This window comes from Pristis pectinata, chromosome 29 (genome assembly GCF_009764475.1).
Source record: "Pristis pectinata isolate sPriPec2 chromosome 29, sPriPec2.1.pri, whole genome shotgun sequence".
Lineage (NCBI taxonomy): Eukaryota > Metazoa > Chordata > Chondrichthyes > Rhinopristiformes > Pristidae > Pristis > Pristis pectinata.
Genome location: NC_067433.1, coordinates 18,092,470 through 18,380,827, shown reverse-complemented (window position 1 = coordinate 18,380,827; position 288,358 = coordinate 18,092,470). Strand labels below are relative to the sequence as shown.

At 47.6% G+C, this 288,358-nt stretch overlaps 1 protein-coding gene and 1 long non-coding RNA gene across 8 annotated transcripts; both read left to right on the top strand.

The window, feature by feature from the left end:
* The first annotated feature begins 43,090 nt into the window (after nucleotides 1–43,090).
* Nucleotides 43,091–46,130, top strand: LOC127584155 (uncharacterized). Its single transcript, XR_007958357.1, has 3 exons — nucleotides 43,091–43,175; nucleotides 43,902–43,964; nucleotides 46,051–46,130. It is a non-coding gene; the product is annotated as an uncharacterized LOC127584155 (long non-coding RNA).
* A 56,834-nt stretch (nucleotides 46,131–102,964) lies between these two features.
* On the top strand, nucleotides 102,965–267,149 carry tacc1 (transforming, acidic coiled-coil containing protein 1). 7 transcript variants are annotated; one of them, XM_052040791.1, is made up of 15 exons: nucleotides 102,965–103,362; nucleotides 113,399–113,569; nucleotides 157,932–158,035; nucleotides 196,522–197,608; nucleotides 204,299–204,334; nucleotides 213,991–214,051; nucleotides 231,604–231,814; nucleotides 238,752–238,804; nucleotides 242,694–242,837; nucleotides 246,088–246,164; nucleotides 256,493–256,536; nucleotides 260,774–260,934; nucleotides 261,981–262,087; nucleotides 262,549–262,669; nucleotides 265,838–267,149. In XM_052040791.1, exons 1-15 carry the CDS (start codon nucleotides 103,295–103,297, stop codon nucleotides 265,904–265,906), a joined length of 2,514 nt encoding a protein of 837 aa, XP_051896751.1. In that variant the 5' UTR covers nucleotides 102,965–103,294; the 3' UTR covers nucleotides 265,907–267,149. The 7 variants fall into 7 exon arrangements, with proteins under 7 accessions (XP_051896751.1, XP_051896752.1, XP_051896756.1 ...); XM_052040792.1 differs by lacking the exon at nucleotides 204,299–204,334 and having other exon boundaries at nucleotides 102,971–103,362; XM_052040796.1 differs by lacking the exon at nucleotides 113,399–113,569 and having other exon boundaries at nucleotides 102,973–103,362.
* Nucleotides 267,150–288,358: the final 21,209 nt, after the last annotated feature.

Below are 288,358 nucleotides of genomic sequence, written 5' to 3'. Positions count from 1 at the left end.
ACATCTCCTCTATATCTACTCCCCAGCACCTTAAACCTATATCCTCTTGTGGCCACCATTTCAGCCCTGGGGAAAAGCCTCTGACTATCTACCCGATCAATACTTCTCATCATCTTATATACCTCTATCAGGTCCCTCCTCATCCTCCGTCGCTCCAAGGAGAAAAGGCCGAGTTCCCTCAACCTGCTTTCATAAGGCACGCTCTGCATTCCAGGCAGCATCCTTGTAAATCTCCTCTGCACCCTCTCTATGGCTTCCACATCCTTCCTGTAGTGAGCTGACCAGAACTGAGCACAGTACTCCAAGAGGGGTCTGACCAGGGACGTATATAGCTGCAACAATACCTCTCAGCTCCTAAATTCAATTCCCTGATTGATGAAGGACAATACACCATATGCCTTCTTAACCACAGAGTCAACCTGCGCAGCCGCTTTGAGCGTCCTATGGACTCGGACCCCAAGATCCCTCTGATCCTCCACACTGCCAAGAGTCCTACCATTAATACAATATTCTGCCATCATATTTGACCTACCAAAATGAACCACTTCACACTTATCTGGGTTGAACTGCATCTGCCACTTCTCAGCCCAACTTTGCATCCTATCTATATCCCTCTGTAACCTCTGACAGCCCTCCAAACTATCCAAAACACCCCCAACCTTTTGTGTCATCCGCAAACTTACTAACCCACCCCTCCACTTCCTCATTCAGGTTGTTTATAAAAATCACAAAGAGTAAGGGTCCCGGTACAGATCCCTGAGGTACACACTGGTCACCGACCTCCACACAGAATAAGACCCTTCAACAACCACTCTTTGCCTTCTGTGGGCCAGCTAGTTCTGGATCCACACTGCAATGTCCCCTTGGATCCCATGCCTCCTTACTTTCTCAATAAGCCTTGCATGGGGTACCTTATCAAACACCTTGCTGAAATCCATATACACTACATCTACTGCTCTCCCTTCATCGATGTGCTTAGTCACATCCTCAAAAAATTCAATTAAGCTCGTAAGGCAGGACCTGCCCTTGACAAAGCCATGCTCACTATTCCTAATCATATTATACCTCTCCAAATGTTCATAAATCCTGCCTCTCAGGATCTTCTCCATCAGCTTACCAACCACTGAGGTAAGACTCACTGGTCTATAATTTCCTGGGCTATCCCTACTCCCTTTCTTGAATAAGGGAACAACATCCGCAACCCTCCAATCTTCCGGAACCTCTCCCGTCTCCATCGACGATGCAAAGATCATCGTCAGAGGCTCCGCAATCTCTTCCCTCACCTCCCTCAGCAGCTTGGGGTATATCTCATCCAGTCCCGGCGACTTATCCAACTTGATGCTTTCCAAAAGTTTTAGCATCTCCTCTTTCCTAATATCTACATGCTCAAGTTTTTCAGCCCGCTGCAAGTCCCCATGACAATCCCCCAGATCTTTTTCCATAGTGAATACTAACATAAAGTATTCATTAAGTACTTCTGCTATTTCTTCCAGATCCATACCCACTTTCCCACTGCTGCACTTGATAGGCCCTATTCTTTTGCATCTTATCCTCTTGCTCTTCACATACTTGTAGAATGCCTTGGGGTTTTGCTTAATCCTGCCCGCCAAGGCCTTCTCATGCCCCCTTCTGGCTCTCCTAATCTCCTTCTTAAACTCCTTCCTATTAGCCTTATACTCTTCCAGATCTCTAACGTTACCTAGCTCTCTGTACCTTTTGTAAGCTTTTCTTTTCCTTTTGACTAGATTTATTACAGCCTTTTTACACCACGGTTTCTGTATCCTGTCGTGACTCCCCTGTCTCATTGGAACATGCCTATGCAGAGCTCCACCCAAATATCCCCTGAACATTTGCCACATTTCTTCTGTACTTTTCCCTGAGAACATCTGTTCCCAATTTAATCTTCCAGTTTCCTACCTGAGAGCCTCATAATTCCCTTTACTCCAAGTAAGTGCCTTTCTAGTCTGTCTGTTCTTATCTCCCTCCAGTGCTAATGTAAAGGAGATAGAATTATGATCACTATCACCAAAATGTTCACCCACTGAGAGATCTGACACCTGACCAGGTTCATTTCCCAATACCAAATCAAGCACAGCCTCTCGTCTTGTAGGCCTATCTACATATTGTGTCAATAATCCTTCCTGAACACATTTAACAAACTCCACCCCATCTAAACCCCTCACTGTCTGGAGATGCCAATCGATGTTTGGGAAATTAAAATCCCCCATCACACCTTTCTAGGATCTGCTTCCCTATCTGCTCCTCAATATCCCTGTTACTATTGGGTGGCCTATAAAAAACAACCAATAAAGTTATTGACCCCTTCCTGTTCCTAACCTCCACCCACAGAGACTCCGTAGACAGTCACTCCGTGATGTCCACCTTTTCCGCAGCTGTGAAACTATCTCTGATCAACAGTGCCACTCCCCCACCTCTTTTGCCTCCCTCCCTGTCCTTTCTGAAACATCTAAAACCCAGCACTTGAAGCAACCATTCCAGTCCCTGAGCCATCCAAGTCTCCATAATGGCCACCACATCATAGCTCCAAGTATTGATCCAAGCTCTAAGCTCATCCGCCTTGTTCACAATACTTCTTGCGTTAAAATAGACACATCTCAAACCGGTCTGAGCACGTCCCTTCTCTATCACTTCCCTCTCGTACCTACCACTAGCTTTCTATATTTGAGAGCCAAACACCTCTTCCCCAGTCTCTCCAGTTCGGATCCCACCCCCCAACAATTCTAGTTTAAACTCTCCCCAGTAGCCTTAGCAAACCTCCCAGCCAAGATATTGGTCCCCCTGGGATTCAAGTGCAACTCGTCGTCTTTGGACAGGTCATACCTGCCCCAAAAGAGGCCCCAATGCTCCACAAATCTGAATCCCTGCTCCTTACTCCAATCGTTCAGCCACACATTTAGCCATTGTCTGCCCACCTAACTATAGAGTCCCCTATCACTAGTGCCCTCCTCACTCCTTCCCTACCCATCTGAGCCACAGGGCCAGACTCTGTGCCAGAGACACTACCACTGTTGCTTCCCCCAGGTAGGCTGTCTCCCCCAACAGCACTCAAGCAGGAGTACTTATTGTCAAGGGGTACAGCCACAGGGGTACTTTCTGGTACCTGACTCTTCCCCTTCCTCCTCCTGACTGTGACCCAATTGCCTGACTCCCGTGGCCCCGGTGTGACCAACTGCCTATAACTCCTTTCTATCACCTCCTCACTCTCTCTCACCAGACAAAGGTCATCGAGCCTCATCTCCAGTTCCCTAACACCGTCCCTCAGGAGCTGCAGCTCAACACACTTGGTGCAGATGCAGCCTTCCCGGAGGCAGGGAGACTCCGGGAACTCCCATATCTGACACTGAGTGCAGGAAACCGCACTCATATCCCTTCCTTAACTCGTCACCCACTTTTCCTCGCCCCTTTACGCCGAAGCCCCTTGAGCCAAAGCCCAAGACACTCTGCTCCCTCTCACTCCGCTGCCCGCTCCGACGTTGCCTGCTGGATATGGCGGTTTGCTTTTTAAACTGCCCGCGCCTTACCTGCTGACGTCACATGCTTGCGCATTCCAGTCCCAACTATTCCCGATTAAAACATATATAAAAACTTATAAAAAAGAACCTTATAAAACTAAACCTTATAATAAAAACCCTTCTCATTTTTGTGATCTGTTTCAGATCGCGTCCAAGATATCCTGAAGGGGAAGGGAGAACAGCCAGAGGTTGCAGTACATATTGGTACTAACAACATAGGGAGGGAAAGGAATGAGGTCCTGAAAAAAGACTATAGAGAATTAGGAAGGAAGTTGAGAAGAAGGACCTCAAAGGGTAGAATGAGCTGCCTTTATGTAGCACCACGCACCACTTCAGCATCCAAGGGGGGGCTCCACAGGCAAAGAAGTACCTTTGAAATGCAGCCACCATTGTAATGTAGGAAATGTGGCAGCAATCTGGCCTCAGCAAGCTCACACAAATAATAGTGACAGTCTCACTGGGGGAAGCAAACTCTTCCTTACTTACTACAGCAGAGAACCAGGCCATTCGTCCATTAGGTCCATGCTGGTTCCCAACGGAGAAATTCTATTAGTCTCATTCCCCTCTAGCCCACAACTTACCCTCTTTCACATGCCACTTACCTACATGGGTAATTTACAGCGGCCAATTAACCAACCAGCAGATCCTTGGGATATGGAAACCGGAACACCCGGAGGAAACCTACACAGTCACAGGGAGAACGTGCAAACTCCACACAGACAGCACCCGAGGTCAGGGTTGAACCTGTGTCACTGCAGGTATGGCAGCAACACTAACATTTTCAAATGCTGCTGTGAAGTTTGTTGCTTCTTCCTGAGAGGAAAACCCAGGTCTTTTCCTGTGATCGGTAACTTTTTCCTCAGCATGAGCCCACCAGAGATCTTTTGCGACCCCAATATGTGGGCAACATGTCAAAACTAAACATTACGAACCTTGCTTAAGGTACAGTAGATAAACAAATGTTACAATTACAAGGTTTAAAAGGCATTTGGATGGTACTTAAGATAGGAAAGGCATAGAGGGGTACCAGCCTGATGCGGACAAATGGGATTAATGTTGATAGACATCACGGTCGGCATGGACAATATGGGCCAAAAGGGCCTGTTTCTGTGTTGTACAATTCTATGATTCTATGAAATTAACTTAAAACCCTTACTGAGTACACAAATACCATTATGATGTGAGTCAATCCACTACCCTTATAACATAGAACAAAGCACAATACAGGCCCTTAGGCCAACGATGTTGTGCCGACATTTTATCCTGCTCTAAGATCTATCTAACCCTTCCCTCCCACATAATCCTCCATCTTTCTATCATTCATGTGTCTATCTAAGAGTCTTTTAAAGGTCCCTAATGTATCTGCCCCCACAACCTCTGCCGGCAGTGCGTTCCACGCACCCACCACTCTCTGTGTACAAGAACTTACCACTGACATCCCCCTTATACCTTCCTCCAATCACCTTAAAATTATGTGCCCTCGTGTTAGTCATTTTTGCCCTGAGAAAAAGTCTCTGACTGTCCACTCGATCTATGGCTCTTATCATCTTGTACACCTCTATCAAGACAGAGGGTATTACCGTGTCAAGCACCTTTGCAATAATGCCATTTTACACTAGTGACCCCAGATTGCATCCTATCCTCAGGGTGGGAACCTCATTATCCGACCAGTAGTGCCTCTGTCCGTGAGTCACTTCCAGCATTGCCATGCCACCTTAGCTTGGAGCATGTGCTCAGGTAACTGGGGTAGGATTTGAACCCACAACCTCCTGCCTCATAGGCAAGAACAGCCCACCAGGGCAAGCTGGCGTGTCTGGTGTGAGGTGGGAAATCATTGACAAATGGAATATGAGCTATACCCTCTCCCCAGCCTAACAATAAAAGCCAATGAACAGCAAAGAGAGGGGGCAATTCATTGTTTTCTCGCTGGATCCCCAGTCTTTAGGCACCTTAGTTTCTCAAATGTCACCTCTTAGGAGGTTAATAATCAACTCTGGACCACCCGGTTTACAATAAGTGGCACTCGTGGCAATCCCTATGATTGTAGTGGTATGTAAGGCCGAGAGTAGTGAACAAAGCTTTTTGGAAGATCCAGAAGGGATCCTGTTTTCCTTTTGTCCTGATTGTTGGGGAAGGAGGAAAGGTTCTAGCATGTAATACCGTGACTTGGACCTTGAGTAAAGTGGCAGTGTCAACAGTGGTGCACTGGTGGTGCAACAGCCTCATACTCCAAAGACCCGGGTTTAATCCTGACCTCCCCGGTGCTGTCTGTGTGGAGTTTGCACGCCAACAAGAGCCTTTCTCTGTATCTCAGTACATGTGACAATAATAAACCGATTCCAGTTTCACTGTTCTCCCTGTGACCGTGTGGGTCTCTTTTGGGTGCTCCAGTTCCCCCCCCCACATCACAAAGATATGCAGATTAGTAGGTTAACTGGCCGCTGTAAATTGTCCCTAGTGTATAGGCGAGAGGTGGAATCTGGGGGGAGCTGATGGGAATGTGGGGAGAATAAGATGGGATTAATGTATGACTAGTGTAAATGGGTGTTTGATGGTTGGCGTGGACTCAGAATGCCTTTGTCCATGCTGTATGATTCGAAATCATTAGATCTGATCAGACTGACGAAGAAGTGGAGGAAGTGTTATATTCTTTATAACTAAACTTTATTCAAGGTCCAAGTCACGGTATTAAATGCTAAAACCTTTCCATTCTTTATAAGCCTCTTTAGACATTCTGATCATCGGGCATGCTTACACCTGACATCTTTCTCTCTGAGTTATTTCCACCTGCTTCCTGTTCATCAGTGGATCAGGGCACTGCCATGAAGTAGCTCATTCTCCTCAGTTTAGGCAAGCTTCAGGACAAGACAGTGCTTGGAGCCTATGTGAAATGCTATCGTGAAATCAGAGGTGAGGCAGCACAGTAAATTCCATGTGGCCCATCTTGTCTGTGACCTGCCTCGTGAATCCCACTCCACTGCTCTTTCCCCATGTTCCTCTCCATGCTTTCTGCATTTTACTCTGTTCTCTATTCATTATTCAACCTGCATCAGCCTTTCTGACAGTACATTGCACACTACAGCTTGCTGCTGATAAAAATATATTCTGGCATCATCTCCGACTGTCAATCATCTGAAACCTCCATCCTGTAGTTATCTGTCCTGGTGCCACAGGAAACATCTTCTCCTCATTTATTCTGTCCATCATGATGTTGAGTGCACTCTATTGCAGAAAGAGCATGGTGGTGTAATGGTTAAGTCATTGGATCAACAGCCAGAGTTCTGAATCTCTGATCCAGAGACAAGAGTTCAACTCCCACCACAGCAGCTGGGGAGTTCAACTAATTAAATAAATCTGGAATTAAATTAAAGAAAAAGTTGGTAACTATAATCATGAGCTATTGGATTAAAACTCCCTCTGGTTCACCAATGGAAACTTGCCAGCCAATATGTGACTCCTGCCCAACAATGCCTCCTCAGTGGCAATTTGGGATGGACAATAAATGCTGGCAAGCCAGTAACAGTCACATCCTGTGAATCAATAAGTAAAAAAATACAAGGACCAGTCACTCAGGAAACTGCTTGTGCGTAATGGATTATTTGTAAAATTGAGATTGCACAGTGAGTACACAGATCAGAATGTGCCCATATAATGCTAATTGACATTGCACTCAGCAACCGTATCCTGTTAACACACACCTTCACTCTGTTTAGTGGGGTCTGTGTGCTTTTGCTGCACTCAGCAGGGTGAAGAAGGCAGTGATGTGGGACGTGTTATTTTGAGGTGGGGGCTCAGTGTTCATGCCCAGCACTGCAAGTGAAAGCTGCATACCAGGGTCATAGGCTGATGGTGTGAGTGCAACAGTGTGACATGATGTTTACTTGGCACACTTGCTTAACTGATAACCAGTTTCAGTGATGAGGTCTTGTACCCGGTAAAAACAGCAATTAAACTCCTGGAGATTTTACACTTCCGATCCTTTTTGCCAGAGGAAGTGGGTGAAAAAATAACTGAGAATTGCAACATTTTGAAATTCACCCTTCTTTCTCCATGCTGATCGCATCTCACATTGAGTTTTGCTTATTGAATAACCACTTGGTGCATGATGTTTCAATCGACTGTCCATTCACTCAGGTGCATGTAGAAGATTCCCTCGAAGAAGAGGAGGGGAATTATCCCCATTGTCTTCTCCAAGGTTTCTCCCGAGTTAGCCAACGAAAAACAGATTCTCTGATAAAGGGACATAAGAGATGGGAGACTCACCTCCCAGGGTAGTGTCCTGGGCCCAGCCATCTTCAGCTGCTTCCTTCAGTCATGTCAGAAATAGGGATGTTTGCTGAGGACTGCACAATGTTCAGCACCATTCACGACTCCTCAGATAATGAAGCAGTCCACAGCCAACTGCAGCAAGACCTGGACAATATCCAGGCCTGGGCTGATAGGTGGCAAGTAACATCTGTGTCACACAAGTGCTGGGTAATGATGATATCCAACAAGAGAAAGTCCAACTATCACCCCCTGAAATTCAATGGCATCACCATCACTGAATCCCCCACTATCAATATTCTGGGGGTTACCATTGACCACTGGATTGGAGTAGCCATATACACAATGTGGCTACAGGAACACGTCAGAGGCTGGGAATCCTGCGGTGAATAACTCACCTCCTCACTCCCCAAAGCCTGTCCACCATCGACAAGGCTCAAGTCAGGAGTGCGATGGAATGCTCTCCACTTGCCTGGGTGAGTGCAGCTTCATCAACACTCAAGAAACTCGACACCATACAGGATGTAGCAGCCCGCTTGACAGGCTCCCCATCCACTACCACTCACTCACGCCACCACCGACACACAGTAGCAGCAGTTTGTACCATCTACAGGACGCACTGCAGCAACTCACCAAGACTCCTCAGACAGCACCTTCCAAACCCACCACCTCTGCCAGCTAGGACAAGGGCAGCAAAAGCATGGGGAACACCACCCCCTGGAGGATTCCCTCCAATCCACACCCCGTCCTGACTTCGAAATATATCGCCGTTCTTTCACTGTCGCTGGGTCAAAATCCTGGAACACCCTCCCTGACAGCACTGTGGGTGTACCCACACCTCAAGGACTGCAGCGATTCAAGATGGCAGCTCACCACCACCTTCTCAAGGGCAGCTAGGCATAGGCAATAAATGCTGGCTCAGTCTGTGAAGCCAACATCCCTGGAGTGAATATATAAAAAAATCATCTAAGGTGGTATTGGTGTTGGTTTATTATAGTCACTTGTACTGAGGTACAGTGAAAAACTTGTCTTGCATACCGATCGTACAGATCAATTCATTACACAGTGCATTGAGGCAGTACAGAGTGCATTGAGGTAGTAGAGGTAGGTTAATTGGTTACAGTTACTTGCCCCTAGTGTGGTTGGGTGGCAGGAGGCTCGGGGTTGGAGGGGGGGGAATGTTGACGGAACATGCGAGAGAGCATGGGTTACAGGGAAATAAGTGGGGGAATGGGATGATGGGTTTGTTCTGTGGGCCGGCATAGATGCCATGGACTGAATGGCCTCCCCCATGCCATAAGGAAATACAGGAGGTACAGGGGCAGCACAGGAATGCAGAGGGCAGAGCCGCTGCCTTTCAGCTCCAGTGACCCAGGTTCGATCCTGACACCCAGTGATGTCGGCGTGGAGTTTGTGTGGGTTTCCCCTGGGTGCTCCGGTCTCCTCCCACTTCCCAAGGACATGCAGGTTGGTGGGTTAAATGGCCACTGTGAGTTGCCCCTTGTGCAAGTGAGGGGTAGAATCTGGGGGGAGCCGATGGGAGTGTGGGGAGATTAAAATGGGATTAATGTAGGGTCAGTGTAATTGGATACTTGATAGTCGGCACAGACTCAATGGGCTGAAGGTCCTGGTTCTGTGCGGTGTGACTCAATGAGAAGTATGTGAGGAAAAAAATTTCCCCATTAGTTCTTGAAGCCTGTATGTACGTTCAATACCGAAACATTGACAAGAACGTGTACTAATACCTCTCCAATAGATGGCAAAGTTAAATTCCTGGCACGCCCTCAGCTGGCCAATGTCGTGTCAGGATCTGTGGGAGCTTGCTGTGGGTGTATTGGCAGCCGACAGAGGTGACTGCTCCTCAGAAGCACTGTGTTGTGTGTAAAGCACTGTAGGGATTTGAAAATCCAGAATCACATTGTTGACAAGCATCAAATTTAGGGCTCAGAGAAAGTAATGAATGGACCTCATTTGGACTGGAAGGACCCCAGGTCCTACAGGTAACTGCAGCCCTCTGTCTCAGACATTGATGAACACCACAAGAGGCTCCAGCAACTCAAATTAGGGGTCAGCCATCTAAGAGAGTATCGACCTGAAACACCAACTTAAGTTTTTCTCTCAGCAGGTGGAATTGCCATCGCTTTTCTTTATATTACAGAAACGTAGGTCTTCCTTTACTTTCTTTTAGACCAGGATCTTAGTCCAGTGATGTTCATGCACCAGTGTCACATGCTTGAAGAGATTTCTTTTTTTTGTCACATGCTGTTGTCTTGACATTCCTGGTTAACTGATGCCAGTTTCAGTGGCGAGGTCTCCTAACCAAAAACAACAGCAATTAAACTTCTGGAGGTTTTCTGCTTCCGAACCTTTTGCCAGAGATAAGAGCAACACGGTGAAAAGTTCTTGGACATATTCTAAGGTTCACCACTCTCCTCCACTCATCACACTCTTGGTTACTGACTGAAAACCAAAATGATTATCACCAATTGGTGAACATGTGTGCTAATGGGAAAGGGCTAAGATTCAACAATTGTGATACATCTTAAACTGGAACTTGGGTTGCTGGCGATCAGAAGATTTAGGACTCAGTGCAACTGGGTAACTGGTTGAAGTGGCCTCACACTTACCTGCTCTTTGTTAATAGATCAGAGCCCTGAGTCTCAGGCGATGGTGATCTGGTTTAGTGGTCAGCCACTCTCCGACAGGGTCCACAAATGGTGTCCGATTTCACATGGACGTTCAGGGTTCATTGTGACGCCTCTTGAGGTCCAAACTGACATCGTTTCATGACACAGCTCCACAGGGGCTGGGACAGTATGAGGGTCCTCGATGGGAGAGTAAAGGGATGGTAGGGCAGAGATGTACAACAGTGACCTGAAACTAAACTGTACCAACCACATAAATGCTGTGGTTACAAGAGTAGGTCAGAGGCTGAGCTTTCTGTGGTGAGTGACTCACCTCCTGGATTCCCCAGTGCCTTTCCTTCATTTACAGTACAACACATGTCAGGAGTGTGATCAAGTACTCTCCAGTTGCCTGAATAAAGACACATGAAACTCAACAGCACTCTGAACATGAACGGACGCAGGAACAGGCCATTTGACCCCTTGTACCTGCTCCAACCAATAAGATCATGGATGGCCCTTTACCTCAGCACCACTTCCCTGCAATAACTCCAGATTCCAGGATTCCCTTAACATTCCAAAGCTCATTGATCTGTCTTGAATATACTCAGCAACAGAACTTCCCCAGACTTCTTGGGTAGAGGTTCCAAAGGTTCAACCCCTCTGGGTGAAGAGATTCCTCATCCTTGCTCTGTATGGCTGGCCCTTTACTTTGAGATTCCTGGTTCTGGACATTCCATTGAGTGGGAATGTGAACCATCTACCCTGTCCAGTCCCAAGTGAATTTTGTATGTTTCAGGACAAAGCAGCCTGCTTCATTGGATCCCCATCCACCGCACTAAACATCCACTTCCTCCACCGCTGGCACACAGTGGCTTCACTGTGTCCCATCTACAAAATGAGCTGCAGTTACTTGCCCAGGCAATTCTGACAGCACCTCCCAAACCCAGGATCATTATCACCGTGGAAGCAGGTGCATGGGAACACCACCGCCTGCAGCTTTCCCTCCAAGCTGCACCACCAAGCTGTACAGTGGCGTAGGTAGTAGTACTGTTTTCTCACAGCTGCAAAGACTCACATTGGACCCTGACCTCTGCCGCTGTCTATGTGGAATTTGCACATTCTCCCTGTGACTGCGTGGGTTTCCCTGGGTGCTCCGCTTTCCTCCCGCATCCCAGAGAAGTGCGAGTTGTTAGGTAAATTGGCCCTCGTGTCAGTGAGTGGTAGAACCAAGGGGTAGTAGATGGTGAAAATAAAATAGGACCAGTGTAAATGGGTGCCTGATGGGTCAGCATGGGCTCTGTGGGTGAAGGGCCTGTTTCTGTGCTGGTGAACTCTATACCATGATCATACTGACCTGTTCCTTCACCATTACCAAATCATGGCCCTCCCCAACAATGTGGGTAAACTGTTCCACTAAGGGCAGTAACAGGTCCCAGGAACCCTGGGGGAGGAGCTCTGTAGCAGGCTGCCCGTTCCGAAGGTGTGGAACACCTTGCACACCCAGGACCCAGCCAATGGTCAGCCATGGCAGCAAGCTGCAGAGGAAGGGCAGGTGTCAGGAGCACCCAGACAGCAGCAGGGTCCCACTGATCCTTGCTGCCAGAGGGCAGCAGCTGGTGAAACAATTCCCGATGTTCTATCTCCTGCACAACACTTGGTATTGGTTTATTATTGTCACTTGTACCGAGGTACAGTGAAAAACTTGTCTTGCACACCGATCATACAGGTCACTTCATTACACAGTGCAGTTACATTGAGTTAGTACAGAGTGCATTGAGGTAGTACAGGTAAAAACAGTAACAGTACAGAGTAGAGTGTCACAGCTACAGAGAAGTGTAGTGCAGGTAGACAATAAGGTACAAGGTCACAACAAGGTAGATCGTGAGGTCAGAGTCCATCTCATCGTATAAGGGAACGTTCAATAGTCTTATCACAGTGGGGTAGAAGCTGTCCTTAAGTCTGGTGGTACGTGCCCTCAGGCTCCTGTATCTTCGACCTGATGGAAGAGAGAATGACCCGGGTGGCTGACTTTGATTATGCTGGTTGCTTCACCAAGGCAGCGAGAGGTAAAGACAGAGTCCAAGGAGGGGAGGCTAGCTCCCGTGACGCGCTGGGCTGTGTCCACAACTCTCTTTGGTTTCTTGTGGTCCTAGGCAGACCAAGCCATGATGCATCCAGATCAGACGCTTTCTATGGCGCATCGATAAAAGTTGGTGAGTGTCAAGGGGACATGCCAAATTTCTTTAGCCTCCGGAGGAAGTAGAGGCGCTAGTGAGCTTTCTTGGCCGTGACATCTACGTGATTTGACCAGGACAGGCTGTTGGTGATGTTCACTCCTAGGAACTTGAAGGTCTCAACCCTCTCAACCTCAGCACCGTTGATGTGGACAGGAGCACGTACACCACCCCCCTTCCTGAAGTCGATGACCAGCTCTTTTGTTTTGTTGACATTGAGGGAAAGGTTGTTGTCATGACACCCTGTCACTAAGCTCTCTATCTTCTTCCTGTACCCCGACTCATCATTGTTTGAGATACGGCCCACTACGGTGGTATCATCTGCAAACTTGTAGATGGAGTTAGAGCAGAATCTGGCCACACAGTCATGTATAAAGGGAGTAGAGTAGGGGACTGAGGACGCAGCCATGTGGGGCACCAGTGTTGAGAGGAGACAGCACCTTCAGGAGAAGTAGGGAGTAATCAGGGATGAGGAATCCTGTATTCTTGCTCTTGAAGGCCTGACTTTGAAACTAATCAGCTCAAACCGAGCCAAAGACAAGAGTTGCTGCAGGAATAGTGATGGGAGATTTAGCAGGAAGTGTTCTGTCATTTGGACCGACAGTGAACAGCGCAGTAGATCAAATGCAATCATTATGATGGAAGTAATTCACTGAACGTTACGACATACCATTAGGGTGGAATGATGCTGGTTACAGTTTGCACTTGACGCAATGTCAAGTGACTGAAGATCATCAGAATGACACCTTTCAGCACAGGTCGGTGTTAATCGCTGTGGATCAACTAAACTTCTCAGAGTTTCATTGCAGTAGCAATGTTTTGCCAGGGAGAGTCATGAAAGAAGGCAGGAAGCTGGGATCAAGCGAGTCCCTTGGAGAGTTTAAGGGATGTAGGAGTCCACTTGAGAAAGAGATTAGGAGGGTGGAAAGGGTGATAAGGTAAAAGCGAATCCTAAAAGTTCCCAGAAGCATATGAAGAGTAAAAGGGGAGTTAGGGAGAGAGTAGATCCTCTGTGGTCAGTGTGGTCACTTATGTGTGGAGCCACACGAAATGGGTGAGTTCTTGAACGAATACTTCTGTCTGTAATGATGGAGGACATGAAAGCTAGTGAGTTCATGGGAGGGAACAGTGATGTCCTGGAGCATATCAACTTACGGGAGGAGGCAGTGTTGGAGGTCCTGAAACGCATAAAGGTGGATAAATCTTTGGGACCTGACCAGGTGTATCCCAGGATGTTATGGGAAGTAAAAGAGGAGATTGCTGGGGCCCTGGCAGAGATTTTTGTAACTTTGTTAGCCACAGGTGAGGCACTGGAAGATTGGAGAATAAAGAATGTTGTGCCTTTATTTAAGAAGGGCAGTAGGGATAAGCCAGGGAACTACAGGCTGGTGAGCCGAGCATCAGTGGTGGGAAAGTTATTGGAAGGGATTCTGAGAGACAGGGTTTATTTCCATTTAGAAAGGCAAGGATTGATTAGGAATAGTCAGCATGACTTTATGCATGGGAAATTGCGTCTTACAAATTTGAGTGAGTCTTTTGGAGAGGTGACCAAGAGGGTTGACGAGGGCAGGACAGTAGACATTGTCTACGTGGACTTTACCAAGGCTTTTGGCAAGGTCCCTCATGGTAGGCTGGTCTGGAATGTTAGAACATATGGGATCCAGGGTGACCTAGCCAATCAGATACAAAATTGGCTTAGTGGTAAGAAGCAGAGGTGGTAGTGCAGGTTGTTTTTCAGATTGGAGGCCTGTGAAGAGTGGAGTGCCACAGGGATCAGTGCTGGGTCCTCTGTTGTTTCTCATACATATTAATGATTTGAAGGAGAATATAGATGGCATGGTTCATAAATCTGCAGATGGCACCAAAATTGGTGGTCTGCTGGACTGTGATCAACTGAGAAAGTGGGCAGAGGAATGACGGATGGAATTTAACTCAGACAAATGTGAAGTATTGCATTTTGGGAAGTTAAACCAGGGCAGGACATTCATAGTGAATGACAGGGCCCTGGGGAGTGTTGTAGAACAGAGAGACCTTGGGGTACAAGTACGTAGTTCACCGTAAGTGACAACACAGGCATACAGGGTGGCGGTGAAGGGACTCTTCAACTGTGGCATTGAGTACAAGAGTTGGGACGTCATGTTGCAGTTGTGTTATGCTGAATTCAATATCTTATTTGTCCCTTTAGTGACGTTCTGCTTGTCACATTCTGTGGGTTCTTGTTGAGTGATGCTCTGAGCTACCTACAAGCGTGCAATGTCACCGTCCTCCACATTGACAAGCCACCTTAAAGCTTGAGACTCTTGATGCTTTTAATTGTTGTTTAATCATGGGATGGGACTAAATGGTGCCACATCTCTTATCTCTGTCATATTAACATCTGAAGATTCTCAACATCTCACTGCTAGGACTCTGCTCCTTGGCCAGTGTTTGGACCAAGGTCTGGAGTCAAACTCCTAGAGGAAGTCAGCCTGAGCCACACTGAACAAAGTCTTCATGATGGTACTGTCAAGGAAACTCTCTTGTTGACTGAGGACAGGATCACTGGGCACTAACTGGATAAAAATTGGATTATTTCTGTGTTTTGTGGATAGATGCAGTGACTCTTTGTAACAATGACAAGAATCATGCCTCAATCTAGCTCTGCCCTCATCCAACACTTAACACACATTCACTTTCAAACTGTGAGCGTTTGTTCCTCACCAACCGCCACAGTGAACACTCCCTGACCTCGCCGTCAATGTGCCCTCACAGGTGTAAAACTTGGGTTCAAAGCTGGGAACTGTCTCCACAGCCGGCTGCTTATGAACTAACTTAATGAAAAGAACACATCCCTGTCCCTCAATGAAAAGCTATTTCTGGTAACATCAATGTGCGTGTGACAGCAAGAAGCATGGTTTGGAAGATACTGCCTTTTCAGTAAATTACATCACCCCAGGGCCCATTATATCTGTCTTGTCTTACTTATCCCACCTCCCTGCCCTCCCGTCGGTCCATTAGTCCAATGAACCATCAATAGTCTGTCCTTCAGATATCATCTTGCTTTAAGCTTGCTCCTTCCCCAATGTACTACCCTACCTTACCTATTGATCTAGCTAGCTATCTAATCTGTGGAGCTGCCTAACCAGTCTGCCTGCTCAGTTCTCTAACCCATGCTGTTATCAATCCAACATGTCTGTCCACTCCATCAATCTATCATGAAGTAGTTAATTTGGATTTTGGAAGCTGGCGCCAAGTTTCTACGTGCTGTAATAATTTTCAGCATAAGCACAGAGAGGTGGTTTATGGACTACTGAATTCAAACTAAAGCAGCACCAATAAACCAATAAAATAATAGGAATGTTCCCATTTTCTGGCTTCGCTTTCTCAATTCACAGAATATAGAACATTACAGCACAGTACGGACCCTTCAACATTTTATCCTGCTCTAAGATCTATCTAACACTTCCCTCCCACATAGACCTCCATTTTTCTATCATTCATGTGGCTATCTAAGAGTCTCTTAAACGTCCCTAATGTATCTGCCCCCGCAACCTCTGCCGGCAGTGCGTTCCACGCACCCACCACTCTCTGTGTAAAAAACTTATCCCTGACATCTCCCTTATACCTTCCTCCATTCACCTTAAAACTATACCCCCTCGTGTTAGCCATTGTCACCCTGGGAAAAAGTCTCTGACTGTCCACTCGATCTATGCCTCTTATCATCTTGTACACCTCTATCAAGTCACCTCCCAACTTCTTTCTCTTCAAAGAGAAAAGCTCTAACTCACTCAACCTATCCTCATAAGACATGCTCTCCGATCCAGGCCGCAGCCTGCTAAGTCTAAAGCTTCCACATCCTTCCTATAATGAGGCGACCAGAACTGAACCCAACACTCCAAGTGTGGTCTAACCAGAGTTCTATAGAGCTGCAACATTACCTCTCGGCTCTTGAACTTAATACCCTGACTAATGAAGGTCAACACACCATATGCCTTCTTAACAACCCTATCAACTTGCGCGGCAACCTTGAGGGATTTATGGATATAGATCTCAAGGTGCCTCAGTTCTTCCACACTGCTAAGAGTCCTGCCACTAACCTTGTATTCTGCCTTCAAATTTGATCTTCCAAAGTATATCACTTCACATTTTTCTGGGTTGAACTCCATCTGCCACTTCTCAGCCCAGCTCTGCATTCTATCAATGTTCTGTTGTAACCTGCAGCAGCCTTCTACACTATCCACAACACCACCAATCTTCGTGTCATCAGCAAACTTACTAACCCACCCTTCCACATACTCGTCCAAGTCATTTATAAAAAAAAATCACAAAGAGCAGTGATCCCTGAACAGATCGTTGTGGAACACCACTGGTCACCGACCTCCAGGCAGAATATGCTCCATCATTCAATTCAATCCTGTTTCCAGTTCCTGTTAAAATGTTATTTGTTTATGGGTAATATTCTTCCTCCTTGTTAAAATGTATTGGCATGAATCAATAGCAACACAGAAACTGCTGGAGGAGCTCAGTGGGTCAGGCAGCATCTGTGGACGGAAATGTACAGTCGATGTTTTGGGTTGAGACCCTCCATCTTTCAACCCGAAATGTCCGCCGTCCACTTCCCTCCACAGATGCTGCCTGACCTGCTGAGTTCCTCTTGTACTTATTGTGTTGATCCAAGTTCCAGCATCTGCAGTCTCTTGTGTCTCCATTTGACTTGAATGAATACCAAGGCATCAAGAAGAGTTCTGAAGGAATTGGTAATGAAAACCAGTGGTAATATTGAAACTGAATTCTGAAAGAAGAGGTTGGAAATTTTTGCTGCATTGAGGTTATTTGAAACAGAAAAAGAGGACAATATTTGAAGTACAGTCTCTTTATCAGAGATAAAGAGTGTCAGGAGAATCGTTACTTCCTCCTTCAGGTAATTAGCTAAAAAAAAGTGGAGGAGACTTTGCTTCAATGCGGCAATCATTATGATCTGGGACACACTGCCTGTGGCGCTGTATCTTCAGTTAACAACACACAATTGCTCTCATCTGCAGCAGGGGGCAAGTTATGGACATTACTCCAATTGTTGAAGGGTGCCCAGGACTGCATCTTTGAACTGGTAACCGTGCTCAGGATAATAATACTGGAGACAACCAAATTCACGCCCGTAATGATTCAATGATCGGCTGTGAAAGCAAATTTGTTCGGGAAATTTTGAAAGGGAATTGGTAAAGGAAAAATTTACAGAGGTGCATGGAGAAGGACAGGGATACAGGGCAGGAGGTACAGGAACCTGAAGACCCACACCTCACAGTTCAACAACAGCTTCTTCCCCACTGGCGTCAGGTTCTTGAACCCACCTGAAAAACCCTAACACTGCCTCCGACTATATTTCTCTTCTCTCAACTTGCACTAATGTGGTTATGTTTATCTTAGTTTATTTTTGTTTTGTAAGCTATGTATAATTTATGCTAATTTAAGTAACTTATGTTTGTACTGCTGCTTCAAAAGGATAACTTTCATGGCATTTATACCCTGGGTATATTTGCCAACGACAATAAACTTAAACTTAAATTGACTTTCAAATGGGTTTGGTAAAAAGCTGTCACAGAAACTATGGACTGGATAGCTTCTTCTCTGCTGCAGCCACTCTACATAGAAACATAGAAACATAGAAAAATTACAGCACAATTCAGGCCCTTCGGCCCACAAAGCTGTGCCGAACATGTCCCTACCCTAGAAACTACTAGGCTTACCCATAGCCCTCTATTTTACTCAGCTCCATGTACCTATCTAACAGTCCCTTGAAAGACCCTATCATATCCGCCTCCACCACTGTTACCGGCAGCCCGTTCCACGCACTCACCACTCTCTGAGTAAAAAACTTACCCCTGACATCTCTTCTAATATCTACTCCCCAGCACCTTAAACCTATGTCCTCTTGTGGCCACCAATTCAACCCTGGGGAAAAGCCTCTGACTATCTACCCTGTCAATACCTCTCATCATCTTATATACCTCTGTCAGGTCCCCCCTCATCCTTCGTCTCTCCAAGGAGAAAAGGCTGAGTTCCCTCAACCTGCTTTCATAAGGCATGCTCCGCATTCCAGGCAGCATCCTTGTAATTCTCCTCTGCACCCTCTCTATGGCTTCCACATCCTTCCTGTAGTGAGGCGACCAGAACTGAGCACAGTACTCCAAGAGGGGTCTGACCAGGGATGTATATAGCTGCAACAATACCTCTCAGCTCCTAAATTCAATTCCCCGATGGATGAAGGACAATACACCATATGCCTTCTTAACCATTTCCTGCATTTTTTGCTTTCTGTTTGTTGGTAAGATATTTATTTACAGGATCAACACTGATCGAAAGGAAATTGCGCCGAATGAAAGGGGAAGTTTTGAGGTCTGACTTCCTGTCTGCATTAGGTTGGCTTGCACAGTTAGGCTTCAGAGGTTACAATAGCTAGCACTGGAAAAGAGGTAAGGAAGAATTGTCCTTTCTCCAATAGTCATAGTCATAGAGTGATACAGCACGGATACAGGCCCTTCAGCCCAATCAGTCCATGCCGACCGTGGTGCCCACCCAGCTAGTCCCAACTTCCTGCGTTCGGCCCATATCCCTCTAAGCCCCACCTGTGCATGTACCTATCCAAGTACTTCTTAAATGACACAATTGTACCTGTCTCAACCTCTTCCTCTGGCAGTATTTGATGAAGCTTTAAACTTGTCAACTTTGCTGAGCTTTGGAAATGGGGAGTGTGGGTCAAATCCACAATCCTTACTGCCAGGTAACACTTATTGTCGTGGGTCTTACATGGAGAAAGACCTGGGTTAGACAATACAATGGACGGAGAGAAACTCCCTCTGCTAGTGAGCCAGTAACTCAGCCTCAGAGTCTGTCATTCAGAGGAGGAGTCAAGAAGCACTTCTCCATGCAAGGCGCGAACGAAACCGACTCTCACAAAAAACTGGCTGTAACTCTACAATAACTTTAAACCTGTGACAGAAAGGTTGGTTCGTGGTGATGGGTAAGAGGATGAGGAGCCAGGGTGGGCAAGTGAACAGCACAGTGAGTGAACAGCACAGAGCTGCTGCCTCACAGTGAGCTGGGTTCGATCCTGACCCCCGGTGCTGTCTGTGTGGAGTTTGCACGTTCTCCCTGTGATTTCCTCCAGGTACTCCGGCTTCTTCCCACTTCCTACAGACGTGCGGGACGGTAGGTTAATTAGCTGCTGTAAGTTGCCCCCAGTGTGTAGGTGAGGGGTTGAATCTGGGGGCAATTCATGGGAACGTGGGGAGAATAAAATGGGGTCAGCGTAAGTGGGTGGTTGATGGTCGGCGTGGACGAGTTGAGCTGAGGAGCCTCCTTCTGTGCTGTGTGAGTCTGTGACTTTATACCTATCAGTAATCTCGTTAAATGGCAGAACACATCTGAAAGGCTGAACAACCTCCGCCCGTTCTTATGTCCCCACAGAGTTACGTAACTGAAGCCGTACCTGCGCCTGTGGAATTGTAATCCAATCCTACATTGTGTAGGAAATTATAAAAAAATATTTGGGGTGTGGATGGAGGACAGGGACTCGATTGGGGTGCTTCCACTGTCCCGGGACCAAAGGAGCTGTTCCTGTACTGGGGTTGGACTGGCTGCTCTGTGGAGAACTGTCAATGTGACCCTGGGGTGTGACAGTGAGGTGGGGGCATACGTGGCGCACGTGGGGAAGAAGAGAATTCATTCAAAAACCAAACATCCTCTTTCCCATGCCTGATGGAGCAATGATTACTGAATTCAGGAAACAAAATGAAGGAAGAGCTTATCATTTCAGACCCATCAACAGCAGGCAGAATTGAGCTCTGCATTAATGATGGGTTCAGGGGAAAGGGTGGGGTTCAGGGTGTGTGGAGGGAATGAGGGTGAGGGGAGAGGCTCAGGGCAAGGGCAGGGGCTCAGAAAGGGTTCAGGATGTAGAGAGAAGTGTGGAAGGAGTGAGGTTCAGGGTGTGGAGGGGTTCAGGGTGTGTAGAGGGGTTCAGGGTGAGGAGGGGTTCAGGGTGAGGAGGGGTTCAGGGTGTGTAGAGGGGTTCAGGGTGAGGAAGGGTTCAGGGTGTGGAGGGGTTCAGGGTGTGGAGGGGTTCAGGGTGTGGAGAGGTTCAGGGTGTGGAGGGGGAGAGGTTCAGAGTGTGTAGAGAGGTTCAGGGTGTGGAGGGGTTCAGGGTGTGTAGAGGGGTTCAGGGTGAGGAGGGGTTCAGAGTGTGGAGAGGGAGGGCTTCAGGGTGTGGAAGGGTTCAGAGTGTGGAAGGGGAGGGGTTCAGGGTGCAGAGGGGTTCAGAGTGTGTAGAGAGGTTCAGGGTGAGGAAGGGGTTCAGGGTGTGGAGGGGTTCAGGGTGTGGAGGGGTTCAGGGTGGTGGAGGGTTTCAGAATGTGGAGGGGTTCAGGGTGAGGAGGGGTTCAGGGTGTGGAGGGGTTCAGGGTGTGTAGAGGGGTTCAGGGTGAGGAGGGTTTCAGAATGTGGAGGGGTTCAGGGTGAGGAGGGGTTCAGGGTGAGGGGGGGTTCAGGGTGTGTAGAGGGGTTCAGGGTGAGGAGGGGTTCAGGGTGTGGAGGGGTTCAGGGTGAGGAGGGGTTCAGGGTGTGGAGGGGTTCAGGGTGTGGAGGGGTTCAGGGTGAGGAGGGGTTCAGGGTGTGTAGAGGGGTTCAGGGTGAGGAGGGGTTCAGGGTGTGGAGGGGTTCAGGGTGAGGAGGGGTTCAGGGTGAGGAGGGGTTCAGGGTGTGTAGAGGGGTTCAGGGTGAGGAGGGGTTCAGGGTGTGGAGGGGTTCAGGGTGTGGAGGGGTTCAGGGTGTGTAGAGGGGTTCAGGGTGAGGAGGGGTTCAGAGTGTGGAGAGGGAGGGCTTCAGGGTGTGGAAGGGTTCAGAGTGTGGAAGGGGAGGGGTTCAGGATGTAGAGGGGTTCAGAGTGTGTAGAGAGGTTCAGGGTGAGGAAGGGGTTCAGGGTGTGGAGGGGTTCAGGGTGTGGAGGGGTTCAGGGTGGTGGAGGGTTTCAGAATGTGGAGGGGTTCAGGGTGAGGAGGGGTTCAGGGTGTGGAGGGGTTCAGGATGGTGGAGGGGTTCAGGGTGTGGAGGGGTTCAGGGTGAGGAGGGGTTCAGGGTGAGGGGGTTCAGGGTGAGGAGGGGTTCAGGGTGTGGAGGGGTTCAGGGTGAGGAGGGGTTCAGGGTGAGGGGGGGTTCAGGGTGAGGAGGGGTTCAGGGTGTGGAGGGGTTCAGGGTGAGGTGGGGTTCAGAGTGTGGAGGGGTTCAGGGTGAGGAGGGGTTCAGGGTGTGGAGGGGTTCAGAGTGTGGAGGGGTTCAGGGTGTGTGTAGAGGAGGGGTTCAGATTGTGGAGGGTTTTAGAGTGTGTGGAGGGGTTCAGGGAGGTGGAGGGGTTCAGGGTGTGGAGGGGTTCAGGGTGAGGAGGGGTTCAGGGTGTATGGAGGGGTTCAGGGTGAGGAGGGGTTCAGGGTGTGTAGAGGGGCTCAGAGTGTGGACGGGAAGGGGTTGTGCAGAGTGTACAGAGGGGTCAGGATGTGGGGGAGTACTTTTATATATTTCAAAAATATTCTTTTTTCATAATAAAAAATATCTACACAAGAAGAAACAGTGCAAAACTTTTACATTCATGGTCATTACATTCAGTTGTGTTAACTTATTGTTTTAAAACCATAGTCCAGTACCTGGGGTGATGCACCTTTCAGTGCCTGAGGGCCTTCCCCTCCCACCCAGCCCCTACAGCGTACATGGAGGGCCACTGCGCCTTCCAGCCTGTGAATGGATGTTGTGTGTCGCCACTTCCACATCTGAATGCCAAAGCTGTGCTCACATAAACGCAGTAATTCATAGCCCGAATCCTGGCAATCTTTTTCCACTTTCTGGAGCCAGAATGGTGGAGGTCAACAGCAGGTCACCGATGAACTGGGAGTTCACAACACAAAATGCAAATTAGGCTCCTTTGCTGTTCCTGAGCACTGGACACTGGCTGGTGAACTAATGAGCTAACTCAGCACCTACAACCATCTCACCTTCACCAAATGTGTGACCAACACTTCTCCCTAGGGTTAACGACTTACACAGCACCATTCGCTACCCCAGGGCTACCTCCTGTACTATCCCCGTGGTCACCGATGCAAGACCAACGACGCAGCAGTGAGTTTGTGCACAGCAAGCTCCCACAATCAGCAAAGTGTTAATGACAAGATAGTCTGCTGTTGTGAGGTTGAGAAACGGGAGGCAGAACTGGTGGTGGTCACAGATCACTTTTAGCCTAACTGAATGTGTGTGTGTATTTGCATGTGTGCCTGTGTGCTTGTAAGTGTGTGTGTGTGTGTGTGTGTGTGTGTGTGTGTGTGTGTGTGTGTGTGTGTGTGTGTGTGTGTGTGTGACAGTGTGAGAGACAGGGTCTTGAGTTTTTAATTAATTTGTTTATGGGATGTGGACGTCATTGGCAAGGCCAACATTTATGAACCATTGCTGATTGCCCAAATCAGCTTGGTGTCATCGTTTCGGAGGATGGTTAAGAGTCAATCACTTTGGTGGGTCTGGAGTCACATAGAGGCCAGATGGGGTATGGATAGCAGATTTCCTTCCGTGAAGGATATCAGTGCTCCTGAGACAGTGTGGCACTCTCCGTGTGCCACCTGGCAGGTCAGCCTGAAATGGAAATCTCACATGCCTGGAGCGGGACACGAGCACAACCCTCCTGAGGCAGAAGGATGTAAGACCTTTGGTTAAACTTGGATCAGTGATGGACAGATGTAACTGAAGTTTTATCTTTTAAAAAAACATCTGCCTGAACAGAAATCTTATCTTAAGTGTGCCTTGAATTTTTTGAACAAGTTCCCGTGAGATTGGACCCGTGCGGGATTCATGGAACATTTTTCCCAGGAAAGTCCATCTCTTCAGTGAGTATCACAGGCCCTTTCATCCTTCAATCTCGTCAGGGACAGGACAGGCACAGAAACCAACGGGCAGTAAACGCTGGCCTTACCAGCAAGGCGCACATCCTGCACAGCTGAAGGAGGGAAACGCTCGCCTGTTTGTGAGTGAGTGCTGAATGGAGAGTGGGCCGTTTGTCCAGTGTTGTGCTCAGTGCCAAAGTCCCCTGTGTGTCCAGCACAATTGCATTCAATCCTGGGCTCCCCATTACAGGAAGGATGTGGAGGCTTTGGAGAGGGTGCAGAAGGGGTTCACCAGGATGTTACCTGGATTAGAGGGTATGTGCTATAAGGAGAGGTTGGACCAACTTGGGTTGTTTTCTCTGCAGCGGAGGCTGAGGATAGACCTGATAGAAGTTTATAAGATTATGAGAGGCATAGATGGAGTAGACAGCCTTTTCCCAGGGTCGAAATGTTTTATGCTAGAGGACATACATTTGTGAGAGGGGGGAAGTTCAAAGGAGATGTGCTGGGCAGGTTTTTTACACAGAGAGTGATGGGTGCCTGGAATGTGCTGCCAGGGGTGGTGGTGGAGGCAGATACGATAGAGGGGTTTAAGAGGCTCTTAGGTAGGTACATGAATGTGCAGAGATTGGAGGGATATGGACATTGTGTAGGTAGAAGGGATTAGTTTAGTTATCAATTACTTGTGTAATTAGTAGTTAATTAATTACTAGTTTAATTAGTTCGGCACAACCTCGTGGGCTGATGGGCCTGTTCCTGTGCCGTACTGTTCTATGTTCTATGATTCTCGAACCCTGGGTGTTCTGGAAGCCCCTTTGTACCCCAGGCCCTCTTTCCACTGTTACTGGGACAAGATAAGATAAGATGAGATATCTCTATTAGTCGCATGTACGTCGACACACACAGTGAAATACATCTTTTGTGTAGAGTGTTCTGGGGGCAGCCCACAAGTGTCGCCACACTTCCGGCGCCAACATAGCGTGCCCACAACTGCCTAACCCGTACGTCTTTGGAATGTGGGAGGAAACCAGAGCACCCGGAGGAAACCCACACAGACACGGGGAGAACGTACAAACTCCTTACAGACAGCGGCCGGAATTGAACCTGGGTCGCTGGCGCTATAATAGCGTTATGCTAACCTCTACACTACAGTGCCTGCCCCGATGTTCACCATGAACAACTTCACACTGTGGTGCAGCTTTCAGTTCTCAGTTCAGACCACGAGGGGACAGTGAACCCTGGCAGTGAAGCAGTCCACTCTATGGTGCCTGGTTAAACTGGCAGCCAGAGGCCACTTCCTATCTCAGCAGGGATTAACACCAGCTCATTTACAGTCGGGCTCAGTTTTAGCAAGTGATTTGAGTGGCTGATAAAAGTTGGTCGTGGGCACAAAGCACTTTTATCCTGATTGAATGCATTACATTCGACTTATTCACCAATAATTGACGATCTTCTGGAATAAAAAATAAATGGGGGTCAAGGGAGGTGTTAACATGACATCAAGTGCTAATTATCCAAGGCTGCTTTGATAAAGACCTGATACGGCAGATTCAACCTACAGTAAACTTAACATTCTTCAGGGAGATTAACGGTTGGGGCAAGGGCATTTGCATCACCTCATTCAAGTGTGTGCGCGCGTGTGTGTGTGTGTGTGTGTGTGTGTGTGTGTGTGCGCGCGCGCACGTGTCCCTCTCTTTATACCTGTAGGTCTGTGTGTGCTTCTGCCTGTGTGTGCGCTTGTGTGTATATACATGTGTGTGAGAGTGTCTGTGTGCGTTGTGTGTGCGTACACCAGACTTCTGATGCCATCACTCTCTTCCAAGCCATGTCACGGGGAGAAGTGGCAGGTAGGCAGAGAAAAAGATCCAAGGATGTGCACAAAACCTCCTTGAAGAAATGCAACACCTCCACCGACTCCTGGGAATTCCTGGCCCACAACCACACAGAGTGAAGGAGCATTCAGAATGGCACTGAGAACCTCGAGCCAGGAGTCCAGTGTAGGTGATGGAAGCAGCGAACCACCTCACAAGCTGCCCGCCCGTCCTACAACACCCGTGGGAGAGACCACAGTTCCAACACTGTCCACATCTGCCACCTCAGAACCCACAGAAGTGGAAGTTGGTCACCCTCAATCCCAAAAGACAGACTGAACCAGCCAATGACAGCAAGCAGCTGACGTACTGCAGGATGGTCCTCAAACAGCTGACAGGTGAAGCCCTCCTGGCGAGTTACCGGCTCCTGCTCTGTCCCACCATCAGTCCCCAACCCCTGCTGTGCCACTGTGAGCACCGTGGGTTCAAGTCCAGCAACGGGGACTTGACCACAGCACTTATCGGGATCAGTGGAAGGATTGGAGGTGAGTTGAAGGAAAATAACTTCACTCGGAGTGGTGGGACCTGGAGCTCACTGTCTGAATGGGCAATGGAGATGGAGACTGCACCCTCCCCCCTCCTCACCTTCACAGTGCCAGGCTGAGTCCTCGCAGGGCTAAAGACCGAGCGCTGGGAAAGGGGATTAATCTAAAGTCCACTTTTGGCTGGTATGGATACAATGGGCAGAATGGCCTCCTCCTGTGTCACAAACTTCCATGATGCCTACAGGTGCCAAGACCCAAAGCTCTGGAATTCCCTCCCTGGATCTCTCACCAGACGGTCACACGTGGAGGCAGGGGGTTAGACTGCCGCAGCCACAAGCCCAGTGTTGAATGGGCTGGCACCTCCAATGAGTGTGTCGCCTTTCTCCAGGTAATGATTCAAGGGAGGCTGCAGTGCAGCACCGTCACACCTCTGGAATTCCTTCCTTTGGAATCTCATTCCTTAAAGCCCAGCACTTTGACTGTTGATCCACCGCCCTACTGCCTTACAGAGCTCAGACTTCGTCATCAGTGTCCCTGGAAGCACCCTGGAATGTTTTGCTACATTAAAGGCACCAGATAAATGTAAGATGGTGTTAAAGGCTACAGTTTTTTTTAGTTTCAAAAATAATCTTTATTCATAATAAAAAATACATACAAAGGAAGAAACAGTGCAAAAAACAAAACCTTAACATTCATGGTTGTTACATTCAGTAGTGTAAACTTTAAATATAAAAAACACACACCAACAAACACAGCTCTGTGGCTCCCTGAGGTGATCCCCCTTTCATTGTTCGAGGGGGTCTCCCACCCAACTCTGCCCCTCTGTGTGCGGTAGCGGAAGGAGCCCAGACTGTGGTCCTTCCCCACAGAGAATTAGCATTGGTGCTTGAAGGCTACAGTTGGTGAAAAGCCCCAGGGCCATTTTGCCTGTACAGTGGTATAAAAGGGGTGATGGTGTGTTGGGAGAGGAAATGTTCTATCACAGTCACAATGGCCCCTGACCCCGGGCTCTACCACTTCCACCAGCCCAGTTTTGCGACCACTTAATTTGGATCGAAGCCAATTAAAGCCACTTGAGGGTTTGTGCTAAATTAGCACACAATCCTGTTTGCAGAGAGAGAGAGAGAGACCTCAACATTGAAGCAGAAAGAAATGCTGACTCCACTGAAAAAATCCTGGGATTATTTCCAGCTCCGGTTACCTTTTTGCAAGGGGTTTAAGGAATGCAAAGTATGGGAAGGCTGATGAGAGATAATTAAAAGCAAAGGGGGAAGGCACTACAGTGAGAGATCAGATAACGTTTATAGGAAGGAGAAAGGTACTCCGGGGAATGGAGGCCAGTCACTCATCAGTCACACGTGGAGGCAGGACAATTGATGACCTCAGCCACAGGCCCAGTAATGAATGAGCTGGCACCTTCGATGAGTGGGGCAGAGCCGCAGCCTTCTGGTAAACGATTCAAGGGAGGCTGCAGTGTTACACCGACGGGGCTCTGCAGCTCGTAGTCACCAGCAATAGATTGGGAACCTGCCCCTGAGCTCTCGCGCTTCCTTTGGCTGCAGGCTAGAAATGTTGCCTTTGACCTATGGGAAGGTAGCGGAGGAACATGCTTAAGTTCAGAACTGGGATGTGAAGAGTTTGTAAAAAATCTTCAATTACAAACCCTTTATTTTAGCTTGGCTTCCTGATCTCTCAAACCCACTCTCCAACCTGTGTTAACCCTTTGCTGGGAAGCTTTTCAGATGTTGAACAGAGACCCTGTCGGCCCTCTCAGGAGCCCATGGCAACATTCTACAGCACTAAAAAATATATTTAATTATTGCAGCATTGCTGAATTGTGGGAGCTTGATATGCATAAATGGACAGCTTCCTACCAACATTACAACAGTGACTACTGTTTGAAAGTGCTTCAAATTGCTTTGGGCCGACCTCAGGATGTGAAAGGGGCTATGGAAGTGCAAGGTTCTCTGTTAGCTGCTCTTTATAACACAGAACATAACAGCACAGTACAGGCCCTTTGGCCCACAATGTTGTGCTGACATTTTATCCTGCTCTGAGATCTAGCTAACCCTTCCCTCCCTAGGCAATGAGTGTTGGCCAAGGAACACTAATTCCACGCTGTTGCCGTGTGGTTGGGAAGAGGGTGGCCCAATGGCACAGCTGGTAGAGCTGCTGCCTCATAGAACCAGAGACCCTAGTTCAATCCTGACCTCCGATGCATGTTCTCCCGGGTGTTCTGGTTTCCCAAAGGCATGCAAGTTGGTAGGCTGATTGGCTGCTGTGAATTGTCCCTGGTGTGTGGGTGAGTGGTAGATTCTGGGGGGCATAACAAATAAACTGGGATGAATACAATATTAGTGTTAATGGTGGTTGGTGGTTGACATGGACTCGTGGGACCGAAGGGCCTGTTTCTGTGCTGCGTCTCTCTGTGACTCTGGTATTGTACAGCACAGAGTGTGGGCACTCAGATCACTGAAGAACCATCCAATAGGCCTTTCCCCTCCACATCTCTCAATTCTTACCCTGGAACCTCCTTGAAGAGGTATTCGATGGCCTCATGAACGTTATTGAGTTTGCTTCCACTTTCCTTTCCAGTCAGGACAACCCTCTACACGAGGACAAGGTTCTCCAATCCACTCTGGCCCTTCCGCCAGTTACTTAAATCTGTTCCTCTGCAAGTGGAACCGTTTAGACCCCTGATAATTTTGAACCAATTTTTAAATACAGCCCACAAATGCACGGGTCCCGTGGGCTTTTTGAACAGCCTTTTCAATTCTCCTTCAAAGATCTGGGAACCTCTGGGTCTTTTAGCTCCTGCATTCCCCCCTTTTTAAAGTTGTTCTATTTAATGTATCAGTCTTATTATATTCTCCTTTCCAATGTGTGCACTTTCCTGCATTGGATTGCATTGCATTGGTGGGCCAAGGGCCTGTTTCTGTGCTGTATCTCTGTGGCTCAATGACATCTGCTACATGCTTTCATTGGTTGTTGAGCAGGTCGGGTGCATGGAGTTTAGAACGAGGTCAGTATCAGGTTCAGCCACAGCAAGTCGCTGGAGATTTTAAGCTCATGAGAGGGCTCGCCAACAGGGAGGGCAACCTGTCTCCGAGGAAGGCTGATACCTCCGAGCAGTGGACACCTCTAGTGCAGCACTGCTGAGTGGTGAGGTGGAGAGGATATCCTTCAATTAATATATTAAATCTTCCATTTCTGGTGGATGTGAAGTCCATTTGAAAGATGATCAGGAGTTTGCTCCCTGATGTACTGGCCAATTCTTCAATTCATCTGGGTCATTATATATTGCCGCCTGTGGGATCTTGTGGAGCAGAAATTGTCTGCCTCATTTCCCACATTGACATACTTCAAAAGAGGCCGTGGAGTATCTTGGAGCACCCTGAGATGCAGGGAAGGGAGACAAATAGTCAGCAGGGAACTAGTGGTGAGGGCCATGCTTTCAGCTGAGGAGCTCTGGGCTTCTTTGTGTCCGGGGGAGGAGCCCCTCTCTCCACATCCCAGGCAGGGAGGAATGAGGATTATTCCAGCGTGTACTTCCTTCCAAATCTCCAGAGGCATCTCTGGGAAAAGGAGAGCTCAAAGCTCAGAAAGCAGGATTGGCTGGCAGGCCATTAGCTAAGCGGGCTAAATTCACTGAATATTTAGCTGTGCATCTTATATGCTTCACTTCAGTTTGACAATGCATTAAAATTCAGCGCATTGACACTGAGAATGCAGCCAGCATTTTTATGGAAAAGCAAGGTCACAACCTTGGCGTGCATCTCTCAAAGGCACTTATCAATTCCTGAGTAACAAACATCCATTAAGAATAAATAAGCTGTTATTAGGACATGCAACTTTTAGCGTTATTACAAGGGTTGGGCTCCACGTCTTCTCAGATCAGCATCGGGTCCTTCCTGTGTAGAAGACCCGGCTTTGACAAGAATTCACAGAACAGCAGAGTAATAAATCAGACCACCAAACACAAAGAAAAAAAACTATCTGGCTTGTCAAACCTGCGTTCCACAGAGACTACAAGCAATCATGTTAAATTATGCCAAGTTCCTCCCCTGCTGATAAGGAGATCAAGGATACTTATCTTTGACATCTGACATTATTGGTATCGACTGGGTGAATCCTTGTTGTAATATCTCCGTGGTCAAAAGCAACTCATGTCTGTCCCTTGTATTGGTCTTTCAGTGCTGGGGGAGAGACCTGCTCTGTGATTATTCTGCGTGGAATGTTCCCTGGGCATTGGCCAAATTATTATTTCATTCACGTAGCGCCTCCATTTGTGGGGGGTGGCACCCATTACATTCACTGCCATTGTCAGTTGGATAGCAGCGTGTGAGGCTAAACTGACAGCAAGACTATTATAGGTTGAGTTGATGGCATAAGATTCTTTCGCTTAAAAATTCCACCTGTTGTTTATGCCAAATTAAAAGCTGTTTTGCCCATGTTAAGTTGAGCTATATATTGTGCCTACCGCCACAACAGGTCTACAGCGGATGCAATCTCACTGGTTCTCCACTCTGCTTTGGAGCACCTAGACAACGGCAAAATATACATCAGGCTGCTGTTTATTGTTTACAGCTCGGCGTTCAACACCATCGTCCCCTCAGTACTAATCACCAAGATTCAAAACCTGGGCCTCTGTACCTCCCTCTGCAATTGGATCCTCGATTTCCTTCTCGGGAGACCACAATCAGTGTAGATCGGTGGTAACATCCCCTCCTCACTGACACTCAACACAGGTGCACCTCAAGGATACGTGCTTAGCCCAGTGCTCTACTCTGTCTACATTCATGACTGTGTGGCTAAGCACAGCCCAAAGGCCATCAATGACATGCTGATGACACCACTGTTGTTGGCAGAATCTCAGATGGCGATCAGGAGGCATACAGGAGTGAGATAGATCGGCTGGTTAAGTGGTGTCGCAACAACAACCTCGCACTCAATGTCAGCGAGACCAAGGAATTGATTGTGGACTTCAGGAAGGGGAAGTCAGGAGAACACACACCAGTCCTCATTGAGGGGTCAGCGGTGGAAAGGGTGAGCAGCTTCAAGTTCCTGGGCGTCAACGTCTCGGAGGATCTATCCTGGGCCTAACACATTGATGCAATCATGAAGAAGGCACGCCAGCAGCTCTGCTTTGTTAGGAGTTTGAGGAGATTTGGTATGTCACCAAAGACTCTTGCAAATTTCTACAGATGTACAATGGAGAGCATTCTGACTGGTTGCATCACCGCCTGGTACGGAGGCTCCAATGTGCAGGATCTCAAGAGACTGCAGAGGGTTGTAGACTCAGCCAGCTCCATCACGGCACAACCCTGCCCACCATCGAGGACACCTTCAAGAGGCGGTGCCTCAAGAAGGCGGCATCTGTCACTAAGGACTCTCACCATCCAGGACAAAGTCAAAGTCGAGTTTATTGTCATATGTACAATTCCATGTATGCACAGGTGCAATGGAAAACTTGCAGCAGCATCACAGGCACATAGCATCAGATAAACAGCATTCACAAGAAAATCACAAATGAAACATAAATTATTCACAATTTTAACAAGAAAAAACACAATTAGAACAAAAAAAGGCCATTTTAGTGCAAAGTGATCAGAGTGATTATAGTACTGCTAAACTGTAGTGGTGATTAGGGTTTTACCAGCTGGTTCAAGAACCGAATGGTTGAAGGGAAGTAGCTGTTCCTGAACCTGGTGGTGTGGGACTTCAGGCTTCTGTACCTCCTGCCCGATGGGAGCTGTGAAAAGATGGCATGGCCCGGATGGTGGGGATCTTTGATGATAGATGTTGCCTTCCTGAGGCAGCACCTCCTGTAGATACTGCCGATGGTAGGGAGGGATGTTCCTGTGATGTATTGGGCAGAGTCCACTACTCTCTGCAGCTTCTTACGTTCCTGTGAATTTGCATTCCCGTACCAGACCATGATGTGACCAGACAGGATACTTTTAACAGTACATCTGTAAGAGTTTGTTAGAGTGATCAGTGACAAGCAAAACCTCCTTAACCTCCTAAGAAAGTAAAGATGCTGGTGTGCTTTCCTGATGCTCTCTTCTCGTTACTACCAGCGGGGAGGAGGTACAGGGGGCTGAAGACCCACTCTCAATGATTCGGAAACAGCTTTTTCCCTTCTGCCATCAGATTTCTGGACGGTTCGTGAACCCATGAACACTACCTCGTTATTGTTTTTTTTTGTGCATTATTTATTTATTTTTGTAATTTATAGTAATTCTATGTCTTTGCACTGTACTGATGCCACAAAACAACAAATTTCACATCATATAAATCAGTGATAATAAACCTGATTCTGATTCTGAGGAATGTTGACTGTCCATTTCCCTCCGTAGATGCTGCCTGTCCTGCTGAGTTCCTCCAGAGTTTTGTGGATAGTGAGTATCTGACACATTCCCGGCATCAGAGGTGCATTTGATGCTGTAATTTGGGGAGCTCTGTCCGATTCCCCACTTACTGACAGGAAATGGTTGATAACCTTGTGGCCTATGACCTGTGTTTGTAACTTGCAATAAACCAGAGAGCAGATCAGCAAGGAAATGGGACTTAGAGGGACTTAAACATCATGCACCACACAAGGTGCAAGGTCATAACAAGGTAGATTGTGAGGTCAAGAGTCCATCTCATCGTATAAGGGAACCATTCAATAGTCTTATCACAGTGGGATAGAAGCTGTCCTTGAGCGTGGTGGTATATCCTGAGGAGAGAGGGGAGGAGAGGAGAAGAGAGGAGAGGAGAGGAGAGGAGAGGAGAGGAGAGGAGAGGAGAGGAGAGGAGAGGAGAGGAGAGGAGAGGAGAGGAGAGGAGAGGAGAGGAGAGGAGAGGAGAGGAGAGGAGAGGAGAGGAGAGGAGAGGAGAGGAGAGGAGAGGAGAGGAGAGGAGAGGAGATTACAGCTCTGCCTTCAATACAATAATTCCAAGCAAGCTTGTCACCAAACTCCGAGACCTGGGACTCAACACCTCCCTCTGTAACTGGATCCTTGACTTCCTGACCAACAGATCGCAATCAGTGAGGATAGGCAGCAACACCTCTGGCACGATTATTCTCAACACCGGTGCCCCACAAAGCTGCATCCTCAGCCCTCTACTCTACTCCCGACTCATGACTGTGTGGCCAGATTCTGCTCTAACTCCATCTGCAAGTTTGCAGATGACACCACTGTTGTAGGCCGTATCTCAAACAGCGATGAGTCAGAGTACAGGAAGGAGATAGAGAGCCTAGTGACAGGGTGTCATGACAACAACCTTTCCCTCAATGTCAACAAACTAAAGAGCTGGTCATTGACTTCAGGAAAGGGGGCGGTGTACATGCTCCTGTCTACATCAATGGTGCTGAGGTCGAGGAACAGTACCTGTTCCTCATATCCTCAAGACTTTTACATGACATGTAAAAACCTTCTCAATGTCCAGCATCCACCCCAGCACAGTAGGATTGGTGATCTGTAATTTGTTTATTACTGTCACATGTACCAAGGTACAGTGAAAAACTTTGTTCTGCACGCCAGCCATACACATCATTCCAAAACATAAGTACATCGAGGTAGTACAAAGGGAAAAGCAATAACAGGATGCAGAATATAGTGTCACAGCTACAGAGAAAGTGCAGTGCAGGCAGACAATAAGGTGCAAAGGCCACGATGAGGTAGATGGTGAGATCAAGAGTTCATCTTTATTATACAAGAGGTCTGTTCAAGAGTCTTATAACAGTGGGATAGAAGCTGTCCTTGAGCCTGGTGGTGTGTCCTTTCAGGCTTTTGTATCTTCTGCCTGATAGAAAGAGGGAGAAGAGAGAATAACCAGGGTGGGATGGCTGAAAGCTGGAGCATGGATCCAGGTCATGAGTTCAAATCCCACCACAGCAGTTGGGGAATTGAAATAAAGAAATCTGAAAGTAAAATACAATGCCGGTCTCAGCACCATTGTCATTAAACCACTGGATTGTTATAAAACTCATCTGTTTCACTGATGTCCTTCAGGGAAGGACATCCACCATCCTTACCCATTCTGGCCTCCATGTGACTCCAGACCCTTACCTGCCTCTCAGTTGAGGGGCAGTTAGGGATGGGCAATAAATGCTGCCATTGCCAATCATGTCTGAATTGGTATTGGTATTGGTATTGGTTTATTATTGTCACTTGTACTGAGGTGCAGTGAAAAACTCGTCTTGCATACCGATCGTACAGGTCAATTCATTACACAGTGCAGTTACATTGCGTTAGTACAGAGTGCATTGAGGTAGTACAGGTAAAAGCCATAACATTACAGAGTAAAGTGTCACAGCTACAGAGGAAGTGCAGTGCAATAAGATGCAAGGTCACAATAAGGTAGATCGTGAGGTCATGGTCCATCTCATCATATAAGGGAACCGTTCAATAGTCTTATCACAGTGGGGTAGAAGCTGTCCTTAAGTCTGGATCCTGTGAATGGATAAGTAAAAATGTTCATTGTAACCAGCTTGTGACCTGAAGTCGTATTTGCAAGTGACTTTTGGAGCCTTCAATTTACTTATGCCTTTCAACGAAGGTCTTACATTCAAGCCCCACTCCATTGTCCCTGGAGTGGGGCTTGAACCCACAACATTCTGGACAAAGGGTGAGAGGTTGCCCTTTGAGCAAAGCTGTGATCCCCCAATGTGCCTCTTGCTCTCACCCTTTGCTGCTCAGTGTTCTTGGTATGAGCTCACTGAAGAATCATGATGCAGGAGATTTCAGAGGATTATCGGTGCAATAAAAGAATGCAGCCCTTGGTGATTTATTGGTATTGGTATTGGTTTATTATTGTCACCTGTACCAAGCTACAGTGAAAAGCTTGTCTTACAAACCGATCATACAGGTCAATTCATTACACAGTGCAGTTACATTGAGTTAGTACAGGGTGCATTGAGGTAGTACAGGTAAAAACAATAACAGTACAGAGTAAAGTGTCACAGCTACAGAGAAAGTGCAGTGCAATAAGGTGCAAGGTCACAACAAGGTAGATCGTGAGGTCATAGTCCATCTCATTGTATAAGGGAACCATTCAACAGTCTTAACACAGTGGGATAGAAGCTGTCCTTGTCTGGTGGTACGTGTCCTCAGGCTCCTGTATCTTCTACCCGATGGAAGAGGAGAGAAGAGAGAATGTCTCGGGTGGGTGGGGTCTTTGATTATTCTGGCTGCTTCACCAAGACAACGAGAGGTAAAGACAGAGTCCAAGGAGGGGAGGCTGGTGTCCATGATGCGCTGGGCTGTGTCCACAACTCTCTGCAGCTTCTTGTGGTCTTGGGCAGAGCAGTTGCCGTACCAAGCTGGGATACGTCCAGATAGGATGCTTTCTATGGTGCATCGGTAAAAGTTGGTGAGAGTCAAAGGGGACAAACCAAATTTCTTTAGCCTCCTGACGAAGTAGAGGCACTGGTGAGCTTTCTTGGTCGTGGCATCTACGTGATTTGACCAGGACAGGTTGTTGGTGATGTTCACTCCCAGGAACTTGAAGCTGTCAACCCTCTCGACCTCAGCACCATTGATGTAGACAGGTGCATGTACACTGCCCCCTTTCCTGAAGTAGGGAAAGGTTGTTGTCATGACACCGTTCCACTAAGCCCTCTATCTCCTTCCTGTACTCTGACTCATCACTGTTTGAGATATGGCCTACAATGGTGGTATCATCTGCAAACTTGTAGATGGAGTTAGAGCAGAATCTGGCCACACAGTCGTGAGTGTATAGGGAGTAGAGTAGAGGGCTGAGGATGCAGCCTTGTGGGGCACCAGTGTTGAGAATAATCGTGCCGGAGATATTGCTGCCTATCCTCACTGACTGCGGTCTGTTTGTTAGAAAGGCAAGGATCTAGTTGCAGAGGGAGGTGTTGAGTCCTAGGTCTCAGAGTTTGGTGACAAGCTTGCTTGGAATTATTGTATCGAAGGCAGGGCTGTAGTCAATAAACAATAGTCTAACGTATGTGTCTTTTCTGTCCAGATGCTCCAGAGCTGAGTGTAGGGCCAGGGAGATGGCATCCACTGTAGACCTGTTTTGCCGATAGGCAAATTGCTATGGGTCCAGTATTGCAGCAGTAAAGCAGGACAAAGCTCTCCTGATGCATTTGCCTCTCTCTCTCTCGCTCTCTCTCAGTGTAGTATGGGGAAATTTGTGCTTAAAACCACAGGCAGGGAGAAGTGACAATCATCCCTGCTGTTGAAGGATGATCTCAGTAAGCAGAAGAGCAGATAATCTCTTCCTACAACAGCACGTATCTGACTTTGAAGTACTATTATCAAAGGGTTCCTGTCTTCATTAATAGGTGTTTGGTAAGCTACATGGATTCATTTACAAACAAAGTGCTGTAAACCATCTGTGGACATTGTGATGATAAACAACCACTATGTAGCAGCACAGCAATACCGCAAGTGTTTGAGGATCCAGAACCCAATAGATCAGCGGCCTGCTCCATCGAACCTTCAGGTTACCCCTGCACTGACCAAGGAGGCTGACAAGTCCAATCTAAGATGCTGGTGAATCTTTGGACGTCTCCACCCCAGAGGGATATGGAGGCCCTATCATGGAATTCATTCAAAATGGAGGTTGGTAGATTTTTTTGTTACTAGGGAAACGAAGGGATATGGGATGGTGGTGGAAAATGGAACCGAGGTAAAAAATGAGCCATAATCTTGACGAATGGTGAAGCAGTCTGAAAGGCCAGAAGGCTCACTCCTGCTCTGAATTCTTAGATCCTTATGAAAGATAAGAAACAGGAACAGGCCAATGGGACATCCCAGTGTGTTTCACAAGCCATTCCTAACATGCAGGTTGTGTCATACAGGCAGTGTTGTTCTCCTCATGGAGGCTTCTAAGACCTGGACTACCTCCTGCAGGCATCACCGAGCACTGGAGAGATGCCAGCAAAATTTTCAAATCCACTGGAAGGATAAATGAACCAACATCCACATCGTCTGCAGACCAACATCCTCAGCATTGAGGTCCTAGTTATCTCAATTGACTATGATGAACAGGTCAGGTTGATTGCATGTCTGACAACAGGCTTCCAAAACAGAAACTCAGAGCCCATGTCGACTAGAACGTAGAACACTACAGCGCAAGAACAGGCCCTTCAGCCCACTAATTAAACTAGTAATTAAATGCTTAACTAAACAAATCACTCCTGCCTATACAATGTCCACATCCCTCCATTCTCTGCACATACATGTGCCTATCTAAGAGCTACTTAAACACCCCTATCGTATCTGCCTCCACCACCACCCCTGGCAGCACATTCCAGGCACCCACCACTCTCTGTGTAAAAAACTTGCCCCACACATCTCTTTTGAACTTACCCCCTCTCACCTTAAACACATACTCTCCAGTATTAGACGTTTTGACCCTGGGAAAAAGATAGCGGATGTCTACTCTATCTATGCCTCTCATAATCTTATAAACCACTATCAGGTCTCCCCTCAGCCTCTGCCACTCCAGAGAAAGCAACCCAAGTTTGTCCAACCTCTCCATATAGCATGTGCCCTCTAATCCAGGCAGCATCCTGGTGAACCCCTTCTGCATCGTCTCCAAAGCCTCCACATCCTTCCTATAATGGAGTGACCAGAATTGAATGCAATACTCCAGATGAGGCCTAACCAGGGTTTTATAAAGCTGCAACATAATTTCCTGACTCTAGAACTTGGTACCTTGGCTACTAAAGGCAAGCATGCCATATGCTTTCTTTACCTGTGCAGGCACTTTCAGGCAGCTATGGACTTGGACTCCAAGATCCCTCTGTACGTCAAAATAGATTCTGTCATTAACTGTGTACTGTCCCTTTACATTTGATCTCCCGAAGTGCAACACCTCACACTTGACCAGATTAAACTCCATTTGCCATTTCTCCGCCCATATCTGCAACTGATCTACATCCCGCTGTATCCTTTGGCAATCTTCTACACTATCCGCAATACCACCAATCTTTGCATCATCTGCGAACTTACTAGCACACGCATCCACATTTTAATCCAGGTCACTTATAGATCTCACAAACAGGAGAGGTCCCAGCATGGATCCCTACAGAACACTTCTAGTCACGGACCTCCAGCCAGAATAAGTCCCATCGACCACTACCTTCTGCCTTCTATGGGCAAGCTAATTTTGAATCCAAATGGCCAAGTCACTGTGGACCCCATGCATCTTAATCTTAATCTTCTGGATGAGTCTACCATGAGGGACCTTGTCAAAATTATGAAGAAATTTGGAGATGTTAAAATTGCCAGTTACAGCTTGGTGGCCCTGCCTTTTCAGTTCGTCAGGATCAGTCTAGATGAGGAAATTTTAAGGTATAGGAATTTAAAATGTTTAAAAGCCGGGACATTTATTGACGAGGTTGTGCAGAATGAGACAATGGCCATTGAAATCAGTGTTAATTCTAACACCAGTGAGATGTTGAATTTGAGGCATGCACTTGAATGTTACATCAGGATATTGGAGTTAGTTGTTTTAAAAATGACACCCAATCAAGCAGCTGGAAAAGGGATTTTAAACCATTTAGACCATCTGATTTTATCACTGCTTTGTTTTTATGACCTGATACATACTCTCAACAGACCTTGGATAAATAACCCATGTAGGAGAGGCAGGTCGGCCATTGAGAACGAAGATCGTCTCTGGCAGATGTCTATCCATCCAATAACCGAGGAAAAAGCACCATAATTGAATTTTAGAGTGTCTGGGTAGGAGAGTTTCCATCACTGGCTTTACGGTTTTTAAAGAGCTGAAGCTTTTAGATGCTGCTGAGAAGATGTGGATTCTGGATGGCATCTTCATTCAAGATAACAGGGCTGTTGTAGTTGATGTACCAATTAGATCTGAAGACATCTCGGGTTTGTTGGGCACTGTCAATCTGGAAAAGCTTGGTCCGTATCGTTGTCTTGAAGAAGTCATCTTGAAGTTGGAACAATGTGCTTCTTTGGCTTCATTATTGGTTCCAGAGGGAAATAGTTTCTGGATGATCACTTAGTGATGGAATTTCTTGGGATAACAAAATTTAAATCTTTTGTTGTGCAGGCTCAAGGGTTGCACCTTTTGGTTGAATTGATATTTTTAGATTTTTTAATGGACTTATTAATTATAAAGCAACAACAAGCCAAACAATCTGTCGGAGGAACTCAGCATGTTGAGCAGCGCCTGTGGGGGGAAAGGAATTGTCAACGTTTTGGGTTGAAACCCTGAATCAAGTCCTGAAATTCTTGAGGACTTGAGACAGTTCAAGTCCTCAAGACAATTCCTTTCCCCTACACAGATGCTGCTCGAGCAGATGAGTTCCTCCAGCAGATTGTTTGTTGCTCCAGATTCCAGTGTCTGCAGTCTCTTGTGTCTCCTCTTTATTAATTATTAACCTGCTTGTGATTTTTTTTATGGTGCTGGCTTGTTTTGTATATCATTGTGAGTTTGGTTTTATCTTTACTGTGATGTCTCAGCTCTTGTAATAAATTATTTTAGTATTATTATTTTAAAGCTTCAGCACATTAAGTGATTAAGTCTTTAAGCTACCTGGACAGTCTAAACCCTTGCTCTGTCTAATGTGGGAACCTCTTCATTTCTGTCACAGCAAGCAATTTCCCGACACAGAGAGAAAAAGATTCAAGGAGGTTCCCAAAGTCTCTCTTGGAGAAATGTAAAATCCCACCAACATATGGAAATCCATGGCCCATGACCATTTAAAGTGAAGGAGCATTCATTGAAACCCTTGAGTCCATTCATCGGGAGCACACAGACACTCAGTGTAAGTGGCCAGAGAAATATACCACCTCCCACACTACCCAACCACCCAGCCCCTTAGGACCCTTCTGCCCCATCTGTGGCAGAGTCTGTGGGTCCCACATTGACTTCATCAGCAATATCAGAACTCGCTGAGCAGGAATGGAACAGCCAGCAACTCTGCCTATGGAAGAAGAGATTTCTGATGTCCAGATCCTGTCATACATGGAAAAGCAAAGGACAAAAATGTCAGATAACTTGAATGCTTGACTGTGTTAGTTTAGGAAGGCAAGTCAACAGAATTATCGGTGAACTACGTTAATGACTCTCTCTTTGACCCAAATCTTTGATTCCTTTCACTCTGGTCGAGGTTGAGCTCACTGTCTAAACCTCCATAGCCCTCTGAGATGAGAATTCTAAAGATTCACAATACTATTGGTGAAGAATCTACCTATCTCAGTCTGAAATGGCCACCTCCCTATCTTGAGATTGTGACTCCCAGCTCTGAATCTTTCAGTCTCACAGACTCTATCCTAACAAACCCTGTTGTAAACTTTGCATGAGATGGTCTCTCAGTCTGCAGAAAGTGTGGACCAACCCTCCCTCAAAGGTTCATGAGTGGGCCCGGTGTATCAGTGTCGTAGAACTGGACTTGAGAGCTCTGGCTGGTCTCGGCACTCTACAATGAGGTTGGGGGAGGACTGCCCAGCCTCTTGTTTAGCCCATCATATAGGCTAAATTATATACTCTTCTGATGATGTAGAAGGAGGCCATTTAGCCCATTATATCCATGCCAGTTGTTGGAGCAATCCAGATCCTATTCCCCCATTTATTTCCCTGTAACCTATACTCCCTCATCAACTCCACCCTGATTGTCCTGCCACCCCCCTACACTGAGAGGAAAATTGCAGTGACTAACGTCTTTGGGATGTGGGAGGAGATTGGAACACCCGGGGGGGGGGGGGAACCCACGCTGTCACAGGGAGAGTATACAAGCTCCACACAGACAGCGCTGGAAGTCAGGATTGAACTTGGGTTGCTTGAAATGGGAGGCAGCAACACTAAATAAACCTGAGAAAACTTGAACCAGACCATATCGTGGCAATGTTGGGAACTGTTCCGTACTATGGAAGGGCGGACTGGGATACTGGTCTCCTGAAACTGAGGAAAATCGACAGGAAAGGTCCAGCCAAGTGACAAAGAAGACTCAGGTCCAAGGTTTCTCGGAGATTTAGGGCTAACACTATAACAGCAAAGACAAGCAGACAGAAATGACAGCTCATGACGATGGGAATTTGCAATTTGGGCATCTATTCTGTGTCTCTCTTGACAGCAGGGGCACTGTTTGCATTTACCTAGCCATCTATCCCATTCTCAGGACACTGAGTATGGTCATGCAACCAATCATTAAGGCATGTCACATGTTGAGACAAAGGGAATGGCCAATATTCATACAATGGCTCCTCTAACAAGAGCTATGAGACAATTAGAGTCATAGAGGGTCATAGAGTTATACAGCAGAGAAACAGGCCCTTCGGCCCAACTCATCCATGCTGACCAACTTGCCTATCCAAGCTGGACAGGTACATGGATAGAAAAGGCTTAGAGGGATATGGGTCAAATGCATGTATTTGACCCATATCCCTCTAAGCCTTTTCTATCCATGCACCTGTCTAAATGTCTTTTAAACATTGTAATTGCACCCGCCTTTACAGCTTCCTCTGGTAGCTCGTTCCACGTACCCAGCACCCTCTGTGTGAAAACGTTTCTCCTTAGTTCCCTTCTAAATCTTTCCCCTCTCACCTTAAAACTCTGTCCTCTAGTCTTAGACTCCCCTACCCTGGGGAAAAGACTGTGACCATCTATCTTATCCACACCCCCTCAAACTTTTATAATCCTCTGTAAGGTCACCCCTCAGCCTTCTAGTCTCCAAAGAAAAACAGTTGCAGCCTATCCAACCTCTCCTTATAACTGAAGCCTTCTAGTCCCAATAACATCATCATGACCTCTGGACTTTTTTGGTTTAAGGAGAAATATTGACCAAGACATGGGAGAAAACCCTCATTGTCTTCCTGCCATTGGGATCTTTGACATCCTTCCAAGCAAGGTGATGTGGTTTTGATTCAATATCTCTGCAATACAGTAGTTGTTGCCTTTAAATAGTGATTCTGTCATCACACACCACTCGAAGTATTTCACGGGAACATTATCAAATAATGTTTGACACAGAACCACAGGGAGAAAAAGGATGATCCAAAAGGTAAGTTTTCAAGAGTCCTTTCCAGTCCCAATGAAGGGTCTCGACCCGAAACGTCGACTGTTTATTTCCCTCCATAGATGCTGCCTGACCTGCTGAGTTCCTCCAGAATTTTGTGTGCATTGCTCCAGATTCCAGCATCTGCAGAATCCCTTGTGTTTTCAGGAATCCTGTAAGGAGAGAGAGAGAGAGGCAGAAGAATTCCAGGGCTTTGGGCTAGGCAGCTGTGGCATGGCCCTCCATCAGGACTGAAACATTACACCAGATTGTGCTTCACTCCAGCCCCATATTTCAAGAAGGATGTGAAAGATTTAGAGAATTTCTAGAACAAGCCCAGGGAACAGGGACTGCATGTGCATGGGGAGACTGGAGAAGCTGTGGTTGTTCTCACAGAGAGATGTACAGCACAGAGGCCCTTCAGCCCACTGAGTCTGTACCGACCATCAAACACCCTTTTATACTAATCCTGCATTAATCCCATCTCCACATTCTCATCAATTCCCCCTGGACTCTACCACTCACTTACACACGGGACAATTTAAAGCAGCCACTTATCCTACCAGCCTGCATGTTTTTGGGATGTGGGAGGGAACTGAGGTCAGGATTGAACCCGGATCTCTGCCAGCTGCAACACTTTGCCTCTACTTAAAGAAATCTCCTTGGAGAAGATTTAATAGAGGATTTTACAATCAAAAATAATTGGATTGAAAATGATTTCTCTATTTTATAGTTTAGGGATCTTGACAAAAACCCTTTCAATGCAATAAGTGGTTCGATTGGGAATGAATAGGAATTCAATAGTTTTTAACATTGGGATAAACATCTAGTGGAGATAAATTGTAGGGAAATGCAGAAAGAGCAGAGTGGGGCTGAAAAAAACTACATTGCTCTTCAAAGGGCTAGAACAGAGTAGATGGGCTGAGTGGGCTCTTTCAGCCCAGGACTATCTCACAATTCTAACAGAGCAGGCATTTTGCAGTTGAGCTGGGCAGAATCTCCGAGTTACAGAATTATGAATTTGCAATCCAATGCTCTTTGTTGAAACACTGCTCACAGCCCCCAGTAACGGGTTTGCAAGCCAAGAATTCTACCAACACATTTCTTTCACAGACAAGGGGAGAGGAAAACACAGAAAGCAAAAATTCCGGCCCTGTGTGTTTTTAGAAACTCTGCTCGTCTTTGCTCAATTGAGCTCGCAGTCCGGCTGCGTACCACTGTTGGGAAGGGAACATAGTCAAGGTGTTTCTCTGGGCTACTCCTCACTCACCTGAGGGTAAGTGAACCATGGCACTGCCAATCCTTCGTCTGCTTCTCAGCACAACCAGCATCCGCTCTTCTCCTGACCTGGAGATATTTTCACATGTAATGTGCTGGCGTTATCTTTATTCCCCCTCTCTTTCAGGCCAGACTTTCCCTGCATTTTCTCAGTTGCTCTTGCTGATTTCTTTTTCACCCTGAGTGAAGGATTCCACCTCAACTAACATACTTGCTGAGGGTGAACCACACTCAATGGACACTCTTCGACAAAGGGAGGCAACACATTGGGGGTTGCGTGTGCTCCCAAGATTCACCCTGCACACCCCTGCTCTCCTCAGCAGGCACAGGTTGGTGGATAATGTTCCCAGCAACTCAGGATCTCCTGGATGGTGCTGACAGCTATGGTTCAGTGGTTAGCCCTCTCATCTCTGAATCAGAAGGTTGTGGGCTCAAAGCCACTCAAGAGATGAATATGCAATCCAGTCCGGCTTACTGTAAGTTTTCTCTTTTTAATTTTATGTTACGTTGAAGCCCTCACAGCTAGAAGGACAAAGTCCTCCCACGGCAGTGCTTAATGTAGTGTTGGGGTGACGGTCCTGGTCTGTCTCCTCTTCCATGTTGCTGTTAGTGAGCTGACAACTTGGCATGAAGGGGTGGGCTGCATGCTCCAATTTCAGGGTCAAATCGAACATTGATGAAGGGTTTTGGCCCTGAAACATTAACTCTGTTTTTCTCTCCACAGATGCTGCCTGACCTGCTGAGTGTTTGGAATTGGAATTGGTTTATTATTGTCACATGTAGTGAGGTACAGTGAAAAACTTGTCTTGCGTACCGATCGTACATATCAATTCATTACACAGTGCCTTGAGGTGGTACAAGGTAAAACAATACAGAATGCAGAATAAAGTGTCACAGTTACAGAGAAAGTGCAGTGCAGGCAGACAATGTGCAAGGTCATAACGAGGTAGATTGTGAAGTCAAGAGTCCATCTTATCGTACTAAGGGACCGTTCAATAGTCTTATAACAGCGGGAATAGAAGTTGTCCTCCAGCCTGGTGGTACGTGCCCTCAGGCTCCTGCATCTTCTGCCTGATGTAGCCATCCAATGTAGAGGGGTAGGATTGCACTCCCTTACACTGCCAGCTAGTTGTACACTTCAGGAATGGGCCGCTGATAGGAAGTCCTTTCACCTCTACACCATGTTTTATAAGAATAGTGGGAGGGCCGTGAACAAGTGTACAACTGTACAAGACAGGGGATGCTTGGTTAAAACAGAGGTCCATAGAGATTTCTTCTCTCAGTGAGTGGTGAATCTCTGGGTGGTGCATGCCAGAGGGTGGGGGAGGCCAGATCATCGGATATAGTTAAGGTGGAGATAGATAAATATTCGAAAGATCGAGGAATTGAGGGTGATGGGGAACTGGCACAGAAGAAGAGTTGAGATGCATAGATCAGTGGTATTGGAATTGGTCTATTATTTTCACTTGTACCAAGGTACAGTGAAAAACTTGTCTTGCATACCAATCGTACAGGTCAATTCATTACACAGTGCAGTTACATTGAGTTAGTACAGAGTGCATTGATGTAGTACAGGTAAAAACAATAAAAGTACAGAGTAAAGTGTCACAGCTGCAGAGAAAGTGCAGTGCAATAAGGTGCAAAGTCACAACAAGATAGATCGTGAGGTCAGAGTCCATCTCATTGTATAAGGGATCCGTTCAATAGTCTTATCACAGTGGGGTAGAAGCTGTCCTTAAGCTTGGGGGTATGTGCCATTAGGCTCCTGCATCTTCTGCCTGATGGGAGAGGAGAGAAGAGAGAATGACCCAGGTGGTGGGGTCTTTGATTATGCTGGCTGCTTCGCCAAGGCAGCGAGAGGTAAAGACAGAGTCCAAGGAGGGGAAGCTGGTTTCCGTGATGTGCTGAGCTGTGTCCACAACTCTCTGCAGTTTCTTGCAGTCCTGGGCAGAGCAGTTGCCGTAACAAGCAGTGATACATCCAGATAGGATGCTTTCTATGGTGCATCGATAAAAGTGGTGATCATATTGAATGGCGGGGCAGGAATGGGGGGCCAAGTGCCTCCTCCTGCTCCTGCTTTCTTGTGCTGTGGGTTCACAAGACAAATTTCTAACCCACCCTGTGACGTGGTCGGGCACTACTGGTCATAGGCATTCCACTGCCTTGACGTTCTGTTGCCTGTGACAAGGTTGCTGAGCACACACAGAACACGCGATGACCAGCTCCGTATCCTGAAGCAGCCAAAGCGCTGATCCCTGCCGGAATCAGACAGTCTTTGGCTGCAGGTGAACTCATTCCTCACCTCTCCGCCCACCGCCACGAGCTGTCCTCCAGCAGAACTCTGGAAAGGATCAGAGTCTGCACCTGCATTGGTTTTGGGCTGACAATCAAAGGCTCTGAACTCGGTGCTTTAGGGGAAATTGAGGCTGTGGGGCTCCAAATCCAAGCATAACATCTCCTGGCATGACATGCTGCTGTCTGGAGAAGGGCTGCACTGTGCTGCTCCTCCGCAGACCGTCTACTGGTACAGTGTGTCTTGGCAGAGTGAGTGCAGGAGGCCTGACTGGGGATGGGAGGCCGTATGTGTGCAGAAAGGGGTGCATGAGGGACGGGGAGAGGTTGCCTCTGCAAAATAGGCACAAGGCTCTTTGGAAACCTGTTTGTGGGTTGTCCAGAGGGTGTGCAGGGGAAGTCTCCCCATTATTGGAAACCCGTGTGTGGGTTGTCCAGAAGGTGTGCATGGGAAGTCTCCCCATCATTGCCATGGCCTTTCCTCATGACTGCTGCACACACCTCATCTCCAACAGTAGCGATCTGTGGAAAGCATGCATGTAGCTTTAGCTAATCTGTGTTCTTCTCAAATTCTTTCTAAGCACACAAGATAGAAGCCTGCTCAAGCATGGTCAAGGTCAAGGTCACAGTTGATCTTCTGGAATCCCAGTAGAGGCTGTTCCCAGGAATGAACAGGTTCTGTTTATACAGATGACCATAAGTCGATTTTGTCCGTAAGTTGAAAGATACACAAAAATCACTCGATATGGTAACTGTACCTCCATGGTGTTGCAATAAATGGCATCAAAAGCACGTAAGATAAGAAAGAACAATTACCAAAATTTTTTGGGGGGAGGGGAGAGAGGGAGAGAGAGAGAGAGAGAGATAGAGAGAGAGAAAGAGAGAGATAGATAGAGAGAGAGAGAGAGAAAGAGAGATAGATAGGTAGACAGAGAGATAGAGAGAGATAGAGAGAGAAGGAGAGAGAAAGAGAGAGAGAAATCTAATTCTGCTGTACATATGAAGGAACATATGTGCGTACATCGGACTTTTGAAGGTAATAATATTATGGGAGCTCATTCGTATGAAGGGGGTCCATAAGTCAGGTGTTCATAAGATGACCTGTAGTCAATCGATGGTGGCCACTCTGGTGCCCAGGTTAGATGACAAACTCTGAATTGACCAATACTTTGTATTTAAGAATATGGTATAAAACTGCAGAGGGATGTTTGGCTCATCACAGCAGTGCTAGTTCTTTGAAAAAGGGGTCCAATTAATCCCACTTCTTGGGTGACCTCTGTGGCCTTCTAATTGTTGAATATTTGCCCAGTATCCTGTTGGAAGTTATTACTGAATTTGCTTCCATCATCCTGTCAGAAAAGACATGGCAGATTGTAATAGCCATTGGAATGCTGTCCAAATGAATTTCTGTTTCCTTTGCTAATCGCTTTGAACCTGCATCCGCTGGCTCCCAACCTTCTGCATCCTGCTATCCTTGGCTCCTGGTTATAAAACATTCCTCAAGTGGTTACATCCCAGGAACTAGCACCAACTAATGGTTGGATGAATTATCAAAGACTACCCATTAAAAACTTGAGGGACTTAAATCAACAGACTCCAGTTCCAAACCTCGCTGTACCTCTGGTGAGACCAAATTCTTGGAGGGTTTTTCCTCCTTTGACACTCCCAAGCAGTACAGCTAAACAGTACTAGAACAGGACAATCACTGATAAACAAAACCCAGAGAAAGACGGGTGTGCAGCTCATTGGAATAGACTCCAATAGATGATGCAGTATTTATGTTTTGAGAATATTCGACCTGAATAAGGCTTCCAAACTTTTCCAGCGTATCGCGGATTGCCCTCCCCAACTACTGTGTGCTCCTTTCACCTTTCCGCCCCACCCTTCTGTAGTTTGGAAGGAGGAGCAGAGGGAGGGTTGTGGTGCTATGAGAAGGTGTGCAGTTGTTGCAACATGAGCCTCTCAAAGTCAAAGCCATCTTGAGAAAGGAACGGTATTGTGTTCCTTCGCCTCAGATCAGTCCAAATACAACTTGCTCTTCGACACGTCCTTAACCTAATTAATCCCACTTCATGGGTGACCTCTGTGGCCTTCTAATTGTTGAATATTTGCCCAATATCCTGTTGGAAGTTATTACTGAATTTGCTTCCATCATCATGTCAGACAAGACATGGCAGATTGTAATAGCCATTGGAAGGCTTTGAAAGAACATAGTTGATGCCAAGCCACAGAAGGGAGATATCGGATTAAATGACCAAACCCTTGGTTTTAATGGCTGCCTTATTGGAGAAGGGAGAGGCAGAGAAGGAAGAAATTCTGGAGCTCAGAGCCCAGATAGTGGGAGGTATGGCCGACAATGACAGAGTAACTAAAATCGGGAATGTGCAATGGGCCAGGTTCGACGATGGCAGAAATCCCAGAAGATGACAGACTGGGAGAGGTCAGACTCCCTTTCACTCTCTAAGATACTACAAAATGTATTCAGTAAGTCAAGCTGATGGAAGGATGGCTTAGTAAATAAGAGAAAATCTCATGATGTTGCCAAATATTCTTACTGTGGCTTTCTTCTGCAGAGGCAGGCAGGCTTTGGCAAGTTCCATGCCAAACAGTGTTGCAATAACACAGAGAGCAGCTGGTCACATAGTATAATTGTAACAACCAATACTACATACCGCAAACGTTACACTTATATGGAAAGAAGGTGGAGAGGTGATGGCAAAATCGGAGAGTTTTAACATTGAGATATTGCCACACTGGGAGCTCCTACTGATCAGTGAGTACAGAGTGGTGAGTCAATGGGACCTGGGGTTCCAGCCTGGCTAGCTGACCTCAGCCAGTGAGACACCACTTGGACATGTTTGGTTAAGGTTAGGCTGCAGGGGCTGGCTCTTTTTGCATGAATTGCCTGCACTCAAGGTTTGTGGGGCAAGTTTTATACGTTGGACAGATGAACACAGGCCAGGGCCCCTCAGCGCTGGGTGGAGTGAGCCCTTGTTGACTCTGTGGGCCAAGTTGAGATTCCGGCCAAGAGTTGGGTTAGGTTTTAATTCTGTACCCAAGTTGGCCTCAACGTGGACCTGGGTCCCTTCACATCACAGTGTAATCAGCTGTTTTGCATTTAATTTCAAAAATATTGCTTCATTATCAATTTCCGCAGGAGGTGTGACACCTGCCCTGTTACATCTTCCTTTCCCACCATCCAGGAACCAAAACTCTCCTTCCAGGTGAAGCAGTGATTCACTTGCACTTCTTCCAAACTTGTGTACTGCATGCAGTGTTCCCAATGTGGCCTCCTCTACACTGGAGAAACCAAACACAGATTGGGTGACTGCTTTGCGGATCACCTGCGTTTAGTCTGCAGGGGTGACCCCTAGCTTGGATTTAATTCTCCATCCCACTCCCACCCGGACCTCTCTGTCTGGAGCCTCTGGCACTGTTACAACGAGGCCCGACACAAGCTCATCTTCTGCCTGGGCATGTTGCAGCCTTCTGGACTCAACGTTGAATTCTCCAACTTCAGATGACTTGCTCTTTCCTCTAGTTTCTATCAGAATTAGCCATTCCTGTCTGTCACCTCTCTGTGATTTTGGCTCAGTTTTACTCTCTCCATTAGTACATCCTGACCCACTAGGCAAGTCCCACAGCCCTGCTATTATACTGGCTGTATTGACGAGGGCAGTGTAATTGAAATGGTATGTATGGGCTTCTGTAAGGCCTTTGACAAAGTCCCATATGGAAGGCTGGTCCAAATAATTAGAGCCCACGGGATCCAAAGCTAGTCGACAAATTGGATCCAGTATTGGCTTTGTAATAGGAGGCAGAGGGTGATGGTGGAGAGTTAGTTTTGCAATTAGAAGCCTGTGACCAGTGGTGTATCACAGAGGTTGGTGATGGGTCCCTTACTATTCATTATATACACTAGCGACTTAGACGTGAAAGTAGGAGGTTTGATTAGTAAGTTGGCAGATAACATGAAAATTGGTGGTGTTGTTGTTAGTGAGGAGGACGATCCTAGGCTATAGAATGACATTGATCAGCTGGTGAGATGGGCAGATCAATGGCAGGTGGAATTTCATCCTATTACATATGAGGTGATGTATTTTGGGGGGTGTTTAATATGGGTAGGACATACACCATGAAGGCGAGGGAGTATTGAGGAACCAAGCAACCTTGGTGTACAAGTCCAAAGATCCCTGAAGAACTGTGAATAGTGAACTGTGGACTTGCATGTGGACTTATCCCTGAAGCACAGGTAGATAAGTTGGTAAAGGTGGCATATGGAATGTTTGCCTTCATGAGCCAGGGCATAGAATATAAGAGCGGGGACATCCTGTCACAACCTTATAAAACAATGGTCACACAACAGCTGGAATATTGTAGGCATTTCTGGGCCTCGCACTGGAGAGGGTGCGGAGGGGACACACCTGGATGTTGCCTGGGATGGAACGTTTCAGTCATGAGGAGAGACTGCAGAGGCTGGGTTTGTTTTCCTTGGAGCAGAGGAGGCTGAGGGGGGACATAATAGGGGGAACGAAAGGGTGGATAGTAAGAAACTTTTCCCCATGGCAGAGCTGTCGAAGAGTATGGAGCATAGGTGAAGTTTACAGGGGGAGTAAGAGGGGAAAGTTTTGTCCTGCAGGGGGTGGTTGGAATCTGGAATGCACTACCTGAGGGGGTGGTGGAGGTAGAGACTCTCACAACATTTAACAACCGCCTGGATGAGCACTTGTTTTCGCGTGCACTTTCTGACAATTGCCATGCCTCTCTCATTGAAATACAATCGAATAAGCTGCACGATGTTCCAGTGCATGGAACAATGCCTACCCACGGATCTATAAATAAAGCAAACTAAGGCTGCTTTCACGTCACCCTTTGTCTGCCGTTACAACACAATAGAATCGTCGGGGATGCCACCACTCTGGCCATTCCCCTTTCTCTCCTCCACCTTCTGGGAGAAGATACAGGAGTTTGAAAGCCCGGTCGACCAGACCCAAAAACAACTTCTTCCCCACCATTAATGACTTCTGAACCAGTCATCTCCTTCACATGCTAGTGCTGCTGCCACAGAGAGTCACAGGGTCACACAGCACAGAAACAGGCCATTCGGCCCAACTGGTCCATGCCGACCAAGATTCCCATCTAAGCTAGTCCCATTTGCCTGCGCTTGGCCCTTATCCCTCTAAACTTTCCCTATCCGTGTACCTGTCCAAGTACCTCTTAAATGTTGTTAAAGTACCTGCCTCAACCACTTCCTCTGGCAGATAATTCCATATACTGACCACTCTCAGGGTGAAAAGGTTGCCCTCAGATTCCTATTAAATCTCTCCCTTTCACCTTAAACCTGTGCCCTCTGGTTCTTGATTCACCAACCCTGGGAAAAAAGACTGCACACTCACCCTAGTTATGCTCTTCATAATTTTAAACACCTCTATAAGATCACCCTTCATTCTCCTATGCTTCAATAAAAAAATTCCCAACCTGCTCAACCTCTCTCCATTACTCGGTCCCTCGAGTCCTGACAATATCCTTGTAACTCCCTTCTGCACTCTTTCCAACTTAACGGCATCTTTCCTATAGCAGGGTAACCAAAACTGAACACAATATTACAAATGCTGCCTCACTGACGTCTTGTACAACTGCAACATAACATCCCAACTTCTATACTCAATGCCCTGACTGATGAAGGCTAGCCTATCAAAAGCCTTCATCACTCCCTGTCTACCTGCAACACCACTTTCAGGGAACCATGTACCTGTACTCCTAGATCCCTCTGTTCTACAACACTCCCCTGGGCCCTACCATTCACTGTGATTTGTCTTCCCAAAATGCAACACCTCGCTCTTATCTGAACTAAACTCCATTTGCCATTCCTTGGCCCACTTACCCAGCTGATCAAGATCCCTCTGTAAATCTTGATAACTGTCTTCGCTGTCAATGACACCACCTACTTTCGTGTCATTTGCACTTACTAACCATGCCTTGTACATTCTCATCCAAATCATTGATGTTCTCGAACTCTTAATTCTACCTCTTCCATTATTGCCACTTTAGCATTTCTTTTCACACTACTTCAGGTTGCACTACGATCTTTGCACCATTCTGCCGTTTTGGGCTCGTTGCCGTATTTATTATTACCATGTATACTGTTCACACTGTGAGCTTCAAGCAAGCAAGGAATGTCATTGCACCCTGGCATATATGACAATAAACTAATCTGAATCTGAATCTCCTGCCTCCAAGTAGTGTTAGGGCTGTTGAGAGGGACCATTCCCCTCCCTCAGCTCCTCATCACTGCTTGGTGCAATCAGAGGGTAGCACATTTAAACAGTACCTGGGTGTGTACTTGAGTAGCTGTGAACTGCAGGGCCACGGACCCAGAGCTGGAAGGTGAGATCTATGGACCCATTAGTGGTCGGTGGGATTAGGCTGGGTGGCTCATTTGCAGCTGGTATGGGCATATTGGACAGAAAGGCCATAAACTCAACTTTCTATGACTCTGCCCCATTGGAGTGATGTAGGGAAGGCAACTCTGGTGCATTTCTTGAAGTCAACCCTTCGCAGTGCACAAGGAACACATGGTCAAAATGGCCACTGGGGTCAGACGTAACGAGGCTCGTCCTCAGCCTGAGAAGACGGGAGGGACGTTAACCGACCACACAGCATTATGGTCCCTTCCTCTCTGGAGCAAGTCTTCAGTTGCCAGGCCACTGTTCTGCTGGAGTGTGGTAGAGTGTAGAATCTGAGGGGAGTTTATGGGAGTGTGGGAAGAATAAAATGGGATCTAGTGAAAGGTTGGTGTAAGTGGTTGCCAGGTGATTGACATGGTCCCAGTAGAGAGATACAGCACAGAAACAGGCCCTTTGCCTGGCGAATCCATCTGGCCCCCTTTCACACCAATCCTACAGTGACCCCTATATATTCTCCCCACATTCCCATCAACTCCCTCCAGAGTCTATCCCTCACCTACACACTGGGGGCAATTTACAGTGGCCTATTAATCTATCAACCCTGCACATCTTTGGGAGGAAACCGGGGCATTGGGAGGAAACCCACATTGTCACAGGGAGAACGTGCAAACTCCACACAGAAACAGCAGCTGATGTCAGGATTGAACCCGGGTCTCTGGCTGCATGGCTGGGCCACCTGCCCAAGTGGTGAGGAGGCGGGGGCTGGATGTAACGACGGGGGTATTTTCCAAGGCAATAGGGATGACTGGCAGGGGGCGGATATCTGAAATTCATGTCAACACCCATGTCTTCACTGAAAGTACACCAGGCATGGAATGAGTTAATGAGTGCATGGCACCCCAGAGATGACCACCTGTCAAAACACCAGCTTTTAGTAGCGACTTGAGGAAGAGATTCTCCACCGAGAGAGAGGAGCGGTCAGTCAGACTCTTTGCTGTTCAGTGAGGCTGATAGCTAATGGGACTAGGTTGGATAGACATCTTGGTCAGCATAGACAAGTTGGGCCGAAGGGCCTGTTTCTGACTCTGTGACTCTGATCCTTCTCCTAACTCCATCCACCTAAGTTAAGCAGGGACAATGGTGCTAAGAGCCACCACAACAATACATTGCATGAGGGAGGGGCTGATATTTTTGAGATCTCGGGCGCAGTAAGAGTTCGTAAGCAGGGAAAGACACCTCGACTGAAACTCCACTGCTGTCCCCAGGTTTCTGAGTCTGCAGGAAACCTGGTCCCGTTACCTGACCGGCGCTGGGCTCCCAAAGGGGCACCTGTTTCTGGCTGTGAAATTGATTGCAATGTTTTTCGTCTGGTCTGGCGGCTCTGTGCATGGCTCTCCATAAACCCAGGGAACCCACGCACAGTTTTGCCAAGCCAGCTTCCTTTCATTGGGCAGCCTCGGACTTCCAGATCCATTCAATAAGTGTCTCAGCCAGATTGCACAATTCCCAGATGCTTTGCTTTAATAAAAAGCTGCTTGTTTTTACTACATCCAGATGTGCTTTTCAATGTTACATTTTATACTCTTGCACTTGCCCACTCTTTCGCCTTTCACCCTCTACCTCAACACACCTCCCAGTCTCAACACAAACTCTCCCGAACTAAGGGTCCTATGTACGAGCAGCTTATTCAAGGTCTCTGCTGGGTCAGCTCTAACTTCTGCCGTGGGTTTATTGATACCTGTCAGTTCATTTCTGCGACGTGGACATTGCCGACTGCAGCAAGTAGGTGCCTCCTCAGGAGAATCGCCATCGGCAGCCACCACAGTCTGTGTGGTGATGGTGTTCCCACAAATGCTGTTGTAAGAGAGGTTAGGGTTTGGAACCAGTGAAGGTGAAAAGACAGAGATAGACTTCCAAGTCAATATTGCATGTGACTTGGTGGGGACCGTGCTAACGCTGGTTTTGATGTGCATCCTGCATTTGGAGAGAGGTTATTGGTTCAGATTAGTATATTGTTATACGCACCAGGGTGCTATGAAGTTCTGTGTTTAGTTGAAGCTCACAGACTAAACAGTATACATGGTAGTAATAAATACATCAGAATAATCTTGGTGTTACAGTGATGCAGCTAATGGAACAGCTGCCTCACAGCTCCAGCGTCCCAGGTTCGATCCTGACCTCGAGTGCTGTCTGTGCGGAGTTTGCACGTTCTCCCTGCGATTGCATGGGTTTCCTCTGACGGTTCCGGATTCCTCCCACGTCCCAACGCCGTGTGGGTCGGCAGGTTAATTAGCCGCTGCAAGTTGCTCCTAGTGTGTGGGTGAGGGGGTAAGGTAGTTTGCTGCACTATCCCCATATCCCTTGATTCCCTTCATGTTGAAAGATCTGAAAGAACTCAAGAGACTGAGCCCCACAGCCCTGTCAGTAGAGAATTCCAAGGATTCACCACCCTCTGAGTGAAGATATTGCTCCTCATTTCAGTGTTAAACAGGCTACCCCTTTATTCTGAGACCATGACCCTGGTTCTAGTCTCATCAACCAATAAGGGGTTTGAGAACAATTATGTTACCAACAACCATGAAACTGGTTTGTACAGTGAAATGCTTTGGATGGGGGATGTGGTTCAGAGTCCCGAGCACTTTCCTAGTGCAGTAATGAAGACCATGTGGACTCCATTTGGTGTGGAGGCTTTCGAGCATCTGTCTGATGCTCTGCCACATCCTCATTGGCCAGTTCCCCCACGCAGGTATTGGCTTCTTGCCAGCTGTGGCTCTGGATCAGTGTGTCCTGGGTTCAAATCGTGCTCTGGAGACCTGACCACAGAAACGTAATTGGATGTTCCAGTGTAGTGCTGAGAGAGTGCTCAGTTGTCAGCACTGCTATCTGTCCCACTCTGTGCCAAATCCCCTGTCCATGCTCAAAACCTCATGGTGCTTGCTCGAAGCAGGGACAAGGCCTATCAACATCACTGAAGCAGGTTATCACTGACATATTGCTTAACGTAGGTGCTTGCTGTGTACAAATTAGTTGGTGCATTTCCTGCATTAATCAGTTAACGCAATGCTTTACTGTGCCAGTGACCTGGGTTCAATTCTAGCCACTGTCTGTAAGGAGTTTGTACGCTCTCCCCGTGTCTGCGTGGGTTTCCTCCAGGTGCTCCGGTTTCCTCCCACATTCCAAAGACGTACAGGTTAGGAAGTTGTGGGCGTGCTATGTTGGCGCCCGAAGTGTGGCGACACTTGTGGGCTGCCCCCAGAACATTCTACTTAAAAAGATGCATTTCACTGTGTGTTTCGATGTACATGTGACTAATAAAGCTATCTTATCTTAAAGGTTCAAATCTACATCACAGGCTTGGGGGTCATGAAGGACAACTTAGAAATCAAGGTTCCTCTTTCACCACACTGCCTGACCCTGTTAGGTCAGTGCTCGACCTGCTGATTTCCTCCAGCAGTTTGGTTTTTGCTCCAGGTTTCAGCATCTGTTGTCCCTTGTGTCACAATGTCACTATTAGTTCAGTGGAAGGAAGGAAGGAGAGGTTAAAAAAAAATGAATGTTTCCATGTAAACAGTCATGTTAATGCAGGGTCAGTAGGGAGACACAAGAGACCGCAGATGCTGGAAGCCGGAGCAACACACAATCTGCCAGAGGAACTCAGCGGGTCGGGCAGCATCTATGGGGGGAAAGGAGTTGTTGACATTTCACGTCGAAACCCTGCACTGGGACAACCCAGATAACACTCCTCACTGACATGGAGTCAGCTGATCACAGGTGAGATGGGAAGGGGAAGGAAATATACAGTGCTCTACACCTCCTGATGTCCAGCAAACTGCCCGCAGACCTCCCTTTCTACCAGTGACTAATTCACTAAACCCACTGTGTCACCATGTGCAACAAGTGGTTGGTTTTGCTACCACCACACCCAGTACTTTGGGTGTGGTTACACTATTTCCCTCAGGTTTGTCCTCATCCCCTTTCCCCAGGACAGAACAAAGCTTCGTCTGGGATTTCCATCTCACCAGCCTCCACATTCTATGCGTTATCCTTCACGATTTCTGCCAGCTCCAACATGATCCCAACACTAGACACGTCTTGCCCTCTCCTCCCCTTTCTACATTTCGCCACCTCCCGTCCCAGGGCACCTTCCCATGCAACCGGAGGTGATGCAGTTACCCGCCCATTCACCGCTTCTCCTCCCACCATCCCAGGCGGTCTATCCAGGCGAAGCAGGAATTCACTTGCGCTTCCAACCTAGTGTAATGGACTGCGTGCTCACAGCGTGGCCTCCCCTACACTGGAGAAACCAAGCGCAGATTGGGTGACCGCTCTGTGGAACACCTGTGCTCAGTCCACAGGGATGATCCCGAGCTTCCTGTTGCCTGTCACTTTAGTTCTCAATCCCACTCCCATTTCAACCTCTGTCTGAAGTCTCCTCCACTGCCTTACTGAGGCCCAATGTGAACCAGAGGAAAAACATTTTATTTTCCATCTGGGCACTTTGCAACACTCTGGAATGAGCACTGAGTTCCCCAACGTCAGGTAAACTGCACTCATTGACTCATTGCTTCCCATTATCGTGCTGATGTCCCCTTCTCACCTACTTCTATAAATTAGAATCAGAGTCAGATTTATTACCACCGACTTATATGAAGTGAAATGTGTTGTTTTGCAGCAGCAGTACAGTGCAAAGGTATAAAATTACTATAAATCACAAAAATAAATAAATAATTGTCTTATGAGGATAGGGCTTTTCTCTTTGGAGAGAAGGAGGATGAGAGGTGACTTGACAGAGGTGTACAAGATGATAAGAGGCATAGATCGAGTGGACAGTCAGAGACTTTTTCCCAGGACGACAACGGCTAACACGAGGGGACATAATTTTAAGGTGATGGGAGGAAGGTATAAGGGGGATGTCAGAGGCAAGTTTTTTACACAGAGAGTGGTGGGTGCGTGGAACGCACTGCCGGCAGAGGTGGTGGGGGCAGATACGTTAGGGACATATAAGAGACTCTTAGAGAGACAGATGAATGATAGAGAAATGGGGGGCTATGTGGGAGGTAAGGGTTAGATAGATCTTAGAGCAGGATAAAATGTCGGCACAACATTGTGGGCCAAAGGGCCTGTACTGTGCTGTAGTGTTCTATGTTCTATGTTCTAATGTAAAAAAAAGGAATAGCAAGGTCATGTTCATGGGTTCATGGACGGTTCAGAAATCTGATGGGGGAGGGGAAGAAGCTGTTCCTGAATCGTTGAGTGTGGGTCTTCAGGCTCCTGTACCTCCTGCCCAATGACGGTCCTCAGTAATGGATGCCGCCTTCTTGAGGCACCGCCTCTTGAAGATATCTTCAATGGTGGGGAGGGTTGTGCCTGTGATGGAGCTGGCTGAGTCTACAACCCTCTGCAGCCTCTTTCGATCCTGTGCATTGGAGGCTCCATACCAGGCGGTGATGCAACCAGTCAGAATGCTCTCCACTGGACATCGGTAGAATCATTCAGTACTTGAGCTCCTTATCATCTGGAGCAAAAAAACAAGCTGCTGGAGGAACTCAGCGGGTCGGGCAGCATCTGTGAAGGGAAGGGGACAGTCAACGTTTCAAGTTGGGACGTTTCAAGGAGGTTGAGCCATCCTTCCTGTAGTGTGGTGACCAGAACAGTACACAATACTCCAAATGTAGTCCAACCAATGATTTGGACAGCTGCAACATGACGTCCCAAGTAGTAGGGAACTGTGGAAAATTATGCTCATCAGGGTCACATGAACTGCAAGTGGCTACCAGGAAATGGTATTTTTTAGTCAGTTTTAGGAGTAAGGTTGCGATGTTCTGATTGCCAAGGATTGTTACGGCACCTTCTCCCCAACCTGGGCAAGCAAAGGTGGGCAAGATATTGTTCAGGCTCAGTGACAGTGCTCAATTCTCTGAGTCGGGGCGATGAGTTTAGGAGTTCCCACAGAGACTGGAAAACCTACTGCACTGAGGGAGTGCCACACTGTCAGAGGAGCAGTATTGAGGGAGTGTCACACTGTGGGAGGGGTGGTACAAAAGCCCGGCGCTGTTGGTTTACGGGCACCCAGTGCGGCGCGGGGAGGGGCGCGTGGCGGATCTCCTCGTGGGTCTCCTGCTGGGCCTGGCCAAGCTGCCCATCCACGGGATGCGGTGGCAGGTGGCCGAGTGTACCGGCAGGTCAGCCTGCCTGCCCGTCTTCTGCGCTTACGTGCACGCGCAGGTGTGTCTAGAGAGGGAGCATGCGGTTTCTGCGGGCACCCTAGCTGAGTTCCGCGCGCGGTGGGCCCCTCAGGGGATCGCATGTGTCGTGGACGGTACGAACACGATTCTTATTTGAAGTGTCGCGTGTCGCGTTAACGGGTGTAGCGTCGCGTGTGTGTTTCATTAGTATTAGTTTGCATTCTCTACTGTAGTATGTCGTTGCTTAGTTTCTTCTTTTCTGTATTAGATGTGGTGTATTGACACTGGTTGTCTTTTGTAGTGCTTTTAGTGAATAAACGTTTATTATTAAAAAAAGGGGGGCAGTACTGAGGGAGTGCCACACTGTCAGAGGAGCAGTACTGAGGGAGGGGCGGTACTGAGAGAGCGCCGCACTGTGGGAAGGGCAGTACTGAGGAAACGCTGTTCAATCGCAGACCACTTTTGGATGAGACATTAACCAAAACCTTGTCTGTCCCTTCAGGTGGATGTTACAGGTTCTGTAGAAGGGGATTTATCACAGGGTCCCGGACCACATTCATTCACCAGTCAACGTCAGTAATAAACTGACCGCCCACCGTTATCTCACTGACTGCCAGGACTGTGCTTGATATGAATTAGTTGCAGCATTTCCTATTTCACAACAGTGACCAAAAACATTTCATTAGAATTAAAGCCTCTGGGACTCTCTGAGGTTGTGGAAATGAGCACATCCGCCCAACCTCATTCACAATCTGACAAGGCAGCTGTGAGAGAGCCTGTACCACACACAGATGACACAGTGCCAACGTTTATTCCCCATCAGTAAGTGCCCTTGAACCGAAGAGCCAGTGAAGACTCACCCACATTGGTGGGTCTGGAGTCACATCAAGGACGGACCCTGAGGGCCAGGTGGGGTTTCACCACAATCCTGTCATTGTGTGCTTACTGAGACTGGCATTTGTTTAATTACTGGTGTTAAAACTCCCTGAACTCCCAGAGTGAGTTTATAACTGAGGTGTACAGGAATTTCTCAGCGCAAGGGTGGTGAATCTCTGGAATTCTCTTCCCCGGAGCTTTATGGAGGTTAGATCATTGGGGGTATTTAACGAGGAGGTAGATACATCTTGAGAATCAGAGTCAGAATCGGAATGAGTTTTATTATCACTGTCGTGTATATACGTCGTTATCATTGTTTTGCAGCAGCAGTACAATGCAGGATGTAAAAATTACCATAAATTACCCAAAAATGAATAAATAGTGCAAAAGAGGAACAACAAGGTGGTGTTCATGTGTTCAGGGACCATTCAGAAATCTGATGGCGGAGGGGAAGAAGCTGTCCTTGAAACGTTGAGTGTGGGTCTTCAGGCTCCTGTACCTCCTCCCCGTTGGTAGTAACGAGAAGAGGGTATGTTCCGGGTGGTGAGGGTCTTTAGTAACGGATGCCGTCTTCTTGAGAGTAGGGAATTGAGAACTCTGGGAGAAGAAGAGGAGATGGGGCCTGGGGCAGATCAGCCATGATCAGACCTATCCGCCTGGGGCTCTGGCTCCTGGCATCACCTTTCCTGTTCCCTCCCCCAGCCACATCCATCTGCCCATCTTCCCTCCATTATTTGGTTCCACCTATCATCCACCAGCCTCTTGTCTCTACCCTCCCTCTTCCCTCCCCTCCCCTCCCTACCTGGTTCCATCTTCCTCATCTACCCCTTATCTGTTTCCACCTGCCACCTGCCTCAACACCCCCTGCCCCCTTCCCTTAACACCACTCTGGTGAACCTCATCCCCCGTCCACTCCAAACACCACACCAGCTTCCTACACATCACCAAAACTGGTCCCTTCAGCCCATCGAGTCCGCACTAACCATCAACCACCCAATCCTACATTAGCGCCAGTGTTTATTCTCCACACATTCCGACCCCTTTCCCTCAAGTTCTCCCACCCACCCACCTACACCCCAGGCAAACTACAGTGGCTGGTTAACCCACCGACCTACACGTCTCTAGGATGTGGGAAGCCAGAGCACCTGGAGGAAGCCCATGCAGTCAGAAGGAGAGCATGCAAACTGCACACAATCAGTACCGGAGGTCCGGATTGAACCCGGGACCCTGGCTCTGTGAGGCAGTGGCTTTACTAGCTGCGCCACTGAGCCGCCCCATGTGTACTTCCCAGAGGTGAACGTTATCTCTCAGCCTCTTAGTTACAGAGCTCAGGACCTGGTCTGTGCTGTGAACAGCTTGTTAATCTAGCTGCCACCTTCAGAGTGTTCAGAGCTCAACACCTCCAGTTCGCTCCTTCCACCTCTTTGACATGGTGCTGCTCACTTGTACCATGCCTCCTCATTCCTCCCACGAGCATGCGTCACCTCACCCTCTGCTCTGTTGGACAGAGCCCAGGGAACACCGTGCACCACACAGGAAGAGAATAACTTGAGGAATAGGAGCAGGATTAGGCCATTCGGTCCCTCAATGCTGGTCCACCCTCCAATAAGACCGTGGCTGACCTTTTACCTCAGCACCAGCTTCCTGCACTAAAAAATCTATCGATTGTTGTCCTGAATATATCAGTAAATGAGCCTTCACGGCCCTGTCGTGTAGAGAATTCCAGCCGTTCACCACCCTCTGGGTGAAGAAGCTTCTTCTCGTCTCTGTCATGAACGGCCGACCCCTCATTTGGATGCTGTGGTCAGTACACCCCAGCCAGGGGGAACATCATTCCCACATCCACCCGGCTAAACCCTTTAGGAATTCTGTACATCTCTACTTATTATGGCAGAGGAGTCCATTCAGCCTGTCAGGTCTATACTGGCTCCCAGTCGAGCAATTCCCTCTGTCCCATTTCCGTTTTACCTTGAAACTTATTCTCCCTCTCACTTACCCCTTCAATTTTTTTGCCACTCACCTACACACTAGGGGTAATTTTCAGCAGCCAGTTAACCCACCAACCCGCACATCTTTGGAATGTGGGAGTAAACCAGAGCACCCGGGGGAAACCCATGTGGTCACAGGGAGAGCATGCAAACTCCACACAGACAGTGCCAGAGGTCAGAATAGAACCTGGAACTTCAAGACCAGTGATAAGGGGACATAAGATTTCTTTATTAGTCACACGTACATCAAAACACACAGTGAAATGCATCTTTTGCATGGAGTGTTCTGGGGGCAGCTACAAGTGTCGCCATGCTTCCGGTTCCAAGATAGCATGCCTATAACTTCCTAACCCGTACGTCTTTGGAATGTGGGAGGAAACCGGAGCACCCGGAGGAAACCCACGCAGACACAGGTAGAACGTACAAACTCCTTACAGACAGCGGCCGGAATTGAACGCAGGTCTCTGGCGCTATAATAGGGTTACGCAAACCACTACACTACCGTGCCTGCCATGTTTCGATGAGATTGTTATCAAATAGTCCAGAAGTTCTTCACCAATTTCTAAGCTAAATTTTACCTTCACTGTTTCTGGTCTTTGGATTTCACTGGGTTCCATTCTACGTGGAGCTGAACCCACACACAACACTGCTCCCCGTTCCTCGCTCTCCTCCATCTACACCGCTACCTTATCAGAAAATTCAGTTGTCCATCAGGATTTAATCTGTCCTGTGTTCATCACGTTCCCTGACCTGTGTTCATCGCGTTCCCTGTCCCGTGTACTTCATGCCCTGTCCTGTGTTCATCGCGTTCCCTCTCCTGTGTTCATCGCGTTCCCTGACCTGTGTTCATTAAAACTTTTCAAAAGCGATGATTGTGAAGAGATTTACAGAAGGAAGGTTCAAGCTGAAAAACTCTTCAGAGCAGACAATGTGCAGCATCGATGGCACACGTCCCAGGCAGTGAAAGGACAGGATAGGCTGGAAACACCCAGTGGACCAGCCATCGTCCGTGGGGAGAGAAACAGGGTTGGCGTTCCAGCTCCAGGCCCCTTCATCGGAACTGAGAAAGTGGGAAGACAAGCGTGCTGGGGGGAGAGACAGAGCTCGGAACAAAGCTGTCATGGTAACAATTACTTTAAAAGCTGGTGGTTAGAGACAGAGTGAAAGGGGGAGTTGGCCCGATCTGGAGAAAATGTTTCCCACAGGGACCGATCAACACACTAAGTAGCTTCCAGGTAGATGAATGGAGCCTAAAGGTCTGAAACTCTAAAAGTCTGCAGACGCTGAAACTCTGAAACAGAAACAGGAAACGCCGGAAACTGCAGGGGTGGCCTTACAGAGGTTTATAAAATCACGAGGGGCTTGGATAGGGTGAATGCACACAGTCTTTTTCCCAAGGAAGGGGAACTAAAAACTGGAGGGCATAGGTTTAAGGTGAGGGCGAAAGATTTAAAAGGGACCTGAGGATGGTGAGTGTGTGAAATGAGCTGCCAGAGGAAGTGGTTGAGGCAGGAACAACAACATTTGAAAGACATTTGGACAGGTACATGGAAAGGAAAGGTTTAGAGAGATATGGGCAAAACGTGGGCAAATGGGGTTAGCTTGGATGGGCACCTTGGTCAGCATAGACCAGTTGGGCTGAAGGGTTAAGGTTAGAGTCTTTTCCCCAGGGTAGGGGAGTCTAGAGCTAGAGGGCACAGGTTTAAGGTGAAAGGGGAAAGATTTCAGAATCAGAGTCAGATTTATTACCACAGACTAACATGAGGTGAAATGTGTTGTTTTGCGGCAGCAGTACAGTGCAAAGACATGAAATTACTATAAATTACAAAAATAAATAGATAGTGCAAATGAAAAGTCCATGGGTTTGGAAGTGGTAGAGGGGGCATAATTACATTGTTTATAAGACATTTGGACAGGTACATGGATAGGAAAGGTTTAGAGGGATCTGGGCCAAACACAGGCAAATGGGACTGGCTCAGGTAGACAATTCGGTCAGCATGGACGAGTTGGGCTGAAGGGCCTGTTTCCATGCTGTATAATTCTATGACTCAGCAGGTCAGGCAGCATCTGTGGAGAACCTTTGTCCGGACCTAAGGAACTTGGAATGATCTCCATAGCAATCAGAGCCAGTTCCTAGATCATCTTGACCAGAAGAACTGAACACCTTTCATGGGCCTCTGATTCCTGCAAAGAATTGACTCCATTTTCTATTCTAGAAACTCTTGCAGCCCAGAGAACAGTTAAAGTGTTTGCCAAGCTGCATCCTGCTTGCAAAGAATATATTAATGCCTTGTCCACCTGGTTACCTTCCAGGGAGAACGTGCTGCATTTCTCCTGCGGGTAACTTCACAAGGTCACAAGACAAGGGAGCAGAAGGAGGCCATTCGGCCCATCGAGTCTGCTCCAAGGAAAAGGCAAAAAAAGAAAAAGAAATGAGAGATGGTCGGGGGGTGAAAGGGAAAAAAACTATTCTAATCCCAATTTCTGGCCTTATCCCCATATCCCTTGATACCCCGACTATTTAGATATCTATCTATCTCTTCCTTAAACGCCCCCAATGATCTGGCCTCCACTACTGTACCTGGCAAGGAATTCCACAAATTAACCACCCTCTGGCTAAAGAAATTTCTCCTCATCTCTGTTTTAAACCTGTACCCTCTAATTCTAAGATTGTGCCCTCTGGTCCTGGACTCACCCACCAAGGGAAACAGCCTAGTCACATCCACTCTGTCCAGTCCTTTCAACATTTTAAATGTCCCTATGAGGTCCCCTCTCATTCTTCTGTACTCCAGTGAGTACAGTCCAAGAGCCGACAAACACTCATCGTATGTAAGCCCATTCATTCCGGGAATCATCCTTGTAAATCTCCTCTGAACCCTCTCCAACATCAGCACGTCCTTCCTAAGATATGGGGTTCAAAACTGCGCACAGTATTCTAAATGAGGCCTCACTAGTGCCCCGTAGAGCCTCATCAACACTTCCTTAGCTTTATACACTCTACCTCTCGAAACTTGCTCTTGCTCAGTAAAAGTTATTTGATGATATAAGTAGAATTGATGAGTGGTCTGGCTAAATGCAGGACAATTCTTCAGCGCATTCATTAATGATTGGAGTCTGGGAGGGTTACAGTGTGGTTCGAGGCCGGAAACCAGGATGCAGTGGAGCGAGCTTGCCATCTAGGGGCTGCAGCCAGAATTAGTCCTCCCCACGACACCCAAGAGTGTAACAAAGTGTAACAGGGCCACTCAGGCCCTGGTGCCCTGTTCACAACGGTCATCCCGAGCTCCCAGTTGCACGCCATTTCAACTCCCCAGTCCCACACTCACCTGTCCATCCCCGGCCTCTTCCACTGCCAAGGTGAGGCCAAACACATCTCGAGGAACAACACCTCACATTCCTCCGGGGTAGTCTACAACCCAGTGGTATGAGCATTGAACTCTCCAATTTCGGGTAACCGGTACCTCCCGTGTTCCTCTCTCCTTCCAACGCTCCTCCGTTCCTCCTACTTTTCTCCCTTTCCCATACCTACCCCCTAGCCCCCATCACCCATTTTCGTTCCCCCCACACACTTCACCCACCGTATCCTCTGCCCCATCTGGTTTCATCTGCCATCCACCTCTCCCCTAACGGTTCTCCCTATCATCTTCCTCACCCGTCACATTCCAGCACTTGAAGCCTTTGCTTCACCACTTATCACCCTCCAGCCTTGGTCTCCACCTTCTCTGACTCCATCTACAAGTTTGCAGATGATCCCACCACAGTGGGCCGTATCTCGAATAACGATGAGTCAGGGTACAGGAAGGAGATAAGAGAGCCTAGTGACAGGGTGTCATGACAACAACCTTTCCCTTAATGTCAGCAAAACAAAAGAGCTGGTCATTGACTTCAGGAAAGGGGGCGGTGTACATGCTCCTATCTACATCAATGATGCTGAGGTCGAGAGGGTTGAGACCTTCAAGTTCCTAGGAGTGAACATCGCCAATAGCTTGTCCTGGTCCAACCACGAAGACGCCACTGCCAAGAAAGCTCACCGGCGCCTCTATTTCCTCAGGAGGCTAAAGAAATTAGGCATGTCCCCTTTGACACTCACCAATTTTTATCGATGCACCATAGAAAGCATCCTGTCTGGATGCATCACGGCTTGGTACAGCAACTGCTCTGCCCAAGACCGCAAGAAACTGCAGAGTTGTGGACACAACCCAGCGCGTCACGGAAACCAGCCTCCCCTCCATGGACTCTGTCTATACTTCTCACTGCCTCGGTAAAGCAGCCAGCATAATCAAAGACCCCACCCACCCCAGACATTCTCTCTTCTTCCCTCTCCCATCGGGTAGAAGGTACAAAAGCCTGAAAGCACGTACCACCAGACTCAAGGACAGCTTCTATCCTGCTGTTATAAGACTACTGAACAGTTCCCTTGTATGATAAGATGGACTTTGACCTCACAATCTACCTCTTTATGACCTTGCACTTTATTGTCTGTCTGCACTGCACTTTCTCTGTAGCTGTGACACTTTATTCTGTATTCTGTATTGTTTTACCCTGTATTACCTCAGTGCACCGTGTAATGAATTGACCTGTACGATTGGTGTGCAAGACAGGTTTTTCACTGTTCCTCGGTACAAGTGACAACAATAATAAACCATTTCCAAAACCAAATCCACCCTCCCTCCCCTCCCCACACCTCGCCCTATCTGTTTCTTTTCTTCTTGTCTGCTTCCTCCTATCACCCACCTGCCTCTATCTCCAATCTCCCCCCCCCCAATCCTCCCCCGCCCCCAACTGGCTCCATCCATCCTTCATTCCCCACCCTTCCTCAGTCTGCCTAACACCTACTGGCCCCCGTCTCACCCCTCTTCCTTTCCTCCTTAAAGTGGCTATCTCCACCCTCAGTCCTGATGCAGGGTCTTGACCTGAAACGTCGACAATTCCTTCCCCCCCCCCCACAGATGCTGCTCGACCCGCTGAGTTCCTGCAGCAGTTTGTTTTCAGCCCCGCGCGCCTGCTTTGCTATACGAAAGATCACGGCAAATCTTCCACCTCAGGATCACTTCCCCGCGCACATCCCCATGACCTCCTCTTCCCTGAATAACGGCTGGGTTCGAAGGGAGTGTCACCGAGCAGCAGCATCAGGACCGCACTGAAGAACGGAGATAGCGGACGCCAGGTTGGGTGGTTTAAGAGCGGATTATTCCGGGCTGTCTGATTGTACACTTTGGGCAAAGGACGTCACATCCACTCTTCAAGCTGAATTTACCTGCCTGGGCTCCTGTTCACTCCCAACCAAACTATCCAAAGGACCACTTGTGTTTCTAACTGTGTTTTTACACAGTCTTTTTCTTCATTGCCTTGTATAACTTATGTATAATTTATGTTCTGTGTGTTGTCTGAACCTATGTGCCTGTGATAAGATAAGAGAAGGTAAGGTAAGGTAAGATAAGATATTTATTTATTAGTCACATGTACATCGAAACACAGTGGAACGCATCTTTTTGCATTACTGAGAGTGTTCTGTGGGCAGCCCGCAAGTGTCGCCACGCTTCCGGCACCAACATAACGTGCCCACAGCTTCCTGACCTGTACGTCCTTGGAATGTGGGAGGAAACCGGAGCACCCGGAGGAAACCCACGCAGACACGGGGAGAACGTACAAACTTCTTACAGACAGCGGCTGGAATTGAACCCGGATTGCTAGCACTGTAATAGCGTTATGCTAACCATTACACTATCGTGCCGCTGCTGCAAGCAAATTTTTCATTGTACCTGTAGTTCACCGTACATAGAACATAGCACAGTACAGCACAGGAACAGGCCCTTCAGCCCACAATGTTGTGCCGAACTAATTAAGCCAATGACGCCTAATTACACTAATCCCTTCTGCCTGCACATGGTCCGTATCCCTCCATTCTCTGCACATTCACATGCCTATCTAAAAGCCTCTTAAACATCTCTATCGTATCTGCCTCCACCACCACCCCTGGCGGCACATTCTAGGCACCCACCACTCTCTACGTAAAAAACTTGCCCCGCACATCTCCTTTGAATTTACCCCCTCTCACCTTAAATCCATGCCCTCTAGTTTTAGACATTTCAACCCTGGGAGAAAGATTCTGACTGTCTCCCTTACCTATGCCTCTCATTATTTTATAAACTTCTATCAGGTCTCCCCTCAGCCTCTGCCGCTCCAGAGAAAACAACCCAAGTTTGTCCAATCGCTCCTTACAGAACATGCCCTCTAATCCAGGCAGCGCCCTGGTGAACCTCTTCTGCACCCTCTCCAAAGCCTCCACATCCTTCCTGCAATGGGTCGACCAGAATTGAATGCAGCCCTCAGATGCGCCCTAACCAGAGTTTTATAAAGCTGCAACATAATTTCCCGACTCTTGAACTCAGTGCCTCAACTAATAAAGACAACTATGCCATACACCTTCTTTACCACCCTATCAACGTTTGTGGCCAATTTCAGGGAGCTGCAGACTTGTCCGTATGACAATAAACTTGAGAACATCCCCTCCCGCTTCCCAGTAGTTTTCTTTTAGGGAAAACAGAATTCCAGATTCCCACTTCCCCTCGTGTGAGGATGTGCTCCAGACTCTCTTTCCTCCCTACCCTGGACTTCACTCAATTTACTATCCATCTCAGATGTGTCCCTTCAATCACAGTCTTCCAGATTCAAGGTGGGCATGGGCTGTTCAGTGCAACCCCCAGCATATTTTACCCCTATTAAGTCCCCAGTAACCGGAGCACCCGGGGGAAATCCACGCAGTCGCAGGGTGAACGTGCAAACCCCACACAGACAGCACCGGAGGTCAGGATTGAACCCCGGTCTCTGGCGCTGTGAGGCAGCAGCTCTACCTGCCGCGCCACTGTTTGCAGCTTTCCAGAACTATGGTTTAAAAATAAGGGATCGCCCCATTTAAGATGGAGATGAGGTGAAACATTTTTTCTGTCAGAAGGTTATGAGTCTTTGGAACTCCCTTCCTCAAAGACCAGAGGAAGCTGAGTCTTTGATTATTTTTCAGGCAGAGGGAGAGGGATTGTCAACACGCAGGGGGGTGAAGGGGCACCGGGGTAGGCAGGAATGTGGAGATGGTTACTGTCAGATCAGTCGGGATCTTGTTGAATTGTGGAACTGGCCCCAAGGGCCAAGTGGGTCCTATTTAGTATATTTGTGTGTCCAGTGGTCTCACAACCCCACCCACCGTTCCAAGCTCCATTTGTTGAGTTAGTTATATCGTAGATCACGAGCTGCCTCAGCTGGGTTTGAACTCCTGACCCTAGATGACTGTAGCAGGTTGCAGTGTTATTGATCCAGCAACAGTCACGGATGCAGCTAAAAAAAAACCACCGGAGGAACTCAGGGGGTCAGGCAGCATCTGTGGAGGCAGAGGGATGGTTGGCGTTTCAGGACTCCTATTCCCCTTGGTATCAGGTTGGCTGCTGATGCAATCCAGAGGTGGGCATGGGATTGGAGCGAGGGGGTGACCACCTTTCTTCATGTTCAGACATCAGACCGGAAGCAGGAGCAGGAGTCCACCGCCCAACATGTTGAGTCCCAGCCAACATGCAGTATAATCATGGCTGATTTTCTACCTCAGCTCCATTTTCCTGCACCATCTTCGCATCCCTCAATACCCCCGAGATCCAGAAACCTATCCATCTCTGCTGTGAATGACCTCAGTGACTGAACTCTTTGGGGTAGAGGATTCCAGAGATTCTCTGCGTGAAGGAACCTCTCCTCATCTCAGTCCTACACGATGTCCCCCTTACTCTGAGACAATTACCCTGGTTCAAAGGATCCTCAGCCAGGAGCAACATCCTTCCTTTCTCCTCCCTGTCAAGCCTGGTAAGAAACCCGCTTCAATAAACTCACTTCTTCCAAATTCTGGAGAATACAAGAGGAACACACAAGGCACTGGAGGAACTCAGCGGGTCAGGCAGCATCTGTGGATGGAAATGGACAGTCCTGTTTCAGGTAGAGACCCTTCTTCTGGACTGACATCTTCGACAGTCCATATTATAGGGTCATGACCTCAAACATCGACCATCCCTCTGCCTCCACAGATGCTGCCTGACTTGTTGAGTTCCTCCAGCAGCTGGTTTTTTTGCTTCAGTATCTGGAGTCTCGTCTCCCTTGCATCCAGGGAATCAGTCTGGTGAATCCTTACTGAACTCCCTCTTTTGCAAATCAGGAGACCATAGCTGTATACATTACCCCAGGCTGGTCTTCCCAAGGATCTTATAGGTGCAATAAAACATCCTTGCCCCTGTACTCAAATCATCCGGTCATAAGTACCGACACAGGTGTGTAAAATACCCTGCATGTCCCCACTGTGGGTGTGTGAGTGCGATTGGAACAGATGAGGCAAAAGGAGAGAAACAACGGACTGCAGATGCTGGAATCCAGATGAAAAACACGATGATGCTGGAGGAACTCAGCAGGCCAGGCAGCATCCGCGGAGAAAAGCAGGCAGTCAACGTTTCGGGTCAGGACCCTTCTTTATGACCCTTCTTCTGAAGGAAGGTCCTGACCTGAAACGTTGACCGCCTGCTTTTCTCCGCGGATGCTGCCTGGCCTGCTGAGTTCCTCCAGCACCATTGAGGTAAAAGGACCCAATTTTATTAGTGGACTTGACACAAAATAGAGGTATATAAAATCATGAGGGAGATAAGTAAGGTGGATGGTCACAGTCTTTTCCCCAGGGTAGGGGAGTCTAAAACTAGAGGGCAGAGGTTTAAAGTAAGAGGGGAAAGATTTAAAAGGGACCTGAGGGGCACGTTTTTCACACAGAGGGCGGTGGGTGTATGGAATGAGCTGCCAGAGGGTTAAGATAAGATATCTTTATTAGTCACATGTACATTGAAACACCCAGTGAAATGCACCTTTTGCGTGGAGTGTTCTGAGGGCAGCCCGCAGGTGTCGCCACACTTCCGGCGCCAACATAGCATGCCCACAGCTTCCTAACCCATACGTCTTCGGAATGTGGGAGGAAACCGGAGCACCTGGAGGAAACCCACGCAGACACGGGGAGAACGTACAAACTCTTTACAAACAGCGGCCAGAATTGAACCCCAGTTGCTGGCGCTGTAACAGCGTTACACTAACCGCGACACTACCGTGCCTGCAGTACAATTACAACATTTAGAACCATAGAACAATCAGCACAATACAGGCCCTTCAGCCCACTATGTTGTGCTGACCTTTAAACCTCACCTAAGACTATCTAACCCCTTCCTCCCACATATCCCCCTATTTTAAATTCCTCTATATGTTTATCTTTAAAAGAGATTTGGACAGGTACATGGGTGGAAAAGGTTTTGGAGGGATATGGACCAAATGCAGGCAAACAGGACTAGTTCAGGTAGGCACCCTGGTCTGCATGGATGAGTTGGGTTGAAGGGCTGTATAACTCGGTGACTAAATATTCAGGCACAGGATCTCTCCTCAATGGCACTGTGGGAGAACCTTCTTCAAGGACTGTAGGGGTTCGTGGAGGCGGCTCACTGCCCCCTTCTCAAGGGCAACCAACGATTAGCTGTTTGGTGAGGAGAGGAACAGTTCATCAGAACTGGGAGAGTTAGATTTACGACACAGAGAGGGCAGGAGAGAGACAGTTGGGGAAAAGGGAGTATGTCTGACATGGTGATCTCACTGTTTGTGGAGCCGTCCAGATGTTAGATTAACAGGGGAAGTTAGAGACAATGAAAACAAATAATCGGGTTAAAACTTCCCCACAGATGCTGCCTGACCTGCCGAATATTCCCAACATTTTCTGTTTCAGGTTTCCCACGGCTGCAGTGTTTTGGTGGTCAGTCAGATGTTCAGTTTGGTGGGAACACTCTGCCAGTGGACTAAACACCCACTCCGGGTACTGAAGGAGTGCTGCACTGTCAGAGGTGCCCCCTTACACGGGAGCTGGTACACTGAGGCCCCCCGGCTCCTGTAAGAGATGGAGTTTCATGATCGTGTGGCTTGACTCATACAGGACTTCACCGCGGTGACCAGGCCAGGGGGGTGCCTCGGTGGGAAACAACTGGGCTGATTGCAATCACATTGCTGAATATGAGATCTTGTTGTGTGTGGGTCGGTTTCTGCATTTAAACAGGGGCTGAGCCACCAATGTTCCTCGCTGGAAAGCAAGTGCTTTGTTGTGTCCTGAGGCTGACAAAGGGCACCACTTAAATGCAGAGTTTTCGAAAGGCAAGTGCTGGGAGCTCAGGGTCAGGCTTGTGTGAAGATGTCCCACGTGGTGGCCACTCTGTCTGTGTTTGGTCTCTGCCGAGGATCAGCAGTGGAGAGACCCTGTTGAAAGGCCCCTGATCAATCAGTCTAAGCCTCCTGTTTTACTTCTCCATCCCACTCCCAGTCTGACCTCGCTCTGCTGCAGTCCCGAGGTGTAAGCTGAAGAACTGACACCTCACCTTCTGATCAGGACCTTTACGGCCTTCCAGCCTCCACACTGACATCAGCCACCTTCGGTCGTAGCCCCTGCTCTCACCTTCTCGAACAACAGGATTGACAGTGGTCCTGCTGTGCGGTCCATCCCTGCTCTGGGCCCACCCTTTGGTCTCTGAGTGTCACCTCACCTCCCTCTTTCCATTTTCCGCCCTCATTGGATTCATCGTGGAACCTCTCCTGCCCTCCCACCATTACCTCATTTCCATTCTTGATTTCCTTCACCTATTTCAACATTGTTTCCTCTCTGACAAAGACCTGAACCACTCTGTTTCTCTCTTCACAGATGCTGCCTGACCTGCTGAGCACAGTAATTCCTCGATTTACGGACATGTCAGTTATGAATTTCTGCTTTAATGCCCTTGGCTCGTTGACGTACATCTCTGTCGTTTACAAACCTCCTTACGAAATGAATTGTGGGTAAAACACGTTGGACCAAGACCCCCAGAATACATTTCACTCAGCCTTTTCAATTTACGACATTTCATTTAACAAAACCAGTTCCAGGAACAGATCTGTTTCCAATATCCAGCAATATTTTATTTCAGATGTTTGGCATCTTCAGTGTTTGGCCTTGAGTTTGAAATGTCGGGACTGGTGAGTGGCAAATCCTTCAGCATCAAGGAGGCCAGAACGTTGCCGCTGGAATAAAAAGAGAAAGTGCTAGAGATACTTGACAGGTCAGGTAGCAACTGTGGAGAGAGAAGCAGAGTTAATGTTTCAGGTCAGTGACCACTGATGAAACTTTTTTGTTCGTTCTAACTCTCTTCCTCTCTCCCCTGTGGCTGACTGACCTGCTGGATGTTTCAAGCATTTTTTGCTTTTTAAATTCTCCTCCCTAAAATCTCCAGGGTCTGAACTTGTTTCCAGTCCAATAATGTGAGCGGAAGACAAGTCTCAGAGCCCGAACTCAAACTCCACAGAATTCCACTCAAAATCCCTTCCCTCATCTCCACATTTCCGGTTTACCCCCAGAGTTCTTGTCCCCATCACAGCCCTTCCTCCCTCTCACCCTGACTCCAGGGGCAGAGGCTCCGACTACTGGGGACAACTATTGCAGTTGGGCAGTTAGGGCGAGGTGATTGTCCTTTTGAGTTAAATCATCACCTTTTAGTTGTGTGTGTGTGTGTGTGTGTGTGTGTGTGTGTGTGTGTGTGTGTAATGAGCCTGTGTAGTCAGTGTGTGTGTGCAGTGAGAGTGTGTGTAGTATGTGTGTGTTGTGAATGTGTGTAGTGAGTGTGTGTGCAGTGTGTGTGCAGTGAGTCTGTGTAGTGTGTGTGTGCAGTGAGAGTGTGTGCAGTGTGTGTGCAGTGAGTGTGTGTAATTAGTGTATGTGCCCCTCATCCGGTGTCACATTTCACCGGCTCTGAAGAAACAAACGGATCCACTTCCATGCGTGCCCACCAGAGGGGGCTGAAGGACCACCAGAAAATGGAACCTCTGCCCAGTCCTTGTTGGACATTTTATCTTCACCAGAGAGTAGAGGAGAAATGACTTAGGGCCAAAAGTATATTAAAGCAATGTTTAAATTCAATCACAAGATCACAAGACAAAGGAGCACAAGCAGGCCATTCGGCCCATCAAGTCTGCTCCGTCACTTCACAATGAGCTAAACTATTCTTCCATCTAGCCCCAATTCCCGGCCTTTTCCCCATATCCCTTGATACCTTGACTAATTAGAAACCTATCTATCTCCTCCTTAAACACCCCCAATGATCAATGATCCACAGCCGTACGTGGCAACGAATTCCATAAATCCATGACCCTCTGACTAAAGAAATTTCTCCTCATCTCTGTTCTAAACGGGTACCCTCTAATTCTAAGACTGTGCCCTCTAGTCCTGGACTCACCCGCCAAGGGAAACAACTTGGCCACATCTACTCTGTCCGGTCCTTTCAACATTCGAAATGTTTCTATGAGGTCCCCTCTCAATCCAGTGTAGTATAAGCCTCCAAAGAAGTGTGTCAAGTAGATATTAGTTAAAAACAAGCAAGGAAACTTCCCTCTCTCCTCCCTCTCTCTCCTCTCTCTCTCTCCTGCCTCCTTCTCATTTCCTCCTTTCTTTTTCCTCTCTTCCACTTTGCCCACCACACCATTCCTCCCTCTTACCGTGTCTCCCCCTCCCCCAGAGTTGTTGAATTGGACGATGACATTGTAGACCCTCCCAGGCCATTGCACATGAACCAGAGTGTGGTTCACTCGTAGTGTGTGCATTGCCCTCCCTCCCTCCCTCCCTCCCTCGCTCCCCCTCACTCTTCCTCCCTCACTTTCTCACCTTCCTTTCTGTCACACTTTGTCACTCCTTCTCCATCCCTTCCCTCCATCCCCCACGTTCCCCACCTCTCTCTCTGTACCAAGCCCATGGGGATCTGTGAGGGGCATCTTCTGGTAATTACAGATGACCTGGGACCCGGCACAGACCTAATATTCCAGTGCACTTCGCTCAGGGTTTGCCGATTTCTGTGTGAGTACTGTGGTCTGGTGTTATTGTGGCCCGGTCCCACAGCCTCACAGCTCCACTCCAGCCCCTCATGCAGGGACTATTTGTGTGATCCTCCCGTCTCTGACAACTCTCCTGCTCGTTCAGCGCCCCGGAGTTAATCAGAGCAAATCTCTGGCAGGAAGGGAGCCACTGAGACAGCTGGTGTGAAGGACCCTTGGACTTAACCCTCTGTGAAGCTGCATCGGTCAGTGCTGCGCCCCTCAGTCCTGCGTTTCCCCACACTGCATTTCTGTGTGCTGTTTCTTTGTGCTGCATTTCCGACCTGCATTTTTCTGTGTGTGTTTTACCGCTTGTTTCCCCCTGCTGTGTTTCCGCACGGTGTTCCTCTGGGCTGCGTTTCTCGGTGCTGCATTTCACAGTGCTGTGTTTTCTACAGAGTGTGCTGCATTTCTCTCTGCTGTGCGTTCCTGTGCTGCGTTTTCCTGTGCTGCGTTTTCCTGTGCTGCGTTTCTCCATATGGCATCCTCCATGTTGCACCGTGAGACGCTGAGTTCCCGAGGGTAGGGAGCACTTCAAACCCCGACCTGGCTGTGATCTACATGTCACATTTCAGGCTGTACAAAGGCAGGTGGAGCTGGGGGTTCTCTCCCAAACTCTTGATTACGGAGCAAGTTGATAAGGTAACGTCATTGGACGAGTGGAAACAGTTTTGTAATTGGGACATTGAATCGAAAATCACACCGAATCTTTACAATTCCCAATTGACCTCCGATCTGAGTCCACGCTCTGTAGAGAATGTATTGGCTTTAGAGAGGATATACAGGAGGTTTACTGTTTAGGCTTTTTCATTCATTCCAGGGATGTGGGCTTCACAGGTTGAGCTAGCAGTTCATTGCCCGTCCCTGGTTTCCCTTGAGAAGGCAGTGGCGAGCTGCCTTCTTGAACTGCTGCAGTCCTTGAGGTGCGGGTACACCCACAGTGCTGTTAGGGAGGGAGTTCTAAGAATTTGACCCAGCGACAGTGAATATATTTCCAAGTCAGGACGGGGTGGGGCTTGGAGGGCAACCTCCGGGGGTGACGTTCCCCGGGCTTTTGCTGCCCTTGTCCTAGCTGGTAGAGGTGGGGGGTTTGGAAGGTGCTGTCTGAGGAGTCTTGGTGAGTTGCAGCAGTGCGTCCTGTAGATGGTACAAACTGCTGCTACTGTGTGTCGGTGGTGGAGAGAGTGAGTGGTAGTGGATGGGGTGCCTACCAAGCGGGCTGCTACATCCTGTGTGGTGTCGAGTCTCCTGAGTGTTGTTGAAGCTGCACTCACCCAGGCAAGTGGAGAGCGTTCCATCGCACTCCTGACTTGAGTCTTGTCGATGGTGGACAGGCTTCAGGGAGTGAGGAGGTGAGTTGGTAAAGGCCAACGAACATTTTTGCTCAAGAGTCAGGCTCCAACAAGAAACTTTAGGACATCTCTCACCCCATCAGCCTATCACCCTTGACATCCATCCCTAATCATTAACATTCTGGAGGCTCCCATTGATGAGACACTCAACTGGACCAACCAGAAAAAGTCTGGCTACAGGAGCAGGTCAAAGGCTGGGTATCCTTCAGTGAGTGACTCCCTTCCTGACACCACAGATCCCTTCCGCTATCGACAGAGCACATCAAGAGTGTGATGGAAAACCCTCCCCTTCTGTGGACGAGGGCAGCTCCGGACAAGGAGTTGGGCACCACCCTGACTTGGAAATACATGATCAAAGTCTCGGTCTAAATCCCGAATCTCTCTGCCAACAGCGCAGTGAGAGCTCCCTCACCAGAGGAACCGCAGTGGCTCAGGATGGTGACCCACCACCACCTTCTCAGGAGCCATCAGGGATGGGCAATAAATGCTGCCCTTGCCAGCGACACCCACAGCTCGAGGACGAATTAAAGAAAAACCCAGCCTTTCCGAGTGGATGAGAGAGATTCCACAACACTGATTCAAAAACATCCGGCTGAGGGTGCTTTGGAATATTGAGCAGCAACCAATAGGCATTTCTTGCTGACTTATGTACTTGTTCTTCATGAGATTTAACCGTGTGCGAACAGGCTGCCGTCTCTCCCAACATATTGACAGTAACCAGGCATTTAATACAAATTACCGAGTGGGCATGTGAAGGTCGGAGACTGGACGCAGTGGTGAAGGACTCCCGCCGTCTCCGGGATTTAGACCAAGCCTTTGATGATGTATCTCCAAGTCAGGATGGCGTCCGGCTTCTTGTCTGAGGCTGCCCTCGTCCACAGAAGGCAGGCACGGTAGTGTAGTGGTTAGCGTAACACTATTACAGCGCCAGCGACCCGGGTTCAATTCCGGCCACTGTCCATAAGGAGTTTGTAGCTTCTGCCCATGGGTTTCCTCCGGGTGCTCCAGTTTCGTCCCACTTTCCAAAGACGTATGGGTTAGGAAGTTGTGGGCATGCTATGTTGGCGCCGGAAGTGTGGCGACACTTGCGGGCTGCCCCCAGAACACTCTACGCAAAAGACGCATTTCACTGTGTGTTTCGATGTACATGTGACTAATAAAGATACGTATCTTACCTTATCTTAAAGTGCTGGGAACACCCAGCAGGTCAGGCAGCATCTGAGGAGAGAGAAGCTGAGCTTCAGATTGATGACTTTTCATCAGAAACTTCATGTTTTAACTCATTCAGCTGATTCAGGGATGGGAATTGTGAGGAGGGACTGTGCAGGACTGTCCGAGGTCAGACCAGAACTCTCACTGGTTCAAAGGAAGTGTGTGGGGTAGGTTTTTTACACAGAGAGTGGTGGGTGCCTGAAGCACTGCCAGGGGTGGTGGTGGAGGCAGATATGATAGAGGCATTTAAGAGGTCATAGATAGGCACATAACTGTGCAGAGAATGGAGGGAGATGGACCTTGTGCAGGCAGAAGGGGTTAGGTGCCATTAGCTTAATTAGTTCAGCACAACATCATGGGCCGAAGGGCCTGTTCCTGTGCTGTACTGGTCTATGTTTCATGGTATTGGACCAATGAGAATTACCATCACCGCTGGATATCCAACTGGGTCTGCACCACATTGTCTGCAAGATGTTCAGTGATGACCTCAATGGTCCCCGAGAAAGCATGTCTTTAACCTGGAGGGGAAGAAACTCCAAATGTGGCCTTGATTTGGTCTTGGGCCTGAACCCTCTCACTCCCTGTCCTGGCTCTATTTCCCAAACAGCTCCCTTTTCCCATTGACAAGTGGGATGTCTCTCAGGAGCAGGGTACCATGTGCTGATGCCACTAACCAATGGTAATTGGGGATGGATTTGCAGGAATCCGGGTTTTGTGACATAGGGTAAAGGTGGAAGTGGGAGGGGAGAGGACTTATCTGTGAAGGCAGGGGAGGGTGAAGGACAAACAGTGGTGATGGTGTCAACATGAAATGGACAAGTGATTATTTAATCCTTCCTGCCTTCTCCACTAACCCAGACCTCCCCTCTTGTTTAACCTGCCCCTCCTGTTTCCCACACCTTAAAACTTGTCTCTAAACTCTTGCCGGTTCGGAAGAAGGTCATCGCTATGAAACACTAACCCTGCTTCTCTCTCCAGGTTGCTGCCCGATCTGATGTGTATTCCCAGCTTTCTCTGTTTGATTCCCAGCACCTGCAAAGTTGATTTGTGTCGTGGGTAATTACATCCTCCACAGAGTTTGTCTTCCAGATGGCAAAGTTCCATTGTCAGAACTGGACCGACAAGTGATCGGAAAGAGACGTTCAGGCAAGAACAAGAAATATGGAAAATTTGCAAAAATATCCCTGACATCCTGTGCGATGTGAACCATTGTGAAGATATAGATCCTGTTGGACAAAGTATGCAGCTTTTATAGACGATACCTACCTTCAGGAGACGCAAGAGACTGCAGATGCTGGAATCTGGAGCAACACACAAAATGCTGGAGGAACTCAGCGGGTCAGGCTGTATCTGTGGAGGGAGATGGACAGATGACGTTTTGGGTCGGGACCCTTCATCTGGACTGGAAAGAATGGGGGAGATAGCTGGTATAAAAAGGTGAAGGGAAGGCATGAGGCAAGAGCTGGTGGGTGATGGGTGGCTCCTGGTGAGGGGGTGATAGGCAGAAGAGGGCAGGAATGATGTCAGAAGCTGGTAGGTGATAGGTGGAAGTGACAAGGGCTGAAGATGATGGAATCTGATAGGAGGGGAAGGTGGAGCGTGGAAAGTGGGGAGGGGAACCAGTGGGAGGAGGGTGTGGGTGATGGACGGATGGAGATGGTGGGGGAGGGGGGAGAGATCGGGTGATGGGGGCCAGATGAATCAGGAGGAGAGAGAGAAAAAAAACCTTCAGTTAGTTTTGTGGGGAAAGAATCGTTGAGGGTGTTGGTAGAATTCCCTGTGACCACAGAAGCGTTTGAACTGGTACAGTTGTGCAGAGTTAAGTCGCTGTCGCTTGACAGAGGCAGAGAGCAGTGCTGGCTCCCATCTTCAGATCAGAGTCAACAAGCCAAAACAAACTCCGCAACTGGAGGAGTTTGTGACGTTTAAAGGAATGTGCACTTGGCATCTAATTCGGAACTACGTGAGTTATAGAGCACAGAATGTTCTTTTGTTATTTTGGTTTTTTTTCAGATCATTTTGTGGCAGGGTTCCTCCCTACTATCCATCGCCAGATGTGCCTGCGGCTGGTATGCAGAGCTTCATCAGTAGTAGGAGCAGGAGTCGGCCACACCATCCCTTGAAACCGGTCTGCTGTTTGACAAGATCTTGGCTCGGCTCCCCTTCCCCACCTGATCTCTATTCCGTTCGATTCCCTGTCCAAAAACTATCAACCTCAGGCTCGAATACACTCAACAACCAAATGTAAGATAAGATTTCTTTATTAGTCACATGTATGTCGAAACACAGTGAAATGCATCTTTTGCGTGGAGTGTTCTGGGGGCAGCCCGCAAGTGTCGCCACGCTTCCAGCCCCAACATAGCACGCCCACAACTTCCTAACCTATACATCTTTGGAATGTGGGAGGAAACCGGAGCACCCGGAGGAAACCCACGCAGACACGGGGAGAACGTACAAACTCCCTACAGACAGTGGCTGGAATTGAACCCGGGTTGCTGGCGCTGTAATAGTGTTATGCTAACTGCTGCACTACTGTGCCTGCAACAGCTCCCTGCGGTAAAGAATTCAACCATCTGGGAGAAGAGATTCCTCCTCATATCTGCCCCAAATGGCCACTCCTTTCTCCTGAGACAGTGCTGCTGATTCTCAACCCTCCAGCTAAAATAAACCCCTTTCGACATCCATCCCTGTTAACCACTGTCCGAGTCCAAATTTACCCTTCTGTAGTTCCAGAGTAACATGTGGGACACCGGCACAATAAACCCAGCCAGCAGTCACATTGGCATCAACACCATTAAGTAGCCTTGTGGTTAAGTTACCGGGATAGTGGTCTGGATCACTGGTTGTGAGACACAAGTTCAAATCCCACCACAGCAGCTGAGGAACTGAAATTGAGTTAATTGAATAAAGCTGGAAATATACCAACTTTAGAGACTACCAGGATGTTGCATCCACATGCCTCTGGTGAGGAAATCTGCCATCCCTGCTGTAAATTGTCCCATTTGTAGGTGGGTGGTAGGAAAATCAGGGTATCAGGTTGGGGATGTGGGAGGAATAGAACATAGAACAGTACAGCATTGTACAGGCCCTTCGGCCCACGATGTTGTGCTGACTTATATAAACCTACTCCAGGATCAATCCAACCCCCTCCTACGCAGCTTCTAACCCTCCATTTTTCTTACGTCCATGTGCTTATCTAAGAGTCTTTGAAATGTCCCAGGATGGGATGGGCGTAAGTCGACGATTGGTGTGCAGGTGGTGGGTTTAGGGCTTGTCTCCATGCTCCACGAGTCCATGATTCTACGTGACTCCAGACCCACCAACGCGGCGGATGCTTTACTGCCCCCTCACTAGGGGCAACTAGAAGTGGACAATGAGTATTGTGAATGGAATGAACTCCTTGGTAATGGCTGCAACTCCTGTGTCAATGCGCATGTTAGTACTGCCTCTCTCCACCATTGGGTCTCTCTTGGCTCATCGGGAGGAGTGCAGTCTCCACACCGAGCCACTGCCAGCTGCAAGTTGTCCATGCTGGGTCACCTTTCCCCAACACCTCCTGCTGATGCGACCACCCCCAACCACTGCCTCAGGCTGACAGGAGTGTGCGTACCCCTGCTTCAGCATCGAGAGCAGCCCACGGGTCACCAGCACTGCAGACACGTAGATAGCCTGACGTGGGGGGAGTGTGATACTTACACTCCAGCTCACCCAGAGCTGTGCCAACACATACATCCATTAGAACATAGAACACTACAGCACAGTACAGGCTCTTCGGCCCACAATGTTGTGCCAACATTTTATCCTGCTCTAAGATCTATCTATCCAGCACCTCTTCCCCAGGGCATCAATGCTCAATACAAGAGAGCATGGCTTTAAGGTAATGGGTGGGAAGTTCAAGGGAGATGTCAGAGGGAGGTTTTTCACCCAGAGAGTGGTTGGTGCATGGAATGCGCTGCCTGGGGTGGTGGTGGAGGCTGATTCGTTGGTCAAGTTCAAGAGATTGTTAGATAAGAATATGGAGGAATTTAAAATAGAGGGATATGTGAGAGGAAGGGGTTAGATAGTCTTAGGTGTGGTTTGAAGATCGGCACAACATGGTGGGCCAAAGGGCCTGTATTGTGCTGTATTGTTCTATGGTTCTATGGTTCTTAACCCTTCCATCCCACATAGCCCTCCATTTCTCTATCATTCATGTGTCTAATAGTCTCTTAAATGTCCATAATGTATCTGCCCCCACCACCTCTGCCGGCAGTGCATTCCACACACCCACCACTCTCTGTGTATAAAAACTTACCCCTGACATCCCCCTTATACCTACCTCCAATCACCTTAAAATTATGCTCCCTTGTGTTAGCCATTGTCGCCCTGGGAAAAAGTCTCTGACTGTCCACTCGATCTATGCCTCTTATCATCTTGTACACCTCTATCAAGTCGCCTCACTTCCTTCTTCTCTCCAGAGAAAAAAGCCCTAGCTCGCTCAACCTATCCTTATAAGACATGCTCTCCAATCCAGGCAGCATCCTGGTAAATCTCCTCTGCACCCTCTCTAAAGCTTCCACATCCTTCCTATAATGAGGCGACCAGAACTGAACACAATACTCCAAGTGTGGTCTAACCAGAGTTCTGTAGAGCTGCCACATCACCTCTCGGCTCTTGAACTCAATACCCCGACTAATGAAGGCGTGAAGAACCAGAAGGTCTATGATGGTTTCTTTGCAGGCTGGTGCCAATACTACGGAAGAGATCTCCAGTTTAAGCCGACACTCCAGGCCACATCACCATAACCCTTCCGGTCCGTTCCCATCAACGACCCCCACGGAATCTCTTCCTGATTTTCAGGCCATGCCTTTCAAACCATACCACGCGTTGATGGTACAAGTTCCTCCTCATTTTCCCTCTGGTTCTTCAGCCAAGCATGTGGCATAGATCATGGACACATGAACCAGTAGGCCATTCGGCCCCTCGAGCCTGCTCCTCCTTTAACAAGACTATGATGATCTGACTGTAATCACAACTCCACAATCCCGCCTATTCGGTAACCTTTTACCTGCTTATTTATCAAGAATCTGTCTCCTTCCGCCTTAAAAGTATTCAACGCTTCCACTGCCCTTTGAGGAAAAAATGTTTTACAGACTCACGACTCTCTGAGAGAAAAAAATCAGCTTCATCCCTTCCTAAACCTGTGACCTCTTATTTTGAAACAGCGATGCCTCATTCAAGATTCTCCCGGAAGGGGAAACATCAGACATCCTCTGCTCATCCCCCCGCCAAGACTCTCACATTTGTATCTGTATCAAACTACTTTGCTCCGACAAATCTCATAACATCAAGGGCCTCCATTACACCTCCCCTTAACAAGCTTGCTGTTGAGAAGTTTTTCCCTCATCTCTTCACATTATAAAAACACAGAACAGGCCCTTTGGCCCACAATGTCTGTGCAGACCATGATGCCAATTTTAACTGATCTCATCTGCCTCCACATCCCTCCCTTCCCTGCCTGTTCATGCTTATCTAAGTGCCTCTCAAACGTCTTTTAGACACCCCTTCCCACCTTAAAACTATGCCCTCCAGTATTTCACATTTCCACCCTGGGAAAAAGACTCTGACCATCGACCCTATCTATGCCTCTCATAACTCTATAAACTTCTGTCGGGTCTCCCCTCAGCCTCCGACACTCCAGAGAAAAAAGGACAGACTGTGACAGCAACCCCCATGGTGGAACAGTCTACAGGCAACTGTGGTCAATGTTTGCGGAGGACCACTGCTGGTAGGAACCTGATGGGCCAAATAGCCTCCTACAGCGACCATCCTGATTTTCTTGTTAATTTCCAGGACAACAGCAACTTTCATTGCCTTTGAAGTCACCTGTCCGTAAGGAGTTTGTACGTTCTCCCACTGTCTGCGTGCATTTCCTCCGGGTGCTCCGGTTTCCTCCCACATTCCAAAGACGTACGGGTTAGGAAGTTGTGGGCCTGCTATGTTGGCGCCGGAAGCGTGGAGACACTTGCGGGCTGCCCCCAGAGCACTCAATGCAGAAGGTGCATTTCACTGTGCGTTTTGATGTACTTGTGACTAATAAAGAGATGGTATGTTATCTTCCTGAACTGTGGTGTCCTTCTGGTGAAGGTGCCTCAACAGTGCAGTTGGGAAGAGAGTCCCAGAGAACCTGTAGGTGGTTGTGTTCCCTGCTGCTGTTGCCCTCGTCCTTCATGGTGTGTCTGGGAGGTGCTAGCGGAATCGCCTGGGTGAGTGACTGCGGTAGTCCACACTGTGCAATGGTGCAGGAGGGATTCAGGGTATTTGATGGGGTGCCAATTAAGTGGGCGACTTTGTCCTGGGGCGTGTCGAGCTGTTGGTGTTGCAGGGAAGTGGAGAGCCTTCCATCACAGTCCTGACTTGTGCCTTGAGTGTCCCTTTGCCTGACTTTCTCAAGACCTGGAGTGGGAGCGGCTGTGCAGGAGGCCAGCAGTGTTGTACTGAGGGAGTGCAGCAGTCAAAGGAAATGTTAGTCTCGCTCCCTGACCTCTCTGTCTATTGAGCTCCCTTGGCAGAGCTTGCAGACCCCGGCCAGCATTCTAGTCTGAACCCTCAGCGTAAAGTGAAGTACATTGAGGGATTTGGTGGGGTTACCCTGTGGAGCAAACATATCCACTACCCCAGTATTCACGTCTTCCACCACCAGCTCACTGTGGCTGTAGTGTGTTCCAAATACAAACGTTACTTGCCCAGGCTATGCCTCTCAAAGTCATAAACTCTGCTTCTAAGTAGAATGAGGGTTTCAGGTACAGGGGGAGATGCACCTTTGGGTTTCAGGTATGGGGGGAGATGCACCTGTGGGTTTCAGGTACAGGGAAAGACACCACCTGTGGGTTTCAGGTGTGTGGGGAGACACCACCTGTGGGTTTCAGGTATTGGGGGAGACACTACCTGTGGGTTTCAGGTGTGGGGGGAGACACCACCTGTGGGTTTCAGGTATGGGGGGAGATGCACCCGTGAGTTTCTTTCCTCATTGTCCACCCTCCTGACCTGGAAATAGATTAGTATTCCTTTGTTATCTCATGATCTAAATCCTGGGATTCACTATCCAACAACACTGTGGGAGTATCTTCACCAGAAGGACTATAGTGGTTGAAGAAGGCTGCTCATCCACACCTCTACCAGAGCACATATTTCCCTCCCCTCTCCTTTCAGCATTTTGAAGCAATCGCAACTTTGTCACTCCCCGGACCACCCTTTTGTCCCCACCCACCTCCTCCCATCCAATAGCACTTCCCTTGCTAGCACAGGTGATGCAAACCTGTCCTTTCACCTCTTCCCTCCCACCATCCAGGGACCCAAACAGTCCCCGCTGGTGAAGCAGCGATTCACTTCCGCTTCTTCCAACCTGGTGTTCACAATGTGGCCTCTTCGACACCGGAGAAACCAAACATAGATTGGGCGATCTCGTTGTGGAGCAAGGAGCTTCTTGTTGCCTGTCACTTTAATTCACCGTCCCACCCTGACCTCTGTGGCCTCCTGCACTGTTACAACAAGGCCCAACGTAAGCCTGAGGAACAAGGCCTCATCTTCTGTCTGGGCACGTTGCAGCCTGCAGGACTCACTCACTTCAGATCACCGGTTCGCTCTTTCTCTTTGTATCAGGACTTTCCTTTTCTTTCATCTGTACATTCTGACCTGCTGGATGTGTCCCTGTAGGCCAGAGCTTTCCCCAGACTTTACAACACTAGCAACATGTTACACAAACAAAGGAGCTCAACTGCCCCCCTCTCGCCACATTAATTCATCCTATCGGGGATATTCCTTTTGTTCCACCCATTGTGCTCTCCTGCCTCCTCTGCTACCTAGACCAGCTTGTATTCTCAGCTCTGATGAAGGGTCCCAGCCCCGATACGTTAACCTGTTTCACTTTCCACAGATGCCACCTGAACTGGTGAGATTTTCCAGCATTTTCTGTTTTGTATCTCCACCAAGGCAGTCACGGATGGGCAATAAACACCGGGTTTGCCAGTGGGTACCCACATCCCAAGTAATGAATCGGAAGCATTGACATGTTGAGGACACAGTGGTGCAGCGGGTAGTGCTGCTGCCTGGCAGCTCCTACAGGTTCAACGTCCCGTACTGTCTGTGTGGAGTTTGCACGTTCTTCCTGTGACAGGGTGGGTGTCCCCCGGGTGCTCTGGTTTCCTCCCACGTCCCAAAGATGTGCAGGGTCGGTGGGTTAAGTGGCCATTGTAAACAGCCCCCGGTGTGTAGGTGAGTGGTACAATCTTGGGGGGGGGGGGTTGATGGGAATGTGGGGAGAATAAACCTTGGAATGAAGGTAGGATTAATGTAAATAGGTGGTTCATGGTCGGCACAGACTCAGTTGGCCGAAGGGCCTGTTTCTGTGCTGTATCTCTCTATGACTCTGTAATCCTTTATTAAAATGTTTTGAGATGTGCCAGTGTCCTGTTGAGGATACAGAATTGTTCTGTGGAATGTGTGTGTGTGTGTGTGGGGGGGGGGGGGGGGGGGGTGGGGTAAGTCAGCACATAACCATGGTAAGAGCAGGGTGAAGCACAAATGCCCAGTGTAGCAGGGACTTGCCATCCTCTAATGTGATCGACCTGGGCAGATGTAATGATGGACCCCACAATATCTGTATCTGATTCAGAATCCTGTCAGGGTTTGCAACTCCGAGGGTGTGTTCTCAGCAGGCAGCTCGCAATAGGAGCTGAGTCAGTGCTTGGTTACCCTGAAAAACACGGAAAAAGAAACAACTAGACTGGGATCCCGAGGGATGCCTCCTTTCCTTGCAAATCAAGTGACTAAACATCCTTTTCCCGTAAGAAGTGTTTCTGGATTCCAGGAGAGTAGGGGGTGGAGGTTGTTGGGAGTGGACTCCTCCCTCTCTTCCTCCTCCCAGAATTTCACTGATCCTGGAACTGGCTGGGACCTTCTCCGAGTCGCCACTGAGCTGCCACCTCTGCTGCGTGTGAGGGAGCGACTTGGGAGAGAGGAGAAGGTGAGAGGGGTTTCACTGCCCCAAGCAGTGTTCAGTTGTAGCACTCCAGGGCTGGTGAGAGGGGGCAATGGGGGGGGGGGGGGGAAGAAAAGGCAGCAGCGGTGTTGCTTGGAGCAGCTGGGGAACTTTAAACATTTGGCTGATGAGCCTGTGGCTGAGGAAAGCAGCCGCTCTCCTCCCAGACTTCGCTGCTTTTACTGAAAACAATCGCTTGCACAGATCTGAAAGTAATTTCCTCAGGAAGTTAAAATCGGGGCCTGTTTCTTTGAAGGCATTGGCTAGGGTCTTGCATCAGGAGTTCTCACGTGAACACTTTTACCATGCAGTCCGGGGGTGGTCACGACCTGTTCTGCTGACTTCTGCCACTCTCAAACGCACTACTGACGTTTCACAGTGACATGAGTTAGTCCAGTGCTCACATACGCCTGGCCATAGCTGGAGCAGTCGTCAAGTACAGTACCCCTTCAAGAGAGCTTTCATTGAATAGGGTGATAGAAAATTTCTGACATTGGAAGAGGACATTTGGCCCATTGTGCTGCGAGGAAAAATAGTTCCCCAACACTCTCTAGTATTGTGTCAGTACAGTGGCACAGTTAATAGAGCTACTGTCTCACAGCTCCAGTGACCTTGGTTCGATCCTGACCTCAGGTGCTGTCTGTGTGGAGTTTGCGTGCTCTCCCTGTGACCAGTAGCTTTCCCCCGGGTGCTCCAGTTTCCTCCCACATTCCAAAGACGAGCAGGTTGATAGGTTAATTGGGCACTGTAAATTACCCCCTGTGCGTCAGTGCGTGGTAGCATCTGTGAGAATAGGTTGCAGAGAAAGGAATGTGGAATGGGGTTGCTGTGTGAACCAGCATTGACTTGATGGGCCAAAATAACCTCATTCCATGTCATTTGGAAACATCAGTTCTGTACTGCTCTTAAAATGGGTTTACCTCACATGCATAATGTGATTGAACTTCAAATGCGACAGTAAGACAATGTGATTGAATTTGAAATACGATAACGATATAATGCAATTGAATTTCCACACATCCCACTAAACTATCATGTGCGATTATATTCAGTCTTTCAATTCAAAAAATTGTTTGCGATATTGACTGAAAATGAAGGCCCAGTACGTTAAGGGTGGGTTGGGTCGATGCGTTTTGATTGGTGCTTGATCTGAATGCAGTCTTACTTTGAGGAACCTTCTTGATTGTGGAGAGTCTATATTTGGAAGGCAACGTTGAAGAGCTTTGTTAGACGACTATTATCTGGCCTGATGTGGTTTTATTGTTTCGGGGTGGTGCCCATCCACTAATCCGAAAGGTATGAGATGTATTTGAGGAGAAGTCAGACAGGTTTCAGAGAGAAGGGGTTGGAGGATGATGGAAGGAAGGAGGCTCGAGTGAATCGTATGGACTGGATGGCCAAACTGAGCTCTCTCTCCAAGGTATGTACAACTATTACTACCTGTGGCGGTTTTCCATGAGCATACACTGCTGAGGTTGTGTGGACTTTGTGCAGAGAGGATTCCCTCAGCGAAGGGCTTAGCTCTCCTGCAGAGCTGTTGGTGTGGAGGCTGACTGACAGCTGAACCCAGCCAGTGGCCATGTGCAGGAATCGGGGTTGGGGGCAGGAGGGGATGGCGTCAAGTGCTCTCCTGTCCTCCCCACCACTGAGGGGCACATACTGGAGACTGTGATCTTAAGGGGCCCAACCTGCCCAGGTACAGTCACCTTTTACCTGCATCGGGAGGGGCTGCAGAGGTCATGTGCCAAGTAAGGTTCAGCCGCTCACTGTTCAGATTGAATCAGAGCTTCAGCTGGTGAGACAACCTGTTCGTTTCACTCTATGGACAAGAAACAGAGAGCAGGCATAAACGGAACCTTTATCTGGTTGCCAAGATGTAACGAGTGATGTACCACAGGGTTCGCAAGAAAATAGGAGCAGGAGAAGGCCACTCGGTCCCTCAAGCCTGCCCCACCATTCAATACGATCATGGCTGATACACAATGGCCTCAACTCTTCTTAAGATTAAGATAAGATATCTTTGTTAGTCACAAGTACATCGAAACATGCAGTGAAATGCATCTTTTGCGTAGTGTTCTGAGGGCAGCCCACAAGTGTCGCCACGCTTCCAGTGCCAACATAGCACGCCCACAACTTCCTAATGCCTTTGGAATGTGGAGGAATCCGGAGCACCCGGAGGAAACCCATGCAGACACGGGGAGAACGTACAAACTCCTTACAGGCAGCGGCCGGAATTGAACCCGGGTCGCTGGCGCTGTAATAGCATTACGCTAACCGCTACACTACCGTGCCTGCCCACACTATGCCTGCCTGCCTTCTATGCCAGTTCCCCATTACCCTCAATTCCCCAATCCCATAGCCACCTCCATCTTGAATAGTCCTGATGATCTAGCCTCTCCCACTGTCTGGGGTAGGGGATTACGGAGATTCACTGCCACTGGTCCCGACGTCTCACTCCTTTACAATTACATTAACGACATAACATGCCTCATGTATGGCTGCTAAAGTTCTTAACGAGAAAAAAGAAAAATAGGAAAATCTGATGTGAAGAGGAGAGAGGAGGTGTGGGGGATCTGGGTGTCCGAGTGCAGGATTCACTAGTATGCAGGTCCAGCAGGTGCTCAGGAAAGACAACAGAACGTTGTTCTTTATTGTGAGGTGAATTGAATTTAAAAGTAGGGAGGTTTTGCTTCATTTATATAGTGCATTGGTGAGACCACACCTGTTGTACTGTGTATATTGGTCTCCTTATTTAAGGAAGGATGTTAATGCTTTGGGAGCAGTTCAGAAAAGGTTTACTCTTCTGGTACACTAACACCCTGATAATTCACTACCTGACTACTTGATGGCACGGCACCTGGCTCACCGGGTGCTGATTGCCGTCATCTCTGTCACACACCGGGGCCCAGGTTCCCACAGTCCCTTAAATCTCACCTGGTGCCGTTTCCCATACACTCTTGAAACTTCCCATGCTTCCTTTAAATTTACCGGGTACACTGGAAAATCATTCTACTGTGTAAGATCTAAAATAAAATGAACTGGAGAATTAATGCAATGGTCTGGAAGGTCTGCTGGGCTGGCACCACTGAGGTTCTCAACATGCCAGATTAATGGAGTCTTACTGGACCTGGTTGGCTTGCATGGAGAGGTTGGACAAACGAGGTTTGGATCCATTGGAGTTTAGACAAGTGAGCATGTTGTAATTGAGGAAGCAGGTTCAGGGGTCTCAAACGCAAGGACTCTGAACACAGTCTGGCAGTAAATGATTTATTTACAAAAGACAAGTGTGGAAAAATCACAGCAGGGAAAAGACACACACACACACACACACACACGCACACGCACACGCACACACACACACACACACTGAACTAGGCACACACAATCAAGGAAAAAGAACACGATACCCGCCACCCCTTGACTCAGTGCAGGAATGGGTCTGTGCTACTAGGGACACTAACTACAACGCTCCCACCTTAAACACTGTACACCCCACCAATGATTTCTGCAACGCCGTTCCACAGTACTCGGCCTGGAATGAAGCAGGGTGATCCCTCGAAGGTGGCAAAGAGAAAGAGCTGAGCACATGTGGCGCCCTTTATAGTGCTGGAGGGCTGGGGTGTCCAGCCCAGGTGATTTACAAAGGCCAATGGTCAGGTGTGGACTGATGGGTGGGGCGGGGCCAAACCTTGATCAGCACTGGTGTGTCTTCCGACCAGGTAGTGGGCAGTGCTGTCACGTGACAGCCACGACCCTCCACAATTCGGGGGGGGGGGGGTGGGGGGGTGGTTTGGGTAAAACATATCCTGAGGGATGTATACAGGGTGGATGTGGAGAGGCCATTTCCTCTTGTGGGACAATGGGGAATTAGGGATCATTGGTTAAAAAATAAAATGTTACCATTTCATATAAAGATGGGGCACTTTTTTTCTCTCAAAGGGTTGTGGGTGTTTGGAATTCTTCCCCAAAGGAAGGTGGTGATTGGTAATCGATTTATTACTGTCACATGTACAGAGATACAGTGAAAAGCTTTTGTCTGCATGCCATCCAGACAGATCATTCCATACGTAACTACGTTGAGGTAGTACAAAAGGAAAAGCAATAACAGAATGCAGAATACTGTGAAATATGAATATGAATATCATGAAGATGGTAGAAAGAGAGTTTTTGAATATTTTTAAGGCAGAGGGAGGTATTTGATAAGCAAGGGAGTTTTTAAAATTAAAATTGCCTTCACAGGTTGAGACAGCATTTAATTGCCCATCCCTAGTTGCCCTTGACAGGGTGGTGGTGAGCTGCTGTCTTGAACCACTGCAGTCCCTGAGGTGTGGGTGTACCCACAGTGCTGTTAGGGAGGGAGTTCCAGGATTTTGACCCAGTGATGGTGAAGGAACGGCGATATATTTCCATCAGGGTGGTGTGTGGCTTGGAGGGCAACTTCCAGGGGGTGGTTTTCCCCGTGCTTTTGCTGCCATTGTCCTAGCTGGTAGAGGTGGTGGGTTTGGAAGGTGCTGTCTGAGGAGTCTTGGTGAGTTGCTGCAGTGCGTCCTGTAGATGGTACAAACTGCTGCTACTGTGTGTCGGTGGTGGAGTGAGTGAATGGTGGTGGTTGGGATGCCTACCAAGTGGGTTGTTGTGTCTTGTATCCTGAGGGATTTGGACGCAACAGGCCGCTTAATAGGTTTGGTGTCGAGCTTCTTGAGTGTCTTTGAAGCTGCACTCATCCAGCCAAATGGAGAGTGTGTTCCATCACACTCCTGACTTGAGTCTTGTAGACGGTGAACAGGCTTTGGGGAGTTAGGAGGTGAGTTACTCACCACAGGATTCCTAGTCTCTGACCTGTTCTTGTGGTCAAAATTTGTATATGGCTACTCCAATCCAGTGGTCAATGGTAATCCCCAGGATATTGATAGTAGGGGATTCAGCGATGGTAATGCCATTGAATGTCAGGGGGTGATAGTTGGATTTTCTTTTGGTATTGGTATTGGTTTATTATTGTCACTTGTACCGAGGTACAGTGAAAAACTTGTCTTGCATACGGTTTGTACAGATCAATTCATTACACAGTGCATTGAGCTAGTACAGGGTAAAAATAATAACAGAATACAGAGTAAAGTGGCACAGCTACAGGGAAGTGCATTGCAGGCAGACAATAAGGTGCAAGGTCACAACAAGGTAGATTGTGAGGTCAAGAGTCCATCTCATCGTATAAGGGAACTGTTCAATAGTCTTATCACAGTGGGATAGAAGCTGTCCTTGATCCTAGTGGTTTGTGCCCTCAGGCTCCTGTATCTTCTCTTCTTTTGTTGGATATAATCATTTCCCAGCGCTTGTGTGGCATGAATGTTACTTGCCACCTATCAGCCCAGGCCTGAATATTGTCCAGGTCTTGCTGCAGTTGGCTGTGGACTGCTTCATTATCCGAGGAGTCGTGAATGGTGCTGAACATTGTGCAGTCCTCAGCGAACATCCCTACTTCTCACTTCTGACTGAAGGAAAGTCATTGATGAAGCAGCTAAAGATGGTTGGGCCTAGGACACTACCCTGACGAACTTCTGCAGAGATGTCCTATGGCTGAGACGTTTGACCTCCAACCACCAGAACCATCTTTCTTTGTGCTGGGTATGATTCCAAGCAGCGGAGGGCTTTCCCCCGATTCCCACTGACTCAGTTTAGCCAGGACTCCTTGATGCCATTACCAATCGTATGCTGCCTTGTTACTCTCACCATCTCTGGTCCAAGGCTGTAATGAGGTCAGGAGCTGAATAACGTTGGCGGGACCCAGACTGAGTTTCTGTGAGATTATCGTGAGTATACTGGAATGTGGAATTGAGGTTATAATCGGGTCATTCACAATCTTGTTATGCATTAACCCCAAATCCCTTGATTCCCTTAATATCTGAAAATCTATTGACTACTGTCTATTGTGGAGGTCATTGAGCATGATGAACACAGTATGTGGAGCATAGGTGCCGGCATTAACAGACTGGGCTGAATGGCCAGTGTCTACGGTGTTGAGTTGGAATGACTCTTGATGCATGCTGCTTTTCCAAAGCAACTGAAGAACACCTTTGGCTTCTCTCTTCAGTCCTGATCCAAATACACAGCACACTCGGAGGCTGAATCTAAGTGAGGCAGTTGGCTTTAACACTGGAGTCTTCGTCGAAAGCACACAGATCTTTCAGCTGCTGAGATAATGAAGTGTTTTAGTGAGCACGCAAAGGATCAGCTCAGAGAGGTCTCTCAACCTATTCACTACAGTGATTAATTGCCCTAATAGAGGGCAATTGAACGATCCAACGTTGTTCAGTGGTGTCAACGTGGGTGGGTCAGTGCTCTAACAAGGGTCTGGTACTGATCTGGTCAATGTCACGATGATGAAGAAAGAAATGGGGTGTGATCCATTTACCATTAGTCATTGGCTTATTATTGTCATGTGTACTGAGATACAGTGAAAAACTTTGTTTTGTATGCCACCCAGACAGATCGTTCTAAACATAAGTATATCGAGCTAATGCAAAAGGAAAATCAATACCAGAATGCAGAATATAGTGTTACAGTTACAGAGAAAGTGCAGTGCAGGCAGACAATAAGTTGCAAGGACCACGATGAGGTAGATTGATGGATCATCTTTATTGTACAAGAGTCTTATAACCAGTAACGATGGTCTTTCCACATTTCCCAAGCAATTTTTAATGGCTTCTAACAGGAAAGGTACCACAAAGCATTGGAAATGATGCCTTACTGGTAATAAAATAACTCTGCTGCCCATGTCCTCTGTTCCATTTACCTACTGCCCACATGCTTTGACCACACTGGCTCCTGGCTAGAGCCATACATCCATTTTACAATTCTCAAATCCCTCCCAGGACCCACCCCTTCCTTATCTCTGTAGTTTACTCCAGGATAGGGCCTGTCCTCCAATTCTGGCTTCAAAGGCAGACCACATTATTTAGTGAGGAAGGAATTATCCTACTGTGATGCTGTTCAAAGTGGACACATTTTCCTATCGGGATCTAGAGTGCTTTCCATTAAAGCAGAGGGAATCTGACATCAAATGCTGGAACTGCACCACTGAAGCTACCATAGAAAGCATCCTATCTGGATGTCTCACAGCCTTAGCAGCTGCTCTGCCAAGACCGCAACAAATTGAAGCAAGTTGCAAACACAGCCCAGTCCATCACAAAAGCCAGCCTCCCCTCCATTGACTCTGTCTACATTTCCTGCTGCCTCAGGAAAGCAGCCAACATAATCAAAGACCCCTCCCATCCCGTGCATTCTCTCTTCTCCCCCCTTCCATTGGACAGAAGATACAAAAGCTTGAGAATGCATGCCACCAGGCTCAAGGACAGCTTCTATCCCACTTGAATGGACCTCTTGTGCGATAAAGAACTCCTGATATCTCAGTCGACCTTGTCGCAGCCCTTGCACCTTATTGTCTACCTGCACTGCACTTTCCCTGTAACTTTAACACTATATTCTGCATTCCGTTATTGTTTTTCCTTTTTACTACCTCGGTGTACTTATGTATGGAATGACCTGTCTGAATGGCACGCAAACAAAAGCTTTTCACTGTATCTCGGTACATGTGACAATAGTAAACCAATTACCAATCACCGGAAAGGTGAGAAGTTGTTGACAGAGATACTCGTCTCCACCGCAGGGTGAGTCGTTTCTGTCTCCAACATGCGAGGTACCTAACTTAATGGAACACCATGAACTTGGGTGCTTGTTTGTCTGTACAGCACTGAGGAAAGCCCAAACTAGGTTGGTATGTTCAGCAGTAAGTGAGCCTCAACAGGAATGATAATTGGTAATTAATATCACATAATCTCTCTAACCATGAAAAGTTAATTTTAGAAGTGTGGAGTCTCATTTCCTCAGAAGATAATTTTTTATATTTTCTCTCATCTTAGCTATCTTCATTTTTTTTTCCTATTTGTTTTCTGTACATAATTTAAATCTAGTTTACATTTCAAGCTTTATGCTACTTGGTTAATCCTCATGTCCCAGTGAGAGTTTTTCCAACTTGCTTGGTTGTAGAGCTTCACCGTACCTTGACCTGCTCACAGATGTCACAGGTACACTGGTGCAGACACCCAAATAGAGGTCTATAAGAGATCCCTGTGGGCAGGTGTGAGTGAGGTGAATGGCGATGGGCACATTTTCCCACCGACTGCAAAAATCTGGGTTAACATTTCTCTAATTACACATCTTGTTTTGAACTACCATTTAATGTTATTAACGTGCAATTCTTTTTAACGCTTAGTCATAGTACATTGGTCCATTCAAGGTAACTTTTATACACAATTTTGGACTTTAGGGACTTTAATTTGGGATCTTTTAAGCAGGAGTTCATCAAAAAGGGACATTTAATTAGAGCTGTCTATAATAATTCAGAGGTATATAGAACATAGAACACTACAGCACAGTATAGGCCCTTCGGCCCACAATGTTGTGCCGACATTTTATCCTGCTCTAAGATCTATCTAACCCTTCCCTCCCACATAGCCCCCTATTTTTCTATCATTCATGTGTGTTGTGTAAAAAGGTTCTTTTGGAATCTTAAAGATGGAGGGTTCTGGACACAGGCTTTGGATTTTAAGAGTGGTTTAATCACAAAGGCAAACGTGGGGACAGAATGAATGGGAACAGATGCACATTGACACACACACACACGCAGGAGACCACGAACGTGAGGGGGAATCACAACGAGGATGAGATACACACACACACACACACACACACACACACACACACACACACACACACAAACACACACAAAATAAACAAGGTACAGCTTATCGAGGGATAAATACTTCAATGCCTGAACTCCTTGACCTAGACAAGCATCAGCTCTAACACTCCCTGGAATCTGACTAAGACGCTCCCAAACCACATGGTGGTGCACACTCTTACCAGTGGTCTCTGCAGTGTCGTCTCACTACTCCTGGGGCAGTTGAAAGAGGGAGGGCCAGGAGAGTGCAACACTCTTTTACGGTGCTGTGTGGAGCCTGGCCAGGTGATTTAGACAGGCCAATTGTCAGGCAGGTTCAGGAACAAAGGTGTTCTCCAGGGCCAATCCCTATGCCCACACCTGATGGATGGGGTGGAGCCACACCTTGATTGACAGTAGTGTCACTTCCGCTCCCAGGGACAATGCTGTCCTCCGACCAGAGGGGTCGGTGTTGTTACTGTCACATGACAGCCATGTGCTCTCCTACTACATTCCGCCCCTCGGAAGTTAGATCACTCGCCAATCAAGGGGAGAGCTACAACTAAGGAAAGAAATGTGCGTCAAAATGTGGTACTAATAACTTTCAAGGGTAGCAAAAAACTATAACAACTAAAATGAGGGCAGTGGCCAGTGGGTGACAGTTGCCAACATCCCCCAGTGACCCAAATGGCCACCTGTTTCCCCATAAGGTGTCGTGCTGGAGGAGCTGATCCCTTGGTTCTGAACTTTGGCCACCAAGTCCCTAAAGTGAGCAGTCGGGTTGGAGGGGTTGCTGGATTTATCAGAGATAAGAGTGCAGTACTCCTTAGTAATCACCGCACACGTACCACGATCCGCAGCGAGTGGATCATCCAGGGCCATCTGATTCTACTGGGCCACCAGCCTCATTGTTTCTCATGGGACAGTCTGGCTGTGCAATACGGGGGGGGTAGGCTATCATCTAGAACCTCTCTGCCTCTGCGATGGCCCTGCTGTCCCTGTACCCGCGTTATGCCGGGTGCTCCCCCGTTCATCAAGCGTGGGTTCGGGGCACCACAAACACTGGAAAACAGCAACTGTACCACCCCGTGGGGAGCCACGGGTAGGTACTGTAGCCGCAAATCCAGTGGGTCCCGTTCAGAGTTCAGGGAGCCCCAGTTTAGCAGCACCATCGGCAGTGGTCATGGAGGTACCTGGATACCAGTCTCGCTCACACTCACGATGGCCAACTGAAAAGGTGGAACTGTGCTCATTCTGGAGTCTACACCAGCATTCCCTTGGCGTACTCAGCGGCTGTGGGATGCTCTGATGGTCGGGACTTACGTGGAGGTCAAATTGTATGAAGCGAAATACCAGCTCCTGAAACACCCACCCCATTCGGAAACTTCAGAAGGTATGTGCTGCAGTGGTGGGGGAAGTGGTGGGGAACTGCCATTCGGCCCCTCCAAAAGCCGATATACTGAACCCATGCAACAGAGGGAAAAAAAGGAGTCCATGTAAACAGTTCATTTCGACAAGGTATCCAAGGGAATCATCATCAGTGGCAGAGCTTCAGCCACGTGTGCTGGGGTTCGGAGGTAGATCCAACCGTTCGATATATTAGAAATGCTGGCGAATTCGTAGGCGATTTCGAGGGAGGTCTGAGCAGACGTCTCGCCAATCATCGCAGTCAGCAGGAGGAGGGGGAGGGGGAGGAGCAGTGCCATCATCCTGTAGTGGGGGGAGGTGGGGGAGACAAACTCATTCCCGATGGGTCAGGTATTGGGTATGGAGACAGAACAGGTTAGTTCGACCCGGAATCGCGACCCAACGAGTATCCCCGGGACTGCGCGCAATGGCTTCTCCCTTCTGAGGGGGTCCAATGTATGGGTGGCTGCCACCCCTAGGGGGAGCTGAAGCAAGGTAGGGGCAGCCTTGTTCAAGTGTCTGTAGTCCACCGTCATGCGCCACATCCCATTCTTTTTGCGGACGGGCCAGACGGGGCTATTAAGAGGGGAGGCTGCAGGCCTAATGACTCCCTTCCGCAGCACAGCTTGAACGGCCTCTGTAATATCTTGATGTCCCCCGGACACCCTATACTGCCAACTGCAGACGACCTTGGAGGCAGGGGGGACAACAACCTGTTCCCATTTGGCCGCCCCGACCACAACCGTAGCAAGGGCGACTCCAAAAGTGAACTTGCCTCGGTTGGTGTGTAGCGACTGTCCCTTTAAGACATTCATCCCCAGTATGCATTCAGGCAAATCTGCAATTAAGACAGCTACAGTTCGAGGAGGTTGGTTTCCGAGGGCCATGCGGACCTTGACTTCCCTCGCGGGCAAAATGGAACCCCCCCAACCCCTCTATCTGCATCTGTGGCCCCTTCCACACAGCGGGGTTACCCGGGATGATGGTGTGTTGGGCACCCACGTCAATGAGTGCCATCCACCTCTGTACGTTCCGTTCTCCCCAGTGTATTGCTGCAGGTATATGTGGCCTCAGGTCTCCCAGGCAGGAGAGGGCAGTGGAATAAATGCGCTGGGACCCCCTGGCCTTCATCATGTGGGGGGGGGGGTGGGGGGGTGGTGGTGGGGGTCAGCCACCCCATGGGTGAAGGTTCCTGCTGGCAAAGATGGGCTATTTCTTGTCTCAGCAGGTCCCGGAGCGGAGCCATGAGCGCAGGGGGGACTGTTTCAGGTGGGGGAGGGGCGGAGGCAATATCAGTATCTGCAGGGGCAGCCCACATGGTCCGGCGGTTGGAGGCGCCCCTGTGTCTGGCTTGGACCTGGGGTGGCTGCGGATCTTCCTGTGGCCGGGCTTCCCCCAACAGAGCTTTTTCCACTGCACGTGGAGGGCGGAGGTCAGGACCCCGTCTATGCTGGCGCAGTCCACCCCTGCACTCAACAGGTCTAGGTATAGCTGCTTGCATGTGGGATTGGGGGGGTCGTGTCCCCAGCCCTCGTCTCCGCTCCGCAGACCTGGGTGGGCTTCCCCCACTGCAAGAACTCCAGCCCTTCTAGGAGGGTGATGGCATCCCGCATGGTCTTCCCATTAGCCGGTCCTATGAGGGGCGGGACCACTGGCCTCAAGTCGGGGCGTGTGGTGGTGACCAGGTATCCTGTTAGCACTCTGGTCACCCTGGTGTTTTCTAACAACCCGCGATCGCCGGACCTCTCATAGATGCCAGTCACCAGCGCCCATTCCCTGATGACCCCGGTGCCCTCACTGACCGTGCTCCACTGCAGTCGCCCATATAAGTCCCATCCAAGGAGGGTAAGGTACCGGACCCTCACTGCAGTCACTACCCGATTCCACAGGGTAGTGTCGTTCCCAGTCCCTCCATGTGGTGCCCGCAGGGCATTGTTAATGCTCTGTTGGTCAGACAAGCTCCCTAGGGTGCTTGCTTCCTGGTGAGAGAGGCTCACGTTGGGGGCCCCCTCATCCCAATAGTCAGAGCAGCCATGTAGCCAGGTGCTCGCCTGGCCGCTGGCGGTACCGGTCTGCCAGCTGGGTCAGCTCCTTGACGGAGAAATCCCGGGTCTCCGTAGTCTCGGAGGGACCATGGGCACTTCCCCCTGCAGGGACCTCATCCTGACTCCCCTCCCCTCTGTGGTGGACCTTGGACCGCATGGTGATGGGTCGATCATGCAGGGGTTCGGGTGGGTGGGGGGGGGAGGGCGGGCACGAGGGAGCTCCTGATCGTCAGGCGCCCCCTCATCGTCCGTATCCATCCCCCAGCCATGCGTCCAGCCTGTCGCCGCGCCGGACCAGGGCTCGGAGTTTAAATGGATCTGGCTGCCAGCAAGCCCTGCGGGCAGCTTGTGCCTGTTGTGCCTGAACCAGCCGGCAGGCGACCTCGGTACCCCTGACCTCAAGGTCATTGGCCCGGGTCTGAGCCATTTGAACTGCCTCTTGCAGCGTGCAGCATCGTTGCCAGAGGGTCTCTATCTCTCCTTCTCTCTGCAGGCAGGTATCCTGCAACTGGCCAGTAATCTCGAACTGGTGCCTCAGGAGGGATGCCAGGAGCCAGAGGGCACCCCTTCGGCTTTCCTTGGCACTGGGGAACCCTGACTGCTGGAGGAGGGCCACCACATGGTGTCCCAGTTACTCACCACGTGGATCTAACTGCTCAGCCCAGTCCACTGGCTTACCATGGTTTGCCAGCATACTAGCCAAGTTCCCAAATCCCTCTCTCTCATCTGTCCACCCAGGGATTCTCTCCTCTGTATCTGTGCTAGCCCTATACCCCTGGTTCCAAAACATTCTCCCCGCGTCTGTGTCCAACCAAGATCTTCAAGACCCTGCTCACTTCCGATCCCAGGAGCAATGCTGTCCTCCGACCAGAGGGGTCAGTGTTGTTACTGTCACGTTGAGCCTTGTGCTCTCCTACTACAATGTGTCTATCTAAGAGTGTCTTAAATGTCCCTAATGTATCTGACTCCACACCTCTGCCGGCAGTGCGTTCCATGCACCCACCACTCTCTGTTTAAAAGAACTTAACCCTGACATCCCCCTTATACCTTCCTCCAATCACCTTAAAATTATGTCCCCTTCTGTTAGCCATTGTCACCCTGGGAAAAAGTCTCTGAATGTCCACTCAATCTATGCCTCTTATCATCTTGTACACCTCTATCTAGTCCCCTCTCAATCTCCTTCTCTCCAAAGAGAAAAGCCCTAGCTCGCTCAACCTATCCTCATAAGATATGCTCTCCAATCCAGGAAACATCCTGGTAAATCTCCTCTGCACCCTCTCTAAAGCTTTCACATCCTTCCTATCATGAGGCGACCAGAACTGAATACAATACTCCAAGTGTTGTCCGACTGGACATTACAGGGAGAAGCTGCATATACGTATTACTTAAGGTAGATTGGAGCTATATGCATTGCAGTACAAGTTGGAATTGTATGGACTGAATCTAATAGTAGACAAAGGTTCACTAAAACGGGGACTTGGGTTGTGAATTAGAACAACGAAGCTGCATGACTCTGCACTCGGCATTCACAATAAAAAGTTGCATGGATCAAAAGGCAAAGTACGTGCTGGAACACCACAGACTGGAGAGGGCACATGGGATCTAGATGGGGCCCGTACAAGCTAAACACTGGATGCAAGTTATCTCGATAGACCAAATAATGTGTGAGACTACAGATTAGTGAATGCACAGTGGATTCCAGATAACTATCTTATAACTATCTGCAAAGTAAAGATCCTCCAAAGTACAGTATCTCCAAAGATGTACTTCACTGTGTTTTGATGTACATGTGATTAATAAAGACATCTTAAGATAGTTATCTAGAATCCACTGTCTGACAGCAGAGGATTATTTCCTCGAATCCCAATGGAACATAAACAATAACTGGGGTTTGGCGGTTTCGAAAAGAATGACTTGCATTTCTTTACTATCTTTGGGACATCCCAAAGCAATTTACAGCCACTGAAGTTCATCTGAAGAGTGGTCCAAGCTGTAATATCCAAAATGCAGAAGCCAGTCTGCACACAGCAAACTCCCACAAACTGACCAAATAATCTCTTTTAGAAATGTTGGTTGAGGGAGAAATATTGGTCAGGATGACCCTACCCCATTCCAGACTAGTGCCATGGGATCTTGGGAGAACAGTTGTGGTCTCAGTTTACAACCTCACTCCATCAGGTCTGCAGGGAAATATTAGCTGAGGTTTTAGTGCTCATCTCTGAAGTGGGATTTGACATAACTCAAAGCTCAAGGATTATCCATCTAAAACATAAAGTTTGCATCTCTCTCCATGGAGGCTGCCTGACCTGCTGAGTGTTCCCCAGTTTTTCTGTTTTGATTCCAGATTTCTGGCATCTTGCAATTTTGCTTCTTTAAAAATGTTTGGGAATTGTCTGGTTTAGGATTTGCTGCCTCTGCCTTGACTGAACTACTTCATGGCAAAGTCATTTCATTCTAGATTGTGGACAATACAAATATTTAATTCCCACTGCTAGCCATAGACATAGAGAGAACCAGCACAGAAACAGGCCCTTCAGCCCATTGAGTGTGTGCTGACCATCAAACATCCATGTATGCCAATCCTACATTATTCTCCCCACATTCTCATCAACTCCCCCCAGATTCTACCATTCACCTACACACTAGGAGCAACTAACAGCAGCTAATTAACCTACCAACCTACATTTCTTTGGGATGTGGGAGGAAACCAGAGCACCCAGAGGAAACCCACATGGTCACAGGGAGAACATGCAAACTCCACACAGACAACACCCGAGGTAAGGATTGAACCCGGGTCGCTGGAGCTGTGAAGCAGAAGCTCTCCCAGCTGCACCACTGTGACAAGAACAAATTGTTGTCGGGCTGGAAGAGGTCACGAAGGCAGGAAGGCACTGAAACATGCACACAATTCCTTCTTATAATAACCTGTCAAACCATTACAAGAGGCTGGTAACTAAGGCACATGTTTGCAGATGCTCAACATTGCCGTGACAACATTCCGTTATGGGGATATGCCCACCGGAAGCAATGTGCCTTTTTATGAATGAACCATGAATGGACCACTTGGAGTGACGGTGGATTCTGTTGGGCTCCTTCATTCCTGATTGATGACATCACATCTGCATAAACACAGACCTTCTGCTCAATTTCCTGCACGTTTACTTCACAAACTGCACCACAATTTATGATGCTCTGTAATGATCATGTCACATGGTCAGCCTTCAGTGCCAATACTGAAGGAAAGGGCCTCTATGAGATTGTCTAAACAATATGTCACACAGCTGAGGTCCTACAATGAGCTTTTCATTGCTCCCAAGAACTCATTCAAGACAGTCCTGCAGCCACAGAGTTCGAGAGCTGTTGCAATGGAACAATCCGCTCATTGCTAAAGGATTTCTCAAGTGCCCTCGGAATTAAAGAAGGAACATTCACATCTGGCACATGGGCTCAAACAGGGTGAAGGTGCCCAGCTATGACAAGCATTGAGTTAGTTTCAACTCCTTGGATGAGAATGGGCCCCAACAGATCTTGACCCAAATTGTTGAAAGCATCCCAGACATTCTCTCTTCTCCCCTCTCCCATTGGACAGAAGATACAAAAGCCCAAAAAGTAAGTACCACCAGGCTCAAGGACAGCTTCTACCCTGCTGTTATAAGACTATTGAACAATCCCCTAGTATGATAAGACGGACTCTTGACCTCACAATCTACCTCATTATGACCTTGCACCTTATTGTCTACCTGCACTGTAGCTGCTATACATTATTCTGCATTCTGTATTGTTTTACCTTGTACTACCTCAACGCACTGTGTAATGAATTAATCTGTCTGATAAGATATCTTTATTAGTCACATGTACATCCAAACACACAGTGAAATGCATCTTTTGCATAGCATGTTCTGGGGGCAGCCCACAAGAACAGTATACAAGACAAGTTTTTCATTGTACCTCGGTACATGTGACAATAATAAACCAATTCCAATTTCAATTCCTTGCCGAGACATGACCTGGGATGCTCAATGCGCCATCCAATGGCATCAGTGCCATGTTCCTTGCCTCTGAAATTCAGTTTATTGGTTTTACAGAGTGCTCTCAGCACTACTGACCAGGCTGAGTTACTGGGTGAGAAGACCTTTAACCAGGTTCAAGGACAGCTTCTATCCCACTCCTGACAGACTCTCGAATGGACCTGTCCTGTGCTAAAAGATGGACTCTTGAACTCTTCATCTTCCAATCTACCTCGTCGTGGCCCTTGCACCTTATTTGTCTACCTGCACTGCACTTTCTCTGTAACACTATATTCTGTACTCTGTTTCTGTCTAGATGGCACACGATTCAGAAGTTTTTTTTACTGTATCTCGCTACATGTGACAACAATTTGCCACATGCCCTCAGCTGAGGCAAACAATTTTGAAAAAGACACCTCACTGAAGGGTTTGATTGATGAGGACTGCCAGAATGGAAGGTTTGTTCAGTAGCAGAAGTTTTGGAAGTGGGAGAGGAGACCAGATCAACGGGGACAGGGGATTGGAGTTTGGGAGAGGAGAAGGGATCAGAGTGAAGCTTTCATTGTCTCACCAGCATATGTTATGTACGCCAGTTCTGGTTATGTACGCTGGTCGCTTTACTTGCCCTGGATGTTGTGATCAACACCTAGTGCAGTGGAGAACATCTGCTGACAATTTTTATGGAGTCATGAAGCCATACAGCACAGAAACAGGCCCTTCGGCCCACCACGTCAATAGCAACCATCAAGTACCTACCTACTCCAGCACTGGGTAGCCTTCTCTGCCTTGGCGATTCAAGTGCTCCTGTAGATACCTCTTTAATGTGAGGATCAATCCCTCCACCACGCCCTCAGGCAGTGCGTTCCAGATTCCAACCACCCTCTGGGTGGCAAAATTCTTCATCAGACCACCTCTTACCCCTCTCCCGAAACCTCTGCCCTCTAGTTTTAGACACTTCAGCCATGTTTCCTACAATCTACGCCCTTCATAATGTTGTACACCCATGTCAGCTCCCCCCTCTGCTCTAGGGAAAACAAACCCAGCCTCTCCTCATGAGTGAAACATTCCATCCTGGTGAACCTCCTCTGCACCCTCTCCAGTGCAGTAGTTCCTGACAACAATGCCACAGTTAATTCATCAGACCTGTCCCTTGGCAGGACAGCAGCCTTCGACGTGCAGCGACAGGCGAGGACGGCGCAGTGCTGTCACCTGAGACACAGGGAAGAGACAGTTATCATTCCACGCAGTCAAAGGCACCCGGTGACCCGATTCACCCCGTCATCAGCTGGGATGCGGCTCGCTTCTCTCTGGGAGAGCCAGGAGGCGGAGCCGCGGAAGAAATCACATCATTTTCAAAGTGGACATCCTCCCGGGGAGGGGGAATCGGGGACCCCGGGATGTGCTGCAGAATCCTGTGGGGGACAAGTGCCCGTTTTGCCATCACCCGGACTCCCTGCTGCTCCCTACCAAGTGATTTCTAAGCCCCTGTGCGCTTGCCTGCCCAGCTGTGTGCGGCGTTGACTTGGAGGGGTGTGTGATTGGACAGGGATCTGGCAGGGCTTCAGCAGCCGGGATCCCGAGCAATCAATGCGGGAGGCTGCAGTCAGACTGCAGCGGTGCACGGAACTGCCTCAATGTCACAGACAGCGCAGCGGCCGCTGAGAAAAGTTTCAGAATGGGAGGGTCGCACTCTCAGAATCAGCAGAAGGGAGGAGCGAGACCCTTAAAGCAGAAGGCGAGCATGTAAGTCGTCCAAACACCTTTGGACTAGAGTCACTGGTTATAGTTTTATTTCACTCAGAGGGCCACTCTGTTTTATTGTCGTTTGCTAGGTTGAGCGGGGCATAGAATTGCTGCAATTGTGCGTGACTGTTGTACAGTGGCATTTATTTTTGAGAAAGTTATGTGCGCTTGGTTAATGTTAAGAGGGAGAGCTGGGAGTCACTGATCAATATACGCTGGGCACTGCGGTTGATCAGTGCCATCAACTTTCTGTCTCCGTCTTGTTTCAAACATTGCAAAGCTCGGCCCCCGCTTCGCCTTCTCCCCCCTTGATGCTGCTGCTTGCTGTTGACCCAAGACCAGTCCCACTTGAGTCTACAGCTGTGTATTCAGAAACTGGGCCTGCTCATGAATGATGTGAATTGGGTTTCAGGCCTAGAGAGTTGGGCTGATGCACTTTCTGGCACTCAGCTTGGTCCCTGCTGTGTGGACTTGGGCAATGAGTTGGCAGGAGTTTCTTCATGGTGACAGCAGTTTTTTCATTCCATGGATGTGGTCTTCGCAGGCTGAGTCAGCATTTAATTGCCCATCCCTAGTTGCCCTTGAGAAGGTGGTGGTGAGCTGCCTTCTTGAACCTCTGCAGCTTTCCAGGTGTGGGTACACCCACAGCGCTGTTAGGGAGGGTGTTCCTGGATTTTGACCCAGCGACGGTGAAAGAACGGCGATATATTTCCAAGTCAGGATGATGTGTGGCTTGGAGGGCAACTTCCCGGTGGTGGTGCCCTTTCTCAGATGTGTCCCATTGACTAATGGGAATATATCGGTATTAACAACAAAGTGAACTTCAGCCCAATTATAGTGGAAAGCTGGTACTTGCTCTTGTAATGTATTTTCATTGAGTCTTCATTAACCCTTCCTCTTGGATGGAATGGTTCTAGCTCCCACTCCCCGTGACAGGGACCTGCTTGTGCCGTGTAGCTCGGCAGTGGTGATCGTGTGAGAATGGCCAATCGTTTTCAGCCCGATTCACTTTATTGGATGAGTCCGTCTGGGAAATTCCAGGGCTGTTCAGCAACACTGCATTTGGCAGGAGGGAGAGTCACCTCCTGGCCATTGGAGTCCCCTCCCCCCCCCCCCCCCCCCCCCCCCCACACACGTAGATTTAGCTATCAGGAGAGGCTGGACAAACTTGGGCTCTTTCCTCTGGAGCGGCAGAGGCTGAGGGGTGATCTGTTGGAAGTGTATAAAATTATGAGGGGCATAGATCGGGTGGACAAGCAATATCTTTTTCCCGTTATTGAGCGATTCAATACCAGAGGGCATGCATTTAAGGTGAGAGGGGGTGGGTTCAGAAGAGATGTGAGGGGTAAGTGTTTTACTGAGAGAGTGTTGGATGTCTGGAATGCGTTGCCTGATAGGGTGGTGGAGGCAAATTCCTTGGACACTTTTAAGAGCTTGGATGGGCACATGAATGAGAGGAAAATGGAGGGATATGGACATTCTGTAGGTAGGAGGGATTAGCTATGTCGGCACAACATTGTGGGCTAAAGGGCCTGTTCTGTGCTGTACTGTTCTACGTTTCTAAGGAAAGTAAAAGTGAATGGTTTTTATGGAGGTCGGAATGTCCCAACATCCATGGCAGTGATGGAAGCTATGTAATAACTGTATGGGCCTAATATTTCCCAGGGGTTGAGACATTGCCTCAGGCTACTTTGCCATTACCCTCTTTACGTGCACAGCCCACTTTGAGAATCTAATTATCCCCTGTATTATTTGACGAGAAAATGGTGTGTTGTGTTGTGAGGGCTACTGCAAATGCGCTGCGCATAGACTTGCTTTGACTAAGCCGGGTGATCAATAGGAACCCCTGCCACTGGTGATAGTTGCAACAGCATGAGGCATAGGCAGAACAGAGCTTTGCAGCAAAATGCAGTGGGCAGACCCAAGTACAAAAATACTTCATTTCACAACAAATATTTGGATGAAAAAATTTCTGCAGACACAGTTTGTGCAAACACAGGCCATTTGTACATTTACTCATGGGTAACAATTTGTCAGTGCAGAATTCCCAGTGCCTGAGGTCAGAGTTTGGACCCAGTCTGGCTCAGTCACCTGCATACCGGGGTCTGTTTAGATTACTGATAAGGTTTATCTATTTTGTAAGGTAATCCTGCTGAGTGACAAGTGCCAAGCCTGTGGTATCTGTATGGTGACATTGGCCTCTCATTGACTTGGCACTGGGTTTGAGGAGGGATGAAGGTTATTGTTGTTCAGTGCCATGACGGCAGATGTGGTTAACCCTTTCCAACTGTGAGCCGAGGATATTCAGACCCTATCAACTACACTTTGAACAGGCCATTGAATTATCAAGGAATTTGGGGAAAAATGGAGTAAAGATTTTAAAACACCACTTTCGGAGCTGGGAGTCTCCAGGCACCAGGAAAGCCTCGCTTCAGGGGGACTGGGGTAACTGAAGGTGAACGTTGACTCCCTGCCAGCTCCGTCATCCAGGTCAAGTGGTCGAAGAGCATGGCCCAATGCAACAGCAGAAGAAACTCTTTGTTCTTGAAAGACATGCTGGTAGGTTAATTGGCCACTTGAATTACCCCTAGTTAATGGCACATGGAAATAAGTAAAATGGAAGGTTATGGGCTGTGTAGGAGGGAAGAGTTAGATTGATCAGGGAATAGGTGTTTATATAGGTCGGTACAACATTGTGGGCCGAAGGACCCGCACTGTGCAGTACTGTTCTATGTTCTAATGTAAGTGCGTGACAAAAGAACCAAGGGGGGAATGGATGGGGATGTGGGAGAGGAGGGCTACAGGGGAAAAAGGGATTGGGACTGATGGGATTGTCGCCTGGGAGTTAGCATGGTTCCCATGGGCTGAATGTGCTAACGAAGAGCTAAAATAGATGCAAAACTCTTAGTGACATTCAAGGTGAAAAAGAACTGGCAGTAATGTGATCCTAAGTGTGGAGTGCCTTCGCCAAGCCACGATCACAAGTTAAACCCTTGGGCTTTCACAACAACTTGAAAGGACAAACAGACTCTTTCTTAGTGTTCTTGAATCTGTCTAATGATCAGGCGTTTGTGAAAGCTTTCTCTCGGCAACCTTTTTTTTAAAAATGTCTTCTTGCAACAAGAACTTATATTTTCAGCCTGTGAACATCGTCTGTTTGGTCTGGCCAATTTGTTGTCCTGGGTCACATTTGTGCCATTTTATTAGAGTGCGAAAGGAAGAGCAATAATTGAGGAGGACAGTGGGTGGGGATGGGTCTGGTATTTGAATAAAGCAACGCTGAGGAAGAACATAACAGCAGCAGACCACTCGGCCCCTCAAACCTGTCCTGTCATTCAATACAATTATGGCTGATCTGTGCCAGGCCTCTTCTCTGCCAACACTTTTGATTCCCTGGTCTTACAAAAATTTATCTACCTCCTCTTTAAATACCCTCACTCAATGTAACTGCACTGCGTAATGAATTGACCTGTACGGTCGGTATGCAAGACAAGTTTTTCACTGTACCTCGGTACAAGTGACAATAATAAACCAACACTAATACCAGTAATCCAACCTCACAACCCTCTGGGGTAGACAGTTCCAGAGATTCAACACGCACTGCGAGAAGTTGTTCCTACCCGCCTCAGTTTTAAGTGACTGCCCCCTAATCTTGTATCTCTGTCCCCATTTCAACATCTACAGAGTCATACCCCTTAAGGATCTGATATGTTTTAATAAGATCAGTCTTCATTCTTCTGAACTCCAGGGAATGTTGATCTAAATTTTTTACGTCGTCATGACTGGGCAACCCTCTCTTCCCAGGAAGTAGCCAAGTGAACCTCTTTTGGACTGCCTTCAATGCCAGAATATCATTTATTAAGTAAGGAGACCAGAACTACGCACAGTACTCCAGGTGTGACCTCACCAACGTGACGTACAATTGTAACAATACTTTCCTATTTCTAAACTCCGCCCTGCCTCCTTATCTGGTTCCACTTTACACTTTCCTTATCAGATTCCAGCAACTGCAGGCTCGTGTCTCCGCTTATCACCTCCTGCCTCAAGCCTCCGCCTCTGACTCCACCTGGTTCCATCCACCTGCCCCCATTTTATTTCTCTCCTAACCCGTCTCTACCCATCGCCCACCAGCCGCTGTCTCCCAACCCCACTTTCCCTCTACTTGGCTCCACCTGCCCATCATCTCCCTTCTCACCTTGTTCTACCTATCACTTGCCAGCCCCCCCCCCCCCCCCCCCGCCCGCCTCACCTTCCATGAAAGGGTGGCCTTTGAAAGGGCCATGAGAGGGATAATAGTGCTGATGGAGTGGGCAGTGTGTCAAGCTCGAGAGAGGGGCTGTGGTTACTGCCAGGAGGACTGAGAGTACATTTTGGTTCTTCTTCTGTTACCCCACTTGCTAGAACATAGAACACTACAGCACAATGCAGTCCCTTCGGCCCACAATGTTGTGCCGACATTTTACCCTGCTCTAAGATCTATCTAACCCTTCCCTCCCACATAGCCCCCTATTTTTCTATCATTCATGTTCTATCTTGCTGAAGCTATAATGAATTTTTTTTTGATGCTCCCTCTAATCATTTCTGCCCATTACTTTACAGATTAGAGGAGGGAAATGTTTTCACCCAGGAGGGTGCTCGGTTTTGGAACCCACAGTCTGAAAGGATAGTGGAGGCAGGAACCCTTATCACAATTAACAGCACTTAGATGAGGATTATGTATGTTTGGCCTCAGTCGCTCTTTGTAGGCTGACATGGATGTGATGGGCCAAATGGTCTTCCTGCATTGCCTTGAATTCCATAGATTGTGCTGTTTCTCTTTTCCCGAGGATCAGCTCTGGAGCAGGGGTGTGTAGGAGCATGGCACAGAACCTCCACGTTCTCTCTTTCCCCCCATTCAACACTGATTAACGATTTAATGACTCTCGGTTATCCTGCACTGGGAATGGATTAGGGTGATGAATCTGTGGAATTATCAATCTCCTTCCTCAGAGGAAGGAAGGGGGTTTGAGGGATGGGGGGATTTATGGGGGAGATGGTGCCGTGACTGTTTATCCACAGAGTAACTGAGGGCAGGTGGTCTTTTTGACCACCCACGGAAAAAGAGGTTAATGATTTCCCTTCACCCCGCCGGAGACTGTGACCTTCAGTCAGTGTAAGCGGCAAAGTGATGGCCTAATCTCATTGGGCAGGAGTGGAAAAAGGTCCCTCGGGTCACATTCCCAGCAGAGAGAACTCTCTGTGACGGCATTGCGATAAACATTCCTAACAAGTGGGTTTATGTGAGAGGTCAGAGGTTCATGAATGAAGCAGTGCATCAGCGGATGCCAGGAATTATTCAGCTCCTTTCGCAGGGAGGACAGGACTAGCAGGGAAATGGAGTACTCTTCACGTTCCTTTTTGTGCCTGGTGAAGAGGCTTTGGAACATAAGCATATTTGAGAGACTCTTAGATAGACACATGAATGATAAAGAAATGGAGGGCTACGTGAGGGGGAAGGGTCAGATAGTTATTGCAGGAGCTCTGCCCTGGCTGGGAAATGTATATGGCAGCATATTATATACAGGCACCTCTAACAACAACCTTTGAGAGACCAGTTCCACTCTGACGTCTCAAGTAGACCAGCAAAGACTAAATGGGAGAACAAGATCACAGCTGATCAACCGCAGCACCATTTTGCTGCACTATTGCCCTTTCACTTCATTCCTTTATAACTCAGAAAGCCATCAGTTTCTCTTCTGAATGAACTCGATGACTGAGGCTCTACAACCCTCTGAGGTAGAAACTTCCAAAGATTCACTCTGTGAAAAAAAACTTGTGCTTATCTCAGTTCTTACAGACGTTAATGGTGCAGCTCGTTCTTGGAAGGAGATTATGGAATGTTCCCAGCATGAGCACTGTGGGCAGAATGGCCTCCTTGTGTGCCGAAAGTTGTTCTAAACTTCACGGTTGGATGGAAAGCCAGGGTTTATGTTTTATCTGATCTTGCCCCAGTGACTAACCTTGGGATGTTTTCTGATGTTAAAGGCGCCCTATCGACGCAAGTTGTTTGCTTATTCAGCGATAAGAGTACAGGATGGAATTGTGGGGTAATAAATGAACTAATTGTTAGAAGATTTGTCCAATAGTGAATTCAAATTTTCTTTGAGAGAAGATTGTGGGGCATTCTAACACGAGTGTTTGAGGCAAGTTGCTTAGATGCTTTGAAGATGAAAGTAGATGAGTCTATGAGAGAAAAGGGGGTAAAGAGACAGAGAGGAGGGAGATGCAACTGGAGGAGAGTTGAGGAAGCATAAGCTCTGGCATGGAAAGCACATGGCGGCATCTGTGGAGAGAGAAACAGAGTTATGCTTCAGGTCTGAGACCTTCTGTCAGAACTGGGCATGTGAGAAAACAAGTTAGTTTTAAGATGCACAGGGGGCGAGGGAGAAATGGATAGGACAAAGGGAATATCTCCAGCAAGGTGATTCTGTAGTTTTCTGTTTTTATTGCACAGTTGGTAAAGCCGCCGCCTTACAGCGCCAGAGACCCGGGTTCAATCCCGACCTCGGGTGCTGTCTGTGTGGAGTTTGCAGGTTCTCCCTGTGACCGGGCGGGTGTCCCCCGGGTGCTCTGGTTTCCTCCCACGTCTCAAACATGTGCGGGTTGGTAGGTTAAGAGGCCACTGTAAATTGCCCCTACTTTACACGTGAGTGGTAGAATTTGGGGGGGGGGGGTTGGTGGTTTTGGGGTGGGGAGTAGCAGTTAGAGTAACGCTTTACAGCACCGGCGATCCAGGTTCAATTCCGACCGCTGTCTGTAAGGAGTTTGTACGTTCTCCCCGTGTCTGCGTGGGTTTCCTCCGGGTGCTCCGGTTTCCTCCCACATTCCAAAGACGTACGGGTTAGGAAGTTGTGGGCGTGCTGTGTTGGCGCCGGAAGCGTGGCGACACTTGTGGGCTGCCCCAGTACACTGTACGCAAAAGATGCATTTCACTGTGTGTTTCGATCTACATGTGACTAATAAAGATCTTATGTGGGGAAAATGAAAGTGGGATGAGTGTGTAAATAGGTGGTTGATGGTTGGTGCAGACTCAATGGGCAGAAGGGCCTGTTTCTCTCCATGACTCTATCTCCACCATCTGCAGTACATTGTGTTTTTTTTCTGTCTGTAATCTGCTTTAGACCTTGCACGGTTGCCCTTTTGACTGTTCTGTATAACTGGATGAAGTACTAACTGTGGTCAGGTAATCCCTTCTGCCATTTGGTGGGTGGTAGTAGAATGAAGACCATGGACTCTCACAGCCCTGTGAGTGGTGATTTCAGTCCACTGAGCCAGCCCAGAGGGGTTCAGCCAGGATGTCCCGGGCATGGTGTAGGAGCGAATGAGAAAGGCAACACGGAGTTGGTGTACAAACAACGGGCGGTTTATTGAAATTGCTGTGCACCAGGAGACCAGACAAAGGTGATCTACCCAAACACAATTTTGGGACAGGCTTGTACACTTCTCCGCATACGTGATTACACAGAGAACTTAATTAACTAAGTTTTGATTGTTACATTTCTCTGATTATGCCATTACACAGAAGACTAGGTTTTGGTTACAGAATAAATCCATAAGTCAAACTTAGTTAACAGCAAATCTAAGTTACGGCCACAACAATAGTGGCATGCCATACCGTAATCATAAAGCCTCTGTACCTTGGTGCAGTTACAGCTGCATCTCATCTCTCTATTGTTGAGCCTTATCAGTGGTTCCCTGTTACCACATCGGCACAAGCTGCATCCTATTTTACTAGTTATTAACCCTCTCCATTCCTACCCCTACAACACATGGGTAGAAGTTGGGGGAGTCCTAGTTTTGATAAGAAAAGGCATTCAATATCTTCTAACTTTGGAAGGGACGGTGTTGGCAAGATGCTTTACGTTCTGGGTAGTGCTCTGTCCCACTGCCTCTCCACTCTCAATGAGAGTTGCTCTTTCATTGTTAACTATTATCTGCTCCTCTGAATAAAAATAGGAAATCCTGGAGACACTTGATGTCTGTGAAGAGGGAAATAGGGTTCATGGTTCAGGTCAATGACCTTCCGTTAGAATGGGGAGAAGTTTGAGAATTAACAAGTTGTAATCAAATGCGGAGCTTCAGCTGGTTCAGGAGATCGATCATTGACCTGAAGTTTTGGCTCAGATTCTCTACAATTGTTTCCCAATGGAAACAAATCAAACTCTTGGAGAACAGAAGTTATGATGCATCTCTATAGAACTCTGGTTAGGCAGCATTTAGAGTATTGCATGCAGTTCTGGTCACCTCACTATAGGAAGGATGTTGAGGCTTTAGAGAGGATCCAGAGGAGGTTTACTAGGATGTTGCCTGGATTAGAGGGCATGTGCTATCAGGAAAGGCTGGACAAACTTGGGCTCTTTTCTCTGGAGCGGCAGAGGCTGAGGGGTGATCTGTTGGAAGTGTATAAAATTATGAGGAGTATAGATAGATATGGCGGACAAGTAATATCTTTTTCCCATTATTGAGCGATACAATACCAGAGGGTATGCATTTAAGGTGAGAGGGGGTAGGTTCAGAAGAGACATGAGGGGTAAGTTTTTTACTGAGAGAGTGGTGGATGCCTGGAATGCGTTGCCTGATAGGGTGGTGGAGGCAAATTCATTGGGGGCTTTTCAGAGGGGCTTGGATGGGCACATGAATGAGAGGAAAATGGAGGGAGATGGGCATTCTGTAGGTAGGAGGGATTAGGTATGTCGGCACAACATTGTGGACCGAAGGTCCTGTTCTGTGCTGTACTGTTCTATGTTCTAATTTGTCAGGGCTGATGCAGTTACCCCTAAACCTTGAAGGTATATTGAGGTATCTAGCACTGTAATGAAGGGATGTGGTGTGATTGTTTGGGATTCTCTTCCCCAGAGAGCTTGGGTGTTCAAATACTGAGTGTATCCAGAGCTGTGATCAGTAGATGGTTGGTTTCTGTAGAAAGGGGCAGGGAAGTGGCCTTGAGATTGGAGGATCAGCCGTGATCACAGTGAGAGGCAGAATGGGCTCCAGACACTGAGTGACCACCTCCTTGTCTGGGATACAGTGCCCAGCTTGGGTCCCCTTATTTAAAAACGGACAGAGTACCATTGGAGACAGTCCAAGGGGGATTCACCAGGATAATTCCTGGAATGAGGGGGTTGTCCCATCAAGAGAGGCTGGACAGTTTGGGTCTGTATTCCTAGAAGAATGAAGAGTGACCTGATTCAAATATTTAAGATCCTAAGGGGGCTTAATCGGGTAAAAGTTGTCCATTTCCACTGTTGGGAGAGTCACGAGCGAGGGGATGTAGCTACAAGAAAAGTGGCTGGTCATTTAAATTTGAGGTGTGTAGAAATTCCTTTGAGGGAATCTCTGGAATTCTCTGCCCCTGAGGGTGGGGGAGGCCGGATCATTGGATATATTTAAGGTGGGAGGTAAATAAATATTTGAAAGATCGAGGAATTGAGAGTGATGGGGAACTGGCACAGAAGAGGAGTTAAGGCCAGCGTAGATCAGCCATGATCGTATTGAATGACAGGGTAGGACTGAGGGGCCGAGTGGCCTACTCCTGCTCCGATTTTCTTGTGTTCTTGTGTTATCTGCTGAGCATTTTGAACACTCCTGTTCCCTGGATCCTGCAGTACTGTGCCTTTGTTAACAGTCTCTGCCAACCATTTGTTAGGAGAGGGTGTGACAGGTTTTTGCAACTATATTACAGGCTCTTTGTGGTTCCAAGTATAACCATGGCACACAGATCGTCTTGGCTCAACGTCCTGCAGAACACTGCGTTACTTCAGACTTTGCTTTTGGTGAGAGGGGAAGAGTCATTATCCATTAACCTTTGAGGTGCCCCCATCTTGTTTCAACCAGCAGAGAGGGGAAGTGGCCACAGACACAGTGGGCCGAAGGGCCTGTTACTATCTCTCAGACTTTCCGAGTTTCTGTTTCTCTGGCACAGCGCTCTGCCTGGGTGTGTCACCAGGGCTGACCCGAGTCACCTGGCCCTGCTGAGACTTCTCCTCTCTCGTTGCAGGGACAGGACGGGTCTCCCAGGACAGGGCGCCAGCGATCAGCGAGCTGCCTCTCTCAGAGTCTGCAGGGGAAGAAAGAACCTGCATCCTTCCCTGTTCGGCCGCACCACCTTGGAGCGCCACTGCGCCGTCTCATCCTGCTGCTCGGTCGCTGCCGAGAGTTCCTCCCTCAGGTACCAGCTGTGCGTTCATACAGTGGCCCTCGTCGTCCCAGTGGTGTTCGCAGAGTGCCTCGCAGTCAATTCAGCGCATTGTATATGGTTGCATGATGACCACTATTGATTGTGCAGACTTGTACTGAACCTGCAGACCCTGCCACACATGGGGCAGGAGGGTGGACAGTTTGTGAGGTGCCATGCACCTTCTGTCATCTACACAAGACCGCTGTGTGTCCCCAAATGTTCATTCTCCACAAGAGCCCAAGGAAACAGGAGCAGTAGGCCACAGCCCCTCAAATCTGCCCCGCCATTCAAAATGGTTGATCTACCTCCTCGTCTCCTCTTCTGTGCCAATTCCCCATCGCTCTCTCAGTTCCCTGATCTTTCAAAAAGGCAACCACCTCCACTTTGATACTTCCAATGACCTCTGAGTGGCCATGGGCCAGAGATTCCCTGGAGTCAGTGGGGATGTTGCCTTTCTTTAAGGAGGCTTTGAGGATATCCTTGAACCTTTTCCTCTGTCCGCCAGGTAGTCGGGCATGATGTGCTCTGCCCGATGGAGGTGATGAGTGTTTTCAGAGCCTTGATGCTGGGACACTGGCCTTTGAGTGGACACAGATGTTGCTTTGCTTGGAACATGTTGTGACAGCATTGGTGGTACCTCTCCAGTGGTGCCTGCTGTAAGTAGTCCCAGAAGCATACAGGAGGGCAGGGACCACTGCTCCTCAATGGACCATGAGTTTTGTACTGGGTTTGATCTAGAAAATCTTTCTTCTGTAGAGGGCCAAAGGCACTGAAGGCAATGCTGAATCTCATCATTAACATATGCCTTCCCTACAAAGGTGGTCTATATATGTGCCTGATTCTGAGGGAATGTCGTGCGGGAGATGAATCTCCTCCACTTCTGTAATCCTCTTAGATTTTTGTGCTTCAATTCTCGCCGCTTGTTCATCCCAGATTCCCATCTCTCCACTCCGACACCCATCTAGAGTCATGGAGTTACACAACACAGAAGCAGGCCCTTCGGCCCAACTCGTCCATGCCAACCAACTTGTCTGCTTGGGCGAGTCCCATTTGCCTGCATTTGGCCCATATCCCTCTAAACCTTTCCTATCCATGTACCTGTCTAAATGTCTTTTAAATGTTGTTATTGTACCTGCCTCGACCACTTCCTCTGGCAGCTCGTTTCATATCCCCACCACCCTGTGTGGAAAAAAAAGTGCCCCTCAGGTCCCCTTTAAATCTTTCCCCTCTCACCTTAAATATATATCTTCAAGTTTTAGACTCCCCTACCCTGGGAAAAAGAGTGTGATCATCTACCTTATCGATGCCCCTCATGATTTTATGAACCCCTATAAGGTCACCCCTCAGCCTCCTTCGCTCCAGGGAAAGAAGTCCTAGCCTATCCAGTGTCTCCTTATAACTCAAGTCCTCCAGTCCCGGTAACATCCTTGTGAATCTTTTCTTGCACCCTTTCCAGCTTAATCACATCCTTCCTACAGCTAACATGAGTTCCCAACTCTTGTACTCGATACCCTGACTGATGAAGGCAAGCGTGCCAAATGGCTTCCCTGTCTAGCTGTGTTGCCACTTCAACTGCTTGGGTCCCAGCCTCTGGAATTAACCCCCACCCCCAACACTCTGCCTCTTCTTTTCTTTGAGATGCTGCTTAAAATCCACCCCTTTGACCAAGCTACCCTGATAACCTCCATACTGAAGAGTGTTGGGGTAATTAGAATGTTAAAGGTGCTATAGAAATACAAGTTGCCGTCGCATTGGGTCATTTTTACCCATTCGTGGGTTGTGATGTCACTGGCAATGCCAGCATTTATTGCCCATCCCTAATCAAGCGACCACATGGCTGGGTCTGGGGAAGGTTGGCAGAGTTCCTTCTCTGAAGGATATCAGTGAACCAGATAGGTTTTACAACAGTTTGTGGTCACTGTTACTGAGACTAAGGCTTCTTGAAAATTCCAGAATAGCAGGTTCAATCCCACGTCTCTGGATCCATGGTCTAGTTTGCAGACTGATGATCCATTGATGCTGTTTCTTCCTTCTGCTCCTGTTGTGTCCTCACCTTCCTCCTCTCCCCACTCACTGCTTCCACTGCCATAATTATGGAGGTAGTTGGCTTCTGATAGTTTTCCACAGAGCGCTTGTACTCTCCTGGAGGTCTGGTACAGTAAAGGCAGCATTTTCAATGGGAATGGGTGTAAATGTTTAGCTACTGAAGGCATCACAGTCCAAATCTTATCTTGGTCCTTGCACACCTCACCAGCATGGTGCAGTGGAGATGTAGTCAAGAGGCTATGATCTTGTACCTTCTGAGACAACTGGTGCTGAGGCTAATTTGATGAGCTTGCGTTATCTTGTCTTCCAAATGACTGGAATCTTGGGATCTTCCTCAGAGTCATAGAGTCATATGGCATAGAAAAAAAGGCCCTTCAGCCCACCTTGTCTCTGCTGACCATCAAGTACCTATAATACTAATCTCATTGCCCAGCACTTGGTTCATATCCTTCTGTGCCTTGGCAATTCAAGTACTTGTCTCACACTTCTTAAATGTTGTGAGAGTCTCTGCCTTCACCTCCTCCTCTGGGTTTAAAAAGTTCTTTCTCAGATCCTCCCCAAATCTCTTATTCCTCAACTTAAATGTCTGCCCTCTGATCATGGACACCTCTGTCCTCTGGAAAAGTTTCCTACTATCTATCCTATCTATGCCCCTCGTAATTTTGTACACCCCTGTCAGGTCCTCCCTCAACCTCTGATCCAGGGAAAACAAGCCCAGTCTGTGCAGTCTTTCCTCATAACTGAAATGTTCCATTTCAGGCAACTTCCTGGGGAATCCCCTCTGCATCTGCCCCTGTGTGGTGACCAGAACTGTACACAATATTCCAGCCATGGCCTAAATAAAGCTTTATAAAGCTGTACCAATGCCTCCCGGCACTTAGTATTTTCTTTGCCCTAGCTAATGAAGGCGAGCATGCCTTCCTCAACTTTCTCAGGGAACCTTGGACGTACAGCAAGGTCCCTTTGTTCCTTCCTGTATACTCCCTAGGGTCCGACCGTTTATGGTATGTATCCTCCCGTTATTAGACCCCCACCTCCACAATGTCACGTCACACTTATCAGGATTAGATCCTATCTGCCATCTGCAGCTTAAGACCATCTTCCTTGCCATCAACAACTCCCCTGACTTTCATGTCATCTGCAAGCTTACTAATCATACCCCCTACATCGAAGTCGTCAGTGTATGTAACAAGCACCAGGAGTCCCAGCATGATCCCTGTGGTACACCACAGGTCACCGGCTTCCAATAACAAAAGCAATCTCCCACCAAACCCTCTGTCTCCTATTACCAAGCCAATTTTGGATCCAATATGTGAACATGCCTTGGATCCCATGGTCCCTCCTATTTTTGACCAGCCTTCCATGTGGGACCTTGTCATGTAGACTACATCAACCACACTGCCTTCATCAATTTATTTACTTACTGCTTCAGAAACTCAATTAAATTAGATGAGATCTCCCACTAACAAATCCATGCTGACTATCCCTGATCAATCCCAGCCTTTCCAAGTGTAGATTAATCTTGTCCCTCAGAATGTTTTCCAATAATTTCCCCACCACTGAGGTTGGACTGGTCTATAATTTATCCCTGCTGCCCTTGAATGAAGAAACCACATCGTCTGCCAAGGTGGTCTGGCTTACAGCAAAAACTCTGATTCTGCTGTTGCTCACAGTGGGGTAGAAGCTGTCCTTGAGCCTGGTGATACATGCTCTCAGGCTCCTATGTCTTCTACCTGATGGAAGAGGAGAGAAGAGAGAATGACCCGGGTGGGTGGGGTCTTTAATTATGTTGTCTGCTTCGCCAAGGCAGCGAGAGGTAAAGACAGAATCCAAGGAGGGGAGGCTGGTTTCCGTGAAGCGCTGGGCTGTGTCCACAACTCTCTGCAGTTTCTTGCGGTCCTGGGCAGAGCAGTTGCCGTAACCAAGCCGTGATGCATCCAGATGCAGTAGTTAGCCTCACTCCTGACCTCCTCATGCATAACTTTGAGAGACCTGCAGAGGGGGAGCACTGCCTTACACATTCCACCCAACTTCTCTTCTCTCCAGAGCTGAGGTCTGATCACAGAAAGATACCAGACAAACGAATGGGTATAAAGGCTGACGTGTCCTCATCCAGATGGCCTGTATACTGGGGTTTTAAGGAAGTGGCTGCGGAGAGTGGATGCATCAGTTGTGGTCATCCAACATTCCTGGTCTTCTGCAAAGGGCTCCGTGTTCTGGCGAGACAGAAAAGCAGGAAATTGTAGGTAATTCAGCCTAATGTCTGTCATTGGAACTTGATGGAATGCATCACTAAGGAAGTAATAGCAGGAAGTTTAAAATGCACAAGGCAATCAAACAGTCAGCATGGTTTTCTGAAAGATAGTGAGTGATCTTTGAGGATGTAACTTTGGCTGGATAAAGGGGAACCTATAGCTGCAGTGTGTGTTTGGACTTCCAGAATGGATAGAAAAGTTTTTTGAGGGCCAAATGGGACAGGCTCAGATAGACATCTTGGTCGGCATGGGTGAGTTGGGCCGAAGGGCCTGCTTCCCTGCTGTATTAGTCTCCGACTCTAATATCCCTGCAAAGGGGACACACAAAGGTTTTATTGCACATGATCAGAGCTTATGGCATTGAGACACAGGGTTGTACAGTACAGAAGCAGGCCCTTCTGCCCACCACATCCATGCTGACCACTTTGCCCATGGTACTAATCCCATTTGCTTGCATTAATGCCATATCCTATGCCTTGGCAATCTACATGATTGTCTTAAGTGCCTCTTAAATGTAATCTATCTGATCTGGCAACATGTATCAACCACTCTCTGTGTTTTAAAAAAAAACTTGCCCCTCAGATCCCCTTTAAAACTCCTCTCTCTCACTTTAAACCTGTTCCCTGTTTCTGACAGGCCCATCATAGGGAAAAGGGTTCTGACTATTTACGCTCTTCGTAAACTTACCTACTTCTATCAAGAGTGTGAGATTTTAGTAGGACAGAAGATTGGCAAAATTATAGAAAACTGAGAGTTGGGAGAAATGTGTCACCTCAAGGTTGCCAAGCTGTTACAGGGATATGTGCTCAACTATTCACCATCAATAACAATGATTTAGATGAAGGGACGCACTTTATCACAGCCAAATCTGCTGACAATACAAAGATAGGTGGGAAAGCAGGCTGTGAGGAGAGCACAGCAAATTTGTAGAGGGATATCGGTAGGTTAATTGTAGCGTCACAGAGTGGAACTGTCATACAGCGCAGAGACAGGGCCTTCAGCCCAACCTGTCCATGCCGACCAAGGTGCCTGCTTGAACTAGTCTACCTTGTTATGACCTTGCATCTTATTGTCTACCTGCAATGCACTTCCCTGTAGCTGTGACACTTTACTCTGTATTCTGTTATTGTTTTACCCTGTACTAGCTCAATGTACTGTGTAATGAATTGATCTGTACGATCGGTATGCAAGACAAGTTTTTCACTGTACCTCGGTACAAGTGACAGTAATAAACCAACACCAATACCAATACTATTTGGCCCATATCCCTCTAAACCTTTCCCATCCATGTACCTGTCCAAATGTCTTGTAACTGTAGTTACTGCACCCACCTCTACCACTTGCTCTGGCAGCTCGTTCCACGTACCCACCACCCTCTGTGTGTGGAAAAACTTGCCCCTTAGGTCCCCTTTAAACCTTTCCCATCTCACCGTAAACCTAGTTTTAGACCCCTCTACTCTGGGGGAAATAAGACTGTGGCCACCTCTACGAGGTCACCTCTCAGCCTCCTTCACTCCAGGGAAAACAGTCCCAGCCTATCCAGTCCCTCCTTATAACTCAAGCCGTCCAGTCCTGGTAACATCCTTGTAAATATTTTCTGCACCCTTTGCAGCTTAATCACACCCTCCTTATGTGTGGTGGCCAGAATTGCACACAATACTGTGGTCTCACCAACGTCTTGTACTGTTGTGCCCCGACCGATCAAGGCAAGCATGCCATATGCCTTCTTCACCACTCCGTCTAACTGTGTCGCCACTTTCAGGGAACTATGTACTTGTAACCCTTGGTCTCTGATCTACAACACTCGTCAGAGCCTTGCCATTCACCGTGTGAGTCCCGCCCTGCTTTAACTTCCCAAAATGCATCACTTCATACTTGTCTGAGTTAAACTCCATCTGCCGTTCCTTGGCCCACTTTCCCAGTTGATCTACATCCTGTTGTAACCTTAGATGACCTTCTGCACTGTCCACCACACCAACAATATTGGTGTCATCTGCAACCTAGCCATGCCTACGCTTTCTTCCATATCATTAATATTTATGACAAACAATAGGAAATGTTTGGAAGATAAAGGATGATATGAGAAAATGGGGTTTTCTGCTTTTGTATGAAGAATAGGAAAGCAGAATATTGTTTAAGTGGAGAGAGATGAGAAAAATCCGCTGTGCAGAGGGATCTCTGTGTCCTGGTACCCAAAGCACATGACATAATCAGGAAGACACATGAAATATTGGCCATGACTGCAAAGGGTGAAAGTGGGGAAGTCCTTCCTCCTGTATAGGGAATTGCAAGAACCACTCCTGGAGTACTGCCTACAGTTTTTGTCTCCTGATTTGAGGAAGGATACATTGTGTTGGAAGTAGTTTAGAGAAAGGTTAATTACGTTGATTCCTAGGACGAAAAACATGATGATGCTGGAGGAACTCAGCAGGCCAGGCAGCATCCGTGGAGAAAAGCAGGCGGTCAACGTCAGGACACTTCTTCAGCACTGGACTGATTCCTAGGATGCGGCATGATAGTGTAGCGGTTAGCGTAACGCTATTACAGTGCCAGCAACCCGGGTTCAATTCCCGCCATTGTCTGTAAGGAGTTTGTACGTTCTCCCCGTGTCTGCGTGGGTTTCCTCTGGGTGCTCTGGTTTCCTCCCATATTCCAAAGACGTACGGGTTAGGAGCTGTGGGCATGCTATGTTGGTGCTGGAAGAATGCCGACACTTGCGGGCTGCCCCCAGAACATTCTCAGTAATGCAAAAAGATGCATTTCACTATGTGTTTTGATGTACATGTGACTAATAAATCTCTTATCTATCTTAACTTATGAGGAATGATTGCACTGGTTGGGTCTTTACCTGTTTGGCATTTTGGAGATTGAGAGGTGACTTCAGTGAAACCTAAAGATTCTGAGGGGTGGCTGATGAGAAAATGTCTCTTTCATAGGGGATCTCGAACTGGGGGTTTCGGAATAAGGGAACCCCTATTTCAGCTGGGGCTGTGAAGGAATTTCTCTCAGAGGGCCATGGATCTTTCACAGCTCTCAAGGCTTGTGAATGCCAATGCTGAATCATTGCAAAAATTCAATGAAGGGAACTTTTTACTATAAGGAAGCCTAGGGTTATGGGAGACAGGGAGGAAAGTGGAGCTGATCAAACAGACAGGCTTGGGCTGATACTATGTGATCTTATAATTCGATCCAGAACTGATGTTCAGTTCTGTTGACCTCAGTGCCACAATTGAGGCGTTTGGCACGCCGGCCTTCATCAGTCAGGGCACTGAGTATACGAGTTGGGAAGTTGTGTTGCAGTTATGTAAGACATCAGTGAGGCCGCACTTGGAATATTGTGTACGGTTTTGGTCACCCTGTTACAGGAAAGAAGTTATTAAATTAGAATGAGTGCAGGAAAGATTTACCAGGACGTTGCCTGGACTTGAGAGCCTGAGTTACAGGGAGAGGTTGTGTAGACTAGGACTTTATTCCCTGGAACGTAGGAGATTGAGGGGTGACCTGATAGAGGTGTATAAGATCATGAGGGCATAGACGGGGTGAAAGCACATGGTCTTCTTCCCAGGGAGGGGGTGCTAAAAACAAGAGGGCATAGGTTTAAGATCAGAGGTGAGAGATTTAAGAGGGACATTGGGACAGCTTCTTCACGTAGTGGGTGGTGTGTAGTTGGAATGAGCTGCCAGAAATAGTGGTTGAGGTGGGCACGTTAAGAACATTTAAAAGCCATCGAGATAAGTTCATGGATAGGAGAGGTTTAGAGGGCTATGGGCCAAACGTGGGCAGATGGGACGAGCTCGCTGGGCGACACATTCGGCATGGACGAGTTGGGCCAAAGGGCCTGTTTCCATGGCTCTCTGACTCTATCACTGGATATTGTAATTGATCACGGGGCCACCAGAGGGAGCTCCTGACCTGCTTCTGACATTTTCACCCTCCAGAAGCGCCTGAAAACCAGATGAGTTTGTCCCAAGCCATCAACACTGGCGGGGGCTAATCCAGGTAAGACAAACAATGACTCTCCCCACCTCTCCAAAGCTAGACAAAGCCCACAGCAGTAAAACAACCAACCTTGAGGCAACTGCAATTGACTAAGAGGGGGCAGCTCAGTGGGCAGATCTCCAGCCTCCAGTCAGAGGGTTGTGGGTTTGAGCCCTACTGTAGTGGCAAGTGGTGAGGGCCCAGGGGAATGTTGTAGAGGGAGTGCTCCGCTTCCAGATGAGACGGTAAACCCACCCGGGTGGATGTAAAAGGTCCCACTGCACGACTTTATGGACAGAGTTACTCCCTGGGAAATCACTACCCTTCCACCAGCATCAGTAATCGCGAGTGATCTGGTCGCGTTTGCCTGCTGTTTGTGGGATCTTGATGTGCGCAGTCTGGCTGCCACATTTACCTCTTCACACCAGTGCCTGCGCTTCAGAGGTAGCCCCCTTGGCTTTTGAGTGGAGCCCAGGAGGTGCCTGACACTCCGCTTCCTCCCTCGTGAGTGGACCTGGTGACGCCCGCACCTTCACGGGCTTCAAGGAGAGCTGCCCTCCCCAACCCCAACACCAGGAGCGCACCTAGGGTCCCCCCTGAACACGGGTAACCTGGAAGTCAGGGCAGAGTCGTTGGAACCCCTGGCGAGATCCTGAGGGAGGATGTGGGGAGTGTGTAAGTGGGTCAGAGGGCAGAGGGGTTAGAAGACGCCCAGGAAGGGCTAGAGAGTTGGAGTCTGATGGAGGCGGGGTGGATCTGGTGATTGTATCACTGTGCTACTGAATGAGGGAGATGTTCAAATCCCACCCATGGCAACTGGGGATTTAAAACAAATCTGGAATCAAAGCTGGGGTCAGGAGCGATAACAGTGAGACAACGGGGTCACCATTAAAACCCATCTGGTTCAGTAATGTCCTTCTGGGGAGGGAATCAGCCATCCTTACCAGACTGGCTATGGGTGACACCACACCCACAGCAACCTCGGGACTTTTAACTGAATTGGCCCAGTTAGCTGCTGAGTTCAGGGGCGAGTAGGGATGGCTAATAATCGCTGGCCTTCCAGGATTGTCCACGTCCAGGAGAACCTTGGAGTTATACCCCACAGCAACAGTTCCTTTGGCCCATCATCACCATTCTCACCATGGGCCTGTTTCAGATTACAGGAGCAGCCTTTATAGTGAAGGTCAGACATGCACGATTCACAGAGTCGCACAGCACAGAGACAGGCCCTTTGGCCCAACTTATCCATGCTGACCAAGGTGCCTTCCTGAGCTGGTCTCACTTGCCTGCATTTGGCCCGTATCCCTCCAAACCTTTCCTATCCATGAACTCGCGACCTTCCAATCTACCTCGTTGTGGCCCTTGCACCTTATTGTCTACCTGCACTGCACTTTCTCTGTAACTGTAACACTTTAATCTCCATTCTGTTTTGCTTTTTACTACCTCAATGTACTTGTGTACAGAATAATCTGTCTGGATGGCACGCAAACAAAAGCTTTTCACTGTATCTCGGTATGTGTGACAATAATATACCAATACCAACCTGTCCCAACGTGTAGGTACAGCATGAGAGATCTCTAGAGAGCTCTTGTTACCCTGGGAGAGAGATTCAGAAAGAATAATGGGCCGTTATTCCTCTGTATGTTATTTGAGGAAATGTTTGCATCGATATGGTCTTATCAGTCTTGGGCAACCTTCCTCGGCATTGGCTGCGCACTCCACCGGTTCATTGGATGTCACAGACCAACCCCCTTTATCTTGCTCACCAATTGCAGGGGCGAAGCAGCCTGTGCTGGGTCGTCCCGGCCGGCTGTGATTGGCTGAAGAACTTCCCGGCATCCCGCCACAGGGCCACCCCTCTGTTCCCACTGTGCGGAGCTGTCGGTGGCCGGGACCTCGCCGAGGCTGATGGGCCCAGAGAAACAAAGGGCTGCAGATGCCGGAATCTAGACAAAAAGAAAAACGAGAAGATGCTGGAGGAACTCAGCAGGTCAGGCAGCATCCGTGGAGAAAAGCAGGCGGTCAACGTTTCGGGTCAGGACCCTTCTTCAGGACAAGATAGGAAAAGGTGAAGCCCAATATATAGGAGGGGAAAGCAGAGCAGTGATAGGTGGACAAAAGAGGGGAGGTGGGGTGGGCACAGGGTGGTGATAGGTAGATGCAGGTAAGTGGTGGTGATGGGCAGGTGCGGGGAGGAGGGGAGAGCAGATCCACCGGGGGCCCAGTTTGCTCTCCTGCTGATGTGCATGCACCCAGTACCAGCTTTGATCAAACCTTCCTCACTGTGTGACGAGAAGCTGCAGAGTGAGTCTGGCTCTTCCCAGCAATGAGTAGGGATCGTGCTCCCTGCCCTTGTGTTTAAACCCTGTAATTCGTTTACAGGCTGTGAGGGCCAGCATTTATTACCCTTCCCTCGCCACCCTGGTGAAGGTGCTCCCTCACTGCTGTTGGGAGGGTGATCCAGGATTTAGACCCAGTGATGGCGAAGGACCGGTGATGTATTTCCCAGTCAGGCTGCCGTGCGACTTGGAGGGGAACCTGCTGGTGGTGGTGTGCCCTTGCACCAGCTGCTCTTGCCCTTATTAGCGGTAGAGGTGGTGGGTTTGGGAGGTGCTGTTGGAGTGCTCTGGGCAAGTTACTGGTGCATTTTGTAGATGTGTTACAACTGCGTGCCGCAGAGAGCGAATGCTGAGGATGGTGGCTAATTCACCAGGCTGCTGTGTCCTGGATTTTTGGGTGTTGGGAAGCTGTACCTACCCAGGAGGGTGTTCGTTCACACTTGCCCTGTCACGGTATTGATGTGTGAAGTAGTGAACTGAACTTGGTTTTTGAAACAAATGCGAGCCTTCTGCTGTAGAATCGGGGTATTGATTCCCGCCGCTTTCTGCAAGGAGTCTGTACGTCCTCCCTGTGTCCGTGTGGGTTTCCTCCGGGTGCTCCGGTTTCCTCCCACATTCCAAAGACATATGGGTTAGGAAGTTGTGGGCATGCTACGTTGGCGCCGGAAGCGTGGTGACACTTGCGGGCTGCCCCCAGAACACTACGCAAAAGATGCATTTCACTGTGTGTTTCAATGTACATGTGTCTAATAAAGAAATCTTATCTTATAATCATCACAGGTACCGAGATACAGTGAAACGCTTTTGTTCTGTGTGCCATCCAGACAGATCATGCCATACATAAGTACATTGAGGTAGTAAAAAGAAAACAGAATGCAGAATATAGGGTTGCAGTTATTGGTATTGGTTTATTATTGTCACTTGTACCGAGGTGCAGTGGAAAAACTTGTCTTGCAAACCGATCCATTGAGTCCATTGAGGTAGTACAGGTAAAACAATAACAGTACAGAGTAAAGTGTCACAGCTACAGAGAAAGTGCAGTGCAATAAGGTGCAAGGTCACAAGGTAGATTGTGAGGTCAAGAGTCCATCTCATCGCACAAGGGAACCGTTCAATAGTCTTATCACAGTGAGATAGAAGCTGTCAAGTCTGGTGGTACGTGCCCTCAGGCTCCTGTATCTTCTACCTGGTGGAAGAGGAGAGAAGAGAGAATGACCGGGTGGGTGGGGTCTTTGACTATGCTGGCTGCTACACCAAGGCAGCGAGAGGTAAAGACAGAGTCCATGGAGGGGACGCTGGTTTCCGTGATGTGCTGGGTTGTGTCCACATCTCTCTGAAGGTGCAGTGCAGGTAGACAGATAAAGTGTAAGGGTCACGATGAGATAGATTGGGAGATCAAGAGTTCATCATTTAGCGTGTGAGATGTCCATTCAAGACTCTGATAACAGCGGGCTAGAAGCTGTCCTTGAGCCTGGTGGTACGCACTCTCAGGCTTTTGTATCCCCTGCCCGACAGGGGAGAAGAGACGATGTCTGGGGTGGGAGGGGCCCTTGATTACGTTGGCTGCTTTCCCGAGACAACTGGGAGTGTAGATGACATCATTACTTGAGCGTCAGTGCGGAGCAGTGAGCTTGGGATCTAAGAGTGGACAACTAACATTAGGACTCTGGGGGGGTCCAGCCAATGAGCAGCGACCATTTAAAATAAAAACACAGGGTGTGTTTGATAAAATACATTGCTGTGGGCCGTGAACTGTTCCCTGTAATCGTGACTCTGTTGGGTCTTTGTAAGGCCAAAGTCAAAACCCTGGGTGATGTGTGCAAGAAGTAGACTGAAGTTTAGAAAAGGAAGTTTGTATTTTTCTCAGCTTGAGACTATTATTTTCTTGGATGCAAGAGTTGTGCGTTTTGGGACGAGTCTTCTGCCGTACTACCTGCGACATGAGTGGTACTAATCCATTGGGGTATCAATTCCGGCCACTGTCTGTAAGGGGTTTGTATGTTCTCCCCGTGACTGCGTGGGTTTCCTCCGGGTGCTCCGGTTTCCTCCCACATTCCAAAGACATACAGGTTAGGAAGTTGTGGGCGTGCTGTGTTGGCGCTGGAAGCATGGCGACATTTGTGGGCTGCCCCCAGAACATTCTACACAAAAGATGCATTTTGGAAGGCACCAAAGCCTTCCATATTTCCTTATGACAGAGAAGGAGGCCATTCAGCCCATCGAGTCTATGCTGGCTTGCATGGCAATCCCATTCCAAGCTAATTTTCCCTAAAAACTACTCTCCCTGTGTTGGTAGTTGGTTAACTACTGTCACATGTACCGAGGTACAGTGAAAAACTTTGTTCTGCATACCATCCATACAGATCATTTCATCGCGTCAGTGCGTTGAGGTAGTACAAGGGAAAAACAATGTTGCTATCACTTTTACTGCTCACCTACACATTGGGGGCAATTCGCAGTGGCCAATTAACCTCCCAACTCCCACGGCTTTGGGGATGTGAGAGGAAACCAGAGCATCCGGAAGAAATCCATACAGACACAAGGAGAACGTGCAAACTCCACATAAGCAGCACCAGAGGTCAGGATCGAAGCTGGGTTCCTGGAGTTGTGAGGGGGGTGGCTCTATTGGCTGCACCACTGTGTCCTACCCCATTCTCATCTTCTCTAATCCCCAAGGACCGCACCCCCGGCTTCTGTCTAACCTGTAGGTGGAATCCCTTATCCCTGGGGAAACCCTTGATCATGGAGCATGGAGACGTGAGGTGGGATACCGGAACCATTAGGACGAGTTCCTGCAGGAATTTTCCAGCTCCATACAGCACTGTCCTTCTAGGTTAGTAACGTGATTTGGGAATAGTCTTTGCTTTGTTTGAAACATTTGCATGGTATGCAAAGTCTACCCATCCCTGTTCTCGCTGCAACAGAGATGTCTGGACATTGATGTAGGCTTCTGTTCTCCTCCTCGCTCATTCATACCGGAGACCGGGAGCAGCAAATCGTTCCGCGCCGGGAGAGGTGGACCAACATGGCGAGGTAGGGTGGGTGGGATAGCACATGTTTTGTACCTGGCTGCCAACTCCAAAAAAACTCTGCAGCACAGGAGGCTCAGGGTGTTGTGTACAGAGGAACGGACCAGGCGCATGGCGCACACAGTGGCCGCTTGGGGAGGGCGTGTGGGGGCTGTAGGTGGTTGGATCCCACTGGTGGGGAGGTAGGTGTTGGGTGGGTGATGAGGCTGGAGGGAGACCCCTAGGCCGGGGGAAGGGGAGAGATTAAAGGGGATTTACCTGTGGGAAGTTCTCAGTGCCAGACCCCACCACCACGCGTGGATCCCCTTTAAGATGCACTGAAGCAGGATTCGACTCGACTGTGTTGTAAAGGCTGAATGAGTGGCTGCAGCAACTTGTGGCCACAGTTGTCCGGAGGTGTTTGTTCATTCATAAGCTGAGGCAACTCCTCTGGGTACTGAGGCCTTCGTTGTCCGTGCTTGGTTGCCCCGAGCTGTGGAGTTGGCCAGAACTGCAGGGAGAATAAATTGGGATTGGTGTAAATGGGTGCTTGATGGTCAGTATAGACTCAGTGGGCTGAATGGCCTGTTTCAGCAACTTGTTGGTGGGTCTGGAGTTATAGACGGGCCACAGTGGCCAAGGGCAGCAGCTTTCCTCCCCTGTGGGCTGTCCGTCAACCAGGCAGGGTTTTACCACAATCCTGGACTTTCATTTTTATTTAATTCCTTGTTTAAAAATCCCTGGATGCCTGGGATTTGAACTTGTGCCTCTGCACCAGTGGTCTTGGGCTCGGCTTACTAGTCCAGTAACTGAGGCAGAACACTCCCATATCCACAGCAGTGTAATGAGTGGGTCTACAGCTGGTCAGCACCCCAACACCATCTGCTGTCCGCCATCGGACAACCCTACATGTCCGGGCTGTGCAGATGTACACGCTCCATTACTGGTGAGTGATCGGGTTTCCGTGTCACACCCAACTGTACCCGACGTACCTGGGCCCTGCTCTCCCCACCAGCCCACACTGCCCTCCGGTGGTCACCAGCTGCGAGGAGGAAAGCAGCTTGGGGTCAGGGCTCTTCAGCCTTTCGCTTTCCTTCTGCTTCACTGTTAAAAAACGATTTTATTGTTGCAGTAAAATAAAAATATTAACTTTCCATTTCTGTCCAATTCCTCCCCACCCTCTCTCTCTCACTCTCTCTCTCTGCATCTCTCTCTCCCTCTCTGCATCTCGCTCTCTCTGTACCTCTCCCTCTCTCTGTACCTCTCTCTCCCTGTACCCCTCTCTCTCTCTCCCTGTACCCTCTCTCTCTCTCTCCCTGTACCCTCTCTCTCTCTCTCTCTCTCCCTGTACCTCTCTCTCTCTCCCTGTACCTCTCTCTCTCTCCCTGTACCTCTCTCTCTCTCCCTGTACCTCTCTCTCTCTCCCTGTACCTCTCTCTCTCTCTCTGTATCCTCTCTCTCTCTCTCTGTATCTCTCTCTGTATCTCTCTCTCTCTGTATCTTCTCTCTCTCTCTCTGTATCTCTCTGTATCTCTCTCTCTCCCTCTTCCTGCACCTCCTCCTTTCCCCGCCCTACACCCTGGTGATGTACATGCAGCACCCTTTGATTGCCCCTGGACTGCCCTTCCCTGGCTCTGGTTTGGGTCCCTGTCTCTGGTCTGAGCCCAGAGCAGCACTGAGCCGTCCTGCACAGGCCTTGTGTGGGCCCTGTGGGTCTGCCGTTGCCTGGGCTATGAAGCTGCCTGAGTGTCCTTCCTGCTTTGTTGACTTCCTTGTACGTGGGGTGTGGGTTCAATCAGAAACAATGCACGAACTGAAAGGAAAAGTCATGTGATTCTGTCAGGCTTTTCACAACCTCTCGATGTCACCAAGTGCTTTATGGCCAAGGAATGACTCTGTTGGAGTGTAATTGGTCTGTAATGTGGGAGCACGGGTTTGTAATGTGTACGGTTTAGTCTGGACCAGGGCACCGGGGGAGAGGTCCCCTGCTCCTCCCCACAGTCGTATAATGGGGTTTGGGTTTAACATCTCCCTGAAGAGTGCTGCACTGCCTCACCACTACACCCACCTTGATCTCCCTGTGTGGGATTTGAACCCACAACCTGCACACTCCTGACTGACTCATCAGCCTGAGAACTGATGTAAGTTGTCTTCCATAGAGACGGGGGCCGTGGCTGAGGAACGGTTTCCGGCACTGCCACAATAGGCTGCAGGGCCTGTTCCTGTGGTGATTTGCCCAGCTGTGTGACTGTGAAGCTGACGGTTCACACCCAGAGCTCAGTGTCACAGATGAAAGCAATCAGGCGGTGATCTGTGGATAACCCACTGAGAGCAGAACCTGCTCCTTCACTCTGTACTAACTCAATGTAACTGCATTGTGTAATGAATTGACCTGTACGATCGGTTTGCAAGACAAGTTTTTCACTGTACCTTGGTACAAGTGACAATAATAAACCAATACCAATGCAGAACATGGCAGGGCAAGATCATCTTCGCTGACCTTCAGTAGCTCATGTGCTGAGATCCAGATTCCCTCTGTTCCGTTACTGACATCCCCTAACTCAGAACAAACTGCAGAAAGTAAATGTCGGCATGCTGACAGGTGCCAGTGGCCAGGGTTCGACCCTGACCTCGGGAGCTGTCTGTGTGGAATTTGCATGTTCTCCCTGTGACCGTGTGGGTTTCCCCCGGGTGCTCCGGTTTCCCCTCCCACATCCCAAGGATGTGTGGGTTGGTGGGTGAATTAGCCGCTGTAAATTGTCCCTGGTGTGGGTTAATTGCAAAAGGATCAAGGGGAGTTAATGGACGTGTGAGTGAGAATGAGTAGCCACTGTACAGTGGAATGACGAGAGGGGGTTTGTTGAGTGGCCTACTAATGAGGTAAGAAACCCCAGGTGATGACAGTGAAAATAAAAGTCCAAAGACCATGAGAGGGTAACATTTATCAGAGATTTCGAATTTCCAACAAAGTTCGGGCTGTATGCTTGGTTACTTAACGTCGTTCAACCTCCTGAGCCCTCGTCTGTGACCCCATGCCTTGCGGCAGCTGATCTACAACATGTTAGACCGTAAGAAATGGGGACAGGAGGAGGCATTTGGCCCCTTGTGGCTGCTCTGTCATTCAATATCATGACTGATCTTTTGCTTCAGTGCCACTTTCCTGACTAACCGCAAATCCCTAGATTCCTTTTGTATCCAAAAATCTATTGAAGTGTGTCTTGAATACACTTGGCGACTGAGAATTCCAAAGACTCCCCAGCCTCTGGGTGAAGAAGTGTCTTCTCATCTCTGTCCTGGATGGCCGACCCCTTATTTTGAGGTTGCGAACTCTGGCTGTAGACACCCCACCAGGAGAAACTTCATCCCTGCATCTACCCTGTGAAGCACCTAACAACACAGAGCATGGTCCCTTTAATCTGGGGAGGTTCCAATCGATTCATTGTAAGGCCTTCATCCTTTGCTTTTGGAAAGCTTTTAATGGCATTCCCAGAACGTCAGCGCTCCTGCGAAAGTATGTCTGAAGCCTGCAGTTCTTTTTATGACTTGTTTTGGCACTGACTTTGAAGCGATTGTGAAACTTCGGAGGTCCCAGCTCAGTATTTGAAGGGGAGCAACTTTCTGCTGCAGAACGACACTTGGTTAGTGGAATGTAGACTCTCCTGTTGATTGGGAGAGAGTTTGTTCTGAGAAGGAGGTGTGTGCTCTTGCCGTGGCTTCCCACTTGAGACGGCCAAGCTGTGGAGATCAGCAGGAGCCCGAGGGAGATGTTTACAAAGCTGTCATGCTCCCTTCCTTCCTCTCAGCTGAGTGGCTCCAGCTCCATATTAGGGCAGTGGTTCATCGTTGAGTGGGCTCCTGGAGCCTGGTGCACAGCCTACCTCTCCAGCTGAGTGTCAGAGGCGAAATGCTTCAGAATGGAGGGAAGTCCATATATCCGTGGGGTGCCAAGTGCCTCTGGAGAGGAGGTGGGGCTTTAACAGTAGAGACGCAGTTGACTTATGGACCCCCACACTTAAGGAGCATAACACATTGACCCCCGGGCTGAGGCGGCAGGGTTGGAGATCCACTGACCCCTACAAGTCAGGTTTCAGGGAGCATGACACGCTGACCCACTGATCCGAGCCGAGGGTTACAGGGCTTACACTAAAGGTCCACATTGGGACTCTTGGCTCTCTGTAACGCCTCGATTTTTGGATGGCTTTTATTATCAATTATCAACACAATCTGCTCTGTTTATCAGAATATGCAACATGGGATTATAATGCAAGATAACAAACTGTCTGCTGGAGGAAGTTGGCAGGTCAGCAGCATCTGTGGGAGGAAAGGGATTGTTGATGTTTCAGGTCGAAACCCTGCATCAGTCCTGAAACGTCGACAATTGCTTTCCCTTCACAGATGCTGCTCGACCTGCTGAGTTCCTCCAGCAGATTGTGTCTTGCTCCAGATTCCAACGTCTGCAGTCGTTTGTGTGTTCATAATGCAAGATAAACTGTGTTGTCTGGGTTCCTGGCCCATCCAATGCCCAAAGCTTTGTCACGGGTTATTGGATCATGTTTTCCTAGTTCTGGGGGGGGGGACGGTGGGCTCTGGAGCTAATCACTGCTTGGAATGGTGATGTTGGTCTGGGAGGAGCCTGACTGATCAGTGTAGCCGTGGTTCAGTGGGTCACACAGCGGTGGGTTCAGGAGCTGGTGAAGTCCCCTGGTACTCAGCTGTGGGAGGGGCAGAGGTATAGCGTCGTACATCACAGAAACAGGCCCTTTGGCGCATCTTTTCCCTGTCGACCTTTTTGCCAATCTACACTGTCTCATATGCCTGCATTAGGACTGTCTCCTTCTATACCTCACCTATTTAAGTGCCTTTCTAAATGTCTCCTAAATGGAGAGATTGTATCTGACTCCACCACCTCCTCTGGCAGCACGTTCCAGATATCACCCACTCTCTACGTTTTTAAAAAAAAGAAACACTTACCCCTGAGATCCCCTTTAAAACTACTTCCTCTTGCTTTGAAACTCTACCCTCTTGTTTTTGATACCCCTACGATGGGAAAAAGATTTTGACCATCTCCCCTTGTCTGTGTTACTCATAATGTTATAAACCTCTATCAGGTCACCCCTCAGCCTCCTTCACTGTGGGGAAAACAGTCCCAGCCCGTCCAGTCACTTCCCACAAAGTTCTCCCATCCGGGCGACATCCTGGGTAAAGTTTTGTTACCAGAATTACGTAGGGCTTGGCGAGACCACACTTGGAGTATTGTGCACAAGTTTAGTTACCTAACTGAAAAGAAAAGATACACTTGCTTTAGGAGTGTGCTGAGGAATAGTGCGGGAAAGAGGGAATGAGGTTGGAGATCAGCCATGGTGATGTTGAAAGCTGGAGCAGGCATGATGGGCAGAATGGCCTCGGCTCCCATTTCTTACGTTACAAGATCAGCACGCGTTGGCTGCTGCATTTCCAACAGCGACTACACTTGAAAAGTGCTCTGGGGGCTGCAGGTGGCTGTGGGACGTCCTGGATGGGATGAATGGGCCGTGGAAATGCAGGCTAAACTTTTCCCATTTGGGAAGCACTTTTCCAAGAAGGGAGCAGGGAGCTGAGGTCTGGAGGGATTACACAGGATGCACAGCATGCGTACACACGCACAGGACAACACACACGGGCCATTCAGCCTGTTCTGACAAGGATCTCCCAGGTGAAATGTTGACCCCGTTTCCCTTCCCACAGGTGCGGCCTGACCTGCTGAGTGTTTCGGCATTTCCTGTTCTTGTCGTGGCCATTCAGCCCAGCCTATCCCCATCAGCACTGATATCCCGCTTGGGTGTCTATCCTTATCCATCTGTGTGACCCTCCAATCCCTTCTTCCTGGAGCTTTTCCAGTTTCGCCTTAAGTGCATCGACACCATTTCCCTCTCCCGCTCCTTGTGAGAGCGAGGTCCACGTTCCCATTGCGCTTTCGAGGAGACCGTTCCTTCTAATCTCCTGCCTGGATTTCTGGCTGACTGTTTTATTAGCTGTTTGGGTGTTTTATTGCCTGGAAAAATGACATCAGAATGAGAGTGGATGATACACAGGAGTGGACTGAATAAATGTGCACACATCTGATCGACGGGCACCGACGGGATAGGTACATGGAGCTGAGAAAAATAGAGGGCTAAGGGTCTCTAAGGTAGGGACATGTTCGGCACAGCTTTGTGGGCCGAAGGGCCTGAATTGTGCTGTAGGTTTTCTATGTTTTTTCTACGTAAACAACTCCATCTGACACAACAATTTAGCTTTAAAGGTGAGATTTCATAGGGTTGCTGCAAAGACTGTTTCTTTGTTTTAGAGGCCAAAGTTATGAAAACACGTGTTGGTTAATAATCTTTGGCAGACTGGTGCAGCAGGCGGAGCTGCTGCCTCACAACACCGGAGACCTGGGTTCAATCCCGACCTCGGGTGCTGTCTGTGTGGGGTTTGCACGTTCTTCTTGTGAGCGCGTGGATTTCCTCTGGGTGTTCCAGCTTCCTCCCACATCCCAAGGAGCTGTGAGTTGGGAGGTTAGTTGGCCACTGTAAATTGCCACTAACGTGTAGGTGAGTGGTAGAATCTGGGGGAAGTTGATGAGGATCTGGGGAGAATAGATAATGGAATTAATGTAGGATTGGTGTAAATGGGCGGTTGATGATCAGGCCGGACTTGATGGGCTGAAAGGCCTGTTTCCCTGTTGATTCACTCGTGACTCAATGCCTCTTTTAAAGGGGCAGTGGGTGAGTATTGCTCGGGAACTGTTCCAGTATGTCAGAGGTTTGAGGCAGACCACACAGCGAGGTGCGATTGTGACCTTCTGGAGCAGGAGCAGTCTCCTGATCCGGAACTAAGAGTGTGAGGAGTTGGAGGCTGCTCTCTGTGGAGAGGGGCTTGTGGGGCCATCATTTATGTTAAATTTATGTCTTTCTTGTGAATGCTTATCTGATGCTATGTGCCTGTGATGCTGCTGCAAGTAAGTTTTCCATTGCACCTGTACACACCTGTACTTGTGCACATGACAATACACTTGACTTCGACTTTGACTTTGACTTGTGAACTCATTGGGCTGAATGGCCTGCTTCTTTGTGATGAATTCCTCGGTGTTAGAATTCATTCTTGGCCATTTGTGTTAAATGTGCATCGTGTTCATGTCCGACTGTTATATTCCACATTGGAAACGCTGGAAGTAGATTTTAGAACATAGAACATAGAACACTACAGCACAGTACAGGCCCTTCGGCCCACAATATTGCGCTGACATTTTATCCTGCTCTGAGATCTATCTAACCCTTCCCTCCTACATAGCCCCTTTTTGGAAGCAAAGTTCATCCCACAGCTTCTACTAAACTGCATGTTCAGCACAAGTCTGGGGACCATTCTCTACCCTGTGTTCTGTGTATAACAGAGGAGGGTTTACTGTCACAGTTTAGAGTCAGAACTTGACTTGCTAAAATTGTGACAAGGATTAACGAAAAGCTTGGTGATGTCTGTCCTCTGTCACCTGCACCGCATCACAGAACCTGCAGTGGTCCCAGAGCTCGAGGAGAGCAGGATCTTGGCTACCACCTGCCCTGTGCCCTCAGTATGATGGCAAGGCTCACTGCCAATCACAGGCTGGGAGTTTTAGCTTCTCAGAAGGTTCCAGGCAACACATCCGGGCAAACTGAACGTACACGGAGACCAGGGGTGAAATCCTGGAAGCTCATCCAATCCGAGGAACCCTCAGCGTGTAAAACTCCCTCAACTGAGGAGTCTACAACCAGCGGTCACAGAGCAAGGGGGAGGCCATTTAGATATGAGGGGAAATTTCTTCTCTCAGAATGGCTGCATCTTTGGAACTCTCTATCCCAGGGCCGAGGAGGCTCAGTCATTGAGTTCATTCAGAACAGAGATCGATAGATCGATTTTGGGACATTAAAAGAATCAAGTAGTATTGAAGTAGAAGATCAGCCATGATCTTGAATGGTGGAGGCAGATAGACTGACCACATGGTCTACCATCGTATAAATAAAGGATGTACAATCCCGAGGGCTCTTGACAATGTGGATGTGGAGAAAATCTAGAGCAAGGGATCACCATTTGAAAATACAGGCTTGGCCATTTAAACTGGAGATGTTTGTTGATGGGGGGAGGTGGAAAAGATTGCAGTCAAAGTACTAATGGATGGAAAGGTAGCAGAGCAGAAGGAGGCTACAAGGATTGGTTGGGACAGTGCCATGGATGAGCTCAATCTGAGACCATGGTGTGGGCTAGGAGCCAGTCCCAGCCAGTGAGGAGGAAGCACAGATGGAGTTTGAAGACACAGAGACGATACAGATGGAGTCTGTCTGGAACGGTTCACTTTCCACCTGCCCAAGGTATTGTTCTTTGGACCTCCCGTTCTACAAATCCACCAATCATTAAACAAGAGGAAAGTTCCTGGTGATTCAAGTCTCCAGATAATGCAATGTTCTCACTTAAAGCCAGACTGCAACGCTAGGATGAAAATAAAACATTGGTATTGTTGCAAAGATCCGACTACTAAATGAGTTGGGTGATCTCTGTCCTTTTCCGGGCTACAGAAGGACGCAATGTCAAAGTGACATTAAGTTGCTCATTTGAGATGACAGGATTCTGAGTGTGGGAAAGGTAGTTCCCAACCTCCCAGAGGGAGTTGTGGCGGTTCTTGGAATGGATGAGGACGGATCTCTGTTGAACCCCTACTGATCTTTGAGTGCATCCTCCACATTTGTGCCCTTGTGTCAAGCTAACAAAATTGCTCTCCCGAGAACATCACACAAAGCTGCCTACGTGGGCATCCATTGATGACCATCATTTGAAGGGGCTGTCCTTCAACTCTCCTGGGTCCACCAGCCCCTTGGTCATCTGGTGTGGATGAGAGACAGATCGCTCTGAGTAGGTGGGTTTAACCAAGATGGCCATCCACAGGCCTGGGTCAGGCCCAGGCTCTGGGTTGGCCTGTCTTCTCCATGCCTTGAAGAAGATTTAGAGGGATATGGGCCAAACACAGGCTAATGGGACTACCCTAGCTTAGCATGGACGAGTTGGAGCGAATGGCCTGTTTCCGTGCTGTATAACTCGATGAATGACTTTCTGACTCTCAGGTGCTTACCATGGCTGGTGTCAGGCTTAAGACTTTCCATGAGTTTTGGAGGGGAGGTGACAAGTTTACTGTCTAAATTATTAATGTTTTTCCTGGCTGAGAAACCTTTTTAGCTCAGCATGTGAGTATTTTACATGTGCCATAGTCCTTAATGTTCAGATTCTGGAGGGTGGCTTATACAGTGTATATTGCAGTCATAAATGAGTCCAATAATAGTGGTGAAGAGCAAGAAGTGTTATAAATTTAGCACTGAAAAATAAGAGCGATACCAGCTGTCAACACCTGTTAGGTATAGAGTTGATAGATCTTGTGTGTTACCTTAAGGCTACTCGAGTCCTGTCAGGATCTGCAAAAGTTCCAGTTTTATTTCCATCTGCACTAGATTAAATTGCTCGTAAATATATCGGATACCCAGAATGCATGCTCCCAAGCCAAATGGCCTCTTGAGAAATTCCTGTGCTCCTAGTTTGTTTGCTGGATGAAAGCTGGTGTACACGTTCAAGGCCACCACTCGAGCTCCCATAGCAGTGACCTGGGGTTGGCGTGACGGACCATCAACAGCCACATGCATGTGATGGTCTCAATGGGCAAGCTCTACCAGTTGTGGGTGTGCAGGGAGAGTTGCACAACTCTGGGATATTGCAACAATTGGTCGCATTGATGGTTACTTTAAGACTTTGCCACTTGAGAGCCCGTAAATAGATCAATGGAATGAAGACCATCATCCTCGACCTCGAGGGATAACCACGATGACAACTCTAAGACTGTCATCCCAGTAAGGATTGTGCCAGGTGACTCATCACCCTCTGGGTTGCAACAATCTTCACAGAAAGTTCCAGAGAGACAGTAAAGAGACCTCGAATAAATTACAAGCAGTTTGTTTCATGTGTACAATCCTGTGCACTTCCCCAATGGACTTTGGTGGAGATTAAGACCCACCGAACCCAGGCCACCTCCCTCTGTACCAAGTTAGACGCCAGCCGCTGGAGGAACTCAGCGGGTCAGGCAGCATCTATGGAGGGAAATGGACAGTCGACGTTTCGGGTTGAGAGCCTTCATCTAGACACAGACTGTCAGATGCCAGCCAGAGACCAGAACAGCAGGAGCAGGAGTAGGCCATTGGGCTGCTTGTGTCTGCTCCACCAATCAATAAGATCTTTTGCCTCAGCCCCACTTCCCATATCCCTCGATTCTTTTGATATCCAAAGCTTTATTGGTCTGTCTTGAATATAGTAACTGAGCTTCCAAAGCCCTGCTGGGCAGAGAGTTGCCATAACCATGTGATGGTCTCAAGATGTGGGTAGATGAGGCAGTTATGCAAACTGCTGGCAATGAATTTAAAAGGCCATGTCAATTGGATTGTGGAAAGAAGGTGGGGTGGGGGAGTGGGGAGGGGAGTGAGAGAACCTGGGTGGATCATGAGAGAGAAAGGGACACGGGGTAAGTGTTACCTGAGATTGGAAAATTCAACGTCCATACCATGGGGTTGTAGATTACTCAGGTGGAATCTGAAGTGCTGTTCCTCTGGTTTGCACTTGGCCTCACCCTGGCAGTGGAGAAGGCCGAGGGCAGACAGGTTAGTGTGGGAATGGGAAGGGGAGTTGTCATTGGTGACGAACCGGGAGCTCGAGATGGCCGTCGTGGACAACGCGCAGGTGCTCAACAAAGTGGTTGCCTAATTAGTTTGCCTGATACTGATTCTCTGGGGGTGGTTGTGGTATTTACTTGCTGACCTGCATTTTTTTTAGTATTTTTGTAATGTTCAGAGCATCTTCTATTGTAAAGTCTGCTGCAAAATATCTATTAATTCCTCTACCATTTCGTCATTCTCTATAAGTATTTCCCCAGCCTCATTCCCCAAGGACTGATGTTCACTTTGAACTCCCACTTTCTTTTTATGTATGCAACGAGGTTCTTGTTGTCAGTTTTTGTACTTAACCTCATAGTTCATTTTCTTTCTCAATTATTCCCCCCTCACCCGGATCCACCTGTCACCTGCCAGCTCTTGCTCCACCCCTTCCCCCCCTCCTTTTTATACTGGCTCTCTCTCCTCCTCCTTTCCAATCCTCATGAAGGGTCTCGACCCGAAACGTCGACTGTCCATTTTCTTCCACAGATGCTGCCTGACCCGCTGAGTTCCTCCATTGCCTTTTGTGTGTTGCTCCAGATTCCCAGCATCTGCAGTCTCTCGTGTCTCGATTATATTTTTAGCCGTCCTTTGTTGGATTTTAAACTTCCACCAATCTTTGGGCCGACACTTACTTTCGACACCTTTTTATGTGTTCTCTTTCAAGTTAATACCTTCCTCAACTTCCTTGGTTAGCCATGGTTGGTTCTTACTCCTTTAAGAATATTTCCTCCTCATTCAGTTATATTTTTATTCAAAGTCATTGAATTGTCTATTTTCTCAAGTTAATCCTTTTGCCCAACACACAAGATGCTGGAGGAACCCAGTGAGTCAGGCAGCGTCTGTGGAGAGAAATGGACAGTTGCTGTTTCAGGTTGTGACCCTTCAGCTGGACTGAAAGCCTGGATACTAATCCAGATGAAGGGTCTTGACCCGAAACATTGACTGTCCATTTCCCTCCAGAGACACTGCCTGACCTGCTGAGTTCCTCCAGCAGTTTGTTTTTTGGCTTTAGATTCCAGCATCTGCAGTCTTTTGTGTTCCAATCTGTTTGCCCAGTTCATTTTGACCAATTCTCTTTCATTCATTTGTAATTCTCCTTAAATTTAGCACAGTTGTTTCATACCAGAGTTTTTGACTCTTAAGCTGAATTTAATCCGAGATCATTTATTAAACCTATTTTGTTACACATTACTGTCGTCCAGAAATCAATTTCCCTTCCCGTCTGCTGTAAATAACACAGTGCCACGAGGTCGATTCGAACAAATACCTTTATTAGCAGTGCACCACTAGGAGAATTCTCTTCAGCACTCACTAAGAGTCGCTTCCCGAGTTCTCCCCGCACAAAGGGCAGACAGACATTTATACAGGAATTGTCACGCACATCCCATGCAAACGGCGCCGTGAGTTTCGGTCAAGCTATAGAGATCCTGAGACAGCTATCACACCTTTTGTCTTAGTATAATTGAGTTATAATCAAGGCTTTCAAAGGCAGGTATCACCCTTCATTGTTCAGACCAAGTCTTCACCTCGATGTTAATTACACTCAGTATCGCCACCGTCTGACATATCGGAATGGTACGTTACCCGAAACAAAGGCAGTTAACATACTTAACATTCCAACCTAACTAGTGGGTCAGCAGCTTGCTAGTCCTTGCTAAAGAAATATAAATGCATATATATATATTTTGTTTGCCAGTTATAGGTATGGTTGCAATTCTTAACCCTTCACTTCCTCATTACAAGCTCCAAAATAGCATGTTCCCTAGGTGGTTCCATAATGTATTGCTACAGGAAACTATCCCGATACACTCTGTAAATTCATTCTCATGGCTACCATCTGCTCCCTTAATGAGGATTAAAGTCACCCATGATTAATGCAGTAAAACAATCTGCTGGAAGAACTCAGCCGGTCAAGCAGCATCTGTGGGAGGAAAGGAACTGTCGACGATTTGGGTCAGAACCTGCATCAGGGTTTCGACCTGAGACGTCGACAGTTCCTTTCCTCCCACAGATGCTGCTTGACTGGCTGAGTTCTTCCAGCAGATTGTTTCTTGCTCCAGATTCTAGCATCTGCCTTCTCTTGTGTCTCCATGATTAATGCAATGCTCTTTTTACACCACCACCCCCATTTTTTCTTGATATGCCTTTATTTTAATACTACGTGACTCCATCTTGGTTGCCTACACACTGTCTTTTATCCCTTGCTTTATTTTTCTACACCAAAGTAAACTCAACATCTTCTGAGCTTAGACTGCTTCACACAATTGTAGTCATTTCATCTCCTATTATCATTATCCTACCTAAAAGTCAAATGCGCCTAAATACCGAGTTACCAGCTTTGATTGTTTTACCAGGCCTCTGTAACTGCTAACTCATCATTCTCGTTCACGCAGTTGTTAAGTCAATAATCTTGTTTCAGGCACCATGAACATTTAGATACAGAGTTCCTAATTTTGTCCCTTTACTACCTTTCTTCATGTTAACCCTATCTGCTGGCTCTATTCACACAAAATGCTGGAGGAACTCAGCAGGTCAGGCAGCATCTATGGAGGGAAATAAAGAGTCGACGTTTTGGGTCTGCAGAATCTCTTGTGTTTCTGCTGGCTCCATTTTCTTCTTGCTCTGCCTTCCCCTTTGCCTTTCAGTTCTATCCTTGTATCCTTCCTTCCAGGGATTCCTTGGAGTCAGTGGGATGTTGCAAGGAGACTTTGAGCACAGTCCTTTCCTCTGTCTCCCTGGTGATCTCATCCTGCGTTATAGTAAGGATGATGACTATATCAGTGTAGACACAGTCCAAGCTTCATGCACTGTACTTTCTCTGTAACTGTAACATAATATTCTGCATGTTATTTTACTTTTGTACCACCTCAATTTACTTATGTATGGGATGATCTGTTTGGATGGCTTGCAAACAGAAGTTTTTCACTGTATCTTAGTACATGTGACAATAATAAACCAATTCCAATCATTGGCCCTTTGGCTAAAGTGTATATGATGGTGGGCCTTACTCTAAACAACCAAAGACAAAGGTGTCTCACCAATCTGCCCCTGACAGACAAGCTCCATAATGAGACCAATAAAGGATCAGACAGGAGGTTGGTAAATTATACTACAGACCAGCCAGTAGAATAGCAGAAAGACTCGGGCTGAATGGTCTCCACCTGATCCTGTGCTCCAAGAGTATTATTTTCTTTCATAACTAAAAGCTCTGCTCAGTAAAGTGACCTTCTGAAAAATTACTTTCTAACTATTTCTCCTTAGAGACTCTCCTCCATTAATCGAGGGATGTATTTTGAAGACCATAGAACCATAGAACCATACAGCACAAAACAGGCCCTTCGGCCCACCGTGTCGTGCCGTCCATCAGACCACCCTCACACTACCTAACCCCTTCCTCCCGCATATCCCTCTATCTCACGTTCCTCCATATGCCTATCCAACAAGCTCTTGAACCTGTTCAATGTATCTGCCTCCACCACCACCCCAGGCAGTGCATTCCATGCACCAACCACTCTTTGGGTGAAAAACCTCCCTCTGACATCTCCCCTGAACCTCCCACCCATAACCTTAAAGCCATGACCTCTCGTCTTGAGCATTGGTGCCCTGGGAAGGAGGTGCTGACTGTCTACTCTATCTATTCCTCTCAATATTTTATATACCTCTATCATGTCTCCTCTCATCCTCCTCCTTTCCAGTGAATAAAGCCCTAGCACCTTAAGCCTCTCCTCATATTCAATACTCTCCAATCCAGGCAGCATCCTGGTAAATCTCCTCTGCACCCTCTCCAACGCCTCCACATCCTTCCTATAATGAGGCGACCAGAACTGAACACACTACTCTAAGTGTGGCCTAACTAGAGTTTTGTAAAGCTGCATCATAACCTCGTGGCTCTTAAACTCAATCCCGCGACTTATGGAAGCCAACATCCCATTGGCCTTCTTACCTGCTCTTTCCACCTGTGAGGCAACTTTCAATGAACTGTGAATATGAACCCCCAGATCCCTCTGCTCCTCCACACTGCCAAGTACCTTGCCGTTTACCCTGTACTCTGCCTGGAGTTTGTCCTTCCAAAGTGTACCACCTCACACTTCTCCAGATTGAACTCCATCTGCCACTTGTCAGCCCAGCTCTGCATCCTATCAATATCCCTCTGTAAGCTCCGACAGCCCTCCACACTATCCACAACACCGCCTATCTTAGTGTCGTCTGCAAACTTACTAACCCAGCCCTCCACCCCCTCATCTAAGTCATCTATACATATCACAAAAAGTAGAGGTCCCAGAACCGATCCCTGCGGGACACCACTAGTCACTGCCTTCCAATCCGAGGGCACTCCCTCCACCACAACCCTCTGCTTTCTACATGCAAGCCAATTCCTAATCCACACAGCCAAGCTTCCTTGGATCCCTTGGCCTCTGACCTTCTGAAGAAGCCTACCATGAGGAACCTTATCAAACGCCTTACTAAAATCCATGTAAACCACATCCACCACACTGCCCTCATCAATCTTCCTGGTCACCTCCTCAAAGAACCCTATCAGGCTTGTGAGGCAAGATCTTCCCTTCACAAAGCCATGCTGGCTGTCCCTAATCAGTCCATGATTCTCAAGGTGTTCATAAATCCTATCCCTTAGAATCCTTTCTAACAGCTTACCCACCACAGACGTGAGACTCACTGGTCTATAATTCCCTGGCCTATCCCTATTACCTTTTTTGAACAAGGGGACCACATTTGCCACCCTCCAATCCTCCGGCACCACCCCCGTAGACAACGAGGACTCAAAGATCCTTACCAGCGGTTCAGCAATCTCCTCCCTAGCCTCTCGAAGCAGCCTGGGGAAAATCCCGTCAGGCCCCGGAGATTTATCTGTCTTAATATTATTTAACAACTTCAACACATCCTCTCTCTTGATATCAACAACCTCGAGAACATTACCCCTACCAGCACTCCCTTCCGCATCATCAAGACCCCTCTCCCTGGTGAATACCGAAGAGAAGTACTCATTGAGAACTTCTCCCACTTCCGCTGCCTCCAGGCAAATTCTCCCACCTTTGTCCTTAATCGGACCTACCTTCACCCTAGCCATCCTCCTACCCTTCACGTACTTGAAAAAGGCCTTGGAATTTTCCTTAACCCTACTAGCCAAAGCCTTTTCATGCCTCCTTCTAGCTCTCCTCAGCCCTTTCTTAAGTTCCTTCCTCGCTACCCTATATTCCTCATGGGCCCTGTCTGAACCTTGCTGCTTATACTTCACGTATGCTACCTTCTTCTCCCTAACAAGTCGTTCCACCTCTCTCATCACCCACGGTTCCTTCACCCTGCCATTCCTTCTCTGCCTCACCGGGACATATTTATCCCTAACATCCTGCATAAGATCCCTGAATATCGATCACATCCCCATGGTACATTTTCCTTCAAAAAGGACATCCCAATTTACACTTCCAAGTTCTCTCCTTATAGCCTCGTAGTTGAAATTGAAAAACCTCTTGTCCTCTCTGCACCTGTCCCTGTCCATGACAATTTTAAAGGTTATGGAGCAATGGTCACTGTCCCCCAAATGCTCACCCACCGATAGATCCTTCACCTGTCCCGGTTCATTTCCTAAAACTAGATCTAACATGGCATTCCCTCTAGTCGGCCTGTCGACATACTGCGTCAGGAATCCCTCCTGGACACACTTAACAAATTCCGTCCCATCTAAACCTTTGGCACTAAGCAGGTTCCAGTCTATATTTGGGAAGTTGAAGTCTCCCATTATAATAACCCTGTTATTTTTGCTTCTCTCCAAACACTGCCTGCCAATCTGCTCCTCTATATCTCTACTGCTACCGGGGGGCCTATAGAATACTCCTAGTAGAGTAACTGCTCCTTTCTTGTTCCTTAACTCCACCCATACGGACTCTAGAGATGATCCTTCTACAACATCCATCTTTTCCACAGCCGTAGCAGTGTCCCTGACCAGTATCGCCACCCCTCCCCCTCCTCTCCCCCCTTCCCTATCCCTCTTAAAACACCGAAAACCAGGAATATTCAATATCCGCTCCTCTCCTGACGTCAGCCACGTCTCAGTAATAGCCACGATATCATAGTCCCCCATACTTATCCAAGCCCTCAGTTCATCCCCCTTATTCCTGACACTTCTTGCATTTAAGTAAACACATTTCAGTCCATCTACCTTACTACTTTTACAGCCTGTATTCTGCTTCTCCTTCCCCAAAGCCTTTCTACCTGTTTGATCTAACTTTTCCCCATTCCCTTCTTCCTCTGACCTACTCCTCCGGTTCCCTTCCCCCTCACAAACTAGTTTAAACCCTCCTGTACCACTCTAGCAAATCTCGCCGCAAGGATATTGGCCCCCTTCTGGTTCGGGTGTAACCCGACCTCTCTGTACAGGTCCCACCTTCCCGAGAAGAGATCCCAATGATCCAGAAATCTAAAACCCTCCCTCCTGCACCAACTTCTCAGCCACACATTTATCTGCCACCTCCTCCTATTCCTACCTTCACTATCACGTGGCACTGGCAGCAATCCCGAGATTGCTACCCTTGAGGTCCTGTTCCTCAATTTTCTGCCTAGCTCCCTGAACTCACTCTTCAGGACCTCATCCCCCTTCCTACCTATGTCATTGGTGCCAATATGGACCACAACTTCTGGCTGCTCTCCCTCCCACTCAAGAGTTCTGTGGACCCGATCAGTGACATCCCGGACCCTGGCACCTGGGAGGCAACATACCATCTGGGATTCATGCTCACTGCCACAGAACCTCCTGTCTGTTTCCCTGACTATCGAGTCCCCTATCACTACCACATGTCTCTTTCCCACCCTTCCCTTCTGAGCAGCAGTACCAGTCCCAGTGCCAGAGACCTGGTAACTGCAGCTAGGCCCCTGCAGGTCATCCCCCTCAACAGCTTCCAAGGCAGAAAACTTGTTACTGAGGGGAACAGCCTCCGGGGCTCTCTGTCCTGTCTGCCTGCCTGACTTCTTCTTCCTCTTCCCTCCCCTGACCGTCACCATTCTATCTGCCTCCTGAACCTCAGATGTACCTACCCTAAGGGGGGTGACTGTCACCTGATGCACCGTGTCTACAAAACTCTCTCCCTCCCTTATGCTGCACAGTGTTTGTAGCTGCGACTCCAGCTCATCAACTCTGAGCCGAAGTTCGGAGCCGAAGCCGGACTTAAGGAACAAGAAAGGAGCAGTTACTCTACTAGGAGTATTCTATAGGCCCCCCGGTAGCGGTAGAGATATAGAGGAGCAGATTGGCAGGCAGGTTTGGTTTGGTACTTGGTGTTCCTTCTCTGATCTGTATTGCCTGTTGAGTGTTTGCAAGGAGGTCCCTGACACGCACCTTTGAGATACTTCAAGGACTTGCCCTGGCTGTATTTTGCAGTAACAATATGGAAGTACATGCTCAGGGTGGGAGTAACATCAGGACCTGATGTGTATGGGTAAAAGCTCTGCAGCTCAGTTTGTTCTGTATTGTTTGAGTTCCCCAGCTTTTATACCACCTACAATATTAAGTCTGATGATTAGTTCAAGGCAAGGAGAAACGAGCAAGGAATAATTGCCTTGGAGAAGAATTGTTAGGAGACAGGGAAGCTTTTAATAAGAAAAGCAGGGAAAATGGATGAAAAGAAAGATCTTAAAAGAAGGGAGGATGGAGCTTGGCAGGGATTTCTCTCAGATGGCCCTTTGGCAGAGGTGTGTGCAGCTGGCTATGTAGGAACATATAGCAGAAGCCATTCAGCCCCTTGAGTCTGTGGCACAGGTCAACGAGGTCATGGTTGATCTGTAAGCTCACTCAGTACCTCTGCCCCATTTGTCTCAATCCCTTTGTCTAACAAACTGTAAATTTCCAGCACTTCCTGCCTTTATTTCAGTGGACAGGATTTGCTCTGGTATTTTCTCACTTATAATGGGCTGGGTGAGGTTCACAGAACAGAGTCAGATCTATAAACACTTTCTTTAGAAAGTAAAGTAACTTTATTGTGTGACTGCCAATTTCTAAGCACATAGCTTTCATCAGAGCTCCCAGTTAGTTTGCTCTTGAGTTGTTTATCCTTGGCTGGGGCTGCCCTTGTTCATGTGGACTCTCAGAACTTAATAAAATTATCTACTTAGTGACAGCAACAGTGAAACACAAGGCTGAAACACTTGTAACTATGTTGAGCCAGAAGTGTGGCGTGAATGATCCATCTTGGCCAGAGGTCTTTTTAGCTATGTGATAGCAAGAAAGGGTTGGTAGCACTGGACACAGGAAAGGCCTTGGGACCAGCCAACATCCCAGCTGTGGTGCTCCTGAACTAACTGGACTTGCAGCCCAGCTGTTTCAGTACAGTTCTTTAGCAGTCTCTCGGGATCCAGTCCAGTTCTGAGATGGTTGATGAAGCCAATATGGGACCTACAGTCTCTAACACGGCTGGGGTGGGTTGGGACAGTTTAGATTGTTCTGCACTCCTTCCACTGTGAGTGTTAGGCTGCCGTGTGCTCTTTTTGGACAGTTTTAAAGCATTCAGTCCCTTCCTCGACTCTTCCCCGCCAGTTGGAGCAGTCACAGGCAAGGATTCCTGTGAATTTATGAGGTGTTACAATTTCTCAAGGAGGCTTTGAGGTCATTCTTGAAATATTTTCTCTGTCCTCAGCGAATTTTGTTGTTGCAGTGGAAGCCGGAGTAAGTATCCATTTTGGGAGTCAGTTGTAAATTGGTTTATTATTGTCATGTGTACCGAGGTACAATGAAAAGCTTCGTTTTGCATTCCATCCATACAGATCATTTCACCACATCAAGACACTGAGGTCGTACAAGGGAAAACAATGACAGAACGCAGAATGTAGTGTTACAGTAACAGAGAAAGTGCAGTGCAGGCAGACAATAAGGTGCAAGTCCATGACGAGGTAGATTCTGAGGTCAAGAGTCTATCTTGTCATACAAGAGGTCCATTCCGTAGTCTTATAACAGTGGGATAGAGGCGGGATTAAGGCCCGACTAGTCGGGCGTGTGAATGATGTGGTCTGTCCATTGGAGCAGATTGGTTTGATCGGTGAGCTGGGGATGTTGTTCGGGGATAGGATGCTGACATTGTTTCGTAGGAAACCAAGAAAATAGGAGCAAGAGTAGGACACTCGGCCCCTCAAGCCTGCTCTGCCTTTCAGTATGATCACGGCTGATCTATGCCGGCCTCAATTCCTCTTTTGTGCCAGTTCCCCATCACCCTCAATTCCTCGATCTTTCAAATATTTATCTATCTCCCACCTTAAATATATCCAATGATCCAGCCTCCCCCACCCTCGGGCAGAGAATTCCAGAGATTTACCACTCTCTGAGAGGAGAAATTTCTACACTCCTCAGTTTTAAATGACTGGCCCTTATTTTATAGCTACTTTCCTTTGTTCGTGACCCTCCCACTAGTGGAGACATTGCAACATCTACCCTGTTAAACCCCCTTGGGCTATTGTTTGTTTGCATAAGGTCGCTGCTAACTTTTTGTGATTCATGCACTAGAACACTTAGAGCCCTCTGGACTTCACTCATTTGCAGTCTCTCTCCATTTAGATAATAATCAGCCTTTTGAATGGTTCCCTTATATGATGAGATGGACTCTGACCTCACGATCTACCTTGTTGTGACCTCGCACCTTATTGCACTGCACTTTCTCTGTAGCTGTGGCACTTTACTCTGTGCTGTTATTGTTTTTACCTGTACTACCTCAATGCACTCTGTACTAACCCAATGTAACTGCACTGTGTAATGAATTGACCTGTATGATCGGTATGCAAGACAAATTTTTCACCTGTACCTCAGTACAAGTGACAATAATAAACCAATACCAATACCTAAGTGCAAGTGACCTCACCCTTACCCATATTAAACTTTGTTTGCCATGATTTTGCCCACTCACTCAACCTACCTATATCCCATTGCAGAATCACGATATCCTGTTCAGAATATGCCCTTCTACATGTTTTTGTATCATTACAGTTTTGGAAACCTACATTTTGTTCCTCCTCCAGGTCATTAATATAAATAGGGAGCAACTGCAGGCCAAGAACTGATCCTGGTGACACTCCACTGGTTAAATCCCTCCAGCCTGAAAAGGACCCATTTATTTTAATTATGTTTTCTTGCGGCAGCCAGTGTTCCATCCATGCTAATGCACTTCCTCAAATACCCTGGGATTTTAACTTGTGCACCAGCCTCTTATGTGGCACCTTGTCAAATCCAAATATACTACATCTACAGGTTCCCCTCTATCACCTCTCCCTATGACATCTGCAAAGAATTCGAGCAAATTTGTCAAACCTGATTTACCTTCCGTAAATTATGTTGACTAGGTTTGATTATATCCAGATTAAGTTTTTCCTTTTTGATTATTGACTCTAGCATCTTGCCAACAACAGATGTTACACTTCAGTTCCCCACTTTCTATCATCCTCCCTTTTTGAACGAAGGAGTCGCACAGGCTGTTTTCCAATCTTCTGGCACTGTCCCAGAATTTTAGCGCGTTTTGAAAAGTTTCAACCAATGGGTCCACTTTCTCTGCAGTCACTTCCTTTAAGACCCTTGTGTGCAGTCCATGGGTCCAGGTGATATGTCTGCCTTTCGTCCTTGAGTTTCTCTAATATCTTATCCCTTGTAATTGGGATTTTTTTTTACAGATTCCTCCCGTTATTTGAAATTAGCCCTTCTGTTATCTTAAGGATATTTGAAGGGTCACCTTGGTGAAGACTGATGCAAAAAATTGATTTAACATATCTACCATTTCTTTGCTTGTCATTAATTCACCAGCCTCATTCTCTATAGGTCCAACACCTACCATAGCCATCTTCTTCCTATTTATCTATCCATACTGTTACTTACTGTTTGTGTTGATGTTACACACAAGTTTTCTCTCAGAATCAGTTTTTTTTCCCTTCGTGTGAGTTTTTAGATGCTAAAATCTTCCAGTTCTCTGGCCTACCACCAGCCCTTGCCACTTTGTATGCCCTACTTTTCAATGTAATGTTTTACATATTTTTAATACTTCATAATGACAGAGAACGAGGCCATTCAGCCCATCGAATCTATGCCAGCTCACAGAGTGATCCTATTCTTTCCTTTTTTCCTATTCCTATTTTCGATCCTATCCTATTTAATTCTTCCCTGTAACCTATTCTCCCCACAGTCCCACCAGCTCGCTTCAGATTCTGTCACTCACCCACAAACCTGAAGCAATTTACAGCGGCCAATTAACCCACATATCCCAGCGCCCAGGGGAAACCCACATGCTTACAGGGAGAGCGTGCAAACTCCACACAGACAGCACCAGAGGTCAGGATCGAACCTGGGTCCCGGGAGCTGGAGGCAGCAGCTCTACCAGCTGTGTCGTCATGCTGCTTAACCTGCTGATGGGTTTGGAAGATCTTATGGAGGTGTTGTCAGTGATTCCTCCATGGTGCTTTGAGGTGCCTGCTGTAGGTAGTCCATGATTCTGAAGCATATGCAGGGCAGGAATCACTTAGTGTCGGGCTTGGTGTCTTGATCTTCAAACATTCTTTCCTCGAGCAGTGGAAGACCATGCTGGTGTACTAGGGGAAGTGATGAGTTTTGATATCCAGTATCGGCCCTCAATGAAGGCTGGCTCTTGAGATATGAGAAGTGATTCACATTGACCATGAAACTTGATGGTGAGAAGTTGGTGTTGAGCCATGGTAGATCTCTGCTCTGGATGTTTGGTATGACATGAAGGTTTGGAGCTCAGCCTCTGAGTGTGAATGTATGCGAGCATTGTCTGCATACTGAGGTTAATATGAAGATGAGGCAGTGAAGGTCTTGTGGATTTGCTTCACTCCAGTGGTTAGGGCTGAGGTACAATGAAGAAAATTGGAAAGAGGCTCTGTGCACTGACATAGCCTTGCTTGACCCTAGTCCATACTGGGATGTTGATGGACCTGTAGGTGAGGGTTGCAGCTTCCATGTCATTGTGAAACAGAGAATGGGTGACGACTTTGCAGAGAGAGCCAAACCTGAGGATGATCCTTCATAATCCTACCTTCAAGTGGAAGACTACTTTGAGGTCAAAAATGCTTATGTGTAGTAGGTGCTGCTGTACCCTAGATTCTTGCTGGACATCACATGATCTAGATTGTGTCCAATGTGTCCTTGATGGATGGAATCTGGCGCAGAGAAGGTTGAGAGCAACATCCCAGGATGCACTCATCTTGGCCCCAGCCAATTCTCCTGGAACATGAAAGGTGTTTTCCAGAAGCTGATAGGCAATGACTACGGACTCAGCTGCCTTAAGTATTAAAAATGAATGTATACTATTTCAAAAATGTCATCCTGGCAACAACAACTTGCATTGATGTAGCACCCTAAATATTAATTCTTTCCTTTGCTCTTTGAGCCAAGAACTTGGAGACATCTTTGAATTGTTATGAATCAATTGTTATGAAGGTGCAATATTAGGGGCGGATAAGTGTGAAGTGATACAGTTTGGGAGATCGAATTCGAAGGCAGAATACAAGGTTAATGGCAGGACTCTTAGCAGTGTGGAGGAACAGAGGGATCTTGGGGTCCATGTCCATATATCCCTCAAGGTTGCCGCGCAGATCGATTGGGTTGTTAAGAAAGTGTATGGAGTGTTGGCCTTCATTAGTCGGGATATTGAGTTCAAGGGTCGTGAGGTAACGTTGCAGCTCTATAGAACTCTGGTTGGACCACACTTGGAGTATAGTGTTCAGTTCTGGTCGCCTCATTACAGAAAGGATGTGGAAGCTTTAGAGTGGGTGCAGAGGAGATTTACCAGGATGTTTCCTGGATTGGAGGGCATGTCTTATTAGGATAGGTTGAGCGAGCTAGGGCTTTTCTCTTTGGAGAGAAGGAGGATGAGAGGTGACTTGATAGAGGTGTACAAGATGATAAGAGGCATAGATCGAGTGGACAGTCAGAGACTTTTTCCCAGTGTGACAATGGCTAACATGAGGGGACATAATTTTAAGGTGATGGGAGGAAGGTATAAGGGGGATGTCAGAGGTAAGTTTTTTACACAGAGTGGTGGGTACGTGGAACGCACTGCTGGCAGAGGTTGTGCAGTCAGATACATTAGGGTCATTTAAGAAACTCTTAGATAGAAACATGAGTGATAGAAAACTGGGGGGCTATGTGGGAGGGAAGATTTAGATAGATCTTAGAGCAGGATAAAATGTCGGCACAACATTGTGGGCTGAAGGGCCTGTACTGTGCTGCAGTGTTCTATGCCAGGGGAATTGGCTAGGGTTGAGGGTCAGGGCCAAGGTGAGTGCCTCCTGGGACATTGGACCTTGACCAGGAAGACTTTCTGCAGTGTGTGTTTATCAGGGTCATCATTCTTCCAGCACCAGACAGACCTCTCATTGAACTTTTGCAGTGGTGCAGTGAAAAAGTGAAAACCACAGGGAGTTTGGGAATGTCTACTGAGGCCAGGAGTTAAATGTTAAACTGAGCAACAAACGTTGCCTTCAGTAACCCTCAGAGCGGACACGATCTCCAGTCTGATAACGTCCATCTGCCCTTTTGCATGTCCCTGATCTTTAAACTCTCTCTACCACTGGCAATCTTGCCTTTGGACTTATTTCCAACATAGAAGAAGGTTGTTCTGCCCATTAATTCCTTGTTGGCTCCCAGCAGAGCAATCCCATCAGTTGCACTCCACCCGTAACCTATTCTCTCTCACATGCCCAACAACTCCCCTTTAATTCTTCTGCCAGTTACCTACACCAAGAGATACTTTACAGTGGCCAATTAACTTTGGGATGTGGGAGGAAACTGGGGATCCTGGGGGAAACTTGCATGATCACAGGGAGAACGTGCAAACTCCACACAGACAGCACCCAAGATCAGAATCAAACCCGGGTTTCTGGAATTGGGAGGCTGCACCACCACCTGTTGCACCCTTGTGACAGCTTTGAATTCCCTTCCCAATCCTCCAACACTTCCTTCCTCGAAGTTTACCAAATAATCATCCCTGTGGTATTGTTCCCTGCAGTGTTTGACAGGAAGGAATGTAACCCAGCAACAATAATTCCAGATGAAGTTGGGGATGAGTTTACTGCAGTGAGACAGAGCCTGTCCACAAGTATCTGGGCAAATCTGTCAACAGGTAGATTACCTCAAGAAGGAATTTAATGTGATGATGAATCTAATTACACGCTTCAGGGATAAGAGCTCTACTTAGCCACAAAACCCATGGATAATTCAAGAGATACGAGAAAGTAAAAAGCTAAAGTACGAAAAGGCAAAATTGACCAAAGATCCTGGTGACTGCAAGTGATACAGAAAATCGAAGGCAACTGAACAGACATGGGCAGAAAATTGGATTGGATTTGTTTAGGTGCACTAAAATAGTTGTTGCGTGCAACACCGGTACTAGTATGGGTTTACCCAACCCCAATACAATTTGTGATCTGATGTTGTTTTGTTTTGAAAGCGTGTACTAGTATTTCCAGCAGTGTGTCCTGAGCTGTGTGCTTCTTGGTGGAGATTGCAGGAGGAGCTCGTAGTTTCTGCACTGGTCACGGGGAAGGGCATCAGACCTTGGCGAGCTCTCTCTGAGGCAGCCATGTCAGAGGTGCCAAGGTAGCAGGGATGAAAGTGGGCTCCTATGGGTTGGTATGGTATCCCAGTAAGGAAGTGGCTGACACAGTCACAATAAGGAAGTTAAATCAGCAATCTTAGTGATAGGACTGTCCTTGTAGAAGGTTGCTACTTCTACCACTGCCTGGAGACAAGGGGGGAATTGACACAGTGTTCAGTGTGTGTAGGTGTGTGTGTGTGTGTCCACCTCCAGCCCCCCACTCAATGGTCTCTGCAGGTGGAGCCCTGTATCACCAAGAGGTGAGGAATGATCAGTGAGGCAAATTCATTGTGAGAGCTCCAGGGTGCAAGGTATACAAGATTGTTATCATTGATAGACTAAACAATGAAGTTGCACACATCATGAGCTTCACAGTGTGGTGCTGGCAGATGCTGTGTGCAGTACATAGACATCAGAATGGAGACTCTCTCATTCCTGGCTCGCTGGTGATCTTGGGTCAATGTGCTCCTGGTGACTGTCACAACAGTCGTACTCTCCCCATGGGAAGTCCAGATTCCTCGGTAGGTTGGGTGAAAGACCTGCATGTGTGTCTGATGCTAAGCAGAGGTCAGATACCCTGGAGGGAAATGGCGGCCAGAAGTCTAATCTTGCGACGATTCTAATTTCATCTGGAAATAATGACATTGTTTTATACACCTTATAGAGGTGTATGAATTCACAAGAGGCATAGATAGGGTGAATGCATACAGTCTTTTCCCCAGGAAAAGTGACTCAAAAGCTAGAGGGTATAGGTTTAAGGTGAGAGGGGAAAGATTTAAAAGGGATCTGAGGGGCAACTTCTTCACACAGAGGGTGGTGCGTATATGGAACGAGCTGCCAGAGGAAGTGGTTGAGGCAGGTACAATAACAACATTTAAAGGACACTCAGACAGGTACATGGATATGAAAAGTTTAGAGGGATGTGGGCCAAATGGAATAAGCTTAAATGAGCATCTTGGTTGGCATTGATGAGTTGGGCTGAAGGGCCTGTTTCCATGCGGTATTACTCCATGACTATAATGGCTTGTATTATCTACTGAGTGTAAAGCACTTAAAAAGCAGGCACTAATGGATCCAATTTCTAGGCACCTGTAACAGAGAGAAAGTATAAAATCACGCTTGCAAGAGATTGTAAAATCAACATTAAAAAATTAGCTTTAAGTGCAGAAAAGAGAGACTGGTTAAGAGCTTTGTGGTTCCCTGAGAAGAGGACTCTTAAGTGAAGGAGGGCAGGATGTAGGGTATTCAGGGAAGTCGAGTATTGAATCAGGAGCATGATCTCACCCAAAATTAATGTAGGCAGTGTTGCAGGAATGGAGAAAGTGACAGGGAAACGTGGCAAGCCCTGACTGCCCAATGGTTCCAACCCAGGACATTACAGATGCCCTACTGATTTGGGAAACTTTTCACTTAGGCTGAAAAACTGCACAGGAGATCCTGCTATTTAAGGAAGGTGGAAGGGGAAACTTGATGTCTGTTCTTTGGAAATTACATTCTAATTTCTTTTAATCATTCTCAGGTTACTGTGGGTGGGTGGGAATGTGGGGTTGAGGTTACAATTAAATCAGCCACGATCGTGTTGAACACTGAGAAGGGCCACGTACCCAGCCCTGCTCCTCAGGAGGACGTCATTAGTTCCCCTGTAACATCTCTTTCATACATCTCAGTGGGGATGGTTAGTAAGTTTGACTTAAGTTAGTAAGTTAGTAAGTTAAGTTAGTAAGTTGTGTCAGGTGACACAAAAATTGGGGGTTTGATATAGATATAGATATAGATATTTTAGGTATTTATTTATTAGTCACGTACATTGAAACGCACAGTGGAATGCATCTTTTTGCGTTACTGAGAATATGCTGGAGGCAGCCCACAAGTGTCGCCATGCTTCCGGCGCCAACATAGCATGCCCACAGCTCCTGACCTGTACATCTTTGGAATGTGGGAGGAAACCGGAGCACCCGGAGGAAACCCACGCAGACAGACGGGGAGAACATACAAACTCCTTACAGACAGCGGCGGGAATTGAACCCAGGTCTCTGGTGCTGCAACAGCGTTACGCTAACCGCTACACTACTGTGCCGCCCGTTGAGAATGAGAAGGATAGTCTGCAGAAAATAAAAGATGAAAAGGCATAGATCAGATGGGTAAGAAACAATTCCCCACGAAAGAGGTGTCTAAGACCAGAAGACATTGGTTTAAGATGAGGGGTAAATGGTTTAGAGGGGATCTGAGGAAGAATTTTGGAACGCACTGCCTGAGGGGGTGGTGGAGGCTGATACGCCCTCAACATTTGAGAAGCATCTGGATGAGCCAAGGCTTAGAAGATCACAGACAAATGCTGATCAATGGGATTAGTGTATATATAGGTACTTGATGCTCAGCATGGATGTGATGGGCCGAAGGGCCTGTATCAGTGCTATGTGACTCTACGACGTGCCCAGCATTTCCACCTCACCCCCCCCGCCCAATTCCCTGACCACACACTTTATAGCAACTGATTAACCTACCGACCAGGACACCAGAGCACCCGGAGCAAACCCGAGCGGTCACAGTGCAAACTCCAGGCAGGCAGCGCCCCAGGTCAAGATTGAACCAGGATTGCTGGAGCTGTGAGGCAGCAGCACTACTGCTCCTCCTAATCATTGTGTTTGCATGAAGATATCACTGGTTGGCCAGTATTTGCCCCCTGCCCCTGCTTTCCCCCCTCCCTTCCAGTCCTTATTAAAGCAGGGTTGATGGTAACGGTCAAGTGAGGGATATGTCAGGCCAGCTTGCAGTGGGATACAGTGGCGCAAGACTGCTTGGTTCTGAGCTGCCTGATCTGTTCTCAGTGGAAACCTCTGGCACACAATGCAATGAATGCTGCCCTCAGTGTGAAGGCAGGACTTTGAATGCACAGGAACTGTGTGGTGGTCACTCCAACTTCAACTATCTTCTGTGAGCCGTAGGTCGGCGAGGCTGCTGGTTTTTCCCTTGCCAGTTGCTGCAGAGCTGGTCTGATAAAATCACAAGGGGCATAGATAAGGTGGATGGCCACAGTCTTTTTCCCAGCTTGGGGGAGTCTCAAGCTAGAGGGCATGGGTTTAAGATAAGAGAAGATATCCTTATTAGTCACATGTACATCGAAGCACACAGTGAAATGCATCTTTTTGTGTAGAGTGTTCTGGGGGCAGCCTGCAAGTGTCGCCACGCTTCCGGCGCCAACATAGCATGCCCACAACTTCCTAACCCGTATGTCTTTGGAATGTGGGAGGAAACTGGAGCACCCAGAGGAAACACACGCAGACACGGGGAGAACGTACAGACTCCTTATAGATAGCGGCCAGAATTGAACCCAGGTCACTGGCGCTGTAAAGCATTACGCTAACCACTACACTACTGTGAAGTTGAGAGGGGAGAGATTTAAAGGGGACCTGAGGGGCAACTTCTTCACACAGAGGGTGGTGGGTATGTGGAACGAGCTGCGAGAGGAAGTGGTTGAGGTGGGTACAGTAACAACATTTAAAAGACATTTGGACAGATCCATGGATGGGAAAGGTATGGAGGGATGCAGGCAAATGGGACGAGCTCAGGTAGGCAACTTGGTCAGCATGGATGAAGTGGGCCGAAGGGCCTGTTTCTGTGCTGTATGACTCCGGGTACCCATGTCCTGGAGGTCGCAGCCACTCTGTCAGTCGTGGGCGTGGGGGGAGGAGGCACAGAGTGGGTGTGAACCAGGACACAGGAATTGCATGCGACTGCAGAGGAAATAACACAGGGGCTCTGGGTAAAGGGGATGGGATAGGAGTGGGGACAGACTCGATGGGATGAGTGGCCTCCTTCTACACCGTAACATTTCCATGGTGTCGCTGAGCCTCTGGGCCATGGCCACCGAGGCCAATCTCTTGGGAACTGGGGGTCCTGACCTCTGCTACCTGTAGTGTACCAGGCCGCAGTTCAAACGCTGTGGGGATGTCAGTGAGCCGGGCGACGTCGGTCCACTGTTTATTTAATGTTGGAAAAGCACGATTGGGCTTTCTGGAGTATTTTTATATCTTTGGCAGGCAGCCTGTTATCCACAGAGGCAGCAAGACAGTTTGAAGAGGACAGTAATTAGCAAACTAAATATATAGATGACCTCCAGTGACTGATTAAAAAAATACTGCTCGATTTAAACACGCTGTCCCAATGTATGAAATAATTTATACAGAATGTCAATGCCAATGCACAGTGGAATCTGGACAGTGTCTTTGCCGGGTTCTGTTGCAATCTCAGCCCCGGTGTTCAGGACCAGCCATCTTTCTGTGTGGAGGGGTCTCAGTCCCCTGCAGTTTGATTGAGGAGGGAAGTGGGGTGTCTCTGGGGGTCCCGGGGTGGTATTTGGGGAGGGGTGGGTGCAGGAGGAGATGTGTCTTTGGAATGCTCCGGGATCTGCTGGGCACAGGCAGCAGTGGGAGGAGCTGGCGGGTGTCAGCAGCAGCGGCTCACTGGAAGGAAGCGGGCTGCATGTTTCACGTTTAACCACATCCGCGGCTTCAGCAGCAACGCAGATTCACTCGGTCGGGCACCAGCCTTGCTGCTGGAGTTCCCCTCCATTTTGGGAGAAGCAGGCGGGCGGCCGGCTAGCTGCAGGCTGTCACCGATGGCGTTCAGTCCGTGGCAGATCCTGTCTCCCCTCCAGTGGGCGAGGTGGACCTGGACGGCGGTGCGGGGCGGTGCTGGGGATGGGGAGGACCAGGAGCAGGGACCCAGTGAGGGCGGGGAGGCAGAGCCCGCCGTGAGGAGGGTCAGCTTCAGGCAAGTTGCTGCACTGGACATGTCTGTGTGTGTGTGGAGGGGTGTATATATGGTATAGCTGTGGGCGGGGTGTCTATTTGGTGTGTGGGTGTGTATTGTGTGTGTGTATGGGATGTGTATGGTGTGTGTGTATGGGGGTGTGTGCGTGTGTGTGTCTATGGTGTGTATTGTGTGTATGGGGCGTGTGTCTGGTGTGTGTATGAGGGTGTGTATCTATGGTTTGGGTGTGTGTGGGGTGTCTATTTGGTGTGTATGGGGTGTGTATTTGACATGTTTGTGGTTTGTGTGTGTATGGGGGTGTGTATGGTGTGTGGGTGGATGTGTGTGACTGTGTAGTGTGTGTATGGGTGTGGTGTGTAATTGGTGTGTGTGCATATGGTGTGCATGAGTGTGTGTATGGTGAGTGTGTGCATGCATGCATACAGCGTGTGTGTATGTATATATATATATATATATATATATATATATATATATATATAATGGTGAGTGTGCATGTGCATGGTGTGTGTGTGCTGTGTATACAGTCTGGGTAAATGCAGCCGCTGTTTAATCTCGGGGGAATGTGAATGCATGGAGATTCACTTCAGAAAGCACACTTCTTCATTTCTCTCCCTCTTCCCCCAGTTCTGACTCCGACACCAATTTTGAGACACCTGTTGCTGATACACCTGCCCCAGGACCCTTGGGCCTCTCTGAAAGTGAACTGACCCCCAAACAGACTGACACTGGTAAGTCCTTTCCAAACCACGCTGAGTGAATGGGTGGGAACTGCAGAATGTTTGTGATGTGAGTTGTGCCAGGCCGCTGTCTTCCTGTATTTACCTGCCTAAGACACGGGGATGTGAGCACAAGACGTTCAGTGTGAATCTGTGCCCAGTGCGGCCCTCCCCTCGTGTGCAGAGCAGAACCAATTGCTTCTTTAAGTTGCCAGCATTGCTTTAGCAGCAGGATCTCCTGGCTGTAGAACCAATTATTGTACAACAGAGACGCCCTCTATGGCAGGAATCGTTGACCACTCATATTTTGTCGTAACCTACCAGCACATTTTCTGGAGTTCACCAAGGAGTCAATTGTCATCCGAAAACTCAGGATTAGTAAGGGCCAATGCAATGTATAATCATCCACAAAAGGGAGATATCTTCAAACTGATGCTCTACATCTTGATTCCAGAGAGGAGCCATTCATACTCCAGTGTCTTATTCTGAGGCAATTTTTCCTTTCAAGATGCAATGATCAAAAATAATTGTTGCCTTTTGTTTGCTGCAAGTGACTGCTGTTATGAGAACTTATTTTGAATGCTCAGCTCATGTTGAAATATTTTGAAGTGACTAATTTCTTTGTGAGCTCCCACGTGTTTGGAAAGAAACCAACCAGACATCAAGTGGGGAAATGCTGCTTCTGGGATCTGCCAGAGCCTTTGGGTTTGGTGTTATTATTTGAAAGGATGTGATAACTAGACCAAGGCTGGTGACCCTGGCTTGTTATAATGTACACTGCAAGTCTTGCCTGCTGATGTTCCATCCAGTCTTGCATCCAAAGGCTGCTGCGGGCAATGTGTAACCAAAAACCAGGCTTGATCCAGGATTTATGACTTCTTGAACTTGAACTGCTGAGATACCAAGAGAGGGAATCTGCGATAAAGAAATTTGGCATGTCCCCTTTGACACTCATCAATTTTTATTGATGCACCATAGAAAGCATCCTATCTGGATGCATCACGGCTTGGTACGGCAACTGCTCTGCCCGGGACTGCAACAAACTGCAGAGAGTTGTGGACACAGCCCAGCGCATCACTGATACCAGCCTCCCCTCCATGGACTCTTGTCTTTACCTCTCACTGCCTTGGTGAAGCAGCCAGCATAATCAAAGACCCCACCCACCCGGGTCATTCTCTCTCCTCTGCTCTCCCATCAGGCAGAAGATACAGGAGCCTGAGGGCACATACCACCAGGACAGCTTCTATCCCACTGTGATAAGACTATTGAATGGTTCCCTTATATGATGAGATGGACTCTTGACCTCGCAATCTACCTTGTCTGACCTTGCACCTTATTGTCTACCTGCAATGCACTTCCCTGTAGCTGTGACACTTTACCCTGTATTCTGTTATTGTTTTACCCTGTACTACCTCAAGGCACTGTGTAATGAATTGATCTGTACGAACGGTATGCAAGACAAGTTTTTCACTGTACCCTGGTACAAGTGACAATAATAAACCAATACCAATACATGGTGTCCCTCACTGACATCCTGACACCTGGATGTGCAAGGCCACAGGCCCATATTTCATATTTCCTTATGACATAGAAAGAGACTGTTCAGCCCATTGAGTGTCTGCTAGCTCACAGTGCAATCCCATTCCCTGCTAACCTATTCTTCCCACATTCCCATCAACTCCCTCCAGATGCTGCTTCTCAAGGGACAATTCACAGTGGCCAAGGAGAAACCCACAGAGAGAAGGCGTAACCTCCTCATGGACAGCACCGGAGGCCAGGATCGAACCCAGGTTAATGGATCTGTGAGGCAGCACCCCTGCCCGCTGTGCCCCTCAACAACATTTTGACTGCAAAGCACTGTCACCTTCTTTCCCCCCCCCCCCCCCCCCCACCCCCAATCTCAATAGACTAACAGTTTGTAACGCTGGGCACAATGAAGGTTCTTAAAGCAGCGTATGGCTGCACCATTTAGCATAATGAGCCAAATGGCCTCTTCCTTTGCTGTACCCTAGCTTGTGAACGTGGGAAAGGAGGTCAGGTGTGGCCAGGCTTTAGGGAGTGAAGTCCTCGAGAGTTATCCTCACCAGTGCACCGTTGTAAGAGACAAGGCCAGCAGTACCTTGCCTCTCCGAACCTCCTTTTAAAAGCTCCTGAACACCCATCTCTTTGACCAGACTTCTATTGTCTACCTCACTGTCTTGGTGGCAGTTTTGTTTGTTCGTGCTCTGGGAAGTAGCCAGGAAATTTGCGCCGGCAGTTTGACGGCTAGTGATGATAATGGTGACAACTCCACATGCAGCCCATGGCAGCCGAGGCCAGGAACTCGGTAATGTCGGTGAGGGGATGCAGTCTGCAACTGTTCACCCCTGTGGGTTTTGGTAATGGGCCAGGACACGACGAGAGGCAAGCCCCCACACCACCCATCCCCATTAATCAGTGAAAATCTGTGCCACGGAAAGAGGCCATTCAGCCTATTGTCCCTGTGCTAGTCAAGAAAGACCCAGCTAGCCTAATCCCAGCTTCCAGCACTGGGACTATAAACCTTGCACTTCAAGCACAGAATCATGTCCTGTTCAATGTGATGGGGGCTCTTGCCTCTCTCACGCTTTCATGCACTGAGTTCTGGATCTACACTATTCTCTGGGTGAAAACTATTTTCCTCATCTCCCCTGTAATCTTGCAAATGAGTACTTCAATCTCTGCAGCAACAAACAAACTACTGGAGGAGCTCAGTGGGTCAAGCAGCATCTGTAAGGGGAGAGGAATTGCTGATGTTTCAACTTGAGACCCTGCATCAGGACTTAAATCTCTGTCCCTGGTTATTGGTCAGTTGCTGAGAGACATGGCACCTTCCTCTGTCCAGCCTCTTCATACTGTTATACACGTCAATTAAGTCTTCCCTCGACCTCTGTTCCAAAGAAAACAATCCTGGCCTATTCACTCTTTCCTCATTTGTTGACCCTGGTTGTCAAGGCTTTGTACATGGAGTGGTTCTGGTTAACAATGTAATTGGTTTATTATTGTCACATGTACTGAGATACAGTGAAAAACTTTGTTTTGCATGCCATCCATACAGATCATTCCAAAGCATGAATACATCGAGGTAGTACAAAGGGAAAAGCAATGCAGAATATGGTGTTACAGTTACAGAGAAAGTGCAGTGCAAGTAGACAATAAGGTGCTAGTGCCACAACAAGGAAGAGTGTGAGATCAAGAGTTCATTTTACAAGAGTTTCGTTCAAGAGTCTTATAACAGTGGGATAGACGCTGACCTTGAGTCTGGTGGTGCGTGTTTTCGAGCTTTTTTTAAAATCTTCTGCCTGATGGAACGGGGGGGGGGGAGGGGGGGGGAGAAGAGAAGATGACTGGGGTAGGAGGGGTCTTTGACTACGTTGGCTGCTTTCCCACTGCAGTTTCCCCCAGCTCCAGTTGAAGGGGAGAAGGTTGGGGGTGGGGAAGGAGTACTACTCAGTTGTTTGTAACCACAGTAAAACTTCAAATTACGAGACATTCCATGTAGATGAACATCCCCTTCTCCTGAGACATCTGCCTTTGAGCACAGTCATTTCCACAATGTTTTTTTTTCTTCCTGTTTTTATGAACAGGGAGCCAGCTGCTTTTGGTATTTTGCTGCTCCCCACCATCCCAGATTGATCAGTGTAATTAAAAGGGCTGAGCATCCCTTGCAAAAAAATACCCATTAGTAATTCAGAGGAGCAGACAGTGTCCCATTCCACTGTAATTTGTAACATGTTTGGAGACTGGATCTAAAAAACAGACCAAAGCAGTTGTTGCATGAAGTGGGTACAAGGGTGGTGCAGTGAGTTGCTGCCTTGCATCTCCAGAGGTCTGGGTTCGATCCCAACCTTGGGTGCTGTCTGTGTGGAGTTTGCATGTTCTCCCCATGACTGTATATGTTCCCCCCCCCCCCCCACCGCCCCCTGGGTGCTCCGGTTTCTTCCCACATCCCAAAGATGTGCAGGCTGGTTGATGGGTGTCAGGAGAACTGGGGTAGCTGACAGACATATGAGAGAGAGAGAGAGAGTAGGTTACCAGGAAATAGTGGGACGATGGGATTGCTCTGAGAGCTGGCGGAGATGCAATGGGCCAAATGGCCTCCTTTAATATGAAATATAAGAATGTTCTGCATGTGATGCTTCTGGCTGCAGCAGATACACTGACTGCATTTGGACTGGAATATAGAGTGACAGATTGGTACTTGAAGCATTTAATCATTGAAGCAGAAACTTGCATACATATTGGATTAAACCTTTTGGGGCAGATAGTACTCTGTGAGTTCAACCCCCATCATCCTTCCGATGTGCCCCACCCATGCTGGGCAGAGAGAGGGGTGACTGGCCCAGGACAGGACAGGGCAGGCGGAGGTGGATTCTGCCCCTGTACCAGCTGCTGTGAACTGGCTGCCACAGTGGTCCCGACAGCACTGTTGATTGAGAGGCTGTTGTGCATGGAGGTGAAAGAAAGGGGCCAATTTAAATTCAAAACACAACCCACCCAAGTTGCAAATAGAGAGTACAGATTTCAAATTCACATGCTCCGGAGTGGGTTTCCTTAAACCCTTGGTAACAGGCTGCTGAGAGGATCTTTTTGATCTTTGACTGCCCTTTTCTTGATGGGAAATGTCTAATTTAAAATATCCCTGCAGATGGTTTGGCTGCTTGAATAGCCCAAGGGTTGTCATGTGGTGGAGAGTCATTCCATTTGGCCCATCGAGTCTATGGTGGCTCCTGGAGCAATCCCATTCCCCCAGAAACATTGACTGTTCATTTCCCTCTACAGATGCTACCTAACCCGCTGAGTTCCTCCTGTAGTTTGTCTTATGGCTCCAGATTTCAGCATCTGCAGTATCTTGTAGCTCCAAATTCCACCCCTCTGTTTATTTCCCTGTAAGCTATTCTCTCTCACCTCCTCATCAACTCCCCCTCTTCCTATTCTCCTGCCACTCTCCTGCACATTAGGGGCAATTTACAGTGGCCATTTAACCTACCAACCTGCACGTCTTTGGAATGTGGGAGAAAACCAGAGCATCCGGGGGAAACCAACATGGTCACAAGAACATTCAGAAGGATAATTCTCGGAATGAAAGGTTTAACATATGAGGAGCCTTTGATGTCTCTGGCCCTGTACTTGATGGAGTTCAGAAGGATGAGGGGGGATCTCATTGAAACCTACTGGATACTGAGAGGCCTGGATAGAATGGACGTGGAAAGGATGTTTCCATCAGTGGGAGAGCCTAGGATCCAAGGGACTTCCCTTTAGAACTGAGATGAGGAGGAATTTCTTCAGCCAGATGGTGGTGAATCTGTGGAATTCATTGCCACAGAGGGCTGTGGAGGCCAAGTCATTGGGTGTATTAAGGCAGAGATTGATACGTTCTCGATTTTTCAACTTTCATAAAATTCAAGTGCATTTCAAGTGTGAAGTGGTTCATTTTGGTAGGTCAAATATGTTGGCGGAATATAGTATTAATGGTAGGACTCTTGGCAGTGTGGAGGATCAGAGGGATCTTGGGGTCCGAGTCCATAGGACACTCAAAGCGGCTGCGCAGGTTGACTCTGTGGCTAAGAAGGCATATGGTGTATTGTCCTTCATCAATCGGGGAATTGAATTTAGGAGCCGTGAGGTATTGTTGCAGCTATATATGTCCCTGGTCAGACCCCACTTAGAGTACTGTGCTCAGTTCTGGTCGCCTCACTACAGGAAAGATGTGGAAGCCATAGAGAGGGTGCAAAGGAGATTTACAAGGATGCTGCCTGGAATGCGGAGCATGCCTTATGAAATCAGGTTGAGGGAACTCGGCGTTTTCTCCTTGGAGAGACGGAGGATGAGGGGGGACCTGATTGAGGTGTATAAGATGATGAGAGGTATGGATAGGGTAGATAGTCAGAGGCTTTTCCCCAGGGCTGAATTGGTGGCCACAAGAGGACATAGGTTTAAGGTGATGGGGAGTAGATATAGAGGAGATGTCAGGGGTAAGTTTTTTTACTCAGAGGGTGGTGAGTGCATGGAATGGGCTGCCGGAAACGGTGGTGGAGGCTGATACGATAGGGTCTTTCAAGAGACTGTTAGATAGGTACATGGAGCTGAGTAAAATAGAGGGCTATGGGTAAGCCTAGTAATTTCTAGGGTAGGGACACGTTTGGCACAGCTTTGTGGGCTGAAGGGCCTGAATTGTGCTGTAGGTTTTCTATGTTCTATGATTAGTAAGGGAGTTAAGGGTTATGGGGAGAAGGTGGAAGAGTGGGGTTGAAAAAAATTAGCCATGATTGAATGGCAGAGCAGATGGGCTGAATGGCCTAATTCTGTTCCTATATTTTCTGATCTCATGGTCACAGGGAGAATAGACAGCACTGGACGTCAGGATCGAACCTGAGTTGTTGGAGCTGTGAAGCAATGGCTCTACTAGCTGTACAAGGGTGAAGTGGGATTGATGTGGATGGGGAAGGGCCATAAATCACCTGGGCTCACCCTGTTCCATCGGCGTTCTGCATTGGAATGAGGTTTGGCACAGAACCAGGAGTAGGACTCCGATCTCATGGAACCACACTGCAGAGGAAGCCAGCTCTTTGAAGGAACTCCATTTGTTCCCACCTCCCTGCTCGACAGCCGTGGACACTTTTCCAGCACAAAATACTGAACAATGCCTGAGTGCAGTTCTCCGGCAGTGCCACTTGATCAGAGGAGCCGTCTTTTAGGTTAATGTCAAGCCAAGGCCCTGTCTCCTCCGTCAGGTGGGCGCGGAAGATCCCATGGTGGTATTTTCAATGAGATTGGCCTGATCAAGAACTCAGCATGATAATAATCAGTTTCGTAACTGGTTTAGTGTTGTCATGTGTACTGAGATACAGTGGAAAAACTTTGTTTTGCATGCCATTCATACAGATCATTCCAAACGCAAGTACATCAAGGTAGTATAAAAGGAAAACCAATAACAGAATGCAGAATATGGTGTTACAGTTACAGAGGCAGTGCAGATAGGCAGATAAGGTGCAAGGGCCACAACGAGGTAGATTGTAAGATCAAGAGTTCATCTTTATCTTACAAGGGGTCCATTTAAAAGTCTTATAACAGTGGGATAGAAGCTGTCCTTGAGCCTGGTGGTACGAGTTTTCAAGCTTTTCAAGTCCTTCCATCAGGCAGGACTTACAAGGGGGGGGGGGGAAGAAGAGAGAATGACCGGGGTGGGAGGGGTCTTTTATTATATTGGCTGCTTTCCCAAGGCAGCAGGAAGTGTAGACAGAATGAGTGGATGGGAGGCTGGTGTGTGTGATGTGCTGAGCTGTGCCCACAACTCTCTTCAGTTTCTTGTGGTCTTGAGCAGTGCAGTTGTCACACCAAGCTGTGATGCATCTGGCTGGATGCGACTGACACTTTGAGGGAGAATGCCAATATTTCCCTAACTCTGGTCTGTCATGAAGTAGTTAATCAGCTCCATGGTGTAAACAAAGGTATTGTACAGGATGCAGCATTGCACTGGGGCTCTGACACATTTCAGATGGGCAGGAGACCAAGTGCACAATGCAGTGATTCACTTACAACACAACTTGAAAATAGTGGATTTAAAAACAGTTGATGCACAGTGACCCTTGATGAACTGCTGTTCAAACAAAAGGCTTATTATGGTGTCAAATAGACCCCATGAAGGGTCACAATCTTCGTGAAACATCTGATCTGGTAATTGCATCTTTACAGGGGTGGCAGAGATGCCATGCGTCTATTTTTATCTCAGCGTGGGGAGTTCCTGTAAAATGATGCATTCAACACAATTCACATCCTGCTTCAAGTAAACAAATAACAAATGCTTTTTGTTGAAGATGATGCATGTTTTTTTAAAGAGAACGAGGATACATTTGCCTCTCAGTTTAGCTTTAAATTATGATTGCATTATTATTCTTCCATCTTATTAAAATTAGTGCAGAGAGCATTATATCCGTGCTGGGTGAGTGTAAAAACTTTGTCAGAACTTGGAATTCTAGGCTGGCACTCCAGTGCTGAGGGAGTGCTGTCCTGCCAGATGCAGCCCTCTTTCAGATGGGATGTTAGAGTGAGGTCTCAGTAACACTCCCAGCTCAAAGCGAAAATCTTTTGGCCATATTTCCAGGACTAGCAGGGAGAGTTTACCTTTGACACTCGCTCATACTTATTGTCTTATAGTCTGGGGGAAAAAAAAACTACTTGTCTGGTTAGTACGTTGTGGGGGCTTGCTTTGCGCAAAGCAGTTGTTGTATTGCCCAGCTGACCTCATTAAAATTCCTCATGTCGAGTGCTTTAGGATATTCTGAAAGGGATGGGAAAGGCACTATAGAAATGTCAGTCTGCCTTTCCTCCTCTGTGCACATTCCCAAAGAGTTCTCCCGCTGGCTCTCTGGTGAAAACCGTCCCCCTCCCAACAGTTGGGAACTTCTCCTGAAGTTTTGTGGCTACTCCAAGGCTCTGCGGAGTGTTCCGATGCCAGGGAATTTAAGGAAGTCAGCTGACTGTGAATGCTGACCTCTATTGCAGGCTGCAATCTCTCGTCCACTACAGATGCAATTGATGGTGAATTTGTTCTTTAATTTTGGAAGAAAAAATTTCACACTATAACTAGATTTTGACAGAAAATACCTATTGTCACCATTTGATGCCAGTGTGATGTTAAGAATGTCATCTGGCTGTAGGCAATTTACATAGATTGCTTAAAGAGGGCATTGCATTACTGCTCATGACATGTGGGTCATTATTACAGAGGTATCCTCAGAGATGTACGTCACCCACTGCAGGCACTGGGTGGAGAACCAGCAGCCACACCGCACCCTCAAATTTCATGCATGCATAATTATGGGGGGCACACTGACCATTACAATTTGGAGAGAGCTCCTCTCTCATTCACAGATCTCTCGTATCGTAAATATACAGCACAGTGTGTAACAGTTGGTATTTTCAATGGATCTATAATCTTTTTTACAGACAGTGTGTGCAGAGTGAGAATTGTTAAGAATTATAACACAATATCAAACTACGCAGTGACACTCTGCCCTAGTACAGTGTCCCTTGCACAGTGTCACAGTGGACAGTGACATGTTGATCCACTGGAGCGTCACAGCGCAGTGTCACAGTGGACAGTGACACTCTGGCCCAGTGAGGTATCACACTGGACAGTGGCACCCTGCTTTGAGCAGTGCCTTGGACGTCAGATGTTACTTTGCTGTACAATAGTATGGAACTCTGGAATGTGACAAACCACAGATGTGAACGGGGAACAAGCAGGTTAGGGAACCAGAGCATAAACTAATACCAAGAACTAGTGGCAGAGAGGAATAATTATTACTTCCCTGTTGGCGATCATTGATCAACAGAGAATATATTCATGGTTTGCTGCTTCAGTTTCATCTATGTGTTTGCTTGTCGTTTTAATAATCAGAATGCCAGATATACAGTTCCGCCTGTTACCATTTATTGACACATCATTAATATCTCTGCTTATGTAGTTTCCTGGAGATAGGTTGCAAAAATTTAATACATAAACAGTATTATTCCTTGTTGGTTCTTTGTCAGTGGGGAGCACTCTCACCTCTGTGTTGGAAGTTTTGTGGGTTCAAATCCCACCACAGAAACCTAGGCACAAAAATCCGGTATTCATTCCAACACAGCCCTGAAGGAGTGCCACATTATTGGGGAATGATCTTTCAGCCCCACCTTCCCCACCCCCCCCCCCCCCCCCGATGGCCCCTTCAGATGGGGGAACAGTGGAGGGGAGAGTTGGGTATGGGCATGATGAGTGAGAGTGGGTGGAGAACAGTGTTCTTCCCTCTGCTCTGGACCAATATCTCTCCCTGAATCAGGACACCTGATCAATATCGTGTTGCTGTTCATGGGAGCTTGCTATGTGCAAGTTGGCTGCCACATTGGTTTATATTTGTCACACGTACTGAGGTACAGTGAAAAGCTTTGTTTTGCATGCCATCCATACAGATCATTTCATTACAACAGTACATTGAGGTAGTATAAGGGAAATCGATAACAGAATGCACAATAAAGTGTTACATTTACAAAGTGCAGTGTAGGTAGACAATAAGATGCAAGGGCCATAACAAGGTATTGAGGTCAGGAATCCATCTTATCATACTAGGGGACTGTTCAATAGTCTTATAACAACAGAATAGAAGCTGTCCTTAAGCCTGGTGGTACATGCTTTTAGGTTTCTATATCTTCTGCCCGGTGGGAGGGGGAGAAGAGAGAACGTCCGAGGCAGGTGGGGTCTTATTTACTATATAATAGTGACTATACTTAATTATTGTAAAGCCCTTTGGCATGTCTTGCAGATGTGAAAGGTGCTCTGTCAATTAGTAGCTGTGAAGTTCAAAATGATGTTGTGATATCTAAGTACTCCCTTTAAGGTTTGTGAGTGCACCATTTGGTGCCATGTGACAGAATCGGAATCACCAAACATAAATGTGAAGTGCTCACCTGTCACCTCATCAAATCGTGCAGTGCCTCGTCCCTGCCCACCATAATGCCTGTCTATGCTCATCCCATTTGCCCACTTTATGCTCATATCTCTCTGCCTTTTCTATCCAAGCACCTGTCCAAATGCCAAGTGTTGTCTTTGTACCTTCCTCCACCAACTCCTTTGGCAGCTCGTTTCAGATAACCACCGGCCTCTGTGTAAAAAAACTTACCCCTCACATCCCCTTTAAATTTCTCCCCTCTCACCTTAGGCCTGTGCCCTCTAGTTCTAGACTCCCCTGCCCTTGGAAAAAGACTCTTGATATTCTCTATGACCCTAATAATTTTATTAACCTCTATAAAATCACCCCTCAGTCTCCTACATTCCAGTGAGAATAAACCCAGCCTATCCAATCTCTCCTTATAACTTCAGCCCTCCATTCCAGGCAACATCCTGGTGAATCTCTTCTGCACTCTCTCTGTTGCTACCACATGATTGCTGTCACACTGGGCAGTGATACGCTGACCTAGCACAACGTCACACTGAACAGTGATGTGCCGAGCTAGCACATTGTTCTAATCGTTGTTCTCTAACTTGGCCTTCAGAGGATCTGTTTTGAGTTCTGCGGCTTCTTCTGCATTGGGTTGGCAGCAGTGTGAGAGGAGCTTGGCTGTGGTGTGGGAGTTGGGTGGGGAGCAGTGGAGGGTGAGTGTGGGTTGGGGTATGGTGAGTGACAGTGGGTGTGGCTGAGCAAGCCGTGGAACTTCTCCAGCCCAACGACTGAGTGCAGGACACAGTGGGAGGTGGGGAACAGCCAGAGCAACAGACAGAGAGGTCAGACAGCAGGTTCCTTTCTGAGAGGATGTAGTGTCAGGGGATACAGTGGAGGGCGTGCGTGCCCCACAGGGGGACTGGGGCAGGTATTGGTATTGGTTTATTATTGTCACATGTACCGAGGTCTTTCATCCCATTTGTACAGGTCAATTCATTACACAGTGCACTGAGGTAGTACAGGGTGAAAACAATAACAGAACACAGAGTAAAGTGTCACAGCTACAGGGAAGTGCATTGCAGGTAGACAATAAAGTGCAAGGTCATAACAAGGTTGGTTGTGAGGTCAAGAGTCCATCTCATTGCATAAGGGAACCGTTCAATAGTCTTATCACAGTGGGATAGGAGCTGTCCTTGAGCCTGGTGGTATGTGCCCTCCTGTATCTTCTGCCTGATGGGAGAGGGGAGACGAGAGAATGACCTGGGTGGGTGGGGTCTTTGATTGTGCTGGCTGCTTCACTGAGAGGTGGTGGAGTTGGTGATGTGGCATTTGGGTGAGGCAGAGTCCAAGTGAAAGGAAGATAGAGTAAAATGACCATAGAACGCAGAACAGTACAGCTCAGGAACAGGCCCTTCGGCCCACAATGTTGTGCTGAACTAATTAAACTAGTAATTAAATTCCTAACTAAACCAATCCCTTCTGTCTACACAATGTCCACATCCCCCCATTCTCTGCACATCCATGTGCCTGTCTAAGAGCCTCTATTGTACCTGCCTCCACCACCTCCCCTGGCAGCGCATTCCAGGCACCCACCACTCTGTGTAAAGAGAAAAACTTGCCCCACACATTTCCTTTGAACTTACCCCTCTCAACTTAAGTACATGCCCTCTAGTATCAGACATTTCGACCCTGGGAAAAAAGATACTGGCTGTTTATCTATGTCTTGCATAATTTTATAAACCTCTATCAGGTCTCACCTCAGCCTCTGCCGCTCCAGAGAAAATGACCCAAGTTTGTCCAACCTCTTCTTATAGCACGTGCCCTCTAATCCAGGCAACATCCTGGTGAACCACTTCTGCACTCTCTCCAAAGCCTCCACATCCTTCCTGTAATGGGACAACCAGAATTGAATGCAGTACTCCAGATGCGGCCTAACCAGAGTTTTATAAAGCTGCAACATAACTTCCCGACTCTTGAACTCAATCCCTCGACTAATAAAGGCAAGCATGCCGTACGCCTTCTTTACCACCCTATCGACTTGTGCGGCCACTTTCAGGGAGCTGTGGACTTGGATCCCAAGCTTCATCTGTACATCACATTACAAAAGAGCAGTACACTGACAAAAAAAAAGAATTTCAAACAATTTCTGGACGTTGCTGGCTGTATTTCTTCCAGGCAGTCCCTCGAGTTTGAGGATGACCTACTTCCACTCCGTTTGTGTGGGTTCAGAGGTGACTGATGAATCCAGGCTCTTCTGCGGGTGTGGCAGGAGGTGCCTGACGGAGTGGGTAGGCAGTTTGAGCACACGCTGCCCACCGTTTACGGCAGCGCCTCTGTGTGCTCCTAACACGTGAACTTGAGGTTCTCGGACCACCCCAAATGCCCCTCCGCTTTAAGGGGTCAAGGCCAGGGATTACCAGGAGTCAGTGGGGATGTTGCATTTTTTTCTGAGGAGTCTTGAACACGTCCTTGAATCTTTTCCTCTCTCGAATCTGGAAATCTCTTCCCCTTACAGAGTTCAGAGTAGAGTTTCTGGAGCTTTGCTCCATTAGCCATTGATAGGACATCACATCAAAGTGTGGTTCACTCCTCTCTGATCCAGGAGATGCGATCTGAAGGAGTGAATAATTTGAAAAAGAATTCAGACTTCTGTTTTCACCATTCCATCAACCACAGGTGCTCCTCTACAGTTTAATAGCTCTGCAGGAGTAAGGTGTATTGTCAGGGTTATTTATTGAAAATGTTACAGTCAATTACATGACCCTCTGGGTCCATTTGCCTGTAATGAGGAGCACGATGAAGAATTAAATAGCGAGGCTGATTTATGGCTGATACCCAGGGACTCTGAGGTCAGGATGCTGACGTTATCCAGTTGCATCAGCGAGTAATAGAAAATCAAAATGCTGCAAGGTGCTGGAAACCTGAAATAAAAGCAAAATGCTGGAAACACTCAGCAGGTCAGGCAGCCTGCGTGGAAGGGAGACAGAGTTAATGTTTCAGGTCTGAGACCCTTCAACAGAACTGGAAAAGTGAGGAAACAAGTTGTGTTTTTAATTTCTGCAGAAAGTTGGGGAGGGACGGATGGGACAAAGGGAATATCTCTGATAGGGTGAGGCTGGGGTTGCCATGGTGACCTCATAGTTAGTGGATGGGGGAGGAGCCTGTCCTGGAGAGAGTCCCACCACCAATCCTTTCCCGGAATTTAGCTGCTCTCCCCTCTGTGAGAATTTGGTGATGAGAATTAATTACAAGCCCCAAATGTGCGGTTAAACTGAGAGCCTCTGAGGCAGGTTTACCCATTGAAGGGCTGAGTATTGGATCAAAGTGCGGAAGGACAGGACTGCACTGGTAGTGATGAACATTTAATGTACCGCGGTTGGGGAGCAGGAGGATCCCAGCTCGAGCTAATTCTAATCATCATTGTCTTCTGTTAATCCTGTCAGTCATCTCGTTTAATTTGTTATCACCTGCATAATCTGATCTCATGAATTATTCATTTGTACCCCAGCTTTCAACATCAAGGGAAAGGATGTGGATTTCTTGTGGGTTACGTTAGTTCGAGGAGCTTGGCAGAGGCAGTATTTTGTTTAAGCCAATGTTTCTGTGACTGTATTTTGCTGCCTCCCCTCTCCTCACTGCTACAGGCAGGCTAAACCGGGTGCTAAATCAGTGGACCATTCACGGGACAGTTTCCTGTTGACATTTGTTTTGGATATCTAGCCCACTCTCACAGGTATGGGAAATATAGAACTAACATTTACACAGCACCCGTCACTATCAGGATGTCAGTGAAGTGCTCTTGAAATGCAGTCACTGTAGGAAATGTGGTGGCCATTTGTGCACAGCAAGCTCCCACACATGTCAGCAATGAGCGGAGAACCTGTTCTGGTGACGTCAATTGGCAGACGTATCAGATACTGGGGAGAGTTTGCCTTCAGATGAGATTCCGTCCCTTTTCTTCCACCTGAGAGAATGGAATGGGCCTTGGAATGACTTCTCATCTGAGAGACGGCACCTCTCAGTGTTTCCAAGCTCTCCCTGTTCCCCAAGTAGAGGCAGCGAAACCCCCACCTTGGAAAAGAAATGAACAGAGTGCAGCTTTAACAGAGCCTCTCTCTGCAGTGAGCTGGATATCCAGATACTGCAGTCTCTTGGAAGCTTTTAACTGAACCTCCTGTGGTTTCAAACATCACTTTAGCAAGCTGCAAATTATTCATGGATTTCATGCCTGCAGGTAGCTTCCTCCCTGAATTACTGCTCAGTGGTTCTGCCAGTGATGCTGAGTGCTCATGTGCATCTTGTTCAGTCAGGGCAGACTGTGAATGTGAGTTGATGTGACCTATTATTAGTATGGGCCAGCTCCATCAGTCTGTCAGAGGAGGGTTTGCTAAATAAAGCTCCTGTAACACTGCGCCTGTAATATTATGCACAGGGCATAGGTTTAGGGTAAGGGGTGTTGGATTCGACTGTTTTAAGTAGTTTTTTTTTAACATGTATAGTGTTTAATACACCTCAAGTGGCTGCACAAGGAATGGCCGCTTCCTAGCTTATTGGTTCATCCATCAGGTGTTTTCTCATTGGTTGATTTTGCCACAGATATCTAATAGGTTTTCTGATTGGACTATTGTTAGCTAAGGAGTACCTCTGATCTGAGGTGTCGTTTTCTGTTTATCACTCTCTTGCTTATCTTTCTCTCTCTCGCCTATATATCTCTCTCTCTTGCCTCTTTCTCTCTTGCCTCTCTCTTTCTCTCTTGCCTCTCTCTTTCTCTCTTGCCTCTCTTTCTCTCTTGCCTCTCTTTCTCTCTTGCCTCTCTCTTTCTCTCTTGCCTCGATATCTCTCTCTTGCCTGCCTCTCTCTCTCTTGCCTGCCTCTCTCTCTCTTGCCTGCCTCTCTCTCTTGCCTGCCTTTCTCTCTCTTGCCTCTCTCTCTCTCTCTCTCTCTTGCCTCTCTCTCTCTCTCTCTCTCTCTTGCCTCTCTACCCCCCGCCCCCCCCCCCACCACCTGCAAGAGGGCTGTGGAGGGTCAGTTGCTGAGTATATTGAAGGCAAAGATCGATGGTTAGTCTTGCATTGGGGAATATGGGTTAGTGCAGGAAAGTGAGGTTGAAGTTAAAACATCAGCTGTGATCTTGTTGAATGACAGCATGAGCAAGGGGCCAAATGGCCTGTTCCTACTTTTGTTGTCTCATTGTAATGCAGACATTGCTGGCAATGTTGGCATTTACTGTCTAGACCGAAATACCCCTGATCTGAGGAGCAGTCAACCACCTTGGTAGGTCTGGAATCACGTGTAGGCCACACTGGGTAAGGCTGGCACATGCACTTCCCTGAAGAAAATTGTTGAGTTTTAATAACAACCTTATAGCTTCTGAGGTAAAAGTTACTGAGACTGGTCGTCTTTCTTAAAAAAAAAATCCTGACTTTTATTTAATTACTTTAATTTAAATTGCCATGCTGGGATTTGACCTCCTACCCCAGAGTTCTAGACAAGTGGCTCCTATTCTAGTTGCTTAGCCACTGTTGCTGGGCTCCCTGTAAATGGCAGTGAGGAGAGGGTGGTGGTGGGAGGGATCCTTTGACATGTGTTAGACTTCCATATAACCCAAAACGGGTGGGGGATTTCTGGACCCCCCGGGCTAGGTCCCCAGAAACAGTCAGCTCCAGCCTTAACACGGTCTTCAGTGGTGACTTGAAATGATTTGGGAACGCAGAGCGACACAGTCCTTTGTCAAATGGCCGTGGAGGGGTGGTGAATTCTGAGACAACCAATTTGGCGTTGGAGGTGTTACCACACCCCGGGGATTCTGCTCGCTTCAACTTTAAGAGTTGGAAGATGAGCCCGGGGGATTGGATTTGCTGGAACATCTTGCTTTTAGCGGCATCTAGTTGGTTCAGTCAGGTGCTGTGGTCAGGTGATTGTCATAGCAACACTCCCATCGTACTGGGAGGACTGGAGACAATGGCTTGTTGTAAGGATTTAGAATACAGTAGACTCATAGAGTCTACATGGAAACAGGCCTGTGGTGGGTGGGGATCACATCACACACTCAATTAAAGACTTTACACTCTTTATTCTCTCCTTCCAGCAGACTTCAGCAATGAACATCTTTCTGTGATTTTCTGTGTTCATGAGACAATGCTTGTTCGAACTGAATCGCCCCTGCTGCTTACTTTATATCTTCCATGGCAGCAGTGGGGCTGTGTGTGTGCACACAGTGGGGAGAGAGTGTCACAACATGGCAACACGCTTGCCACTGGGCTGACCAGGGAAGCCACGTTTCCCCACAGCTGTTGTTATCTATCAGTCCATGGCTCGATGCTATTCTACTGTCGGTAAGCCCTGGCAGACAGGAAGGTCCCTCAAGGGGCAAGGAGGCCAGGGGTTGTAATACACCAGCAGATGCAAGAGTCAGGAGGTGTCTACTGTTAGAGAGGAAGGTGCTGGGTGTCCATTCCCAGCGGACAGTAGGGGTGGCATGTGAGTTGTCCATCCCCACAGATGGGAGGGACTGTGTGTGGGGTGTTCATCCCCAGTGGATGGGAGGGGTTGTGTGTGGGGTGTCCATTCACCACAGACGGTAGGGGTTGTGTGTGGGGTGTCCATTCACCACAGATGGTAGGGGTTGTGTGTGGGGTGTCCATATCCCACAGACGGTAGGGGTTGTGTGTGGGGTGTCCATATCCCACAGGCGGTAGGGGTTGTGTGTGGGGTGTCCATATCCCACAGGCGGTAGGGGTTGTGTGTGGGGTGTCCCCTCTTTTCTCTTGGAAAGCCATTGATCTGAAATGTTAACTTCGTTTCTCTGCACAGATGCTGCCCAACCTGCAGAGTATTTCTAACACTTCCTGTCTTTATTTTACTCTGTCAGTCTTCTGTGTTTTGTTCCTAGTTGTTTGCCATCTCCCACCCGGAACTGCTGCTGATGTACAACTCTCCATCAATGCAGGAAAGTGGCACTGGGGTAGAAGATTAGTCATGATCTTATTGAAGGGTGGAATGGCCTCCTCTCCCTGGTGTTGCTCCTCTGTTCAAAGTCAAAGCCGAGTTTATTGTGATGTGCGCAAGTACATGTGTGCACAGGTGCAATGAGAAACTTGCTTGCAGCAGCATCACAGGCACACAGCATCAGATAAGTAACGTTCACAAGAAAAACATAAATTAAACATAAATACACAATTTGTACAAGAAAGAACACAAATAGAATGAAAAAAAGTCCATTTTAGTGCAAAGTGATGAAAGTGGTCATAGTGTAGCTATACTGAGGTAGTGATTAGGGTTGTGCCGGTTGGTTCAAGAACCGAATGATTGAAGGGAAGTAGCTGTTCTTGAAGCTGGTGATGTGGGACTTCAGGCTTCTGTACCTCCTGCCCGATGGTAGCTGTGAGAAGGTGGCATGGCCCAGATGGTGGGGATCTTAGACGATAGATGTTGCTGCCTTGATTCAGCGCCTCATGTAGATACTACCAATGGTGGGGAGGGATGTACCCCTGATGTGTTAGGCTGAGTCTACTACGCTCTGCAGCCCCTTATGTATAAAATTGTTCCAACTGTATTGCTGTCCTTCCATTCACCTGTCACATCACAGCCAACGAGGGATCACTCGGGCTGGACTCGTGGTTATTATGTACAAATTCTCATATTCTCTTGTGATATAGGAGGCTGTCTGGCCCATCGAGTCTGTGCAATCCCATCAATCCCATTCCCCCCTTTACTTCCCTGTGATCCATTCTTTCTCACTGGCCCATCAACTCCCCCCCATGATACTCCATCCACCCCCACCAGAGGGGAATTAAACAACCAACCAGCACATCTTTGGGATGTGGGATGAACATACAGACTCTCACAGACAGGACTAGAGGGGAGACTGCAATCTGGGCGGGTGGAACTCTGAGGCAGTGGCACTAACTGCTGCACTACTGTGTGACCAATTTACGCGCAGCAAGCTCCCACAAACGGCAGGTGATCGTGACCGGATCATTTGACTTTAATGGTGATGGTAAATATTGTGGCATCAGATCTTTTGTATCCATAAGCTCTCAGCAGGCCTCATCCATTTCTGACAGTGCAGCATTCCCTCTAGTTCACATTGAGGAGAGAGCCTAGACTTTGTGCTTATACCTGTGACCTTGTGTTTCAGAACAAGGTAGCTGAAGCACTGTGAGGTCAGGATTAAGATCACCCGCTGCTAACAATGGTAAATTGACTGGTGATACTCATTTTTCAGCTCCCACGGAAGGAGCAGCCACTGTCCATGAAACCATCGGGAAAGGAGCCCAGAGGGAAGTAAGTCTCTGCTTAATCCCAGAGAACTCAACCTCTTCCTGACTGACACATGCCAGGCTTCCAACTAAGTTGTTAAGACTAGTGACCATCTCCTCACACTCAAACAGGAGGGACAGCTGCAAGATGCAATGATGAGTAATAATATTTCATAATGTTCAACCCTCAGCATTAGCTGAGCAGCAAACGGTTGGAAATTCTTTGTGTCTGCAGATGCCCTTAGACTGCCGGGAGTGCAGGATCCCTGCAAAACATTCAACTGATTTATTATCTGACTGCGTAAACCTGGATAGTAATGAAAAGACTTTTGCACACCCATGCTATAAAATCTTGTAAAATCTTTGCTTTATCCACATCACAATCCTTCCCTTTATCCATCCCTGAAGTCAAATAGTCCTTTAAGTATCATTTCATTTGAGTGCATCTAATCAACCAGGCTTCTGACGCCTGTAAGAGTCACATGTCCTGGCCAGCTTTACATCCCTCTTCTCTTGGTGATAGTGAAATGATTTTACAAGGAGAGCTGCAAAGTAAAAATCTCTGCTGTTTTGAAGGAAAAACAGCAGCCAATTCTAACACAGCAGGCTCCCTTAAGCAGTGACAAGTTACATGCCCAGATAACCTGCTGTAGTATTGACATGATATAAAAATAGACCAGAACTTCAGAGAGGAATATTGCCAGTGGATCTTTTACAACAAACTGAAGGGATAGATAGATGATGTGTGCACCGTGGATAATGGTGCTGCTTCACAGTTTGAGGCACCCGATTCGATCCTGACCTCTGGTGCTGTCTGAGTGGAGTTTGCACCTTATTCTCCCTGTGATTGTGGAGGTTTCCCCCAGGTGCTCTGGTTTCCTCCCACAGCTCAAGGACATGTTGGTCGGTTGACTTTAAGATTTCAAAGTCTGCCAATGATATGGAAGTAGGTGGAAGGGCAGGTTGTGATGAGGACATTGTGATTCTGCAATGGGATGTAGATAGATTGAGTGGGTGAAAAAGAGGTTTAACGTGGGGAAGTGTGAGGTCATGGACTTTGGTAAGAGGAATGGAAAGGCAGATTATTATCTAAATGGAGAGAGACTGTAAACAAGTGAAGTTCAGAGGGATCTTGGTATTCTAGTGCATGAATCACAAAATATTTGTAGATAGGTCGAACATTAGTTAAGAAGACAAACAGCATGTTATCCTTTATTACAAAGGAGTTGGAGGTTAAAATTAGGGAGGGTTAGTTACAGTTATCCAGGGTGTTGGTGAGGCCACACCTGGAGTACTGGGCACAGTTCTGGTCCCCTGACCTAAAACCAGATACAGTAACATCGGAGGCAGTCCGAAGGAGATTCACCAGGGTAATTCTTGGGATGAGAGGGATGCCCTCTGAAGGAAGGTTGTCAAGGTCTCTATTCCTTAAGTCCAAGGAAGAACAAGGAGTGACCTTATTCAAGCATATAAGATCCTAAGGAAACTTAATAGGGTAGATGTTCTCACTGGTGGGAGAGTCTCATACAAGGAGATGCTACAAAATAAGGGGCTGATTAATTAAAACGTGTAAAAATTGCTTCTCTCAGAGGGGGGTGAATCTCTGGAATTCTCTGCCCCTGAGGGTGGTGGAGGCCGGATCATTGGATATACTTAAGGTGGGAGATAGATAAATATTTGAAAGATCAAGGAATTGAGGGTGATGGGGAACTGGCACAGAAAAGGAGTTGAGGCAGGCATAGATCAGCCATGGTCATCGTGAATGGTGGGGCAGGATTGAGGGGCTGAGTGGCCTACCCCTGCTCCTATTTTCTTGTGCTCTTGTGTGTTCTCGAGATTGGCCACTGAAATTACTCCTCAATATAAGTAAGTGGTAAAAGAATTGATGGGGAATTGATGGGCATGTGTGATAGTCAGTGTGATACAGGGAGATAAGATGAGGGGGAATGGGATTCTTGGGATTGCTCCCCTGGGAACCACATAGATCTGTTGGGCCAAATGGCCTCCTCCTGTATTGTAATTACTGGAAAATATATGTTCAGTAAGTTATAGAGCCAATGTAATGACTCATTTAACAGAATCCGCAGCACTATCCCAATATGTAGAGCCCACAGCCTGGTGATTCAGAGATAAGAGCATGAACTGTTAAACCAAAGTTGATGTTCCTTTAGTAGCCCTCTACTCCTGGTGAGACACACTGAGGTAGGCAGCTCTACACCGACCCCCTCCTCTTGGACATTACCCCCCGTCCCTTCCTCATAGACTGCAGCTTTATGCAGTGTGCAGAGACATGAAATACCTGCTGTGCCTTGAACCCATTTAGAAAACAATCGATTCACAGTGCTGGAATCACAATTCACTGCAAGCATATCGAAATGTTGACCTACACAGTAATGATGGAAAGAGACGTCTTACTGTGTCTCTGCCTGACTGCTGGTGACTGTCCCAGCTGATCTGACAATCCTTTCCCCACTGGTAATTGTTTGTAAATAAACAAAACATTTAAGAAACCAAGGAAGTTGTTGGAAATGATTTTTTAAAAAAGTCCACGGTTTGAGAGCTTAGGTTATTGTTTTTTCCTTCTTTAAAATCTAATAAGAGTGCAGACAACACACACACACGCGCGCACACACACACACACACACACACACACACACACACACACACACACACACACACACACACACACACACACACACACACACACACACACACACACACACACACACACACACACACACACAACCATAATCAGCACTTTTGCTCCTTTGCATTCACCAGCATTGCATGAAGGGGGAGCTGGGCAGGTTGGGAATCTCAAACATGTCAACTGAGGTAATAATCTGCAGCACATCAAATGCCAGTGCTTGGGTTTAGTCTCCCCAGGTGTTAGTGTCTTCAAGGTTAATTCGCATCCAATCGCACACATTGACACATCCATTAGGATGCATACATGATTCGAAATTCAGTCAACACATTAGTTATACCAAATAAACAATTTTTCAATAAGTTTACTTATTGTAAATGCCTGCACACTCAGAGTCACCAAGCAAGTTGACTCACTTACGTCCCACTACAGTTGACATGACAACGATTTGGAAGGACGAATTTTACATTTAGTCTGCTACAGAAGGTGATGGAATTTTTTAGTTCAAGTCTTCCCAGAATTTTAAGACCATTTTAGTGAGTCATTCTCAACATGAATGTTACTAATATGTGTCATACAATGAAGGGATGGGATGAATCGTTGCCAGGAACTGTGGGAAGACAAGAAGGGCCTTGCTGTTATCCAATGAATGGGATTCCTAATGATCATGTGGCTCGTATAGACCAATTAAATCATTGGGACATGATAGCAAAATGGTGAAGTTACTGGACTGGTACCCAGAGACCGGCATGGGCTGGTACCCAGAGACCGGCATGGACTGATCCAAAGAAACAAGTTCAAATTCCACTGTGGCAGATGGGGAATTTAAATTCAAATCTTTAAATGAATCCATAATTTCGTAACAACCTACTAGATTTTCTTAAGATATTTTCAATGGAGGCACAGTGGTGCAGCAGTTAGTGTTGCTGCCTTGCATTTCCAGAGACCTGAGTTTAATCCTGACCTTGGGTGCTGTCTATGTGGAGTTTGCATGTTCTCCCTTTGACGGTGTGGGTTTCCCCCGGGTGCTCCAGTTTCCTCCAACATTCCAAAGATGTGCAGGTTGGTAGATTAATTGGCCGTGGCAAGTTACCCCTGGTGTAGGTGGTGGCAGGAGAATCCGGGGGCAGTTGATGGGTGCACCACAATTACAGAGAAATGTGGGGGGATGGGATTACTCTGAGAACCAGCATGACTTCAGTGTGCTGAATGGCTTTTCACTACATCACAAGAAATATGGGAAGAAAACCTGGGTCTGGCCCACATGTGACCTAATCGTCCCCCATGTGTGGAGAAATGACAGACGGATTTAATCCGAGCAAGTGCGAGGTGATGCACTTTGCGAGGCCAAATGTAAAGGGAAAGTTAATGGCAGGACCCTAAATAACATTGATGTACAGAGGGATCTTGGGATCCAAGTGCATAGCTCCCTGATAGTGGCCATACAAGTTGATAGAGTGGTAAAGAAGGCATATGGCATGCTTGCTTTCATTGGTTGAGGCATTGAGTATAAGAGTCAGGAAGTCATGTGGCAGCTGTATAACACTTTGGTTTAGGCTGCATATGGAGTATTGTGTGCAGTTCTGGTCAGCCCATTACAGGAAGAATGTGGAGGTTTTGGAAAGGGTGCAGAAGAGGTTTACCAGGATGCTGCCTAGACTAGAGGGTTGAGCTTATAAGTAGAGGTTGGAGGCTCAGGGGAGACCTGGTAGAAGTACATAAGACTATGAGAGACATAGATAGGGTAGACAGTAAGAATCATTTTTCCGGGCTAGAAATGTCAAATGCTCGAGGGCATGCATTTAAGGGGAGAGGGGCAAAGTTTAAAGGAGATATGCAGGTCATCTTTTATACCGAGAGTAGTAGGTGCCTGGAACAGGCTGACCAGGGGTAGAAACAGATACGATGGTGGCGTTTAAGAGGCTGTTAGATAGACACATAAATGTGCAGGGAATGGAGGGATATGGATCACGTACAGGCAGAAAAGATTTAGTTTTGATTCAGCATCGTGTTCGGTGCAGACATTGTGGGCCAAAGGGCCTGTTCCTGTGCTGTACTGTTCAATGTTCTATTGTGATTGACTCTTTAATAGCCCTCTGAAAGGCCCAGGGTATGGGCAATATATGATGGCCAGCACAAGCAGGCCCATGAAGCAATAAATAGGCAAGCCTCAGAGAGGTTAAGTCATAATCCCGTGTATTAATTGAATTGTTGGAAGGATGCACAGGCTTCTGATGTCACTGTCTGAGATATCCAACACATTCTTCCCTGAGCAGCAGGGCCAAAAACTACATGGCTCAGGTTTAAATTAACTGGTAGAAGGAGATCAGGAAATTCTGTTCACCCAAAAGGTGATGGGGGTCTGAAAGGATGGTGGAGGTACAGATCTTTGTTACATCTAAACACTGTTTGTTGTGGTTCTTCTTATCCCTTGGGATGGAGCATGACTTGCTTCCACTCTGGATCTACGGATTCTGGGGTGGCCGAGGCCAATGTGGGATCTGCAAACTCCTCTACAGATTGGGCAGAAGGTGCCTTGTGGGTCAAGCGGGTGGCTAGCCTGCTCCTTCCACCACTTGGGGCTTCTGTGTGTTCCCGACGCTCCTGACTGCTGCTACACTTTGAGCAGCTGTGGGCCAGAGATTTCAAGGAGTCAAAGAACTTGTTGCATTTCTTCCATGAAACATCCTTGAATCTTTATCCCTATTCGCTGGTCCATGGCAGAGCTCGGAATAGAGTATCTGTTTCGAGAGTTTGATGTTGAACAATGTGGTCTGCACAACATAACTGACTGAGAGTAACTAGGGGCTCGATGTTGGTCTGGGAGAGGATGCTGATGTTGGTATTTGAAGGGCACTGACCTATATGGGTGTGACCCAGTGCGAGAAGCTGGGATTAGACTTGATGGTTCTTTTCCCAATGGCACGGATGCAATAGGATGAATACATTGGAAATTTTGTACATCTGGGATGAGGTACTGACTGATGTAAGCTATTAATTGTTGATTTAAGAGTTAAAATTTCTGTGTGCTGAGATTATCTGTTGCAGGTGTCTCCCCTCCCATCAGCTGGTGTTGCGTCCCACTCCAGCTGTTGGAGATGCACTTTATTAAACATTTTTGGTGCGTGTTATTCTTCGATGCTGTGCGCGGAGGTCACGGGATGAAAGAAGCACAGTTTTTCGGAGCTGAGGTCGGGAGTGAACAAAGGCAGCTCCCAGGAATGGAGCCCTGCTAAAGTCCGGCACTGGCTTATCATGAAAACGCACGCGTGCTCTCCTAGCTTTCAACACTTAGAATCATGTCCTTGTGGATTCTACTGATTAACTAATGGTGATGACACAAAAAGATGCGATCAACGTTTCCTGTCTCAGCATTCAGTCACACACTTCTGCCCTCGATGGATGAAGATAAGAACTAGCTCAAAGCACACGGTGTAATATGTAGGAGTCCGGGAAATAAATTCAGAGATAGCTTGATGCAGCATGTTGCCGCTGATCTTATTCTAAAGCTGCAATCTCTACACCAAGGAGAAGGGCAGCAGCTGCATTGAAACACCATCCCTTGCAGGTTGTTTCCAAGTTGCATGCCATCCTGACTTGGGAAATATATTGTTCCTTCTTGGTCTAAATCCAGGAACTCCCTCAGGAGAGCACGGTGGAGCATCTTCACCACATGGACTGCAGTGGTTTGAGAAGGCAGCTTACCCCACCGTTTCAAGGGCATGGGGGTGGGCTGGTGAGGTGTTGCCGGCATCCAGCCAATTGAATAAACCACAAAAAAGGCAGTTCGGACCCCGGAGGAACTCTTGCTGCGCGGAACGTTCCCCTTTCATTGGCTGTCAGTTGCCCAGTGTTGAAAATTTAAAAACGCAGACTCTGGAAATCTGAAATAAAAACAGAAACACTCGGCAGGTCAGGCAGCATCAGTGGAGAGGGAAGCAGATCTAATGTTTAAGGTCAAAGACTCTTTGTTTTTAAACCTCAAAACGTTAATTCTGTTTCTCTTTCCACAGGAGCTGTTTAACTTGCCGAGTGTTGTCAGCATCTTCTGTTTATAAATTGGTCTGTGTTGTTCACTGGGGTGACTGTAAGAATCACAAGGCTGCACACTGTCTCAACAAGTCCCCTAGCAATGACCTGATACCACTGAATATACAGCTGGAAATTGTTATGTCGATCCAGTGTGAAATGCCACATTCACGATTCCTTTATTCCTGTATGGCCTTACTATGGCTCCTCATAAACTACATTGCCAAACAAATGATCCTAATGGCTGCACATGTGGCTCAGTCAATTGTAATCGCAGTGGTGGGATATTTCACTCAGAGAGTCGGGCAGTTGCCACTGTTAGTTTTCAGGGATCTTAGTGGATCCTTCAGCAAGTTGGTCCAGAGGGAACTGCCCAGCATGGCTTGGGTCCACACAGACCTGTGTTCATGCAGTGAAGTTCCAAGATCAGCTGGGGTGGGGGTTCAGGTGTCTGACCTCTGGCCCCAGCTGCTGGACTGGTCACTGAGCCCAGCCACAGAGCAGAAACCTGTGGGGGAGGCAGGAGCACCGTATCCAGCTCTCGGCTTTATTGGGAGGGGCAGTGTGTGGAGCACAGGCACATTCACTCGACCGGTGTGAAGACACAAGAGACAGCAGATGCTGGAATCTGGAGCAACGCACAGAACACTGGAGGAACTCAGCGGATCGGGCAGCATCTGTAGAGGGAAATGGACAGTCGATGTTTTAGGTGGAGACCCTTCATCTGGACTCAACCCGAAACGTCGACTGTCCATTTCCCTCCATAGATGCTGCCCGACCCGCTGAGTTCCTCCAGTGTTTTGTGTGTTGCACTTGACCAGTGTCAACATCCATGTGACAGGAATAAGTACTTTATCTATATTACCTTATTTTATTCCATTTTAATATATTTAACTGTTTGCTAGCATTTGAAGTATTCTTAATTTGCAACTTTAATGTTTCAATTATATTTCTGTCTCTCTGCTGGCTGCCTCTGGGGTCAGAGGTCACCTTGCACATCTGGAGCAGGTTATGGTGGGGGAGGGGACTAAGGGTTCAGTCCCAGACAGGGGAGGAAGGCCCCAAGTTCAAGCCCAACGGAGCAAGCTCATCCTGAGGATCATCTCCAAGAGCCAAGCCAACCCTTGAAGTCTTTTCCCACTGTGAACCATTTACGTGACACCTGCTCCCCACCCCCTCCCCCATGGGGTACTGAGCCTCTGGGGTTAATCTCCTCCCACACACTTGTGTCAAATTGCTTCTTCAGCCGAACACCACCTCTTCTCCCACCCCCTCCAGGTTGAACCAAGTTTCTTTCCTACCTCCTTGTGCTCTCTCCATATTCAGTTTTCCCAGGAGATCTTGCTTCCTGGACCTGATTTCCAATAATTGTTTCGCCAGCTGGCTGTTCCTTGTCTTTTATCATGTCCCATCAAAAATATCAGGAGCTTTCCCTTTTTCTTGCAGTGGGAATTCACGGCTGCTTTGAGTTTAAGAGGCGAACCCCCTCCCACCCAGATATTGGCAGGAAGATCAGCAGAGATCCACAGCTGTACACTGGCCTCTCCAAAGGCGAAGTGGGAACTTGAGCTTGTACAGTTTACCCGCCATATATTTCAGCTATGATGTGACCAGTGAGAGGGAAGAACAAAACACTTTGGTAATGATGGGTACCAGACCAATCCTGAGGGCTCAGCAGCAACCAGGGCAAAAAGAGCAGTTGAATTGCACCTTTCTCCATTTAGATATCTTTACTATGAGTAATATTGCCTGACTCTGGATAAAGCCAGTCTCAAACACCATGAACCTGTTAAAACCTTTATAAAGACCTAATCAAATGTAAAATCTTAAGGAGCAGAAGCTGAAGGAGGCCATTTTGGCCCCTTGTTCCGGCTGCCCCATTCAGTAAGATCATGTCCGATCTTTTACCTTGGCACAACTTTCCTGCACCAACTCCATTCCTGTTGATTCTGTAAATGTATAAAAATCTATTGACCTTGAATGTACTCAACTTCTGAGTCTCCATGATCTTCCTGGGTGGAGAATTCTGAGGTTCCCTGTCCTCTGGATGAAGAAATTTCTTTACCTCTGTCCTGAATTGCCAGCCCTTTAGTTTGAGACTGAGACCTTTGTTTGCGGACAACCTAGCCAGGGGAAACATCTGCACAGAATTTATCCTGTCAAGTTACTTAAAATTTGGTACATTACAATGAGATCACTGCTCACTCTTCTGGTGAACTTTCTCTGCATTCCCTCTACATTGCAAGTATATCCTACTCAAGTTAGGGAGATTGGACCCATATTAGTACTCCAGGTTCAGTTTGCCTAGGAGATCTTGTATTTCCGTTGCTCTCTCACCTGTAATCTCTACAGTTGTGGTAAAGTGTCCACTATCCTCACCATCCGGGACATGTCCTCTTCTAGTTATAACCATCGGGCCGGAGCCTGAGGACCCACACTCAATGATTCAGGAACAGCTTCTTCCCCTCTGCTATCAGATTTCTGAACGGTCCATGAACCCATGAACACTGGCTCGTTATTCCTTTTTTTTGCACTGTTTACTTAATTTTGTAATTTGTAGTAACTTTATGTCTTGCACTGTACTGCTGCTACAAAACAACAAATTTCACATCATATAAGTCAGTGATAATAAATCTGATTCTGTCATACTCAAATATCCTTGCAATCAAAGCCATCATACCATTCGCCTTCTGATTTGCTTGTTTATTAACTTTTAGTGATTCATGTACAAGTACACTAAGGTTGCTCTGAGCACCACACCTTTAGCCTCTCTATTTAAAAAAATACTCTGCGCTTTTTTTTCTACCGAGGTGCATGACCTTATATTTTTCCACATTTTATACCATGAGCCATGTCCAGGCCCATTTACTTAACCTTTCTACATGCCCCTGAAGTCTCTCGGCATCCTCCTCATAGCTTACACTGGTGCACAGCACCCTTGGATATATTGCACTTAATCCCCTATACCCAAATTATTGATAGAGGTTGTGAACAGCAGAGGCCCAGCACTGATTCCCGAGGCACCCACTGGTCACAGTTTCCTGTTTATTCCTTTTCTTTGACTTCTGTCCATTAACCAGTCCTTGATCCATGGCAGTCTATTACCCCCGATCTTGTGTGTTGTAATTTTGTTTAATAATCGCTTATGTGACTCCTTATCAATGGCCTTCTGAAAGTCCAAGTACACTGCATTAGGTAGCTTGCCCATATTAGTTCTGCTAATTACCAGTTCGGAAAACTTGAACCAATTTGTCAGTTGTGATTCCCTTTTCATAAATCCACGTTGACTCTGCCCAGTCCTATTATTATTTTCCAAGTGCCCTGTTACCCAAAATAATAGATTTCAACATTTTCCTTGCCACTAATACTAGGCTATCTTGTCCATATTTCAATATTCTCTCCCTCCTTCCTTAAGTAAATGGGTCTGCTACTTTCCAATCTGTGGGAACTGTTCTAGAGTCTGGAATTATAGAAGATGACAGAAAGTGTATCCACTATCTCCATAGCAGCCTCCTTCAGAAACATAAGAGGCAGCTCAATAGGTCCTGGGATTCATTAATTTCTCCAGTGCTAGCTTTTTTACCAATCCTGATACAACATTTCGACCCGATACATCGACAATTCCTTTCTTCCCAACAGACACTGCTTAACCTGCTGTGTTCCTCCAGCAAATCGTTTGCTGCTCCAGATGTGAGCATCTGCACTCTTGTGTCTCAGTGGAGGGGAGGCTGGTTTGGGTGATGGGCTGAGCTACGTTCACAACTCTCTGCAGTTTCTTGCAGTCCTGAGCAGAGCAGTTGCCATACCCAGCTGTGATGCTTTCTATGGTGCATCTGTGAAAGTCGCTGAGTATTGACTTAAGTTCCAATAAGCTGCTTAATGTCTGATGGTTCCTCCAACTTTACTGTCTCACAAAATGTCAGGAGCTTTCTCCTTTTTACTTGCGGTGGGAATTCATAGGCATTTCCTTGGCTGCTTTGAGTTTAAGGGTGAACCTTATCCCATTCAGATACTGGCAGAGATATCTGTTATTTTCAGCAGTGAAGCACAGCTGTATGGTGGCCTCTCTGAAGGGGAAGTGGGAACTTGAACAGTTCACCAGCAATGTATTTCGAATGTGATGTGAGTCAAAGAGAGAGAGGAGTATGACACTTACATCAGAGAGGGCCCTGGAAGGAATGCTAGGCTTTTATAATTGTCTACAAAGTGGCTGAGAATGGTTTTGGAAAGGCTTTTTTAGGGAACGCTGGTTCAGGAGAAAGGATCTGAATCATCCCACCGCCACCCTATGTGTGGCCGCAGAAGCACTTCCCGACCATGTACGGAGGTTATGGGCTGGTCTGGAAGATGGATGCTTTGCAGGGTTTCCAAGGAGGAAAGAGAGGTGGAGAGGTTTGGAGAGGAAATTCCAGAGCCTGGAACTCTGAAAACCTGCCAGAGGTGGAATGACTAAATCCAGGGATGCTCAAAAGTCTGAAATTGGAGGAATATCAAGTCCTCAGCAGATATTGGACTGGAAGGGATGGGAGGGGTGAGACCAAGGAGGGGTTAGAAAATTCAGAAAGAGATTTGGAATCTTTTCAAAGGCAGCTTGGAAATGATTCGTTCAGTATTGTCCAACTTTTTAAAATTAGTTTGGACTGAAAGCATAACGGTAACTTCTGTTTCTCTCTGTCCCTCACAAGACGGGGCCAGACTGGTGATTCACGACACCAAGCTTCCTCCAATCCCACTCAGTGGGAAGTATAGATAGAAGCTTCTCTTCCATGCGTCCACATTAGCGACATTTGAACAGTTTGCTCTTTGTTGTAACCCTGTCCAACAATCAGTCTTACAGATTGTTGAAATGTTGGATGTTCTAAAAGGCAGTACCAAAGAACAATGCACTGATTGGTATCACTGTGTTCATTTTGTCTCCCCAGTTGTTTTGTCTGGATTGTCTGTCCTTGAGGATGAACCTGCCCACACTGAGCTTTGCTTGACTGAGCTGAACAGTGTTCAACCATGCCTGAGTGGATAGTTGTCACTGAGGCCTGCCCCAGAGAGCTCAGCACAAAAGTCATGGAGTCACAGAGCAGAGAAACAGGTCCTTGCACCCACCAAGTCCGTGTCAACCATCAACCACCTATCTGCACTAATTCTACATTAATCCCAAATTAAAATTCTCCCCACTTTCTCATCAAGTCCCCCAGATTCTGTCACTCACCTGCACACTTGGGGCAATTTACAGCAGCCAGTTAACCTTCTGACACGCATGTCTTTGGGATGAGGGAGGAGATTGGAGCACCCAGGGGAAATTTGCAAACTCCGCACAGATGGTACCGGAGGTCCGGTCTCTGTGGCTGTGAGGCGACAGCTCTACCTGCTGCACCCACCTCTAAGTGCAGCCTGAACACTCCAGTGCTGAGGGAGTGCTGCACTGTTGGAGATGCCATCTTTACAACGAGCTGTTAAACTGTTTTCTCCGTGGCTGTGAAAGGTTAAAAAGCAGCAGAGTTCCCCTCCTCCCAGTGTACTGGTCTGTATCATCCATCAGTGTCACTCTGCTGTTTGTGAGAGCTGGTTGTGCACAAATTAGATACTACATTCCCTGCATGAGAAAGACTACATTGGCTGTAAAGTGGAAGGCGCTATATCAATGCAAATCTTTTATATCAAAGGATAGATCAAAAGATGCAAGAATGATTCCCAGCACTGGAACTTAAACCGTTAGTGTGCCACTTTCTATTTTCAGTCAATGTATCCCTGTCTGTGTAATTATCTGAATGTCAGAGTCTTTCTTTGGCAAATAGTCATCCAGTTCTGGAGCCACTGGTTTATCATGCTCTGTTATTTATAACTTTGAGATTGGGAACATCCTTGATGTGTAGCCAATACAGTCCAACTCACAGTGATAGTGAAGGCGCAGTCCTCCCAGACAGACCCTTGGTGTGGAAGCAGTCCGCCCATGGAGTGATATCAGGCACCCGTGGCTCCCCAACATTAAAGGTTAGACTGTGAATTTCTCAGATGCCAACTTCCTGCTTATCTTCCTCTTCCTATCTCAGCCGTGTGTTTTGTTCTTGTCCATGGGCCTGTGAAATGAATTGAGTACCACCATAATGAGAAAGAGCAGGTTGTGTTCTTCACACCAAGTGCCCCAGAGCCACTGAACTACTTTTACAGTGTTGTCTCTGTTACAAGGCACAAACTAGTTTTGTACAGCAAGATCCCAGAAACAGCAGTCCAGTTGTGACAAAACAATCTGATCTGGTCACGTTGATCTGAGATTTTAAGGATAACGTGCCTTTGTATCTAATGGCTGGTGCAGCAGGTAGTGCTGCTGCCTCACTGTACCACAGATCCAGGTTCAATCTTGGTCCCAGTGCTGTCTGTGTGGAGTTTGCACGTTCTCCCTGTGACCTGGTGCTCCAGTTTCCTCCCACATCTCAAAGATATGCGAGTTGGTAGGTTAATTGGCTGCTGTGAATTGTGGGTGAGTGGTAGAATCTGGGGGGGATTGGTGAGAGGGTGTGCAGAATAAAATAGGTTAGGATTGGATTGGTCCAAAGATGGGTGGTTGATGGTCAGCTCAGACTCGGTGGATCAGAGTGCCTGTTTCTGTTCTGTATCTCTCTATGACTCCATAACTGAATGAGAATTGGACCACAGGATTGTTAAGAGTCATAGAGTAATACAGCACGCAAACAGGCCCTTCAGCCCAGCTCGTCCATGCTGACCAAGATGCCCATCTAAGCTAGTCCCATTTGCCCATGTTTGGTCCATATCCCTCTAAACCTTTCCTATCCATGTCCCTGTCCAAGTATCTTTTAAATTGATACTGGTATTGGTTTATTATTGTCACTTGTACCGAGGTACAGTGAAAAACTTGTCTTGCATACTGATCGTACAGATCAATTCATTACACAGTGCATTGAGGTAGTACAGGATAAAGACAATAACAGAATACAAAGTAAAGTGTCACAGCTACAGGGAAGTACATTGCAGGTAGATAATAAGGTGCAAGGTCAAACAAGTCCATCTCATTGTATAAGGATAAATGTTGTTATTGTACCTGCCTCAACCACTTCCCTCTGGCAGCTTGTTCCAGATACACACCACCCTCTGCACGGAGATGTTGCCCCTCAGGTCCCTTTTAAATCTTTCCCCTCTCACCTTAACCGTATGCCCTCCAGTTTCTGATTCCCTTTCCCTGGGAAAAAGACTGTGTGCATTCACCCTGTCTATGCCCCGCATGAATTTATACACCTCTACAAGGTCACACCTCAGTCTCCTACGCTCCAAGGAATAAAGTCGTAGCCTGCCCAACCTCTCCCGAAAACTCAGGCCCTTGAATCCTGGCAACATTCTCTTAAATCTTCTTCATACTCTTTCCAGCTTGATGATGTCTTTCCTATAACAGGGTGACCAAAATACTATCTAAGAGAGTTTATGGGCCCTTTATTTAATTCTAAGTATGAAAGGTGACATCTCTGACAGTGCTCCACTCCCTCAGCACCGCACTTCTTTGGCACCACGTTCCTTCATTGCTACATTAGCATGTCAGCCTAGATTATTTGTGCTGCCTCCTCTGGAGTGAGAATTGAATACATGGCTCTGTGACCTGTAGGCAAGAACGCTGCTCAATCAGCTGCCCTTTTTTTGTGTGCATGCTTTCCCAATTTTGGACTGCATATTTAGCCTGGAAGTAGAGATAGTTGGGTTCTGACCAGTTGATCTGATTATGGGGCCAGTTGTCTGATGCCTCTAAGCAGCCAGCAGTGATTGATGAATAATGGAAACTATTCAGCCCAAAGCTGGTGTCTGCAAACTGAAAAATGCTGGGAACTGAAGTTTAAGAGTTCTGTGTTTTGGACCAAATACAAGTTGCTTGGAGGCTGGAAAGCAGTAAAAGTAAGTTATTGGATTTGCATAAACGCAGTTTGCATCTTGTCCAGGATTTGCTTAGCCTCACTGCAAGGTGCTTGGTTGCACAGTAGCAGGCCCTCCTGTTGAAAGGCAAGAGAGCTTTGGCTTCAGGCTTGTAGACGTCAATCAGACAGGCCATGTGATCGAGCACACTGGTGTGCTTCAATGCACAGTGTTCCATTGGCGAGCAAACCTTCAGCTTTTGAGGAAGGGTCCACATGTGAATTGTTAAATCCTTTGCTCCCACTTCAGATGTGTCCTGATCTCCTGAAGGTTTTAGCTCGCGTTTTGGTGGGGGTTGTACAACAGGGGCTCTGAGATGCCCTCTGTACCTGACTCAGTCACACTCTCACCAGTGGATGGGTAGCTCTTGCCTTTTGGGAAGGAGAATGTTAGTATATTGACCATGTTGCCAGCAATCCCAAGACCAAGACTGATGACTGAGACACATTTGATCCCTTATCTTATTGAGCCTCGTGTTGACCTCCTGTGGAATCCCCACATTAATACTTTGTGGCTGGGTGACTGCAATGAGTGACTGGACCTCAGGCAGTGGATACGTCTATTATGTCGTTGTCTCCATTTAGAAACAATTGAAATGAAGCTGAATACCTAAAAATAAATAAAGATTATTTGAAAGGATAAAATAAAGTTATTTATAAAATAATTGTAAGTTAATTTTAAATGTTTCTGTTAGTACAGGGAAGGAAAAAAGAAACCACATGCTTTCATTTACCTTTTTAATGGAAGTTGGCAGTGTCATCTAAATGAATGGGCCTTGCTAGATGTGGCTGGCACAAAACTGAGGGGCCAGATATGAATTGCATCCTACCTTCCAGCTTGGCCTAATTAGGAACTGCCGTTAGGCTCTGCTGGGTTCAGGAGCAGGATGGGAGGTTGGATATGCCACTATCAGACCTCAAGTGCTTTCTGTGTTACCACACTGTGCAGGTGGGAAAGTCCAGAAAGGGCTGACATGTGGATGTACAGAACAGCCCGTTAACAATCAATACACTCCGTCCTATTGATTGCAGTTTGAGAACAAGGTATACAGTATTTCCCTTTAAATCTACAGGTTGGTGTATGTGCACCAACCAAGGGCGGCACAGTAGTGTAGTGGTTAGCGTGACGCTATTACAGTGCCAGCGACCCGGGTTCAATTCCGGCCGCTGTCTGTAAGGAGTTTGTACGTTCTCCCTGTGTCTGCGTGGGTTTCCTCCGGGTGCTCCGGTTTCCTCCCACATTCCAAAGACATACGGGTTAGGAAGTTGTGGGCATGCTATGTTGGTGCCAGAAGAGTGGTGACACTTGTGGGCTGCCCCCAGCACATTCTCAGTAATACAGAAAGACGCATTTCACTGTGTGTTTCGACATACATGTGACTAATAAATAAATAAATAGACCTGTTGCTGTAAAGCAGCAAAGAAAAACATGGTGGACTCCATTTTATTCAGCAACAATTCGTATGGTTAATCACGAAGTACAAAGGCTAAGCCTTCTAAGGTTGTAGCTACATGGTGAACTTTAATTCAGTTGAACAAATGATCCAAAGTTTAAAAAGCTTGTATGAGATCTGAGGGAATGCTGATTGCTTGATGAGAAATTAAGCAAAGGTCACTAGCTAGACATGTGGAGTTGATGTTGTAGTGCAATCAACCATTGTCCAATTAAATGGGGGAGCAGGTTTGAGAGGCTGAATGGCCTCCTCCTGCTCCTAATTCATATTTTGGGATATGCTGCTCTCTCAGGTGGTTGTAGAAGATTCCACGTTGAAGCAGAGTAGTGAGAGAGATCTCCAGTTCGCTGAACAATATTTGTCCCTCGTTCAATCTCATGCAACAAAGCAAATTATTTGGTCTTTGCCACATTTTTATGTGTGGAACCTTATGGTGCACAAGTTGTCAGTCCTGTTTGTGATGTGACTGTATTTCAACAGTACTCTGGCACAGAGCATTTTTGGGTAATCCTCAAGGCAACCTGGGAAGTGTTGTAGAATCTTGGGTCCTCCCTCACGTGTTGGTATTGGTATTGGTTTATTATTGTCACTTGTACCGAGGTACAGTGAAAAACTTGCCTTGCATACCGATCGTACAGGTCAATTCATTAAGTTAGTATGGAGTTAGTCCTCAATACATTGAGTTAGTACAAAGTGCATTGAGGTAGTACAGGTAAAAACAATAACAGTACAGAGTAAAGTGTCACAGATACAGAGGAAGTGCTGTGCAGGTAGACAATAAGGTGCAAGGTCACAACAAGGTAGAGTGTGAGGTCAAGAGTACATCTCAGTAAGAGCCATCTTGCTGGCTCTGTCTAATGCCTAGCTGTCCACAGGTGACCTGGACTAAGACTTTGTACAGTTGTTTCAAATTACAGTGAGGTTACACTTCAGTCACCTCTGCAAAAAAAATAATTGGAATACACGGAAGCCATCCAGCTTCCTTGTTGTAAATTTGGATCCATTAGGTTAATTTATTAACTTTCAAGCCGTCTCACGATCCTGTGTTGAATCAGTGCTGAGACTGAGAGGTCACCTCCTCACCCCAGCCCAACAAGACCCATCTGTGTACTCCGGTCAGGTCAGGTGTATATTCTGATAAAGTACTCTGGGTGGGGCCGAGTGTACATGCTGAGACACATTAGGCCCCATAGTGATGTTATTGTTATCCCATTGGGGTGGGGTCAGGTGCAGGTTCTGACGACATTTGGGGTTGGGTTTGGCTTTCAGACCACGTTGGCCTTGCTCTGTACCTTGCACAGGTCTGACTGATTTCTACACGTTTTCTGCTGCTGATCGATATTTGTTTCATTCTCAAAGAGAGGAGTACGATGTTCCAAGTATCATGATGGTTGTGCTGGGTACAGGAAAAGCATTGAATCCTGGGGTTGGATTTGGATTAGTATTACACTGAAGCAGACTCTGCCAAGGGTTGCGTTGCCATTTTAAATAGACCTTCGCCCAACTAGCCTGATGACTGATCACACTCACAGACCGGTTCCACAGGCGGGGATCCTTTGACCATTTGCGGCAAAGGCAGCATAGCTGTGTAATGCGTAACGCTATTGCAGCGCCAGCAACCCGGGTTCAATTCCTGCTGCTGTCTGTAAGGAGTTTGTACGTTCTCCCCGTGTCTGCGTGTGTTTCCTCCGGGTGCTCCGGTTTCCTCCCACATTCCAAAGACGTACGGGTTAGGAGCTGTGGGCATGCTATGTTGGCGCCGGAAGAGTGGCAACACTTGCGGGCTGCCCCCAGCACATTCTCAGTAACGCAAAAAGATGCATTTCACTGTGTCTTTCGATCTACACAGTCACTAATAAAGAAATATCTTAATTGATCCAGGGGCACTGTGGACCCTCTGAGATTACTGCTGTAACAAGCTCATTGTTCCCTCCACCTTCGTACGATCTGTAAGCCTGTTGTTTGCACTTTTGATGATACTGCTCTTATTCCCCAACTCACTCACCTTTAAGCAAATAACTTCTGCCACAGTGTTCGGCTATGTTTGTGGCAGGTGCTGATGAGAGTATGGGGAGTAAACTTTTACCCACTGCGGTGCCTGCGGACCAGAGGTAGCATGGGTTTCACTCGGGCAGATGTTGGGAAGCTTCGTTGCAGGGACAGATGACAAGACTTTGCACCCTTGGTGACGAGCTTTCTGCTGTCCTTGCTGCTGTTTTGATGACATCACTTGGCTCTATAAGGGAATGAAACCCTTGTACTATTGAGAGTTCTGGCTGCTTTGCAAACACATTACTGCCTGGAAGTGAAAAACGAACTGCTGGGGAACTCAGCAGGTCAAGCAGCATCTGTTGGAGGAAAAGGATAGTTGATGCTTCGGGTCGAGACCTTGCGCCAGTCCTGATGTTGCCTGACCCACTGAGTTCCTCTTGCGGTTTGTAGTTTTGTTCCAGGTTCCAGCATCTGCTCTCTGACTTGTAGCTGCCTAGAAGTGCCTCCAGAGACTTCATTCTGCACACAAAGGAGGCAATACACCAGCCACAGTTTCCGTGATAAGCATTTCTTTCAGTGTTCAGGTTGCAGTTTCTGCATCATGTATTGCCTGCAACATACATGTCAAAAAGATCCTGCAGGGTTATGGTTCCTGCAAACCACAGTTCCTGAGTCTCAAAGCTGCATGGTTCCTGGGAAAGGCAGGCCGTGCAATTCCGTGGGAGAAGCAGAAGGTTCTGTTGTCCCAGTGGTTTTACACTCCCCTTCCTTTGACTCCAAGTGTTGGTGCTGCACAATCCTGTCCTGGGCCAGGGGCACTGCGTCACTGGTCTCCGCCCCTGCTGACCGGTGGGCGATAGTGCTCTCCCAGCGGCAAGGAAAGTGTCCGCAGCTTTGCCTCTGCAGTTGCTGCACCAGTGTAGGGAGGTGCGTCGCCTCACCCTCTCAGGCCGCTGGTGGTCTGGTGGAGATAATAAATTTGCACAAGTAGTGAGGTGCCCAACTAACTAACACACCAACACTGGGGGTACAACTGTGCCTTCGTTTGGTGCTGAAACTGGCGTCAGTGTGGTCTGAAAATGTGTTGGTATTCCTTCCAGGGTGAACGCACACAATCTTTTTCCCAGGGATAGGGAATCAAAAACAAGAGGGCATCGGTTTAAGGTTAGAGGGGAAAGATTTAAGAGGGTCCTGAGGGGCAACTTCTTCACGCAGAGGGTGGTGTGCATATGGAACGAGCTGCCAGAGGAAGTGGTTGAAGCAGGTACATTAACAACATTTAAAAGACATTTGGGTAAGTACATGGGTAGGAGGGATTTAAAGGAATATGGGCCAAACACGGGCAAATGGGGCTAGCTTGGTGGGCACCCGTGGGCAACCAGTAGAACCGCTGCCTTGCAGTGCCAGAGACCTGGGTTCAATCCTGACCTCGGGTGCTATCTATGTGGAGTTTGCATGATCTCCTTGCGTTGAGATTCCTTGGGCATCTTGATCGGCATGGATAAGTTGGGCCGAAGGGCCTGTTTCCATGCTGAATGACTCTATTTTGTCCAAGAGACCCAGCTGAAATGTTTGGGTAAACTTTGAAGTTCAGCTGACAGAGACCTGGACGTGTTCGGTGTTTGTTGTTGCTTTAACATCTGGATTTGTTAAATAGACCCGGGCGAGCGGTGCTGGCTGTTTCTGCAGGGATTTCTCTTGCAGGACTGCAGTTTGCCGTGCCTTTGTTTGCTTTGCTGCTGACTGTGCCACATTGCCCGCTGCAGGGTTGCAAACTGAAGACACGTGCTTACCATCAGGAGCCAGTCCGCCTGCAGAGGGGCAGGCAGCAAGCGGCCCGCGGCCAGAGCCAGCTCACTGTGAAGTTTCCCGTGATACAGCCCTCCGCCCTGCCCTTGAGGGCACTGTGGGCACCGCCAACACCCCCCACGAGTCTCCGCTCCCGCTGAGGATCGAGGGGCTTGCGTCCGAAGCTCAGACGGTCAGAGACTCTCCGTCGGTTCCGGTGGGACCCCAGTGCGTGCTGACGAGCGCCCATTCGGGCACCAGCGTACAGGAAGGAGGCATGACTGTGCCATCAGTGAAGGAGCAAGCAGCAGAAGGCTCAGATGTCCCAGCCAGCAAGAGCAAGCGTAAAAAGGCACCCCCTCCGTCACTGGACCTTGGAGCGGTGGGAGACAGCGAAGATGTGCCGATGCCAAAGTCGTCCTACAACTTTGACCCCAACAACTTCGACGACACCAGGAACCCCTTCACCTCGGGGGGATGCAGGCTGCAGGACTCCCCCTCGGCCCACGGTCAGAACGCGCCGGCCGCAGCGGCGGAGGAGACGGGACCCCGTGCGGAGACCAAGGGGGCGGCGCTGAAGCTGGAGTTCGACTTATCCGAGGACAAGGAGAACACCGAGACCCGGGTACCCGTGGCCAAGAAACCCGGCAAGAAGGCCAGCGGCCGGAGCGGCAAGAAGCAGAGGCCGGCAGTCGCCAAGCCGGCCCCTCCGGTGGAGAAGGACGAAGCCACCCCCGCCGCCAGTTTTGATGACACTCCTCTTCCCAAAGCATCTTACAACTTGGATTCGACCCAGTGGGACGACCCCAACTTCAACCCCTTTGGCGGCAGCTCCGGCTTGCAGAACTCCCCCACCGGCCCAAAGGAGTCCTACAGGTTTGACCCCGAGCGTTTTGAAGACATAGTCGACCCTTTCAAGCCCTCGAAAACTTTGGCCAACGTGGACGAGCCCCTCGCTCCTCTGGAGCCGGCGACCGAGGCGACTGAGCTCGGGGACCTCGAGGTGGCCGATGAGGAGGATGCAGTGAAGGCGTCGCCCAGGAAGTCGAAGCCTCGAGTGATAACGTGAGTGTTACCCCGGTTCTCTCCTTGCCTCTTTCTCTGCACTGTTTTGTACACCGGCCTTTGTTGCTGTGCACGGAAGTTACCCGTGTAAATTTCCGGATTTGCTTTACCGAGTTGGTCACACCTTGCCCAGCCCATGCCTTTCGTTCACTTGCACCGCACCCCTCCAACCCCTGTGGCTGAACTCATCTCTTGGCTCCATTGATTTGCTGCAGCCCGTGAGCGCTGACCTCAGGTTCCACCACCCAAGGCCTTGCCCTGGACAACCCTGAGAGCTTGTTTAGTGACTCCACATTCCAACTCTCGGAAGGGGCCCATATGAACCCCTTAGTTCAGGAGGTTCCTGATCTGCCCCCCCCCCCGGGGTGTCAGACTTCCCTGAGTGGAGAAGTTTGGTTACTCTGTCCCTCCATCCTTCAGGGCCCTGGGGCAGAGGTCACGAGCACACTGACCTGTGAGCAGCACCTTACCGATAGTTTTATTCATTGTAGAGGTTAGCTGGACAGTTAATTAAGGATGAAAGGTTCCTTGTTTACCTGAGGGGATTTGCTCTCTTAACACTTTGTGTTGACACCTCTAGCCCACAGAGACCCTGGGATGATTTCGTCTCCGAGCAGGAGCAGGCAATGGGTTGCTGCTTCTTCCTGCTTCCCGCAAGTTAGATTCCATTGAAGAGCCAAACGCATCTCAGACAGGTCTGTGTGGGGGCCATCACCCTCAGACATCAATCTCTGCCCGACTGTGATTCAGCCAGAGGCTGCAGAGCTTGGTATGTTACAGCATGAGGCCGCTTCAGCCCACAGTCCTCTAGTGTGTGGGCCTCATTGCTTCCTCTAAGCCATATTTGAGAGCTCCACTGGCCAGGGTTTCTCCTGATTTTCTGCCCAAGTCTTACCTCTCCCTCAGTGATGACAGTGGTGTAAATAAGAGGCCCATTCTAGCTGTTAGTTTTACTGTGGATGCAAATAGCAAGCCATCACTGCACCTGGCTATGGGCAGGGATAGGGGTGAGGTACTTCAGATTGGGCAATGAGGGAGGAACTGTTTGCAGTATTGCACCGACCGTTCTTTACACTAGGGTTTAGAATAGGGTATTGCAGTGCTCAATAAATTCGTCATCCTTATTGCCGCTCCTCCCTCCCCACCAACCCTTTGTCAATGGCTCACCCTCCAGGAGCTTTCATCGGACTGTGTGACAGTGTCCAATCTCCTGCCTCTCCTGAACACTTCCTCTGAATCTGACCGGCACTGATCTCCCAGCAATGGCCACTCACGCCATCCCTTGCCTTCACCTTCGGGTGTAGTGCCCCCTTTAGAGTGAGTGTTGCTGTTCAAGTGCTCTCCCTGCATCTGATGACAGAAGTTATCCCCGTTGTACGTCAGTGTGCCACGTATCGCTGCCCATTCTCTGCGCCTGTGGAGAGGAGAGAGGGGGGAGTCGGAATGTGGGCCATTGATGTCTTGTGCTCCCCTCTTTCCCAAGCCAACAGTCACTGAGGTCTGGCTGATGGTTTGTGCCTCGATGTCAAAGGGGGAGACCTCTGACCCCCAGGGCCTGGCTGAGGATCAGTACAGCTCGCAGTGCTGACTGACAGGTAACACCTACCTCATCCATCTGCTGCCCTCTGGACCCCACACACCTGGGCACTCTGCAAGCTGACAGAAGCTTCAAAGAGAAGGCTTCAGACAGGATTGAAATAAGAAACAATCCCATTTCCCTGAGCCGTTCTTCAGTGCACCAGGGATAATGTGGCACTGTCACTCGGGTTAGTTCTCACTCACGCATTTGATCCCAGGTCCCTGTCACACAGTAAGCCTGGGGCATCTGCTCCTTGCTCATGGTCACACGGTTCCATCACTGTTCACCCTTTGACCCCATGACCTGCCCCTAAGAACCTTCCACTCATTAATACTCGTATAACTCAGCCGCCATAACCCACCATGGTGACTGGCGGCTGCATCTCACTGTCGTTACTTGAAAGTTCCCAGATGTGCCAGCATTTATTGCCCATCCCTAATTAACCTTGGTCCGAATGGGATTTCTGCAGGTCAGAAGCAGACACAGCTCCTTCCCTGGCGAACAGTAATAAACAGATGAGGCAAAACACAAGGTGCTGGAGGGACTCAGCGGGTCAGGCGGTGTCTGTGGAGGGAAATGGACAGTCGACATTTCGGGTTGAGACTCTTCATCTGGACTGAAAGTTAGAGGGGAGATATCCAGTTCAAAAGCTGAAGGGAAGTAGTGGGACAAGGGCTGGCAAGCAATAGGATGCTCCATCCCTCTGCCTCACCTCTTTATACTGACTATCCCCCACCTCGATCTTTCATTCATGATGAAGGCTCTCGACTGCCCATTTCCCTCCACAAATGCTGCCTGACCTGCTGAGTCCCTCCAGTGCTTTGAGTGTTGCTCCAGATTCCAGTCTCTTGTTGTTCCAATAAACAAATGATTATCTTTGACAGTCCAATAGTGGTCACTATAGCTGATGCTAGACAATCTAATTAACACAATTTAATTTCCTTACCTCCCTGCATGGGACTGGAAGGAGTTGGAGCTGTCTCCTTGTGGGTTGTGACCAGAGGTTGTGAACCCACACTAACAGCCGTACTCTGGCATCCCTCTGAGAGGAATAAGGTCCCTGAAGGCATGTAACCCGTGCACTCATCTCCGGAGATCAAAGGGATGATTTTCAGACAGTTCTACCTTTGTTAACTGTTGGATGATGCATCCTTTAAATAAACTGAGACAGGAAAAGTAGTGGCCAGCAGTTTCCACAACATTACACTATTCCTCCTATATTTATGCTGCCTTAAACACAGATGTGCACATTCAATTGCCAGCAAGGATGTCACATCGTTGGATACTCAGTGGGGGGAGGCAGGAACGTGGAGTTGACGTTCCCATCAGATCAGCCACGATCTTATTCAAGATTGAGGTCCTGATGAAGGGTCTCGGCCCGAAACGTCAACAGTTCCTTTCCGCCGCAGATGCTGCTTGACCCACTGAGTTCCTCCAGTAGATAGTTTGTTGCTCCGGGTTCCAGCATCTGCCGTCTCCTGTGTCTCCATGATCTCATTAAATGTCAGAGCAGGCTTGAAGGGCTGGGTGGATTCTCCTGCTCTTGGTTCATATGTTATGTTTGTAGAAACCATCTGGCTGACAGCACTGCCTTCTTCTGTAGGTTTGAGTGGTTAGATTACTGAAATAGCAACCCAGAGGGCTGAGTCTGTGGCCTGAGGGATCTGTAACCCCCAATTCGGCAATTAAAAGAAACTAAATTCACCTCATTAAGTTGTTCAACATCAGTTATGGTGACAACAACCGACTGACTTTGGCCTGAAACCCATCTGGTTACGGGTGTCAATCAGGGTAGGAGATGTGACCTCTGAGCCACAGAAATGTCACTTGGTTCAAGGGAAAATAGGGATGGGTGATAAATGCTGGCACATCTGGGAAACTGTAACATCGAAATGTGATGGTGACCATCAAGTCAGAGCTGCCAGTCTGCCGGACGTGTGGCAGGTGTTACCCTGAGGTTCGAGTGGCTGTTGGTTCCCTACGGCCCAAACACAGGAGGGAAGGTGGTCCTTCGCAGGCAGGTGTACTGGATCATACTGGATCCCTACTGGATCATTTCACAGCTGTGTCCAGAACACTGGAGCTTGTTCTCCAATTGTAAATTTTTGGGAGAGGGTAAAGTGACTTCCCATACCCTCCAGGGGAATGCCTGAGCCCCGTACACCCTTCAATCTGCCCTCGTGCCGAAACAAGAGACAGATGAGAGGTGTCAGCAGGGTTTCTATGCCAATCATCTGGGAGGAAGCAGGTGTGTGAAAGATTTTTTTTAAAAATCAAAAGACATTAGGACCAGCTTCTGCCCTCATCTAATTGTTCCTCCAGTTTACATCTCCCTTGTAAGAGCATGAGAAACAGAAGCAGGAGGAGGCCAATCGACCCCTCTTGCCTGCTCTGTCATCACTGAGCTCATGGCTGATCTTCAGCCTCAGTGACACCTTCCTGCACTAATTCCATATCCCTTGATATGGAATTCATAGAGTGATACAGCACAGAAACAGGCCCTTTTTCCTTCTAAGCTAGACCCATTTGCCCACGTTTGGTCCATATCCCTCTAAACCTCCTATCCATATCCCTTAATACCTTAATATCCATCGATCTTTACCTTGGACACTGAGCCTCCACAGCCACCTGAACATTCACTATCCTCCAGGTGAAGACTTCTCTTCTCATCTCTGTTATTGAATGCCTGACCTCTAATTTTGAGACTGTAACTGGTTATTGACACCCCAGCAAGTAGAACCATATATTATGTAGAAGCATCGACTATGGCAAGCCCCAGAAGAATTTTGTGTGTTTCAATGATTTCAGCACTTATCCTTCGAAATCGTAGGGAGTACAGGCCCGGTCTGCTCATTCTGTCCTTGTAGGACGCTCCTCACCAACCCAGGAACCTTTGTTGCTCTTCCTCTGTCGCAGTGCATCCTTCCTTAGATAGGAAGACCAGGTCTGTGCACAATTCTCCAGATGCAATCTCACCAGGGCCACATGAAGTGTCTTTACTCTTGTACTCAAATCCCCTTGCAGTGAAAGCCAAAGTACCATTTGTCTTCCTAATTGTTTGCTGGCCTGGTATTTTGGGCAAACTTCATCAAATTCACCTGCTCCACCACTCCTGCCCAGGAGTTCCAGAGTTGGATACGGCCAGAGTCTCACTCACTCTCCACTCACCAGTCCAGTTGGCTGCACCTGAATGACTGAATGGTGGGGTCTGCCTGTCAGTGAAAGGCTAAGTACGACACGGGAGTGGACTGCCCTCACCAGGGAGTGGACAGTCAGAAGGTGGCTGGCTTGGCGATTGGTAACTTCACCGATCCAACCACCTTCAGATCCAAACACCTTCCAACCAGAAGCTAAGACATTTACCAGCAGTCACTCCTGCAACAGTTGGTCCTCCCATTCCCTGATCAGGTCACACAGCAAGGTAAAATCCTATGATGGGAGTATCAGAACTCAGACATTTGACAGCTAGAAAATAGCTGTGGTGTTTTACTATGAGAGGAGTTTTTCGTAATTTGGCTGCACTTGTGACAGAGGAAGAGGAACAAAGGTTCACCATATTGATTCCTGGGGTGCTGGGGAGTGTCCTACAAGGACAGACTGAAAAAGACTTGGCCTGTACCCTCTGAAGTGTAGGAGATCTCGTTGAAGTGCACGTATTTGTCATGGGGTGGAATTTTCATCCCTGAAATCAGGTGGGTTGATGAGTCAGAGGTTAATTTTGCAAAAGTATCAGTCCTGGAAACTCAACTCTACCCATTGCCTGTTTAACATGGGCCAGGTTAGGCATCAATCTAGGCATGGGAGGTAGGGTGGTCATTTAAGTACTTCTGTGAAGTTGCTTTTTAATTGCTATTATGTTTTCAAACATACTGTCCTGTACCAGGGGTACAAATGGATGGGGCGAGAGTTATCCACGCAGCAGCAAGCGACTCAGGAGAGGTGGGAATGTTGCCCACAGTCCCGTCAGGTTGACCAGTGATCCCTTCACTCCCTCCCTCACCGCCCCTCTCCACCCCACCAGTCCCTCTCCACCCCACCAGTCACTGACCACAAGGGAACACGCAGCCCCTCACCATATTCAGGCACCTTCTCTGTCTCTGCAACCACCATCCCTTCCCACCACCCCGGTGGCCTAACCTGCTCCCAGTCCAGCTCTGCTCCCACCACCCCATGCCTGCAGATTCCCACCCTCCCCCGCTATCCGTGATACTTCGGAGAGTCCTTCATGGAGAGTACCCTTGATACTTCATGGAGAGTCCATAACTCCACCTATGCCAGAGTTAAAGCCGGCAGAGGTGCAGATTTCTAACCTCCAACCCCCAAACAAACGTTAGGCCCTTGGCATCTGGACTTTTCCCCGGGAGGGGCTGGAGGTGAGAAGGACAAGCGAGGAAGGGGCATTGTTGGATAGCTGGCAGAGAGGACAGCCGCAGCAAACAGGTGCCAACATTATGGAGCGGATTCTCCTGTGTTTGGTCTGAGATACATTCTCTTGGAGTCTAAGGGAGAGTGCAGTCCTCCCAACCCCAGCTTCCCAGCAACACACGGAGGCACCGAGGAATTCAAAGGAAGTACTGACCTCAAAGGTCACCGTGCATTGCCCCCTTCAGTGTTGTGGGAGGACCTTGCCTGGTGTGCTGCCCACTATTCGTGGGAGCGACCAGTCATGGAGTTTAAGGAGTGGGTTTTCAGGGTTACGGATGTTTTGGGTTTTATCTTTGATCAGGACAGCACTGTGCATGTTCTAGGTTTGGATTTCTGCCTTTGACCTGCACTGACGGGCATGTTAATGATGGGAAAGATTTGAGTTAATTAATTAAAATGGCAGACTTAGAGAATAAAGGTTGGATGACCCACCAAAGCACCAGAGAGATGGGTAATGCCACACCATAGCACACGGTAACTCCCATCTCCTTTATACCAAATCAATGCAAAGACCATTTACCACAATCCTCTGCTGCAGCTTCCTGAGATTACTAATTGTTTTGCACTTACTGGTTTTTGTCTGTGACCTTTATTTTCTCCCTTTGTCTCCGTGGACCCTTTGATTCTCCGTCCGTATGTCTGTCTTCCTGTCTCTCTCTTGTGTTCTCTGTTTATGTGTGCACCAGGACAATTGAACAAATGAAGTTTCTCTGTTTTCTGATGTAAGTACTTGGGATCTGCTTAGCACGATAAGTGTCTGCTCCTTTCTCTGTGCTAGCTCATTGCATGCTCTGTACAGTTCCTTGGTTACCATATGGCAATGATGGTAAAACTGCAGTGCCCCTAAACGTTAGTAAATACAAATGCGGACAATGCGGTTGTGAAGTGAAGTTTCCGTGGTCTTCTGTCATAGATACGTTTTGGTATTTGCATGCTTAATTTAAGCAGGTCGCTTTGGAGGCAGTGCAGAGCAGGTTCACCAGGTTGATTCCAGAGATGAGGGGGTTAGCCTATGAGGAGAGATTGAGTCGCCTGGGACTATACTTGACGGAATTCAGAGGAATGAGAAGGGATGTTATAGAAACATATAAAATTATGAAAGGGATAGATAAGATAGAGGCAGGAACGTTGTTTCCACTGGTAGGTGAGACTAGAACCGGGGACGTAGCCTCAAGATTCAGGGAAATAGATTTAGGATGGAGATGAGGAGAAACTGCTTTTCCCAGAGAGTAGCAAATCTGTGGAATTCTCTGCCCAGGGAAACAGTAGAAGCTGCCTCATTAGGTAGATTTTTGCACAGTAGGGGAATTAAGGGTTATGGGGAAAAGGCAGATAGGTGGAGCGGAGTCCACGGCCAGATCAGCCATGATCTTCCTGAATGGCGGAGCAGGCTTGACGGGCCAGATGGCCGACTCCTGCTCCTATTTTTTGTTCTTATGAGCTGGGTGATTGAAGGCACCTGAGGTGAGGGAGAGTCTATCAGGACACTTCTCTTGTTAGGCTGCCTCCATAGGTCAGAACATAGGAGAAACTAGGCTGTGAACAGGAATGGCTCAGAAACTGGGTATCCTGCAGCCAGTGACTGATGTCTCATCTACACGACACAAGTCAGGAATATATTGGAGTATCCTTCACTTACTCTTCACTTACAAGATGAGGGGAGAACCAACAGCACTCAAAATGCTCAATACCATCCAGGACGAAGCAGCCCACTTGATCGGGACCCATCCATTACCCTGAACATTTATTCCCCATGGTACACAGTGTGTATCAGCTACATAATGCACGGTAGTTATGACACCTCCCAACCCAATGACCTCTACCATCAAGTGGGTCAAGGGCAGAAGGTGCAGGAGACCGCCACCACCTGCGGCTTCCCCTCCAAGTCTCACACCATCCTGACTTGAAAATATATGGCTAAATCTTTCATCATCGCTGGGTGTGAATCCTGAAGTCCCCCTCCAGCCACACTGTTGGAGTACCTTCACCACGGACTGCAGTGCTTCAAGATGGCAGTTCACCCCACTTTCTCAAGGGCTATGAGGGAAGGGCAATAAATATCTACATTGCCTCAGACACCCATCTCCTCAGAAATGAATATTAGAAAAGAACAAACTGATGTTGGTGCTGTGGAGAGCCACTAGGACTTCCTCTGATGGTTGGTCTTGTCTGTTACCTTGACAAGAAGCTGCTTTGGTCAGTGATGGGGTGGGGGGCCTTGCTAGTGTGGGTCTGGCTAACAGGATATCCAGGTTGCTAGAGGTCCATAACTTCACACATCTTTTAATAACCGTGTTAATTCATAACCACAAACTGTGTCAAAGTCTGAAACAAGGGCTGTTACCCATTATCTCCGTAGTATGCACAATGCAGAGATGTTAACAGCCCAGCTGGTGTTGCGGAACATTGGAAGCAGGTGGGGTTTAAAGGACATTGTGAGCTGCTAGGGTTGGGTTCATCACTGGGGAACCCTTGGGAGTCAGTAGCACTTGGGTGTTTGAGATCGTGGGATTTAGCAGAGCCTTGCCCTCAGTAACCTAGAGATATCAATGTGAAGGGTCATGGGGGCATAGAATGGCTGGTGCTGGCAGCATTGGTAGGAACTTGCGTCAGGCCAGTGTACAGAGGTGCAGTCATTCAACGAGGCAACCGCTTTTAAAGAATTTTTTTATATACAGCTCCGGGGCACTGCAGGTTTTGTTTCTACAGAAGTATAAACCGTATTCTGTGAAGTGCATTGCTAATTTTGAAGTCCTCTTCACACAAGGTATAAAATAAAACTCAAAGCACGAACTTGAGGAAATTTGCAGTTAAGACCTGCAGTGAATTGCAGAGATTTCCCACGGTGGAACTGATGAGAAGGGAGGTGTTTGATCCAGTGGTCCTCACCTCCTGCACTCAGTGCACTGGAGCCAGTGAATAATGTGATATAGAACCAGTGGCAGATCCTCTCTCACATGCTTACTGCAGGTGACAGATGAGTTTCTCTGCCAAAGTGATTACTCTGGGAGCAGCTTTGTTAAATATTTTATGCCTTCCAAACATTTTTTTCCCATCATTTTTATTTTAATAAGTACCAGGTTTTTAATACCACCCCAAAAGTGCTGCTGTGACCTTCGCCAGTAATCCTTGCCAAAGAGACAATCGCTCTGCTGACTGATTCAAACACCAGAAATACAAAAACAAATCCCCATTACAGACTTGTTTTGAAATACCTTTCCTGCCATGGTTAATCACGGGGAAATAAATAGCACAGCAATAAATTGTATTATCATTAGATTAAATTCATGGGATGAAATCTAATTCCACAGAAACAGAAAAAAAACTGGGTCAGTCAAATCAGGTCAGCGAGAAATAGGTTCCACATCATTTACTTATGACTATTTTCCTCTCTGTGCTAGGGGACAAGAAAGAGACTGATCTGCTCTCTTTTAGACAGGGTTTTGGCCCTTTCCCTGTTCATAGAGAAGTTTGAACTTCAGAAATTAAGGGCTAGGAGAGTAGGGGAGAATGGAGCTGGGTACCAGATCCACTGCGGTCTCATTGAACAGCAGCAGGTGTTCAAAGGACTGAATTGCCACCTTCTGTTCCTAGATTCCTGTTTTTCCTGTCGGGAGACCAGTTTCAGGAATGTAGTTGAGCAACGAAATCTCCACACAACTCTGTAACTTCCCAACAGCTCCCTGCTCCATTTTCACACCTTGAGGGACCAGGAGAGGAAGGGTGGAGGCTTGGGACCAAACAAGAGCATTCTTGTCTAATCTGAGGAACACTCACAGAAGGTCTCTCCAAAACATTGTGTAATATAACCAACGGATGGAGGGTTTCAGGATCAGTAGTGCCCTGCTTCTCGAAGTGAGTGCCAAGCACATTAGCAGGGTTAATGATTCACAGGGAAGACGCATGTAATGTGCCCTCTCCAAACAAAGGTGCCAAAAGTAACATCATTCAAAACCAATTGAACTCGAAACAGTTAAGAACCAAAGGAAAGATTCATTTGTCCTGGAGTATTGAAAGAGATTTGTGAAGGACTTTAGTTGTTATGAGGGATTCTTGGACAGGGGGTGGCATCAGAGGGTTGGAAACAGGCTCATGCAGTGCTTGTGAACAAGAATGGTGGACAAGAAGGATGACCAAGCATACACAGCGAACTATTGGTCAGTTAGCTTTCTAATCCAAATAAGAGAAAGGAACTGATTATGGGAAAGAAGCTCCAGGGTTATGCACACAGGAACCTAGCAGCAGCAGTTAGAAATAACTTGGAAGCAGGAGCTTTTCTCAATCAAACCTCCTTAGGTGTGGCACAGAGGTGGAGCTGCTGCCTCATAGCTCCAGGTCCTCAGATTCAATCCCGACCTCTGGTGCTGTCTGTGTGGAGGTTGCATGTTCTCCGGATGACTGTGTGGGTCTATTCCCCCTCCCTCCCCCCCAAGTTCTCTGGTTTCCCCCCACATTTGGTTAGTTGGTTAATTGGCTGCTGTAAATTACCCCCGGGGTAGGGGAGTGGTAGAATCTGGGGGACGGTAATAGGACATTTCTAAGGCAATGGGTTACCGGGGAATAAGTGAGGGAATGGGACCGATGGGACTGCTCTGAGACTCGATGGGCTGAATGGTCTCTTTCTATATCATAAGCAAAGATGGCAAAATATGAAAACCTTCTCTGACGAAGTGATTCACCTGTGGCCCTGACCCTCTGTAGACGTGGAATCCCTTTCTAGCTTTAACAATCCTCCGAGATCCTTTTTCTCTACTTCAGTTATGGCCTGTAACACATCCCCTGATGTGAACCGCCTTTCACTGAGAGCTGTGGCTTCAGTTGCTTGGATCTTGATGTCAGAATTCACTCCCCAAACCTCTCAGACTCTCTGCCTCTCCCTCCTCCAGGAAGGCGATCTGTAATGACCACGGTCAATTTCAGTGAGGCTCAAGAAGATGAGGTTCGATGTCCTAAAGGCTTTTGACGATGTTTGTGCAATGGTCCCATATTGAATTAAACTTAAAGCTACAAGAATTAGAGTAAAACCAGAGAAATGACAGGTACCTGGTTGAAAGCTAAATAATGCAGGTACTGAATGGATTGCTTTACGAGGAGCCAGCATGGAATTAGAGAACATAGAACAGTACAGCACAGGAAGAGGCCCTTCAGCCCACAATGTCTGTGCTGAACACAAAGCCAAATTAAACAAAATCTCTTCTGCCTGCACATAATCCAGATCCCTCCATTCCCTGCATATTCATGCATCTATCTAAAAGCCTCTTAAACACCACCACCAAATATGCGTCCACCACCTCCCCTACATGCGCCTATCACTCTCTAAGTAAAAAAAAACATCTCCCTTAAACTTTTCCTCTCTCACCTTAAATGCATGTCCTCTAGTATTTGACAATTTTATCTTGGGAAAAGCATTCTGACTGTCTATCTGTGCCTCTCAAAATTTTATATATTTCTATCAGGTCTCCCCTCAGCCTCCGATGCTCCAGAGAAAACAACCCAAGTTTGTCCAACCTCTCCTTATAGCTCATGCCCTCTAATCCAGGCAGCATCCTGGTGAACCTCTTCTGCATCCTCTCCAAAGCTTCCGCATCCTTCCTGTAATGGGGCAACCAGAATTGCACACAAGTGCAGCCTCACCAAAGTTTTATACAGCTGCAGCACGAGTTCCTGACTCTTGTACTCAATGCCCCGACCAATGAAGGAAAGAATGCCATATGCCTTTCTTACCACCCTATCTACTTGTGTAGCCGCTTTCAGGGAGCTATGGACTTGGACTCCAAGATTCCTCTGTACATCAATGCTGTTAAGGGTCCTGCCATTAACTGTACTCTTTCCCCTTAGATCTGACCTCCTAAAGAGCAATACCTCATACTTAACTGGATTAAACTCCATCTGCCAGATTGATAGGTGAATGACCTCCTCCTACGACATTACATTAGAGAAGTTATTTCCGAATTCTGTGCAGTTCCTCAGCTCATGGTGCTGGGATCACTGCTGTTCCTTATTAAATAAGTGACCTTAATTCATAAGGTTAATGGAAAATGTTCAGGTTGGCAGATGATTGCAAGCTCGCTGGGGCAGTGGGAAGTGGTTCAGGAGTGACGGAGTGGCATGGGCAAGCTTTGCAAACACAGAGCGGCCAGAAATAGAAAGTGAAAGTTAGAAGCCGACTGATGCCGAAGAACATTTAATAAAACCAACAGGAAGTCCAGCTGTGCTGCAGAAACAGTGGGATATACAATAGAGGAGATGGAGATTGGATAGTGCACTGCTCCAGGAAGAACCATCCCCGAATACTGCACCATGTCCTGTTGCCTCTTTCAAGTTGAGCTGCATGAGTGGAGCACGGTTTCAAGCTCATGTCATTAAGGACAGATGTCAGGAAGTTCTTCACGTTCCGAGGGTTCACTGGGCAGAATTATCTTCCGGGTGGAGCCATGGATGCAATAAACCTCGGAAACAATCATTTGTTACAATAGGGTGATGTTCAGATGGAGAATTGTAGATGGGTTGAACAGTCTGTTGATTATTTGTTATGTCCAGCCATGTGGTAATGACTAAAGTCTCTGCCATCTGGTTGTCCCGCTGATTTGAGTAAGACTTTCACAAGGTTTTTATAGGATCACAGGAAAGGGTCATAGAGTTGATGCAGAGCAGAAGGAAACCATTCAGCCCATTGATTCCATGCTAGCTCTTGGTAGAGCAATTCAGTCAGTTCTTATAGATTGAGTCAAGTTTATTGTTATATGCACAAGTACGGTGAGGTACAGGTACAATGAAAAACTTGCTTGCAGCAGCATCACACACGTAGGTAAAGACAACACACAGAATATAAAATATACATAAATGATACAAGACAGTGAAGAGAGAGAAAAAAAGACTGTGCAAAAACAAGACCATTCAAAAAAGGACGCAATCAGAGACAAGTCCAAGGTACTTGATAGTTGAATGTGACTGCTGGGTGCAGACACTGTGTGTCTCTCTCTGCAGCACTGAATTAGGGCACTGGTGTGCTACAGTACAGGGTAAGCACTGAGGATTTACTCCACCCAAGGAAAGGGTAGACTAATATTGTCCTGTCCTTCACCATTTACAATTATTTAGTGCCTAATCCATGTAAATTGGAATATAATCCATTCCACGATGCAGGTGCCAAATGAATGATGAGATAATACTAATACTGTTTACTAATTTCCCTGAATCCTCACCAGAATGTATGCCATCGTGCACACTGTGTTTTGTTTGGCCTGACCTGCAGTTTCTTCCTGTGAAACAGCGTTTGCTTAGAGAAAACATAGAAAGGCAATTAAAGCCTCCAGATTCAGGACAATTTGTCTCAACAGGCAATGCACTTTCACTTAATTATCTTTCACCATTGACCTTACAAGGTGGGGTTATTTTTAGATTTGCAAGTGAGACAATTGAATCTGACTGGAACTGCTTTTTTTTAATTAGCCATGTTGTGGTAGGAGATGAGTTACAGAAGAACTCTTGCCCCTTTAGAGGGGCTGAGGTTACTGGCAAATGGGGATAGGAAGAGACCAGGAGTTCACTGGAACCGTTGAGTCTGGAGAGGACATGTATGATGAGAAGATGCCTGTCACAATACAAGAGAACTGTGGGCTGGTTGGGTGATGAGATGGATTTTTTAATTTTTTGCTTCTGACTTGGCTTTGACCCACCAATCAGAGTTATTTAATACAACGCAGAAAACTTACTCAGCAGGTCAGGCAGCATCAATGGAGAGAGAACAGAGTTAATGTTCCAGGTTGATGACACTTCATCAGGCAGAGATGTTTAACCCTACGGTCAAAGGGGTAATTACTTATTTAAAACATCTGTCAAACCCTTTCAAGTAAAAACAAGTCTCATTGAATGATGGAAGCCCACAGCACAGCAAGAGGCCATTTTGTCACCTCCTTTGACCCAAACCCCAGCCTTTCCCCTTAATAGGGAGCTGAGGGGCAACTTCTTCACACAGAGGGCGGTGTGTGTAAGGAACAAGCTGCTGGAGGAAGTGGTTGACACAGGTACAATATCAACATTTAGACAGGTACATGGATAGGAAAGGTTTAGAGGGATATGGGCCAAACACAGGCAGATGGGACTAGCTTCGATGGGCATCTTTGTTGGTATGGATGAGTTGGGCCCAAGGGCCTGTTTCTGAGCTGTATAACCCAATGTCTCTAACCCAATGTTTGTTCTTTGGGGACCTTTTGATTAATTGGCATGGCTAATCAAAACAAAAGACTTCTAGTCAGATTTAATGATATTATTTAGAAATGTGAAAACAAGCTTGCATTGTAAGGGTGATGTTGAAAGAAAATGAAGTGAAATTCTGCTGAGGCAAATCATCCTCTGAGCTCTGCAATTGCCTTGAAGATGTTTTCTCTGCCAATTGCCTCCTGGACTTAACATTGAATTTTCTGACTTTAGATAAGTTCTTTCTTCCTGTCTATATCAGAACCTTTTCCACCTGTCAACCTGTTTCTCTGTGTACATTCTGTCTTGCTGAACATGGCCCAGTGTATCAGAGCCACAATTTCCACAACGATAGCACCTTATCCCATCTGCCCTGCATTCACTCCATCAGAGAAATTCTCTTGGTTTCACCCACATTTTGCTGCCACCCTGACTAATTTATTTATCTCTTTCTCAGCTCTGATGAAGGGTCCCTCATTGAAAACACTGACTGTTTCCCTCTCCACAGATGCTGCCTGACCTGTTGTGTCTTTCAGCATTTTCCATTTTCTGTTTTTTTTTGCCCCATCCAACTCACTTGTGTTGGGCAAGTCTCACAATTAACAACTCATTACACAGGCCTAGCAGTTTAATGTGCTGACCTCATTAAGCCATTTCAGCTCATCCTATCAAAGACATCCCCTTTGTTCTACACATCTCTCCCTCACCTTCCCTCCTACTAAGAACCCATGGAGTCATACAGAAACAGGTCCTTTGGCCCAACTGGTCCATGCTGAACAAGATTCCCATCTAAGCTAGTCCAATTTGGCCCATTTCCCTCTAAACCTTTCCTATCCATGTACCTGTCCAAGTAGCTTTTAAATGTTGTTAATGTACCTGCCTCAACTACTTCCTCTGGCAGCTCATTCCATATACTAACCACTCACTGGGTGAAAAGATTGCCCCTCAGGTTCCTATTAAATCTCTCCCCTCTCACCTTAAACCTATGCCCTCTAGTTCTTGATTCCCCAACCCTGGGAAAAAGACTGTGCGCATTCACCCGATGTACCTCATGATTTTATACACCTCTGTAAGATCACCCCTCATTCTCCTACGCTCAATAGTCCCAACCTGCTCAACCTCTCTCCATAACTCAGTCCCTCGAGTCCCGGCAACATCCTCGTAAATCTCCTCTGCACTCTTTCCAGCTTACTGGCTTCTTTCCTATAGCAGGCTGACCAAAACTGAACACAATATTCCAAATGCGACCAAACCCTCACTTACATCTCTTTACCAGTTCTGACGAAGAGCCACAGACCTAAAACATTGATTGTCTCTTTTTGCAGCATTTTCCGCTTTTGTCTCAGATTTCCAGCATCTTCAGTTTTTTTTGATTTTTCAATTTGCATTGCAAGCTCCCACAAACAGTAATGGAATAATCTGATTCTTTGTGAAGTCCTTAGAAGAATAAATGTTACTGACAACCCCCAAGACGCAATTTCCTCTCCCTTTCTTCAAAACAGTGTCCTGGGGCTCTTTATGCTGTCGTTTAGCATCTTGTCCAGTGGACCAAGTCAGCACTCCCTTGAGGTGAAATTCCTGGAGTGAAGCTGCTCCTGGGTGGTTAAATATTTCATGCCAGAATGTAGAATTAGATGGGGGACATTTGGGAATTTGAGGGAGATTGGCTCACGTTACAGTTGAGTAGCTCTACTTTTTTTCCCCCACAAATATACTTTATTCCTAAAACTTGCCGATATCTGATGCAGGAACTCCACGAGATGTTGAGTTTTAGAGAACAGAGGGTCTGTTCTCAGGGAGCCTGTTAATGAAAAGGCCCAACCAAATCTTGCCCAGAGCCCTCTCAGTCAGCACAGAGGGATAGTTTCTCTACTGGGGAAAAGTGCGATTGCATTCACAGAACCAACCTGTGCCTAATGTTAATTTGCAGTGATCGGGAGGCTGGAACTGTGCTGGCATGCAATGAAGTTATGGCTTTTTTCCTTAGTCTCTTACATTTCATGCCAACGGTTCATCCTGTTCCTTTTGCCTCTTCAAGCCCACTGCCTGCATGCTGCTTAAATCCCAGGTCGGACTGAATCTTGTGCTTGTAATATAGAATGATGAGATTTGACTGTTCTCCTGTATTTTTTTTCTCCCTCTCTCTCTCTCTCTCTCTCCCTTTTATCTCTCTCTGAAGGAATGCTTGCCGAGTGAAGAAGTATGAAAACCAGTCTCTGGTGCTGGATGTGTGCCCACAGGTAATCTTCCGTGTTGTTTAACTAACTCTGCTACAGCACAGTGGGTAAACAGAAATGCCCTTTGGTCAGATTTCACCGCTGCACTGCTCCCACTCATGGGAACCTGGCTCCCGTTGTGTGCCTGCGTAGTGGGTCCACTGCTTTCTGAATTTACATAGCAGCCTCACCTCGTGTGGGCTGCTGTGAAACTGACTACATGGCCCAAGCAGTGCAGCCGTCCGTAAGTGTGTGAGCTGGGCTGTACCTTGGCCACGCAGTCCACTGCAGTGCTGCAAGACTCTGTGGGATTGGAGACTGTCTCACATGCATGGGCAACATTTCTGTGGCTCTGGCTAATTCGGGAGGTGAGACAGCATCTGTAGAAGGAGAAACAGAGTTAATGTTTGAGATTATAGATCAGTTTATTGTCATATATACCAGGGTGCAATGAAATTCCTTGCTCACGTGAACCTCACAGAGTAAACAGTATACATGGTAATAATAGATACACCATAGCTTTTGTCCATAGCTCCCTAAAACTGGTCACACAAGTAGTTCGAGTGGCAAAGAAGGCGTACGGCATGCTTGCCTTCATTGGTTGGGGCATTGAGTGTAAGAGTCAGGAAGTCACGTTGCATCTGTATAAAACTTTGGTTAGGCTGCACTTGAGTACTGTGTGCAGTTCTGGTCATCCCCATTACAGGAAGGATGTGGAGGCTTTGGAAGGGGTACAGAAGAGGTTTACCCGGATGCTGCCTGGATTGGAGGGTATGAGCTATAAGGAGAGATTGGACACACTTGGGTCGTTTCCTCTGGAGTGGCAGAGGCTGAGGGGAGACCTGATAGAAGTTAATAAAATTGTGAGAGGCAAAGATAGGGTAGACAGGCAGTATCTTTTTCCCAGGGTAGAAATATCAAATACTAGAGGGCATAAATTTAAGGCGAGAAGGGGAAAATGTAAAGGAGATGTGTGGGGCAAGTTTTTTTTACGCAGAGAGTGGTAGGTGCCTGGTACAAGCTGCTAGAGGAAGTGAAGGAAGCAGACACGATTATGGAGTTTAAGAAGCTTTTAGCTAGACACATGAAAATGCAGGGATATGGATCATGTGCTGACAGAAGAGATCTCGTTTATCATGGGGAGAAGGGCCAGTTCCTAAGCTGTTCTGTTCTATATGCTAATAAATACAATGACTAGCGTAAACCAGCAGAATGGTGCAAAGATTGTAGTGCGCACTGAAGTGGTGCAACAAGACGTTGAGGACCCATCGTAAGAACTGGGAAAAAAGAGAGAAGTTAGTTTTAAGTTGCAGGGGGAGTGTGTGAGGAATGGACAGGGACATCTCTGGTATGGTGAGCTCAGGGTTGTTGTGGGGATAAACTGTTGGTGATGTAATCTGGTTGATGAATTGATGAGGGCAGCTAGGGGGAGAAAAACACAAAGGAATGTGAAGGCTGTGAAACGCAGAGCTGCAGGAGGTACTCAGCAGGACAGGCAACGCTAATGGAGAGAGCAAATCAGAGCTAGTGTTACAGATGGATGACTGACAGCAGAAACAACTAGTTCTGAAACAAGTAGAGACAGTGAATTACTAAATTGTAGAACTAATATTGAGTTCAGAAGTCTTCTTCAAACTTACGGCAGACCTCGCTGTAACAGTGCAGAAGGCCACAGACCAAGAGGTCAGAGTTGGGGTGGAAGATTAAATGGCAGGCCACCAGAAGCTAAGGACTGAACGCAGGTACACTGCAAAGTGGTTGCCCTATCTGCGTTTGGTTTCTGGCGTAGAGGAGACCTCACTGTGAACACCAGATGCAGTACACCAGATTGGAAGAAGTGCAAGTGAATGCTAATCATGTGGTTGACTGCAAGCTACATAAGCAAAAGGCAGAGAGGAAAAAGAGCTCTCTTGACACCACTGGTGTATACACAGGTATTTTCTCCTCCCATCTTTTGGTCCTTTATGACATGTTTGGCCATATCTGACAGTCTGAAAATTGTATCACAACAGCACCAATGTAATGAAAGATTCTGAGGAATGTTAGTAATCGAGACAAGCGATAGAGAGAGGTCTCAAAAGCAGACAATCAAAGGTCTTTTCGAAGAGACAGGTTTTAAGGAAAGTCTTAAAGGAACCAGTGGTTCTCAAGGAGCAGATTTTCAAGCTTGGGGCATTATCTGAAGACAGCAGCCAATAGCAGAGTGGTTAACTTCAGGAGTTTCCAAGTGATCAGGAAAGCGGAGGGTTGTAGGGACAGAAGAGGTTACTGAATTTGTCACCTGCACACTTGACATTTTCCAGCACCCTTAACAACCTCGGAGAATCCCAAACCGATGTGTTTACTGGTGCTACAGACCACAGGGAGGTGCAGTGTGAGATTCACCCCACAAAGAGCGGTGATGTAAATGAGTGGATGATCTGTTTTTAGTGACGTTGGCTGGGGCAGAGATGTTGGGCAGGAGACACAGGAACCCCTTGCTCAGTGCTTTGGGAGTCTTCACACCCACCTGAAAGGGCAAACAGAGCTTCTGGTTAACGTCCCAGCCAGACTACTGCACCTCTGACAGTGCAGCACTCCCTCCAATCCACTGCTTGGTTCAAGGTGATTCTTCTCTGTACCTGAAATCAATCACAGTTGACAATTTGAGCTCGATACTTGCTGTTGGGTGAGCATGAGTCTCAGCCTGAACACGTGATGCCATCGAGTGACTGCTCTGCTGCTAAAGGTATCGTCAGTTGGGATGTTGGTCACACGCTCCTTCTCCATCGTATACTGTACACAAGAGCAGGAGTAGGCCACTCGGCCCCTCGAGCCTGTCCTGAAATTCACTGTGACCATGGCTGATCTATGTTGGCCTCAACTCCTCTTCTGTGCCAGTTCCCCATCACCCTCAACTCCCTGATCTTTCAAATATTTATCTATCTCCCACCTTAAATATATCCAATGATCCAGCCTCCCCCACCCTGGAGTGCAGAGAATTCCAGACACTCACCCCCCCTCTGAGAGAAGAAATTTCTGTGCACCTCAGTTTTAAATGACCGGCCCCTTATTTTTATGTTCCCTTGATTCTCCCACCAGTGAAACAATCCCTCCAACTACCCTGTCTAACCCCTTCAGGATATTGTATGTTTGAAGAAGGTCATCCCTTATTCTTCTGACTCCAAGGAATACAGCCCAAACTGTCCGGCCTCTCTTGATAGGACAACCCCATCATTCCGACAATGAATCCTGATGAAGGGTCTCGACCCGAAACATCGACTGTTTATTTCCCTCCATAGATGCTGCCTGACCTGCTGAGTTCCTCCAGCATTGTGTGTGTTGCTCCAGATTCCAGCATCTGCAGAATCTCGTGTCCCAGGAATTAGCCTGGGGAATCTCCTTCAGACTGCTGTCTGTTCATTGTAACGGAAGGTTGTAGAAGCTTGATGCTCTGTCTTCTCTCTCTCGCCTGTAATTTAATTCAATTCATTCAGGTTAATCCCCATTACCTCCTCACTAAAGTGCACTGCCCAGATCTGCTCATCGTTGTCCTGCTCTGGCCTAATCAGGGTTTTCTGTACCATAACTCTGACACCCCCTCCACCGCCCTGCTGTGCCCTCCAGCCACAGGACGTGAAGGCCAACGTTCCCAGTGCAAGTGGTTGTTTCCAGCCACTGCCCTTCTCCATCTATGGCCCCTCTTTAACTGAGCTTTCAGATGAATTTCAGCTTTGTTTTCTTTGCACCTGGACTGATGGGTGGGTGGAGATTTCCCATCGATGTTGGACCCAAAAGTAGTCACCAGATTGTGAATGGGGTATTGCAGCCCTCTGCTGGTTCTCTGGGGACGTTCTCTACACCGGGAGGGCAGGTAGTGTCTCACCACCACCTCTCAAGAGCAAGTTGGGAAGGGTAATAAACACCAGTGATCCCAACGTTCCAAAAAATAAGACAAGATAGATCTCTTTATTAGTCACATGTACATCGAAACACACAGTGAAATGCATCTTTTGTGTAGAGTGTTCTGGGGGCAGCCCGCAAGTGTCGCCACGCTTCCGGCACCAACATAGCATGCCCACAACTTCCTAACCTGCATGTCTTTGGAATGTGGGAGGAGACCGGAGCACCCGGAGGAAACCCACGCAGACATGGGGAGAACGTACAAACTCCTTACAGACAGTGGCAGGAATTGAACCCGGGTCGCTGGCGCTGTAATAGCATTACACAAAATGGCTGCATGCTTTTGGGAGACCTGTGCATTCAATTTTGTATTGTTAATATGTGTATTTCTGTTGGTGTGGGTGCCTTAGTCATTCAATCAGTTGGCTTCTTGTTGTGGTTCAGTCTGCTTACCAGTGACCTGAGATTAGGTTGGGACTCAGTTTGAAGGGGCAATGTCTTTATTACATCCTTGCTGTATGTTTACTGAATATTGTGCGCACGGTTAGAGGATCCAGTTGCAATGCAATAACCCTGACCCAGTAACCTGCATTATGTGGCATCTTTAACCCAGGAAAGTGTTCACCCAACAAAACTTAGGTATGGAGATAGATTTTAAGGAGGGTGTTTGGGAATGGGAGTTGAAGGTGGAAAGGCTGAGAGCTTCAGAGCAACAGGCATGGGTAGCTGAAGGCATGATTGCTCATGGAGACACAAGTACACAACAAGACCGTACCTTTTATAAAACCAAACAAACCAATTAAACAAACCATACAACACAACTTGAATTTGTGTTAACAGAACAAACACCAACCCAACAATCAGATGGGGCAACATAACACCTCAGTACGGGAGATGTGGACATCACTGGCAAAGCCAGCATTTTTTCCCTTCCCCTAATTGTCCTTGAGAAGGTGACGGTGCACCACTGCTGTAAACCACTGCAGTGTGATGAAGAGACCTCCAAGACTTAGACCCAGTGATGGTGAAGGAGTGACGATCTATCTCCAAGTAAGATAGACTATCTCCAAGTGTGTGACTTGGAGGGGAACCTGCGGGTGGTGGTGTTCCCCTGCAGCTGCTGCCCTTGTCTTTGGTTGTGGAAGTCCTGGGTCTGGGAGGTGTTGCTGCAGCCGTTAAATTACCAGACTAGTAATCCCGAGGCCTGTACTAACAACCCTGAGTTCAAATGCAGTAAATAATCTGGAGCCTAATAATGAAAACAGCTGGTCCTAGTAACGATGATCACTAAACTGGATTGTCGTAAAAAAAAACATCTGGTTCAGCAATATGCATCAGAGGATGAAATCTAGCTTACCTACCTGGTGTGGCGTATACGTGACTCCAGGCCCACCAATGAAGTTGACTCTGAAATGGCCCAACAAGCCACTAAGTTCAAGGAATGGGTAGCAAATGCCCTGCCGGTGAAGCCCAGATCCTGAAAAATGAATAAATGAAAGGAAAAGTTTCTGTGGGAGAAGCTGGGTGAGTAACTGCAGTGCACTCAGTAGCTGGTACACACTGTGTGCCAGTGGTGAAGGGAGTGAGTGACGATGGTGCCAGTTAAGTGTCCTGGGTGGTGTTGAGCTCATTGAGGGTTGTTGGTGCTGAAACCAGAGGGTCCCCTGGGTGCTTCAGGTGCTTCCCCTGGGTGCTCAGTGCCTTGGACTCTGGCAGTTGAACCGAACTCAGCAGTACAGAGCAGGAGTGGAACTGACCAGATAATTCGTACAAGGCACAGAGGCTGGAGATGTTCCCCAGCCTTGCCTTGTGAGGGAGAGTGAGGCTTCAACCATGGGTGGATAATGGAGGGAGAGGGAAGAGGTTGGAGTATGCCAGCAAACAAGGTTGCAGGTTAATTGGTCCCCTGTGCAGGGTGAAGGATATACCCAGGTAACTACAAGCCAAGAAGGAGTGATCACTAGAACCCTGCAATGACAGTGCACTGCATTATCGAGGGTGGCTCCTGCTAGTGTACAGTTAGATGTAGAATACTGTCTGCATCTCCATAGGTCAATTTTCCAAGTGTCTGACAACAGTTTGCATTTATTAGAATTGCATTTATACATTCAACGATTCAGAAACAGCTTCTTCTCCTCCCCCACGCCATCAGGTTTCTGAACACTCCATGAACACATGAACACTACCTCATTATTCCTTTTTTTTTGCACTGTTTATTTATTTTTGTAATTTATTGTAATTTTATGTCTTTGCACTGTACTGCTGCCACAAAACAACAAATTCCACGTCATCTAAGTAAGTGATAATAAATCTGATTCTGATATAGCACCTCTAACATAACTAAGCCCACGCTAAGATGCCTCACAGGAGCATTAACAAGCAGAACTTGAGACTGAGTTCAAGTTTGTTGTCATAGGCACTTGCACACACACGGTTTAAATGCCATGAAAAGGAGCCTTTTACAACAGCAGTAAAGTGCATTACAGACGTGATAAATGTTAACGTAAACTTACATTACCATAAATTAGGCATAATTTACATGACAAAATAAACGTGACGATATTAGTGCAAGCTGAGAGAGAGAAAAAAGAAATGCAGTCCGAGGTAGAGTTAGGGTTTTTCAAGTGGGTTCAAGAACCTGACGGCAGTGGGGAAGAAGCTGCTATTGAACCTTGAGGTGAGGTTCTTCAGGCTCCACTGAGCTAAATTAGTTTGGTAAAGAGGGAGGTTTTAAGGAAAGGGTTCAGGGTGGGGCCTTTATGTCTGTGGTTCTGGGCAGTAGGAAGCAGGGTCTCTGATGACAGAGCAGTGTGACATCGACGTGACGGAGTGCATGGGTGGCCAAGTTTGGAGGAATGTAGTGACCTTAAGGGGCCGAGTCAAAGCAGGGATGAGAGTTTTGGGATGACACAGAACGGAATGGGACAGGGAGACCAGACACCATGTGTTTCCACATAGAACAGAGAACAGTACAGTGCAGGCCCACCATGTCTGTGCTGAACGCGATGCCCCAATCAAATTAAACCTATCTGCCTGCACATGGTCTGTATCCCTCCATTCCCTGCATGTTCATGTGTCTGTCTAAGTGCCTCTTAAATGCCTTAATCAATCTGCTTCCATCACCTCCACTGGCAGTGCGTTCCAGGCACCCACCACTCTCTGTGTGAAAAAAGAATTTACCTCATACATCTCCTTTAAACTTTCCCCATCTCACCTTAAATCTGTGCCCAAATGTGTGGCCTTTGCGTGACTATTTCACCAAAGTAGGATCAGAGCTCTTTAAGGTCACCGTTATCACCCTGTGACCCTTGACTTCATTGATTGACCCAGTGACCTCAGTTAGGGTCAGAATTGTCACCGCTGCAGGCAAGCACCAGTGTCCACTGCAACTTTCCGCTGGGAATGTGAGCTGACTGAATATCCCTCGGGAAACCTCCTCGAAGCCAAACACTGGCGATTTCATTTTGTTGCGTGCAAGCTACTTTATTTCACATCAACACATAATTTTCACATCAATACACTTATCGTAAGTCAAACAAGCCCTGATCCCTGAAACCAACATCACCGCAGCCTTCACCCAAGTCTACTCTTGGGCTGACCCTGTGCAAATAGTCAAAAATTGGCTTTGGATCTGGAGATTAAAACTTTAAGGGCACCTAATGTAGGAAAGTGATAAGGTTTTGCAGTGCTCCGGAGTTCAACTAAGGATACTTGTTGGGTAAACTGTCAAGTGATAAAGCTGGTCAGGGAGCCCAGCTGAAGTTTTCCATGTAATGAGTGGGAGCAAGGGAGTTGCACACACTCAGTAAGTTCCAGTCACAGAGTGGAAACTTTACACATCATTATATGCAGGCAAGGCAGCCGCAGACTTAAATTTAATGCCAGTTATTTTTATGCATTGTGCAGCATTTATTTTTATTAAACAGAGGCTACTCCATTGGTGTTTTATAGGAAGCATGGGTACTGTAGGTGAGATTTTCCATGCAGACCTATCACAGCTAGCACGGATTCCAGACAGGTGTGTGCTACGTTAGCTGGAGCAGAGTCTGGTAGACACGAGGTGCTGTGCGCTCCCTCCCCAACAGCGTTGTGGACATAAGGACTGTAGCGGTTCAAGAAGGCAGCTCACCACCACCTTCTCAAGGGCAACTAGGGGTGGGCGATTAAATGCTGGCTCAGCCAGGCGTAGCCAACGTCCCTTGAATTAATATAAAAAAGTTATTTCAGCAAAACTTAACGCTGCATCTTGAGGGTGTAGAGAAAGTTCTGTTGGGGAGTTAGTTCCAGGATTTAGACCCTGCAACAGCAAAGGGACATAGGTGTGTGGATTGGAGGGGAAGCTGCAGGTGGTGGTGCTATCCTTCTCTTCAGGTTTTGTGGGGGTGCATCCCTGGTCCCAACCGGCTCATCTTTACCATGGACGTCCTGTCTCTATACACCTCCAACCCCATCAGGAGGGTCTTAGGGCCCTCTGTGCCTTTCCAGAACGAAGAAACATGCAGTTCCCCTCTAGAAACACTCTCTTCCACCTGGCAGAACTCGTACTTACCCCCAGCAACTGCTCTTTTGATTCCTGCCACTTTCTACAAACCAATGCTGTAGCCATGGGCACACACATGAGCCCCAGCTACGCCTGTCTTTTTGTTGACTACATGATACAGTCCTTCTCTGGCACCTGAACCCAACTCTTTCTCAGTTACATTGCCGTCCTCGCCATTAACTCACACTTTGCCCTCACGTTCAGTCGGACCATCTCTGACACTTCCCATGCTTTTCTGGATCTCTCTGTCTCCATCTCAGGAGACAAATTATCCACTGATATGTACATTAAACCCACAGATTCTCACAACTACCTCAGCTACACCTCCTCCCACCCTGCCTCATGGAAGGACACGATTCCTTTTTCTCAGTTTCTCCGTCTCCACTGCAAGTGTTCTCTGGATGAGACCGTCCACTGCAGGACATCTGAAATGTCCTCCTTCAGGAATCGTGGCTTCCCCTCTGCCATGGTTGATGCAGTCCTCAGATGCATTTCCTCCATTTCCCATACGTCTGCCCTCACCGAACACCCCCACACCCCCTCAGAATTCCCTCAGTCCTCACCTTTCACTCCACTAGCCTTCGCATCCAGTATATCATCCTTTGCCATTTCTGCTAGCTGCAGTGGGATCCAACCACCAGCCACATCTTTCCTTCTCCATCCCTTTCTGCTTTCTACAGGGACCACTGTCGCTGTGAATCCCTGGTCTACTCATCCCGTCCCACTCATCCCTCCCCCTCCCCAGCACTTTCCCCTGCAACTGCAGGAGGTGCAACACTTGTCCCTACACCTCCTCCCTGACCATCATCCCGGGACCTAACAGAACAAGTTTATTGTCATATGCACAAGTCCATGTACGTACGGGTGCAATGGAAAACTTACTTGCAGCAGCATCACAGGCACATAACCATAGCATCAGGTAAGCAGCATTCACAAGAAAACACATATATTAAGCATAAATTGTACACAATTTTTACAAGAAAGGACACAATTAGAACAAAAATGTAGTCCATTTTAGTGGGAAATGATCATAGTGTTGCTATACTATAGGGATTAGGGTTTTACCAGTTGGTTCAAGAAGTGAATGGTTGAAGGGAAATAGCTTGAACCTGGTGGTGTGGGACTTCGGGCTTCTGTACCTCCTGCCTGATGGTAGCTCTGAGAAGGTGGCATGGCACAGATGGTGGGGATCTTTGATGATGGATGTTGCCTTCTTGACGCAGTGCCTCATGTACATACTACTGATGGTGGGAAGGGATATGCCTGTGATGTACTGGGCAGGGTCCACTACTCTCTGCAGCATCTTACGATCCTGTCCTCCAGGTGAGGCAGAGGTTCCCATGCACTTCCTCCAACCTGACCTGTTGCAGTCATTGCTTGCGATGTGGTCTCCTCTGCATCAGCAAGATCAAGCATAGAGTAGATGACCATTTTGTAGTGTCAGTAATGGCCGTCCTGAGCTCCTGGTCGCACATCATTCCATCTCCCCATTCTCACTCCGACCTGCCTGTCCTCGGCCTTATCCACTGTCACAGCAAGGCCAAAAGCAAACTAGAAGAACAGCACCTCATATTCCACTTGGGTAGCCTACAGCCCAGTGGTATGAACATTGAATTTTCTGATTTCAGGTAACCCCCACCCCATGTTCCTTCCCCATTCCCACAGCCCCAAGTGCTTCTCTCCCTTTGTTCACCTTTTCCATGCTTCCCCCCTCGTTACCAAGAATCGTTATTCTCCCCCACCTGGTTCCATCTGCCTATCGCCCACATACTTGTCCCTTGGTTCACCCTTCCTCTCCCCTCCCCTTCCCCCGTCCGGCTCTATTTGCCCATCATCCTGCCCCCAGCCCCAATCTGGCTCCACCTACCAGCAATAATCTGCTGGAAGAACTCAGCAGGTTGAGCAGCATCTGTGGTGGGGAAAGGAATTGTCGACATCTCCCTTCTCCACGTTCAGTCCTGACGCAGGGGTTCAACCCAAAACGCTGACAACTCCTCCCCCCCCCCCCCCCCCCCCCCACAGATGCTGCCTGACCCGCTGAGTTCCTCTGGCGGATTGTATGTTGCTCCAGATTCCAGCATCTGCAGTCTCTTGTGTCTCCTGTCACCTACCAGCTCTGTGTCAGCCCTCCCTCTCACTTCTATATAATCCCTATTGGTATGGTATTGGTTATTATTGTCACTTGTACCGAGGTACAGTGAAAAACTTGTCTTGCACACTGATCGTACAGGTCAATTCATTACACAGTGCAGTTACATTGAGTTAGTACAGAGTGCATTGATGTAGTACAGGTAAAAACAATATCTCCCTTCTGCACTGTCAGTCCTGATGCAAGGTCTCAACCTGAAACATCAAGCATCCCCTTGCCCCCACAGATACCGCTCGACCCGCTGAGTTCCTCCAGCAGTGTACTTGTTGCTCCAGATTCCAGCATCTGCAGTCTCCTGTGTCTCTGTGCAATCAGTCTTGGTTTCCAGCTGCCCTCTGCTGGAAAGCAGTATAAGTGCCTCATGTAGAATCTGCCTGCGAGGGATGCCCATGCAGAAAAGTATTGGTTAGATTTGGAGAGTTTAGAATAAAACTTCCACCTTGCATCTTACACCAAGAATAGTTTTGGGCAGCGTGTATTTGCTACAGAGCTCGAGCAGACTAGGTTCAATGCTCTGGTGTTCTCCCAAGTCCCAAAGATGTGCGGGTTGGTGGGTTAATTGGCCACTGTAAATCGTGCCTAGTGTGTAGCTGAGGAGTAGGATCTGGGCAGAGTTGATGGATGTGTGGGGAGAATAAAAAATGGGTTAATGTGCTCTCTATGTTGCAAGTATATCCTCCTTCAAGCTGGGAGATCAGACTGAACGTAAGACATTTCACTAGGGGCTTACACAATTCCAGTTAGATATCTTTAGCCTTGCCAAGAGGACCAATAAGCCATTTGTCTTCCTAATTGCTTGGTAAGCCTACACATTAATTTTTGTGTACAAGGACACCCAGGTCCCTCTGAGCACAACACCTTTCCATCTGCCACCATTGAAAAATATATTCAGCCCTTTTCTAACAAAGTGGGTGACCTGCCATCTTGCCACATTATACTCCTTCTGATGTCCTCACCCATTCTTTTAACATGTCTCTATCCCCCTGAAGTCTCTCCCTCACAGCCCAACTGCTGCCCGGCGTAGAGTCATCAGCAAGCTACGTATTTTAGATTTGTTCCAATCATTTGAATCATTGTGTTCAACCGGGGTCCCAGCACTGACCATTGTGGTCACAGACTTCAATCCAAAATTACTTGTTTATTCCTACACTGCTTTCTGTCCACTAACCAATTTTTCACCCACACCAGTATGTTAACCCCAATACCCTGCATTCAAAATTTGTTTAATTATTTGCAGCGACAAACAATCTGCTGGAGGAACTCAGCGGGTTGAGCAGCATCTATGGAGGGAAAGGAATTGTCGACGTTTCGGGTTGAAACCCTGCATCGGGACTCGAAACATCAACAGTTCCTTTCCCCCCCACAGATGCTGTTCGACCCACTGAGTTCCTCCGGCAGATTGTTTGTTGCTCCAGATTCCAGCATCTACCGTCTCTTGTGTCTCTCTCTTGTTTATTTCTTGTGTGTCACCTTATCAAAAGACTCTGAAAGTCTAAATACTCCTTATCAGCTGATACTCTCTTATCTATTCTGCTAGTTGTAACCTTGAAAAAGCTAACAGATTTGTCAAACATTATTTCCCTTCAATAAATCCACATTGACCGTGTCCAGTCCTATTAGTTTCTAAATGCCCTGCTAGCATTTCCTTAATAATAGATTCCAGCATTTTCCCTACTACTGATGCCAGATCACCTTTGTCTATAGTTCCCTGTTTTCTCGCCATCTTTTCTGAAATAGAAGGATTACAGTTTCAGCTTTCCAATCTGTGGGAACTGTTCCAGAAGATGTGGAGGTTTGGAAGATAACAACCAGTGCATCCATTGTCTCCATAGCCCTCACCTCCGAAACCCTCAATGGCCATCAGATCCTGTGGGTTTATCGCCTTCCTGACCCCTTCATTTCTCCATCACTAACTTTTCACTATCTTTATTTTCTTTGCAATCCTCGTTCACTCCAGACCTGTAGATATTCACCACCTCCAGGAGGTTTTCTGTTTCTTCTGTGAAGCCAAAACAAAATTATCTTTTAACTTCTCTGCCCTTTCCTTTCTCCTGAATGTAATTTCCCCAATGTTAGTCTTTAAAGAGCCCACATTTAGATACCCTTTCCTTCTTAAATATGTACAGAAGCTTTCAAATTCTGTCTTTATGTTCCTCGCAGGATTTGTCTGGCGTTCAGCTCCCCGTTCTTTATCAATACCTTCCATTGTAAATTCTGAAGTTTCCCATATCCTTGGGCTTGTTATCTCTCTGGCAACATCATCATCCTTTGCTTTTGATCTAACACTGTCTTTAACTTCTTTTGGTACCCAAGGCTAGGCTTCTTTTCCAGTTTTTATTTGTAGGATATTGATTCTTTCCAGCTCTTTATTAATTCTGTAGATGTTACCTGTTGCTTGTTTACCTTTTAATGTAGATTTGTAATCTACCCCGCTATCCCATACCTCATGCCTTTGTAGTTTGCTGATCTCAGATTGAATTTAATCACTTTTGATTTTTATGTATCATTCTGTCAAATTATGATGCCTAGAGCCCCATTAACGACCAAGTTAGCAATTGATCTTTTATCATGAGACAATACCAGATCTAAACTAACCTGTTCCTTCATTGGTTCCTCACATACTGATCCTGGAAACCGTCACTTTTACACTGTGTGAATTCACCCACCCCACTATCAACGTTAACTGTTTTTCTTGCCCCTAATCTACATGTAGATTTGAGGAGGAGCAATGCACATCATGTATTTCTGATTTTCTGATTATTACTATTCCCAACATTTACTACTACTGTTTCAGAGCCTGCCCCTTGCTGTTCAGGCACTCGAAGCAAAGCAATTCTATTTCTTGATCTTCTAAGCTAAGATCCTTTCTCTCTGCTGCCTTCCTCTCATACTTAACTGTCATGGCTACCTCATCTCTTTTACCATTAAACGCTAAGTATCCTTCAATATTTAATTCTGAACTTTGCAATCTTGTCTCTATAACAGCTATTAGGTTGTGCCCATGCATTTTTATTTGTGTCAGGAATTCTCCTGCCTTGAATGCTGTGTGCTTTCAGATAAGGAGCTTCCAGTTGGGTCCTTTTACCACTTTTCCTTGTTTTACTCTAATTGGAGGTAAACTCTAATGTTTGTAGGCTCTGTCCTTATCTGATTGCGTGGTTATTCACCATTTTGCTAATCTGTCCTTGTGGCTGGAGAAATTGTGGCTTTGGGGGTTGCTGTTGGACTGGTGTAGGTGAATAAATACAGTGTGTTTATATGAAGCCTGAAGGAATGATTGGGGTTTTGAGGTGCTGTTGCGAACAAGCTCTCCAAGCTCAAGACTTTAGCAAGAGCAACTTGCTCGCAGCCTTCCCTGCTGGAGGAGAAACATGTGGCAGTGCAACCATCTTAATATCTTGATGTCAGGTGGCCACCACGATGCATTGCAGGGAATTTTATGATCGCTGGCAGCTTGCCAGGGACTCAAATAGCACAGAAACAGGCCCTTCAGCCCACTGAGTCTGTACTGACCATCAACCACCCATTTATACTAATTGCATTTTTTATTCTCTCCGCACTCCCATCAACTTCCCTCTGATTCTACCACTCACCTACACGCTATGCACTAGCACACTTAATGTCAGAAAGAGCTTTGCAGCCAATGGAGTGTGGTTATGGTTGTAGGGAATGTGGAAGTCAGATTTTGCACAGCAAGCTTCCAGAGGTGTGTTTTGGTCAGGCTGATTGGGGAAGAAATGTTAGTCAAGGCAGCAGGCAGAACTCTCCTGTTCATATTCAAAATAGAGCCATGGGCAGCAAATACTGGCACTGGCGGCAGGATCCATGTCCTCTGAAAGATTCAACATCTGTTACGTAACCCACGAGCTGAGGTCTCCTTCAGAAGGTGGTCCCTCTGACAGTGTAGTATTCCCTCAATACCATGCTGAGAATTAGTCCGGGTTTTTGTATGCAAGGCTCCAGCAGGGATGCACTCGGAATGTTCTAACAGCTGTTGCAGTTGAACCTCACTGGAATCTAAACTCCACACTAGTGTGGCACACTGAACTTAGGCTCCCTGAGACTGTTACTGAGTGGCAGAGGCACAGTTCCAGGAATCTGTGCAATTAACACAAGGACCGAAGGGACAACAAAATCCCATCCACTGAGAGAGAATGGCCCCTTTAACAAGGGGGGAAATGGAGAACTATGTGAAGGTGAATGGATCAGGGGAGGCAAGTAAGCTGGCCCTAGGAATGGACTTAATTAGGACTCAAAAGAGTGAAGGGATGGGAATTGAGGTGGTGAAGGGAAACAGCTCGAAGCCCTATGCTTATGATTAAAGTGATCAATAGGAAGAAAACTTTACATTGTTACAATGTCTTAGAGGATGTCCCAAATGATGATCTCAGCCAATGATGGACTTGTGGTCACGGCTGCAAGGCCGCAATGACTGGAGGGTGATAATGATCAGGTTATCTGCATTTTGTTAGTGGTGTAGTCTGAAGTATAATTGTTGGCCAGGAAACCAGGGGTAGCTCCCTCTCTTCTCTTTGAAACAGATGCCATGGCATCTTTTGGATTCACTTCAGGTAGCAGATGGGGCCTCGGCTTAACATCTCACCCAGCTCCATCAGTGGTGCCTTCCCTCAGTACTGCACTGGAGGCAGCTCCATCAGTGGTGCCTTCCCTCAGTACTGCACTGGAGGCAGCTCCATCAGTGGTGCCTTCCCTCAGTACTGCACTGGAGGCAGCTCCATCAGTGGGGCCTTCCCTCAGTACTACACTGGAGGCAGCTCCATCAGTGGTGCCTTCCCTCAGTACTGCACTGGAGGCAGCTCCATCAGTGGTGCCTTCCCTCAGTACTGCACTGGAGGCAGCTCCATCAGTGGTGCCTTCCCTCAGTACTGCACTGGAGGCAGCTCCATCAGTGGTGCCTTCCCTCAGTACTGCACTGGAGGCAGCTCCGTCAGTGGTGCCTTCCCTCAGTACTGCACTGGAGGGACAGCCGGGAAATTTGTGCTCAAGTCTCTGGAGTGGGACTTGAACCTAGGACCCGGTGACTCACAGTGTGACGCATCAAGCCACAGCTAATTTTGGGGTAAATTTCATCTCTTTGGCGAGTTTCCTGCAGTCCCCTCGCTGTGTGGTGTATGGGCCAGCAACAGAGAGGCTACGAGGAATTTGAATTTTGGCTGATAATCTGGAATTGAAAACAGAAAGGTCCTAGTAATGATGACCGTGAGCCTAACAGACTGTTATTTAAAAAAAAATCTGGTGAAGGGCAAAATCTACCACCCTTCTCCAGCAAGGGCTTACAGTGACTCTAGACCCACAACAATGTGATTGGCTCTTAAGAGAGACACAAGAGACGGCAGAAGCTGGAATTCTGGAGCAACAAGCAATCTGCTGGAGGAACTCAGCGGGTCGAGCAGCATCTGTGGGGGAAAAGGTTTGCCAGCATCTTGGATCGAAACCCTGCATCAAGACTCAATGGTGATTGCAGGGCTTTGACCCGAAATGTTGACAATTCCTCCCACCGCCCCACCATAGATACTACTCGACCTGCTGAGTTCCTCCTGCAGATTGTTTGATTGACTCTTAAAGTGCACCTTAAGCAAGCTTGAACGGCCGTGGTTCAAGAAGGCAGCTCGCCAGTACCTTCTCAAGAACCGTTAGGGCTGGGCACAAACGCTGGCCTTGCCAGAGGCACCCACATCCTGTAACTGAATAAAAGCAGTTATCTGTGTGTTTTTGCTTTTATGTAACGAATGCTTGGTGATTCTGCGCTGTTGCAGGGTAACGTCATTCAAGGTAAGTTGATCTTGCTGTTGCTTGCAGTGAAAGGCAGCCTTTGTCGATAGCGAGGACCACAACATCCCCTTTTGATCCTCACCCAGGACTCCACCGGTAATTAGGTCAGCTCAGTTTCAGGCTGCTCAGCTCCGTCACAGACCCATCTCCAAACACAAAGACCACTTCCTGACTGTTCAGGCAGATAAAGGAGCCTTCTGCTTTCTTTCAGCTCAAAGAAACTGGCGAGCAGAAGTTTCTAGAAAACTGCTTTGTTTGTCATCTGGCTGAAGACGAGAAGCAAGCAGAAATAAAACAGAACCAGGATGCTGGAACTACTCAGCAGGTCAAATGGTGTCTATAGAGATGGGCAACTGAATGAAGGGACATCAGCCAGAAGTGTTAACTGTTTTTCTCTCTCTGCAGATGCTGGCTGGCATGCAGAGTATTTCACTATTTAAAAATAACGGTTTTCCCATTTAAGATGGAGATGAGGCAAGGTATTTTCTCTCAGAGGGATACGAGTCTTTGGAGTTCTTCTTCAAAGGGCGGTGGAAGTAGAGTCTTTATTAAGGCAGCAATAAATAGATTCTTGACAAGCAAGGGGGCAAAAGGTTAGTGATGGTACACAGAGGTGAGGGTTCAGGCTCTTTGACCTGAAACGTCGACTGTCTCTTTGCCTCCACAGATGCCGCCTGACCAGCTGAGTTCCTCCAGCAGCTAAAAACAAGAAGCTGGAGCAACTCGGTGGGATTGGCAGCATCTGTGGAGGAAAATGGACAGTCAACATTTCGAGTTGAGACCCTTCACCAGTCCAGATTCCACTGAGTCCTGATGTAGGGTTTTGATCTGAGACATTGACAGTTCTTATCCTCCCACAGATGCTGCCTGACCCACTGAGTTCCTTCAGCAAATTGTTTGTTGCTCCAAATTCCAGCATCTGCAGGTCTCTCACATCTCCTCCAGCAGATTGTTTTCTTGAAGGTGCAGTCAGATCAGGCTCCAGGGTCTGAGTGGCCTCTCTTGCTGTTTGGTGTGTTGTCTATACATTTCAGCATCCTCTGCTTTCATTTCCAGTATCCAGTGTTTTGCTTTGAGACAGAAACAAAATGAATTTGGGTCAATGAAGGGGGAATTGTAGAGCTGGGTGATGTGCAAGAGTCAATGTCTTTCTCTTGGATTGTACAGGGATTGTCTACGTTGAGTAACACGGCCCTCTTATCAACATTTCAGGATGGTGAGCCCCTTGAAGCATCCTGCGTTGGGGATATGGCCCACAGGGAGGGCCATGCCACCGATGAGGAGAAGCTGGCCTCCACATCGGTTAGTCAGAAGCACGGCGACACAGAGGGCAAGGCTGAGGTGGAGGATGACACTGAGTACTTCGAGTGCTCCAACCTCCTGGCCGCCCCCGTTAAACCGGAACCTGTGGCCCCTGTGGAAGGTAAGACACCCATGCGAGGTCCTTGAGTCTGGGGCTGGGCAGGTTGGACTGCCTGCCTGATTGTCCAGGCTCTAGGTTAGACAACCCAGCTCGGCCATCGCTGGCATTCCAGTCCCTGGAGGGATGAGTTGTGCCGTCCACACCAACAAGGAGAACCCAAGGCTGAAAACTTTGGTTCTCCCAGCAGTACTGATAACTATGTCACCACTGCACGTGACATCTTCTGCAAAGTTGGCTGACTCGACTTCTCCACCCCTCCCCTCGAGGTTGCCATTCTAAACGAGACAAGGGCGAACAGTGCACTTTTTGCCAACACTTCCACTGCACTCATCAAAGTCAAAGTCGAGTTTATTGTCATATGCATAAATAGATGTGTGCACAGGTGCAATGAAAAACTTACTTGCAGCAGCATCACAGGCACAGAGCATCAGATACACAACATTGACAAAAAAAACATAAATTAAACATAATTATTGCAAGAAAGAATATAATTAGAAGAAAAAAAAGACAGTGGTGCAAAGTGGTCACAGTGTTGCTTTACTCAAGTAGTGATTAGGGTTGTGCCGGTTGGTTCAAGAACCAAACCATTGAAGGGAAGTAGCTGTGCTTGAACCCGGTGGTGTGGGACTTCAGGCTTCTGTACCTCCTGTCCGACGGTAGCTGCAAGAAGATGTCACGGCCTGGATGGTGGGGATCTTTGATGATAGATGTTGCCTTCTTGAGGGAGCACCTCCTGTAGATACTACCGATGGTGGGGAGGGATGTGCCCGTGATGTATTGGGCTGAGTCCACCACTCTCTACAACTTCTTGCGTTCCTGTGCATAATTGCCATCCCAGATCGTGATGTGACCAGTCAGTCATTCTTGGAATGGACAGGGGACTTTGGTCAACTGGATTCACGGAGGTCATCAGCTATCAGACACTCCTTCTTCTGGCAGGAGTCAACCCCAAGGCAGTGAGAGCTTGCAGTCACTGAGCAATAGCAAAGCAACCTGTTCTGAAACCAGGTCATCAGTGCACTCAATGCTTTCACTTGCTCGGAAGCAGAATCCACATGAAGTAAATGCATTTCAATCACTTCACCTTTCCAAACAGTCCGATGGACAGGAAACGTTCAGAGGAATGTGGCCAAGCGCAGGCAAATGGGACTAATTTGGTTGGGCAACTTGGTTGGCATGGACAAGTTGGGCCGAAGGGCCTGTTTCTGTGCTGTATAGCTCTCCAACTCTATGACTCCACTGCTGAGTGTTGCACTGGCTCCTTTCAATATTGCTTCACTATTTTCTTCATCATTTCCTTCATGTGCTAACGTTTCAGGGGTGATGTGTATCTGCAAAAATATCTGGCAGAATTGGGTTTAAAGCTAACTCCATGATTGGCAGGCAGGTGATAAAGTTATGTTCGTAGCACAAGAGTTCTGAGACACATGAGTATTGTCTCACAGTTGGAAAACTAGTTCTGTACACAGAGGGTCGAGCAGCATCTGTGGGAGGAACGGAATTGTTGACGTTTCGGCTCATAAACCTGCAGTGCACGCTCACTGACTCTTGGAAAGCTGTGCTGCTGCTCGCGCTGTTGACAATTCAAATCATTTCTTTAAATCTTTTCAAGGCATCACCTCTCCACCTCTCTGACCCTACCCACCACCCCCTCCCCACCCCCCCAGCCCATTGCTCTCTGCAGTCCTCTAATTCTGGCCTCTTGGTCAACTCCGATTTCGATCCCTCCACCACTGCTGGCTCTTCCTGTAGCCACCTGGACCCTGGTCACTAACAGGACACTCAGCAGGTCAGGCAGCATCTGTAGAGAGAGAAACAGAGTTAATGTTTCAGGCTGAAGACCTTTGTCAGAACTCGTTTTGTGTTGTTTTAGACTTGTGTTATCTACTTTTTTTTTGCCTTTCATTCCCTCACTAAACCTTTTGCTATAAAACTTGGTGCAGTTGGTCACCTCCGAATATTTGGCTCAGTCTTTATTTTTGTTCTGCAAGGCTTTCAAGAACCTTCTTGGGATGGTTTTGATGTAAAAGGTGCAGGTTTTTGTTAATAGCCCAGAGCATTGCAAGTCTCCCCCTCAATCTCTACCTCACTACCTTCGTCTCACCGATCCCTTTTCGACGATCATTTTGGCCCAGTATTTGGTAACCTGTCCAAAGATCACCTTAAATGGAGAGAGAAGCATGTAAAATCATTAGCCTGAAACATTAACCCTGTTTCTCTCTTCACAGATGCTGCCTGACCTGCTGAGTGTTTGCAGCATGTTTTATTTTTGTTTCAGATTTCCAGCATCTGCTGTATTTTGCTTTTCATTCACTAAGTGGTTTCAGTGTCAATGATGGTTTAATAAGTCTCAGGTGAAGCTCCTTGGAATGTTTTAATGTGCTGGTTGGCAATATGTAACGGAAATGTCGTGGAGTGTTGGCATTGAATGTGCACTGCTGCTAGGGACACGTGAATCTGCTACTGACGATATCATTGGGTTTGTGCTCTGGCCCAGGAGTGGTCGAATCTAAGGACCATTGGCCCGGACTGCTTAATTGATTACAGCTTCAAAAGCAATGGGAGCAGACTCGGCCTTTTGGCTCCACCATTCAATAAGATCACATCTCATCTCTGTACCACCCACACTTTCCTCTCCCGATGCTACATCACCCAAGACACTTTACCAGACTCTTGTAAACTTGATGGTCTCCAATTTCATGGCCTGGTCAACTCTGGAACTAAGAGGCGACAGAGGAAAAGGTGTGATGGGGCCAGGCACAGCTGCTCTTTCAAGGGGCTAGTAGTGGAACTGTAGACTGAATGGCCTTCCTCTGTAATGTGGCTTTTTTGTGATTCTGAGAGGTGTTGAGGGGTGTCACAGCCCTGTCTGATGTGGCTTATGAATAAGAATCATAGCACGGGAGGTCTTTCTACATTGGGCAGTGAGTCAGTAACTCTGGGGAGAAGGCAAGTGAAGGGGATTGCAGTGAGGTTGAAGCTTCTCTCTGCCCGGGCATTCAACACCTGCATGGTGAAGCTGCAGCGTGTGGGGATGTTACAGTGATGGCTGATTTCATTCTCTGCAGTTTGCATCAATAGACAATGATACTTAAATTGATGCAGAGCCTTATGCTGATCAGTGAGCACTCTCTGTGTTGAATTGTGTTGAGTAAACCCATATGATAGGTGCCACAAGCCTTTACTTTGGCCACTTTTAAAGTTTACATGTTGTTCAGATCCAGTTTTCTTTTAATGTATTAATTTTTCAGGATGTGGGAGCCACTGCCCATTCCCTAAGTGAGAAGATGGGGGTGAACTGAGGAGGTGGCTTCTGTACCTATTTCATCGTCAATCGCAGGTCTGGAGTCACGTATACCAGACTGGGGAAGGATGGCAGATCTCCTCCCTGGGAGGATGTTAGCAAACCTGATAGGCTTCAACGATAGTTTTGTGGTCATGGTTGTTTTTCAGAAATAAAGATTAATAATTGAATTTAAATTCCACAGCAGCCCTAGTGGGATTTGAACTCTGGCCTCCAGAGCGTTAGTGTGGTCACTGAGCCACCACTGTGACCACATGGCGTTTGTGCCCAGCCCTCTGACAGGCTCAGAGTTCCTCCACAGGGCCTGCAGTGGGGGAGAGCCGCCTACGAGAGGAAGCCCATCGAGGAGAAGAAAGTCAGCGGCAGGGTTTGCCTTAAACCCCCGCATCCACCAGGAGATTCCTTCATCGCTTGAATTCCTTTCTACTCTTAATGAGTTAAAGTCTGATTGTCTGCTACTTCTCCAGGTGTGAATATCCAATTCCAGCCTGGATGATGTTATCCACCTGGGCAGCTTCCTCGACCCAATGAAAAGCCAGGTCAACTTTTACAGAACAATCTAGAACAGCTGATGTTTAGCACTTGGTCTCGGTCTCAGCCTGACAGGTCACCACCGTGTTTAACCACTCACATCGATGTGGCTCGGAATTCACCTCTGCTGCTTGGCGCCCGGAGGGTGTTGGTGTGGTCAGCTGGTCAACGGGATCACGATTTAGTCCTCTCCTGAAAACACTGGCTGGTGTGGGACTGACTCTGCCTGTTGTCAGGGGGTAGACTACTGTTGGGGTGCAGTTCCCTCTTCTTGTGGGGGTGTGGGCTCTATTAGGGTGGTAAGTACCCTGCTCTTGCAGGGATGGGGGGGCTGTTGTTGGGGTGCATTTCCCTCCTCTCTCAGAGCATGGACTCCCGTTGGAGTTGCTGAAGACACTTTGTCACCGGTACTGGCAACTCGAGTGCAGCTGGATCATTGGGCCCCCACTCTTTGCGGTGGTGAAGTTCTTCACTGACAGCAGCCTGTTTACCAGAGATGGCTTTCTCCAGAACTGTCAGTGGGCTGTGGGAGATGTGGAGCGATAGTGATAATCATCAGATCTTGAAGGTCACCCTGGTTAGTTGAGCAGACTGGGGGGAGGATGCACAAAGGGAAACAATGAGAGAGGCAGTGGGGTGTTTCCTATGATTTAATAATACATCTGAAAACATTGCTGTAGTGTCAATACCATGGTATAAACAACTTTGTGTGATGTGGCTTTTTGCATTCTTAGAGCTATAATTGAGAGCCATTTCTGCAGAAACTGCTCTATGGTTGGTGTATTTACTGGCTGAGGTCCCACCTCATGTTTACCCTGGTTACAGTCAAGGAGAGATGCATAGCACGAACATAGTGTTTTCCAGTTTCTGACAACTCACTCCCCCGTCTTCCTTTCCGACTCCCACCGGTATGCCCAGGGCCCCTCTCCCTTTGTTCACCTTCTCCTTCCCTCCTCTCCCACCATGTTACCCAAACTCATCCCCCTCCTCAACCCCATACCACCTGCCCATCACCCACCTACCTATCCACTGGGTTTCTTCACCCTTGGCTCACCTTTCCTAACCCCCCCACCCCATCTGCGTCTGTGCTCCCGTCACCTCTCCCTCACCCACTTCCACCTGCCACCAGCCTCTGTCCCACCATCCCCCTATGCTTCTACACACCAGCTATCTCCGCTCTCCACTCTCAGTCCCGATGCAGGGTCTCGACCCGAAACGTCGACCATCCCTTTACCTCTGCAGATGCTGCTCGACCTGCTGAATTCTTCCAGCAGGTTTTGCTTTGCGCTAGAAACAGGCTTCCCGCATCAACCCCCGTTCATATCCCCTTACGACATAGAATGAAGGCCATTCAGCCCTCGAGTCTGTGCAGTTTCTCGGAGCATTCCCATCAGTCCCATCTCCCCTGTTTACAAAGCAACGTGATTCTTTTGGTACAGGATCGTTATGCTTCACCACCCATGTTAATGGGTATTCCACAAAGTGGTTACGTTACTGTACAACAGGGGCCTGATCTGAGGGCATGCTGTCAAAAACCACAGCAGCAACTGGGGAATTTAAATTCAACTAATTAAATAGATCTTGAATAAAGGAAGGGGTGATGAACACTGACTGTCCAAAACCTTCAGGGCTGGAAGTCTCCCTTTCTCACCCAGTCTGGCCTCTATGTGACTCCAGATCATGAGCCAATTGGTTGACTCATAACTGCCCTCTGAATTATTCCAATGAGCCCCTGGGTTGGGGGCAGTTAGGGCATGTGCTGTAACAAGTTAAAAAGATGTTAACTCTTGCTGTGTAAATACTCGCCACAACAGGTATATTTTCATGTTATTTCATGCTTCTTTTCAACATAAAAGGAGGCCATTTGGCCCATCATATGCCAGCTCATGGAGCAATCCCTTCCCCCCCACTAATATTCGGTATGACCCATTTTTAGATAAGAGGCTCCTTTGTAACTGGGTTTTACAATCCAGCCGCAGAGCTCCAAGGGCACAGAGGGTATTTGCTGGGCCATCCCAGCTGCTGATCTGTGTGCTTGCTAGACCGTTCCAGAGGGCAGCTGCTGCTCGACTGACCAGCTGCGGGTCTTTTAGATGCCAGACTGAGTAAAGGTGACAAATCTCCTTTAGGATGTTACTACAGCAGATTTTTACAGCACTGAAACAGGCCCTTCGGCCCACCTTGTCCATGCTAACCATCAACTACCGATCTATACTAATCCCACTTACTAGCACTTGGTCCTAACCTACGATGCCATTCAAGTGCTCAAGCAGGTGTTTAAGTATTGTGAGGAATCCCTGCCTCCACAAACTTCTCAGACTGAAACTTTTACTGAAAGTAACCCTTATTTAATTATCCAAGTTTAAATTCCCCATCTACAATGGTGGGTCTTCACTCACATCTTCAGGTTATTACAAGATTTATGAGAATGTTGCCAGGACTCGAGGGCCTAAGTTATAGGAGAGGTTGGGCAGGTGAGGACTTTTTTGGCACGTAGGAGGCTGAGGGGTAACCTTAGAGGTGTATAAAATCACAAGGGGCACGGATAGGGTGAACGCGCACAGTCTTTTCCCCAGGGAGAGGGAATGAAAAACTTAGAGGGCAGAGGTTTAAGGTGAGAGGGGGAAGATTTAAAAGGGACCCGAGGGGCAACTTCTTCATGCAGAGGGTAGTGGATATATGGAACAAGCTGCCAGAGGAGGTGGTTGGGGCAGGTACAATAACACCATTTAAAAGACACTGGGACAGGTAATTGGATAGGAAAGATTTAGAGGGATATGAGGTGAACGTGGGGAAATGGGACTAGCTTTGATCGACATCTTGGTTGGCATGGATGACTTGGGCCTAGACTCTGGAGTACTAGGTCAGTAGTCATGCATGTCTCCCAGAGGAACACAATAACCAGTATGTTGCATGTATGTTTGCCTTCCCTTGACTGCTGTGCATCCAGTCATTAACCCCAATTAATATCTGATGCTTCCACACATCTCATTTAAACTGGAACCATCCAAGAGCCAGCTTGATGTGCTCCCAGTTAGTCTTATATTGCTGCATTGTAATCATCGTATTCCAAACTAACACAGGTCTTTGCTTCAATTTTAGGTTTGAATAAATCAAAAGAATTGGACCACTTGGAACAACATGCCTCGTCAGCAGTAAGTATTTCTTTGAAATCTCTTAAATCTTCATTTGAAAGATCTTTTTCAGGCAACACAACCTTACGGGAATTGTAAAACAAAATGTTTTAAGAGGGAATTCATTTTTTGAGATAAAAGACACTATGTTGCTGGAGGAACATGTAGATTCCAACATCTGCAGTCCATTGTTTCTCATTCATTTTTCTGAGGTTTTAACTCTCAGTCAGTACAAATCTTTCTCAAGAGGATAATTCATTTCTCTCGGGAAAGACTTCTGGCATGGATCCCTGACTTAACTGGGCAGTTGTCGACTGTTGACCAGCCAACCTTTGGCAGTCTGCAGCTGGAAGTAATGCATCGAATTTAAAAGGGCCCAGGCGAGTTTGCAAAATAAAAATGTTCATTTTGAGTAATTACCGACAAGAGCTTTCTTCTTTCCGAGCTCCTTCAGTCTAGACCTGTGCCATAAACCAAGATTTAATTGTTCGCAAGGAGCTTACAACAGGTTAAAGCAGCATTGACATGTTTCATTAGTGTGATACTGGATCTGGGTGCAAGCTTTTCCACGAAAGGAATCCTCACTTTTTTTTTGTTAGTGCAGTGCCAGAATACGTACTCAAGCTTTGTTTTGTATGCCCCTCTCTACCTCCACCAGGGGACCCCCTAATATCTTAAATCGTTAACCCCGGTGCCAGCTGCCTGTTCTGTGTTTATGAAGAACTCACAACAGGCAGATAAAGAGAGGACACAGGATAAAATTGCCAATGAGCAACAAGGTGATGCAAGGCATTGCTTCCACTGTTGGAAGAAGTTGAACTAATGTCAGGGGATGATCATTACACAGAGAATGATGGAATTTCACAGGGAATAAAGTACATAAAGACATAAGAAACAGAAGCAGGAACAAGCCATTTGGCCCATTGTGCCTGCCCTGTCATTCACTGAAGTCATGGCCAGTCTTCTTCCTGCATGAACCAGGCATCCCCTCATTTCCTGTAGATCTAAAAATCCTTTTGGTTCTCTCTTGAATATATTCAGTGACTGAGCCTCCACTGCCCTCTTGAGTAGAGGATTCCAATAACCTGAAGTGTAGCCGCCACTGGAGTATCAGAAATGAAGCAACCGATGTGTGCACAACAAGCTCCCTACGTCAGAGACAGCTTTAATTCCTTGTTCTGTTCCTGGAACAACTTGAATGATATTTAGGATTCCTTTGACCCTCAACACAGGTAGAATCCGTGTATGGAACTGATACCAGCAAAGAGCAAAGCGACAATGGCTTGATTGTTTAGAAATGGTGATTGAAGGACAAGTATTGGGCAGGACAGATACGGTGTTGTGGAACACTGCAGGCATTGCCTGCACAGGTGCTTCACTTGGACAGATGAACCTGTGATTAAGTCGAGGCAAAATGAGATTATGAAGGTTGTGTATAAAACTGCTTTAATCTGGAGAAGGACAGCTGCAGGGCAAAGCTTCAACTGGAGCTCAGCTAGACAATCAAAGCCTGAAATGATAACTGCATTTTTCATTCTCAATAAGCCAGCTTTCCTTTTGAAATTTGTTGCAATGACAATCCAGATAAAGATGCAGTTCTCCATCAAACTGAGGAAGCAGATCGATGAAGTTTCCAGAACTACTGGTATTTAGTAACCAACAAAATTCATCAAACTGGATCTGTGACTGGCTTGGTGATGGGATGCGGCGGGTGATGGGTGAGGGTTGTTTTTGCTTATGATCAGTGAAGCACTGCAGGGATAGTTGCTGGCACTCTTGCTGTTGGTTGTATACATTAACAATCAGGATGTGAGATGGAGGAGATATGATTAGTAATTTTGCAGATTACACAAAATTTGGTGTTGCTCTCAATGAGGAGGGTGGTGTTCAGTAACAACAATCTTGCTCAGTCACTGAGATGGGCAGAGCAACGGTAGATGGATTTAATCATCAAAAATGTGAGATGATGCACATTAAAAGGACTAATAAAGCTAAGATGTACGTGACGAAAGGTTGACTTTTGGAAGTACTGGGGAACAGAAGGACCTTGGTGTTCACGTCCAAGGATCCCTGGAGGCAGCAACACAGGTAGGTAAGTTGGTTAAGAGTTAATGGTTCAGGTCAATGACTGTCCATTGGAACATTTGTTGACCTGCATCATTAACTCTGTTTCTGTCTCCATAGATGCTACCTGAGCTGCTGAGTGTTCTCGGAAATTTTTTGCTTTTCTTCTGGATTTCCAGCATCTCCAGGTTTCCTTTTAAGTTGCATCCAGCTCAATGGCTCAGCTAGTCGAGCTGTTATCTTACGCCTTCAGTGACCTGGGTAAAATCCTGACCTCCTGTGCTGCCTGTGTGGAGTTTGCACGTTCTCCCTGTGACCATGTGGGTTTCTTCCGGGTGCTCCAGTTTCCTCCCACATCCCAAAGACGTGCGGATCGGTAGATTAATCAGCCGCTGTAAATTGCCCCTAGTGTGTAGGTGAGGGGTGGTCGAATCAGAGTAGTGTTGACAGGCATGTGAGGGAGAATAGGTTATAGGACATGACTGGGGGCTGGGATTACTCTGAGAGCTGCTGTAGGCTGAATGGCCTCCCATCTTGTTACAAAATGTGAGAACTATGACCTTCTGCCATTACCAAGCCTGCCCTGAATCTCCCACCAATGGTTGCCCAACATGTTTGTCATGGTGACATTCCACCAGTTGGAAAGTGAAAACCATTTGATTGAATGATTGTTCACGTAGGATTCCACAGGGTAAATGGCACAGAAGCAGACCATTGGCGGTGTTTGTGCTCCACAGGGTACTCTTCTCGCCTTCCCCCCTATACATCCATCAGCAACACCCTCCATCCCCTTCTCCCTTGTCCCTCTCCAGCCTCCCCTTAAACGCATCTGCACAATCCTGGTCAACCAATCCCTGTGGGAGCCAGATCCACATTCTCACCCTGCTTTGGGGAAAGGGGTTTCTCCTGAATTCCCGACTGGATTTTTGGATGCACTGTTGATGGTCAAATGGCCTTTTTAATCCAGTCCAATAATTTGATGTAATTGGTTCAAAGGCATTGAAAACAGAGTACCTATTTTCACAGTCCCTGTGACTTTTCTCCATGGTTGCAGTTGTCTCCTGAAAGTTAATCTTCAATTCCTGGAGGCGGAGAGGAATCCAGGGTTAACAGCTCCTAAGCCACAAAAACGTGGCTTGGTGGATTAATTGGCCTCTGTAAATTGCCCCGAGATTGTAGGTGAGTGTAGGAGGAGCTGATGGGAATGTAGGGATGATAAAATGGGTTACGGCAGGATTAGTGTAAGAATGGGTGTCAGAGAGAGATACAGCATAGAAACAGGCTCCTATGCCCATCGAGCCTGCTCCAACCATCAACCACCCATTTACACTAATCCTACATTAATCACAGTTTTTATTCACCCCACATTCTCATCAACTTCCCCCCCAGATTCCGCCACTCACCTACACACCGGGGACAGTTTACAGCAGCCAGTTAACCTACCTTGTGTGCCTTTGGGACGTGGGAGGAAACTGGAGCACCCGGGGGAAACCCACGCGGTCACAGAGAGAACGTGCAAAGTCCACGCAGACGGCGCCCGAGATCAGGATTGAACCTGGGTCTCCGGCGCTGTGAGGCAGCAGCTCTGCTAACTGAGCCATCCATTTGTTTGATGGTCTTGGTAGTTGGTGTGGACTGGGTGCACTGTCAGCTCTGTTTCCGAGCTGTGTCCCTCTGTGACTCTAGGCAGGAGTGGGGAGAATGGTAAATAAATGGAGACAAGTGAAACCTGAAATTCCCAGTGGAAGAGAGGAAAGTTAAAACTGAGAATGCTGGAAACAAGGTCGGGAACAGTCGATTAATCGGAAATTCTGGAAAAGCACAATAACTGGTTTTATCTCCTCAGCACATCTCTGCAGCTGAGATGAACAGTAGTGAGAGCATCCTGTCCTTTAAGGCACTCCTGAGTGAGATGGAAGGATCCGTGGGCAATGAGTTGAGCAGCCTCCAGGCCGACAAGACAGCTGTGCTGAGCTTAATCAGAGAAGAGGTAACCAGGAGTCATTACCCATCAACCCCTCCCCAGGCCGGCGGCCCTGTTTGTTTTTGCTCCAATAGTGGGGCAGGTCAAAGTGACTCTGGGTTCAGGTGGGCCCAGGATTGCGAAGCTCTGTTGGGTGACAGACATCCAGGAACCTTTCGCTCCACTCCCGTATCCACGTGGATTCCACAAGCAAGGGTGCCATCCAGCTGGGATCGATGGGGAACTGCCTCTCTGATCCTAAACTAGCCAGGCCTAGAGAGGGGGGTCAGAGGCCTTGTTCATTTGAATGGAGATTTCCATTCCTGTAGAATACATTGGAAAAGTCAGGTTATTTTTACTTACTTTAATATCTTCAGTAATTTATTGGTGTTTTAAATTAATTTTATTTTTAAAACTTTTAATATTTTTGATTATTTAAAGTTGTGGTCTTCTAAAGCTTCAGTATATGTGAGACATTTCAAAGCTCTTCCAAAACCTCCTTGGCTACGGCAGGAGGTAAGTCTACTCCCAACCCCCCACCCCGACACATCCCACTCCTCAAACCTGCCAGCCTTGCTGATGGAGGCCTCCTGGGGCAGGGCATTGACCAGGAGCCGGCCTGGTGGACCCTGACTGTAGGACTTGGTTTTGAAGTGGGATAGCTCTGAAACAAGTTCCCAGTCCCTGGCATTGGGGAGGCCTGGTGGGGTTGTTATGACTGTCCCAATGCTTAAATCAGTAAGCGGACTCTTGTGCAGGAGTGGGAACCAGGTGTGGTTGGGGCAGGCTGGGATCTTGGATTGTAATGGGCAAGTCAAATAACAAAAAGTTTGTAAGTCCCCGTGCGTGGGTGAGGTTTGGATTACTGCAGTGGGGAAAGGTTTCAATTCTACACCCAGCCTCACCTCCGGCTTCAGTTCTGGGCTGCCTGAGACCTACCTGTCACCGAGGCCTGGCTATGTCTCCCAGGTTAGCTGGGCTGGCCCTCTATGTCTGGGTGGTGTGTCCGTGCTGTGGAGCAGGTCCTGCTTGATTTTGCCGATAACCCGATTTCTGTTGTGGTCCACGATCAGTGATTTGAAGGGGGGCCTCACTGAACGGAGCTACAATAGGCAGCCCAACTCCTCACTCCTCCCCATGTATTGTGGAACACAGAGTCTGTGATCACTCTCCCACTGAGCTTGGTGAGCCCGCATTTACCACATCAGATGGCAGCCCATTCCACACTCCCACCACGCTGAGTGAAGAAGTTCCCCCTAAACCTTTCCCCTTTCACCCTAAAGCCATGTCCTCTCGTACTTATCTCTCCTAATCTAGGTGCAAAGAGCCTACTCGCATTAACTCTGTCTATACCCCTCATAATTTTGTAAACCTCGATCAAATCTCCCCTCATTCTTCTGCGCTCCAAGGAATAAAGTCCTAACCTGTTCAGTCTTTCCCTGTAACTCAACTCCTGAAGACCCGGCAACATTCTAGTAAATCTCCTCTGCACTCTTTCTATCTTACTGATATCCTTCCTACAATTAGGTGACCAGAACTGCACACAATACTCCAAGTTTGGCCTCACCAATGTCCTATACAACCTCACCATAACATCCCACTCCTATACTCAGTACTTTGATTTATGAATGCCAGGATGCCAAAAGCCTTCTTTACAACCCTGTCTACCTGTGACGCCACTTTCAGGGAATTATGTATCTGAACTCCCAGATCCCTTTGTTCCTCCGCACTCCTCAGTGCCCTACCATTTACTGTGTATGTCCTACCTTGATTTGTCCTTCCAAAATGCAACACCTCACACTTGTCTGCATTAAATTCCATCTGCCATTTTCTGGCCCATTCTTCCAGTTGGTTCAGATCCCTCCGCAAGCTTTGAAATCCTTCCTTGCTGTCCACAACGCCTCCAATCTTAGTGTCATCAGCAAACTTGCTGATCCAATTCACCACATTATCATCTAGATCATTGATATAGACAACAAACAACAATGGACCCAGCACAGATCCCTGAGGCACACCGCCAGTCACAGGCCTCCAGCGTGAGAAACAATCATCCACTACCACTCTCTGTCTTCTCCCACACAGCCAATTTCGAATCCAGTTTACAAACTCTCCATGGATACCTAGTGTCTGAACCTTCTGAACTAACGTCCCATGTGGGACCTTGTCAAAGGCCTTACTAAGACATTTTAAATATATCTGCCAGGGCCCCTGCAATTTCTACACTAGTCTCTCTCAAGGTCCGAGGAAATATCATGTCAGGCTCAGGGGATTTATCTACCTTTATTCGCTGTAAGGCAGCGGTCAATTAGGACCTTGTGTCTGCCCAGCCATTCAATAGGACCATGTCTGATCTCACTCCACTTTCCTGCTGTTCTTCATAACCCCTGTAGACCAAAACCCTATCCCAGCCTTGAGCATATCATTGGGCCATCCTGCCAAAGGTTCCCAACCCTCTGAGAGAAGATTCCCTCCTCAACTTCATCTCAAATGGGCCGCCTCTTATTCTGGAACTAACCTCCCTGGTTCTAGATTCTCCCATGAAGGGAAACATTGTGTCAGTAACTCCCTTAGAGACATATCTGTTTCAATGAGCATTGTCTCTCATTTCTTTAAACTCTGATGAGGAATCAACCTACTGAGCTCCCTCTGCATGGCCTCTACTGCAGGTATATCCCTCCTTAAGTAAAGAACAAAAGTATTCCAGCTGCGGTCTCACCAACAGTTATACTTTTATACTCCACCCTCTTTGCAATAAAGACCAATATTCCATTTACCCACTGTACCTGCATGCTTACCACGTTTGATGTACATGGGCAGCTGCATAACTAGCCTGTGTTTTAGGGTTGGCATCTAATCCATGCTTCAACAGCTTCTATCCCACTGTTGTAAAACTATTGAACAGACCTCTTGTATGAATAGATGGACTCTTTGTCCTCACAATCTACCTAATCACAGCCTTGTACCTTATTGTCTGCCTGCACTGCACTTTCTCTGTAACTTTAACACTTTATTCTGCATTCTGTTATTGTTTTCCCTTGTACTACCTCAATGCACTGATGTGATGAAATGATCTGTATGGATGGCATGCAAAACAAAGTTTTTCACCGTACCTCGGTACATGTGACAATAATAAACCAAGTTACCAATTACCAGTGATGATGGGACTGGGATCAGGAGGTTTGGCGACTTGCTATTGGGAGGGTGCATCCTGTGTATTGGTAGAAAAACACTGGTCACTGTAATGTGTGTCTCCAATGATGATTTCTCTGTGTTACAGATTATGGGGAAGGAGATAGAAGTAAAGGAGTGGAAAATAAAGTATGAAGACAGTCGACAAGAAGTCATTGAAATGAGGTACTCAAGTAAATGAAAGTATAATTGACCAAGTGTTGTTGAAAGCTGAGATGCTTCAATATTTTGGATTTTTATTTGCTGACGATTTGTTTACAGGCACTGGAGCAGAATTCATCCACAGCCAAGTGCACAGTTTAACAAAGTCTGAAATGTGGTTTCATTGAATTTGAAGGCATTAAATTTCATGAGCAGAGTTTAATGTGAATATTCTCACTGTGTGCATTTAGCACTTGTACTCTGGAGAACGAACTTTACTGCATTGTAGCAAAAGAAAGTCTGGTAGAATGTCTTTTTAGTGATTTGCAAAGACACCAGTGAGCCTGGTTTCTATGGGTCTGCCCCCAGCTGAATTGGAGGATGGGCAGTGTTGGGGTGGGAGGCATTCTCAGGGACAGGAACAACTCTGGACGTTATGGGAAATGACAGCTCACAGGGTAAAAGAGCCTTGGGATCTACGTTCTTGGGAGAGAGTGCAGACACCAACAACTTCTGTTTATGTGGAGTCTTTAAATATTACAACACAGGAGGAGGCCATTTGGCCCATCAGGCTCATGTCGGTTCCCAGCAGAGTAGTCCCATCACTACGATGATGCTGGAGGAACTCAGCAGGCCAGACAGCATCCGTGGAGAAACGCAGGAGGTCAATGTTTCGGGTCAGGACCCTTCTTCAGGACTGAAGATAGGAAAAGGGGAAGCCCGATATATAGGAGGGAAAAACAGAGCAGTGATAGGTGGACAAAAGAGGGGAGGCAGGGTGGGCACAGGGTGGTGATAGGTAGATGCAGGGAAGAGATGGTGATGGGCAGGTGTGGGGGAGGAGGGGAGAGCAGATCCACCGGGGGATGGGTCAAAGGTAAGGAGAGAAAAAAGAGGTAGAAAAAAGAGAGAAAAGAAGAGGCGGGGGGGGGGGGGGGTGGGGATTACTTAAAGTGGGAGAATTCAATGTTCATGCTGTTAGGCTGCAAGGTTCCAAGAGGGAAAGTGAGGTGCTGTTCCTCCAGTTTGCGCTTGGAATTCTCCTGGCAGTGGAGGAGGCCGAGGACTGACATATCAGTGATAGTGTGGGAGGGGGAGTTGAAGTGACTGGCAATGGGGAGATGCAGATAGTGGTTACGGACAGAGCGCAGGTGCTCTGCGAAACAGTCACCTAGATTCCAGCCTCTGCAGTCCTTTGTTTCTCGAGTCCCATCACTTCCATTCCCCACTCTCTTTGTTGCCCTACAACCTATTCTCTCTTGCACATATCCATCAATCCCTCTTACCTACACTACAGAGTAATTTGCAGTGGCCGGTTAACCTAGCAGCACACGCATCTTTGGGATGTGGGAGGGAGCACACACACCGTCAGAGGGAGAATGTGCAAACTCCATGCAGACAGCACCAGGGGTCAGGATCGAACCTGGGTTGCTGGAGCGGTGTGGCAGTGGCTCTGCCAACTGAGCCACCATGTTGCTTCTGCAATAATGTCCTGAGGTGCACCACAGGAGCGATAATTTGTCTCTGTGCCCCATGTGATTTGATTGGGAATGGTGGTTAGTCAGAGTGGTAGGACTTAAGGCACGTCTTCATAGGGGAAAGAGAGGACGAGAGGTTTACAGAGGGAATTCTGGGCTTGGGGCCCAGGCAGCTAAAGGCACGGCCAGCAGTGACGGAGTGATTGAGTTCAGGGATGACCGAGGCCGGAATTTGCAGATGGTTCAGCAGTTTACAGAGATGAAGGAGGTTAAACTTGGAGACTGACAAAACTGCGAAGATCTGGAAACAAGGCTGAGAATTTTAAGATCAAGATTCAGCGTAGGTCAGCAGGAAACTGGACGGTGTGGGTTAGGACTGGGGCAGCAGAAGTCACAGAACTCAGCTGATGCGACTCTGCTGAGCATGAGATGGGAGAGGTGTGCTGTTCGCCTTGGCACAGGCAAGAGATTTGATAGAGGTCGACATTGAAGCACTGGTTTTGAGATGGTCCCTAGAGACAAGCTGGTCCACTTGCCTGGCTGTTTAAGAATTGGGGGACAAAAAGGTAAAGGGGGAATGTGAGAAAAATCTTTCTATCTAGAGAGCAGAGACATCTGGAAGTCACTGCCTGTAGTGGGGGTGGTAACGGGGTCAGTCAGTACCCAGCGGAGGTTGGATAGGCAGTTGTGAGCGAATATGGAGCAGGGTTGTGGAGAATGAAGGACAGCATTGTGCTGCTGGGAACCGACAGAGACATGGAGTCTGCTCACTTTCCGTGTGACTGTGTGGGTTTCCCCCGGGTGCTCTGGTTTCCTCCCACATCCCAAAGACGCGCAAGTTGGTTGGTTAATTGGCCGATGTAGATGCCCCTAGTGTGTGAGTGGGTGGAATCTGGGTGAGTTGATAAGAATGCGAGGAAAATAAAAAGTGAGATTAATGTAGGATTGGTGTAAATGGGTGGTTGATGGTCGGCACAGATTCGATGGGCTGAAGGGCCTGTATCTGTGTTTTATCTTTCTGACATAACAGGCTGAATGGCGGCCTTCAGTGCTATTGTAATTCTTCGACTCCAATCTGATATCCAAAGCTTTCAGAATTAAGAAAGGAAGTTGTGCTCATTCCCAAACTGATAAAGCAGAAACATGCCTGGGGTTAGTATTTGTTTAGTGACTAAAATATAAACAAGGTACTTCTTGCTTATGTTTGAAGTATCAACATTGTAGGGACTATATCACTCAGGATTCCCGAGTCTATTTCTGCATTGAGGTTTTTGTTGGAGAACGAAGCGAGTTGGGTATTTTTCTTTTGCTGCGGATTGTCCCACCAGAACGGACTTCTGGTTTGCTTTTGTCTTGGTGGCTAGGTTCTGGGAACTGGTTTCATTTGTGGGTGACTTGGGGTGTTGGTGAAGGGGGAGGTCTGAAGTTCCAAGGGAAATTGTGCGAGGACTCGTGGTTTGAAGTGTTTGAAACATTCCATTGTATGAGTGATCAGTGGGACTCCAGATACTGGACAAGGTCGGGGTCTTGCAAGTGAGTTCCCCCAGGCTTGGCACTGCTGGAGATAGGATGATAGTGGGTGCATGCTGATTATTCTAGTAGAGCCATCCAGCAAGGAACTGGCCCTTCAGCCCACCGTCCATTCTGACCATCGTACCAATTCATACTAACCCTACACTGATGCTATTTAATTCTCTCCACATTCCCATAACTCTCCCCAAGTTCTACTACTCATCTACACGCTAGGGACAATTTAACCTACAGACCATGTCTATGGGATGTGGGAGGACATTCGAATACCCAAGGGAAACCTACGCTTTCACTGGGAGAACATGGAAACTCCACACAGCCAGCAGCCGAGCTCAGGATCGAACCCAGGTCGCTGAAGCTTTGAGGGAGCAGCTGTGCCACTGTGCTGCTCCTCTGGACATCTGGGAAACAGCTGGGCAGCTGCTATTGTTCTTCAGCTCATCTCAGACCAGTGCACCTGCACATTAAAGCACTGGAGCCAGGGATAAGCGTGAGGTGGGAGTTTGGCATCGTTTGACACTCTCTGTGCTGAGCTTGTTACTTTGCCCAGCAGTTTTTTTTTAAAAACAATGTCAGTGTCTCAGGGAACCACATTATGGATCACTTGTACAACATGGAATTAGCACAAAATATTTAGTTTACATAACCAAAAATATATTTCACATAAAGTTTGAATTGACCACTTCCATTGGCTGTGAGGGGCTTCTTCTATTAATGGCTCCTAACATTTCCATTTTCCTTGCGAAAGAAGGTATATTCCCAGCCCGTAAAATAATTTTCCCCACTTTGCCACAGTTGATCTTATCTTCTTTTTAACCATCGTCCTCTGATTTGATCATGTTAAATCTTTTCATTGTTGATCTGCTCAGTGTACTTCCTACGTACTCCTTCCGAAGGGATGGACTCGGGTACAGGCAGGGCTCCAGAGTACAATCTCCTGTTGATTCTGGGTCTCTGCAAGACCCACCAATCCAGTGGTTTTCCTGAGGACTCCGGTCATTGCCATGGAGGTAGAGCACTGACGTCCTGAAGAACTTCACACCAGGGAGGGTGATAGACCCTGAGGTCACCGGGCTAGGCAGGAATGTGGAGTGAGATTCCAGTCAGGCCAGCCATGAACTTATTGAACAGGGAGCAGACAAGAAGAACCGGGTAGCCTACTCCTGCTCCTAATTTGAATGTTCGTAGGTAAACCACTAACCTGCTGTTACATATTTTCCTTCATTTTGAGATGCTTTTAATTAATTTCCACATTTAAGATGTTTTAATTAAATTTCTTTTACATTTTAAATGTTTTAAAACTATTTTTTAAAAACACAATTTAAATCAATTTGAATAGTTGCTAAATGTCTTTGAAGACTGGAGAAGTACTGAAATGGTTTGAAGGCCTTTGACAGCCGTGAGGTGCTGTAAGCTGTTCTGCGGTGGGCCCTGGGACCCGCCAACCAAACCTAGTCACCGCTCAGAGCACCAGTCCACCTGGCCTTGTGGGTGGAGGGTCAGATCGACCAGCCCTCACTACAGAGCTTGGGCTAGGGTGGGAGGACGCTCTGAGGGGCAAGTTCAGGTAATGGGCTGGATCTAAGATGTTCCTCATACATTTACTGCAAGCAAGTTTTACATTGTAACTGTACCTCACCGTACTTGTGCACATGACAACAAACTCGACTTGACTTGACTTGGGTGAGCTGACACAGCTTGGAACAGTGTGCAGGGTCGTGGTGGACATCAGGCGGTTCGCTGGTGAGTGATCGGAGATGTCCCGTGACATTACCCGACTGCTGGTGTGAGGTCGCCAATCTTCTGCAGCAATGCTCCCAGATACTTGGGGCTACACCCCTCGCATTGCCCCCTGGGATTGTCTGCTCCCACTGCCGAGTGAGAGATTGCTCGTATCTCAGCTCCCAGCCCGCTCTGGCTGCAGGACATCTCTCCTGCTCTGCCCTATTCCATGAAGGCCCCAGGGCAATCCACACTGCTCCCATGTTGCACCATTCATCTACAAATCCTAGGTCAGATTCACTTGTAGTACAAACGTCAGTACCCTCTGTGGTCCATCAACAGCTTCCCTTTAAGTGTGTGGGCTAGCTTCAATGGTGCAGCACCTTCCAGTGGCAGCTCCCTGCTGAGGTAGCCAGCCAATCATCTGTTTCTTCATTTCAAAAATATATTCATGATAAAATATATACAAAGGAAGAAAAAGTGTAAAAACAAAGCCTTAACATTCATGGTAGTTACATTCAGAAGTGTAAGCTTTAAAGAAAACAAAACACAAACAAACATAGCACCATTGCCAGTCAAGTGGCTCCCTGAGGTGATTCCCCTTTCATTGTTCGAGGGACTCCCCCACCCAACTCTGCCCCTCCGTGTGTGGTAGTGGAAGGAGCCCAGACTGTGGTCCTTCCCCACAGAGCATCAGCATTGGCTTCACCGAGCTTCAGTGCGTCCCTCAGCACGGACTCCTGCAGCCTGGACTGTGCCATCATTCCCTTATGGACATCTTGCTGTGCTGGGAGACCAACAAGTTTCAGGCAGACCAAAGGGCGTCCTTCACCAAGTTGATGACCTTCCAGCAGCTCTTGATGTCTGTCTCGGTGTGTGTCCCTGGAACAGCCCGTAGACCAGAGAGTCCTCTGTTACGCAGCTGCTGGGGATGAACCGGGATGGACCCTTGCATCCTTCTCCACACCCTCTTAGCAAATCCACAGTCTGCAAAGAGGTGGGTGACCGTCTCATCCCCACCGTAGCTGTCCCGAGGACAGCGTGTATTGGGGGTGATATGTCATCTGTAGAGGAAAGCTCTGACTGGGAGGGCACCTCTCACCACCAGCCAAGCGAGGTCTATGTGCTTGTTGGTCAGATCCAGCGATGTAGTGTTCTTCCATGTGGTTTGGACCATTTGCTCAGGGAGCAAACCCACAGAATCCATAGTGTCCTGTCCCCCAGTATCTGAGTACATTCTATGCTGACCACTGCCTGATGGACTTGTGGTCAAAGGTGTTTACTTGGAAGAACTCTTCCACAAAGAACAGGTAGTGCGGCAACGTACAGCTGACTGGGGCGTTGGGCGGTAGAGGGGCCGGGCCCATCCTCCGCAGCACCGGGAACAGGTAGAACCTCAGCACGTAGTGACACATGGTGCCCACATACTTGGGGTCCACACACCAACTGATACAGCTACGCACGAAGGTGGTCATCAGGGTGAGGGCAACATTGGGTACACTTTTGCCCCATTCTCAGGGGGCTTGTGCAGCGTGACCTGTCGGACTCACTCCATGTTGGACCCCCAGATAAACTGGAAGACGTCCTGGGTGACTACCAATGCAGAGGAGTGAGGAACAGGCCACACCTGCGCCAGGTACAGCAGCCCTGAGAGCACATCGCACCTGATGACAAGTCCTTCCCAGTTATTGACAGAGAACACCGTTTCCACAGACCCAATTTTTGTTTTACCTTCCCAATCCGCTCCCGCCAATTCTTGTTACACGTCTCAGCCCCTCCAAACCAGACCCCCAGCACCTTCAGGTAGTCAGACCTGACGGTGAAGGGGACGTTGGATCGATCGGGCCAGTTACCGGTCTCGCTCTTCCTGCAGTTGACTCTGGCCCCAGAGGCCAAATCGAACAGGTCACAGATGCTGATCAATCTGCAAACTGACCTTGGGTCCAAGCAGAAGACAGCAACATCGTCTGTGTACAGGGAGGTTTTGACTTGTGTGCCTCCACTGCCTGGCAACGTCACCCCTCTTATGCTCTCGTCCTTTCTGATGGATTCAGCAAAGGGTTCTATGCATACACAAACAAGACGGGAGAGTGGACACCCCTGCCTGACTCCAGACCTGATGGGGAAACTATCTGTCTCCCACCCATTGATTTGGGCTGCACTACGGAGATCTGTGTAGAGCAGCTGGATCCAATTTCTGATTCCCTCCCCGAAACCCATTTTGGAGAGCATGTCCAACGTGTACAGTGGCATGCAAAAGTTTGGGCACCCCAAGAGATTTGAGCTCTCGGATAACTTTTACCAAGGTCTCAGACTTTCATTAGTCTGTTAGGGCTATGGCTTGTTCACAGTCATCGTTAGGAAAGGCCAGGTGATGCACATTTCAAAGCCCTGACTCCTCAAACCTTGTCCCAACAATCAGCAGCCATGGGCTCCTCTAAGCAGCTGCCTAGCACTCTGAAAATTAAAATAAATGATGCCCACAAAGCAGGAGAAGGCTACAAGAAGATAGCAAAGCGTTTTCAGGTAGCAGTTTCCTCAGTTCGTAATGTAAGAAATGGCAGTTAACAGGAACGGTGGAGGTCAAGTTGAGGTCTGGAAGATCAAGAAAACTTTCCGAGAGAACTGCTCGTAGGATTGCTAGAAAGGCAAATCAAAACCCCCGTTTGACTGCAAAAGACCTTCAGGAAGATTTAGCAGACTCAGGAGTGGTGGTGCGCTGTTCTACTGTGCAGCGACACCTGCACAAATATGACCTTCATGGAAGAGTCATCAGAAGAAAACCTTGCCTGCGTCCTCACCACAAAATTCAGCGTCAGAAGTTTGCAAAAGAACATTTAAACAAGCCTGATGCATTTTAGAAACAAGTCCTGTGGACTGATGAAGTTAAAATAGAACCTTTTGGCCGCAATGAGCAAAGGTATGTTTGGAGAAAAAAGGGTACGGAATTTCATGAAAACAACACCCCTCCGACTGTTAAGCATAGGGGTGGATCGATCATGCTTTGGGCTTGTGTTGCAGCCAGTGGTATGGGAAACATTTCACTGGTAGAGGGAAGAATGAATTCAATTAAATACCAGCAAATTCTGGAAGCAAACGTCACTCCGTCTGTAAAAGAAAGCTGAAGATGAAAAGAGGATGGTTCTACAACAGGATAATGATCCTAAAAACACCTCAAAATCCACAATGGACTACCTCAAGAGGCACAAGCTGAAGGTTTTGCCATGACCCTCACAGTCTCCCGACCTAAACATCATCGAAAATCTGTGGATAGACCTCAAAAGAGCAGTGCATGCAAGACGGCCCAAGAATCTCACAGAACTAGAAGCCTTTTGCAAGGAAGAATGGGTGAAAATCCCCCAAACAAGAATTGAAAGACTCTTAGCTGGCTACAGAAAGCGTTTACAAGTTGTGATACTTGCCAAAGGGGGTGTTACTAAGTACTGACCATGCAGGGTGCCCAAACTTTTGCTTCGGGCCCTTTTTCTTCTTTATTATTTTGAAACTGTAAAAGGTGGAAATAAAAAAGTAATCTTGCTTAAAATATTAAAGAAATGTGTCATCTTTAACTTTATACCTTTTGGAAATCAGGTCATCTTTTACTCGCTTAGCTATTCACAGTAACAGAAATTTTGACCAGGGGTGCCCAAACTTTTGCATGCCACTGTACATGTACAATATCCTGTTGAAGGCCTTCTCCTGGTCCAAGCTGACCAGGCAGGCACCCACCCCTCTGTCCTGCACATAAGCGATGGTAACCCTGAGAGAGCTGATTGGGCACCAACTAGTAGCAAGTTTGCGTAGCGCTGTACTGCAGTCAAGGGGTTAACTGCACATCTCGGTCACTGTGTCTGTCCCCTAGATCTCCTATAATCCTCTCCCCTGGACAATATCGTCATTGTAACCTCATTGCTGGTTATGCCTTGCTGGTCTTCCTTGCCTCTGCCCCTTCCCCAAGGTGAGGCAAATGGTTCCAAATACAACCTGCACTTCCTTTCACATTGAACTCACTGTCCATCCTCACTGTGGGCTTCACTCTGTGCTTCTCTTGCCCAGTGTGCTAGAGAACTTGCCATTCTGATCTTTACCTCTTAATGTGTCACACTGTTACCTAAGATACAGAAAAATGGACAACAGATTATGCTAACAAAGAATTTTATTACAGTGAGAGACTTACAGAGGGAGGGAGGGAGAAATCATTTCTATGTGCACTCACTACTAGGTAGACTGGTGGTACAGTGGTGTGGCTGTAAGAGCAGCTGCCTCACAGCGCCTGTGACCCAGGTTCAATCCTGACCTCCGGTGCTGTCTGTGTGGAGTTTGCATGTTCGCCCTGTGACTACGTAAGTTTCCCCTGGGTGCTCTGGTTTCCTCCCAAACCCTGAAGACCTGCAGGTTGGTGGGTTAATTGGCTGCTGTACATTGCCCCCAGTGTGTACGTGAGTGTTAGGATCTTGGTGGTGTTATGGGCATGTGGGGAGAATAAAATGGGATTACTGTAAATGTGTGCTTGATGGTCAGTGTAGACTCAGTGGGCCATAGGGTCTGCTACTGTGCTGTAGGATTCTGTGACTCTGTGTCTTCAACACTGACTATGTAACGTATATATGCAATTGCTCATATTAACATTCTGAACATTCTACACACCCAATATTACATAAGCCATATTTTGCCCTTAATTCTCCACACTTTGCACTTCAGAGGAGCTGTGTAAATTAGCCAGCTACTTTGAAATGTGGCTGTGAAATGCCTCGGTCAGTTGATAAGTTGTCTGCAGACACAGTGCTCTGTGTAACCTGCGTCCTCAGTGTGATAAAGTGAGAGGCCTCTTATGGTGCAGAAACTATTTTTGATCTTCTTGTGGGCTCTCAATAATCTCAGTTTTTGCGGAGAATGTGCTGCTTATGTATCAGCTACTGGAAATGAGGTTATTTATTCTGTCAAACACGTTGAGTCATCGTGATAGAGCATCAAAAATGTAAAACTGATTGATCTGCACTGTTGACACGAGATTCTGCAGACGCTGGAATCTGGAGCAACACACACTAAATGCAGAAGGAACTCAGCAGGTCAGGCAGCATCTATGGAGGGAAATGAACAGTTGACGTTTCGGGTTGAGACCCTTCATCAGTTCCTCCAGCATTTTGTGTGTATTGATCTGCACTATTGCTTTAATCTGGGCAGAAAAAAACAAAGAGAGAATTTTTCCCTCCATATAGGTCACCACAAAACCACTGGGTTGTCCTGAAAATCCATTTGTTCATTAATGTTGTTCAGGGAAGAAAATCTCACTCCCTGTGCCTGCCTGTAACTCCAGACCCACCAATGTGGTTGACGGTGAAATGACCGAGATTTTCCCCAGTTGCAGGCAGTGAAGAACAGACATCAAATTCTGACCTACCCAGCAATACTGACGTCTTGTCAAGGAATAGATAGACTTTCTTGTTGCTTGGATTAAATAATTCAACAAATCATTAACGATAGCATTCAAAAAACCTACCAACAATATCATTGCATGCTATGACAAAAACAAGATGAAGAAGTGGTCCTAAAATCAAAAACTCAGTGTAGATGCTTTCTCATTGTGAAATCTATTAATTGATGATTTGCTTCGTTTTGCAGAAAAATTGTTGCAGAGTATGAGAAGACCATTGCCCAGATGATAGGTACGTTCAGTCGAAGCAGCATCGAGCAATGCCGCTGTCTGTTGTGATGCTTCTGGTGTGAGAGCAGTGAAGTACTGAGTGCACAAGGTCTCAGTGGGAAGGGACAAGTACCAGCGGTGGCTGCACTGAGAGGTCTTGTTTCTCTCTGACAGTCAGGCTGACAGCTCATCAAACTGCAGCATTGTTCTGGGGATGAGATTGAATCCCACCACAAGTGAATGAGGTGGGTTTCTCCAACAATACAATAATTCATGGTCATCATTACAAAATCTCAGCCTTTAACCTTGTAACAATGACCATGGGGCTATTGTATTGTTGGAGAAACCCACTGATGTCCTCTGCCCTCCTGACCGATCTGGTTACGTGTGATTCCAGACCCACCTATGTGATGACTCTCAACAACCCTTTGAAGTGATGCAGCAAACCACTCTGTTCCTGGGCAGTAAGGGATGGGCAATAAATGCTGGCTGGTGAATTCCATATCTCCCATATCTCCAATCAGAGAAGGTGACCTTTGGTGGTGTACAGGCTGGGTGGGGCTGGGAGTTGTGTAGAATGAACTGAACCTTTGATTTTCCACGAGATTTGAGGGAAAGGCGGAAACACAATGGAACCAAGTCCTTTGACAAGAGCAAATTTTCCCACTGTTCTTAGTGCTAGTTTAAGACTACATGACTGCAAAGCTAAATTCATTTCTTTTTAATTCCCTCTAATGGCGTTCATTTAATTAAAGGAAGGTGCTTTCTCATCTGGGGTTGTGTGCTTATACTTATGGTCCATGTGTCACCTTGGTCCAGTGAGATGGACCCTCAGTCTGACTTGTAAGGTTGTGGCTCCAGAGAGTTGAACACAAAGGCCCAAGCTTCCCTTCCACTGCTGAGTGAGTCAGAGGTACCGCCAGGGGATCCCGTGGTTTCATTTCAAAGAATAGCAAGGGGTTTCTCCCTCATAGAGAGTAGAGTCATATAGTAATACAGCATGGAAACAGGCCCTTCGACCCAACTGGTCCATGCCGACCATGGTGCCCACCAAGCTAGCATCATTTGCCCACATTTGGTCTGTATCCCTGTAAACCTTTCCTATCCATGTACTTACCCAAATGTCTTTTAAGTGTTGTTATTGTACCTGCCTCGACCACTTCCTCTGGCAGTTCGTTCCATATACGGACCACCTTCTGTGTGAAGAAGTTGCCCCTCAGGTCCCTTTTAAACTTTTCACCTCTCACCTTAAACTTCTGCCCTCTAAGTTTTTAATTCTCTTATCCTGGGAAAAAGACTGTGTGTATTAACTGGTGTCAGGGCCAACATTTATCCCTAAAGTCATCACTAAAAACAAATTACCTGATCGTTGTCACATTGTGGGTGGGATCTTGCTGTGTGTAAATTGCCTTCAGTGTTCCTCCATTATAACAGTGTCAGTAGATACAGTACTTCATTGGCTATAAAGTGTGTGCATTGCGTTCTTGTGGTTACTCATCTTGTCAAGTTAAGCAACAAATTACGTGAACATGTGCACATACAACAGGGTAGCTTTATTGGGGCAACATGCTTAGGATTCATGTGTGAGTTTAGCGGAACAGAATTGCATCCAAGCTCATCTACAGTTTTACCACATTCGAGAAGTAGGCCCATGGAGCGATTATGGCAAGAATTCAGTAAAATGTAACCAGAGCCCTTCATTAATTTCAACAGTACATGGGTGTGTTCTTGAAGAGAAGATGTTGGTAAGGCTGCACCTGGAGTACTGTGTACAGTTTTTGTTACCCTGTTATAGGGAATACATCATTAAGAAGGTTTACAAGGATGCTGCCAGGACTCGAGGGCCTGAGTTACAGGCAGACTAGGACTTTATTCCTTGGAATGTAGGAGATTGAGGGGTGACCTTATAGAAGTGTATAACATCATGGGGTACAGATAGGGTGAACGCACATAGTCTATTTCCCAGGGAAGAAGAACCAAAAACTAGAGGGCAGAGGCTTAAGATGAGAGGTGAAAAATTTAAGAGAGGCCTGAGGGGCAACTTCTTCACACAGAGGGTGGTCCGTATACGGAACGAGCTGCCAGAGGAAGTTCGTCGAGGCAGGTACATTAACAACATTCAAAAGACATTTGGATAAGTACATTGATAGGAAAGGTTTAGAGGGATATTAGCCAAATGCAGACAAATGGGATTAGCTTGGTTGGGTACCATGTTCAGCATGGATGAGTTGGGCCAAAGGGCCTGTTTCCAAGCTGTATTGCTGTGTGACTCTATGTGACCTGCCTCCTGTGTCTTAAGTTTTCTATGGTTCATATTTCTGCTCTGGCTCCTGTCTTCCTTTCCAAGGATTTCACTACTTCCTGATCCTATGGGAATACATTTCCCTTAAAACCTTCGACAAATACACAGCTTACAATCTTATTTCATTCTACCTTCAGACAGAGGGAGGAGGGCATTTGGCCCATCAAGTCTATGCTCAGATCAATTCCATTCCCCCTCTTATTTCCCTGTAACATATTCTGTGTCATGTGTCATTGACACTTCCCTCATTGTCTCACCAGCCACCTACACTTGGGGTAATTTACAGCAGCAATTCGACTCATCACCTCAGAAAGCCGCTTTAGCTCATTATATAAAAGTAAAACAAAAACTGCAGATGCTGGAAATCTGAAACAAAAGCAGAAACCACTGGAAGCAGTCAGCAGGTCAGACAGAATCTGTGGAAAGAGAGAGTCAAAGTTTCAGGTTGATAATATTCATCAGTAGTTCATTTCTCATTTTTGTATCCTTTTCATGAAATGCATTAAGCCATCTAATAGTGAGCACTGAACACAGAACAGTACATCACAGGAACCGATCCTTCGATCTACCGCGTCTGTACTGACCATGATGCCAATTGAAACTAATCCCATCTCCCTCCACATGGTCTGTATCCCTCCATTCCCTGCCTGTTCATGTGTCTGTCTAACTGCCTCTTAAATGTTGCTGTCGTATCTGCCTCCACCACAGGCACCCACCACTCTGTGTAAAAAATACTTGCCTCAGAAATCTCCTTTAAACTTTCCCCCTCTCACCTTAAAGCTACGCTCTCTAGTATTTGACATTCCCACCCTGGGAACCGAATACAAAAAATATGTGAATCAAACCAGAACATGTGACAGAATACAAGAGGCACCAGGCAAATGTAGACATGTTGTTGTACACAGTGTGATCACTCGGAATATATTAAAAAAATTGTGTTTATTTAGCCTCAATGATGCGGTCAATGACGTACTGTAGAAGAGTGGTCTTTTTTGATATGGAAACTCCCATTCCTGGCAATTGATCAAATAATTTGTGGCACTGATTGAGTGCAAATATTGGCCAGAACCATAGGAATAACTCATCATGTATCTTAACCAAGCAGAGGACGCCATTTGGCCCATCAGGTCCACATTTGCTCCTGTTAGATTAATTCTCCCTTGCTTATTTCCTTGGGGCCCCTGCAGTTTAGTCTCTGACACAGACCCATCAACTTCTCTTTGGTCCTTTTTGCCACTAATCTACATCAAGGGGTAACTTCGAGTGCTCAGTTAACCCACCAACACATCTCTGGTGTGTGAGAGGGAAGGAATGTACAAATTCCACACAGCCCCAGAGGTCAGGATCAAATCCAGGTCACTGGAGCTGGGAGGCAGCAGCTCTGACTGCCGTACCACCCGGCCATTGCTCCAGCTGCCCTCCAGGGCAATGAGCCAGGGTCCTTTATGCACCCGAGGCACTAGATAGAGTTCCAGTTTAGTCTCTGCTCTGACATGCTGTGCCATAGAGTTCTTTTGTCTGTGAAAAGTGACAAGGCCCAAATCTTACATTGGTGACGTTTAAGAGGCATTTAAACGCATAAAAAGGCAGCAATGGAGGGATATGGACTATGTGTGGGCAGATGTGTAGTTTAAATAGACACCATAGTCATCACAGACATCGTGGGCCAAAGAGCCTATTCCTGTGCTGTGCTGTTCAACGGAGACTGCAGATGCTGGAATCTGGAGCAACGCTCAAAGCGCTGGAGGAACTCGGCAAGTCAGGCAGCATCTGCAGAGGGAAGTGGACAGTCGACTGCCTGACCTGCTGAGTTCCTCCAGTGTTTTCTACACAGTTCTATGTTCTTCTCACCCAGAGGTGAGAACCCAGCCACAGCTCATGCACAGATAGCTGAATGTATTTGCGCAGCGTGTGTTCTTCCGTCCGCTCGGGGTGACTTTGCCCTTCTTGCTGACAGATGATGAACAGAAGAATAAGATGGCCTCCCAGACATCCATGCAACAGCTGATCGCGGAGAAAGACCAAGCACTGGCAGACCTCAATTCCGTGGAGAGGTCCTTATCCGATCTCTTCCGGAGATACGAGAACATGAAAGGGGTCCTGGAAGGATTCAAAAAGGTAAACCTCTTGGGCATGCTGTTAATTAAAAATCCAACAGGAGCACCTGATGGAAATATTGTAAAAAGACACCATTTCTTTCATCCTCCTTCCCACCCACCCCAGCTTCAATAACATCATGGTTTAGTTAGTGGACCCAGTGACCCGCCTCACGGCTGAGTTGGGGACATGAGATCAAAAGCCACTATGACAACCGTGGAACGTAAATAGCACTTATCTTTGAATAAACAGGTGCCAGGAGCGGTGGTCATGAAACTGCTAGATTATCATTAAAAACCCTTTAGAACATAGAACATCGAACACTATGTTGTGCCGACATTTTATCCTGCTCTAAGATCTATCTAACCCTTCCCTCCCACATAACCCCCTATTCTTCTATCGTTCATGTGTCTGTCTAGGAGTCACTTAAATGCTCCTAATGTATCTGCCTCCACAACCTCTGCCGGCAGTGCGTTCCACGCACCCACAACTCTGTGTAAAAAAACTTACCCTTGACATCCCCCTCATACCTTCCTCCAATCACCTTAAAATTATGTCCCCTCATGTTAGCCATTGTCGCCCTGGGAAAAAGTCTCTGACTGTCCACTCGATCTATGCCTCTTATCATCTTGTACACCGCTATCAAGTCACCTCTCATCCTCCTTCTCTCCAAAGAGCCCTAGCTCGTTCAACCTATCCTCATAAGACATGGTCTCCAATCAAGGCAACATCCTGGTAAATCTCCTCTGCACCCTCTCTAAAGCCTCCATCCACATCCTTCCTATAATGAGGTGACCAGAACTGAACTGAACACTTTAGGGGAGTGAATCTGCCGTCCATATCTGGTCTGGCCTACATCTGACTCCAGACCCACACCCCTGGAGTTGGCTCCAAACCCACTCTCGGAAATGTCCCAGGCAAACCTCTCGATCACGAAGAAGATGGCTCTCCACTGCCTCCTCATGGGCAACCGAGGACAGGCAATAAAGCCATGAATTCAGCCTGGTGCCCAATTCCCATCATTGGATTAAAAATAAAAACGACTTGTTTTCTCTTTGTGCCTGAAGAATGAAGAAGTGTTGAAGAAATGTGCTCAGGATTACTTGGCAAGGGTGAAACAAGAAGAGCAGCGGTATCAAGCCCTCAAACTCCACGCCGAGGAAAAGCTAGACAAGTGAGTACATATCGATGGCTTGTGTGTATAACAAGTTGGTGCAGCTACTCAGTGACATGCAGAGTCCCACGATTGCTGTGGTTGGTTCGAACAACACCCTTTATTTGAATTGCCCATCGTTGTAGCTAGAGAGCCCCAGGTGTTTCACAAAGGCCGAATCCTCCAAACAAGGCCAAGGAGAAGGCGGGGGCAGTTTGTATCAGGGTAGGAGTGTCCCAAGTGTACGAGAGGTAAAGCTGTTGTAGAGTTGTACAGCAGGAAAGTAGGCCCTTCAGCCCGACTCCTCCGTGCTGACTGAGATATCTACCCACGCTAATCCCCATTTCCCAAACTGTGGTCAACTCTGCCTTGCTTGGATTGGCAGCTTCCACGTGCAGGTGGCAGGGGCGTTCCCTCCCGCCCCACCCTCACACCTCCCCTGTGACAGACAGGCATTCACCCTCTCCCTCCACCAACTGCAGGGCCAACGAGGAGATTGCTCAGGTGCGTGCCAAGGCTCACGCAGAGGGAGCGGCCATGCAAGCCAGCCTTCGGAAGGAACAGATGAAAGTGGATTCCATGGAGAGGACAATTCAACAGAAGGTAAATTAAATTGTGACACACCTTTCCCCCCACCGGCAGATGCTGCTCGACCCGTTGATTTCCTCCAGCAGATAGCTTGTGGCTGTGGTGCTTGGAGGCAGAACTTCTGTGCGTGATGTTACAGTGCACCACGTACAGGAGCCAGGATCTCCAACCAGATCCTGATTGGATCTGACTACTTGTGTTCAGATCAGGGCAGCTAAAGCACTGGGGTTCCGGATAGTTCCTGCTGTTCCAGCTCTGCACTTCACCCCAGGTCACAGTGACTTGCTCAGCGTCACTCCACAAGTCCTCTGTTCTAGACCAATGACTTGGTGTTTCATTCTCAAACAAATCATCTGCTGTTTTGGCAAAGAGTCTTCAACCTGAAGCATTAATTCTGATTCTTCTCTGCACAGATGCTGCCTGACCTGCTGAGTGTTTCCAGCATTTTCTTCCACTTATGTTTCAGATCTCAGCCTGTCTGAGATCACTATATTTACAGCTGTGGTTGGGTCAACCCCGACTGAGCCTTTCTAACTAAATGCACCAAGGCATAGTACTGTGGGACATAAGAGGAGAGGACGGGAAGCACCTCCTGTTTCTCAATATTGAAGAGCCAGGATACCCAATCCCAGCTGAGCCTCGATCTGGGTCAGATTGGGTGTGGAAAGAGCTGGTCTCGGGTCAGCTACAGCTTCAAGTCGAGCTGAGTCGAGTCTATTGTCATGTGCAGTGAGGTACAGATACAATGAAAAACCTGCTTATAGCAACATCACAGGCACATAGGTACAGACAACGCACAGAACATAAATTATACAAGACGTGTAGAGAAAAGAAAGACTCTGCAAACCAGGAGACCGGTGCCAAAAAAGCACAGTCAGACACAAGTCCATGGTGGTGCAATAGGTGGTCCGTAGTGTTCCGTTGCTGAGGTAGGGTTAGGGTAGTGCAGGTCAGTTCAAGAACCTGGTGGTTGTAAGAAAGTAGTTGTTCCTGAACCTGGTGGTGTGGGACTTCAGGCTTCTGTACAGGCAGGAGGTATAGAAGCCTGAAGTCCCAGACCAGGTTGGCCGTGGTTGGGTCAGGTTTGGGTAGAGGTTTGGTTTCATTCCCTGAAGTTTGTACCAGTCATTCCCCAGCGAAGTGTGCGTTGTTGCTGGATCTCCACCACTCCACCAAGCCAGAAAATAAACGTGGAGTGGTCCAGAGAGAGGGAAATTAAATCACACTGGTGAGCCCTTGTAGCTTCCTCTCATTGATCAGTAACTGTGGTGGTAGAGTGGTTAACTTACTGAGTTTGTAGTCAGGAGGCTAGGCTGCTGCTCTGGGGATATTGAATCCCACTACTGCAGCTGGGGAATTCAAATAAAATTTGAAATTAAAAGCAAGTGTGAGTGGTGGTGACCATGGAACTATTGGAATGTTGTAAATATTATTGAGTAATAGCCTTCAGGGAAAGAAATCTGTCGCCCTAGCTTGGTCTGGATTGAATGTGACTCCAAACCACAGCAATGTGGCTGACTCCTAACTGACCTCTGAAGTGGCCCAATTAGCCTCAAGTTCCAAGGCAATAAATGCTGGCCCTGCCAGCGATAAACGCATCCCATGAAGGAGTAAAGTTAATGATGGCACTCGCTACTGCTTGGGAGTGTGATGTGGGGTCACGAGAGACTGCAGACGCGGAATCTGGAGAAACAAACAATCTGCTGGAGGAGCTCAGCGGGTCGGGCAGCGTCTGTGGAGGGGGGGGGAAGGAATTGTTGATGCTTTGGGTCAAAACTCTGCATCAGGATTTCATGGTGTGGGGGGGTGTGGTTCAAGGATCATTATTGTTAATTTTACCCCCTCCACCCAAAACCTGCCAATCATCATCAGCTTGAAGACTGATTGACAGGCACAGCTGAATGTTGGTGGGCTGTTCACGCTGGGGTGCCACATCCGATTCTCTCCCACTTGTCTCGCAGCGGGGATCCCCACTGGGATCCGGAATCGTTTTACTCCCTTGTTTGGGAATGACGAGGCCGGTTACTATAGTCTGCCCACCTGCACAGACGAAGGGAACAGCAAGAAGCCTGCTGGTGCGCAAGGGTGAACACCATTCCACAGATTCTGTAATGTGCACCATTTACTTTTATAATTGGGACCTAATATTGAAACTTGCCCTATAGATACAGGCTCAAAACATCGGTGGTTGTCCTACTTTATAATTCTCATCCTTCTTTTTAAATCGTTCCGCGTCCTGATCTCCACACCCTGTCCCTCTCTCTCTGATACCCCTCTGTCCCTACCTATTTCCCTCCCTAGCTGTGGAATCTCCTCCAACCCTGTTTCCCTCCAGATCTCTGCACTCCGCCAGTTCTGGCCTCTTGCTCCTACCTGGATGTAACCCCTCGTTTGATGACTGTGCTCTAGAATTCTCTCCCTGAACTGCTCTTTCTACCTCTCCGCCTTCCAGACACTTGTTAAGACCTACCTCCTTGACCAGGCTTTTGCTGACCTGCTCTAATATCTCCTTAAAGGGCTCCACGAATGACACTTGTTCATGCCTATCACTCCTCTGAGAAGGTCCTTTGCTTTAATTCATTTTCGGGGCGTGGGCATTGTTGACAAGGCAGCACTCAATACCCGTTCCTCATTGCTTTTGAGACAGTGGGGGAATGTGCTGCCTTCCTGAACCACTGCAGCCCTTCTGGGGAGGGACTTCCAGGATTTAGACCCAGTGACGATGAAGAAATGGTCATGTAATTCCAAGTCAGGATGAGGCGGGATGGAGGGGAACCTGCAGGTGCTGATTGTTCCCTTGCGCCTTGCTCCCCTCGTTTTCCTTAGTAATAAAGGTTACAAGTTTGGAAGGTGCTACCAGAGCAACCTAGGTAACTCCAGTGCGTTTTTTACGTAAATGTAGATTGTTGTTTACCAACTTCATCTATAATAACAACAGAAGATGCGGAAAACACTCAGTAGGTCAGTCAGCAACCGTGAAAAGAGAAGCAGTTAACGTTTCAGGTCCAAGACCCTTCAGTGAAGGATCTGACAAAGGATCCTCGACCTGAAATGTTAACTCGGTTTTGCTTTCCTGACCTGCAGGGTGTTTCCAGCAGTTTCTGTTTTTATTTCAGATTTCCAGCATCTGCGGTTTTACCATTTTGATTTGTCGACTTAATTTGTTTTTATTTTAATTCACAGAACCAAGAGATTGAAGAGCTGACCAAGATCTGTGATGAGCTGATTGCCAAGCTGGGGAGAACGGACTGAAGCCAGGTCTTCCCAACACTGGATACTGTGCACGACACAGACGCAGCTTCCTCCAGACCTTCCTTCCTCAAGCACGCTGCCTTACTTAGAACCAGAACCCAACAACCACGCATCTGACCCTTAAACTAGCAACGCCCAATAGTCTGCAGAGCACATGTGGCTGCTGGATCGTTTTCATGTAATGTTTACTGCACAAACAAAAGGGATTGCCAAAACGTTCCCAAGGTGGCAGGCACCCAATTTCCCCGAGGTGTAATTTGCCTTGCCAGTGCCACCTTCAAATCTTCCTCTCAGCCCATTGGGATCAGCTCCTTAAAGGTGCCATCCAGTACGTGTGTGTAACAGTGATGAACACTGATGAGCCATTACTGATCCTGGTTACGGATTAGCTGAGCTGTGAAGGTGGAAAGTTATGGGGAAGGTAGTGTGCATGCACTGCAGAACATTTCCGATCAGTTAGGTGAAGGGACTTGCTTATCCCCAGGCTTCTCGCCATTTTGATTCTCAGGGTTTTGAGAGCCTGGGCCTGAGGTTTAAGATGTAGGCACATGGTGTGGCCACACATTGACACTTGAATAGCTTTTTTGAAGGCAAAAGCAATTCCTTATTTGGTACAGCACAAGCGTTAAATCTGCTTGTGTTTTCAAGATGCCAACAGTATGGTCTTAATTAGAATGCACAAAACTCACAGTACACTGAACACAATATATTTAATATTAATTAGTGGATATATCAAGCCCTGAATCCGACAGGGGCTCACGTTCTTAGCGGAGGCTCCTGCATTTAATCACAAGCCCAACCATTCCAGCAAGAGCACACGTTACCACATCCAACCATGACCTTCCCTGCAGTTAGCGCATGGCAAATCAGTGATTTAATGTGCCTGCATCAGTATTTTTCTGACATTGTGTTAGTGCCTGTGCAAAATAGGGTGTTGGTGATTTGACTGTGTACGTCCCACTTGTGACTTGGCTGGTGGCTCACTCCAGCCCTGCTGCTTTTATTGATTTCTTTTCTGCCTTGCTCGCTTTCCGCTGCTTCATACATTGAAAACCTTCACCTGCATAATTTTTATATACAGATATATTTGTCTTTTATATGTTATAGTTCAATATAAAAATTTTTAAAGTTGTAACTACAAATTAAGAATCTGAAAAAATATTATAAAATTTTAATTCCATGTACTAATATATTTTTTCCATTGTCATTGCCTGAATAAAATTAATGGTGAGTTTCACGTTGAGCAGTTCCACAACCACCTGTCTTATTCCTGCGTTACAAAGCGACAGATGCTTCGGATCCCTGACGATGTGAATTCAACGCCAAATTGTTGCCCTATTTAGCCGAGAGGTTGCTTTTTGGGAATCAAAGGTATTAAGGAGAGAAGGCTGTGATGGAGGTCAACCCTGTTGTAAATGAACAGCGGAACGAGCTCGGGGCATAAGTGGCTGATCCTTGGTCTGCTGGTCCTGTCTTTGATGAGGCCTCACATCCAATTTTGATGCCGTCTGCATTGTGTGTTGGTTAGGAGCTCACTGGTGGCAAGTGGGAATGGGGGAATAAAGCTGGCTTTGGCCACAGGGACAAACTATGTGTAAGGATATTGATGGGGGTGTAATCGGCTCACAGACCAGGGTGAGGAATAACGAAGGGTAGAACTCCCAAATGTTCAGCAAATTTAACGCTCCCCTTCTCCCATGCACTCTCCTTCCTCCTGACATCCCCTTCCTAGCAGCACCGGACCAACATCTCTCTCCTTTGTGGCTGGAGACGTCTGTATGTGTGAAAAATTGTGTGCCAGCAATCCCAAGGTCAAGGTCCAAACAGCTGAAGGGCCAGAATGAAAAGAGGGAGAGCTGTTGATGAACAGCAGGTCCACTATTGAGAACATGGTGGCTGGTGTCATGGGGCACAACCAATGGTCAGCTTCAGATGGAAGAAGAGGTGTAACCGCAAGATATGAAAGTCCACAGCAGAGCAAAGTTCCATCGTGATGTGGAGTCACACAGACGTGCACCGATCTACACCAATTTCATTTGCCCGCATTAGATCCATATCCTATGCCTTGTGTGAGAGATTCTTTATTAGTTAGCTCATCAATCCTGTCCAAGACAAATGCAATGTAGTTACATCCTTGTGCAGGGAAACTAAGCTATTGTAGAAAACCCTGTATTCTTGAGGGTTTCTGTTGTAGAGTCTGTGACTCCAGGAGTTGATGGGGATAGGAGTTCAGCTTCTAAGGCTTTTTGCTGGCGATGGCAGGTAGTGTGATATCCTTGCCGGAGCTGCCCCTCGCATGGTAGTACCCTTGTTGAAGAATTGGCGACTCTTTAAACCACTACCGTGCCCAACGGCTCACGGGAACTGATGGGGAGACGTCTAGGATACCCTGCTCGGGAATCCACTTCTTGCTCCGACTGCTCCCACCCACCAATGCTGCTTTGACGGTTTTGCATGAAATAATGCAGTATCTACAATACACAAACAAGCAGTTCACCCCTTTTGCAAAGGACCCACCTTCTATAATTAGTTTCTTCACCTTGCTCCCATGTTCCCTCTATTTCCTTTAACCAGTCAGCAAGCTTCATACTCTCCGAGGAAAATATTCTTCCTTTGCTTACTTGATCTGTTTGTGGGTCTCTTATACCTCCACTGGAGTCCTACAGAAAGTAGGGAGACAATTCCCCCACTCCCACCTTATTGAATCGCTATCTGATGTGACAGGCTTCCATCTGGTCTGTGTCTCAGACAGCTGGTCTTCACTGACTGTTGCTGTCTCTCAGTTCCCTACACAACAAGCTAACAGTAACTTCACCAATAAGTTGTTCAACATTTGTGTGGTTAGGTTACTGGATTAGCAGACGCAGTTCTAGACCTTAAAGTGAGAAGACATGAGTTTAAATCCCACATTGGCAGGTGGGGAATTTAATTTCAAGTAATTAAGTTAAACCAAAATTGAAGAAAAAGTAAAGCTCGTCTTAGTAACAGTAACCATGAAATCACCTGATTGTTGTAAAAACCCATCTGGTTCAGGGAAGGAAATCTGTCTTCCTCACTCAGTCTGGTCTAGAGGTGACTCCAGACCCACCAATGTGGTTGACTTTTAACTGCCTCCTCAGTTCAGGGGCAATTGGAGAAGGATAAAGACAGGGAGTGATAGATTTTTGGGTATTATTGTGTACAGTTCTGGTCACCCTGTTATAGGAAAGACATCATTAAGCTGGAAAGAGTGCAGAGAAGATTTATGAGAATGTTGCCAGGACTTGGGGGCCTGGAGTTATAAGGAGAGGTTGGACAGGCTTGGATTTTATGCCTTGGAGCATAGAAGACTGAGGTGTGACCTTGTAGAAGCGTATAAAATCATGAGGGGCATAGACAGGGTGAATGCACACAGTCTTTTTCCCAGGGAAAAGGACTCAAAAACTAGACGGCATAAGTTTAAGCTGAGAGGGGAAAGATTTAAAAGGGACCTGAGGGGCAACTTCTTCACACAGAGGGTGGTGAGTATATGGAACGAGCTGCCAGAGGAACTAGTTGAGGCAGGTACAATAACAACACTTAAAATACATTTGGACAGGTACATGGATAGGAAAGGTTTAGAGGGATATGGGCCAAACACGGGCAAATGGGACTAGCTTAGGTGGGAATCTTGGTTGGCATGGATGAGTGAGGCTGAAAGGCCTTTTCCGTGCTGTGTTACTCTATGACTATTAAGGGAATGAAGGAGTGAATGCACACAGTCTCTTTCCCAGGGAAAGGGACTCAAAAACTAGAAGGCATAGGTTTAAGCTGAGAGGGGAGTTATGCAGGAAGGTGGCACTGAGATAGGTGTTCACCCATGGCCATATTGAATGGTGGAGCAGCCACAAGGGACGGAATGGCCTGCTACTGCTTCATGGTCTTAGAATAAATTCTGCCGTTATCAGCGATGTCTTCATCTTGGAAATGAATAAATAAAAATCATCCTCATCTGGAGCCTGTGAGATGCACTTGACCAGCCTAGTTGAAATCAGCTATGTGCTGCCTGAGTACTCTACAACAAAGCTTTCCTCTGTGCAGACCGTGAACATGTTTCAGCCATCTTCCCTGTAACCAGGGGCGACATTCCAACTCTTCCCACTTGAGATGCAGCAGGAATCCCTGAAGCAAGATCCTGAAATGGGAGATACTGAGAGACTGCAGTCCCCGCCATCCAAGTGCTGACGAATGTGCAAAGGCTTCAGAAGTGGTCAGCAGTTAACATGGCCAACATTGTGTCATGGAGCTCATGGCTCTGTAGAAAATGCTGGAAATACTCAGCAGGTTAGGCAGCATTTGTGGAGGGAGAAACTGAATTAATATTTTGGGTTAATGACCTTTCATCAGAATTCTACAATATTTTCTTCCTGAATCTTTTGTTTCTGTGTTGCTCGTGTCTCTGCCTCTTGTCATGAATTGACCAGGTACAAGAATGCCAATCCACATTAATTTTTTTAAGTGTGTGTTAACAAGACTTCTAATGGAACAGCTCTGAAGTGGGCATGCCTCTCAAGTCAAGGAGCATTGGCATAACCTCAACCAAGTGGGTGTTGGTTGGAATGATGAGTAACTGAACCATACAAAGCAGAGGGACACCGGTCCAGTCTGGACTAGCTGGTCCTCAGCAACCAGGGCTAGGGAGGATGCAGCTTGCCAGCTCTTGCCAAATAGGGGGCTGTTGTCTGGCAGGCGAGGACAGAGGCAGTGTGCATTGACCAGAATAACCTGGGGGGGCTTACTGGGCACACTGATCAAGAATGAGGGATGAGGTGATAAAAATGCAAAACGTTAAAAGGATTCAAGGAGAGAAAGAGATGGAGTAACACACACAAAATGCTGGAGGAACTCAGCAGGTCAAGCAGCATCTATAGAGGGAAATAAACAGCCGATGCTTTGAGTGAGGACTCTTCATCAGGCCTGGAAAGGAAGAGGGCAGAAGGTCGGGGAGAGGGAGGAGAACACTCAGGCAGGGGATAGATGAGTCCAGGTGAGAGGGGGAGGGTAGGTGGGTGGGGGAGAGAGGAGATAGGTAGAAGAGGCAAAGGGCTGAAGGAGGAATCCGGTGGGAGAGGGCAGTGGACCATGGGATAAAGGGAAGGAGGTGGGGAACAGATGGGCAGGTCAGGAGAGCAGAGGAAGGGATGGGCAGGTCAGGAGTTTGGGAGAAGGGGGAATGGTGCCACAGGAATGAGGGAAGACAAAGGATGGGGGGGGGAAATGGGGAATAAAAGGGGAGGGAAGAGGGGAAGGGGTTACCGGAAGTTGGAGAAATCGATGTTGATGCTGTCAGGTTGCAGATTACCAAGGCGGAATATAAGGTGCTGTTCCTCCAACCTGTGTCTGGCCTCAACATGGCAGTAGAGGAGGCCGTGGACAGACATGTCAGTATGGGAGTGGGATGTGGAATTGAAGTGGGTGGCCACAGGGAAGTCCTGGCTGTTGCAGCGGGCGGAGCGAAAGTGCCGACGAAGCGGTCACCCAATCTGCGTCGGGTCTCACCGAAGTGCAGGAGGCCGCACCGGGAGCACCCTCGGACTCACAGGTGAAGCGCTGCCTCACCTGGAAGGATTGTCTGGGACCCTGAATGGTGGTGAGGGAGGAGGTGTAGGGACAGGTGTAGCACTTTGCACGGTGGCAGGGATAAGTGCTGGGAGGGTCATCAGTGGGGAGGGCCGAGTGGACGAGGGAGTTGCGGAGAGAGCGATCCCTGCGGAAAACGGAGAGAGGGGGGAGGGGAAAATGTGCCTGGTGGTGGGATCCCGTTGGAGGTGGTGGAAGTTGCGGAGAACGACGTGTTGGATGCGGAGGCTCGTGGGGTGGTGGGTGAGGACAAGGGGAACCCTGTCCCTGTTATCTTGGGGGGGGGGGGGGGTGGGGAGGAACAGGGTGAGGGCAGACGTGCGGGAAATGGAGGAGATGCGGGTGAGGGCTGCACTGGTGGTGGTGGAAGGGAAACCCCGATTACTGAAAAAGGAGGACATCTCCGATGTCCTGGAGTGGAAAGCCTCATCATGGAAACAGATGCAGCGGAGGCAGAGGAACTGGGAGAAGGGGATGGCAGCCCCTGCAAGTGACAGGGTGGGAAGAGGTGTAGTCAAGGTAACTGTGGGAGTCAGTGGGTTTGTAAAAGAGATGGAGTAACTATTTTCTCCAGCAGTAGATTCATGAACGAGAGGAGAACAATGGAGAACAAAGCTCTTTCCTACTACAAGAACATCGTTATATGTTAAGAGCAATGGACTTGGTATTGACGTCCAAGGGCCGCACATTCTGCAATTGAGAACCTTACCACTGCTGCACACGAGACTGGGGCAGGTTCCCATGTCCAAGCCCCCCTATACCACTGTGGATCACCCTTCCAATGTTAAAGTTAGCAGCACTCCTGTTCCAGCAACGATTGAACCTACACCATTGTGTTGGGACTATTATCTTCGCACTGACACACGTCGGCAACAGATGCAACGTAGAAGGAAAGCCCGCAGTTACGTTGCGCTACCATGTCCCAGATGAGGATGTAATTAGGGAATGTAGTCCCTGGGAATGTGGAGTGAAAGGCAGGGAAGCGGTGTGGTCAGTCATGAAGGTATATGGTGGAGCAGGCTTAAGTAGCCAAGGTCACTCAGCCATTGACGGACGGGAGCAAAGTCACACTCCACACTCCAGGCCACTCGTTCGCTCCCCCCAAGGTGAGGAAACAGGCGGAGAGGCAAAGTAATGGATCGGGAAGGAGTTGGAAAGCAAACTTCTCTGCAAGTCCCAGTTCAGTTTCAACTGTTTACCCGTCTGCCTGTGCTTTTCAATAATTTGATTCAGAATAATACAGTTGTTCCTTTGTTGGCAGCTGTGGGTATAATTTTCTGGACTATCTGTTGCTGCAGTCATGTGGAGGAGCACAGATAATGACTGAATTGAGCTGTACTGTTCACATTGACCAAACTGTGGTCAGTTCTGCAGTTCCTCCCTATCCTAACCAGCAGCTTCAGGGGATGGACACAGTTCCTTCACTTTGGCAGCAGTTCTCCTCAATTTAAGTGCATCATGTTATGAAAATGGAACAATTTCAAGTGTTCCAAATGATCTTGTGTTTTTCTCGAGCTTTTCATAGATCACAGAAACAGACCCTTGGCCCATGAATCCACACCAACCGTTAAGCATCTATTTACACTAGTCCAACGCTAATCCCATTCATTGTGCCTACATTTCCATCGACTCGCCCCAAATTCTACCCCTTTCACACACTAGAAACAACTTACAGCGACAAACACACGTCTTTGGGATGTAAGAGGAAACTGGAGCACCCGGGGGAAACCCACACAAGCTCCACATAGCAGCAGAGGTCAGGATCGAACCCAGGTCTCTGGAGCTGTGAGGCAGCAGCTCTACCCGCTGTGCCAAGGTGCTGTCCGTGGTTGTTGCTGAAGATGCCTTTTAGTCACACTCCAAGTTGATTCCTCATGAATTCCCCTGTTCGGTAAGTCACGCACAATGGACATAATCAGGGATTTAAAAAAAGGACAAGGGAAAGAAGTCAGTGTGAATTAGAAGCTTATAAAACAGGTGAATGCAAGGTTTATGTTCCTCACCGTCAAGTAAGGAGAATGCAGCCAGACAACATGATTTATTCCATGTAGCAGATGTGTTTCAAGACCCCAGCACACAACATCAAAGTAACTGCCTGCTTCTTACAGACAAGGGCTGCAAATATGTCAGGACTTGGAGCTGGAGGGTTCAGATATATTGGTATTGGTTTATTATTGTCACTTGTACCGAGGTACAGTGAAAAACTTGTCTTGCAAACCGAGCATACAGGTCAATTCATTACCCAGTGCAGTTACATTGAGTTAGTACAGAGTGCATTGATGTAGTACAGGTAAAAAAAATAACAGTGCAGAGTAAAGTGTCACAGCTACAGAGGAAGTGCAGTGCAGGTAGACAATAAGGTGCAAGGTCACAACAAGGAATAACACTGAGGTTAGAACCTTTTTTATTCATTTCTCAGTATCTAGGCAACATTGGCAAAGCCTGCATTTACTGCCCATCCTTAACTGCCCTGGACAAGGTGGGTGGGGGTGAGCACTCCCTGCAGTCCCTGTGGTGAAGGTGCTCCCACACTGCTTTTGACAGGAGGGGAATTCCAGGATTTAGATGCAATGATTATGAAGGAACAGCGGTGTACTTCCAAGACACAAGAGATTCTGCAGATGTTGGAATCTGAAACAACACACACACAATACTGGAGGAACTCAGCGGGTCAGGCAGCGTCTATGGAGGGAAATAAATAGTCGACGTTTCGGGTCGAGACATTTATCGGGACTGGAAAGGAAGAGGGCAGAAGCCAGAATAAAAGGGTGGGGGGAGAGGGAGGAGCACACGCAGGCAGGGGATAGGTGATAGGTGATAGCCCATGCTCCTGCCCCTCCCCCCACCCTTTTATTCTGGCTTCTGCCCTCTTCCTTTCCAGTCCCGATGAAGGGTCTCGGCCCGAAACGTCGACTGTTTATTTCCCTCCACGGATGCTGTCTGACCTGCTGAGTTCCTCCAGCATCTTGTGGGTGTATTTCCAAGTCAAGATGGTGTGTGACGTGGAGGGGAAGCTGTAGGCGGTGGTGTTCCCCTGACCTGCTGTCATTGCTCTTGATAGCAGAGGTGCCGTAAGGCACGTAACTGCAGTGCATTTTATAAGTGGTTTACATTGTACCCATGGTGAGTGGATGGTGGAGGTGGTGAAGGTTGAGTGAGGTGCAGGTTACAATCCCAACCCTACCGGATCCTGCAGCATTTGATTTCCATCTGAACATTCGGGCTTTTGGCCCTCACTGACTGCTGCTGATGCAGAGAGCACCACGGGGTTTCAGCTTCCAGGATGAGCAGGGTAACGATTATTGGAAAGGACTTGCCTCAGTAACAGCGGTTTCCAGTGCACATTGTTGGGAGGTTACACACAGAGCACATTTATCTTAAGATAAGATAAGGTATCTTTATTAGTCACATGTGCATTGAAACACACAGTGAAATGCACCTTTTGCGTAGAGTGTTCTGGGGGCAGCCTGCAAGTGTTGCCACGCTTCTGGCGCCGATGTAGCATGCCCACAACTTCCTAACCCATACATCTTTGGAATGTGGGAGGAAATCAGAGCACCCGGAGGAAACCTACGCAAACACGGGGAGAACCTACAGGCTCCTTACAGACAGCGGTGGGAATGCGAAAGGAACCAGGTGGGTTTGAAAGAACTGTTGTCCTGCCTCTGCCTATCTGGAGCATACAGTAAGAATAAATATGTGTTCCAATGAGCCTCCTGTCAATGGTTATCAATAGGCCAGAGGTTACGACTAAGTTCAGGTGAGCGGGAGAAGGAAGTCACAATGTTAGGAGCTCTGAAATGAAATCTGCATATCTCTGAGCTCCCCAACATCATTTTTAATTCTCCTTCAGAGATTACAATACACTGAGAAACTCTGCAAAGTACTAACCCTATGTCTAATTGGAACAGCCAGGAACTTATTCACTTGGAAATAAATTGGTTTTGAAACAAGAATGAACTGGGGCTGCAAGTAAAAGGTATAGTTTAAACCCCTGGCCACTTGTTAAAGATTCTCTTAGAGATTTGCTGTTCCCTGCCTTCATAAGCCATTCAACCTCACAACCAACATTCCAACATCTCTCTGACCCAGGCCACCACTCCTCTCAGTTCATCATTGGTGACCATCCCATCCACCTGCAGGGTCCACACTCTTGAAATCCTTCTCTTAATCTTTCCAACAGTCTCTGTTTCTGTCTGTCTGTCTCGCTCTCTCTCATTCCCCCTCGCTCTCTCTCTCTCTCTCTTTCCATCTCTCCATCTGTCTATCTATATTTCTCTCTCTCTATCTCTCTTATAACCTAGCTCCTATAGTCACTTCCTTCAATGTGTTTCAGACTTTCATTCTTTTTATATTTTGCCTTTGTGCCTGCTCACAACCTGTGATACTATTCTGCCTTAAAGGTGCTATGTAAATATAAGGTGTGAACACTGCAGTACCTTCAATGTCACACTCTATATTGTTCAGCTTGGTATTAAGTGCGTTCTTTAAGCATATTATCATCCAATGATTGACCCTACAGTGAAATAGGTTAATAATAAGCTCTTAATACAAAACAACTGCCTCTTGTCTCATCACCAGCAACACAAGTGTGCCAGGAGTGAAGCACAGTAATGAAGAGCATTCTGTTTGCAGGGGTGATACTCCTTCTCTCAGTCCAGGGTACGTACCAGTGATTCTTTATCCCATTGAGGCTTTTGCTGTAGCTTGCTAAAGTACACCGAGACTTATTAGTTTCTACTTTAATTATATTGATCATTTTAATTGCCCTTATTGGGCTCTATACATCAAGTGGTGCTCAATCCCAATGCTCCGTGGAACCAGACACTAACGTGCATTTTAGCGTAAACTTTAACTTCTCTTTAATCAACATGGTTGGAAATATGCTCTGTGTAAACTCTGAAGAACACAAGTCATCTTGCGATAAATACTGTCACAAAATGTTTTCAGTTTCGAAAACTAGCCGGCTTTTGAAATGTTCTAAATGGAATCAGACACCCACATCAAAAAAAAGGTCTGAAATTTAATTATGAGAATCATTGACATGAACATTGTATAAAAATGTGTGATAATCTTGAATCATGAAAGTGGGTATTTAGTCATTTTCTGTGTGAAGTGACCAGATTTTAGTTGTTGGGAGTTTTCTTTCCTCAACAATACCTCTGATTGCTGCTGAAACATTGGACTGCATAAGGGGTGGCACCGTAGCTAGCGGCTAGCGCGACGCTATTACAGCACCAGCGATCGGGGTTCGATTCCCGTCGCTGTCTGTAAGGAGTTTGTACGTTCTCCCGTGTCTGCGTGGGTTTCCTCCGGGTGCTCCGGTTTCCTCCCACATTACAAAGACGTACTGGTAGGTTAATTTGGGTTTAAAATGGGCGGCGCGGACTCGTTGGACCGGAAGGGCCTGTTACCACGCTGTAAATAAAAATTTTTAAGAAATTTAAATTAGGCAAAATCCAGGAATCACTGACAGTCTATGTTACAGAAGATATTTGCTCACAGTGTGCCTTCAATGCTTCAAGGATGTGTCTTCCACTTGATGAAGATAGGCTTAGGCTCTTAGAAGGCAAAGGTAGGATAGGCTCTTAGATAGGCACGTGAATATGCAAAGAATGGAGGATATGGACCATGTGCAGGCAGAATGGATTAGGCGTCATTAGCTTAATGAGCTGGGCACAACATTGTGGGCTGAAGGGCCTGTTCCTGTGCTGTTCTAAGTGCTTTTGATGTGGAGTCAGTGTTATAATGAGGAAGTGTGCAGTATGCTGGTTTGTCCACCAGACCAGCAGCTAGACCCAGAGGCATGGATTTGAATCCCACCAGAACAGCTCGTGTGTTTATCAGGAATTAAAACAAAGTCCAGTCACAGAAACGGTAAACTCCAAATTACCAGGTTGTAGCAAAACTTCAGAGGAGGGAATCTGCCATCTTTGCCTGGTCTGGTCTTTATGTGACTGCAAACCGACCAATGTCATTGGTTCCTAGATGCCACCTGAGTTCAGGGGTAATTAGGGATGGACAATAAATGCCAGCATTGCCAGTGATGGCCACATTCAGATAACCGCGATGAGGTGATGGATTCAATAGAGTGATTGGTCAGATGTCCCTTCTGTGGAGAGCCACAGGTGAGGTGTCCCCAGAGGTCACTGCCTGGAAACAGGCCCAACTCCCTCATGCTGATCAAGTTTCCTACTTCAGCTAGTCCAATTTGCCTGTGTTTGACCCTCTTTTTTAAAATTAAATTTCAGCTTAATTTACTTAGTTAGAATTCTTGATTATCAATTCCCCAGCAGCCGTGGTGGGATTCGAACTCATGTCTCTGGTTCATTGGACCAGAATTAGAGTCATAGAATGAATAAGCACAGAAACAGACCCTTCGGCCCACCAAGTTTACACCAGCCATCAAGCACCCGCTTACATTAATCCTGCATTAACCCCATTTTACTCTCTCCATATTCCCATCAACTCCCCCAAGATGCTACCACTCTCCTGCACACTAGGGACAATTAACCTAGCAACCCGCAGGTCTTTGGGATGTGGGGGGAAACCCACACGATTATGGGTAAATGGGCAAACTCCATACAGACAGTACCAGAGGTGAGAATTGAACCTGGGTCTCTGGAGATGTGAAGCAGAGACTCTGTCTGCTGGGCCATTGTGTCTCTCTCAACTCTGGCTGCTAATTCAGTGTACCCAGGATAATCTCTGGAGAGTAGTTTAGCGATATAGAAACATAGTAGAGAAGGTGGCCATTTAGCCCATCATGTTCCTGCTGGACAAAGTAGAAGCTATTGAGGTTAATCTCAGTTCTCAGCTTTGCTCCCACACTGCTCACTTGGGTAATTGCGGGGGGAGTTTCTGACTCCATCACCCTCTCAGGCAGGGAGTTCCACACTTTGGGTGAAACATTTTTCCTCAACTTTCCTCTAAACCTTCTATCGATGAACAACTCTATGCCTCCTTGCTCCTCTGCTAAGGAAAGTAAATTCTTGCTGTTCACACTATCAAGATCTCTCATAGTTTTGTACAGTTTAAAGAAATTTCCTCTCAGACTCCTTCGTTCCAACGAAAACCAACCCAGTGTAGTTGGTCCCTCCTGCAAACCACAGTTCTCCAGGATCACGGGTCTCCCCTACACCTTCTCAAGCGCAGTGATGCCCCTCCTATAGGGTGGGGATCAGAAGGAGCATCTCCAGCATCAAGCATTGGCTAATTTGGGCAGGCTGCTTCAGTCACACATCCGACACTAGACTCCTGAAACATATCCTCTCTTCTGACATGGGAGGGGTTTACCAAGCAGACAGAGGAAAAGATTCAAGGACGTTTCCAAAGCCTCCTTGAAGAAATGCAACCTCTGCACTGACTCCTGGGAACCTCTGGCCCACCACTGCTCAAAGTGGAGAAGGAGTGTTTGGGATGATATTGAGAAACTCAATGTCATGTATCAGGAGGGCACAGAAGATCTAAACAAGTGGCGGAGGGAGTGCACCACCTCACAAACTACCCACCCCACCCATCCCATCAGTCACCTCCTGCCCTGTCAGTGGTTCCCATGATGACCTCATCCACCACCTCAGATCCCACAGAACCGGAATTTGTCCAAGTCAGCTTCATTCCCGAGGGAGTGCCTGGGAAGAAATAGCGTTGGCTGTGGCCCAACTGTACAAATGGTTTTTGTCATTGTAACTGTGCTGGTTTCTAAAATTTATAACTGACATTTATCTGCAGGCAGTTGTCAAGCAGAAGGTGAAACAAGCTGTCATCTCAAGGCCAGTGCAGGCTGACATCACTGAAGGTTCCCGGGCCAGAGGGCAGTGTGCCCTGGTGCCAATGTGGGTCATGGACTGTATCTGTAGGGGATGGCAGGCTGAGGTACCAGGGGTCAGGTGCAGATTGGCAGCAAAGGTTGACTGCAGGTTTTCAGCTGAGGGAGAAGGCATCTGTCCCATCAATGAATCCCACTAACTCTGCTGCTTCCTTACCTTAGGAGTCTGTTCAATGATCTGGATTGGTAATCGGTATTGAATATACAACATAGAAGAGTAGAGCACAGTACAGGCCTACGATGTTGTGCCGACCTATATAAACCTTATCCCATTCAATCAATCCCCCTCTCTACTTCACCTCCCGTAACCCTCTATTTTTCTTTCGTCCATGTGCCTATCCAATGGTCTCTTAAATGACCCTATCATATCGGCCCCTGTCACCCACCTCCCCTCCCCCCCCCCCCCCCCGGCAGTGCATTCCAGGCACCAACCACTCTCTGTGTAAAAGAAAACCTACCTCTGACATCTCTGCTGAACTTTCCTCCACACACCTTAAATGGATGATCTCTAGTTTTGGCCATTGCCACCCTGAGGAAGAGATTTATTATTGTCACATGTACTGAGATACAATCAGAGCATTTGTTTGAGTGCCCATCCAGACAGATCCTTCCATGCGTAAGTACCTCACGGTAGTATTTTGTAGAGTGCAGAAAAGATTTGAGCATGTTGCCAGGACTCGAGGGACTAGGTTACGGAAGGACGTTGAGCGGGCTAGGGCTTCATTCATTGGAGCTTTGGAGAATAAAGGGTGATCTTACAGAAGTGATTAGTAATTGGTTTACGATTGTCACATGTACCAAGATACAATGAAAAACTTTGATTTACATACAGATCATTTCACAACACAAGTACTCTGAGTACATTGAGGTAGCGCAAGGGAAAAGCAGTAAGAGAATGCCAAAGTGTTACAGTTACAGAGAAGGTGTAGTGCAGGTAGACAATAAGGTGCAAGGGCCATGACAAGGTAGATTGTGAAGTCAAGAGTTCATCTTTATCGTACCAGAGGTCCGTTCAATAGTCCTATAACTGCGGGATAGAATCTGTCTTTGAGCCTATTGGTGCGTGTTATCAAGTTTTTGCACCTTCTGTTCAGTGGGAGGGAGGAAAAGAGAGAATATCCAGAGTGGGGTCTTTGATCATGTTGGCTGTTGTTCCAAGGCAGCGAGTAGTGTAGACATGGAGTCCATGGAGGGGAGACTGATTTTCATGATGGACTAAGCTGTGTCCACAAATCTCTGCAATAAAATCATTCGGGGCATAGATAGGGTGAATGCACACAGTCTTTTTCCCAGGATTGGGGAACACAGAACTGAAGGGCATAGGTTTAAGGTGAGAGGGGAGAGATTGAACAGGAAGCTAAGGGGCAAATTTTTCACCCAAACTCGACTAAGGTGAGACTCTTGGATGGGTCCTTGTATTGTGCTGAAGAAAGGCCAACAACCTGAAGTACTTGCGGAACGAGCTGCCAGAGGAAGTGGTTGAGGCAGGTGCACTAACAACATTTAAAAGACATTTGGACAGGTACATGGATTGGAAAAGTTTAGAGTGATGTGGGCCAAACACTGGCAAATGGAACTAGCTGAGATGGGCATCTTGGTTGGCATGGATGAGTTGGGCTGAAGGGCCTGTTTCCACACTGTATGACTCTATGACTCTAGCACAAAATGAAAAAAAAAACAAAATAATTCACAAATATTCACAAGAAGCTCACTGGAGAAGATGAAGCTATCAGTGTTCAGATGTACAACTGGAGGGTTACCAGCAGCTGAGTCAATAGTACTGTACAAAGCAACGATGAAATCTTCATCTTCCCTTATGCAATATTCACAGGTAGTAAAATCACTGGCTTTAACAGATGAAGGTATATAGCATTTATATATATAAATAGTTCCTTCTCCCATTCAAACTGCATCACTCCTCATCACTAGAAGTTAGAAGAAGGTGAGGTGATCTCATTGGATGAGGTAATACCCTGAGGGTTTGATAGGTTATGTGCTAAGAGATTGTTTACCCTGGATCAAGAGCCAGAGGATACAAGCCGCATCCATTTAAGACTGAGATGACGAGAGATTTCTTTACTCAGAGACTTGTGAAACTTTGGAACTCCCTACCTTGGACTTGCTCAGTGGCCAAGACCTTGAACATGAAGGAATCAAAGGATTTGGAGATTAGGCAACACACAGGGTCAGACATAATCCCACTGAACGGGGGAACAGGCTCAAGCGTGAACAGCCTCTTCCTTTTTCTATATTCTTCATCTAACGAAGTTACGATTTAATTGGAAATTATTTGCCTCAGTGCCAACAGAATTCATCCATGTAGAAACCTGTGGAGGGAGCAAGGGTGGGTTATTTAATGGGACAGAGCAGGGGGAGCTGAGGCAGGGTGATGGGAGCTGGTGATAGGAATCAAATGAACACCACCTCCTTATTCCCTTTTTTTGCACAATTTATTTATTTTTGTAATTTATAGTAATTTTATATCTTTTAAAAATAAACTTTACTTATACAGCACGGTAACAGGCCCTTCCAGCCCAATGAGCCCGTGACGCCCAATTACACCCATGTTAACCTACTAACCCGTACGTCTTTGGAATATAGGAGGAAACCGGAACACCCGGAGGAAACCCACGCAGTCACGGGGAGAACGTGCAAACTCCTTACAGACAGCAGTGGAAATTGAACCCCGATCACTGGCGCTATAATAGCGTTACACTAACCAGTACGCTACCGTGCCGCCCTTTGCAGTGTACTGCTGCAGCAAAACAACACATTTCATGTCATTTAAGTCAGTGATAATAATTCTGATTCTGAACGATATCCTGCCTTTACATTTTAACTGGCTTGCTGTCAATTTCAGTTTAATAGTACCACTGTGAAATATTGTTAAAGATTTTTGATGCCTTATAGCTGTTTGGATCATTGTGACCCATCACTTTTTGGATGTCATAACTGTACACTAAGTGGAGGCTGAACTTTTCCAAAGATGGGGAAGAATGGTAGAACAGACAAGGCAACGTCTAGGAATCTTTACAGCCATTCACCTGTTCTCAAATCACTCCAGAAGCTGCGTGACACTAAGTGAATCGGTATCCATTTTGCACATACTTAGGACTAGATGGAATCTCCTTCAGTGCTTGAGCTGGTTTATAATTGGCCTCCAGTCCATCAGTAGACTGCGTTTTCACCTCCTGGCCTGTTGCAGGCGCCACAGTTGGGTGTTGTAGCTCGCAGCCTGACATTGGGCCATCATGCAGTGGGCATCCATGACGACCACACAGCTCTTTCACACAGAGTACGGAGTCCCTGGTAGTCTCAGATAGTTAGCCTCCAACATCTCACTTTCCTCCTGTCCACCCATTGCTGGTCACCACGATGTTGCTTGGACTTGGGGGCCTGAGTTACCAGGAGAGGTTGTGTAGACTAGGACTTAATTCCTTGGAACGTAGGAGATTGAGGGGTGACCTGATAGAGGTACAGTATATAAGATCATGAAGGACATAGACAGGGTGAAAGCGTAAAGTCTTTTTCCCAGGGAGGGTCTGCTAAAAACAAGAGGGCATAGGTTTAAGATCAGAGGCAAGAGATTTAAAAGGGAGATTAGCGGCAGCTTCTTCCCACAGAGGGTGGTGTGTATTTGGAATGAGCTGCCAGAAATAGTGGTTGAGGCGGGCACATTAGCAACATTTGAAAGCCATCGAGGTAAGTACATGGAAAGGAGATGTTTAGAGGGCTATGGGCCAAATGTGGGCAGATGGGACTAGTTCGCTGGGCAACACAGTCAACATGGATGAGTTGGGCCGAAGGGCCTGTTTCCACGCTGTTTGACTCTAGGACCTGTGAGGATCATCTTCCCACAGACAGCCAATCAGAAAGCAAAATCCTCAACTAGCCAGTTGGGTGATTTTTGGCTGGTCATCAATCAGCTATTTCTCAACATCTGATATTTTTAGAACTTTTAGACGAAAGTGTACAAAGAATTTATTTGCATTTTCTTGTCGTGGTAACCATTAATTCCCAGAGAGGGTTCATAAACTCACAGCAACAAACAGTCTGCTGGAGGAACAGTAGATCAGCTGCGGCAGCCATGGGCTCAGGCAATACCGAGATGGAAATAAACCATCTTCGTGGTGGCATTCATAGGCAGTACAACATCTCGGGGTCAAACATGATACAATGTTGCTTCAGTCTCAGTCAGTCACCAGTGAGAGGTCTGGAGCTTGAAGGCGGATGCTGCGTTGACCTTTACTGTGAGAAAGTTAAAGCACAAGTATAGAGGATAATTGGTCCAATTATAAACAGTAGTGCTGAGACCACATCTGGAAAATGTTGTACTGGTCTGGTCTCCCCATCTAAAGAAGGATTTACTTGTGATTGAGAGAATGCAATGAAGGTTCAGCAGATTAATTCTGGGATGGTGGGTTTGTCCAAAGAAGGTGTTTGGGATCGGGTTCGCACTGCCAAGTGGGTGGTGAAAGCAGTTGCTCCCACAACATTTAAGAAGCATCTGGATGAGCACCTAGATCATCAAGTCACAGATGGCCAAGGACCAACTGCTGGGAAATGGGATGCATATGGATAGTACTTGGTGGTCAGCATGGATGTGGTGGGCCAAAGGGCCTGTTTCAGTGCTGGATGACTCTATGAGGAGAGATAAAGTGGACTGGACCTGTACTCAGAATGAGAGCTCCAAAATTGTTATGTGGTTTGACAAGTTTTGGTACTTCTCCTGCCTAGAACCGGGGTCACAGTCTCCAAGTCAGAGATCAGCCATTCAGGACAGGGATGAGAAGAAACTTCTTCACCTGAAGAGCGGTGAATTGATGAAATTCTCAGCAAAAGAAGGCTGTGGAAGCTCAGCTGATGAGTATATTCAAGTCAGAGGTTGATAGATGTTTAGACATTTGGGGATTCAAGGGATATGGGGTTGGTGCACAAAAGTGGAGCTGGGATAGAAGGCCAGCCATGATCTGATGAATGGCAAGGGGCTGAATGGCCTACTGCTTCTATTTCAATTGTTTTTATGACAGGAAAACAGAGTTAGTGGTGAAAGTCAAAGGCATTGGCTTTGCTCATTCCAATATTTGGAGGAGATTTCCCTGCGTCCTGCTCTGGATGTCAGACAGCAAAGGGCTCAGGAAACAATTCGTTGGTTCCATGAGATTGCAACATGACAAATAAAGACTATCGAGACACAAGAGGCTGCAGATGCTGGAATCTGGTGCAAAAGGCAAACTGCTGGGTAAACTCTGTCCACAGACACACATGTTTACAATGTAACTAAAACTGCAATAATAGTCCTTTATTTAAGGACAGCGTCTGAAGTTTGTTTCCTTCGAGTGAAGTACACGAACCAGGTTTTCCTCAGTGTTTTCTGCTTCCTTTCCTTTGTGTGCAGGCGAGGCATTGAAATGCTACATGTGTGTTGCATCGAGCGAGGAGGAGTGTAACAGACAAGGATCACAGAGCTGCCCGCAGTTTGCTGATGGCTGTTCCATAATCACGGGTCCAAGTGAGTACAACAGGCCAAGAGCAGAGTGCCCACACTGCCACTGTAGTGTCTCCACTGGCTGCCATTCTCTTGCATGTTTACCTGAGGCAAACACCTAACTCTTGATCAGCACCCATTAAACATAGAATAATAAATCCCTAAGAGAGAGAGAGAGAGAGTCACGCCTGGAAACTTGGGATTTGATCCAGAGTTCTTGGGCGATTTATGAACACTTCCAGGGGTCCAGAGAATTTGGGGCATAGAACATAGAACAGTGCAGCACAAGATCGGGCTCTTCAGCCCACTATGTCTGTGCTGACCATGATTGGTATTGGTATTGGTTTATTATTGTCACTTGTACCGAGGTACAGTGAAAAACTTGTCTTGCACACCAATCGTACAGGTCAATTCATTACACATGCAGTTACGTTGAATTAGTACAGAGTCCACTGAGGTAGTACAGGTAAAAACAATAACAGTACAGAGTAAAATGTCACAGGTACAGAGAAAGTGCAATGCAGTAAGGTGCAAGGTCACAACAAGGTAGATCGTGAGGGCAGAGTCCACCTCATTGTATAAGGGAACTGTTCAATAGTCTTATCGCAGTGAGGTAGAAGCTGTCCTTAAGTCTGGTGGTACGTGCCCTCAGGCTCCTGTATCTTCTACCTGATGGAAGAGGAGAGAAGAGAGGATGACCCGGGTGGGTGGGTGGGGTCTTTGATTATGCTGACTGCTTCACCAAGGCAGTGAGAGGTAAAGACGAGAGTCCAAGGAGGGGAGTCTGGTGTCCGTGATGCACTGGGCTGTGTCCACAACTCTCTGCAGATGCCAGACTGAATTAATCCCACCTGCCCGCACATGGCCCCTCCTTTCCCTGCCTATTCATGTGGCTGTCTAAATGCCTCCTAAACATCACCATTGTATCTGCTCCCACCACCTCCCCTGACAACACATTCCAGCACCTTTGAAGGACCACCCACCTCACATTGACCCCATGCCAAAGAGCTGCCTTCGTCAGGCTAAGAAACTGCGGCTGTTCCCCCGGTGCCTTGGGTTAAACTGTTGCTTTCAGTGAACAAGTGGCCTTATTGTCTCTGAATGAAAATAGAGGATTGTGTCAATGGGGGGGGGGGGGCGGGGGTCAGACCAGGAGCCACAGTTTAACTTCTTCATGGGTCAACACTCTAAACTGTTCATGGCAATGTGTGCCCTTGAATCTGGTTCACCCTGGACTTTGCAAATGCAGATTCTTTGCAAACTCAAGGGCTCCATTAGTCCAATAGGAACATTGAACATTGTTGGTCTCGCAGACTACAGCCGGGTGGCAGAGACCCCAGGCGTTCCCTCTTCCCGGAATACACTGCTGGCTGATTCCCCACTTGCACTCTTTATGCCAGTTTATTTCCAAAGGGAATTTCCACGGTTGAACTGGGCACCGAAGCAGCACGGTGACATCGAGATGGAGCCACTGCCTCAAAGCTCTGGCAATCCAGGTTCGATCCCGATCTCGGGTGCTGTCCATGCGGAATTTGCATGTTCTCCCTGTAACCGTGTGGGTTTCCCCCGGGTGCTCCAGTTTCCTCCTGCATCCCAAAGATGTGCTGGTTGATAAGTTAACTGGCCGCTGCAAATTGCCCATAGAGTGTGGGTGAGTGGCAGAATCCGGGGGGAATGCGGGGAGATTAGAGGGAAACCTTGTGGGGAATGAGGAACAAAAACAGAATGCTGGAAGAACTCCAGTGGCTCTACTAACTGCGCCCCTGTGGAGTGCAGCTCAAACGGTCTGTTTTTTCCCCTCATCCCCTCGGCAATAAAGTTAAAGGAGGAATATCTGGGGCAAAACACAAACTGCTGGAGAAACTCAGTAGGTCAGGCAGCATCTGTGGAGGCAGAGGGATGGTTGACATTTTGGGTCAAGCCTTTGACCGGTCCTACGCCCCTGACCCACTGAGCTCCTCCAGCAGTTTGTTTTTTGCTCAGGATTACAGCACCTGCAGTCTCCTCTGTATCCAAGAAATATCCAGGAGTCCTTTCTGTAGTGGGGGACGAGGGTTGGGTGGTATTCATTGCAATAAACTAAGTTGTGAATGATTCCTGTTGAATATAAAATGTGTTTGAATGGAATCCGTTGGACCCTTCCCAAGCATGGCTCATAGCATGGGGCCCACTGTTACAGACTGTCATGTGGATTTTCACAGAAACCAGGTACATAACCAATGAAGCTTGTTTGGGTGATGCTTGGGAGTTAGAGCACATCGAGCTCACAGCATATCAGTGATTGCAAGTTGCACTTTACTTCTGAAGTGTGGTTCCATTGGAGGGACAAGGCAGACTTGAAACTATACTGCATGTTAAACACTCCAGACTGACAGTGCATTTCTATTCAACAGTAATTTATTCCAGATGTACGGTATACGTGATGCATCCTCCAAGGTTACTGCAATTTGCAAGCTTCACCAAATTCTTGCCAGGAAGTGTAGAGGTGTTGGTTAATAAGTGAGTGCAGACTTATTGAATCGTGGAAAATTTATGACACAGAAAGAGATTGGTCAAAAAAGAGCTGCCTACCCTCCCACAGGTCACAGACACATCCAGGCTCTGTTTAAATGTGATTGGAGTTTTATTGGACATGCTTGACCAGTTATAACTTCATTTGCAAATGAACGACATTAAGACAGGCGTGGATGTGTATAGGATGGAAACAATTTGCTTCATTTCCAAGGGGATTTAGAATTTCAGGGAGGGAATGGCAAGCAAATTAAAACTTAAGTTGGCAGCGTAGGTTTCTGGGCAATTAAATCTGTGATGCTGGGCTTCACTGGGATCTTGGCACCGGGCAGGAGGAATGCACAATTCTCATGTGTGTGTGCTTTGTTCCCAGACAGCGTGATCAAGTCATGTTCGTACAAGGCCTTCTGTGACCAATCCCAACTAGCCACAGGTGGAGTCAAGATGGATTGCTGCTTCACGGATGACTGCAATGGGCCGGCCAAGGGCAAAAGTGCCAGCACTGGGAACAATGGCACCTTAGTCTCCCACAGCACCAAGCTCATCTTCAGTGCTCTCCTTGCTCGCTGGTTATTCTGTAGACTTTGAAACCAGTGATCATATCTTGCCATCAGTTCCTAGTTATAGCAATCGAGATTTTGTCTGCAACCTTTACTGCTCAGTGGGAGTATGCATAGATGCAAAAGAAAGTGCTTCAAAACGTTTTAAAAATTTTGAGTGGGAATCCTTGGTTGTATGCAGCAGCAAGTGTGTGCTGTTCTCCATTTAGTTCCCACGCCATCAATAGAACCCAATTTCCAGATACTCCATTACAAACACCTCTACATTGTGCATTTACAGTACACAGCCAAGGACAAAGTCCTGCCTATCAGCCCCTCAAGAGCAGTTTCCCTGTTCTTTACTGCAGTTTTTCTGCAAACATTTAGTGGAACCTTAACAAACTTACAATGGACAGAATATTTGAACAACTGTTTTATGATCGTTATCCAAACCACAAGAAAGTAAATGGAGACACAAGAGACTGCAG

What these genes read in the sequence shown, in the direction of transcription:
- tacc1 (XM_052040791.1), top strand. Translation starts at nt 103,295, where the DNA reads ATGGGAGGGTCGCACTCTCAGAATCAGCAGAAGGGAGGAGCGAGACCC. An exon ending in CCCCAAACAGACTGACACTG is followed by an intron (nt 158,036 to 196,521) that starts GTAAGTCCTTTC and finishes TGCCCGCTGCAG; the next exon opens with GGTTGCAAACTGAAGACACG. An exon ending in CAAGAAGTCATTGAAATGAG is followed by an intron (nt 246,165 to 256,492) that starts GTACTCAAGTAA and finishes TTCGTTTTGCAG; the next exon opens with AAAAATTGTTGCAGAGTATG.